Source organism: Puma concolor, chromosome B3 (assembly GCF_028749965.1).
Source record: "Puma concolor isolate L17-30 chromosome B3, mPumCon1.1.hap2, whole genome shotgun sequence".
Taxonomy (NCBI): Eukaryota; Metazoa; Chordata; class Mammalia; order Carnivora; family Felidae; genus Puma; species Puma concolor.
Genome location: NC_141672.1, coordinates 106,154,261 through 106,442,618, shown reverse-complemented (window position 1 = coordinate 106,442,618; position 288,358 = coordinate 106,154,261). Strand labels below are relative to the sequence as shown.

The window sequence follows — 288,358 nt, the reverse complement described above, 5'->3', positions numbered from 1 at the left end:
AAACCCAAACCAGATTGCACTGGGAGATAAGCCAAAAATAATAAGCTCACCAAGTCTGGTTCTGGTCCCCTGGATAAATGAAGCCTTGACCTTCTCCAGTAGAGACAGGTTTCCAGACTCTATAATCCCTACCTCGCCCAATGGGGGTGGGAGCTGTCATTTGATTCCTGACTCCACCAAAAACTTTACCCTGACTTTTGCAGTGTTGACATCTGACTGTATGTTATGGCTTTTGAGGATATAAGAATCATGTGAAAAGTTGCTGCTTTTCTACCATGACAGGCTAATGTCGACTAGGTAAACTTGCCAAAACTGAAGGTTTTTTCTTTCCTTAAAATATCTATCATGGGTTATATTTTATAGAATGTTAAATTTATATTTATTATTAGTTGGTCCTTCTGAAGCCCGACTCCCTTGAAAAAGGAAGTTTCTTTTCTTTCTTAAATGCTTTTGTCTCTGGATCTTCTTTTCTCAAATCCTATGTAGGCTGCTAGCATTGCACTTTGGAATGTGGGAGTGATGGGCACGTATGGTCTTGGAATCTCAGGCCAACCTGAAACCAACCTCATTCTCTTGTCACATCCTGGCCCACAAGTCAGGGGCATGCCTAGGATTCAAAGCTGGGTAATCTGAAGCCAGCCCGTTTTCTACCACACTTCAGTGTCCTGACTATTCTAGAATTAAAATGCACTGGTTTCATTCATACCTAAACAGCCATCAACTTAATATAGACAGCTATTTATAGAAGAGGTAACATACAAACCTAGTGGTAACATTATATCAAAAAGCACTAATAAACATAGATAGAATAAAGAGAAAGAAATCCAAATGTATCAGTAAAGAAAATCAGCAAAACATGAAAGAGAGAAAGACAAGAAAGGATCAGAGAAAGTCTCTAGAAACAACTACAAAACAAGTAATAAAATGGCAATAAATAGAGATCTATTAATAATTAGTGTGAATGTTAATGTGATAAATGCTGCAATCAAGAGACATAGGATGTCAGAATGAATATTAAAAAAAAAATAAGACCTATCTATATGCTATCTACAACAGACTCATTTTAGACCTAAAGACCCCTCCAGATTGAAAGTGAGGGGATAGAGAAACATTTATCATGCAAATGGATGTCATAAGAAAGCCATAGCAGCAATACTTATATCAGACAAACTAGACTTGAAATTTTTTTAATGCTTACTTATTTTTGAGAGAGAGACAGCATGAGCGGGGAAGGGGCAGAGAGACAGGGAGACACAGAATCCAAAGCAGGCTCCAGGGTTCAAGCTGTCAGCACAGAGTCCAACACGGGTCTCAAACCCATGAACCGTGAGATAATGACCTGAGCCAAAGTCGGATGCTTAGCCACCCAGGCCCTTCAGACAAACTGGACTTTAAAACAAAAAGAATGCAACAAGAGAAAAGGGCACTATACAATAATAAAGGGGAGAATTCAACAAGATGTAACAATTGTACATATTTATGCACCCAACATGTGAGCACCCAAATATACAAAACAATTACCAACAAATATAAAAGAACTAAATGATAATAATACAATAATAGTAGGAGACTTTAACATCCCACTCACATCAATAGATCATCTAAACAGAAAATCAACAAGGAAACAGGGGCTTTGAAGGACACCCTGGACCAGATGGACTTAACAGCATAGAACACTCCATCCTAAAACGGCAGAATACAGTCTTTTCAAGTGCACATGGAATGTTACCCAGAATAGATCACATATTAGGTCACAAAACAGGCCTCAACAAATAGAAGACTGAAGTCATACCATGCACCTTTTCTGACCACAACACTATGAAACTAGAAATCAGCCACAAGAAAAAGTCTGGAAAGGCAACAAATACATGGAGGTTAAACAACATGCTACCAAACAATGAATGGGTCAACCAGGGAATCAAAGAAGAAATTAAAAAAAATACATGGAGGGGCGCCTGGGTGGCGCAGTCGGTTAAGCGTCCGACTTCAGCCAGGTCACAATCTCGCGGTCCGTGAGTTCGAGCCCCGCGTCAGGCTCTGGGCTGATGGCTCAGAGCCTGGAGCCTGTTTCCGATTCTGTGTCTCCCTCTCTCTGCCCCTCCCCCGTTCATGCTCTGTCTCTCTCTGTCCCAAAAATAAATAAACGTTGAAAAAAAAAATTTTTAAAAAATACATGGAAACAAATGAAAATGAAAACACAATAGTCCAAAGCCTTTGGGATGTAGCAGCAACAGTCCTAAGAGGGAACTACATAGCAATGCAATCTACCTCAAGGAAGAAGAAAAATCTGAAACAACCTAACCTTACCCCTAAAAAAAGCTAGAGGAAAAAAAGCAACAAAAAATGAAGACTGAAGCTAACAGGAAGAAGGAAATAATAAAGGTTAGAGCAGAAATAAATGGTATAGAAACTAAAAAAAAAAAAAAAAAAAAAAGGATCAATGAAACCAGGAGCTGGTTCTTTGAAAAAAATTAATAAAATTGATAAATCTCTAGCCAGACTTACCAAAAAGAAAAGAGAAAAAAACCCAAATAAATAAAATCACAAAAGATAAAGGGGAAATAACAACTAACTGCACAGACATACAATTATAAGAGAATATTATGAAAACCTACATGCCAACATATGGGACAACCTAGAAGAAATGGATAAATTCCTAGAAAAATATAAATTACCAAAATCGAAACAAGAAGTATTAGAAAATTTGAACAGACCATTAACAAAGAAATTGAATCAGTACTCAAAAGCTCCCAACAAACAAGTCTGGGACCAGATGGCTTCACAGGTGAATTCTACCAAACATTTAAAGAATAGTTAATACCTATTCTTCTCAAAATATTCCAAAAAAATAGAAAAGGAGGGAAAACTTCAAAATTTATTCCATGAGGCCAGCATTACCCTGATACCAAACCACATAAAGACACCACAAAAAAGAACTACAGGCCACTATCTCTGATAAACATAGATGCAAATTCCTCAACGAAGTACTAGCAAACTGAATTCAACAATACATTTCAAAAACCCACAATTGGGGCGCCGGGGTGGCTCAGTCGGTTGAGTGTCTGACTTCGGCTTAGGTCATGATCTTGCGGTCTGTGAGTTCGAGCTCCGCATCGGGCTCTGTGCTGACAGCTCAGAGCCTGGAGCCTGCTTTGGATTCTGTGTCTCCCTCTCTCTCTGCCCCTCCCCTGCTCATGCTGTCTCTCTGTCTTTCAAAAATAAATAAAAACTTTGAAGAGGGCATCTTTTGGGATGAGTACTGGGTGTTGTACGGAAACCAATTTGAAAATAAATTTCATATATTAAAAAAAAGAAACAAAAATAAATAAAAACATTTTTAAAAATTTAAAAAAAAAAAACAACCCACGATCAAATGGAATTTATTCCTAGATAGCAAGGACACTTCCATATTCACAAAGCAATCACCATTATACATCACATTAATAAAAGAAAGGATAAGAACCATATGATCGTTTCAATAGATGTAGAAAAAACATTTGACAAAGTATGATATCCATTCATGATAAAAAAAAAAAAAGGCCCTCAGCAAAGTATATTTACAGGGAACATACCTCAACATAATAAAGGACATATATGAAAAATCCACAGCTAATATCATCCTAAGTGGTAAAAAACTGAGAGCTTTTCCTCTACGGTCAGGAACAAGACAGAGATGTCCACTGTCACCACTTTTATTCAACACAGTACTCAAATTTCTAGCCACAGCAATCAGGCAACAAAAAGAAATAAAAAACATCCATATTGGCAAGGAAGAAGTAAAACTTTCACTATTTGCAAGTGACATGATACTATATATAGAAAACCCGAAAGACTCCGCCAGAAAACTGCTAGACTGATAAACAAATTCAGTAAAGTCACAGGATACAAAATCAATGTACAGAAATCCCTTGCATTTCTATACACCAATAATGAAGCAGCAGAAAGAGAAATTAAGGAATCAATTTCATTTATAGTTGCCACAAAAACAATAAAATATCTAGGAATTAACTTAACCAAGGAGGTATAAGATTTGTACTCTGAAAACTCTAAAACACTGATGAAAGAACTTGAAGATGACACAAAGAAATGGAAAGGCATTCCATGCTCATGGATTGGAAGAGAAAATGCCAAAATGTTTATACTACCTAAAGCAATCTACACATTTAATACAATACCTATTAAAATACCAAAAGCATTTTTCCCAGAGGTAGAACAATCCTAAATTTGCATGGAATGACACAAGACCCCAAATAGCCAAACATTCTTGAAAAAGAAAAGCAAAGCTGGGGGCATCACAACTCCAGACTTCAAGCTATATTACAAAGCTTTAGTGATCAAAGCAGTATGGTACTGGCATAAAAAATGGACACATAGATCAATAGAACAGAATAGAAAACCCATAAATACACCCCCAATTGTATAGTCAATTAATTTTTGACAAAACAGGAAAGAATATCCAATGGGAAAAAGACAGTCTCTTCAACAAATGGTGTTGAGGAAACTGGACAGCAACATGCAAAAGAATGAAACTGGACCACTCTCTTACACCATACACAAAAATAAACTCACAGTAGATGAAAGACCTAAATGTGAGACCTAAAACCATAAAAATCCTTGAAGAAAACACAGGCAGTAAGTTATTTGACATCAGCGATAGCAACTTCTTTCTAGATATGTCTCCTGAGGCAAAGGAAACAAAAGCAAAAATAAACTTTTGAGACTACCTCGAAGTTAAAAGCTTCTGCACAGTGAAGGAAATAATTAATGAAAACTAAAAGGAAACCTACGAAATAAGAGAAGATATTTGCAAATGACATAACCCATAAAGGATTAGTATCCAAAATATATAAAGAACTTATAAAACTCAACACCCAAAAAATAAATCATACAGTTAAAAAATGGACAGAACATGTGAATAGACATTTTCCTAAAGAAGACATACAGATGGCCAACAGAGGCATGAAAAGATGTTCAACATCACTCATCATTAGGGAAATGCAAATCAAACCTACAATGACCTACCACCTCACACCTGTCAGAATGGCTAAAGTCAACAATACAAGAAACATCAAGTGTTGGCGAGGATGTGGAGAAAAAGAAACACTAATGCTCTGTTGGTGGGAATACAGATTGGTGCAGCTACTGTGGAAAACACTATGGAGGCTCCTCAAAAGTCAAAAATGGAACTACCCTATGATCCAGCAATCACACTACTGGGTATTACCCAAAGAATACAAAAATACTAATTCAAAGGGATACATGCTCCTCGATGTTTATAGCAGCATTATCTGCAATAGCCAGTTTATGGAAACAGCCGGAGTGTCGTTGACTGATGAATGGATAAAGAAGATATGGTACTTCTGGAATGGAATACCATTCCAATGGAATATTCCAATGGAATATTACTCAGCCATAAAAAAGAATGAAATCTTGCCATTTGCAACAACATGGAGGGAACCAAGTGAAATAAGTCAGAGAAAAACAAATACCATATGATTTCACTCATATGTGGAATTTAAGAAACGAACAAGCAAAGGGGGAAAAGAGAGAAAGAAAGAGAGAGAAACCAAGAAATAGACTCTTAACTATAGAGAACAAACTGATGGTTACCAGAAAGGAGGTGGGTAGGGGGATGGGTAAAATAGGTGATAGGGATTAAGGAGTGCACTTAATGAGCACCGGGTGTTGTATGGAACTGTTGAATCTCTCTATTGTACACTTAAAACTAATATCACTCTGTATGCTAAAACTCAGTGTAATTTAAGTAAAAACTTAAAAAAAATAAAGTGCTCTGGTTTCCCTTCTCAGTCTGTGTTGAGACTTTCTTTTTTTATTTTTTTTTATTTTTTTTTTTTTAAATTTTTTTTTTCAACGTTTATTTATTTTTGGGACAGAGAGAGACAGAGCATGAACGGGGGAGGGGCAGAGAGAGAGGGAGGCACAGAATCGGAAACAGGCTCCAGGCTCTGAGCCATCAGCCCAGAGCCTGACGCGGGGCTCGAACTCACAAACCGCGAGATCGTGACCTGGCTGAAGTCGGACGCTTAACCGACTGCGCCACCCAGGCGCCCCGAGACTTTCATCTTTCCTGGTGCAGTGGAAGGTGTTGTCATCAATGCCTCCATTTTCTTAGCTGGTCTCAGGGAAGAAGTTTGTGGCAGGCAGCTGTCCCAGTGTCCCTAAAAATCTATCATGTGTGACACCATGGAAGAAATTTAATTCTGGGAAGAAAAGTAAGTCAATACTAACCTCATTTTACAAATGGGTTTTAGCTCAGTGGTGACAATGAGATCCTCCAATAGTGTCAGGTCCTACCTGGGTTCTAGCATCTGTAATTCCTTCTCCTTCCATAGGTGGGGTCACTTGATTCCTATAAACAGGAATCACCTCACTCCCCATTATCTGGTGCAATCCAGATGGAGGCGGGTGATTTGCAATCAGCTTTAGCCCTGTGTTCTGGGCGTTGAGACCCACACCCCACCCTGCCAATGAGAAAGTGCCTTCCCCCTCCCATATGTTTTGTTCTTATCCCCGAGCCTTGACCTTGGAACCTATATACAAACCTTCTTTCCTAATAAACTCCCCAAAGCCCTGTTCTCTTGAAGGGACTTTAACCCAGAACTTGAGGAAAGACTTCTGCCTGTCTGCCATGTGTCTCCAGGCTCCACTCACTCGTTGGGCTGCCCTGACAGTTTCACATGAGCATCCTCACTTCTCCTCCGTTGCCAACACTTGCTTGGACTGTGCCAGACCAACAGGATACCTACTCACCAGATGGAGCCTCCCCTGGCCCGTCAGGGGAGGTCCTCACAGGCTTTGCTCTGCTGGCTCCTGGGATCTGACAAGAAGCCTTTGTCTCGGGTGCTTAGAGCAAGTGTCTCCATGAGTTCTCACTAAACAAGCAACTAGCAGAGACATTTACTTTTAATATGGAGATAAAGGCAAAAATAATGACCTTCCTAGTTACCCAGCAAGGTATAAATGATTTCTATTCCACTTTGCTCCCAAGTGGCTGTTTTTGAAAATTAATTGTTAATTTGTCACTGACTTGTTGCTGCCATAATTTCATTGAGGGGACGTGACAGGCCACAATGCAGAGGACAATTTGAAGGGATTATCAAGAGTCCTAGTGTGTTTTCTCTTCATCCCAGTTAGAGCAGTGGGCTGGAGGGAGCAGAACACCTTCAGGATGATGTGCAATAAGAGAAGACTAAACAGAACCCAACCCCCATTGGAGGGGAGCCCAGTGGAGCTTGGTCAATCAGAGCGGACTGCCTAGTCTGTCCCTTTCCAGGCCACGTGCTGTCCCACCACTGCCTTCTTAGTGCTGCCTATCACCTCTGCCATGTTTCCGTTTAGGCCTTTCCTCTGCTCACTCCAAGATTCCCCCTGCCCAACTACCTGTCTCAATACTGCCCTCCCAACCCGCACGTGGCACCTAATGCCCCAGTGCGCCTGATGCACCTCTCTCTGTCTCTGCGCACTTGCTCCATGTACCCTCCTCCTGCAGGACCTGACTTGAGAGTCGTGAGCATATTATTAACTGAATGGAATTCAGTTAATGGAAGTCAAGTACTTGCTTGAGCAAGGTGACTGAAGTGGGAGTTTATCTGACCTTACGCCTCTCGTACTCATTATTATTCTTTAACATGGGTTTGAAAGATCAGTGGTGTGCTAGGCACTGTGGAGACGTGGCTAACTTACAGTCTGATGAGAGCAGTACATGTGCAAGCAAATAATTGCCATTGGGTGTGAGAAACTGCTGTCATGTTCATTCACCAGCATGGATAGTGATCTTAAGGTGGTCTCCTTGCCAGGGGAGGCCTCGTACGGTGTCAGGTACAGTGCTACGTGCTTTGACTCATTCAGTGAGTTTCTTAAAGCGGATTAGGCCCCATGACAGTTGTGTGTGTGGGAGGGAGGGGGTGCGTGTGCACATGAGTGTGTGAGTACACTCACTCACACACATCTCCTGGGGCTTCTCAAAGCCATCTGTCCTTTCTGTGATGTGCAGCATAGGGCCAGCTCCCCCAGGATTTAGGCAGAAGTCATAAATTCAATTCTAGACTCTGCTGGGTGATCCAGAGAAAACCATTCAAATCCTCTGATTTTCAGTTTGCTCATTTTTGAAACAAAAATCAGATCCTGCCTCGTGGGGCTGCGGCGAGGATGAAGAGAAGTAATACATTCATGTGACAATAACTTTGTAAAGTCTGGAGTGTTGACCACAGGTGACATGCAATGACTCCAGCCAAGGTTGGCAGTAAACGCCTCTGGCTCTCAGGGAACTCAGAGGGGCCCTGCTCTGCCCCGGCCCCCACGCCTCCTCCCATGCTCTGTGTCCTGTGCTCGCCTGGGGAGAGCATACCTGCCCTACCGCTCAGGTTGCAGGGCATGCCAGCTGCTGCTGGGAAACCAAGAGGAGGCAATGAAGAAGCAGGGGCAGCAGGCCAGGAAAAATAGGAAGTTGGTGCATTTGGATGATGATGGGGAATTTTTTTTTGGCTGGAAGATAAGAGTGTTTTTGTTAGTATAAGGGGGGGTAGGGAGCTCATGGCGTTTATCTGAACGGACCTTGTTTGTGGATGGCTCCAGACTTTGAGACCAGGCCAGTGCTGGCACTAGGTGAAACTCAAGTGTTTTTAACCCAGAGGAACATCCCCAAAGTCTCCTGATGATCGCTATAGTGCTGAAGTCTGCAGAGGGAACAAAACACTCAGGCCAGGTTGTACCCACCTGAAGAGGTTATAGGTGAGCTGCAGAGGCCCTGTCACTTCTGTTGGGTTTCTGCTGAGACAAAACCAGTGGGGCACGGGGCAGGGTGTGGGGGCAGGAGGGGAGAGCCCTGAGAGCGTCAGGATAGAGGCGTGCTCCTCTCTCTGATCTGCATTGAACTAACAGCAGCAGCTGATCAGGGGAACAGCTGAGGTTTCCCCATGTTCCCACAGCCTCCAGGGTGAATTCTGAGACACAGACTCCGTACCCATCTTGCTGATGAACTTCCCAGTCCAGGGTCAAAGCCCGTGGTGAGTTAGCCTGGTCTGACCTTCTCTCAACCTCACAGCCGTCCTCTTGACCACATGCTCTTCTCTCTGCCGTTCCCCGACCTTCCAGGTGTCCTTTTACATCTCCATACCTTTGCCTCTGCTTGGCACACCTTCCCCTCAGCTAAGACTTTATGTGTGACCCACAGGTGCCCTGGAGCCTTCACAGTGCTCCCAGGTAGAGCCGACACTCCCTCTTGGATTCCCACAGGGATTTGTACAAACCTGAATGATAGCTCTTGCAACCGCACACATAGACGTTTGTCTGCCCCACGAGGGTTGGGGGCAGGGTCTGAGTCACTTTACTTTTATATTAAAATTCAAATCTATGTCAAAGTATTCTGATAAACAGAGAAATGTATATAATTTTATCTTTTTCCCATATGGCTCTCCAGTGATCTCTAATAATGGAATATTAGAAAGTTCAGCTCATCCTCACTGATTTGGTATGCTCCGTTTGCTAATTCCAAAAGAATATTTAATAGAAATGAATGAGCCGATTCTAACATTCCCATCAAAAATAAAACATGTGAACTAGTTTCTCCCTCCAACATATATTTGCAGAAAAAAAACAGTAAAGGGGGACTTAGCCTACCAAATATCAAAGTGAACTGAAAAAAATTGTAGCAAGTAAAACAGTGTGGCATTGACATTGGACTAGATTAGAGATCAAAGAACCTAAAGCAGAAAAAGAAAACTGAGCCCTGCATATTTGAAAATGAGGTTTACGATAAAGGAAGTATTTTAAGGAGGATGGATAACATTTATTAAACTGTGTCAAGACAACTGGATTGTTATCCTTTCATGAAGAGAATGTCTTCCAGGTTTGTCTGTACGAATTTATAATGATATAGTCAGAGAAAATTCAGGGTTTTTCTTTTTGATCCAGGGATCCTCTGGCTTAATACCTCATATTTTGAGACTGCTTTTAGAGGGTCGCCCAAATAAATTAGAAAGATCTTGGGCTTAAAAATAGAATCAGTTTTATCCTTTTTAAAAATGTTTATTTATTTTTGAGAGAGAGCAAGAGCACGCATGCAGGGGAGGGGCAGAGAGAGAGGGCGACAGAGGATCTAAAGCAGGTTCTGTGCTGACAGCAGAGTCCGATGCAGGACTTGAACCCATGAACTGCAAGATCATGCCCTGAGCCCAAGTTCGACGCTCCACCAGCTGAGCCACAGGCACCCCAGAATCAGATTTATTCTGATGATGCATGATGACTTCAAAGTGAACACAAAAGTGTGACTGAGTGATGCGGGGGAAGTAGAGAAGCAAGCTTCCTGGGCATGTCTGCTAGTGTCACAATGGCCCCAGATAAGCTCTGGACCAAGGATGAGCAGCCCTCCAGCTGTGCTAAGTGCTCGTGGGGTGCCACCAAGGCTGGCAACTTTGGGGGCAAATGCTCCCTGTCTCCCAGGGAAGAAGCCACTCCTTACCTTCAGGGGCCCCACAGCTGCTCTAGCTGAGAACACAGCCCAATGAGCACAACTGCGCACGTGCCTTCTGGCTTCCCTAACCCTACTTCCAACTCTCTGGGTCAAAGGTCAGTGGAAGGCAGCACTCGGGTTTTTACTTCAATTCTTGGTGTGTTCGCTCTTTGTCATTAGGTCTAACCCAACCCTATTGTAGGGTCTAACCCTACAATAACAAGGCATGTGGCAATGGGACTGCAGAAGTAGGAAGAAACAGCAAGAGCCCTAAAGAAGTGAATGGGAGGCTCAGAGGGGAAGAGCTGCTAACGGGGGTGAGGATTTAGGGACAGGGGAGTGGTTTTCGTTTTGTTGATTGGCTTTGTTTCTGAAAATGAGAGTGACTGAGAGCTATGTATCTTGAGAGGAAGATACTATTTTTTTTTTCAATTTTTTTTTTCAACGTTTACTTATTTTTGGGACAGAGAGAGACAGAGCATGAACGGGGGAGGGGCAGAGAGAGAGGGAGACACAGAATCGGAAACAGGCTCCAGGCTCCGAGCCATCAGCCCAGAGCCCGACGCGGGGCTCGAACTCACGGACCGCGAGATCGTGACCTGGCTGAAGTCAGACGCTTAACCGACTGCGCCACCCAGGCGCCCCAAGATACTATTTTTTAAAAGCGCTTAAGATCGAAGAGAAAATTCTCCCCAGAGTCTCACCAATGGCCACAGTTTGAAAGACCAGTTAAACTGCTATTCCCAGGCCCCTCCTTTAAGATCCATACTTTGAACTACCTACATGACTTCAACATTCTCTGCGTCTTTATTTCCTATCTTTATTTCTTACACAGACAGTTGATTCATGTAATTAATGAGTAACTGGAAATTAATTTGAAACCACAGCCCCCAATGGTCAAAGGGAAGAAGTTCTTTCAAAGGATGAGGTCTAGAGCATAGATGATACAAAAGTTAGTTTTGGGTAAAAGTGAACAGAGTAAAGATGCAAGGAAATTAATGCACAAATACAACAAAATGCACTTCACTTTCTCTGTGAAGGGGTTTGCACATCCTTTCGCCTGCTGGTCATCAGTGGGAATGTCTTTTTCTAACCTTTGCCGGTTGGGGGAGGATGCTTTTCAGCCTTCAGTGAAAGGAAGTGTGACCAGATCCCTTGCCCTACCTACTGGTCGGTTGACTTTGGGGACCTGGTCCTATGCAGCCATCCCTGGTAACTCATCATGAGCAATTCTGTGAATTCCTCTTCAGATCTAAGCCTAGAAAATCTGCTGGTGGGTTAGGCTGGCCTTTATGGATTAGCAGGGGCATAATGCACAGGTGAATCTAGTTGGCATATAGGACTATGAACAGAGAGGACAAATGAGAGAGGAGATCATGTGCTGAGTGTCAGGACGTGCAGAGCAGAGAGAGGGCAAAAATAGTGTATAAGCTGCTGACCAGCCGTCTGAAATACTGCCTGTATGCGTCAAGGCCCCAGCAGAAGTTCTTAACCATCCTCTCCACATACAAAATAGAGATGAGTAATTTCCTGTTTCACCTTTATGTAAAATATCCCAACTTCTGGGGCACCTGTGTGGCTCAGTTGGTTAAGCATCTGACTTTTGACTTCGGCTCAGGTAATGATCTCATAGTTCGTGGGTTCGAGCCCCGCATTGGGTTCTGCATTGATAGTGCAGAGCCTGCTTGGGATTCTCTCTTTCTTTCTCTCTCTCGCCACCCCCTCCCCTGCTCTCTCTCTCTCTCAAAATAAATAAATAAACGTAAAAAATAAAATCTATTTAAAAAATAAAGTATCCCAACTTCATAACTCATTAGTACTACTGAAAAATGATTATGTGTCTGAATTTTCCCAGAGAATCCTGCATTTCACAAGCTTACCTATAATATCAGTGATCTAAGAACAGTCAATATTTGTTCTGCCTTGTGTTACTTATGGTTGCAAATTATTGTCTTCCAGTAAAATACAAGCAGTTTTCTAACCTCTTAATATGCTTATTCTTTTTGTATTGCAGACTTTATTTTACTTTAAAGTTTTTTTTAACGTTTATTCGTTTTTGAGAGACAGGGAGACACAGAGCATGAGTGGGGGAGGGGCAGAGAGAGAGGGAGACACAGAACCGGAAGCAGGCTCCAGGCTCTGGGCTGTCAGCATAGAGCCCGATACAGGACTCGAACCTACCAACTGCAAGATCATGACCTGAACCAAAGTTGGATGCTTAACTGATTGAGTCACCCAGGTGCCCCAATTGCAGACTTCATTTTAGTCTCTTTGTCTAGAAAGAAGGCAAAGTGGAACAGCTACCTTAACATAGTGGTTTAGAACTCTTAGAAACTCATTAAGAACTCTAAGAATCTGAGTGTGAATCCTAATTTCACTGTTACAGTCAAGTGACCTTGCAAACCATTCAGCTTCTTTGATTTCAGGTTCCTCATCCTGTATAATGTGAATAATAATCCCTGGCCCCCATAGCAGTATTATGAGGATAACATGAGATAATCTATTCAGAGTACTTTACATGGTGCCAGGATCTAGTAAACCTTGAATGCATCCTGGCCATATATAACGTGCATATTATAATTGTTAAAAGATGCTGGGTAGCCTTTGTACTACCAATATATAAATCAGAAGCTACGAGCTTGAAGGGGATGCTGGGGATCATTTATACCAGTGTGGCAAATACCTAGCTTATTTTCCGTCATTCTTTTCCACCAGCACCCACAACAGACATCACTAATCAATCTCAACATTCTTTTCCACTGGATTCAGTTAGGAGTTCTGAATCCTCAACATGGTGTTTTATGTGATTACTACCAATTGATTGGAGTTGATCCTTGAAATGAAACCCATGTGCCACCTCCAGTTCCACTCAATAGGTGAGGAGGTGACTTTCCTAACGTGAAGAGTTGATTAGTTTCAGAACCTGGACAAAAATACACTTGCACTGTTGATAATACCCATTGCTACATAACTTCAGGTTATATAATATAAACTCTTCAAAGGTTCTTTAAAAAAAACCAACGTTATTTGAGGGAAAATGGAAGAAAAATGGATGGGCTAAAGAAAATGGGAAATGGGAAGTTGTTATTGTATTTTATCTCTTTTCAATCCTAATTATTGGTCATGGTTTGGTTAATGAAAGAAATTTAGCCGACTGCAGAAACCATAGATGATGCATCATTCCAAAAGACTTTGCTCATTTACTTATTCAGCAAACATACATTTGGTACCAGCTTTGTACCAAGCACTATACTAAGCGCTGAGAAGAAAAGATTATCAAAATATGACCTTGACTCTCAGTACAAGAAACAGTAGGGAAGACAGACATGGACACAACTGGTTGCATCAGCAGGGTGCACTTCAATAAAGGCATGTACAGGTTACCACATGAACAGAGCGGACAGTTCTATCCAGGGGGAAGGGAATCAGGAAGGCGGCTTGACCTGAATCTTTAAGGAAAAAGGCAACCTCATAACAAGAGATCCTGGAAAATGTTAGTAACCATTACTGGAATGCCAGAAGTTGCATTTTTGGGTGATGAAATATTTGTGGACTTGGACTTCATAAAAATTGCTCTTAATAGCTCATGTGGTTTTGGTAAGGGAGGGTTATAGTAACGTTACTGCCTGCTATAAGACTGAAGACACAAAGCAATGTTTATCACAATCATATTTTCAGGAGTAGATTTTTTTTGTACATTTGCCTGAATGGCAAATATACTTCCAATTCTAGATGACTCTCCTTGTGTGTCTGCAGGGCTGATGTCAGGGCATTCAGTATGACACTGAGTGAACCATGTGTGGTTAAAACCAACTGCAAGACTAAACTTATGCTTTACCCTGTTTGACGTCATGGCCTTAAAATCAAATTTGCTTGCCCTCATTCTTTTGTTGTTACATACACTCTGGTTATTGTTCTGCTGTTTAGGTAAGGGAGGGAGATAAAGAGACTGTATCCTGAAAATGCTGCGTTACAAACAAATGCACGGTGGCTGCAGACCAACTATCCAGATGCCCTTGGGCAACCGATGGCCAATGAAACCCAGAGCTAAGTAGGTCGCCTAGCCTGTTAAGGCTAATGTTGGTAGACCAGATCCTAAAAGTATTTTTCCACTCTCTTTGGCAGGGATGAGGGGAAATGTGTTCATTTATAGAGGTCAAGAAAATCAGCCTTGCCTAGGGCTCCACATCTAAAGAATGGCTCTACCCCCAACTTCAACCATAACAAAATGTCATTGACCTAGATTCTATGCTGAATCAACACCATTAACAGACACTCACCCAGCTTCCACATGGCCTTTACTTTCTCTTTTTATATTTGGATTGCATCAGTTACTGCACACGTTAAGAGACAAAGGTCCTGGGGCACCTGGGTGGCTCAGTCAGTTAAGCATCCGACTTCAGCTCAGGGCATAATTTCACTGTCAGTAAGTTTGAGCCCCGCATCGGGCCCTGTGCTGACAGCTCAGAGCCTGGAGCCTGCTTCAGATTCTGTGTCCACCCTCTCTGACTCTCCCCAGCTTGCACCCTGTCTCACTCTGTCTCTCAAAAATAAATAAATGTTGAAAAAAAAAGTTTTAAGAGACACAGGTCCCATTGGGTAAGTCTTGGTGTGAATTGCCCAATTGCTCCTTTAGGAAACCTTGAAATGAAATCTGAGGCTGAGCCTGTGATGCCCTTGGATAGTATCACACATAGATTGGATTCTTTTCCCATTTTGAGGAAATTTAGGTAAAACAAATGACATTATTACTCAGTGGTAGTTCTTAATGCTGGAGACCACCACGGGGTGGGGGGCAAGATTCTAAGTTAAGATGGACCCAGAGGAATGGCACATTTTGGGATTCAGCACAGGGGAGGGGACAGGATTGAAATAAGGTGCATGGGCACCCTAGGCAGGAAAAAAGTTTTTAGAGTCCCTTCAAAGATTTGTTGCACACTCATTCGAGGGGTGGACTGCCTGGGGGAGAGCAATGAAGCAGGTCTGTCACCACTAGGAGCCACTGGTCTGGGCAATTCAACTCTGGATCCAAACTTGTAGACCTCACTTGGCAAAGCAAAACTCTGAAGACAGCTAGGGTACTTATTACCAATTGTTACCAGGGCACCCCCCCTCCTTGGGGTTTTATATCCTACAGCAAGCAGCTTATAACTACAGAGAGTTCAGAGTTGCAGTACTTATGAGCCATTGCGTCTCTGGTGGGGTTTCAGTGCCCCTTCTAGAAGACTACCCTACAGGAACAACCGACTGGCTCGTGCTTGCCATGCTGAGAGAAGAACCTGTAATGCCAGAAGAAAAGCCAGGATTCCCCGCTATGAGTCTGCTCTCAGTCTCTGAGGTGTCCTTTCATTCAGCTGAGGATGGGTGGCCAGGGCCGAGAGCTGAGTCCTGAGAACAAAAGAACAGCCAGCAGGTCGAAGCAGCCAATGGCTGCAGGGCTGCGCTTGCCAAACAATGGCCCTATTGTGCTAAGTATCTGTAAAACAGAAAATCTGAAAATGTGATAGAAATATCATTTTTAAAGAAATCTGAGCCTTCACATTCAGAGCTTCAGGGCTTCTCAATTAGTGACAAACTCTTCCATGTTAACTTTTGGCTTAATGCCACTTTTCTACTGTCATGACCCTCTTTCCTTCACTTAAGACATATTTATATAGCATCCACTTTGTAGATCTGCTATATAGATTTGTATAATTCCAGCACAGTTGTAGGTACTGAACAGTGAGGGGAACAAACCAACTCTCTACTCCTTGGACACTATGTTCTAGTACAGGAACAAATACAACAAATATATAACAATATAACAAATACAGCTGTAAGTATATATTATATATTATATGTATCACAATATATATTATATTACATTACATTATATTATATTATATTATATTATATTATATTATATTATATTATATTATATTATATCATATCATTTACACACATTTTTAAAGGTGGTATTAAGTCCCTCTTCCCCTAGAAAGGAGGCAAAGAGATGCTAGGGAGACGTGTCCCTTGTGTATTATGCCTCCTTGGGCTTAACGCATGACTCTCTTCCTCTCCATGAAAACTTGGGCTGGGGAATACGTGTTCCCTTTAACAGGAGCAATGCAGGAAGCAGGAAGTGTGTGCAAGATCAGAGGGTGACATTTCCACTCTAGGTGAGGCACACTGCAATATCCCTCATCTCTCAGGCTGACCTTACATATCCCAGAGAGCCCATTTCCTGTGCGTGGTTGGGGTACAGGGAAGCAAGCTGTCAGGGGCAGCTCACAATCAGGGCTTCTCGGCCCTCGCTGACTGTTCTATAATTTCACTCTGCGTGTCATTGGAAGCGAGCTGGGGGGCTTCTCTGCTGTCAGGGGTGACATGGCACTGGATGGTGGAACCATCACTCGTGGCTCCTGAAATGAGAATGATGCTGGCCTTGTGCTCAGCCCAAGAGACTTCATCGCTGGTCAGTCACCTGGCTAGTAATGACTGGGGGGTTCAGGAGGAGAGGAAGGGGAGCAAACAAGTCTAGATGGTGTCAGGACCCAGTGAAGGGACACGGGGAGTGATTGCTAATGGGTATGGAGTGAGAAAATGTTCTGGAATTCAAGAGTGGTCATGGTTGCACAACTCTGTGAATACACTGAGAACCACTGAATTGCACCTTTTTAAGCGGGGATTGTATGGTATGTGAATTATATCTCAATTAACAAAACAACTCCAAATTCAGCAGAAACAGGAAGTCTTTTGACTTCAGCTGTTACATTCTTTCCATCACACTAGGGCCACCTCCTAATTATATTATTATGTTACCTTATCTTCCATCAAAGGAAAACACGGTAAAATCAAAACCAGTTGACCAATTCTGCCCCAGGTTTCCAGGGACTTTTGGTCCTGTGTTTGCTATAGGCTAAATCATTTAATCCCAGTTCAGATAAAAATAAGAGCAGGGCACTAACAGGAAGTCACGGCCGAAGCCTGCACACAATAACACAAACGCAAATTACCATAGAACAACAGGTTCTATCATTCAGAACAACAGGTTTCTGAATCACCAATGTGATGAGTAAGTGAAGGGAAGGCAAGTGGGGTCACAGCATGGCTGAAGGTGAGAGCTTAATTTTGTTTCTCAAAGTGCTGAATTCTGGAAAGGCCTGAGGGGGCTGTGATTACAGTCAGTAACGCCATGTTCTGGGCACAACATGGCGACACTGGCTTGATCAGAGACAGAGGGAAGTACCTTGTACAGAAGGTGAAACTTTTAGGGTGCCTGGATGGCTCAGTTGGTTAAGCGTCTGACTTCAGCTCAGGTCATGATCTCGCAGTTCACAAGTTTGAGCCCCGCATCAGGCTCTGTGCTAATAGCTCAGAGCCTGGAGCCTGCTTCGGATTCTGTGTCTCCCTCTCTCTCTGCCCCTCCTCTGTTCTCTCTCTCTCTCTCTCTCTGTCTGTCTCTCAAAAATAAATAACATTAAAAAGAAATTAAAAAAAAAAAAAGAAGGTGAAATTTTGTTGGGGCGGATGGAAGTGTCTTTCCACTGCTCCCTTCAAACACAGCAATACCTAGAATCCAGTGGGGGTGTGGACCCTCACCATGATCACCAATGGAATGACTGGGAAATTTAGCAAAGGGCTCTCCTGGCTATGCCACTTACAATTCTAAGACCCAAGGGGAGTCACATCCCCTCCATGAATCTCAGTTTCTTCATCTGTCTACTGGGGATACTAACAGTTCATCCTTGGTAAGGTTGTTGAGAGGATGAAATGAGATACTGCCTGCACTTTGTAAGATGTCAAAAATACAGTAGCCCTTCTTGGCTCTTGGCTCTGAAGTGCCTAGGGGAGGTGTTATGGCCTGACTTAACAGAGAAACTGCAGCCAGAAAGTGGGATTCACTTAGAGACAGAATTGCATAAATTCCTGTTCTATGGCTAGCCTGATAAAGTGTCGACGTTGTCTTAAAGACAATAGACAAGGGGCGCCTGGGTGGCTCAGTTGGTTAAGCGTCCTACTTCGGCTCAGGTCATGAACTCAGGTCATGTTTGTGAGTTCCAGCCCCGCATTGGGCTCTGTGCTGACAGCTCAGAGCCTGGAGCCTGCTTCAGACTCTGTATTTCCCTCTCTCTCTGCCCCGCCCCTGTTCATTCTCTCCCTCTCTCTCTCTCTCTCTCTCTCTCAAAAATAAGATAAAACATTTTTTTTAAAAAAAAGACAACATACAAAAGAGATGCGCAAAAGCAAAGCAGGGGATGGAGCCTCCCAGGGCGCCTGCCCCAGGGAGCCCATGTTGTCAACTGTCACCTGCCATGTCTTTTGAAATCATAAGCTCTCTCCTGATTGGTTACCCTGCTCACCACATGTATTAGTTCCCCTCTCCTTTGGGAAAGAATTCCTGGCTCCCTGCTGGGATGGTAGAGGCCCCTCAGAGACTGGCCTAGTTCCACTGCGTGGCCTCCCCCACTGCCTCCCCTTCCCTTGGCTGGCTCTTTGCTTCTGTGCCACACGCACTACCCTACATGCCTTCACACCAGCCCGGGCCTCTGCCTACAGTGCCCTTTCCCGTGAGTACCCACTCCTCCGTGAAGATATATTTTACAACGTTTATTTATTTTTGGGACAGAGAGAGACAGAGCATGAACGGGGGAGGGGCAGAGAGAGAGGGAGACACAGAATCGGAAACAGGCTCCAGGCTCTGAGCCATCAGCCCAGAGCCTGACACGGGGCTCGAACTCACGGACCGCGAGATCGTGACCTGGCTGAAGTCGGACGCTTAACCGACTGTGCCACCCAGGCGCCCCGAAGATATATTTTAAATATTGCAGGCTCCCTAGAAGCTTCTTCACTCACCTTCACTTCACTTCACTCATTCGTTAGAAATGTTTTAGAATCAGGGGCACCTGGCTGGCTCAGTCGGTTGGGCGACCGACTACCACTCAGGTCATGATTTCACAGTTTGTGAGTTCGAGCCCCATGTCGGGCTCTGTGCTAACAGCTAACAGGCCCTGGAGACTGCTTCAGATTCTGTGTCTCCCCCTCTCTCTCCCCGTCCCCTGCTTATGCTCTGTGTCTCTCTTTCTCTCAATAATAAATAAACGTTTAAAAAAGTTTTTTTAAATTAAAAAGAAATGTTTTAGAATCTGCCTCCACCTCAGTTTAGAATCTGCCTCCAATGTTAGGCTTGTCTATGCATTCATTTATATGCATTCCTGAAGGTGTTTTGTTTTCCTTGTCTGATTTTATGACTTGAAACTGATGACTCTTGTCATCAGTAGCACCTTGTCCCAGAAACCCACTTAAATGCATGCCTTAACTCTCTTCCTTTTTATGAATGGGGGAATGCCATGGTTTACTTTTCCTTGTCATTCTCAATATTTCCCCAAGATGCTTCGTAATTACCTTTACTCCTGCTCTGCCATATGGGCTATCATCCTTTTTCCTTCAGGCAAACCTGTTATTTTCCCCCTAATTATATCCAGAGAAACTACATGTAATTCTCTGGTTGCTGAGAAGGTGTATAGAAGCAAGTATGCAAAGCCCAAAATTTGGCAAAAAGAGAATGTATCCTTGGGATGTAATTAACCTAATTATCTTAGTTGGGAATGATGGAGAAATGCTGATTGAACTATGAACAAGTTAAATACAAGAATCTGTCTCACGGCCTATAAGGTGTTTGCTCTACGAGAACAGTCCATAATTTATCCAGCTCTGTACATCCAGTTCAGAGCTTGCCTCGTTATAGATTTCCTAAGATAAGTTTGTCCAATCAATGGATGGACAAATAAATTTGTAAAGAAAGAGTTTGGATGACTAATATCCAGGATGAATTTAGGCTTAAACAACTATAATAACAACTGTTTTTATTTGGTTCAGAGCAGGAAGAGCCACAAAGCCATGAGCTCATTGTTTAGGGCAGATGATGTCATGTTTATAGGAGACAAAGGGAAAACATAACTGTTTTCTTTTAAGGTTAATAATCTGCAGAATGAAAAATATAGGGACCAGGAAATAGAAGCCCAAGATGGGGGAAAGGAAAGGGAAAAAATACCTACTTGTGTTGAATAAGTTCATATCGTGGTTCAGACAAATAGCATGTAAATGGACTAGCATGCCTGTCTGAATCATGGAGAACAGGAAAGGATAAAAGATAGAAGATAGGAAAACAGTGCCCTAATAGTCAAAAAAGGAAAGAAGATGGAGTCTAGAAACTACAACTATTTGTTAAATAGATGCTTGCTCAACTCAGTGCAGTGAGTAGAAATTCACCAAGAGCTGGCAGTCACTCACTGTAAAATCATGCCCAGTGATCTTTATTTCCCTTTTAAATGGGACTATTGGCAGGTCAGATCAGGGGTATGCAATAGGCATGGACTATCTGCATTATAAGGAGGCATTATACAGACTCTTTAATAATAATTTGGGAATAAGATAAGGAACTTGAAAATTGATTTGTGAGAGAGATTAGTCTGTACCCTCTTGAAAGATGGAATCTGAAATATTATTGTTTGAAGAATGGATGAGAGACTGGAAGATTTCTAGATACATTCTGTCAAGTTTCGATCTTGGTCATGTTCCGTGTTCATATCAATGACTTGGATGCACACTATATGTCTTGTCAAATTTGAGGTTATAAAGATGAATGAGATTGTGAGTTTGATGGCAGAAGAAAGACCCAAAATCAGTTCAGCAAGGTGGAATGTCATGGACGTAAATGTAAATAAATCTTTGCATTGAGATTAAATATTAACTGACCTTGTAGAGGGTGGAAGACACGAGGCATGAGAAGAGTCCACATACTGGTGAGTTAGGGGTTTCCTTGTTAGGTAGTTCTGTGAGAGGGAACAGTATGTTCTGGCTTCCAGAAAAGTGAATTTCAACGGCAGCATGTGGTTGGAAGTAATAGTACCCAACAGCCAGAAAATAAGTAATGACATTTCAAAAAATTGGAGTGTGGTATTTGGGTGAAGAATAATCCATCTTTCATTTTGCAAGGCCGACAACATCTGGAGCACTGAGTTCCGTTTTGGGTGCTACAAGTTAAAGAGACTTTGATACACTGGCGAGCATCCCAGAGACACTAGGATTTTAGTCAGTATGGGGGTTTCTAGAGCTGAGAGTGTACCCACAGTCCAACCCTGGGGGGCACCAACACATCAATAAATCTGAGCTTTCGTGTCTGATGGTGAGCTTGGGGCTGGGCAGGACCCGAAGTCCTGGTCGGTAGGTGTATGCACACTGTGTGCCACTATTTGACCACCTTCTCTACAAACCGAGATCTGACCATTGAAATGTCCGTTGTTAGACACGGCAGCTGCTGTATCTCACTTCTTCTAGCCTTCCATCATAAGCTTAATGACCTTCCTAGCCACAAGTCTCCTTGAATTGTTGAAAATGCACCTCTTTGGAGAAGAGCCCAGGTTGTGTGGGCACTCCCTGTGCTCCTGCGAGTATGCTCTGTCTTCTCATGAGCTCAGCTTCTGGAAAGAGACCCCATTTTCCTTCCAATATCATCCCTGGGTTTTTTTTTTTTTAATAACTTCCAGTTTATTAAAGAATTGGCATGCATTTTGCATTTTACATGCATGAATCACATAATTACATTGGCAAAACCTCGACGAGGTGTTACTCTCAGCAGAAAGTATAGTGTGTACAATGGAATACTACTTGGCAATGAGAAAGAATGAAATCTGGCCTTTTGTAGCAACGTGGATGGAACTGGAGAGTGTTAGGCTAAGTGAAATTAGTCGTACAGAGAAAGACAGATACCGTATGTTTTCACTCTTATGTGGATCCTGAGAAACTTAACAGAAGATCATGGGGGAGGGGAAGGGAAAAAAAAAAAAAGCTAGTGAGGGAGGGAGCCAAAGCATAAGAGACTCTTAAAAACTGAGAATAAACTGAGGGTTGATGGGGGGTGGGAGAGAGGGGAGGGTGGGTGATGGGTATTGAGGAGGGCACCTTTTGGGATGAGCACTGGGTGTTGTATGGAAACCAATTTGACAATAAACTTCATATATTGAAAAAAGAAAAGAAAAGAAAAGAAAAGAAAAGAAAAGAAAAGAAAAGAAAAGAAAAGAAAAAGAAAGAAAAAAAAACCAGCCAATACTTCATTGAATAGCTACTAAGTGCAAGGCATTGTAAAGATGCAAAGTATAAGCCATAGTTCCTGCCATTAAACAGAAAATGTCATATGGACTAGATGCGAATCAGAAATATATAGCGCCTTGCATGTGGTAAGATCCCAAATAGCCATAACAATCTTAAGAAAGAGCAAAGCATAAGAGACTCTTAAAAACTGAGAACAAACTGAGGGTTGATGGGGGGTGGGAGGGATGGGAAAGTGGGTGATGGGCATTGAGGGGGGCACCTGTTGGGATGAGCACTGGGTGTTGTATGGAAACCAATTTGATGATAAATTTCATAGTAAAAAAATAAAAAATAATATAAACAAACAAGCAAACAAATAAAAATAAAAATAAAGAAAGTATAGTGTGTATGCAAGGCCTTTGTCAACTATCTCCTCCAAACATGCAGGTATTATTAGGGAGTGCTCTGGCTGAGGAAGTCAGTCCCTGTTTTCTGTTGAGCTAGTTTGAGAAGGTTGCTGTTCTTTGTTCCTGGGCTAAGACGCTTACAGGACACAGGGATAAAAATGACAGTATGTGCCTGAAGGAAGGGGAGTCTGAGCCACAAGGGAGGTATAGAGTGGCCGCAGGGGCCTGAAACAGCAAGAAGTTGCCTGTGGGTGGGAAGGGAGAATTAGCTTCCCTGAGACGGCACTAGAAAGGCATTTTAAAGTGGTTGGGGTGTGGATGGGCGTGGAATTCATTTGTTAACTCCAAGTTTAATAATCATCCCTTTGCTCCACGATAAGAAAATGTGGGCTCATCCTTTGAAAACAGGGTTTCCCTGTCATTGGAAAAGCTTCGTATTTTACTCTTGTGTTTGCCATATCTCCGCTCAGCAGAGGGAAAACACAGCCCAGCGGTGACATTAGTATTAACACGTACAAAGGGAAACACGAACAGTGTTTGTCTCTAGCAGAGAAAAACCTACAATACCGACGAGAGACATGTGAGTAAGTTATTCTGACAGGGACTCTGTAATTCCGCTGCCCCAAATGAATCATTTGTAGAGACCAAACAAGTATTAATACAGAGGACATTGTCCCAAGCAGAGGGACAGATATGACATTCTGTAATAGCTCTCTTTGTCACTTATGATCCAAAACAGATGAGCTTTAGAACACGTAATTTTATTGCTGAAATCAATATAGGCTGGCCTGGGGCCAGCGCTTAAAATAGCTGCTGCAACTGCCTGGCAGATGGAGAGATTGCTGCCACGGGCCTCCCCAGCTCACCCTTAGTCTGTCATTCTCGACTCAACCCTGGTGCCCGCACCCCCGCCTTCCGTCCCAGGCCAGAGTGGGCATCAGCCTTTCCCCCGTAGTTACTGAAGGGCTTCCCAGCACAGACCCAGCACCTCCACACCTCAGTGTGATGTGTCTTTGGCTTCTCTCATTTCTCAGAAGCCAAACGAAACCAACCATTATTCTTCTAGGCTCTGCAGGCTGAGCCATAAAGGCCACTGGCCATTTCAGGACTCTTCCCTCCCGTGTGGGAAAAGAGTTTCACGCTTGGCTGTGTGCTGGCGTCTGCCACTGCCCTTACTGTGGGGCTCGCCCTGGGGCCTCCTGGCCCTTCGGGGTAGTGGTAACAGCACTGAGCTAAGAGCCTGAAGTTTAAGGTTCTCCTCGTCTGCTCTCACTCTCTGCCACTAATGGGCTGTGTGAACTGGACAAGACCCCGTGTTTCTCTGGGCCTTGTTCCTCCGTCTGCATCAGGTTGGGATTGGGCTGGGATCAGGGGCTTTCAAACTGTCCTGCAGAGGTGCTTCAGGGGATCCATGTGCTCCTAAGTCAAATTTCATTAAAATGTTAAAGCCTCTTGGGGTGCCTGGGTGGCTCAGTTGAGCTGGGTGTCTGACTTTGGCTCAGGTCATGATCTCACAGTTCGTGAATTGGAACCCCGCATCAGGCTTGCTACCGTCAGGGCAGAGCCTGCTTCAGATCCTCTGTTGCCCTCTCTCTGCCCCTCCCCTGCTTGCGCGCCCTCTCAAAACTAAATAGACAGTTTAAAAAATTATTAAAGTATCTTTAAACAGTAATAAAAGACAGCAAGAATAATCAGCTAGATTGTATTCTCATTTTTACCATAGGATATATGAGCACATTAATTTGAATTTCTGTGCAAACTTATTCTGTGGCCTTGGAAAAATCTTGTCTGGACATCTCCCCTATGCATATAGTATTTAAATATCTTGAACTTGCATAGTGACTTAGAAGGTTGCCCCTCCTCACTGCTCTTAAAATCGGGGCAGTATACATGCGTTGCACACCTCCTGTGTGCCACGCTGGATTAAAGGCTATGTCAAGTTCAGATGCATCTGCTTGGCACACACCCTCCTTACAGATTAATTCTCACTCGGGCAATAATTTGCAAGTGCCAAACATGTTGCAATGTGAAAATATTATGTTATAGATAATCTAAGCAATTTCTTGATTTCCGGGTGCTTATTGTGTGTGCTTATTCTTACCTAACATATAATATGTAGTTTATATCATATTCTAATATAAATGTTGTTTATATTATATTATATTTTATAGAACCTTTCAAGCTATAAAGATGGTTTTATCAAAAAAAGTGTCTCCTGAGATTGACAGAAGAGCTGTTAAAACACTGGAACTGTTAACAGTTATTTATCCATGTGGCAAGGTTTTTTTCGATACTGAGCAAAAACAATGAACAATAATGACAACGACAAAATAAGTTACTGAAGGGGACAGTATAGTTGTCCTCTGTTGTTCCAAGATCAAAATTGTCTCTTGCTCATATTTTTGAGGTTATAACATGCAAATTATAAATTTGAAGTAAAATACATTTTGCTTAATAAAATACGATGTGTGTTTGTTTTATAAACATCGGGATCCAAGGTAAGATTTAGTTTGAAAGAGGAGAGATGTTTCTGCAGTCCCCTCGGCAGATAATCCTTCCTACTTTCCTTGCCACTGCAGCAGAGGCCACCTCTGTGAGAGGGGGACCCCTGTTTGGTGTGATGTAGAACTACCAGAAGGGTCTTTGATGTTGGTGTAGTTTTCTTTACCAGGAGGTCAAGTCCTCTCCATGACGAGGCTGAATAGTTACCACGCCATGCTTCTGGAAGAAATGTCCAAAGAAGTAAATCACACCAGATGGGAAAGATTGACATTAGAACTTTCTCAGAGAGTAGGTTTGGGCTGCTCTGGAGGCTCTGGGTACCTAAGTAGGGTAGAAACGAAGAATTTCAAGGACAATGGAAACTGGAGTGTTCTTATCTCCTCAGTGGTTCTGACAGCAAAATTCTTGTTCTAACTCTAGAGAAAATAATTTTCCAGTGTTTGGGGAGAGGGGCCATAGAATATCGATTACAGTCTCACTGTACTAGGAGACATTCTCCCCTATGTGATCTCTTAATCCTCACAACTTTGCATGGTTATTTCCAAGTTACCATTGTTTCCAAGTTACCGATGAGGAAACTGAGATTTGAGAGATTAAACAATTTGCCCTAAGTGATCATCCTGGTAAAAGCCAACTTGGAAGTGATAGCCTGGTCTTCCTTCACATGCCACATTTGGCTGGAGGACTGAGCCTTTAGTACTAGAAAGGGGCTGTGCTTGCATGACACTCGAGGTCTGTGCACACAGGTGGGACAGAGAGCCTCCGGGTGAAACAGGGACAGCAAGTCAAGCACTGTAGGACTGAACTCGTTACTACTTTGGTTTGGCTCACACTGTAGTCTGAGCTGAGTGACATGTGGGTTTAGCCTGAAGAAGTGTAAATTAAGCTCCTGGCAAAGCAGACTGACAGAGAAAGGAAGGGGTCTGAGTCTCTGAACCTATCCTCAAAACGTTCTGTTGTTAATCTGTTGTTACTGATTACTAACAGTCAAAACAAGGCTTTCTTGCAGCCATCGGATTCTAGCTACTGATTTAACCAGGGTGTGGTAATGTTATGTGGCCGCTATTCTGGGACGAGGCTTTTGGAGACGTCACTTCCATCCACTGGCCTGGAGCTCTGAGTGGGCAGAGGTTGTCCTGTTCAGTGCCCTACCCGCCCCCAGCATCTGGCATACCAGTTCTCAAGCACGGCTTTCCCCTGCAGAGATGGGGCCCAGAAAGTGAACTGAAAACCAAAATCTCCACCAGTCATTTTGTTGTAATATAATCAGGTGGAGACTCACTTACCTGAGTGTCTAATAGGTGGTCAACTTATTTTTCTTGAGCAATTTACTAAATGAAGATGGAATGTTGTGGTGACCGTGGAAATGTGCACTCACATCACCTGCTGGCAGGATAATTAACTGATGGCCCCAGCTGTAGTTCCTTTGGATCCACCACTGTGTTCACACAAGGCCATGTTTCCTGGGGGCTCCTTCCTGACAATGACAGAACACGGCAGGGATACTAAAGGAGTCCCACTACTGTGAGATGCAAGGCTCCTCTGTTGGGCAACTTTGGCTTCAGGACAAAGATATAGGCTGTTATAGGCTGAATTATGTCCTCCCAAATTCAGGTCAAAGTCCTAACCCCCAGTACCTCAGAATGTGACTGTATGCAGAGATGAAGTCTTTAAAGATGTAATTAAGTTAAAATGAGGTCACTGTGGTGGGCCCTAATCTAATATGACTGGTGTCCTTATCAGAAGAGATTAGGACACAGCCATAGACAGAGGGAAGATGATGTGCAGACATAGGCAGAAGGCAGCCGTGTACAAGACAAGGAGAAAGGCCTCAGAAGGAAATGAATCCCACCAACACCTTGATGTCAGACTTCCAGCCTCCAAACCTATGAGAAAATTGCTGTGGTTTAAGCCACCCAGTCTGTAGTCCTTTGTTACGGCAGCCTTGGTAAACCACCTTCCTTAACTGAAATGTTCTTGGAACTGTGCTGTCTTCTGAGAATCTTCCTCCCCCGCCCTCCAGTGACCCCTCTCTTTTCACAAGTGGGAAGCCCACCTGGGGGCCTAAAGACTTTCTCCACCTCAAAGGGCACTCCTGCTCCTTCTTCCTCAACCGGTTCCCTCAACAAATCTCTTGCCTGTCTAAGCTCTTGTTGGCATCTGTTTCTAGAAGGACCCAAACTATAACAATGCAAAGAAAAAAAATTGTTTGGAAATGCAATATATTCCTGAGATTATTAAAATTACTAGATGACAGGTTTTTATTTTAAGGCTTTATTAAAGAAACTTACAAATCAGGGATAGAGAGAGAGTAACCAAGTGTGAGGGAGCATGAGCGGGGAAGAGGCAGAGAGAGAAGAGAGAGGATCCCAAGCAGGATCTATGCTCTCAGCATGAGCCCAGCACGGGGCTCGATCCCATGAACCATGAGATCTTGACCTGAGCCAAAATCAAGAATCAAACGCTTAACCGACTGAGCCACCCGGGCCTCCCCAGATTATTTTTTAAATAAGCCCAAATTTATCTAGCCATAAGTCACACTTGCCAGGGTAGACGGGTTTTCTGCCACGACCATGTTTCCTGCCCTGACCCTCTGGGCACTACAGCTGTCTCGGGGCCTCCTACCTCTGCATGGGAAGGGAAAGAAGGGAAATGGCCTCCATGGGTAGAATTGGAGCATGCCAGAGCTGGAAAGGACCTCAGAGATGATCAGTCAAGTCCCGCCCCTCACCTCACACCTGGGGAGACTGAGCACCCAGATGTAACTGTCAGGTTGACTCACCCAGGGTCACAGAGCTGACAAATGGCTCTTATTAGCAATTCCGGGAATTCCTGTCTTGGAAGGAAATAGAGATTGTTATTTAAAGTAACATGTTTAGATTACCTGTGAGTTACTAGTCTCTTCTACTGGTTATCTCTGGTCTTGAGAATGAAATACTGTTTTTTGGTCACACGTGTGACCAGAAGGAGAGAGGCCTTTCTCCTTTCCATCAACACTTGGGGCTATTTGTAGGCACAAGCTTCTGGCAGTCTGAGAGTGGGCTGGCATTTTATGAAGTGTCACAGAGGACAAAGTCTGGCTTGGTAACTGAAGCCACAACACACCCACACAGAGTAACAAGACCTGCCTCGAGTGGGCAGCAAACTGGATAGGGTCTGCGTCCTCATCCGTGTGTCTCCAGCAGGCCTCATGTGCCCTTACCAGCAAGCTGGCTGAGTCTGTCCTGGCCAGCATGGGGTGGAGTAGCTGAGGGTGAGGCTAGAGATTTTAAGTAGAAGCTTCGCTTGAGTCTGAGCCCTTCACACCCTACCTATTTCTTCAAAATCACTTATCGCTGAATGGCTTATGCTATTAATATGGGGATGATGGCTAATCACTTCCCCTCTTCGGGCTGGAGTTCTCTTATCCGTAGAGTTGTAGTGGGCAAATGGACTATGGCAATGCTTGTACGTATCTGTGACTATACTAGAAACCACTGAATTGTACACTTGAAATAGGTGAAATGTTTGGCATGTGAATTATATCTCAAAAAAGCTGTTTTTAAAAACATGTAGGGATGATCTTAACTGTTAGTGAAATGGGTCATCCTCTGCCCTCCCGCACCTCTCAGAACCAGAAGGCCAATTTAGTGCTGAGTCACAGGATAAGAAAATCTCACAATTCTTGGATTAAGAGAGGCCTTGAGGCCCAGACTGTTTCTTCTAAAACATCAACAATTTTGTAGGCACTGATGGAGCAGGATCTATCTCCCAAAAGAGGTCGCCCAGTCACTGTAACAAAAGTGCACTTATAAAAACAGGCAGCCTGACTGCAGGCTATCGTTTGCCAGCTCAATTTTTTTTTTTTTTAAATATTGTGTTAAAATATTATTTACCTCGCCGTTGCATTTTTGGTGCTTCCTTAAATGTCACCCCTGGAATACTTACTGCTTTTTAGCCAGCATTTGCTCTCCACCTTCCTCCTGCCAGTAGGCCAAGTTTTTCCTTTGAAAACAATCCTGTCTGTGTCTATTCTCCATTGTGCGGTTCCAGTGGGATTGAGCCCACCCCTCGCCCAGAAATGGGCTGTGATTGGCTTAAACTAGTGAACATGTCACTTCCCCACAAGATGTTTGGCTCAAAGGGATGGATGATGAAACTCCTTGAAGAAGAGTGAATAGGAAACTTTTGCTGGGGATACAGAACCACACCTACTTCCCCCTCCTTGGATTTGTGGTGTGAGCAGGAATGGCCAGGAGCTGCTGGGATACAGGAAATGACCTGGAAGCTTGGGGCCATCCTCTGGGTCCTGCCCAGAAGGATTCCAAGAGGGAATCCGGGAATGCATGCAGGTTCCATCAGGTCTGTATCTTATACAACTTTCGTGCTGTCTTTAAGAAAACGATTATGTAATTACAAATGCATAAATACAAACACAATTATTTAACTAGAATGAGAAAAGAAGTTATAACAAATTATAAGTTTAAAAGACCTGACAAACGCCAAAAACATCACAAAAGCCAGGTAAAAAGTACAACATTTTTATTAATTAGTATATGACGCACCTCTAAAGTACTTTTCATGTGTTTCTGGCTGCATACTATTTAATCACCTCCTTATATTATGATTTAGTGATATAATTTTTTATAGAGAGAATAAAAAGATGGTCTTTTCTTTAATATAGATGATTACAATATTGCACTATTAACACTTTAGAACAGTTTGTTACAGCATCATAACTCATTATTGGCAATGTCATGTAACAATTTTAGGATTCCTTGGATAAGGAAAGCTTAAGCATCATTAGTTTCATGGTACATCTGCCTCTTACCTCATTTCTCCCCCTGACATAAGTTACATATTAGATTATGCCCCCTGCCCCCCCCCCCCAACCATGCCTCTTAAACTCTTTGTAAGACCTTGGCTCAAATTCCTAACCCAGGCTTTAGAAAAAATAAAATACCCTTCCTACAATTTTTTCAATTCCTATATAGTGTATCATAAACTCATGGTAATTATTTTTGGGTAGTTCAGCATCTATTCACTGTATTTCTAGTGACGGTATTTTGGTCTTTCCTCCCCTCCTCCATTATTCATCTGTATCATTGAATGGGACCCACCATTAAGTCGATGGGCCCATCATAGTCGATGGGCCCAAAATTCAGGTTGGAACACATTCAGGTTGATACACAACATCAAAGACCAGAAATATATTGCATTCCTCCTGGCCACCAACTTCGGCTCTGGGATAGGCATGAGACTCAGAGTCCATGATACTCAACTGGTCTCTTGTTGAAACTTTTGGGAAAGAGATGCTTAGATGCTTGGTCTCTCCTAAAAAGGTGTGAGGTCTGGTAAAGTATTAAAATTGTCAAAGGAATTTTAAGACTGTATGAGACGGTTGTAGAGAGGGGGAAAAAAAAGTGGGCTAAATTTAGCCTTCTTTGCTACCTTGATATACTTGAACAAATCATTTTAACCTTTATGAAAGCTCTGAGCACATCTTGGTGCAGAATATATGTTCTTTCCTCTGAATACATAAAACTGAGGGGGAAAAACTGATTTCCCAGCAAACTATTAAAAAGAATCCATGACTTTTGGACCCTTGGCCCAAGAGTCTTATGTGCCAATCTTTTTTGGTCAAGAGGAAGCCATTTCTGGAACTCACCTCATAATTCAGCTTTTTCATATTGCACAGGAAAGCTGCAACCCATAGCAACTCCTGGCCCTGGTAGATAGAATACTCTACAGAAGAAACCATGTGGCTGGGCTCACACACAGCTGATTAAATATTTGAGCAACTCATTTTATAATGTGATTTCACTAAGTGCCTACCTATTGCACCAAACCCATTGGCAATTAGAGGGCACAGAAATTGCCTCAGAATGCAAAGGCACATCTTTCATCGCTTAAAATAGAAAAATCACTAATACTCTCCTAGAGAACGCAAATAAAGATGTTGCGACATATGCCATTTTTAATGACTCAGGCAGAAGCAAGTCTATGTCAGTGGGATTCCTCCAAGTTTGGCCAAATGTTACATGACAAGCAGTTGTAAAGCATCATTTAGAATTCATGTTCTGGTGGCAAAACCCAATGAGTGTAGCTAAGGTTGGGGTTTACATTCATGTTAACCTCTGGGAAGCAGTCACTTCTTTTTGAGCTGTCCATGGCTGCCTGCTTTCCTCTGACGTCAATGAATTAGGCAGACTTCCTTCTAAACACATTTAAAAAGAAGAATCTAATGAGTTAGAATTTTCCACTCATGTGAAGCACAGAAAACATCAGCATCCGTCATATGTAATAAGAGTAAGGGATGTTCCATGCAACATTTGTTTTAGAGTCATATGTGAAATGCATTATGATATAAATGTATTACTTATTGTGAAGCATTATAAGAGAAAAAAAAACAGATAGCCACTGGGTTTGAGGACCTCTGTTGTTAAGGTAGTTTTACCAAGTGTCTGTCTTCATCTATTGCCACAAATTTACAGCTTATTTAAAAAATTTTTTAAATGTTTATTTGCTTTTGAGAGAGAGAGAGAGAGAGAATGTGAGTGGGGTAGGGACAGAGAGAGAGAGAGGGAGACAAAGAATATGAAGCAGGTTCCAGGCTCTGAGCTGTCAACACAAAGCCAGGCGTGGGGCTCGAACTCACGAACCATGAGATCATGACCTGAGCCAAAATCTGACCCTTAACCGACTGAGCCACCCAGGCTCAGATTATTTTGGTCATAATACCTATTATTTATTGGATACCCACTATCCCTGATAGTATGGAAGATACCTTCCATCTTATTTTCAAGGTAAGGTAAAAATTCCTATTTTGGCACTGAGGCATCCAAGGTTTTTAAAACTGTTTATTGGTATGTCTAACATCATACGACTTCCAAATATCTCCCTCTAGGCCTGCCTCCTTTTCCTTATGCACAGCATTTTAATGAAAAAATAATTAGCACAGCATTTAATGAAAGAATAATTAAGGTGCTCTTAAAATCTGTTGATTTAGGGTTGGAAAAGACTTGAATTATTTGGACTTGGTTGTTTGGGAATTTGGCTTGCACGCACAAAGGTCTGGACCTCCCGGGAGAAGGACGGGAAAGACAGGGGCAAAGGATGGATGTACAGCAGCCACACTTCTTAGAAACTGACTCAAATGATCTGAGGAAGATCAAAACAGGAGGCATTCTGCATCAACCCTGAAACCAGAGAAGGATGTCCTCTCTGTTGCAGGCTTGGGGAGATTTCTGTCATGAGTAATACCCAGGGCCAATTCACAGTTCTATGTCATAAAAAGTCCTATAGAGCCAATCCTATAGAGCCCATAAAGAGCCAGCAGTCTCCCTGGCTCATATCCCTTAATTTAGAGGACTGATAAACTGGCCTCTTTAGCTCGATTCTCTTCCCTTTTTCTCTCTCCCCCCGCCACCGACCCCCACTTTGCTTATCCTGGGCTTGCTTGCTCTTAGGAGATTTCCTTGTTCTCTCCCACTTCTTAGATCTGTCATCGGGGAGGAGGGTCATAAGGAGCAGAATGGGGGGTCTAGGAAAGGTAGCTGATTCCTGCAGGTTGTGTATCTCAGGCTGTTACGTCAACTGGCTGCTCCCAGTGGGAGCTGCTGATAGAAGACTGGCAGGTAGAAGGGAAAAGCCAGAGTGTTTCTTCACCTTTCCCTAACTCAGGGAGTATCTCCAGCAAGTCTGTATTTCCTCTGTGGCTCCAGCTGCAGTTGGACAGGCCCGCCATAATTCCAGTTTCACCAGTCTGTCCCAGGCCTCGAGGTCATAGTATAGTGCTTGCCTGCTGTTGCTAATCTCAGAGCTGTCTCAACACACTCCATTGGCTCCTTGCGTTTCCAACGCCTGAGTAATTTGCTCTCTGTACTAAAGTCCTGTAGTTTTAAATACTTGGGGTCATTTCTACTTTCCTGGCTGGACCCTGACCGGTACAGTGGGGTGAGTGGGGCACTGGCCCAAAGCCATTCTCTGAATCCAGGTTAGGTCCAGCGGGAACTCCTTGCTACTTGTTTACCTGAAGACAAATAACTATGGTTGTGTGAGTGGGTAAATAATCAGTAAAAGTATCTGAGAACCTGCCAACACGGAGATGTGGTGGCAGATTCAGGCTCTGATTCTGGGTGACGTATTTCTGCAAGCAGCATCATGACTGCTCCCCAGGTCTGCCTCTGCAGTTGAACGTTCATCAGTCATCCAGGTCTAGCCAGATCTTGCTAAGAACGGGAAAGGAAGGAAGGAAGGAAGGAAGGAAGGAAGGAAGGAAGGAAGGAAGGAAGGAAGGAAGGAAGGAAGGAAATGAAGGAAGGAAGGGAAGGAAGGAAGGAAGGAAAGGACGGATAGAAGGGGGAAGAAAGGGAGGGAGGGAGGAAGGAAGGAAGGAAGGAAGGAAGGAAGGAAGGAAGGAAGGAAGGAAGGAAAGAAGGGAGGAAAGGAGGGAGGGAGAGAGGGAGGGAGGACTCCACCACCAGCTCCACCACCCCATACTTAATTCCTGTCCAGTGACTGTGGGCCACATAAAGGTCTTTCCTGGTTGTGAGAAGGACAAGAACCTAGGATGCCCTGGGGTTTCCGGCCATTCTTCACCTGGCCGTGGCAGTTTGTTTCTTTTGCTTTTATGCCAAATAAAATATATCCTGAAATAAAATTCATAAATAACAAAATTTACCTACACTGGCCACTTTAGCAAAAAGTGATATAATACAACTATAATATAATGGAGAAATAAAATAAATGTAGTGATGATAAAATTTATTTCGTGTAGATGGTAAGGTCTGATTTCACTAGAAGATATGAATTGGTTGCACCCATGCTTAATAATACATGAGTCAGGCTTTTAGAAAAGGAAGCAGATAAGATTCCATTCGACATAAAAGACATAAGGGAGTGTAAGAGAGCAGTGGTCTCGTGGAGGACACCAAGGTAGGAACTAGTGTTAGGGTCCATAATGGCAGACCAGAGTTATTTATCTGTGATAAGAGAAGTAGCCTTAATTGAAGCAGGACTAACATGCCAAGACAAATGATATGGTGACATAGTGGAGACGATAAGGAAGTGTGACACAGTCTCATTAATGAGCTGGGGCTTATTTATAAGTGTAGTATCAATTATTGCCTTTATTATGAGATGAACTGAGTGACAGTTACAGTTTCATGAAAGCACACTTCCTATGTTGAAATCCTGCCACATGTTGACTCTTTTTTTTTTATTTATTCCATCTTTAGCACATTAAACACACTTTGAGGGAGGCACCTGGGTGGCTCGGTCGGTTAAGCATCCAACTCATGGTTTCGGCTCAGGTCATGATCTCACAGTTTCATGAGTTTGAGCCCTGCATCCAGCTCTCTGCTGACAGTGCAGAGCCTGCTTGGGATTCTCTCCCTCTCTCTCTCTCTCTCTGCCCCTCCGCCCCCCCCCCCCCCCCCACTGTCTCTGTCTCTCTCAAAAATAAATAAACTTAAAATAAAAAGACACTTTGAGGACAGTATGCTTCAGTAGGTGATGGAGAATCAAGGATAGACTGGGCAAAGAGCAGTCATTCAGGAGTAGGATTGAGGGTCACTATTAGAATAAGATGGAAAAAAACCCAGGCAACCCTGAACTAAATGTTTAATGTGATTTCTAGATTTCTTATCATTGTTTTAAAAATTACAGATAAGTGATGATAAAATTATGCCTATCAAAAAGCTTATTAATGAAATGCCACGGGATTCTGGCATTTATTGTATATCCATACTTTAATAATATTTAGAACTAAATCTGCTAAGGAATCTGCTAAAGGGAGTTTCAGATATCTTCTGTTACATTTTCACATGGAGCAGCTGGAGGTACAGACTAACACAGGGGTGTGCAGCACAAAGCAAGCGTGTGGCACAGTTCTCTACAGTGATGAACAGCTTCTGGTATCATTCCAAAGAAAACAAAGTGCAAACTTCCCCCGATTTGCATAGAGTTTTATTCTTGGAAAATCAGTGTGTAGATTAAAACCAAGCCCAAACTGCTTCATGTTATATGTAAACCCTAAGTTGTTTCCAGGCTCACATAATTATGAAAAGGGTTTTCTACTATGTGAACACCTGCTGGAACATTCAAAAGTCATGCCAGACTTGGGAAGAGTCCTCACTCTATAGGACTGTCCTACTTATTGCTGGTCATTTTAGCATCCCCAGTCTGGCCACCAAATACAGTTAGGGTTCCTGTAATCATTGTGCTAACCAAAACTCCTCTTCAAATTACAAAAATGCCCCCTGAGATGTGATATCATCCCTTGGGGAACCACTGCTTTAAGCCATGAGATGATCGACTATAACTGTTCCCCAGCTGTTCCACACAGAGTCTGTTTTCACTCTACTCCCTCCCGTCTGCAGGACCCCAGGGACTGAGCTGCTGGTTCTTGCCCAGTGCTAGGCTGATGTGGCTTTCTTGGGACATGATCCAGTTGGATCTAATGGGAGACTCCCCTACCCCCTCCCTCTAGGAGCAAGCGGCAGAGAGTCCACTGACTGGAATGTGACCTAGGGAGAGAGAGGAGCAGAGTGCCCCAAGTACCCCACTGAAGTGATACGATATATTGATTGGCTCCTAAACTCTTGACCACAAATGTAACAACTGCTTAGTCAGCGGGATTCCTGTTGATGCCCCTCCCCTCTTCCAATGATCTCAAGATCTCTTTAAGGTTAAATGCCCATCCATCTCTTCCTCTAACCAGGCACTACCCAGGCTGTTGCTAGCCCAACAATGGTCATGACAGTGCCTTTTTGTAAATTACTAAAAGACACCCATCTTAGACACGTCTGTAGAAAAATGCCATAATACACTGATTTTGTCATAATAAATCTATAGGTCTGTACTGTCTACAGTGTGAATGTTTCCCTCCCTCCACTCCCAGTGCACAGTCTGTCCGACGGTTTTCTTCCATATGGTTCAGGCCACTGCTACCTCCTGGTTTTGCTCATGTTGCTGTTTGTAATCATTCTTATTTTGAATTAAATTAAGTACTGGGGCGCTTGGGTGTCTCAGTTGGTTGGGCATCTGACTCTTGATTTTGACTCAGGTCATGTCTTACAGTCATAGGATTGAGTCCTACACCGGGCTCTGTGCTGATGGTACAGATGCTTGGGATTCTTTTCTCTCTCTTTCTCTGCCCCCCACCTCTCAAAATAAATAAATAAATAAACATTTTAAATTAACAAGTATTCATTGGTCACCTACTATGTGTAAGACTCTGTGCTCAACACTAAGAGGGAAATACAAAAGGCATTGAGACCTGGTGCCCTGAGAAACTTATAATTTGAGTTTGTGAACGGGAAATAGGCTGTGTATTTTCCTGGATGCTGCTTTTGGTTGGCAACTTCATGTTCGATAGTATGACTAACCTTACTACAGATGTTTCACAGAGTTTCAAATGGTCTTCTACCAATGTCATAGTAATTGTTTGAGATATGATGATTTGGACAAAGAAACAGGCAACTTAGACGTTTTATAAGTAGGGGCTTACATGATTTCCTTCTACATTAACATAGCTACTTTGGAATCTTGAGTCTTGCTGGGAAAGTGTAAACTCTTGTCTTTGAAGAGACTCAATTTTATCTTGAGACCAGTTGGAAGATATATCACTTTTTAGACTGTCCGCTGAGAATTTTCTTCTAGTGATTTCCTGGTGAGCTCCTTTTGTTTTTTAGCTGTTAACGCACATAGAATGTGCCCTTCTCAGGGAAAACTACAAACTTGTAATAAGAAAAAATTGATGGCTTTAATTAGTCTTTTGACGTAATGCAAAAATGCAACAATTCTATTTTCCTTTAGGAGCTTTTCTACACGCTTTAACATAATTCAAGTGCACTAATAAAGTTGTCCCCATCATAGAATGATGAGCAAACCAGGCAAAAGTCCTTAGGAACATTGGCATGGGATGCTTCACTGTACTAGCCAAGGTTCTTGGTTGCAAGCAACTGAAACCAACTCTAGTCATTTAAGCAGAAAAGGAATTTATTAAAAGAATATTTTTATGGGATTTTTATGGGATTCGGAAGGCTAGAGAACCAGAAAATGAGGTGGGGGAGAGAATCTATATAGTCAGAACAAGAGCCAAGGGCACATCCACCACTCAGTCAGTCCTATGAAGAGTCTGATGCAGCCACCATAAGCCTGAATCCTGCCACTGTCCCCCACTGTCACAGATAGCTGGTGCTGTGGCCATCCCTGGCCCTGCTTTTCTGAGTCCATATCTGGAGGCATGTGATTGGCCACGCTCAGGTCACGGGATCCTCCTCTAGTTATAAAAGAGGCTGGGGAAACGAGTCTGGCCTTTTCAGCTGCTGTGGTGGTGACAGCTGGGCTCTGCGTCCTACCAAACCTCACATTCAAGGGAATTCTAAAACACAGGAAGACCATTCAGACGCTGGGCCGTGAAGTCAGGCAACCATTCCTTTCTCTCATGCAATGACTAAGGAGAATAACTGGGACAAGAATGTGTTCTATCTTACTCAAATGATCACCTTCATCACTTTTTAAATCATTATCCCTTCTTTTCTAAAGTTAAAAAAAAAGTTGAAAAAATCCAAGGTAGCACTTTGGATATGTTTGTCCAAGAGCTTATGTTTGGGAATAAATGTCTTTTTCCTTGCTCAAGAAGCCAAAATCTGGGAATGGAAATTGGTGCCGCCACTATGGAAAACAGCATGAAGATTCCTCAAAAAATTAAAAATAGAACTACCACATGATCTAGTAATTCCACTTCTAGGTATATACCTGAAGGAACATAAAACAATACGTCCAAGAGATATCTTCAGTCCCATGTTTATCACAGCATTATTTACAAAATCCAAGACATACAAAAATCCTAAGCGGAGGTGCCTGGGTGGCTCAGTCGTGTAAGTGGCCAACTGCTTGGGCTCAGGTCATGATCTCATGGTTGGTGAGTCCAAGCGCCGGGTCAGGCTCTGTGCTGACAGCTCACAGCCTGGAGCCTGATTCAGTTTCTGTGTCTCCCTCTCTCTCTGTCCCTCCCCTGCTCGTGCTCTGTCTCTCTCTCAAAAAATTAATAAAAAACATTAAAAAAAAAAAACCCTAAGTGTCCATCAATGGATCAATGGATAAAGAAAATGTGTTAATATTAATCACCCATAAAAGGAAGGAAATCCTGAGGCACCTGGGTGGCTCAGTCGGTTGAGCGTCCGACTTTGGCTCAGGTCATGATCTCTCAGTTTGTGGGTTCAAGCCCCGTACTGGGCTCTGTGCTGACAGCTCAGAGCCTGGAACCTGCTTCAGATTCTGTCTCCTTCTCTCTCTGCCCCTCCCCCACTTGTGTTCTGTCTCCCTCTGTCTCTCAAAAAATAAATAAATGTAAAAAAAAAAAGTTTAAAAAAAAAGGAAGGAATCCTGGCATTGTGACAACAGAAATGGAATTTGAGGGCATCATGCTAAGTGAAATAAGTCAAATAGAGAAAGGCAAATAATATACGACTTCATTCATGTGGAATCTGGGAAAAAAAATAAACACAGAAACAGAATAGATTCATGGTTTTGCTAGAGGGGAGGAGGAGGCAGCGGGCGGCAGGGGAGCAAAAAGTACAAATGTCCTGTTATAAAATAAATTAAAAAGTCCTCAGGATGTAAGATGACTCTAGTTAATAACACATACAACCGTATTGCATGTTTGAAAGGGGCTAAGAAACCAGAGCTTAAAAGGTCTTGTCGCAAGAAATAAAACACTGTATTATGTGGTGATAGATGTTAACGAAACTTAATGTGGTAATTATTTTGCGATATATACACACATCAAATCATTATTTTGTGCACCTAAAATTAATGCAGTGTTAGAGTTATATGGCAAGTGTATCTTAATTCAAAAAACCAAGGCCGTACTTGAGGCACTGTGTTTCCTATTGCCATCCTATGTCTGTCATTGTTTCTTTCCCCTGATCAAGAACCTAAAGTGACTATCGCCTACCAACAGAGTCCCCACTTCTGGCTGCACAATGAGCACTCAGTTCTAGTAGGCTACCCTGTCCCCAAATGAATGGAAACTTGTCCAGCAATCTGTCAATGACTCTTGCCCCATTAAACTAGCTTTCAGGTGCTAAAGAGCTGACTCCTTCCTGGCATGGAACTCTCTGGTAGCTTTCCTCTGTATATGGCCAAGGGAAAGTCAGCCACAGAAGTGTCCCTGAGCTAATGCGGCCAAAGTGTGCACTTCAGCCTGTGGGCCAGGGAAGGTCAATGTGATATGAATGTCTCATTGGTATAAATCGCAGCCATTAAATTGGTTATTGTACGTTAAAATGAGTATGTAATTAATTATATTAGTCCTGAAACAAAATTGTCCTTGAAGGGGTACGAACTTTAGCTAGATCTTCTTTTGAATCTGGCCATAGCATTATGGTCCTGTTGTACACATTTTGGTTTGGCTTTGTTCTTTCAAGACAGCAGAGAGGGAAAACAACATAACTGTCAAAGCACATCTGTGCTCTACTCTAATGACCTATGGGTAATAAATTATCCAGCCAGTTGCACAATCCTCCCTTCCTAATTCCTAAATGGCTAAGCAGTCGTAAGGCCAAATTATACAGCACTAACTAAAAAGTTGATATGGATGTGGGTCACTGAATTAGCCTGTATCATTCAGATTTCCTCTCCTTCTGCCAAAAGCTGCCCTTCCAATGCCCTTAGGTTATTGGAATAGAGCATAGCCCACCTGGGTTATTATAATGTTCAAAGAAATCATGCATCCATTTAACCTGTGAAGTCTAGAGTATCTGTGAAAGAGCTTTGATATTTGTCAGCCTTCCAGGAAGAGACCTCAGAAACTTTTGTCACAATCAGCAACGATAAAGAACTGTCATGATGATAGTTCAATACCTGACCTCTTTGGTCGAGAGGATGTGAAGGGCTTTGTTAAAATCATACAATATTATAAATGTACAGACCAAATGGAAATTTAGTTCTCAGTCATTTCCTTCACCAGGAAATTTCCTTTCTCGTAAACTTAGCAGACTCTGCTATTTCAAAACCCCTTCCCTGTAAAATATAACATCATAGAGAAATGAGCAAGAGAACAGAAAGGTACAGCTCAAGGATTAGTCACAAAGCAAGTACTTGTGAACTCACCGCCCAGGTCAAGAAATGAAACATGCTTACCTGAAAACCTGTACACAAATATTTATTGCAGCTCTTTCTGTAATCGCCAAATATTGGCAACAACATTAATGTCCTTCAGTGAGTGAATGAATAAAACTGTGGCATAGCCACGCAATGGAATACTACTCAGATAAAACAGAACTAGCTACTACATGCAACAACTTGGACAAATCTCAAAAACATTATGAGAAGTAGAGAAGCCAGTCTCAAAAGGTTACATATTGTATGACTCCATTTATGTGATAGTCTTGAAAACACAAAACTCCAGTGATGGAGAACAGGTCAGTGATTGCCAGGAGTAAAGGGGTAGGGAAGAGGTAACTGTAAAAGGGTAGCATGAGGCTGTTTTCTTGGGGGGTGATAGAACCCCAAAATCCTGATTTTGGTGATGGTCACATAAATCTACATATGTGTTAAAATTCAAAGAACTGTACACCAAAAGGAAAAAGAAGTCATTTTTACTCTAAGATTACTTTAAAAGTTAAAGTAAAAGAAAAGAAATGGAACAGAGCAATCACCCTAGAGGCCTCCTGGTTTCCTCTCCCAAGGACCACCTTCCTTCCACTGAAAAGATAAGATTATATTTTAAATAGCTATGTATCAACTTCTTTGGCTTATCAGTATGTTTAAATCCAGTCTGATTGCCATCAAGTATCCAGCAGTGTTCTTTTTTTTTTTTTTTAACTGTATTTCTTTTTGAGGGAGAGAGACAGAGACAGAGACAGAGTATGAGCAGGGAAGGGGCAGAGAGAGAGGCAGACACAGAATCTGAAGCAGGCTCCAGGCTCCGAGCTGTCAGTGCAGAGCCCAACGCAGGGCCCGAACCCACAAACCGTGAGATCATGACCTGAGCCAAAGTTGGAGGCTCAACCGACTGAGCCACCCAGCTGCCCTTCCAGCAGTGTTCTAAGTGAAGGGACTACTCAGCCAATCATGGGAGTTCAGGAATAGAAGTGCTGGCTTTTGCATTTCCTGCTCCAACATATTTCGTTCAGACTGGTGAAAATAGCATAGCACAACCTCAAGAAATATTTGCAGAATCAATAAAAACTTAACGAAAGGTATAAGAGGCTTGCACATCCTTATCAGTTCCATTGCCACTTTACCCAAAATCATCAAAAAGAGAAAATAAGATGATCTGTAGATTTGCTATGATAGCACTGCAACCATGGAATGAGGGCAAATTTTTTTGAAGTAATTCTTTACAAATTTTATTTTTGACAACTTTTATTTTTGACAACTTATTTTGACAACTTTGACAATTTTGCATTATTGTATCTATAGCAGAATGTTTTCTCTCTTCCCAAATAAAAACTATGTAAGGAACTCTGGAGGACAAAAAAATTGAACAAGTTAGCATAATTTTATTCTTGGTTTTTGTTTTAAAGTTTATTTATTTTGAGAGAGGGAGAGCAGGGGAGGGGCAGAGAGAGGGAGGGAGAGAGAATCCGAAGCAGGCTCCACACTGCCAGTGCAGAATCCGATGCAGGGCTGCAACTCACAAACCAAACCGTGAGATCATGACCTGAGCCAAAACCAAGAGTCAGACGCCCCACTGACTAAGCCACCCAGGCGCCCCAAATTACCGCAACTTTGAAAAAAAACCTAGGCAGCTGAAAAAAAGAGAAAGTTACAAAATTAACAACGATCTGATTAGTATTTTAAAATTTGTTTTTCATAGAGACCACCTTCTTTGCTCTTTGTTGTTTTTGGTTTTAAGCTTCTAAGTTGATATACATGATAATTTTTCTTTCATCACAAAGAATATTATTTGGTTATTAATAAAGTGATGTACCCATGTGTGACAAAGTAAACTTATTTTTATGTACTAAGGGTGGGTGTTGGAGAACTAACATCTGTTGTTTTTGTTTTGCATCCCTGTGCTCTCTCTTCTGGGACAGCACCTGCTTCCTTGGAGAAACTAGCCCTCCACTGCTCCCTGAGGTTCTCGGCATGACTGCCAACAGTGGTACCCTTGGCCATGGTGGTACCCTTGGCCATGGTGATTGACTCAGGGAGGGTCACATGACCAATCCCAGCCCAACAGAAGCTTCCCTAGGGAGTCTGCTGCTCTTCTTTCTTCTGGGGTCACTAGGCTGGGCCAACAACATTCTGGAAATGTTGAGAGCCCTTGCCTCCACCCACACCATTCTTTCCTCCCCATGGAAGAAGCCTAATCCTAGTAGGAGAGGGAGAGAGGGAGAGATGGAGAGAGAAACAGAACCATAGAATCGTGGTTGCTGCAGCCAAGCATCGTTGAAGCTCCAAGTTCCTGCCCTGCTTGGCAATACCCTTGTGCACCCTCCTTGCCAGTGTAAGCTGGCAGTCATCTATGTCCTATGCTCAATCACAACGATAAGAGTAATAACAACAACAGCAAACACTCGCTGAGCTTGTACGATGTGTTAAGCTGCACTAAATCCTTTGCCTCTGGTGTCTCATTTTATTCTCACAACCACTCTAGAATGTTTATAGGTTCAATCACTACGCCTAGTTTACAGTTGAGGAAACAGGCCCAGAGGGGTTAAGAAATGGATCCAAGGTCACAAAGCTAGTAAGAAATTGAGGTGGGATTTAAGCTGAGGAAGTCAAACCTCAGACAGGTTTCTAGGCTTCCAGTGTGAGAGAGACACAGGCACAGGAATTCAGGACTCTTCTTGAAAGCCTCCCTGCATTCCACAGGCTACATTAAATTCCCTGTGTCCCGGCTTTATTTATACTTATGGCCACTTCACCAGGTGGTTAACATAAGAGGTAGTACAGAGCTGTGGTTAAGAGGTGGGGTTCACATCTAGCTTGGCCTCCTACTAGTCGTGCGACCCCAGCCTCAGTTTACTCATTTGTCAAATGGGAATAAAAATAGCACCTAGCTCCTGATGTTGTTATAAGTATTAAACCTATTGGTTTACTTAAGGCATTTAGGGCATGATCTGTCATGTGAAAAATTGCTCTGTGTTAGCTGTTGTCATCCTGATGTTCTTCAAATGCCTTTGGTGTCCCCATTGCCTCCACACATAGAGGTTAAACTCTGTGAATTCTGGGTCCCTTGGTTCTCTGGTATCCTTTAAAGAAGCTGGTGTGGTAGGGATCAAACATTGGGCATTTATGGGTTGAATGCTTGCTGGTGAAGCCTGCCATGTTTGACTCTGTGTCCCCTCTTGGAAGCATTATTAAAGATGCATAGGGGCGCCTGGATGGTTCATTTGGTTAAGCGTCTGACTCTCGATTTCAGCTCAGGTCATAATTCCTGGTTCGTGTGATCAGTTCCTGAATCAGGTTCTGCACTGAGACTGCAGAGTCTGCTTGGGATTCTCTCTCTCTCCCTCTCTCTCTCTCTCTCTCTCTCTCTCTGTCCCTCCTCTGCTTGCATGCGCACGCTCTCTCTCTCTCAAAATAAATTCACATTTTTTTAAAAGATGCATAAGGCATAAATGCTCATTTGGAGGTTTACTTTTTATGCCCTAAATTCATATTATCTGTGTCAGTGGAAACCTTCAATTAAATATTGATGTCCTATAAAAATCAGAAATGTAGACTTGAAAAATCAGGCATGCTTTCTGAGTAACTTCCCACTCATGGTTCAGTATTTGGAAACCTGGTGTTTCCCAGCAACTGTCCCAACAGGAGGCAGCCTGGAGAAGAGTGAACAAGGGAGGGGATTGGAAAGGAAATGTGAGCTCTGAGAAAACAGTCATCTCTTTCAAAATATCACCAGCAGAATGAGGCGCGTCACGTCCAGCTGACATTTCCATTTTATTGAAGAGATGCAAACAAATGATTTGGTAAGGGTTTCAGCCTTTATTGAATCAGTGTTAATTGCCTTCAGGGCTTTACTTAGTGAAATCACAAAGATCACCAGGCTCAAGCTACTGGAATCATCTTTGAGAAGAACAGCTTCGCCATTTGTCAGCTGGACACATCCATTAGTAGGTAATTTCTCCCTGCATGAGGCTGTGCATGAACACACAGGGCTGATTCCAAATTTTTAAAAGAGAGAAAGAGCAAAGTGTTGCAGGTGGATGGAACTGGGTTCAGAACCTTTGTTTGCTTCCCATAGCTTTGCGACATTCCAGACTCTTCTATGTAAAATGGAAATAAATCACACCCGCTCTGCTGGATTGTGGTGGGAATTTGAGATAATAAACAGAAAGAACCTAAATTGTACCTTGCAGGTAGTGGGTGCTCGAAAAGTAACTTTCAGGAAAGGTATGATGCCAAAGGCAGGGAACAAAATAGCTGGGTTGAATGTTACCAGATTTACATTTAACAATTATTTCCTAACTAAGCAGCTTCGAGCCAGGATATATCCAACTTAAGAATTAAAATACCTAGGGGTACCTGGGTGGCTCAGTTGGTTGAGCATCCAACTTCGGATCAGGTCATGATCTCATGGTTCGTGAGTTCAAGCCCCGTGTCAGGCTCTGCGCTGACCGCTCGGAGTCTGGAGCCTGCTTTGGGTTCTCTGTCTCCTTCTCTCTGCTCAAACCCTACTTGTGCTCTCTTTCTCTCAAGAATAAATAAATAAACCTTTTTTTAAAAAAAGATTAATATACATAATTGAGAAAAGGAACTTACCCCTCAAAACATACCTAACATTTGAATGGATGTTCAACTGACTTCATTATCGGTAACTTTTTCTGATCATGTTTGTATTTTAGCTGGTGTCTTTGAATACAGGGCCTTTGAACATAAAAGAACGACGTAAAACAGGGATAGAATATATGGCGATATCTCCTTACCATGTACCCATGACAAACTAATTCCAGTTACAGTTTTTGTTGTTGTTGAACCTGGATGTGGCTTCTCAAACCTTCTCAACACATCGCTCCAGATAGCCTTTACTAAATGAGCATATTTAGTATTTGAGATAAATCCCGGCTTATTATTATTTGGCATCCTGCCTTACATTTGGATAATTCCAGGGATATGGAAACCTATAGGGTAGGTAATTTTGGTAGATAGGCCTTCTGTGCCCTTCAGGTCATATCACAAGCAGCTGCCAATAAAATCTAACTAAAGGGAACAAACACAAACATCCATTCGCCTTGCAGCTCTTTGAAATTTTGCTGCTTATGGGGCGCCTGGGTGGCTCCGTCAGGTAAGCTTCTGACTCTTGATTTTGGCTCAGGTCATGGTCTCACTGTCCGCGAGAGAGAGCTGCCCACTGGGCTGTGTGCTGACAGTGCAGAGCCTGCTGGGGATTCGCTCTTCCTCTCTTTCTGTCCCTCCCCCACTTTCGCACACACACACTCTCTCTCTCTCAAAATAAATAAACTTTAAAAAAATATTTTTTAAAGAAATTTTGCTGCTTATGCTATTGCTTTTATGTGGAGCTATCAGCATGATTTTAGTCAACACAACCTACTTCCTTTGAGAACTGAATGTATGGAACACGGAGTTGTCGTGAACACGACAGTGCAGAAAGCACAGACTATGGAGGCATCTGAGACTTGAGGTGCCAAGTGGATGCTGGTCCCTTCCTGTCATCCGGAGAAGGAGGGGTGGACATGCACACCAGGGGCCGTGGCATGTTTGAAGCCCTCACAGGAGTTCTTCGCTGCAGTCAGGCGCATGAGGCTGCCCTCGGAGTCAGAGGTGGCCTTGGGGTAGACTCTCGCGATGACTTGCAAGCCTGACTATTTCTCATTATCCAAAATGTAAATGTTTGGGCTAAAACAAATCAGGTTCAGCAGGTCACACCATCCCCTAAGCACCTCCCTAAACACAAGGGCCCCAGAGCCTCTGGAGATGGGGATCGGTAGGAAGCAGGTAGGGAGACTTGCCCGTCAGAATGCCCATGGCTTTGCAAACTGTGCTCCCAGAAGTCCGAGGGATTCCAGGAGGTGCCCTGGATGCAGCGAGGGGAGTGAGTTGGCGGCTGAGGGCCGAGGCCTTGCAACTATGTCCAGACCCCAGACACATTTCTCACCCCTCGGCTGCTACTGCCCTGCTCTGAGCCGCCTCACTTGTGGCGTGAATGGGGCAATGACATGCTATCAGTCTCTTGGCGTCACCCTTCTCACCATCTCGTTGATTCTCAAGGCAGCAGCCAGAGTGAGCCCGTTAAAACAGAAGTCACAGGAGGCTACTCCTTGGCTCAGAGCCCGGCAGTGGCTCCCCATGTCCCTCAGTGTACAAGCCAAATTCTGGCGACCAGACCCAGACTGTGGCTTGCACAATCCAGCCCGCATTACCCCTGCAGGCTCCCCTCTCACTGATCTCCGCCTTGTCCACGCACTCCTGCGCCCTGGCGTCTTTGCTGTTTCTCTGACATGCAAGGGTATCTCCAAGTAGGGCCTTTGCTCAGTCTGTTCTTTGCCCGGGTTCTCTTCTCTCAGACACCTCTTTGGTGGTTTCTTCTTCTTCTTCTTCTTCTTTTTTTTTTTTTACCTTGTTTTCAAGTCTTTGCTGAAACCTCAGTTTCTCCATGAGGCTTCTCCTGACTTCCTTCTCTCTTACAGTTTTCACGACAAATGGGCACTCTGGACTCTCCTTCCTCTGGCTTACTTCACTTCTTTCTGTTAGATGTATTGCCTTCTAACATAATTTATTGATTTACTACATTTATTGTTTATCATCTGCTTCTACTTGCTAGATAATTAAATTCCATAAAACATATCTGTCTGTTTTGTTCACTAATGTTCACCAGGCAGTTAGAACATTGTCTGGCACGTAATAGGATTTCAAAAATAGGATTTCAACCAGTATATAAATTAACAAATGAGGGAGGGAGTGAATGAATGAATGGGTTTCTGGATCCATCACCTCTTCATCAACCATAGCAATTTCATCTTTTTAAAAAAATATTTATTTATTGGGGTGCCTGGGTGGCTCAGTCGGTTGAGCATCTGACTTTGGCTCAGGTCATGATCTCACAGTTCCTGGGTTCCAGCCCCGCGTCGGGCTCTGTGCCGACAGCTCAGAGCCTGGAGCCTGCTTCGGATTCTGTGCCCCCCAATCCGCCCCACCCCTGCTTGCGCTCTGTCTCTGTCTTTCAAAAATGAATAAACATAGAAAAAAATTTTTTAATATTTATTTATTTTGAGAGAGAGAGAGAGAGAGAGAGAGAGAGAGAGAGAGGAGAAAGGGCAGAGGGGAGGGGGAGAGGGAGAGAATCCCAAGCAGGCTCTGCGCTGTCAGTGCAGAGCCTGACATGGGGTTTGATCCAATGAACCTCGACATCATGACCTGAGGCGAAATCAAGAGTCAGACACTTAACTGACTGAGACACCCAGGTGCCCCACAATTTCATCTTTAAAATTGGTTTTGATGTTAGGCCTCTGCATAAGATACCATTTGAAGAAAAGACTCAGCAGCTAAAAAGTCCATTGAGAAACCACCGCTGTGATCCATTGCCTCTTTGTAAAGATGGAGGAGCCTGGGCCCCCGAGGGGGTCACACATCTGGTTAAAGCAGAACTGGAGGATGACCCACCTGTCCTGATTTATGTCAGCCTCTTCGGTCCAGTTCATGCTCATCATTCCCTACGCCTGCCTTCAATCTTTACATCTGCTTTTAAAGAAGCAGCATTTCCCAACTAACCAAGAGTTTGACTACTGAGAAATAATAGCAGGAACTGTTCTCTGAACAGCCGTTCTCCCTTTTTTAAGCTCTGATTACCACAAGTGACAGGTTTATAAGTGTGTGATAAGCTGGGTTTTCTATTTCCAGCTCACCCACCCCAGGTGTGATTAGGCTTATTGATGCTGTTATTGCTAGTAATTAGCTTTTATATATAGTTTTTCTTCTGGCAACGCCCAGTTCCTAGAAATTTCGCAAGCATTTCTCACATATGCAAAGGTGAATGAAGTAATCACCACCTGTTCCGTATTTTCCTCCACAGAAGGTGTTTCCCCGCCTCTTCTCCTCTCCTTTATGCTATCTCATCAAGGAAACAGTTGGCCAGTCATCCAGCCAGAGTCATAGACACACTTTATGGACTTTGTCTTGTTTGCAACTTTAAAGAAAAAAGGGGCACCTGAGTGGTTCTGTCAGTTAAGCGTCCCACACTTGATCTCAGCTCAGGTGTTGGTCTCAGGGTTGTGAGTTCAAGCCCTGCATTGGGCTTCCCACTGGCATGGAGCCTGCTTTAAAAAAAGAAGAATAAGAAAATTCTCCAAAGGGTTAGCTAGTATGCTGGTGACATAGCATTGTAATGGTAGTCGTTCTAGGACGAGTGGCTGTTCCCTCTGCCTGGGATGCTTTGCTCCCCAGGCCTGGCTGGGTTGGCCTGAGGTGCCTCAGCATTATCACCATCATCTAAAATAGACCTTCCCAATCTATCACGAGTCTGTTATATCATCTTCATGTTACTTCCCTTCCCGTACGTTGTTTATCTGTAGCTGTAAGCTCATTGTTGTCTGTCACCAACCCCACAAAGAATGGAGACGCCATCAAAGTTGGGACCTCATCTGTGTTGTTCCTTGCTGCTCCACAGTGCTTTGAAGATGGCTTGTCGTGAGTTAAGTGTATACTTTCACCTTAACCAATAGTTCAGAAGCTTTACCTCATCTAGAGTTACTAATCTCTGGGCTACCTCGGCCACCCCTTTTTTGTTTTCACAGCCCTTCACAGTCTGTGTGAGAAATTCCCTGTATTATCTTACCTTTGTCTCAAATACCCAGAGAGGTTTCTGTTTTCATAACTGGACTTCTCAGTGGCTTATGAGACCACCACTCAATATCTGAAATAAAAAAAAAAAACAGAGCTGAATGTATTGCTTACTACAGTAAGGGAGGACATAGGCAAACACATTCTCTTTAAGCAGAGACATCTACTAATGTTATATAGGGATTTGGGGAATCCCAAATTCCAGGAATCCCCAAGTCTAGGAATCGGAGGACTTTTAGAAGCAAAACTTGTGTGGACATGATCTGCAGAAGTGAGTCCATCTCTGACTCGCCAACTTTGGGAAGTGAAGGTTGACAGTAATTGGTTGGCTTGCAGAAGCCTGTTCAATGAGGCAAATTGCTGACCAATTAAAACAAGTTTAACACCAATGTTGGTGCCTTCTTGTTACCAGGCCACGAAACAAGCAATCCTTTCTCAAGTTTGTGAGGAGTATTTTTTTTTAATTTAAAACATTTTTATTACTATTATATTTTAATTCCAGTGTAATTAACATCCACTCTATATTAGTTTCAGGTGTACAATACAGCGATCCAAGAATCCTATACATTACCCGGTGCTCATCATGATGAGTGCACCCTTCACCTTCTTCACCTCTTTCATCCATCCACCCACCCACCTTCCCTCTGGCTACCAACAGTCTGTTCTCTATATTAAAGAGTCTGTTTTTTGTTTGTCTCTTTTGTACTTTGTTTTGTTTCTTCAATTCCACATATGAGTGAAATCATATGGTATTTGTATTTCTCTGACTGACTTATTTCACTTAGCATTTTACCATCTACAGCCATCCATGTTGCACATGGCAAGATTTCATTCTTTTTTATGGTTGAATAACATTCTGTTATATATATACACACCACATCTTCTTTATCCATTCATATATCCATGGACACTTTGGCTGCTTCCATATCTTGGCTATTGTAAATAATGTTGGAATAAACAGTAGGGTGCATATATATTTTTAAATTAGTGTTTTCATATTCTTTGGGCAAATACCTAGTAGTGGAAATACTCCATTACTGTTTTCCACTGTGGCTGCATCAGTTTGCATTCCCACCAATAGTGCACAGGGGTTCCTTTTTCTCCACATGCCCTCCAACACTTGTTGTTTCTTGTGTTTTTGATTTTAGTCATTCTGACAGATGTAAGATGATACCTCATGGTGGTTTTCATTTGCATTTCCCTAACAGTTAGTGAGGTTGAGCATCTTTTCATGTGTTTGTTGGCCAACTATATGTCTTTGGAGAAATGGCAGTTCATGTCTTCTGCCCATTTTTTAATTGGATTATTTAGTTTTTAGGTGTTGAGTTGTGTAAGCTCTTTATATATTTTACATATTAACTCCTTATTGGATGTGTCATTTGCAAATATCTTCTCCCATTCAGTAGGTTGCCTTTCTGTTTTGTTGATGGTTCTTTCATTGTACAAGAGCTTTTTATTTTGGCATAAACCCTTGCCTGAGGAGACATGCCTAGAAAAATACTGCCATGGCCAGTGTCAGAGAAATTACTGTCTGTGCTGTCTTCTTGGATATTATGGTTCTTACACGTAGGTCTTCAATTATCAGAATATTTTTATTCTCTATTTCTCCCTTTTGGTCCTCATTTAGTGAAAGCTGTGAGAGAGATCATCCAGGTTATGTCCAGATCACTGCCACTATAACTGGTTTTCCTTAAAGGTATGGTTTCATTTGTAGACTTCCGGTTTCCAGGTTGCACACTGATCAGTGTGATCCCATCTTTTTTCATCATAAACTGATTTGTTGAATAATCTGTCAGAACAATGGCTTCTCAGTAGCATTTAAGACTATGGAATACAAACGTTGAATGAGTGTACGACAAATGAGTGTAACTAGAATTATGATATAAAATGAAATGCAAAGAGAACGCAGAACCATGACCAGGATTTTCTAGGCCCAAGTAAGAAGGCAAGTCCAAATGTCTCTCTGTATCTCTCTCAGATAGTCACGTGTAATTCCTTCTTCTAGGTTTGACATAGATTGTTCTATCCCACCCATAGCATTAATCCAGGTACAACATGTAGCGCCAGCAACAGTGTGGACTGACACCCAGTTGGGAAAAAAAAAATCCAAGTGCACAAAAGTTTTTTTTTCTGGACATGAAGCCTTCTGAAATTATAGAAACATAATCCTGGGAATCTTCTTCATGGACTATAGAATAGAGCGTTGCTGGATTAAGAATGGTATCCAGTGGATGCTAATATAAGGAGAAAGTAATAATAATTCATAATTTTCTAAGCATTTAGTAGAAAATCAGTGGGTGCTTTCTGGTAGCAATAGGGATTTTGATATGCAACACAGATTTCAAGATTTTGTATAAATTCTGAGGATATTTTAACTGATTTTATTGAGGTCTTTAATTGCTCTGAAACAAAGAGTGTAAGCATTGGTATTAATTTTAAATTAAGGTGCGCCTTAATAGGCAATGGGCTTTTTAGATGTGCCATGCTGTTAAGTTCTCATCCCTGGAATATGGCCTAACTTTCTATAAACAAAGTTTACATAATGTAGGAAGGATCAGTTTGGACTCTAATCTACTGCTCTGATTTTTTTTTTTTTTTAATTTTTTTTTCGACGTTTATTTATTTTTGGGATAGAGAGAGACAGAGCATGAACGGGGGAGGGGCAGAGAGAGAGGGAGACACAGAACCGGAAACAGGCTCCAGGCTCTGAGCCATCAGCCCAGAGCCCGACGCGGGGCTCGAACTCACGGACCGCGAGATCGTGACCTGGCTGAAGTCGGACGCTTAACCGACTGCGCCACCCAGGCGCCCCTCTACTGCTCTGATTAATCTGTTTTGTCCATGGAATCTTGTGCCCATAGGGATTCTGGGACCATAAAGTTGTGGGGGGTCTCTGGCTTTGCTTTGTTTTGTTGTTTTGTTTTGGTAACATCTTAATACCATAGGTGTTCGCACATCTAGATCAGCTATAATTTGATCATGTGCAGCTCGAGGACAAAACGTCTGGGAGTAGCTTTTATTTATTGCATTTGTAGGTGTTTTATCCCAGAAAATCAAGGTGTATTCTTCTGACTATGATCTCAAAACATCAGTTACAGTTATTACATGTCTTCAAATTTGGCTTTTCTTCTTCTTGTTGTTGTCGTAATTTGTTATATGGTACAACCAGTCATTTCCACATTAAGTCAAGTTTTCTTTTTTTCTTACTGTGTCAAGTTTCCCTTCCTTTTCAAACAATTTTTAAATGTTTCTATGAAGAATCTACACAGTGGGAATGCAGTGGTAGTTGGAGCATAGAGAGTAGTTGACAGTAATAGTGGCATCCACATAAACAAGAACGAAAAAAGGTACTGTTTATCTTTAATCATAAACCATTCCCTTTGGGAATTTAGAGGAAAGACAGAGAATTCCTTTTCTCTTAGAGTGGCATCAGCACGTAGATTTTTGGACAATTGTCCTTTTGGTTGTTGCCAATGTGGAACATCAGTTTTTCAATGGCTCTTTTGCTTATAATGTCCATAGGTGTCTTTATCCATAGCCTCAGATATTACAGAAGAGAGGCCTTTTCAGTTCTTTTATCTAAAGACCCATAAATTATATGGGTTTCTAGCCTGTTTGGTCAATAAGACTATTGAAATGTCTCTCAATATACTGAATATTTTTTAAACTGGCAATTGACATCCTAATTTTTTTCTGATTAGATATCTTAATTCTCATTTAAGCCCATTCACAAAAAGAAAGGACAAACTTCCCTTTTACTTCAGTATTAGGTTTATCCCAGAACACCCTTTGAAATTCTCTGAACTCTATTTTTCATCTGTAGTTTACCAGTTCAAATTTCTAAATTTTATTTTTAATTGTGGTTACAAACACATAAGAATTAAATTGATACTTTATAATTTTGGATCTGAATTAAATCTAACTTTAGGGGTGCCCGGGGTGAGGGTTCAGTAGGGTCAAGCATCTGACTCTTGATTTCCCCTCAGGTCATTAATTCGTGATCATGAGATCCAGTCCACCCGCTGAGGGTAGAGCTTGCTAATATTCTCTCCCTCTCCTTCTCTGCCCCTCCCCTGCTTGCGTGAGCACGCACACTCTCTCTCGCTCAAAAAAAATCTAACTTTACAAGAAAGACTTCTAAAACTTATATAGTATATTTTCTATTTACTTAAAATTTTATATATCTAGGTTATGTATATGTTTTCTTTTTTATCATGCTGATTTAAAATATATTTTTCCACCAGAGGGGCTAAAAATTAATTGAATTACTTGGTGTGGATCCATAGTCTGGGACAATAAGTATCTAACAAAATTATGAATTCTATAGCAATATTTTGCCTGTCTTCTGATTATAGCCCTTGATTTGGCTCTAGACCAGGGTTTGTTTTGTCTTAGGATCAGGATTCTTTTTTTCGTTTTTAAAAAATTTTAATTCCAGTTAACATACAGTGTTATATTGGTGTCAGGTATACAATACAGTGATTCAACAATTCTGTACATTACTCATTCGCTTATGAGACCAGGGTTTTACTTTGACTTCCACAAATCTGTTTTCTGGCCTCTCAGTTTTGCAAAATGATAGTTCTTTTCCTGAGAAAATCCTAAAGAAAGAGTAACTCCTTAAAGGGGTCGGGTAAAGGTGAGTAGAAAGAATATGCAAGTATAGGTTTCAGAAGTTTACAAAGGCAAGATTATCTTGTATTTAGGCTTTTGGTTTTAGGCATGGGTGTACCAATTAAAGAAGGAAATATTGACTGTTTGGGTTTTTGTCAAAAGTTCCCCTTAGCAGCCATTGTTACTCTAAGTCAGTATGTTTTACCTCTACCAAAAAAAAAAAAAAAAGTAAAAGTTCTAATACTATGTCTTTATGTAAAAAGCAAAAACTCTTTCAAGAAGAGGTTGAGACTTTGACATAGAAAAACCTCATCATGAAAACAGAGGCCACTATGGCCAGCCAACAGTGTGTTTGTCAACCGTGTCTCAGCCACCCCAGCCAAGCAGAGGCTAGGCAGAGATCATATGATCAGCAACTCAACAATTGTTGGCCTGAGATAAGGACTAAATAACGTGACCTTCTTTCATAAATTTACAATATAAGGAATGTCTGCATAAAGGTTTGTAGGGAATCTGAAGCAAAGTTTGACAGATTGAACGGTGATCTAGAGGACTTTCAACGGTTAGTCCTGTATTAGAGCTGTCTCAGATTAGAGATTTATCAGACCTATGTCTCCATCTCTTCTTTTGAATTTAACAGGAAGAGACAATCTAGGGCAAAATCAAACCCCATGAAACAGACTTTGCACATGTAGACAAACAATAGGAAACATAAGACCAAAAAACAAAACAGGAAATAAGGTTCATGGTAAAAATATTCATCAAATGATAAACCTTCAAACCACAGGGTGTAATGATTTGTATACAAAGACCCAAGTCTAATTATTTCCCAAATGGTGCACCTCCAAACCAAGAAATCTAATTATTTAATCCAAAGATATAAACCTAATAATCTTATAAGCAGAACTCCTGCTTACAGTGAGCAATGAGATCTCAATGAAACTAGTCAGCACTTAGATTGTTTTGAGACTGGCTCACTTGGCAACAGATTTGAAAAGACAAATGAAGCTTGAGTACAGGGGCCTGGTGAGCACCAGGGTTGGTCCAATAGTTCCCTGGAATGCTGCCAAACCAGTCTTCAAACAAACTTTGGTGGAACCTCCAGAAGGGTTAAAGGATCAAAGAGCCCTCACTCCATATGTTAAAAAAAAAAAAAAAGAGTTTAATTCATTGTTTACTACAGTAACAGAGAGCTATGTTGGATAGCACAGTCTCTCTGAATAGGGAAGTCTGACACTATTTTATAGGGGTTTGAGGAAGCATGGAGTTCAGGATTTGGAGGATCTTCAGAGGGAAAATGTGTTGACCTCATCTTGGTTACTTATCTGAGACTGTTGTTGGTTGGCTGTCACTCAGAGGCATGGTTATTGAAATGAGTCCATCCCCAATTGGCCCACCTTCGAAATTAGGGATTGACACTGATTGGTTGGCTTGCAAAAGCATGTTCACTGGAGCAAGTTATTGACTGTGTAAACAGGTTTAAAATGAGTTTGGTGCCTTCTTATTACCATGGTTACATAACAATCAGTCTTTTTCTAAATTAATAGGAATTTTCTTTTTATGTTCAGCCCTGATACACCTCCCTTAGTTTAGGTCTGGACTCTGGATCCATATCCCACCTTTACTAACTTTGTGGTATGTCTTGAAAAAGTTACTTTACTCAACTCTAGGCTCCTCATTTGTGAGACATGGCTAATGATACCCACCTTTAGGATTATTGTGAAGATTAATGTTACAATGATCGTGAGAACTGTAAATTACAAAACACCCTAAAGATATAAAACACTTGGAATACTCTAAAGATGTGATAATATGCCAAAATGGTGTTTAAATTCTAAAGTGCTTTATAATCATAAATATTTATATGATCATTTTTAGCATTTAAATTGTTATTATCATCGCCCTGTTCTTCAAGACCAACTCAAGTGTTCTCTTTTTCAAGAACATAGTTTTGACTACCCAAGCCTCCATGGATCCTCCTCTTCTCTGGATTTTCACATTCATTATCTGTACCATACAAATTAGCCCTTGTAATTATTCCATCTTGATTTACTCACTATAATTTCAGGTCTTATTTCTCCAAACAGAATTGAAGTTACTTGAGGCAAGAGTCTTGTCATCAGTGTTAATGAAGACACTCAGGGCAACCTCTGTAAGGCAATGGAGCTTAGACTTGAGATAACACTTACTTGCTATCCTGGATCCATCCCAACCCTCCCATTTTCCAAATGAAGAAACTAAGGCCCAGAGAAAAGGTAGCTTGCTCATAGAATACAGAGCCAGAACTAGAACCCGTGTCCCCTACTGCTTGTCATCATTCTTTCTTCAGTGTCTCCAGTGCTGCATTGTTAAGATCCCCAAGGGTGCCTGACACAGTTGCTGAGCTCATACTGGGTGCTCAGCAAACACCTATAACTAGCTTTCTGAAGGCTGAGTTTACTCAGGTATTTGGAAAACAGAGCATTTCCACAACACTGTTGACACTGTAATTTAATACCGTTGGGTCTTCCTGGGGTGGCAGCTTAACTGATGATTGTGAATCGTCTGACATTTCAATTCAGATTTATAGTTTTCATACTCTTTTCCTTCCATAAGAAGTTCCACAAAGGATATTCCAACTCTCTTAAAGTACATACCCTCCCTCACTGCTTGCCAAAGTCTACACCAGTAATACAAATGGAAAGAATTAGTAATTGCACAAAACCTTCCTGGTTAAACATGGCAATGGAAAAACACATCGATCACATTCATAATGAATATTAGATTTAAAAAGCATAAGTCTAAAAACATATTTGCATGACATTAGTTTATTCCCATCCAAGTTACTTAAGACTGAGTTTGATGCTTCTGAGCTAATTGTTCTTTCTGGTTCTTTCTCCAGGCACTCAAATAGGCACTTAACAAAACAATAATTAAAGGCAGTTGGTTCTTTTTAACTCCAATGCACAAATGGCATTTTTTACCTTTCGGAGTCTGTTGTAAATCAGACCTTGAGGTGGAAGAGAAGATTAGACAGGAAGGGTGCCCTTGCTTAGAAAAAGCCCAGCTCAGCAAATCCTTTCCGAGAGACCCCCAAATTTCCATTAATACATAACAATAATAGCTGTACTTAGGACAGCAAGCAAACTGCCCTGGATCCTTTTCACTTGCTGCGTTATCTCTGGGAACATTGTGCTTTCTACAAACAGGTTCCATTCTTGAGTCACAACCCTATTTAATGTAGTATTTTTCTCTCCCTCTTCCAAGAAACCTTTCTTTCCCCATTTCACTTTGTAAAAGAAAATATAACCAACCACAAAGGGCAATCCATCAATCTCTAGTAGGAGCCATAACAATGTCCATATCTTTGATCCTGAAATCAGTTTACTTGGAATTTATTCCAAGAGAAAAATCAAAAGAAGAAAAAATAGTAATAAACTGGGAAGAGTGAAAAATGGGTAACAATACGGAAATAGGTACATTAATTATTACATATCTACTTCAAGGGTTGTGATACCAAAGACTGACAGTAACATAAACAGCTCTTAAATTATAATCACAAATTAAAGGGAGAAAAAAAATGGTATGTTTGTGTAGAGACTGTCCTTGGAAGCATATAAATCTAGCTATACTTATGAACAAAGAATGGAAAGTAGTGGACAAAAACAGAAATCATTTATTTATTTTAATTTTTTAAATGTTTATTTATTTTTGAAAGAGACAGCCAGAGCATGGCAGGGAGAGGGGCAGAGAGAGAGGGAGACACAGAATCCGAAGCAGGCTCCAGGCTCTGAGCTGTCAGCACAGAACCCGACACGGGGCTTGAACTCACAAGCCATGAGATCATGACCTGAGCCAAAGTTGGATGCTTAACCTACTGAGCCACCCAGGTGCCCCAAGACAAAAATTATTTAGATCAGAGCGGCAGGAGAATGGTTGTGTTTTGATGGTGATAATTTTTCAAAATATTTTCTAACAATGCAAGAAATCCATAGTTCATCAGGGTAGTTAGTCTTTCGGCATACGAAATAGCACTCTGGTGTGAGAGTCAGGAAATGCCACCAACTGACAATATGACCCTGGAAAATGCTTTCTCTCTGATCTTCTTTTCATTATCTATAAAATGAGGACATTGAGCAACCTTTTTCTAAGTTGATTTGCAGTTTTAAATTCTATTATCAAGGGGTGCCTGGCTGGCTCAGTCGGTTGGGCATCTGACTTCCACTCAGGTCATGATCTCACGGTTTGTGAGTTTGAGCCCTGCATTGGGCTGTGTGCTGAGAGCTCAGAATGTGGAGCCTGCATTGGATTCTGTGTCTCCCCCTCTCTCTGCCCACCCCCCCCCCCACCCCCGGCTCATGCTCTGTTCAAAAATAAATAAACATTTTTTTAAAATTTAAATTATATTATCTTTCATGGGCTTCTTTTCCTCTTTATTTTAGTTAATGTTTGAAAGTGTTTTAAATATTTAAGGATGATAAACACTTGTCAGATTTCAGGGCCTTAGTCCAGTAAAGAAACTCTCAAGCCTCAATCTCAAGCTTAGAGAAATGGGTTACATAAAGTGAAAAGTAATCTGCCTTGACTCAAAACAAGTCATTTTTCTTAAGATTAAATCTTGCCTTTATCCACTCTCAGAACGGCTCATACTTGCAACCTGCTGATGATTAAACCAGTAGTCATGCAGTCAAATGTCTTTAAAAGATGGATAAATAGAGTTATCCAAGGGCAGTATGATGCTGTGAATGAATAAATCATGAGTGCTGACATAGGATGAGTTGCTGTTTTCTAACTGTTACAGGGCACAATGATATCTACCCTTTAGTTCTGTGTGCCAAGGTTTCAGCAAGGCAAAGTCCTCAGGAGGTGGCGACATCATCACCAAATTTCCCCCCGGGGACCGTTGGGACCTAAGAAGCAGTGTTTCTTTCTTTTTTTTTTTTTTTTTAAATTTTTTTTTCAACGTTTATTTATTTTTGGGACAGAGAGAGACAGAGCATGAACGGGGGAGGGGCAGAGAGAGAGGGAGACACAGAATCGGAAGCAGGCTCCAGGCTCTGAGCCATCAGCCCAGAGCCTGACGCGGGGCTCGAACTCACGGACCGCGAGATCGTGACCTGGCTGAAGTCGGACGCTTAACCGACTGCGCCACCCAGGCGCCCCATAGAAGCAGTGTTTCTATAACACATTTTACTTATCTTGGATCTCAAACTTAGTTCTTTTTCTAAGACTTCCCTTCTCTCTTTTCTCTACAGACCCCAATTCAACTTACCTCTTGGTTACCCAAGCCCTAAATTTTGTGGCCATATGCATATGGCTCCAAATCAATGGTCTTGCCCTTTATAAGCTGTATGACTGTGCATCTTCTCGGACATTCAGAATCTAGTTATAAAGTCCTTCTTCATGCATCTGGGGCACAAGAGAGCTAATACTTAATGTGTCTCTTGTACAGTGTCTGGTACATGGTGAGTATTAAATAAATGTCAGAACCTTTCTCATTTCCCAATTCCCTCTTTTAAGAATCCATGTCTAGGGGGGCCTGTGAGTTCAAGCCCTGCACTGAGCTCCCTGCTGGGCTTGTACCCTTTGTAAAAAAAAGAAGAAGGAGGAGGAGGAAGAGGAGGAGGAGGAGGAGGAGGAGGAGGAGGAGGAGGAGGAGGAGGAAGAAACAGAAAAAGAATCCTTGTCTCTAGCACTATTGTTTGTAACACTTAACTTGGCACTTTGTACTGTTTCTCAAATGACTCATGGGTATAACGTATCTATTCAGTCTCATAGCTGGAAGGTCAGTGACAGGATAAGCACTTACTGAACATGCTGGAAGCTTGGGGAGAACATTAGAATATAACTAATATTTATTAGGTGGTTCTGCATACCAGGCACTGTGCTGTGCACTTGGAATGCCCTAGCTCCTTTAATCCTTAAAAAAAAAAAAATCCCATGTGGTAGGTAATTTTACTGCCTCTCTACTAATGAAAACATGACATTTACAAAGGCTAATGAAGAGACGCATAGTAAACAAGAGCTGAGCTCTGGAACACATATCCTTCTGATTTTGAATATAAACTCTTTGTAAAAAAACAAACTTACCATCAACAACGGACACTTGGACAGTTGCTACAGAGTAGCTAGTGCCCACCATCCAATCCCAGATCTGCAGAGGGCGTGGCGCCTTTGCGGGGGACGTGGGGGTGGGGGGGAATGACTGCTGGAAACCGGCTCTGCAGCGTCCTAGCTCTGATGTCACTAGAAAGCTCATGTTTCTGCTCCTCCAGCTGCAGGGTGATACAGAAAGGAAAAGAGAGATTGTCAACTCCTCAACAAAGGTGATCTTTACTAACCTGCCCAGAGGAAAAGCAGCCCCATCTAAGCCCCATCTCTATTCAGACTTTAATGATATAATTGTTATTTCCTTTCACTGACTCCCACAACATTTGATCCTGGTTTATAATACACCTCTTTATCCATATTGGTTTTAAATGACTAAATTCATAGCTTTGGGAAAGAAACTCAGTAACTCTCACTGAAGTCCAAAGCTTTGGAATCAGCATGAAATATTTATTTATTTATTTTTTTTTTAAATTTTTTTTTTCAACATTTATTTATTTTTGGGACAGAGAGAGACAGAGCATGAACGGGGGAGGGACAGAGAGAGAGGGAGACACAGAATCGGAAACAGGCTCCAGGCTCCGAGCCATCAGCCCAGAGCCTGACGCGGGGCTCGAACTCACGGACCGCGAGATCGTGACCTGGCTGAAGTCGGACGCTTAACCGACTGCGCCACCCAGGCGCCCCAGAAATATTTAAACATTCTGATACTCTAGGATTCTAAATAGACACAGACGTTTTATGGACATCTTGTACCAAGGTAATAATGATTGCATTCCTTTATAGAATTGTCGAATCACTACACTGTACAACTGAAACTAATACAACACCATATGTTAACTGTACTGTAATTAAAAATTTTTAAATAATTGCAGAATAACAACTTTCCTCATAAACAATTACATTTCTTTGAACTTCTGTCCCAAATATGGCCTTTGCCTAATTGTTATTGCTACTTTTTAAATACTAAAGTAAAACTGTACTCAAAATGTTGTCAAAAACTGACTTCTGTGCCTGGGAGCTGAAATACATAATGAAAAGACAGAGCTTGGGTATAAAGAAGGAAGATAGGGGCCCCTGGGTGGCTCAGTCAGTTAAACATCTGACTTCCGCCTAGGTCATGATCTAGTGATTCGTGAGTTCGAGCCCAGTGTCGGGCTCTGTGCTCACAGCTCAGAGCCTGGAGCCTACTTTGTATTCTGTGTCTCCCTCTCTCTCTGCCCTTCCTCTGCTCATGCTCTGTTTCTCAAAAATAAATAAATGTTAAAAAAGAAGTTAGAGAAGGAAGATAGTTTATGACTTTGCCATGCAAAGGAGGCTGCTACAGGCTAATGCCTCCAAGACTACAAGGCTGCCCAGTGTATTTACAGGAAAATACAGGATCTGGGAGGTTCCAATAGGAATCTGGTACATGCCCTCGGCCCTGTTGGTCATGTCTGCAAGGTGGTCTCGTGACTAGTGCTGGAGTGGCCATCAGAATCTCATTACTAAGTACATAAGGGGTCAGTGAGATGTCAATATCGATACCGAGTTCCTGGAACAAAGGATTTTACAGGAAAGCAAGTGAAGGAGAGGGGAGGCTTCAAGAATGAGGAAGAGAAAAATTTGTTCAGTTTAAAGTCAAGCTTTGCTGAGGTACTAGTGTGTCCATCTTAATTTCCATCCATCTTTATTTTTCTATACTGGTTTAAAAAATTCTCAGGGGATTGAGGTACATGGTTGTAACAATACACATGTAACAAAAAATAGAAACTTTGAATATATGTTTCCTTCAAAAGGTCCCCATAGGTACAAATGTTGGTAAGGACACAGAGCAAAAACAATTCTCATAAGTTGTTGGTTGGAAAGTAAAATGATACAACTACTTTGGAAAAGAAGTTGTCAGGGGCGCCTGGGTGGCTCAGTCGGTTAAGCGTCTGACTTCAGCTCAGGTCATGATCTCGTGATTTGTGAGTTCAAGCTCCACGTTGGGCTCTGTGCTAACAGCTCTGAGCCTGGAGTCTGCTTATGATTCTGTGTCTCTCTCTCTGCCCCTCCCCTGTGCACACGCTGTCTCTCAATAATAAATGTTAAAAAAAATTTAAAGAAAAGAAGTTGGCACTTTCTTGAAAAGTTAAATATACACCTATCACATGATCATTTATCCATTCTACTCTAGTTATCTACCCTGGAGAAATGAAAGCATATGCCCAAAGTACTAGACATGAATATTCATAAACTGGAAACAATCTAAGTATCTATCAAGAGGTGAACAGGTGAACAGATATAAATCTAGCCTTCTGAATGGGGTCAGCTTCTTTTCGTTAGCTTGGAATGAGTTCCAATATGGAAAGAGCTTGGAAGTTGTCACTCTCATTCTTACAACAAGAAAAAGGCTGAACACACTGAAAATGATGGAGCTAATGACTTTTTCATCAGATTCAAGGTAGCAAAGTGAACCACTGCTCTGAAATCTGGAGAGACACACAAGAGAATATGGATAATCCCAGCCAAGAGCAGACCATCTGGAACAGAAGCCACTGAAGCCATAAGCTGATAGGAATACTTACATGGCAATGTTGACAAACTGCTGGAGGCTGAGTGTGTGCTGATGTGGAAGTGAGAGATTCCTGATAGCCAAGATCTCAGGGGTGGGGTTGTGGGTGGCACACTTTCATGGGTTTTACCTCAAGGAATCCCACCAGATTCTCATGATGAAAGGTCAAGCAAAAACCTTGGTGATCATTTTGAGATACTCCTAGCACATTCTCCATAACAAAAGTCGACTCTACAGAAGAGACTTTACCAAAGCCTTACTGACTTGCAGAGAAAGGCATTTACTCAACTCCAACTTTCCTATCCTTTCCATCTCCCTAGAGGGGAAAAATTTTTTTTTTAAATGTGGAGGTCACAGCCCAGGGACAAAAGCACACATGAAGAATGAGATTTAATCATGGTATTGAGGCAAAGAAAGGGGAGAGAAATGTAGCTTAAATTAAATCTCCTTACAGCTTCCAGCCCATTGACAGGCACCTGAAACATGCAGAGGATGACCTTCCTCAAGGAACTCCGAGCTGGCAGTCTTAGTGCCTTAATGTTTATGTTTTATGAAACGCTAAAAGTAACATTATCTTAACTGCAGCTAGCCCCTCAATGTCCTGAAAGCCTTGCTTTCAAACTCCTTAGAGACTTACACTCTCCCTAACCCCACTAATTAAAAGTATGTAATCATTCACGCATCACAATCCAAGTGCACCTATTTCTGTCCACGGGTCCTGTCCCTGAACTATATAATGAGATCGCCTTTTTGCACCAAAATCATCTCAAGGATTCTTTCTTAGCCGTTCACTCATGAACCCAAAATTTCATAATTTCATCAGTATAGACTGGTTCCCTTCTCCAATATTTACCACCACATCAGTAGCACTGCCATGCGAGAAAGTGGATAATAGCGAAAAGAGCTGTAAGACACGTAAATACTCTGTTTCAGAAACTGCACCTAGGGAAGCCCAAAGACTACAGATCAGACAACAATAAGGACACAGAAGGAAACTGAAGCCTCAGACACTTAGAGCTACAGCAAATGGTAAACACACCATAATTCTGCCAGATAAGCATAAAGCCTCACACCAAAGGTCTATTTTACCTCTGCTCCTATTATTTAATACATCATGTCTGGTGTTCAATAAGAAACTACAGGCAAGAAATAAAAGGCAAGAAAAAATAGGAGAGACAAAACAAACACTCAGAACCAGACTCAGATATGACACAGATCTTGGAATGATCAGACAGGGATTTTAAAATAACCATGACTAATATGTTAAGGACTCTACTGGAAAAAGTGGAAAATATGCAAAAACAGATGGGCAATGTAAGCAGAGAGATGGAAATTTTAAAAAATCAAAAGGAAATGCTAGACATTAAAACACTGTACCAGAAATGAAGGAAGCCTCTGATGGGTAGCCTGGGTACAGCTAAGAAAAGAATCAGTGAATTTTATGATATGTCCGTAGAAACTTCCCAGATTGCAATGCAAGTGTGGCAGGATTCTCACACAGAGAGTAGTGACTCCGAGGCTTTTTTTTTTTTTTGGGGGGGGGGAAGCAACTTTATTAGTGCCAACACTGGCTCAGTTGGGTTTGTACCCGAAAAACTGAGCTCCGAAGGCCATGTGGCGTAGTCTTTTACACATCTTCTACTTCTTTGCCTCCAGTATTGGGTAATGTATAGGCATACAGTCTGATTGGGTGGTCTCATGTTACAGGGTCATGAGAGGAGTCACCAACACATGCTAGCCAGGTTGCCTTCCCTTATCTTGGGGTCTATTCCTTTTAGGAAGCGGACTCTACCACACAAGGAGAAAAAATAATGAAGGAAAAACCCAGGGGCACCTGACTGGCTCTTGGTCTCGGAGTCATGAATTCGAGCGTGTGTTGGGCATGGAGCCTACTTAAAACTAACAAACAAGACCCAAAAATCTCAGAGCAGGCTACCCACAAACTGTGTGACAATTTCAAAAGGTGTAACATATGAGTAATACCAAGAGGAGAAAAAAGACAGAAGGGAACAAATGTAATACTTGAAGTAAAAACAGAAGAGAATTTTCCAAAAGAGATGACAGATATCAAAGAACAGATCCAGGAAACTCACAACAACAGGAAAAACAACAAACAGGAAACAATACACACACACACAAATCTACACCTAGGCATATTACATTCCAGCTGCAAAAAAACAAAAACAAAAACAAAAACAAAGAGAAAATCTTGAAAGAAGTCAAGGGGGAAAATACCTTACCTACAGAGGAAGAAGGATAAGAGTTTTATTGGACTTCTTGGGGCACCTGGGTGGCTCAGTTGCTTCAGCGTCCGACTCTTGGTTTCCACTCCAGTCATGATCTCTAGGCTTTGTGGGTTCAAGCCCCACATTGGACTCTGTGCTAGTGGTATTTGCTCTCTCTCCTTCTCTCTCTGCCCCTCCCCAATTTGCACTCTCTCTGTCTCTCTCAAAATAAATAAACTTAAAAAAAAAAAAGAGTTGGGCGCCTGGTGGCTCAGTCAGTTAAGCATTTGGCTCAGGTCATGATCTCTTGGTCTGTGACTTTGAGCCCCGCATCTGTCTCTGTGCTGGCAGCTCAGACCCTGGAGTCTGCTTCGGATTCTGTGTCTTCCTCTCTCTCTGCCCCTCCCCCGCTCTCTCTCTCTCTCTCTCAAAAATAAACAAACATTAAAAAAAAAAAGTTATGTTGGACTTCTTGTCAGGAACGACACAAGGAGGAAGAGAGTGAAGTGAAATATTTAAAGTATTGAAAGAAAGAAACCATTAAAATAGAATTCTGTATCTAGTGAAACTATCCTTCAAAAGTAAAGGAGAAATAAAGGCTTCTCAGGCAAAGAAAAACTAAGAGAATTCATTGTTAGCAAATCTGCCCTAAAAGAAATGTTAAAATAAGTTCTTAAAGGAGAAGAAAAATGACATAGGTCAGAAATTCAGCTTTACATAAAGAAAGAGAGCATGTCAGAGAAGGAATAAATGCAGGCAAAATGAAATATTTTTCTTACTCTTATTTGATTTGATGGATAACTGTTCAAAGTAACAATAGTAATATGGTGGTAATATATTATAGTAATAATGGTAATATTAATAATTATAGTATACGGGTAAGTAAAATGAAAACAACATTATAAGAGATGAGAAGGAAAAATTGGAAATACTGTTTTATAATATACCTGAAGTGCCCATGAAGTAATTTACTGTTATTTGAAAGTAAATTTAGATTAGTTGTCAATGTATCCTGCAAGCACTCGGGGAAACCACCAAAGGAATTTTTTAAAGAAGTATAATTGATATGCTAAGAGAAAAGAGAAAATGAAATCCTATAACATGCTCAGTTAAGACCAGACAAGACAGAAAAAGATGAAAAGAGGAGAAAAGGAAAAAATAATCCAATACTAAGTTCAAGGAATAAAAACAAGTTACAAACAAGTGAATGGATAAAAGAATTGGGGTTTATCCATTCAATATTCATTCACCAATATAAAGGAACAAACTATTGACATAGACAACATCATGGGCACATCTCAGAATAATGATGCTGAGTGAAAGAAGCTAGACCACCCCACTCCAAAAAATGAATATGTGTATTCTTCTATTTATATGAAATCCTACAAACTGATCTATAGTGACAGAAAGCAGATGAGTAGCTCCCTGGGGAGCAGGGTGGGTGGGTGAGGGAAGTCAGGAGAGAGGGATCACAAAGGAGCCTGAAGAAACTATTAGGTAAGTGAAATAAGTCATACGGAGAAAGACAGATACCATATGTTTTCACTCTTATGTGGATCCTGAGAAACTTAACAGAAGACCAAGGGGGAGGGTAAGAAAAAAAAAAAGATTAGAGAGGGAGGGAGCCAAACCATAAGAGACTTTTAAAAACTGAGAACAAACTGAGGGTTGATGGGGGGTTGGACAGAAGGGAGGGTGGGTGATGGGTATTGAGGAGGGCACCTGTTGGGATGAGCACTGGGTATTGTATGGAAACCAATTTGACAATAAATTTCATATTAAAAATAAAAAGAAAAGAAAAAAAAAGTAACTGTTAGGACCCGTGCATGTATTCATTATCCTGATTGAAGTAATAGTTTCATGGTCATATATTGTACACCAAAACTTATGAAATTGTATGCTTTAAGTGCAATTTATTGTTTGTCAATTGCATCTCAAAAAAAGTTAAAAAAATAGATTATGTGAGGAAAGACAGTGAGAATTGAAAAAAAGCATGGAGGTCTGAGATGTCTGCCATTAAATTAACCGTTTATTTGATGCATGGACGTAGGCAACTGACTTAAGTCCTCTGAATCAAAGTGTCCTTCTCTGTAAAATGGATATTGTATCAGTTCAGATTGTGTTCATATATATCTGGAAACTCAACAAAGGCTGAAGCAACTTAGGAATGTATCTGTCTTCTGGACAAGAACTTTGGGTGTAGGCTGTCCAGAGCTGGCATGGAAGATCAGTGATGTCACTGAGAAACAAACCTCCTTTAGCTTCCTTAGTGACAGCTGCCATCTCTCACAACTTGTATGTTCCAGCAGGATGAGGGAGGAAGGGGAAAAGGCACCATTAGCTGGCCTCTTGCTATGATTCATAGCTGATTCTCATAGCTCTCCATAGCTGAGAAAGGGCCTGAGAAGGCTAGTGTTTGTTCTCGAGACCCTATAGCACATAAGGGAGAGCAAGAAGCGGTTGGACTGGGTGTTGAAGGGACCACCTATAGCATCAACCCCAGGTACAATAAGAGTACCTACCACAAACAGTTGTTGAGAAGCTACAAACATAAAGGATAAAAATTATCTGTGAAAACCATAAAATACAAACAAGAAGAATCATGTTGCTCTTTGCTTTCTAATGCCCCAGAAAGTCTAATCTGACCAGAGTTTGTCAGTCGTCTCTAATGCAAGTGCCATTATAATGCCATACCAAAATTCTTAGCTAATGGGATCTTGCCACGTTAATATGCAAAATAGTAGAAACTGTGTTTGTTAACACCATGCGCTGTCCCAGGTTTTTTCCATCTGTTAAACTCATAAGCCTGGAGGCAAAAGAGCTTCTACACACTAGAGGTGAACCACACAGGAAGTACTTCCCACGGGTGGTGAGGTATTAGCAGAATTCCTAGGAAAGCGTTTGTCAGGTCACCCTAGGAGGCAAGAAATCCCAACATCAGCAAATTGGATTGAACTATGATAGCAATATGTATATGAACCTAGAGAAAAGGCTCAATGTCACGTCTTCATACAGGCCTTTATGAACCATTCAATCTGAGGTGTCTCTTTTTACCACAGTAGTGCTCTTTTTCATTATCACATTTTATATTCTGAAGCGCTCCTAAAATTAGTTGTTTATGGTCTGTCTCCTTCTCCAACTTTGAAAACTTAACTCCATAAGAGCAAGGACATTTTGTGTCTTATTCACAGCTATACATCTAGATTCTTGAAAAGTATTTGCCCCGTATCAGTATTCGAAATAAACCTTTTGAATGCCCCCTTTTAAAAAAAAATGTTTATTTTTGAGAGAGAGAGAGAGAGAGAGAGAGAGAGAGAGAGAGAGACAGAGTGTGAGTGGGGGAAGGGGCAGAGAGAGAGGGTGACACAGAACCTGAAGCAGGCTCCAGGCTCTGAGCTGTCTGCACAGAGCCCGATGCAGGGCTTGAACTCACAGGCTACCAAATCATGACCTGAGTGAAAATCACATGCTTAACCAACTGAGCCATCCAGGTGCTCCTTGAATGTCCTTTCATCCACCTATATATAGTTATCCTCCCCCACCTAGTTAATTAACTCTCATCACCTCACCTATGTTTCTTCTTCTTTGTGAGAACATTTAAATTCTACACTCTTTGTAAATATCAGTATACAATACAGTGTGTTACTCACTATTCTCACCATGTTATATATACATTAGATCCTCAAACCTTTTTCATCTTAGAGCTGACAATTTGTGCCCTTTTACCATATGTTATACCATATACCATATATTGTTGCTTTAATATCATAGGGATCGCATGGTACCCACTTTTTGCTCTGTCTTTCAAATCTTTACCAAATATCAAAATTAGTATTTTGACCTAAGTCCTGGGAATGAATATGGGGGAAGTTTTGTGAATTGTTGAAGTGTGTGTAAAAGAAAATTACATTTTAAAGAAATAATCATCTAGGCATGTTTGATCCATATTAAAGCTAGTGTTTTGGGTATAGAATTCATTACCTTTTTAAAACCAAGTGACCAAGCTGTTGATTTGATTTTTAAATTTGCACTTAACTAAAGCTTTTTAAACTGGCATGTTGCAGTCTGTTGTGTGGGATATTTCTTTGAATATGTTCATATATTTAAACCACAAAGAAGCAAGATTATGCTATCATTTGTGCGAAGATGTGCATACCTAAACCCAACGAGAAGCATAAAACTCTAAAAAGTTTTCTGCAACCAACATGCCATTGACGCATACTCCCAGCTTCATAATTACTGGGAAGTTTTTCTTCTGTTTTCATTTTTTTTTTTTTTTAATTTTTTTTTTCAACGTTTATTTATTTTTGGGACAGAGAGAGACAGAGCATGAACGGGGGAGGGGCAGAGAGAGAGGGAGACACAGAATCGGAAACAGGCTCCAGGCTCTGAGCCGTCAGCCCAGAGCCCGACGCGGGGCTCGCACTCACGGACCGCGAGATCGTGACCTGGCTGAAGTCGGACGCTTAACCGACTGCGCCACCCAGGCGCCCCATCTGTTTTCATTTTTAATCTGAAAATTTGGGGGGCATCTTCTACATTCAGACAGCTGTATTTAGTTATTTTGAGATATGAATCTTCACTATAATATATTAGCGCACATCTTCAAGGTCATTGGGTTCTGACATTACACTGGTCTTTAGTATGTAGTAGAGATGTTCTAATACTAAGTAGACCCATTGACAAAGTTTATGAAGGATCCACTAGAGGGCAGCAAAGTGCAAACCAAATTAAAATTTGCCAACAGAAAGGCTGATGCATAAAAAAAAAAATTGTGTTGCAAATAAGATTTCATACATGCAAAAAAATCAAATTAGTTCAGTGTTGTAAAATAATTTATATGCAAATGTGTCTCCTTCCTTGGAAGTAGTGGTCCAAAGACTCATTAGGTTGAAAAGCAAAATGAGAATAGAAGTGGTCCTAGTCCCACCTCTTGCACTAATTATGTGATTTGGGACAATCTACAGTTTGCCTTTCTGGTCCTATTCTGTAATACCTGGGTTTGCACAAAATAATTCTTAAAATTCTTTTCAACTCTAAAATCCCATGGTTTTATGGTTTATGATTATATTTTAGTCATTTAAAAGTCTTTGCTGATTAGGCTCTTAACATTGTTTGACCATCATAACTTTATATTAGTGGAGATTCTGTTTGGAAATACTCACCATTATATCATGGAAAATTTACATTCCTGAAGTATGTTGATGTTACCTTAATAAAATGACACTTCTGCCCCAAACTCTTACTTGTATATAATCTAGTGACAATAGTGATTGCAATGTTTTCTGGAATAAAGTTTTGCTATTTAAACCATCAGTGCAGTCTGAGTTTTTGTTTTTTTTTTAAGTTTGTTTATTTATTTTGAGAGAAAGAGCAGGGGAGGGGCAGAGAGAGGGGGAGAGAGAGAATCCCAAGCAGGCTCCACGCTGTCATCATGGAGCCCAACGAAACCTGAGCTGAAACCAAGGGTTGGATGATTAACCAACTGTTTCACCCAGGTGCCCTGTTTGTATTTTTAAAAAAGGCAGGGGCACCTGGGTGGCTCAGTTGGTTGAGCGTCCAACTTTGGCTCAGATCACGATCTTGCAGTTTGCGAGTTTGAGCCCCATGTGGGGCTCTGTGCTTACAGCTCAGAGCCTGGATCCTGCTTCGGATTCTATGTCTGCCTCTCTCCCTGCCCCTCCCTGCTCTTGCTCTCTCTCTCTCAAAAGTAAATAAACATTTTTTTTTTTAAGCAACAAAATAAAGTCCCACAATGATATATTTGGGTGTATGCATAAGAAAGAAAGAAATATGCTTGTTTGGCAGTGAATATGAGCAAGAGAGGAAAATCATCCTTTAATACATAACAAACCTATTATGATTATCAGAAGCCAGAGGTAGAACACTATTACAGGTAAATTCTAGACTCCCTCTCCTAGCACATTAGCTCAGCTGAAGCCAATTAGGCTAGCCGCCCCCCCCCCCGCCCCCTGCTTTTCTACTACTCTGAGGCTAGTTAGCATCTTTCTCAGACAGAGCCTTGACCATTGGCATGAGATAATAAATTACTCATTTCAACCAATTTGCTTTTCCACTAGGGGGTGAGAATGTGAAGAGACCCCAGACTCAGAATCAAAGATTTCAGATGTAAGTTGCAGCCCCACAATAGTAATGTGATGAACCCTTCAGATGCTGGTATTATTTCCAGAAAGTAATAAGTAAAACACTGATTGCCTCAGTGCAAATCCCGACTCTGCTCTATTTTTTGTGCCTCAGTATCTTCATCTGTAAAATGGGGTCAAATGTGCCTGTCTTTTAGGTTTGGTTTTAAGAATTAAACAAGTTAATACTTGCAAAACTATTATTATTTTAAGTTGGAAAATTAAAATGGCTTCATTTTTTTTCCAGTGCTTTTCCAGAAAATTGTAGCTAAAAGTATCAGGTTGGAGTTTCTATTAATAATTCACTGTTGACCTTGAGCAAGTTACTTCACCTCTCTTGGCCCCAATTTTTCACCAGGGTCTTAAACAATGCTGCAAAAGTAATACACGCTCTAAGATGGTCTCAGTGGATGTTGTGAAATAAACTTCAATATGAGGAGGTTGGAGCAAATAGACCACCAGGACACCCTCTAGTTTTAAGACTTCCTGTGATTATCTCCCAATAGGTCCGTGGGGAACATGAAATGCAATTGTGTGTCCATATAGGGAAACGCTACTGCAGAACGCCATACCATTTGCTGAAGCGAATTTTGAAGGTATTTACCCAAAATACTACATCCTTTATTATGATAACTAATCCAGCAACATATGCGCCACTATTGGACTGACCAAAGGCGTGAGTAGAAGAATAAATACACTTTCATTTTGTCCAAAGCGGCTGTCGGTGTCCGAGTTGCCAGCGGTCCGAGGGCGCCCCGAGGGGGCGGTCTGAGCCCCGGGCGCCCTCAGGGCAGCAGCAGGGAGCCCAGCAGCAGCTCGCCCTGGCCCAGCGGGCGGCCCCGCTCCAGGCCGCGACCCCGCTGCTCGGCCTTGACGCGCACGGCCAGGCGGCGCACCTGCTCCTCCGAGAGCCCGTCCAAGCACACGTCCTGGTGGAAGGCGGCCTTGCGGCTCCGCCGGACCACGGCGCTGCGCTGCGAGCGCGGCTGGCCCGGCGGCCGCAGGACGAAGCTGACGCGGCAGCCGACGGCGGGGGGCTCGGCGGCTCCCGCGGCCAGGCCCTCGGTGCCCAGCAGCCGGACGCGGAGCCGCCCGTTGGCCCGACTGTACTCGGCGGCCAGGCGCAGGGCGCACCCGGCGCGGCCCAGGGCCACGGTGCCCTCGGCCTCCAGGCGCTCGGGACGCGGGCCGGGGCAGGGCGGCTGCGGCGGGGACGCGGAGGGGGCCTGGGAAGGTGGCCCCGCGACGGCGCCGCGCTCCTCATCCTCGTCCTCGTCGCCGTCCCCGCTGGACACGGAGCGGGCGCGGACCAGGCCTCGACTCGTCCGGGCCCGCAGCGCGCGGGTCAGCAGCCGTTCGGAGGCGCGCAGGAGGCGGCGGGCGCGGGGCGGCGGGGCGGGCGCGTCCGGGGTGGGGCGGAGGCCCGCGGGGAGCGCGGGGGCGGAGGCCGGAGCCGAGTCCCGGGGCACGAGCGGGGCGGCTGCAGGGCCCCCGAGGAAGAGCGACTCCTTGCGGCGGGTGTGCGGGCTCTCGAGCAGCGCGCAGAAGCCGTAGGCGGTGAGCGCGCGGGGCAGGTGCGGCAGCGATAGGGCTGCCTGCGAGCGCGGGTCCCAGTCCGTGTGCGCCGCGCTGTAGTCTATTTCTGCTGCTTCGCTCCAGGAAACCCGAGGTGCAGCCAGGGCCGTGCAGGACGCGAGTCGTGGGGGGATGCAGAACTCGGGGATGCGGTCCGGGGTGAGCACGTTTGCACACGCGGCGGGAGTGAGGGCCGGGACTTGGTGCGCCCGACCTTGAAGAATCCCGTGCCTGCGCTCAGGACCAAAGCGGAGCCTCTCCAGGCACCACATAAGGACGCGGGTACGGGAACCGGAGCAACCTTGTGCTGGTGCTGGTCGGCTTGCACTTCGCAAGGGTACCCTAGTCAGAGGGAGCCCTGCGAGGCGCTGCAATTCCCGTGTCTTTTTTTCTACTTTAGGGGTCCTTTCTCCTGCCTCCGTGGGACAAGGCAAACTGCCAGTCAGGCTATTGCAAGCTGTGTTTCAATGACTGCAAAACAATCGTTCTTCTCTCGTCTCTAGTAGTCATGTACACTTCGGGGCTTGTTGATTTAATCTCGATCCTCCTTCGCTGGCCTAAGGCGGAGATTATCAAAATGTTGGCTTCCAACTTTGGTCGCGCTGTCGTCAATGCCAAGAGGCGCTTTGCTTGTGCAATCGCCTCCCGAATCCTTGGATTATTGCACTCTAGTCCCCAGCGAGAATTAAAACAATTATTATCCCCTCTAGGACTCACGGCTTGCGGCTAGGCGAGTTAAACAAGGATGCGTGGAACCCTCTTAGCGTAGCTGGAGTCCGGTGTCTGACGGTTGTCTGCACGGGTCTGCCAGAGGCACCGAGCCAGAGAGGAGCGCCACCACCGGTAGGTTCAAGGCGTGCAAGGCGGGATTCAGCACCGCGGTTCTAGGACAGCCAGTTTGAGCTTTTATACCCGGGGGCCCTGAGCGCTGGCCAATGGGCGGGCGCGAGAGGTCCTGCTCGGTAACCTGACGCCCCGCCTTCAGCTCTGCCAGGAGGATAGGTCGACTGCGCAAACTTCAACACTTGAGTTCCTTCCCTTCCCCGCGTCTGGTGGGGGTGTTATTCTCAGGAACCCTAAACAGGTTTCTGTTTCCTCACGTGCAGAAAGGAATGCACGTTTCCTATATAGAGAGTCATTAGGAGGATTGGCCCACATATGAATGTGAATGCACCCATCACTAAAAGAAGATAAGAGTCGTGTTTTTCTTGTTCTTACCTAATATCATCCCCATCCCCCAAAGCCAGCCTTCGGAATTTCTTACCTGCTTTCTGGGTTTCGGTCTTGATTTTAAAAGTATTTCCCCTGTTAATTATAAGCCACTCTGGGCACAGAAACCTTATGGGATGCTGAAAATAATTCCTGTCTTGATCTGGGTGAGGTTACATAGGTGTTTACGTATGTTAAAAAAAAAATCTCTTGGAATACAATTAAGCTTGCTTATAAGATTGTGTGTATCTTATACCTTAATTAAAAAAAATCACAACTCCTTAAGCCATGGGTGCTGATTTTTGCTTGGGAAAATATACTCCTACATATAATTGTGCTGTTGGAACATTCCTTTGAAGGCACCCAACCACCTCTGGCCTTTCCAGGCTGTACCCACCTGGGATACTCTTTCTTCCATTTGAAAACTGACCTATGTTCATTCTGTAAGAGAACTGCTTCCAGCTAGCTCAGATTAAAAGAGATCTGAAGCATTTTGTTCAGCATTTGAGTGTATGCTATTTCTACTTAAGACACTGCCTTGGTAGTTAAGAGCTTTTACAAATAATGTTAAATAATTAAACAAAATATTGTTCAGTGAATTGAATCCATCCAAAGGCAGTTGTAGGATGGGGCATGTGCATTTTGTTTCCAGCATATACATGCACAACACTGTGCTTGATGATTTACATATAGTCTCTAGAATTGTCACATAAACCTGTAAATTGGTGATCATTCCTAGTAACTTATCAAGTTCGCATAGTGATGGGAAATTGAGGAAATAATACACATTAGTGGGCATAAATGAGTTGCTTCGGGAATTAAATGAATGTAATAACGTAAAATATTTAGCATTGTGCCTAGAACATGGTAAGTGCTAAATGCACAGAAGTGGTGATTATTAGGGGTCCCTGGGTGGTTCAGTTGGTTGAGCAACTGACTTTGGCCAAGGTCATGAATGATCTTGTGGCTCGCGAGTTCAAGCCCTGAGTCAGGCTCTGTGCTGATAGCTCAGAGCCTGGAGCCTACTTCGGATTCTGTGTCTCCCTCTCTCTCTCTCTCTCTCTCTCTCTCTCTGCCCCTTCCCTGTTCACGCACTGTCTCTCTCTCTCTAATATAAGTAAACATTTAAAAATTTTTAAAAGAAGTGGTGATTATTAAAAATAATAAAAATAGAAGAGAGGCGGGGCGCCTGGGTGGCTCAGTCGGTTAAGTGTCTGACTTCAGCACAGGTCATAATCTTGAGGTTTGAGCTCAGCGTAAGGCTCTGTGCTGAGAGCTCAGAGCCTGGAGCCTGCTTCAAGTTCTGTGTCTCCTTCTCTGTCTGCCCATCCCCCACTTGCACTTGGTCTCTCTCTCTCTCTCTCTCTCTCTCAAAAATAGATAAACATTAAACATTTTTTTTTTTTTAAATAGAAGAGAGGTTGAGTATTATGGTTGAGAAAACTGGGTCTGAAGTCAGATCTTGTTTTGATTATAGAACGGCTCCTTATTATGTCAACTAAGCAAGTTATTTAGCCTTTCTAAGCCGGTATCAAATGTAAATAGTAGGTGGAATCTTTGAGAGGTAATGAAATTAATTACGGCATAAAAGAGACCCATGAGAGCTCCCTCACCCTTTCTGATAATAGTTTGTACCTGTAGGGTTGTCATAATATGTCATGCATAATAAGATCATGCATGGGGCGCCTGGGTGGCGCAGTCGGTTAAGCGTCCGACTTCAGCCAGGTCACGATCTCGTGGTCCGTGAGTGCGAGCCCGGCGTCAGGCTCTGGGCTGATGGCTCGGAGCCTGGAGCCTGTTTCCGATTCTCTGTCTCCCTCTCTCTCTGCCCCTCCCCCGTTCATGCTCTCTCTCTCTGTCCCAAAAATAAATAAAAAACGTTGAGAAAAAAAAATTAAAAAAAAAAAGATCATGCATACGAAGAGGTTAGCTTGCAGCCTGACCTATATGATGTCTGATTTTATATTTGTTGTTATTATAGAAGAGAACAAATGCTTGTTAGTTCATTTATTCATTCAAAGCAATATTTACTGAATGCTTCTTGGATTTCGGCCACCATACTAGGCAGGTGGATCCAGGCTGTACAAGATCACATCAGCTATAGACATCTATCAGAGGAGCAATGATGAAATATTTGAATTCTGTCTAGCTGAGGCAGGAGTGAGAAGAAACTATTCAACAGGATTTATATACTTAATCTTGGTAGCGGGGCAGTGATGGTGGGTCGCTGGCCTTGCCATGCCCTTGACTAGCTACTCTTTGTATCCTCTCAATGCCTGGCCAAAATTTTGGGGGGCTGTGCTAAATCTATGGGAGAATGATTGCTGAATTATATACTTGAGGGTCACACGCATATGTTTGGACTCAACTTTTCCCAGGAGACAAGAGGCTGTTAGCTCTGCAAGTGAGAGCCCAGAGAGTCCTTGGTTAACATGGTGAGGCTCCCAATCTGAGAAGTTAAGCAAAGCTATGTTGTAGTGGGAGAAAGGAAAAAAGCACCAGAGAATGAGAAATGATTTAGAGGCGAAGAAATACAGACTTTGGAGTAAATCTGTCCTAGGTTGAAATCTGTTATGCAACTTTTTAGCTATGGGACAGTGGGCAAATTAATTAACCTCTTTGAGTCTAAGTTGTAAAGTGAGGGTAACAATATCTACCATACAAGGCTGTCAAATGAGGGGTTTGGGTTAGCCATATTTGTTTTGTTTTCCTCTGGCTCTCAAATTTATCCAATTCACTCCAGTGCTTTCTGACAGCTAATCTTCCTAACTTTTCTGACAGTCCATGGTGTTAGGTTATTCTCTAGCTTTCTCCTCCATCTTTCCCCCGCAAATCCTTTTTGCTTCTCTCAATGAAAGGTTAGCAAATAGCATGTGGGTATGAGGCAATGTGAAGTGAGAATTTATTTTTCAGTTTTTAAGCAGGAATTGTTAATTTTTCACAAGTATTCCTAATTTTGACTTCTGTTTTTTGTTTTTGTTTTTTTAAGAGAGAGAGAGAGAGAGTTCTAGAGTGAGCCGGGGAGAGGGGAGAGGGAGAGAGAGAGAACCTTAAGTAGGCTCCATGCTCAGCATGGATCCCCACTGGGGGCTTGATCTCATGACCCTCAGATCATGACCTGAGCTGAAATCAAGAGTAAGATGCTCAACCTACTGAGCCACCCAGGCGCCCCTGAGTTTAATTTTTTTTAAGTTTACTTATTTATTTTGAGAGACAGAATGAAAGAGCACATGACAGCCAGTGGGAGACAGAGAGAGAGAGAGAGAGAGAGAGAGAGAGAGAGAGAGAGAGAGAGTATCCCAAGCAAGCTCCATGCAGTCAGCCAGGAACCCACCATGGGGCTCCATCTCACAAACCGTGAGCTGAGATCAAGAGTGGGACACTTAACCAACTGAGCCACCTAGGCACCCCACCCCTGACTTTCATTTTTTTAATTTATTTTTTTAATTAAATATAATTTATTGTCAAATTGGTTCCTATACGACACCCAGTGCTCATCCCAACAGGTGCCCTCCTCAATGCCGATCACCCACTTTCCCCTCACCCCCCATCAACCCTCAGTTTGTTCTAAGTATTTAAGAGTCTCTTATGGTTTGCCTCCCTCCCTCTCTGTAACTTTTTTTTTTCTCCTTCCCCTCCCCCATGGTCTTCTGTTAAGTTTCTCAGGATCCACATAGGAGTGAAAACATATGGTATCTGTCTTACTCTGCCTTATTTCACTTAGCATGATACCCTTCAGTTCCATCCATGTTGCTACAAAAAGGCCAGATTTCATTCTTTCCCATTGCCAAGTAGTATTCCATTGTATATATAAACCACATCATTTTTATCCATTCGTCAGTTGATATTTAGGCTCTTTCCATAATTTGGCTGTTGTTGAAAGTGCTGCTATAAACATTGGGGTACAAGTGCCCCTATGCATCAGTACTCCTGTATCCCTTGGGTAAATTCCTAGCAGTGCTATTGCTGGGTCATAGGGTAGATCTATTTTTAATTTTTTGAGAAACCTCCACACTGTTTTCCAGAGCAGCTGCACCAGTTTGCATTCCCACCAACAGTGCAAGAGGGTTCCCATTTCTCCACATCCTCGCCAGCATCTATAGTCTCCTGATTTGTTCATTTTAGCCACTCTGACTGGCGTGAGGTGGTATCTCAGTGTGGTTTTGATTTGTATTTCCCTGATGAGGAGTGACGTTGAGCATCTTATCATGTGCCTGTTGGCCATCTGGATGTCTTCCTTAGAAAAGTCTGACTTTCATTTTTAACAGAAATTACTCACCTGTCATTTTGCTCACCTGTTTTTATAGCTCAATCCCACAATGCCATTTACTTTTGCAATTGCCTTTGTTGTCTGCGTTACTCTTAAGCCAGAATGAAGGTAAGAACTATAATTACTACAGTGTTCGTTATCTTTAAACCTCTGTATCCAAATTCCTTTGGGTGGAGTGCTATACATCAGAGTGCTAATGGTGTTTCTTTACATTTGTTTTGGATTAGGACTGTAAATATCTGATTTCTTCAAGAAGTATGTATGATTTGGGACATTACTGTATGCACATAATCAAACCTTCAAAACACATTTTAAAAGGAAAATATTAAAATTTAAAGGCTTTTTATATTATATGGTAATAGCATTATTTATACTGCCAATTTTAAGCTGAATTTTCCACTCTGAGGTTTTCTATTCTTTCATTAACATTTCAAAGTAAGATCTCTAAGAATTACTACCAGCCTAGCAGTTATTTAACTATAATTATTGAAAGACAAAAGGGTGGCAATGTTCGGGGAGCTAAAGGAAATTAATACCTGCTGTGTAATTTGGGGTAAATTGTTTAATATCCCTGACTTTAATTTTCTTGTAAAATGGGGCCAAAACTACTACCTGCATTTTACTTATCTCACAGATTTTTTTTTAAGGTTACATGAAAACTTCCTTATAATTCATGATAGTTCATGAATTATCACTGATTATTAATAAAATGGAATAAGACATTTAAAAGCACACACATTCTTTCAAAAGTGTAAAGTACCATAGAAGTGCAAGGAATTATTATTATACAAGGATTAGTACTGCCCACTTCTCCCAACAGATTAAGCTTTCTGTTCCATTTGCTTGACCCCACTATTCTGCCTGTGGCATCTTCCCTGTCATCTTGCACTGTGATTCATAAATGCTTACATTGTTTGCTTCTTAACTGTTCTATGGTGCATACCTATTCCAACCGGAACATAATATTGTTTATTTGCTTTCCCCTCAGTGCATAGTTGGTGTGAGTGTACAAGGGGAGAGGGATTGTTGGAGGAAGTTGTGTGGACTAGAAATATCTTGGGGACAGATTGAGGAGGGCGTTCTGAACACTGGGAACTTATTGGGTATTTTTGAGCAGGTTACTAACTTGAGTTCACCTGTGCTTTGGGAAACTCGCTCTGGTGGCAGTGTGTAGATGGAGAGGGGGGAAAAAACGGAGGCCAGTTAGGAGGTGATTGCGTGCTCCAGGTGAGATTGAAGAATTTAGGAAATGTGGCAAAGGCAGAATAGAGCGGTTTGGCTTTTAATTGGTTGCAGATGGTGAAGGAAAGAAGTGCAAAGTGCCTCCTAGGTATTTGGTCAGAGTGACTGAGCAAGGAGAACTAAATGGTTAAGGATTAATTTTCTGTGTGTAGGAGTGGAGAATGGAAGTGGGTACTGATAGTACTGGTTAGTATTGGTTCTTCCTTTTACATCCATTTTACATAATACTAATTGTAGTCATTTTGATTTTGATATTCTTCTCCAATGGATTTTGATTTTAATAAGTGATTTTTCTTTTTGATCCTGTCTTAGTCCATTCAGGCTGCTATAATAAAATACCATATAGACTGTGTGGTTTAAAGACAATGCAAATTTATTTCTCACAGTTCTGAAGAATGGAAGTCTAAGATCAAGGTGCCAGGAGATTAAAACTCTGGTGTGGACCACTTCCTGGTTTATAGGCGGCCATCTTTTTGCTGTGTCTTCACATGGCAGAAGGGGTGTGGGAGCTCTCTAGTGTCTTTTTTTGGGGGGGGTCTTTTTTTATTTTGAGAGAGAGAGAGAGAGAGGGAGAGAGAGAAGATGGGGGAGGGACAGAGAGAGAGAGAGAGAGGGAGGGAAAGAATCCCAAGCAGGCTCCTATCAGCACAGAGCCCAAAGCAGGGTTCAAACCCACGAACCATGAGATCATGACCTGGGTCGAAATCAAGACTCAGACGCTTAATCGACTGAACCACCCCTAGGTGCCCCATGTGGCTGGGTGGGGGCTGTGTCTTTTTTATAAGGGTACTAATTCCACTCATGAGGAGTCTTCTTAATTACATAATGACCTAATCACCACCCTAAGGCCCCACCTCTCAATACCATCACATTGGGGGTTAGGATTTCAACATGAATTTAGAGTGGGGACACAAGTATTCAGTTGACAGTTGTTTAGGAACAATTCATACACAGTTTTTCAAACATTATGCATAGCAAAACAGTTAATAAATGCTTGTGACTACAAATCATCTTAGCATTTCTTAGGTTTATTTCTGTTCACTGTATCTCAACAGCTTTTTGAAATATATTTTAGAAAATGCCCAGGTTCCTAAAAAGAACTGGTTTGTCAATGGGTGGTTAAATTTTATTTAAAAGAATTTTTTTTAACGGTTACTTATTTTTGAGAAGGGAGACACAGAGCATGAGCGGGGTCGGAGAGAGAAAGAGGGAGACACAGAATATGAAACAGGCTCCAGGCTCTGAGCTGTCAGCACACAGCCGGACGTGGAGCTCGAGATCCTGTCCTGAGCCAAAGTCGGACGCTTGACGGATTGAGCCACCCAGGCGCCCCAAATTTTATTAAGGTACAGAGTTCTTGCATTATAAAAGCCCCACTTTCCATGTCTTTGCCACACTAGAAACAGTTCAATGGTAGTATGGAGAAAATGACATACTAACCCATAGCTAACCCATACTTACTGAAAACGAGAAAGATAAGAACAAAATGCATGTTCGGTAGCCATTTTATCTTTCATCCTACGATGGCGTTCTGTTCACCCTCCTTCCACTTTTAAATAATTAAAAATTTCCACGGGCCTGGGTGGCTCAGTCGGTTGAGCTTCCACCTTCTGCTCAGGTCATGATGTCCTTGTTGGTGAGTTTAAGCCCCGCATAGGGCTGTCTGCCGTCAGCGTAGAGCCCCCTTCGGATCCTGTTTCCCTTTCTCTTCTGCCCTATTCCCGGCTCACACACACTCTTTCAAAAAAAAAAAAAAAAAAAAAAAAAAAATTAAAAAGTTTTTTTTTAATGTTCATTTTATTTTTGAGAGAGAGACAGAACGTGAGCAGGGGAGGGACAGAGAGAGAGAGAGGGAGACACAGAATCCGAAGCAGGCTCCAGGCTCCCCACTGTCAGCACAGAGCCCGATGCGGGGCCCAAACTCCAAGCAAAACTTTGAGATCCAGACCGAAGCGGAAGTCGGAGGCCTAACCGACCGAGCCACCCAGGCGCCCCAATAAAAAAAAAATATTTAAAAGTTTCAAGAAGCAAAAAGAAACGCAGATGTTGCCCCAGGTGGGGTTAATGTAGCAGGACAAGGGTGCAGGGTCTCCTTTTCCCCACCTGACCCACAGGTGAACATGTGGTTACATAGGAGGCGCTCAGGGTGGATACGGGGCCTGAGAGGGTCGGTTCGGCTGGAGGCGAGGCGCTGGGGAGCTGCTTTCGCCCAGGACGGCGAGCTCTGCGGACCTGAGGTCCACGGGAGGCGACGGCAGGCCAACAGCGGCCACAAAGATGTCGCTGTGCTCAGTAACTCCTGCCCTTCGTTTTCGCTATCATCTTCCTCCTCTGGGGCCTCCGGCACGGCAGCAGAGGCAGGCCCAAAGGCGGCCTCCCCGTCTCTCCTCCGCCCTCCCTCGGGTGGCCGGGGCCGCGGCTGCCGAGAAGCAGCCCGCTTGCTGCAGGGCTCCCGCATCCTTCGGGTCCAGGCGGCAGCGGCGGCGGCGCGCATGCGCACAACCCGGGTCACGCGCGCGGCGCGGGGGCGGGCCGGCGCCCGCGGGGCTTTCGTTCGCGGCGCGGGTCGCCGCCCTCAGCTGCGCCGGGCGGTTCCGGCTCCTCCCTCTCCCGGTGCCTCGGTCGCACGATGGTGCTGGAGTCGGTGGTCGCGGACCTGCTAAACCGCTTCTTGGGGGACTATGTGGAGAACCTGAACAAGTCCCAGCTGAAGCTGGGGATCTGGGGCGGTAAGCGAGAGGGCGTGCATGGCAGGCTGCCCGCGCTGGCGGAGGGGCCTACGCCGCGGGCTCTTCCCGCCCGGCTCCAGCCCGGGCCGGGCTCCGTTCGCCGCCCGAGACTCCGCCTCCGGGGAGGGCGCTCGGCGGGGCCCCCCTCCCCGGACGGCAGGTGCGGGGTGCCGGGAGGCCTGTGCCACCGCCACGGGGGCCAGGGTACCCGCCTGGGGTGGGGAGATGCGGCAGGGTCGCGCTCGCGCTGCCCGCGTTCCCAGCTTTCGCGTCCCCGAGGCGGTCCCCCTGCCCTGTCCCGCCTTCTGCCCACCTCGCAGGGTCCTCTCGCTGCCTTCCTTGAGAAACCTTTCTGCTCCCGCACTCTGTGCAGTGGCGACTGCTGCGTGGTTACACACGCTCTAATAAAGTGGCACCAAGGAAGAAGTAAAAGGAAATTGCGTTTCACAGTTGCCTTCTCTTGGCAGTTGTTGATGAGCAGGAACTGGGTTTCTTCTCTTTAGGTTTGCAGGATTTGGGAGGGGGTCCATCGGCCCCGGAACATCCTTAGGAAAGGCCTGTTCGTATGGGCTTCTTACTATTAATACTTTCAGCTTTTGAGAAAACGACTTCTTCCCTTAATATTTACTTCACCTCAGTAAGATGACTTTCAGTTTTATTTTGGACGACGGAAAAAAATAATTCAGGCGACATCTGGCATCATCATTAATTAGGTGCATGCCCCAAAATGTACCCCGGCGTTTCTCTCCTCAACCTTGAGTGCGTAGAAGTAGACAGTAAGTAGTATGCTTGCATACTCTTCGGAGAGATTAGTCATTTGCAATGATTATGCATATTAAGCTTTGGGGCTCTTGGGAATACTTTTCACTCTACAAAAGACTTTTGAGAATTTTGTCAGCTTGGGAAGGAAATCCAAAGAACCACTCAAATGGATGGAACTGCCTTTTCATTCAGTCAACCTAAAGTGAAAGACCCACGCTGTCGGATGGAGTAACCACTAGCCGCTCTGGCTGTTAGGCCCTTGAAGTGTAGTTACTGCCAACTGAGACTTGCTGTAAATACAACATGGAGTTTTGAAAATACTCAGTAGGAGAAAGAGTGTAATACCTCAATCTTTTATGTTGATTATACGTTGAAATAATATTTGATTATATTGGCTTAAATACATTATCAAAGTTCATTTCCCCCTTTTTCCTTTTTTAAAATAAAATTAAAAAAAATTTAAATTATTATTTTTTGATGTTTAATTTTGGAAGCAAGGGACAGAGTAAGTGGGGGAGGAGCAGAGAGAGGGGGAGACACAGAATCTGAAACAGGTTTCAGGCTTTGAGCTGTCAGCACAGAACCCCACGCAGGGCTCCAACTCGTGAACCCCAAGATCATGACTTGAGCATAAGTCAGATGCTTATCTGACTGATCCACCCAGGTGCCCTACCCCCAAATGTTTTAATGTTTTGGCGTTTTTCAGAGAGAGTGAGAGCACGCAAGCAGGGGAGGGCCAGAGAGAAGGGGACAGAGAGTCTGAAGCAGGGTCTTTGTGGACAGCAAGGAGCCTGATGCCTGATGTGGGGCTCGAACTCAAAAACCCTAAAACCATGCATGACCTGAGCTGAAGTCAGATGCTCAAGCAACTAAGCCACCCAGGTGTCCCCTCTTTTAAAAAAAAAAAAAAAAAAAAAAAAAAAACTTGTTTCCTAAAACATATAATTATGTATGTGAACCATATATTTATATTGGGCAGTGTTACAGAACCATGAGTGCTGCCCTAGGTTGTGGAGGAGCCTCCTTTGAATAGGTTGCTGATCATTTGACTGGTTCAGTTGTGGTTTGCCCAACACTACCCCCTTTGTTTACATGCCCTCCTGCAACATTAATATAATGCAAGAGAAGGAGAGAAAGAGACATGTAAGGAATTAAATATCCAGTGCCTTCTGCAGGAATCAACGCTTTCTTCATACTGTCAAATGCAAATTATTGCTTCTAGTCTAAACTTTATTTAGGAATTTAGGATTTAGGAAAGCATTTAGAAACCTGGATTCTAGGGTGTTGTGTTGGACAAGCCACTAACCTTACTCGGCCTCATCTTAATTTAAACTTAAAAATTTTTTTTTAATGTTTGTTTTTGAGGGGGGGAAGGGGCAGAGAGGGAAGGAGACACAGAATCCAAAGTAGGCTCTAGGCTCTGAACACAGAGCCTGACGCGGGGCTTGAACTCATGAGCTGTGAGATAATGACCTGAGCCAAATTCGGACATTTAACTGACTGAGCCACCCAGGCGCCCCTTTATTTTAAGTTTAAAAGAAAAAAATAATGACACCAGATAATGTAATAGTCCTTTGCGGTCACTACTCAGAATCATCTACCAGTATGTAACATTGTGTCCTATTTACCTCAGATTATTTTTAAAGAAATAAAGTTTATAGATGAATGAAAGATTTCTTCGCTACCAAATCTTACTTTTCTTTTACTTAAAAATTGGAAGTTGGGATAGGTAACATCTAAGGGGCCTTCCAGTGCCAATACTCTGTGATTCTAGTTGCACGTGTTTTTACTATGAAATTGTGATGTAGGCTGGCTGGGGATTTTGAACTTTTCACATCTGAAATTAAAATGCCACAATATTATGTCATTTACTCCTTTTTTTAAAGTTTATTTATTTTGAGAGAGAGAGAGAGCGAGAGTGAGTGGGATGGGGTGGAGGTGGGGGTGGGGAGAGAATCCCAAAGAGGCTCCGCGGGGTCCACGCAGAGCCGGATGTGGGACTCAGACTCAAAAACTGTGAGATCATGACCTGAGCCAATAACAAGAGTCAGACGCTTAACCGACTGAGCCACCCAGGCGCCCCTATTCCTCTCTTTTTTGATGGAATGTAGAAAAACAAATTTTTTTTCTGAGATCTCATTTTGTTTCTTTTAGATGAGGTATGCTGTCAGTGGCCAATATCCTTTTTATAATAGGCCTGAGAAAATAAACTGTATCCACTTGAAGTCCACTTAGTAATTCCCTTAGCCTTATCAACCCACATCTCTGCTTCTATAAAATTTTGCCACCTTTTATTTCTGTGGTTTATAAAGGAAGCTTTTACGGTTATTATTCAATATATTTTTTATAACACTAATTGTCCTCTTAAAGGCAAAATATATGTTGAGTATTTCTATCCTCTGAAAATATTCCTAAAGAAATAATTAATTTTTTAAATTAATATTTTAATTTAATTTAACTTTTTGTGGTAAACAGGTTGGTATATTAATGAAATAAGCTGATATTTATGACAGCCATGATACTGACAAGTTTTATAAAGAATTGAAAATTGTATATAATCTTATTTGGAGACTGCTTTATAAATAAGGTTTATGTGTCATAGAGTTTGGCTGTTTGCATTTTTTTTTTTATTGTTATATTTTCACATTCTGAGAAAAGAATTCAACCTGTAAAAATTTCACAGGGCTGATATTAATTTTCTTTAGACATAAATGGGAAACTAAATTGATACTTCTTAACTGGAGTATTTGACCAGGCGAAAGCAGTGAGTTTTCAGCTGGAAATGAGTTTGCCCTGAAGGAATATTTGGCAATGTCTGAGACATTTTTGATTGTTACACTGAGGGCTGGAGGTATGCTACTGAGATCTAGTGGGTAGACTGCAGGCATACCGCTACGTTATACAATGCACAGGACAGCTCCCCACAACCAAGAATGATCCAGCCCAAAATGTTTTTTGAGTAACTGGTCTAAGGACAATATTGAAATTACCTTCTGCATTTTTAAAGAGAACTTCTGGGTGATGAACAAGTTGTAGTAAGAAGTGAAAAAGTACTTAGAGGATGTATATGCCTCATAAAATTTGTAACTTAAGACAGAAACAGAGGTCTTAAGTGATTGAGAGGTATCATGTTGGTAAAAATGAAAAATCTTTCCATGATACCGGGAAGTAGTTTTAAAAATTAAAATATTGTATAAACAATTTGCAAAGGATTGTAGCATGCATATATTCGTACATGCATAGACACAGTGAAATACACAATAAATAAAATGTTGTAGAGTAAGAAGGATGGGGAAATTTTATTTGAAAGTCTAGAATCGGGAAGTTTATTGTGGATATTGTCTTTAAATTAGAGTCGACTGCCTCCCCTTCCCCCTGCCAAAACTTTTTTTTTCCTGTTTTTATTAAAAGCTTTTTTTTCGGGGTGCCTGGGTGGCGCAGTCGGTTAAGCGTCCGACTTCAGCCAGGTCACGATCTCGCGGTCCGTGGGTTCGAGCCCCGCGTCAGGCTCTGGGCTGATGGCTCAGAGCCTGGAGCCTGTTTCCGATTCTGTGTCTCCCTCTCTCTCTGCCCCTCCCCGGCTCATGCTCTGTCTCTCTCTGTCCCCAAAATAAATAAACGTTGAAAAAAAATTTTTTTTAAAAAAAGCTTTTTTTTCTTATTCTTTTCCTCTTATTTTTTCTAATGCCAAGAAATTCCTATGTTTTTAAATAGGGATTTAAGGAGAATGATCTTTAAAAATTCTTGCTGTTACAGGAAAATTAGGCCCTGCTTATTTACTAGTTGTGGGATCCATGGGCAAAACGTTTTAATTCTTTAAGCCTCAGTTTCCTTATCTGCAAAATGGGGTAAATAACACTATGTGATGTAAATGATGTGAAAACCGTTTGTAATTCTAATTGTTAAAATGTTAATATTGATAGTGATAAACCTAGCTGAGTTATGGAAAATAGCCTGCTTTGTTTTATTTTCATGAGTATGTTTCCTCTAGGCTTCAGACTTCAGGGTTTTCATAATCTGTGTGATTATGTGTGACAGTAGTATGACAGTAGTGTGACGATTTGGTATAGAGGTAGCACAACACATGTAAACATTTCTTATTTTCCAAACTTCTTAAAAGAATAAAAAATCCATTTGCACTTGAAGTTACACTTCAATACTAATATTATCTGCCAGGTGGTTTGTAAGTCAGGTTTTCAAAGGTTCAGAAAAGTGTGTGGTGGGCATGTTGCTGCCTATGCAAATAGTGAAGGTTTGTCTGGGTTTTTGTTCTCCACGATCTGGTACCTGAAGATAAATTGCACAGCCCTTAGCTATTTGAGCTGTGTCCAGGATATAATTGTTTTAAGAGTAACATGTATTTGAAAAGGTATGTTGAAATACCTTATCTTTTGCAGCTTGCTTTAAGGAGTATTGTTGCAGTGTAGAACCTTTGTTAATTTGATTTTTCAAAGCTGATTTACTGTGGAAAGTCAGCAGGAAAATCCTTCATTCAGAATTCTCACTCCCATTTGACATGCAGAGTATATATAGAGGCTATGATGTGTTGGATGCAAGGGGTGGCTATGGTGATCAGAGGAAGAAGCCAGGTGGAGTGCCCACAGTTTGTAGTTCTGCAAACCAGGCTGAGTCTGTGCTGATTACCGTACTGTCCTTCACCTCATGCCTGACACTTTTCCATCAGCTGCCAGATACTGTTGGAGCAGAGCAGCACAAGGAAGAAGGAAACCTGGGGATATAATTCCATCTGTGATGCTGCCTAGTTGTGTGGCTTTTGGCAAGTCACTAACCAGTGGCCACTATTTTCTTACCTGCAAATGAGAGGGTTAGACAAGGTCATCCCTTCTGTCTTTCAACTTTTGTGATTTGAACAAAGCCAGAGCTGAGAGATCTCCTTCATTAGATAATGAATATCTTAATCACGGTATCTTTCCTCTTTGTTTTTCACTCAAAATAGTGAGCAAAGAGTCACAGTCACAAAATGTGACAAGATAAATGAAGTTCCAGCCTCATGCTGATATTTGCAAATCCAAATCTATCTAGTATGTTACATTGTCTTGACAGGTAGCTGTAGAATGCAAGAAATCGAACGTCTCTTTGGTTCTTTTGTACCTTGATAAAACGTAACAGTATCTAGATATTTCTAAACTTGTAGAGGAGTTTTTTTTTAGCCCTTTCTTCCCAGCCAGCACTTGGTACAGTGAAGGCCATTTCTCAGTAGCCTGTCCTATAGCATATAAAATAACACATAGTTGAATTATAATATATTTACCCTCAGTTATTATCAATTAAAGCAATGCTTAAAACACTTAAGTTGAAAATAACCTTACCACACATTTAAATAACATCATAAATTAAAAATACACGCCTTTACCAGAAATAAAACAGGAAGTTAGTACTTTGGCAACCGTTCTGCTAGGAAGGTCTGCCTTCCTGAAAGGGAGAAAGTTTAGCCTTAATCTGGCAGCTTTCTGCCTTTCGTTGCCAAGACTTTCTGTTTTAATAGGGAAATGGAAAGAAGAAGAGTTAACTTTTTCCTTTTCCCCTCTCTCTCAAGACAAAGTCTCTGTGAACGATTAAAAGGAATCTGCTGGGGCACCTGGCTGGCTCAGTCAGAATGGCATGTGACTCTTGGTCTCGGGGTTGTGAGTTCAAGTGCCCACATGGGGTGTAGAGATTACATAAATAAATAAAACTGAAAAAAAAAAGTCTGCATTAACTAAGTTAATGTGGGTTGAATCGAAAGATTCAATTGGAATGAATTGCTACCATAGTTTCTTCAGTATTCTTTACTGAAACAATGGTTATTAAAATAATTTGTTTCATGCTTGAAAGATTGTTCAGTCATTTAGTTTAGCTCACTTTCTTGGAGAATGAAAGTGTCTGAATATTTTGATATACTATCAAATAAATAGTGAGTCTGTGATAGGTACATAAAGGAAATAAAAACCAAATATATAGCACTGCATATTCTTTTTTCATTATTTTACAGTATGCAAAGATAGTTTCATGGAGTAAGGCATGGCATTTTTGTTTGTTGGGGTTTTTTGTTTTTTTTTTTTTTAATTTTTTTTTCAACGTTTTTATTTATTTATGGGACAGACAGAGACAGAGCATGAACGGGGGAGGGGCAGAGAGAGAGGGAGACACAGAATCAGAAACAGGCTCCGAGCCATCAGCCCAGAGCCTGACGCGGGGCTCGAACTCACGGACCGTGAGATCGTGACCTGGCTGAAGTCGGACGCTTAACCGACTGCCCCACCCAGGCGCCCCTTGTTTGTTTTTAATAACAGTTTGATTTAATATCTGTGTTTTATATTAAGAACATCGACCAGGGAGTCAGGAGACATAGGTTCTATTCTTAGCACTGCTACACATTAACTGTATAATCTTAGATACATTACCTAATCTCCTTAGCCTTCAGTTTTTTCATGTAAAGTGAGAGGGAATTAGGTTTAAAGATTTTTATGGTTCTGAATAGTTATTCCTTATGAATTTCTGTCTTTTGTTTTTGCAAACACAGCTTTTTAAAAAGTTCTAAAATAACCATTTTGCAATGCCGTCTTCTGACTCTGTCCTTCCTTTGTGGTTATGTCCTCATTAGTTGTCCGATTTTATTTTCCCTTTTTGGTTTTGGATTTTTCATACTCTTAAAATGCAGAGACCAAAAATGGATCCACCATCTATACAGGCATCTCAGTGTTTGTGTAAGCACAAGAGAGATAGAATTATCTTCTGAATTAAAATTGCCCATTCTCTTCTGCTCTTTGAAAGATAGTGTGATGTTCTGAGCAAAACATTGGGCATCAGAAAGTTTGAGCCCTGGCTCTATCATTTATTAGGTTGACATAGTATCCTTATGCCAGCCATTTAACCTTCCTAAGCCTCAGTTTTCTTTTGTTTGATGTCTGTGTCCTGTCTCCTTCATTGGGAGACTGTGAGGATCAAGAAATGTTATAGATCAGAGAGTGTTTTCTAAAGTAAAACGATTTTATGTTCTTGTTGTAGTTGTCCTACCCCAGCATAATATGCATTCTAAATGAATCAGGTCAATGTTCATTGTGCACTTACTGTGGGGAGAACCAGTAAGGAATTTATAAGCAGGTTGGGGAAATATTTATATAGTTAAGTGCCACATAAGAAAGCTACAGCTAAACTTCTGTGAAAGTTCAGATGAATTATTTCTGCCTAGAGGTATTTAATATCAGTACTGTATTTCTTCATTTATTTTGTAGGCTTTATGCATTGAGTAAGCCATTCCTCGACTTAGGTTTGTTCCATATTATGCCAGTACCATTTCATTAAAAAAAATTTTTTTAATGTTTATTTATTTTTGATAGAGTGTGCAAGTGAGCGAGGGAGGGGCAGAGAGAGAGGGAGACACAGAATCTGAAGCAGGCTCCAGGCTCTGAGCTGTCAGCACAGAGCCCAATGCGGGGCTCGAACTTACAAAGTGCGAGATCATGACCTGAGCCGAAGTCAGACACTTAATCGACTGAACCACCCATGTTCCACCCCCATTTCATTTTTATTCATAAATATACTAATTTGGTTGTTTTCTATAATTTAGCTACCATTTCTATTTCTGTTTTATTTTCTTGTGATGACTCCACCTTTGATTACCTTGGTGTCATTTGCTAATTTAATAGATTCACTGTCATTTTCATCTTCTGGTTCTTTAGTAAGGATTATTAGATAGATTCTGGTCCAGGATTTACCCTTTAACGTACTTCTGAAAATACACTTAGGGATTAACTTTGAAATTTTATGTGTGACTCCCCAGCTGTGTATGCTCATCTAAAATGTGATGGTTTATTGATGAGAATCACATAGGATGAGAATGAGAAGCCTTCTCTTCTGACGCAGACTACATTTCCTGCTTACTGTCATCCTTTAGGCCTGTCAGTCCATCGTAAAAGGAAATCACTTCATAGAACTTCCTTACTTGTCTGTCACTGTGGTCTTTTTGGAACTTCATGGGATTAGAGACACCTGATTGTGGGATTGGCTTTAGTGCCTTCCTTTCTGGCGGTGTTGTTTATCTGTCCCTCCTCCAATTATTATTCATTCTTTTTCTCTTTTTTTGTTTATTTTAAAGATTTGACACAGGGGCGCCTGGGTGGCTCAGTTGGTTAAGCACCTGACTTCAGCTCAGGTCATGATCTCACGGCTCATGAGTTCGAGCCCTGCATTGGGCTTTGTGCTGACAGTTCAGAGCCTGGAGCCTGCTTCAGATTCTGTGTCTCCTTCTCTCTCTGCCTCTCCCCCATTCATGCTCTGTCTCTCTCTCTCTCAAAAATAAATAAACATTAAAAAATAATTTAAGGTTTTGGCACAGATACGGCCTGTGTTTCAGCCCTTGATCTGGCTATAGCAGTAAAATTATTTGCATGTAGATGGAATTATTATGTTATCTTGAAGTAGAGACAAGAAATTAAATCTTTTTCCTCAGTATTCAGTCAAATATAAAATGGTTGATATGTAGGAAGGGCTTTGATCTTAGTCTTCTAAATTATTTTTTATGTAAATGGGATTTCTGGCATTCTGAGAATATAGACTATTAAACTGATACATACATATATTTAGTGGAAGAGTACATATTAGCACAGTGCCTTACCTAGATAAAACACTCATCCACTGGTTGAATGAATGAATGCACTTATGACCTGGTGTTTATCTGCAATATGCTGCTGTTCTTCCCATTTTCTTTGTACTAGGACCAGTGGCTCCCCCTTCAGTGCAACTAATTTATTGAATGTGTCATTCTTATTTCATTGTTATATTTACTGTTAGATAGCATTCACATTTTTCAGAGAGGAAGTATGCATTTGTTTGCTAGACTCTACATAGCGGAAATAGATTTAAAAAGTTTTTTTTTTTTAAACATTTATTCATTTTTGAGAGCGACAGAGCTGGAGCAGGGGTGGGGCAGAGAGGGAGACACAGAATCTGAAACAGGCTCCAGGCTCTGAGCTGTCAACACAGAGCCCCATGTGGGGCTCAAACCCACACACCGTGAGATCATGACCTGAGCCAAAGTCCAATGCCCAACCGACTGAGCCACCCAGCTGCCTCTAGAAATTGATTTAAAAAAAAAAAAAAAAAAAACATGTCTTGTAAGTAAGGTAGATATTAGATGTAGGAGGAATGTGCATAAAATATACTGTGTTCCTGTTGACCTTAGAACTTACAAGGGCACCTGGCTGGCTCAGTCGGTAGAACATATAACTATTTATTTTTTAAATGTGTATTTATTTTCTGAGAGAGAGAGAGAGAGAGAAAGAGAGAGGGAAACAGACACAGAATCTGAAGCAGGCTTCAGGCTCTGAACTGTCATGACAGAGTTCAGCACAGAGCCTGATGCTGGGCTCCAACTCAAGACCGGGCCAAAGTCAGACGTTTAACCAACTGAGCCACCCAGGCCCCCTAGAGCATGCGACTCTTGATCTCAGGGTTGGGAGTTCAAGCCCCACATTGGGTGTAGAGATTACTTAAAAAAAAAAAAACAATAAATAAAAAGAATTTACCTTTGTTTTGTTTTTCATTTTTTATTCTAGTTTGTACAATTTTAACATAAAATTGTTATCTGATTATTATAAAAATATCACTATTATCTCTTTTTGTCAGACTTTCTAAATATACTTGTCTAAGTCTGTTAGCCATATTGGTAGTTTTCAGTATTTCACATTTAAATATCATCTCTTCTTTAAAGAACCAAAGTGCCACTGTAATAGAAACAGCACACTTTTTAAAAGTGCATTTATATTTTTACATTCATCAAGTTAGCGTCTTTAATAATTGTTAAAGAAATACTTTATATCTAATGCAGATTATTTCTGAGCGCTTCTGGTGACACTTGACCCACTAGTGAGAGTCACTGGGTAGAGCAATCCAGATTCATAAGCAAGTTTGCAGGTCTCTCTGTGGTCCTTAGATCTTGTTAAACTAGTTTGGATTGCTTCAAATATGTAGTAGCATCTGTGCAGTTCACTTCTTTTGGCTTGAATAGAGTTCCCAGTTGTAATTATTTATAATTCATCATCTGACAGAATTAAATCCAAGGATATGTTTCTACTCTATGTAATTTTTGTACATATAATACTTCTTTTTTGTTTGTTTATTATTTTTGAGAGAGAGAGAGAGACAGCATGAGCAGAGGAGGGGCAGAGAGGGAGAGAGAGAGAGAGAGAGAGAGAGAGAGAGAGAGAGAGAGAGAAACAGAATCTGAAGCAGGCTCCAGGCTCTGAGCTGTCAGCACAGAGCCTGATGCGGGACTCAAACTCACAAACTATGAGATCATGCCCTGAGGTAGGATGCCTAACAGACTGAGCCACCCAGGTGCCCCACATACAACTTCTTAAGGATTTTTTTTTTTTCCAATTCTAGAACCACATGTCACTTTTCCACGGCTACTTTATTATCCCTGCAATTGGTCTGTGATGTCCTCTTGTCGTTTCTACCTATAAAATAACTTCTTATTCTGACTCTACCTCTTTGATCCTGAAGTTACCGTTTCAGGTTTTAATTTCTCTGTAGTGTTGTAGAAGCTGCTTGACTGCCTGTATTCTTTCCCTTTCCTTCTATTATAATGCTGATAATATTTTATTTATTCCCATTTGTGAGACTTCTTACCTTCTCTCCTTTTTTGCAGCTTTCATCAGGTAATTTTAGAAAATGTAAAATACATGTGTAGCAAATGAACTCTATTATATGGAAATAACCACTGGTCATTATGGTCTCTAGTCTTACAGTTGTTTTCTTTGTATGTGTGCATATATATACTTTTTAAATTACATCAGTTTAGATGAATCTGAACATTCTTTGGCCTTTTTAAAAACTTAATATTTTGTGAACATTTTCCCATGTCTGTCTCCATTTTTTGCTCTATATTGTAGCTATATTATGATTTATGCCTTCTTGGACATTTAGTTCTTTGGGTACTTCCTCTCTTCCATTCATCCATTTCTTCCTGCTGTTACAACCAATGCTGCAAAATCCTTGCAGCTAAATTGTTTGGACAGATCCATGGTTATTTCTTAGGAGAGTAGAGTAATGGTTGTAAAATATAGCTCTGATTTTGTCATTCCTCTTATATGTATTTCATCTCTTTGTTGTGACCAGTCTGAACTTGTCATTTTCATCCTAAAAACTCTTCGTTAGTCTGGCTCCTGCCAAACTTTCCGACTTTATCTCCTATTGTTTTATCACACCCTCCAGGCACACTAAATCACATGTGGTTTCTAAAATGTGTCTTACTCATGCACTCCTGTTTGTCCTGTTTTCTTATCCACTCAGGAAATATTTCTTTGGCCTTCTAGCCTTGACTTTCATGGGAAGTTCTTGATCTCTTTGGGCAGTTAGGTGTCTCTTTCTTTGCATCTTGTATACTCTTCTCCTGGAATGCCATAGAGTTTTTACAAAATTTTAGAAATTTAGTCTCCTTTGCTGGACTGTGAGCTCCTCAATAGCAGGGATGTCATTTTTGTCATTTCTCTATTCACTACCTAAGAAGAAGTACTCTCTTAGGTAGTTCCTAAGAGGTAGTACCTCTTAGTAGTAGGTGGTTAATAAATGTCTGTTTGAAAAAAACTTGAGATCTGGGGAAAAGTACATCTCTAACAATGGCATAATGGAATTGAATATTCTTTTTAATTTGCTCCAAAGTACTGTGGGGTAAAAATTACTTGACTGAAAAATATTTATGGATAGCATAGAAAGGATAGTATTTTTAAAAATATAAATGTGTCATGAGTGATTAAGAAAATGTGTAGCTGAATAACTCATGCTTGTATTTAATATTGAAATGATAGTTTTATGAACCTTTAGAGAATTTAAGTGACGGGGCGCCTGGGTGGCGCAGTCGGTTAAGCATCCGACTTCAGCCAGGTCACGATCTCGCGGTCCGTGAGTTCGAGCCCCACGTCGGGCTCTGGGCTGATGGCTCAGAGCCTGGAGCCTGTTTACGATTCTGTGTCTCCCTCTCTCTCTGCCCCTCGCCCGTTCATGCTCTGTCTCTATCTGTCCCAAAAATAAATAAACGTTGAGAATTTAAGTGAAATGGAATTATTATGTGATCTTGAAGTAGAAGCAAGAAATTAAATCTTTTTCTTCAGTATTCAGTTAAATATAAAATGGTTGATATTTAGGAGGGGCTTTAATCTTAGTCTTATAATTATTTTTTATGTAAATGGAATTTCTGACATTCTGAGGATGTAGACTCTTAAACTCATGCATATATATATCTGCAGAAAATCGTGCAGTTTAGTGGATTTTTTTTTATGTAAGCAAGAATATTTAAGTATCCTTTATCAACAAATATAGGTACAGGGTTTAAAACTAGAGTAATGTAACAGAATCATTATGACTTTAGTTTTTATAATGTAACATCTGAGTAGGTTTAAGAAGAGTTGGACTAGTTAAACATTGGAACCATAAAGGCGCTTGGCTGGCTCAGTCAGTAGAGCATGTGATTCTTGATCATGGGGTCCCGAGTTTGAGTCTCGTGTTAGGTGTAGAGTTGCCCATAAAAAAAAAAAAAAAAAAAAAAAAAAAGTTAACATTAGGACCGTAAACGATAATCATTGGGAGGGTAGGATGTTTGGAGTTTTAAAAGATCAACATTATATACCTGTAGGAAATGTTCATTAATACCATAATTAAGAAAAGAATCCCAAGTTACAGGATAATTGATCTGTTCTTAGAGTCATTTCTTATGTCTTTTTTTTTTTTTTTTTTTTTTTTTTTTAGGTTTTTGGCTTAATCATTCAAAATGATAGATATTTTCTTTGGTTCTAAATTTCTTCAGTCTGAAAGTCTCCAGATTCTTCCTCATTGTCCATTTGAATGTTGGCCAGTTTAAATATTTAAATATTTTGTAATTTCTTTTGCATCTGGCTAACCTAAAAAATGCTGTCACTAATAATTGTCCATATATAGCAACGCTTTGTGTTAGTAGCTTCTTCAATTGTTGAAGTTTGCTTTGCTTACATACTGTCTTATTAGTACTTACTGTAGTATCATAGTGGTTGCTACTATATTACGACAGGTTATACTAATTGGTATTGTAATTTCATATTTTTCCTCTTTTTTTTTAAAGGTAATGTGGCTTTAGATAACCTACAGATAAAAGAAAATGCTCTGGTAAGTTTTTAAACTATATTGATTACTTGAGTTAATTTGGGTAAACTCTCAGAAACTCTTGGTGTCTGATACCAGGTACCAGATAAAGTGGTTGAGTCATTCAGAAAAGGATTGCTCGTTTAACTGTTCCCTATAGGAAATTCTGAGATTAAATTAAAAAATTTTTTTCATAATGATCAAAATAGTATCTTTTGGAAAGTGGAATGTTTTTCCCTGACTTAAGTTGACTGAAAACATTTGTCTTATATGAAATAGTTTTCTTCAGAATTGTCTTTACATAATTTTTTGGTAAATAAGGGCTTGATTTTCACAGTTTACCGAATGAATAATTGTCTTTTTGAAATACATTGACAGTCCAGTCTTATAACATTATGGTAATACAAAGACGTCAGAGTAGATTTTTTTGGGATTCTAACTTTCCATTTTCTACTCCCCCTCCCTCCCTGTTAGGCTTTTAGCCTATTGGACTTAACTTGATTTTACTAAGTCACTTGAGAATGAGTTTATTCATTAATTAATAGGTTAGATTTCTAACAGCCTGTAATATGTTTTATAACCCTAGTTTTGACTTCTGGTTGGATTTCTACATGATGAACGATGTAATTAGGAAGGGTCTCATACCCAAAGTACTTACATGATTGGTCTCAGGGAACCAATTTTGGATATTGAAGATCCTAGGAATCGAATTTTGTCATGAGGAGTAACAATTTCTTTTGTTAAACTGAAAAGAACTTGGCATAGTGGAAAGGGCATGGACCTTGTAGTCTGGCTGACCTGGGTTTCAGTGCTAGCTCTGCCCTTCTGTCAGCTCTGTCACTTTTGACAAGTTTCTCAATTTCTGAGAGCCTGGAAAGTAGAGGGCACTCAAAATATTTAAATTTTCTTTCCTTCCTTTATATAAGATGCTACAACTTTTTAAACTTGACCACAAAATTTAGAACTTAATACACTGTTTCTGGAGATTGCAATAAAGGTTATTTTTTCCCTATTTAGGAAAATATTTTAGAAGGAAAGAAGTATAAATAGAATTGTGGTGACAGGATATATATCTAACATACTTAAAAGATAAATTGTTTGAACTCTCTGTTAGCCTAGTTTGAATTTTGGTTATAATTAAATATAATAAATTATTTTGAAATTAATATTCTCCATTAATTCAAAGTAGCCTCCTTTCCCCAATTAAATTGGATTGGTTTTACTTCGAATAGGAGTTCTTTACATTTATTTTTTTGTGAAAAATTATTTCATGAGGATCAAAATGACCATGAGACCAAACTTGTAGAAGTGTGTAGTTTAGAGGTGGTATCCTGTATATATAAAATATGCACTTTTTTAATGTTTACTTATTGAGAGAGAGAGAGAGCCTGCGAGTGCACAAGTTGGGGGAGGGACAGAGAGAGAGAGGGAGACACAGAATCTGAAGCAGGCTCCAGGCTCTGAGGTGTCAGCACAGAGCCCAATGCAGGGCTCAAACCAACAAATCACGAGATAATGACCTGAGTCAAAGTCCAGTGCTCAACTGACTGAGCCACCCAGGCACCCCTAACGTATAGGGGTATTTTATTTTATTTTACTTTATTTTTTACAGTTTATTTTATTTTTATTATTTTTTTTTAATATGAAATTTATCGTCAGGTTGGTTTCCATACAACACCCAGTGCTCATCAAAATATAGGGGTATTTTAGAAGTGTATAGCTTAGAGGTTGTATCAGGTATAATATAAGATATAATATGAATGTATCCCCTCCTACCGCCTACTGCTGCCTTGGGTGTAGAGCTGCTCTGTTAGCACCAGTGAGGAATTTCCTGTTCTGGTCTAGAAAAACATCAGTGTTGTCTTCGATTCCTGTTTACCTAGAATTCTTGAGTAATCAAATGATTGGGTAAATTGATTATTTTAGTTAATTGTTACCTAATACTGTATTTCGGTCACCAGAGTGATAGTATTTGTATGTACAAAGGTATATTTCTAACAGAAAGGGTATTCTGATTGGGTTAATTTTTAATGATTCTAAAGACTCCAGTAATTGTTGTGAATATCAGTTACTGTTCGGTACTCTGTGAATAAAAAAGTTATTTGTACTTTTTAGTGGTTTGGAATCCAGATACCTGGAAGTTTATTTATATTATTGATGGTTACTTGTCAGTAACTTATCTAAAATAAATTCTAATTTGGCAAATCATAAGTTGGGTATCTACTTTTTAAGATTTTTTTTTTTAAGTTTATTTATTTTGAGAGTGACAGAACAAGAGTAGGGGAGGAGCAGAGAGAGATGGAGAGAGAGAATCCCAAGCATGCTCCACATTTTCAGTATTGAGCCAAATGCGGGCCTGAAGTCACAAACCAGGAGATCATGACCTAAGTCAAAACCAAGAGTCAGCTGCTTAACTGAGCCACCCAGGCATCTCTCTTTTAAGATTCTTTGGTTTAGGGGTGCCTGGGTGCCTCATGCAGTTGAGCGTCTGACTTCAGCTCAGGTCATGATCTCACAGTTTGTGAGTTTGAGCCCCGCATCGGGCTCTGTTCTGACAGCTCAGAGCCTGGAGCCTGCTTCAGATTCTGTGTCTCCCTCTTTCTCTCTGCCCCTCCCCTGCTCATGCTATCTCTTTCTGTCTCTCAAAAATGAATAAATGTTAAAATAATTTAAAAAAAAGATTCTTTTGTTTATTTACTGAAAGTTTTATTTGAGAGAAACTAGTTCAGTTGTTGTTTTCAGCTAATTTTTGTGAAAGGACTCTTTCTGTTCTAATATTTCAGATAAGCAGTGTCCATCTATTATTTTAAAAGTTAATAGAATTTTATCTGTTTTGGTTTGGTTTATTAAAACAAGTAACCATTTTACCCAATTACTTTCTTTAACTACAAACTCTTTTTCTATTGTTCCTATTTATAGTTTTGTTTCTCTTATGAATTCTTTCCTCAAAGTAAAATTTAAGTCTATAGAAACTCTTTTTTTCAGGATGTCCTTTATGAGTTACTCACATACAGAAAATTGTTTCATATTTTTCCTTCGAGATGATTGTGTATTTAAATGAGGGGAGAGCTTAATAATTTGTCTTTTAAATTTTTTCTTCCTTTTGAAGAGTGAATTGGATGTTCCTTTTAAAGTTAAAGCTGGCCAAATTGGTAAGTACTCTTCGTTTGAATTATTCTTAGTCCTTTTAGGTTTTTACTTTTCCTGTGTTATTTAATCTAAAATTTTTTAGCTTGAACAAAAATGTGAGAAGTTTTTGGCTTATGTTGGTTAAAACTTTTGGAGTTCTGGACCTAATATATGTTATATGTAATACATAAATACTTCAAAGTGTTTGGCAAAAGGGTAGAATATTACCCTCTAAAAAGGAAGCATTTGAACTGCAATGATAGTTTTTGGGCTTTGGTTCTACTACAAAAATATATCTTGATTTTCTAAATTGATACCTAAGTTTTGTATGCTCTTTCTTTATATGTGAAAGTAGTATAATTTGCAAACTCTAGTAAATAAAGTTTAAGTATAGCTTATTTCCCTCATGTTTTCTTCATCCATTTCACTTGATATATTATGCAGCAATGTGGTATAGAGGATATGTCTTGGTAAGTAGAAAGTCTTTGCAGCTAAACGCTTATAAGATCATCCATAACTAAGCATACATCTTTGTTGAAGAAACTTTTTAGTAGGTCCTCTAAAGGTCCTTTGTGAAGTCCTCTCAACTGTCCCATATTAGCCAATTTTTACTTTTTTTAAATGTATGTTACAACCCTAGACAACTGGCTGTTACTTTAAGAATTTTCATTTACGCCACCATCCATCCTTCCTTCGCCTTCTGTCACCCTTCTGCTTCACCACATCGCTTTCCTTCATTTATTTTGTATTCAGGGAAGCTTTTGTCTTTCGCTATTCTGTCATCTCTTAGCAATTACTTGAATACTTCTCTTTGAGTCTACTTTATATCACCTACATGTGTTCCTTTTAATATAAAGTAGCATTTTTATGTTTCTGTCTCTTCAAACAGGAGACACTCCCCAGATTGCAAGCATCCGTAGGGCATGCATTATCTTTTTGTTGTTGGTTACACAGAGCCCTATGTTGTGTGAAGTGGTGATAGTTATCTGTGATGATACCCAGGAGTATTGTGGTCCTGCATGCTTAGTTGACATCCTAGAGTGAAGTTACAGCCTTTCATTCATTCTTTTACCTTTGAGATATTTATACACACATTGCTATATATGAGACTATGAAAGTAGGTGTGGGAGAGGCAAGGATGAATATAGGTTTGTCTTTAAGGAAGTTAGATCTGAAATTAGGACATAGTATTAAAATTGCATTTCCAGGGTATGGATGAGTTATATTTGACTAAAGAACTTTTACATTATTCATTATGTTATTAGAACTAGATTTATATTAGGTTTGCTAATCTTTCAGAATTGGCTTTTTATGCTTTTAAAGTATTATAATCATTTAATGGCTCCCTTCAGGGTTTCTTATTGACCCTATCCCAACATATAGGGATACAAAGCATATTTTTTTATATTTATCCCTGTTTTGGTTTATGGAGTACTTATATTAGTTATTAAATTTTTTTTAAGTTTAAATATTATACCTAACCTATAAAGTCAGTGTGACTTTGTAAGCTTAATAAAGTTTTGGTATTCTAAGAGTTTGGTATTCTAAGTTTTGGTATTCAAATATTTGTGGTGCTCGTTGGTTATCTTTTTACTTAAAAATTTAAACCTTGTCTGTTCTATCAGTGGGAAGCAGTAATATAACTAACTCAATTCCAGTGGAATTTCGGATAATAAATGATGAGAGGATAATGAGTTAGGGTAAGTGGAAAGAAGAAAAGGTGTAGGGAACAGGCAATCCCTTTTTGTTATGCTCAGGGGCATTTCTCACTTTTTCTTTTTTTTTTTTTTTTTTATTTCTTTTTTTATTTTTTAAAATTTACATCCAAATTAGTTAGTATATAGTGAAGCAATGATTTCAGGAGTAGATTCCTTAATGCCCCTTACCCATTTAGCCCATCCCCCCTCCCACAACCCCCCAGTAACCCTCAGTTTGTTCTCCGTCTTTATGAGTCTCTTTTGTTTTGTCCTCCTCCCTGTTTTTATATTATTTTTGTTTCCCTTCCCTTATGTTCATCTGTTTTGTCTCTTAAAGTCCTCATATGTGAAGTCATATGATTTTTGTCTTTCTCGCCTAATTTCACTTAGCGTAATACCCTCAGTTCCATCCACGTAGTTGCAAATGGCAAAATTTCATTCTTTTTGATTGCCGAGTAATACTCCATTGTGTGTGTGTGTGTGTGTGTGTGTGTGTGTGTGTGTGTGTGTGTGTATACGTATATATATACACACACACACATATATATACATACATATATATATATATATACACACACATATATATATATATCACATTTTCTTTATCCATTCATCCATCGATGGACATTTGGGCTCTTTCCATACTTTGGCTATTTCGATAGTGCTGCTATAAACATGGGGGTGCATGTATCTCTTTGAAACAGCACACCTGTGTCCCTTGGATAAATGCCTAGTAGTGCAGTTGCTGCGTCGTAGGGTAGTTCTATGTTTAGTTTTTTGAGGAACCTCCATACTGTTTTCCAGAGTGGCTGCACCAGCTTGCATTCCCACCAGCACTGCAAAAGAGATCCTCTTTCTCTGCATCCTCGCCAACATCTGTTGTTGCCTGAGTTGTTAATGTTAGCCATTCTGACAGGTGTAAGGTGGTGTCTCATTGTGGTTTTGATTTGTATTTCCCTGATGATGAGTGATGTGGAGCATTTTTTCATGTGTTGGGTGGCCATCTGGATGTCTTCTTTGGAGAAGTGTCTATTCTTGTCTTTTGCCCATTTCTTCACTGGATTGTTTGTTTTTTGGGTGTTGAGTTTGATAAGTTCTTTATAGATTTTGGGTACTAACCCTTTATCTGATATGTCATTTGCAAATATCTTCTCCCATTCTGTCAGTTGCCTTTTAGTTTTGCTGATTGTTTCCTTCACTGTGCAGAAGCTTTTTATTTTGATGAGGTCCCAGTAGTTCATTTTTGCTTTTGTTTCCTTTGCCTCCGGAGATGTGTTGAATAAGAAATTGCTGCGGGCAAGATCAAAGAGGTTTTTGCCTGCTTTCTCCTCAAGGATTTTGATGGCTTCCTGTCTTACATTGAGGTCTTTCATCCACTTTGAGTTTATTTTTGTGTATGGTGTAAGAAAGTGGTCCAGGTTCATTCTTGTGCATTATTTCTCACTTTTTCAGACTCATGCTCACCATAAAGGCAATCAAATCAACTTTTTAGGAGTTTATGAGTTAATTACATATGTAAGAGTATCTGTTATAAATAGGTGGTTCTCACTATAAAGTCATCAGACTTAGAAATGGCCCAGAAGTATACTGGCATTATTACTTCTAGACTCCCCTCACATGGGAGCCATTTAGGAAACTCAACAGGTTTACAAACTGAAGAATAATACAATTTAAATGGAGAAGTAATTTGCGATTTTAACCCTGGGAATAGATTCCCAGGTAAAACTGCCCTACCTACATAAGCCATGAAAGTGAATCAAAATATCCTCCCTTACGTTGCATTATTTTATTTCCTCTTCACTTTATTATCCTGTTTAACAGTTCTTTGAACTTTGGGCATCTTTTTTTTTAATTTAAAATAAGTTTTGTTTTCTTTTTTTTGTTTGAGAGAGTGTGAGAGGCAGAGTGGGGGAGGGGCAGAGAGAAAGGGAGACAGAATTTGAAGCAGGCTCCAGGCTCTGAGCTGTGAGCACAGAGCCCGATGTGGGCCTTGAACTTGTGAACTGCGAGATCATGACCTCAGCTGAAGTTGGATGCTCAACCACCTGAGCCACCCAGGCGCCCCAAACTTTGGGCATCTTGATTTAAAAGTACCAGTGATTCTGGTGGTATATGTACCACCACGCTGATGACTTGGGTAGTCTTAGGTAATTCTTTTAACTTCTTTGGGACTGAGTTTCATTTTTTTCAAAGTTGAAATAATAGCTGCCTCATTCTACGTACAGTTGGGAAATATTAAATGAAATTATAATTATCAGAAAGTTTGAAAAGTATAAAATACAGTGTGAATAGTTACAAATATGGAAGAGATTTTTGTAAATTTCATTGTTGGAGTTTTTTGGTTTTTTTCTGAGTGGTACATATATTATATGCATGAGGATTGTGTTACACTCTTTCTCTAAAAGGAAAGTGGGAAATGTGTATCTTCTGGAGTAGCTCAAATAAGAATTTAAGGTTGAAATTATTATTTTTTTTTTAGATAAATTAACTTTGAAGATTCCTTGGAAAAACCTTTATGGAGAAGCAGTTGTTGCGACCCTAGAGGGACTCTACCTGCTTGTTGTCCCTGGAGCAAGTATGTTGTTTTAGATTATAACCACTCAGTAACAGCACAGTGAAATTAAATTATTACCTTGGCTAAATATTTTAATATGTTTAATAAAATAGAAGATACTTTATTTATTTTTTTTTTTTAATTTTTTTTTTCAACGTTTATTTATTTATTTCTGGGACAGAGAGAGACAGAGCATGAACGGGGGAGGGGCAGAGAGAGAGGGAGACACAGAATCGGAAACAGGCTCCAGGCTCTGAGCCATCAGCCCAGAGCCTGACGCGGGGCTCGAACTCACGGACCGCGAGATCGTGACCTGGCTGAAGTCGGACGCTTAACCGACTGCGCCACCCAGGCGCCCCAAAATAGAAGATACTTTAAACTGATTATATATATGGATATGCACACATGTATATGTATATGTACATTTTACATATACACACATATATATTGCCACATTTTATATAAAATATTTTTATGTTACTGCTGGAAAGAATAATTCCAACCATTTGATAATTTTAATCTCTTCTCTGAATAATTATTTTGCAACTAAGGCTTCATTTTAAGTTCAGATGCATTGAATAATTTACTTTTGGAGAATGAGATGAAATAAGTTTTTAAAAATGTACTGATGTATTAAGCTACAGATTTCAAGAATGGAAAATTTCCCCCCCTATTTTGTTGCTTCTGGTTTTGAGTGAGTGTTCATTCAAAAATGCATGTGAAAAAGGTAGATTATTTTTAATTGTAAATAATAGTATTTTAATTTTTAATGAATGTTGTAAAGCAATATTTACTTAAGTCATACCTTTTGTTATGATTGTTTCTTTTTCAGTTATAAGAACAATAGAATGTTAAGAAAAGTTTGGACATTTTAGGGAAAAATTACTTGTTTTCCCAACCAGAAAGCAAACACAATTTTTATTTTTATATTTTGCTTTCTGTTCTTTACTATATACATACTCAATTTGATAGAGTATTTATCACATTTTATATATATAACATGGATCTGGCTTTTTAATTAGTGTATATATTTTTGATATGGGATAGTGATAATTTTGAAAGTCTATAGGATATTCCATTGTGGGCTGCCTGCTGTTTTGGACTATTACATTGAACCTTATAAACACCTTGTTCTTAAAGATATCTTTTTTATTCTTTGGTGTTATTTCCTTAGGATACATTATCAGCAATGAGATTACTGGATAAAAAGGAAATACCTATTTTCTGATTGTTGATACATATTCTTGAATTATTTTCTAAGAGTCTTTTTGTCAATCTATATTGGTACCATCTAGTATTGGATATTACGTGTTTTTTATAGTTACTCAAAATTTTACTCAGATAAGATGACTGGAAATTTTCTGCCTGCCTCTGTTTTTCCTTTTTACCTTCTCCTCACTCTTTTCCTCTCCTTTTGGTTTTCTCTCTTTCTTTCTCCCTTTATTTTTTGTTTTTCTTAATTTATTTTGAGAGGGAGAGCAAGAGGGGCAGAGAGAATCCCAAGTAGGCTCTGCACTGCCAGCAGAGTGGGGCTTGATCCCATAAACAGGAAGATTATGTCCTGAGCCAAAACCAAGAGTCAGATGCTTACCTGACTGATCCACCTCTGTGCCCCATTCTTTCTCTCTTTAATTCCTTTCTTTCCCTCCTTTCCCTTTGGATAAAGGCTTTGTAAATAAAGAAGGATCGTTTATGTTTCAACTTTTGTGAAATTAATTTAAAGATTGCGGATCTTTTTTTTAAATTTTTTTTTTCAACGTTTATTTATTTTTGGGACAGAGAGAGACAGAGCATGAACGGGGGAGGGGCAGAGAGAGAGGGAGACACAGAATCGGAAACAGGCTCCAGGCTCTGAGCCATTAATCAGCCCAGAGCCTGACGCGGGGCTCGAACTCACGGACCGCGAGATCGTGACCTGGTTGAAGTCGGACGCTTAACCGACTGCACCACCCAGGCGCCCCAGCGGATCTTTTGAATTAAAAAGTGGCTTACAAGACTTAGAGTACACATACACTCCCAATCATAATGAGGTTGAACGTTTCCTATTTATCTGATAATTGCATTTTTTAATATGTGAACTAAATATATACTTTTAGGTATTAAATATGATGCTGAAAAAGAAGAAAAATCCTTGCAAGATATTAAACAGAAAGAGCTATCCCGAATTGAAGAAGCTCTTCAGAAAGCAGCAGAGAAAGGTACAATATGTTTATGTTTTAGATATATATACCTATATTTTAGATATATTTAATGCACTTTAAAGAGGATACTTTTGTAAGCTTTCATAAATTGTAGTTCCAAAGAAAGAATATTCTTCTAAAATCATATGTCACAGTATTGATTATATTTTCACGGCCCACATTTAGGAATCATTGCCACACGATTGTTTTATCTCACTGCCGGTTTAATTTTCCCACTGTCTTTAACCACTTGTTTTTCTGTGATGCTTTATGGAGACCTTTCTGTGAGTTCTTGCAAGCCTGTTTGTTTTTGCCAAATGCTAATAGGTTCTAACTCTACATTTTTAGGTGTATCCATGGAAGATAATGAGGTTCACCGTGTCAGTGTAGTGAAATAATGTTTAGAGGAAGTAGTGCTGTAATTCTGTTTCTAGCTATGTCTCCTTATATCGTATAGGATATTTTTAAAAACTTGATTTTTCAGATTTCAACATTTTAACATCTTGCCTTAAGTGTTAATTTTTTGTTTTTATCTAAAAATATGATGACTCTTTTGATTTGGTTTATGGAGAAAGAATAAGGATGAGATGAAAAAGTAGTCTATAGAGTGATGAGTTGAAGGATTCCTCCAGGCCTCCAGTTTTTCTCTTTCAAGTCAAATCACACCCCAGTTGCTGTTTGGGGTGTGAGAATTACTAGCAGTTTACATCGTTTTTTTATCATTTGGTTGGCATGTTTATGCATGTCTGTGATGGGAGAAGACGATACCACAAATGCTAATGCATTTCTCTTTGGTCTTTCTTAAAAGGTAGGGCAAACCGTGAGTTAGAAATGACAGAAATGATTTTGTTTCCTAGTGTAATCAGTAAGAAATCTCTTAAAAATAGCTTGTTCATTAAAATTCCTGGGGTGCCTGGGTGGCTCAGTCGGTTAAGCATCCGACTTCAGCTCAGGTCACGATCTCGCGGTCCGTGAGTTCGAGCCCCGCGTTGGGCTCTGGGCTGATGGCTCAGAGCCTGGAGCCTGCTTCCGATTCTGTGTCTCCCTCTCTCTCTGCCCCTCCCCCGTTCATGCTGTGTCTCTCTCTGTCTCAAAAATAAATAAACGTTAAAAAAAAAAAAAAATTCCTTATCAATGATTCTAATTTTTTTTTGTCCCCAAGTGCTTGCTCTTATGCAGAATTATTGATTCTTTTACAGAAAATTACTAAAATACTTTAAGTATTGAGGCTGTCTAAATGAAAGAAATTTTTTAAAAACTTAAATGTGTTTTACCTTTCTCTCTTCATACTTGAGCATATTTTGTCTTTCCTCTGAAGATTAAGAATCTGTGTTTTTATGAAAACAGTGTTCTTTATTTCTGTTACTTTTGTGTGCTAAATAAAGCAAAGTGAGAATGGTTTTGTTTGTGACAATTCAGTGTGATTATTTACTTTTATTCACTTTTGGTTAATTAGTATATGTGGAAATAGTACCCTAAAAATTAGGAGAAGGACTTGGAGAGCGTTAGAATTTCATTTCTATCTTGATACAGGTCATATTAAGTATATTTTGTTAACACACCATATTTAATGACATATATTTATGAGTAGGCATAGTGATATATGTTTAGATAAAATGATATATAAAATATGTATCATATAGCATAATTATATACATAAAATTAAGTTATATTTTTCCTTTTTAGATATAAACTCCAAACTCCTCTTTCTTTTTTCTTTTTGGATGGAATTAGCTGTGATTGTTTAAAACATATTTGAGTGTTTCCAGTGAACTGTAAGAAGTGTGTATAGTCTCTCCTGTTTTAGTAGTTGACAGCTTAATTGGCAAAATCATAACCTGCTGTACATTTTGTATTGAGCACCTATGAAATTTTGACTGCTGCATGTTTAATGCTTAGGAAATTTATATGTTTAGGATGATTTGATGTATTTATAAGGGCTGAACATCTGTGGCCCTGAGTTTGTGTCGATAGGACTAGTATACTTATATAATGTACAATAATTACGTTGTAACTTCCTGAATAGTAAAATTTACATTTTGGGGAGATAGAACTAAAATTTAGAATGTAAAATTCAGTTTTAATGTTATTATCTTAGATTTTTCAGAAAAATATTCTGAGTATAAAAGAAATGAATTCAGGGTGCCTGGCTGGTTCAATTGGTAGAGCATGTGACTCTTGATTAGGGGTTGTGGGTTTGAGCCCCATGTTGGGTATAGAAATTACTTCAAAATAAATCTTAAAAGAGATGAATTCAAGAATTGGGATATATATTGATACTGTTTTTTAAAAAATACATTTAATTATCTTGACTGCATATAAATTTTTTCAAGTTTCCATGAATATAGGTCATATTTTTATATAGTATTATTCATGCAAACGATAAAAAACACCCTAGTCTTTAGATGCTTTGCATGTCGCCATTATTAATATTAATACTGTACTTTATTTTGGAGACTTATTATTTTTCACTTATTTCTTGGTTTTAAAAGCACAAAAGCACCATGTCACATGTATAGAGACTAAGAGAGGTGAGAAGAGGAAGTAGTTCAACTCAAAGCAGCAGATGATAAAATTGAAAACAAAATAATCATGCTAATCGGCTTTAAAAAAGTATTTTTACTTAATTTGTTCTATTTGGTAAAATAGAGTGCTGCCCACAGTCTTGTGGGAAAAAATAAAATTGAAATATAATAGTTCATTTCTAAACAATTTGCTCAACTGTAAAAATAAACTTTTTATGAAAAAAAATTTTTTTAAATGTTTTTTTTCTCTTGAGAGAGAGGGAGACAGAGTGCACTCGGGAAAAGGTCAGAGAGAGGGAGACACCGAATCTGAAGCAGGCTCCAGACCTGAGCTGTCAGCACAAAGCCTGACGTGGGGCTTGAACTCATTAACTGTGAGATCATGACCTGAACCGAAGTTTCACACTTAAACAACTGAGCCACCCAGGCGCCCCCCAATAAACTTTTTAAAATATAAATATAAATATTAAAAATATATAATATATATCATATATAATATATAAATAAATATAAATATGTATATTTTATTTTTTGAGAGAGAGAGAGAGAGAGACAGCATGTGAGTGGGGGAGGGGCAGAGAGAGAGGAAGACAGAGAATCCCAACCAGGCTCCACGCTGTCAGCACAGAGCCTGATGCAGGGCTCGAACCCATGAACTGTGAGATCATGACCTGAGCCGAAATCAAGGGTCAAACACTTAGCCAACTGAGCCACCCAAAATAAACTTCTTGATATTTTTCTCCTTTTATTTTATTATAGTGAGTTTATTTTCCTAGAAAGGCTTTTTATAAAGTAAAGGGAAAGATTAAATTCCTATGAAGGCCAAAGATTCCCAAATGCTATAGATTCTGTATTTAAAATGTTAATTTTATCTAAGTAGTATACACACACACTTTAAAATCAAATAGTTTTCCCAAAAAGACTTCTGAGGGAAAATGTCAATCCCCTGTTCTGCTCTTCTCTACCCTTTAGACCCATTCCTTAGAGGGAACCGTGGTTTTAGAAATACTGATGTTCTGCCATTATCTAATTTATTAGCATAAGGTCTTACCTAGGATATCCTCTTATGGTAGTCACGGAGTTTACTTCTCTTACCATCATCTTTCACTCTAAATTGCCCTCTTTCTCGTCTCAGAATATGGTATATAATAATTTATGGCCAATTACAGGTCAAATTTACATTACTCTGACAGTGTAATTGTTCACTGTGCAGGTCAAATGATGTACTGTGATTATATTTCCTTTCTTTACAACCTTTTGTTTTTCTTGAACTTGTAAATGCTTCTTTTTTATTTGCTTTCTTTTCTGTGTAAATTTACCTTTAATTCTTTTCACTTGCCACATGAAATAATGTTATATGACTCTCAGTGTTACTTTACTATTGTCATACCCACCTATTGGTTCCCCACCCACACCCCATCCCCATTTTCTCTTGAAGATCTCCCTTTGAAATGGTTGTTTTTTCAGTCCTGCTGCACAGCTGTCATCCTGGGATTGGTCTTCATTACTCTTCTGTGTTTAGTTCAGTGTTTTCTGGGTCCCTTGCCTTTTGTTCTTTGTTAGTTATGCTGAAGCATATCTGTAGCTTTTAAGAAAGGATACATTGGATATAATTTTTTAAAATCCTTTCAAGTCTGAAAGTCTTTGTTTACTTACATACTTGTTTGATTTGACTGGGGATAGAATGCTAGGTTTAAAACTAGAATTTTGAATTTTTTTTTCAACGTTTTTATTTATTTTTGGGACAGAGAGAGACAGAGCATGAACGGGGGAGGGGCAGAGAGAGAGGGAGACACAGAATCGGAAACAGGCTCCAGGCTCTGAGCCATCAGCCCAGAGCCTGACGCGGGGCTCGAACTCCTGGACCGCGAGATCGTGACCTGGCTGAAGTCGGACGCTTAACTGACTGCACCACCCAGGCGCCCCTAAAACTAGAATTTTGAAGGCAATATCGTTAGTTTCTAGGTACTTTTGAGAAGTCTTATGCCCATCTGCTCAACACGCTGATGGAAACATAAAAGTCAGAGAATCCGTGAATCGTGCTGTCAAAAACCTTACATTTTAGTTGAGAAAATAAGACATAACGCATAATAATAAACAGGAGAAGAGTGTTGAGTCTCATCAGAGAGGTAAAGATAAGAGTGCTAAGGAAGTTCAGAATGAACATATCATGTTCAGCCAAAGAGATCAGGGCAGACACTGTTTAGACACATATTTAAGCTGTGTCTAAAAGATGAGTTTGCAGAAAAGGAGACAGGGTCTTCTAGGTGGAGGGGACAGTGAAGAGAGACAAGTATGGAGTATGTATGGGGAACAGCTAAGAATTTGGGAGTTTGATAGAATGTAGTTAAATGTAAGTTGAAAAGCTGAGTTTAGGTCAATTTTAAGAGATTTGAATGCTGTGATGGTGATAATGGTGACGGTAATGACAATGGTAGCAGCTAACATTTAATGAGCATCTCCTATTTGCCAGGTCACTTTTCAAAATGCTTTCTATTTATTGACTCATTTAATAGTTACAACTCTATGACTTAAGGCTATTGTTCCCATTTCTCCCAGTGGAGAAAGCTGCAAGTTAAATAAGTCATCCTAAGTCACAGAGCTAGAAAATGATAGAGCTGTAATTTGAACCTTCTCTGGCTCTAGAGCCTTTATTTTTAGTTTCGTGTTATAACAGACTTTATAACCACAAAGAGAGTCAGTAAGTTTCCCTTTTACTTTTCTTTAAAAATCCAGAGAGGGATGTCATAAGAGCTGTGTTTTAGAAAGGTTAAGCTTGCTGTCGTGTCTATGCTGTATGTAAGGAGGGAATTGGAGGATGGTGCTATCTGGCCATCACTAACAAGAATGGATAGAAAGGAGTCATTGTATCTAAAAAGGGACAGATGATGGGGCGCCTGGGTGGCGCAGTCGGTTAAGCGTCCGACTTCAGCCAGGTCACGATCTCGCGGTCCAGGAGTTCGAGCCCCGCGTCAGGCTCTGGGCTGATGGCTCAGAGCCTGGAGCCTGTTTCCGATTCTGTGTCTCCCTCTCTCTCTGCCCCTCCCCGTTCATGCTCTGTCTCTCTCTGTCCCAAAATAAATTAAAAAAAAGTTGAAAAAAAATTAAAAAAAAAAATAAAAAGGGACAGATGAGAGTAAATTAAAGTAAGATGAGTTCATTTTAGTTGACTCTGAAGTTAGTGTAAATCTCTCTCAATATTGCGTTCTGCAAATGGGCAAAAACAGTAGGCAAAAAGGGAACCAAAATATCTGATTTTTGCTCTGTTGGAAAATTTCAAACAATTCAGTGAGATATTAGTGCTAATTTGTCTGCTTTGCTTAATTTGAAATGATTAATTCTTATAATTCTAATTACTAAGAAATTTTGTTACAATATTATGATAATAAAGTTTGTATGTTGAAATAATGGAAATGATGTCACTGTGAATACTTCCTTAGAAATAGATTGTTTTGGTGTCACTGCATTTCACTTCTTCTGTCACATGATTTCTAATTCTTTGAATTAAGTTTAGACATATTTTACATGTGAAATTAAAGTGTCTTTTAAATGCTTTGCATTCTGGTTATTGCTGCCATGCGGATGCAGGGGCACATTCAGGGGAGTTCATATATGGCTTGGAAAACTTTGTTTACAAGGACATCAAGCCTGGTGGGTATGCATGGTTAATTTTATTTAGTTATATAAAAAATTATATTCTTATCTACTCTTGAACATTTAATGGAACCCATTTGATGACATGCCTTTTTTTTTTTTTTAAGAAAATATGGAAATGTAATTCAGGTTTTTCTCCTTTACCATCATTTCCATTTCCCAACCTTCTGTAGCCATTTGTTCATTCACTAAATATTTAGTGTATTCACATGGCAGGCACCGTGCTGGATGCCTGAATGTTCATGGGGTAAAACAAACATGAACTGTCCTTGTGGAGCTTACAGTTTGGTCTGTAGACAACTTTCACATCTGGATTGCCTTGTGGACTCTGTCATATAGTAGTTTCTCAGCTGGGCAAGTTCTCTCCTATAGTAGTAGTTTTCAGGTTTGTAAAAAGCAAGAAAATGGAACCTATTTTACTGTGTGAGACTTTATTTAGAGCCTTGATAAGAGGTGTCCATCTGGCGTCCTTCATATCCTCCGTGATTTGCTTTACCTCCGTAGGAGCTCCAGAGACAAATGTAGACCATTGTCTTACACAGCATACTGAAATTTGAGACTCCACAAAAGGCAGATTTGAAGGCTGACAGCTTTAGCATTTACAATAGGATTCTTTTATTTGGTAGGGAATTGATCAAGTATGTTAAAATAATAATTCTGATAATTTACAAATTAATTTGACATGTTTAATTATATTTTCTATAATTTTATAGGAGTTTATTATATTAGTCACACTTAAAATTTGTATCAATTGAATGGCAAGTGAGGTGTGTACTCAAAACATAAACAATAAGCATTAGGTTAGAATTACTTCTACAGCTAGAAACTTCTTTAATATTTGGGTTCATTTGGCAAATGGAAGAAGAATTTGCATTGCAGATTTCACAGCATTGAGTGAAATGGTCTTGAAAGGCGTTTCTCTTTTGATAAAATTTGCCCCTTTAGCAAATGTCACTGACTATGCTAATTTGCCTTGCAGTTACTTTGTTTAATATAAAAGATAGTCAGGAAGTACTCATGGCTCACTTTTTAATTTTGTTATGATTAGACCAACTTTCTACAGTCTCTCAGAGCAGTGTTTTCTGATCCTACTAGGAGTTATCTGCCTCCAAGGTACAAATGAATTCCAGTGGCCTGTTCAAGTCATAACAAAATCATTGGACAATATTGGTGATCAAACAAACAAACAAACAAAACACCGCCTCCCCCAAAAAAACCAGACAGTGATCAATCACTATAAAGGAAAATGTAGTTGATTCAGAGTTTACTTTTCAAAAACACTACATTAACCTGGATAAAAAACTAGTCCTAGACTATTGATGATTCTGCAATGAGAATAGTTAATTTGGTGATGATATCTTCATTCATTTGGCTAGGACTTAATGTATACTTCATGATCATTTCATCTTTCTACTTTCTGAGTGTATATTCCTTCCCCATTTGATGTCATTTAAAAAGTTATTCCAGAGCAATAGTTCCCAAACCATCAAAACTGTTTTCATAATAATACTAAAACAGTATTTGATTTTTTACTGTGCCAACACTGGTGCTGATGATGAAGAAGCAGTGTTGTGTAAAATTGCGGCTGCCTCAGCATGAATCAAGGCAGTGGCACCAAATACTGGTTGCCATTGTATTGTTCACTACCATGTACTCACAGTAAAAAAAAAATAAGATGAAACAAAAGAGAGCCCCAGTATTACTTACAAATGTTATTGATGGAATAGAAAAAATTTAATTTGAATCAACTTAAGCTCTTGACTATGTGTCTTTAATTTTTTGTGTGACAAAGGGAGAAGTATGTATGAAGCACTTATGTAGAATAATCGTCTTAAGGAAAAATACTTGCGCATTGTTAAAATTGTCAGCTGAACTAGTTGCTTTTTTCCTGGAAAATCATTTTACATGGAAGAGTGATTGACAGACTGTTGTTATTCAGATTTGGGTGTTTGGTAGACACTTCAACAAAAATCAACTCATGATATTTGTTGCTAATAATAAGATTTTAGCTTTTGAGCAAAAATTAGAATTTTGGAAAACTTGTATTTGCCACCTGGAGTTTGGCAGCTTCCCAGTACTTAAGCCTTTTTGATGAGATTGGCAGGGGTACTAACAAATGGGATTTTTGATAGTAAATAATGAAATCACTCAACATTGAGAAGATCTGCATAATTCAATGAAGCAATATTTCCTTATTTCCAATGAGTGATAAAAAAAAATGAGGTATGTGTAAAAGATCCATTTAAAGTGCAAGGTAACCAATTTAATTTAATTTGGATGAAAAATTTATTGATAGAGTTTCAGATTCCAAAATGGAATTAACCTTTAAGAAACTACCACTTGTTGAGTTTGGGTATAGTATCCGTATTTACATGAAAAGACCATGAAGATGTTCCACCCTTTTTTGTTTGTTTTTGTTGCACGTGTATGTGGTTAGTTCAGATTTTCTTCATATGCTTCAATTTAAACAACATATTTCAGCGGATCAAAGGCAGAAGGAGGTATGTGAATCTAGCTGTCTTCTGCCAAGCCAGACATTAAGAGATTTTTGTAAGATTGTAAAACAGTGCTACTCTTTTCACTACAATTTTTTGTTCGGAAAATATGGTTATTTTTCATAAACATGTGTTATCAATGCTATCGCATAGTAGTTTTTAAAAAGTGAATTAATACATTTTTAAAAAATTGCTCAGTTTTGATTTCCACTCTGGCAAATATCAGTAGTTGTAACCCACACTAATAAAAAGCTTTGAAAGGTTCTCAAGTAAGTGTGTAAAAGGTGCCCCAAGACCAAAATAGAGGACCAATTTAGAGAGTGATTGAGAATCATAAATTTAGTATTCATCAGATTAAATAGAAACTTTCTAACACTGGGATCAAATAAGGATGAAACAAGAGGCTAAAACAGTTGTGAAGCCAGAAAGATAATAAGGTAAGGTAAGAAGAGTGAGTTACAGTAGTATCTAAACCCAGAAGCTGAAATTGTCTCTGAAAGCTGTTCTAGTCAAGTGGGGGTAGTTTTCAGGGCTACTTTGTCTTTCTTGTTTCTTTTTTTTTTTTTTTAATTTTTTTTTTCAACGTTTATTTATTTTTGAGACAGAGAGAGACAGAGCATGAACGGGGGAGGGGCAGAGAGAGAGGGAGACACAGAATCGGAAACAGGCTCCAGGCTCTGAGCCATCAGCCCAGAGCCTGACGCGGGGCTCGAACTAACAGACCGTGAGATCGTGACCTGGCTGAGGTCGGACGCTTAACCGACTGCGCCACCCAGGCACCCCTCTTGTTTCTTTTTAAGTAATACTTCTTTGAGAACTCAGTCTGTTTCTAGATGTTTAATTTATGAATGAAAAAGACTTAGGGACCATCATTATGGCAAGAAATACTGGTAATAACAAGATCCAGGTTGTTTATGTATTTATTAAATATTTTCGTCTTGAAACTTAGGGTTTTATTCTTGGAATCCAGGATTTGGTTCTTTGGGGTTTTTTTGTTTTTTTAATTTTTTTTAATGTTTGTTTATTTTGGAGAGAGGGACAGACAGAGTGCAAGCTGTGTAGGGGCAGAGAGAGAGAGGGAGACACAGAATCCGAGGCAGGCTCCCGGCTCTGAGCTGTCCGCACAGAGCATGACATGGGGCTCGAACTCAAGAACTGTAAGATCATGACCTGAGCCGAAGTCGGACGCCCAACCAGCTGAGCCACCCAGGCGCCCCTGGTTCTTCGTTTTTATAGTGGCAGGAGAATTTGCTTTAAAATATCAAGAACAATTTTATTTAGTTATTAATTTTTTTAATGTTTATTTATTTTTGAGAGAGAGAGAGAGAGAGACAGAGAGAGTGTGTGAGTAGGGGAGGAGCAGAGAGAGAGAGGGAGACATACACAATCCGTAGTGGGCTCCAGGCTCTGAGCTGTCTGTCAGCACAGAGCCTGATGTGGGGCTTAAACTCACTAACTGTGAGATCATGACCGGAGCCAAAGTCAAGACACTTAATTCACTGAGCCACCCAGGCACCCCAGTTTTAAGATTTCAAGCTAAATTTCATGTGTATTTTCTCAAATGCTATATATATAACCTGAGCTGGGTTTATATATTTTATTACAATGTTCAGATGTGGATTTTTTGACTCATTTGAACAGATGCCTGTCATGTGCCGTGTGCCTACATATTAGGATAATTCCTGTCCTAATGAAGATTCCTGCCTAGTGGCAAGACAGTTGTGTAAACATTTCAATTACAGTATAATCACTGCTTAGTGGAAGTCTATGTAAAGATGCAGAGGTAGATGGCCCTGGAGCTGCTTGGAATAGTTGAAGAAGGCCTTAGGGGATCTGGGATTTGGGAGCCTCCCAGGAGTTTGCCTGGTGAAGAACTTCAGGGAGGGCAATTGAAGTTCTGGGAATTATTCATATAAGAGAGAAGCATTAGCCATTAGAAAGTTAGGCTTGTTTTGTTAGGTAAGAATAGTGTTTCTGAAGTATCCAGCGCAAGCATGAGTAGAGGAGATAGAACGGCACAAGGAGCTGGGGGTCAGATCTTGAAAGGACCTTTGTGTCATGCAAACACTTTTTCATTTTGTCTGCCGGGCTGCAGAGAGCCTTAAAAAAGAATTTTGAGTAGGGGATTAGCAGGCTGTGAATGGCATTGTAGAAGGTATTAGTCTAGTGGCACCATACGAGGATGTTTATTTTGGAGGTAGTGTGGAGACTAGAGGCAAGCGAGACCATACGGAGACCACTTTAAGAGTGCAGCCTAGAGATGATGTCTAGTAGGAAGTTGAGTGTCAAGATGTGTAACTTGGATCAGATGGGTGTTGCTTAATGCCATAAAAGTGAAGCAGTGCCAATTAAAGAGGATGAGGTTTTAAAGGAATTAATTACTAAGCCAATTTCAAAGTACAGTTCAATGTACATTCTTCTCTTTGGGGGTTCTTTGTATCCTTAACTCCTTCAAGGGTTTTGCTTGTGAGGTGTGTCATCCAGAGGAAGTTACCTGTCACCAACCTAACCATTCATTTCATTTGTGTTCCTGTGTCCCTACCATATATTTGTGAAAACCTTTCCCTGAAAGTTTTATATTTGGTCATTATTACATTTCCAGTATTTTGATAATCTTGAAATTAAAGTTAAACTTCAATTGAAGAGTCAAAAATATTGAAAGCACTTTGTGTATGGATATTTGCTAATTTTTGTATAATTGTACTTGCCAAGTTATTTGTAAGATTAAAGGAGGTTATTCTAGACTAAGGAGGTTTATGAATTTCTGTTTGTATTGAAATAGCAGGTCAGTTTAGAGTAGAAGTAAAGCGAACTGTACCAGAATTTGCTGTTAGGAAGAATTCTCTTGTTTTTCTTTCTGTCCTCTAGTCTCCTAACTTGAATTTTATCCTTTTCTCACTAAAATGCTTCCACTGAGAAGGACGTAAACGTAAAAAGCACAAAAAACATTTTAAGAAACCTTTTAAAAGTCTTGATCGCTCGAAAGGTAGGTAAAAGTAGTTTTTATGCCATGTGTTATTTGTACACATCGCCACTTGATTTCTGTCTTCAAAGGTAAAATGAATGTTAGATACTCCATAACTTCAAAAATAAGTTTTAACTTGGAAACACATATTAAAGTCTAAAATAAATCTAAAATAAAACAAGGACACCAGAATAGGCTGTCCTTTCTGTTGAGTAGTGCCTTTGCTGTGCTTTGGTCATTTGATAGTGAAGTATGTGAGAATTTCAACTCTTGACCTTGTATTTTTCTGTTTTTTATAGATAAGCCAAAAGAAGCCAAAAAGGATACATTTTTGGAAAAATTGGCAACCCAAGTAATTAAAAACGTACAAGTAAAAATCACAGACATTCACATTAAATATGAAGATGATGTAAGTAATTTAAACTTATTGAGGTGAAGCTAATAATTGTGTATTTTATGATACTAATTATTGATTTGTTTAGATATGGGTTATCTGTACCAGATTCTAAATCCATGATTTTTTTTTTCTGATGAATATACTACCATATCTTTCCTGTGTTACACTTCTTTCATTAAGCACTTATGTGTATAAATATAAAACCACTGTATGCCCCTTTCTAAAAGTCATATGAGAGATTTTTCACTTGTCCTCTGTTATTTATTTTAAATTTTCTTTAATGCCTTAAGACTTATTATAACTTTAAGGAACTATATTGATAAAAAAAATTAGGTCCAAATGGTGGTGGAAATAATCAACTATAATGGTAGTTAGTAGAGAGTGGACTAAATCATACACCAATAGACTGCTAGTCCCATGCTCTTTACATTCCTTCAGAAGGGATTAAATATGCACAACTACTCACATACATGTGCAACAGTATATTGAGAAACCATACTTCACTTATAAACAAAGTTTAACATTAGTTGATTGAAGACTGTTTACTGATTAATTTTACTTAAACTAACTATACATTGCTTTGTTTTAAAGTTTGAAAATTATGTAAAATAACCTTGAATTTTTTCATTTACCTAAGATGATGGAAATGCTATTCCGTCTCTTCTAAAAATGAGTTTGTATTCTTTTTTGTTTTTAATAGCTTAAGGTTTGGATTTAATTAAAGCAGTACTGACGTATATAGAACTTATTTTCTTTTTCTCACAGATTCCTTATAGAACTTCAGTTTTCGTAATACGTACTTGTAGTTTTGCAAGATACACTATCTCCATCTTATTTTGACTTTACCTTTTGGTTTTAGGTAGTCATTAAACTGAATTTTGTTAACAAATGTCTAAAAAACCTAAGTCATCAGTGCCCTTTTTTAAACAAACTTAGGAATATAAATCACCTCAACACATCATGGAAGTGAGAGTTATTATTGAAACTAATGGTGTATTGATGAATGTGAACCTCAGTTTGAGCTTTAACTAAGGTTTTTTACTGTGCAAGTACAATTAGAAAGGCACATTATTTCTCTCTTTTTGATAAAAAAAATATACAGAGATGCACAAGAGTGGGATAAGTAACATCAATAATGTTTAAGTTGGTGTCACTGACAAGATAGATTAAAAAGGTCTAAGAGGAAAAGAACTAAAAAGTGCAAAGGGATCTTCCTTGTATCATTCCTCTTTCAGTGTCATTACCTTAATTATTGTATTTAGGATAATGAAAAATAGAGTTTAGGAAGTGGGGAGTAGGGAAAGTATAATAATGTATCATAAAGATGCTCACTGGATGATAGTCGTAGTTTGTGGGTAGTGCCTTAGCAAGTGAGGAGTTATGTTTTATTCTGAAATAGCTGCAAGCTATCTTGAGCTGGTTGTCTGAGGTATAAGGATGAACGTGGAAATAAAGGAAGATAATAAAAAACAAAGCTCCCAGCGCAATTTGTGCTGCTCAGTTATTCCAGAGCATGCATTTGCGAACGGTCTATGTGACTACACTCTGGAGTCCCTGTTGGATGACTTAAAACAGTATGTTTTTTCTTCTCTCTCTAGTTTCCCTAGTTTCTTTCATGGCCAACCACCCTGTATGACTTTTGGACATCCCTGTGATGTCTAAAACAATGACATTGTACCCATTGTGGTACAGTGTAAGCATGGTGTGTCAATATAACTTATGTATCGAAGATCAGGAATAGAACAAAAGTTTAACAGGTTAAGAGAGTATGTTAAGAATCTTGGGCATTTCCTAACAAAGCAGTTTTGAAAAGTTAAGAATGTTAAAGGCTTAACGAGACAGTTCACATTTCTAAGTGTTAAAAGTAGTTTAGTGGCACGGTTATTATCCATGACATCTTGTTTTCTTTATCTTTGAAGAACATCTTTAATAGTAGACCTAAAGAGACTGTCTCTTTTTCACTATTTAGACAAGAATCTAGTTAGTGAGAAAAGAGTTCACTTCATAAGAAAAGAGTTTCGCTGGGAAAGTATCGTATTCATATCATGCCTACAAAATATGGGTAATCCTAGCCATGTTACTGCCTTTTTCTCTCCTTTTTTTCCCACAAATCCATTTGGATTGTGTGACTTACTTGCATACTAATTGCCCTATGTTGCCTGCTGTACAGAGTGGAACATGGCTTCGCTTTTACCATCAGTATATTTTCATGTCATCTTTTCTTTTTTGATAGGTCACTGATCCAAAGCAGCCTCTTTCATTTGGTGTCACACTGGGAGAACTCAGTCTATTGGTAATGTTGGCCTTATTTACAATTTACAGTTTACAATTACATGTAAAATATTGCCATGTCACAGGGTGAATTGCTAAAACCAACTATTGATACAAACAGCTGTTTTGTTTTTATGTGTAACTTTTTTTACAACTTTTCTAGAAGTTCAAAATTTATAGTGATGCTGTTATCACATTCTCTATTTCGATTTGTCTTTGAATTTAATGAATATCAAGATACCAATATCAAACATTGTTGAAGAATTAAAAGCTGTATCTTAAACATGTGGGAAGGTAGGGGAAGGCAAATTTTTATAGAGTCATGTTCTCATCCTTGGTATAGGCAGGTAGAATTTCCAAATAGCTTAGAAATGTGTATATGTACATGTGTATTATATTGAGATGTATATAAGGTAGTTTATTTTGGTTAAGTATTTTATACAGCAGTTTGCTTTTCTTCTAAAGATCTTGAAAGGTAAATAGTGTGTATATTCACGTTGGACATTTTTCCCTCTATTTTCTTTGGACAACTAACTATATGGTAGGAAAAATGGTTGAAAGTTAAGGACAGTGAGTAAATCATGCTGGGTACATACTTGTCTTCTCATTAGTTATATGGAGAGGGCCTTAGTGAGGAAAGAAGAGGAAGCAAAATGAAAGAGAAGGGGAGAAACAGAAAAAGGACATGGTTCCATTGAGGCCTTAAGAATAATATTTGCATATGGAGAAGGAGAGATATACATCAAATTGAAGACCAAAGCAGAAACATTGGGGGGAAGAAAACGAAACAGAAAACCTGGATGAACAAATTTAAGGGAACCAAGGAAGCTAGTGTTTATTATACTGTTTACCTCTGCTTCTTTCCAAGATGAATTGTAAGTAGCTCTTGATGAAAAATGAAATCTACAATAACAGAGACTAGAGATAATTGCTCCAGAAAAACTAGACTAACAATATTAGTCACAAATGAGCACAGTATTTTACGTTGAGCTTCTAACCGACAAAACAAAAAATACAATTTAGTCACCTACTTCCCATTGACTGATAAAGAGGCCCACTAGTGCATACAAATGATATGTAGTTTCCTTAGTGTATACTCTTGTTTGATTCTCTGTATCTTTGCTCAGACTCTTCATACCGTTTTCTTTGCCTGCATTACTTTCTTCTCTTTGTCTCCTTGACGATCCCGTTCAGGTTTTAATTCTTATGTTAGATATCACCTTGTCTTTCCAATTCCTTTTTCACTTTCCTCTTAGAATTTATTGTTCTTTCTTTTACGCCCCCTATTATATTTTATTAGAACACCTGAAACATTATTTTACTGGTTACCATGATGGTCTCCTTCTGTCTAACTTTCATTCATTCACTGATAAAATAGTACTTTTATTTTAGAGTTTTTGTGATGATTAAAGGAAATAGTTTGTGTAAAGCATTTGGGACATGTCTGGCTCAGTAATTTTTTGCTTCAACTATTACACTGACTTTAATAACAACAATAATCCCAAACTTAGCTCTTTCTGTATCCATACCAATCCTTTTTTCCATCTTTCCAGTTACAATTGAACTCTTATATTTAAGGTGATCTTCCCACCTCTGATCTGGATCCCATCTTCTCCATGTCCTTAGGAGCTTTTTTCCTTCCTCTCTCTCTGCCTCCTTTCATCACTTCTTTCTTTCTTTCTTTTCATAAATTTTCTTTTTCCTAAATCTTCAACTCTCTTCCTCCCCACCCTTTCCCCTCCTTCCACTCCCTCCTGTAAGCATTTAAACACATTCAAGTCTGGGGTTTTTTTGTTTTGTTTCTTTAATTTTGCAGTTTTTAAAATTAAAAAAAATTTTTTTAATATAATTTATTGTCAAGTTAGCTAACATACAGTGTATACGGTGTGCTCTTGGCTTTGGGAGTAGATTTCCCGTGATTCATTACTTACATAAAACACCCAGAGGCCAAATGTCCATCACTTGATTGAATGGATAAAGAAGATGTGGTATATACATATACAATGCAGTACTGCTTGGCAATGAAAAAAATGAAATCTTGCCATTTGCAACACTGTGGAAAGGTTTTTTTTTAAGATTTTTTTTTTTAAATTTTTTTTTTAACGTTTATTTATTTTTGAGACAGAGAGAGACAAAGCATGAACGGGGGAGGGTCAGAGAGAGGGAGACACAGAATCTGAAGCGGGCTCCAGGCTCTGAGCTGTCAGCACAGAGCCCAACGCGGGGCTCGAACTCACGGACCGTGAGATCATGAGCTGAGCCGAAGTTGGCCGCTTAACTGACTGAGCCACCCAGGCGCCCCTTTAAGAATTTTTTTAATTTTTTTTTTTTTTTTTTTTTAAGTAATCTCTACCCCCAACATGGGGCTTGAACTCATGACCCTGAGTTTAAGAGTCACACACTCTTCGGACTGAGCCAGCCAGGTGCCCCTCAGGTCTTTTACGATAAAATTAAAAGGGTCTCCTGAACCTTCTCCCACCCCACTTAGGCTCCATCTAACCGCTGCCTTCTCTTTTGCCTCTTTCTAACTTTCTGAGAGAATTCTCTACCTTTACCATCTTTGTTTCCTTACTGCCTGCTGACTCACTACCCAACATACTGACTGTTATGCCTCTGAAATTGTTCTTAACAACTCCATCAGTAATGCCCTGACTGCTCAATAGATTAGTTTTAGTTTATCTCATGGTGGCATTTGGCCTTAACTGACTATGCTGACTTTCTAGAAACGCGGTCATGCTGTGATTTCCATATTCTCGTGGTTTTCTTCCTATTTTGCAATAACTATTTATTTGATCTTTTAAAAGAATATGGACCTTCTTATTCACTATCTCATAGGCTAGCTTTTTTTTTTTTTTTAGTCATTTATTCATATCCAATTCCTTCCACACAGACACATAGTTTAGACAAATAGCAACTCTTAATTTTCTGGATGAAGGAACTCGGTTAAATTAGAACCTCCTCAATTCTGTTTTCACCATTCCTTTGATTTTGTCAAACAGATATGTAAGGGAACAGGTAACAGTAGTGAACATTAGCCAGATGTGTTTTCTTTTGTCTAAGTTATTTTGATATAGTTTATAAATATTAGAGCAATGTTTTATGATATATATACTATGTTTCACAGTTATTCTTTATTTCTTTTAGACTGCAAATGAACATTGGACTCCATGCATATTAAATGAAGCAGAAAAAATTATATACAAGGTATTAGACTGGATTAAGAATTTGTTATTATTTTTCTAGGAACACACACTTAACATATTTTTTTTTTAAACCTTGATGGAGCCCAATGTGCCACTGAAGAGTGACTGAAGTGTAGGGCCTGGTTTTGGCTCTGCTTACTGTGTGACCTTCTGTGATCACTTACCTTTTCTGAGGTTTAGGTTCTTCCCCTAGCAAAAGGAATCAGAAAAATTAATATTTTCCAAATGTATTTTGTGGAGCATTAGGTAATTAAGATATTAGATTTATAGAAAAAATATTCTCTGGTCAAGATTACTGATGGAAGTACTAAGCTGTACATAATTAAACAGTATGTTTCATTTTGTTTTAAACCACAGGACTTCACAATACTTTAAATATGCTAATAAACATTGTGAATTTGTAGCTTTCCCCACCTTGCTGTTCTAGATTCTCCTCCCCTCACCCCTCCCTCTAAACAGCCATTCCTGTCCATTGGAGGAATCATGTCTTTCTTATTTAACAAAACATGTACAAGGCCTGTTAAATAGTAAATTATCAATTAATATTTGATAATTGAATGAACGAATTTCCTTGGAAATAGTGTTGCCGGGAGCACAATTTTCCAAATGCTAAGGTTAATAATAAAGTCCATGAATAACATGATTATGTTTTCCCCATATTTGCTCAAGTTTTTTCTTGAAAAGCTCAAAATGGCAATTGGATAATGTTAGGGTGATTATGAGAATAATCTTTTAATATTGCTTCATAATTTTAATGTGTTAGTTGCTTGACCTCTTTGATTTTTCTTTTACAGCTTATACGACTTGATAGTCTTAGTGCCTACTGGAATGTAAACTGCAGCATGTCTTACCAGGGATCAAAGGAACAGATCTTGGTAATTTCAGTTTATGCCTGAAGAGCTCACTACACTCCCTAAACTTTTTTTTAACATAAGAAGTGCTGAAGGAGAACAGGATATAGTCTTTTGTTTAAGTTGTATTTAACTATATCAGAATTGTGAAACACAGTTTTTGGAATCCACTCTTTTTTTTAAAATTTTTATTTAAAATAAATAAACTTCAAAAAATAAACTGGTATTTTTGAAGATCTTTGTGAAACCATTCACTACACAGTGAAATAATAACCTATACTATTACATTAAAACTGCATTTCCGGTTTTTTACACTCACATTTTGATGGCATTCTGGTTACATTGTGGTGTTTCACGTCAGAACGATTACTTGAAGAGTGTTGTAAGGAAAGATGATACCTTTCAGAGCTAAAGAACATCTTCTTAGCACTTTTTTTTAATTGAAGTGTAGTTGACCTTAGCAAATGTTGTAAGCATTTGTGATGATGATTTCCTGAACAGTGAAAGGTCAATTCAAAACTTCAGTGTGCTAAGTTAGTCTTAGTCATTTTTATTTACTAAGAGGGAAAAGGAAGAACAGTTGAATTTTCTGAACTTGAATTAATTACAAGATTCTCTTATTTCTCAGAAAGATATTGTAGCAAATAATTTGCGTTTGTCTAGAAAGTGTTTAAGATCTCAATTCATGGATGTTTAGTTTTTTGTTTTTAAAAAAAATTTTTTTTTAATGTTTATTTTTGAGAGAGAGAGAGAGACAGAGCGTGAATGGGGGAGGGGCAGAGAGAGAGGGAGACAGAATCAGAAGCAGGCTCCAGGCTCTGAGCTGTCAGCACAGAGCCCGATGCTGCTCTGGAACCCATGAACCATGAGATCATGACCTGAGCCCAAGTCTGACGCTTAACCAACTGGGCCATCCAGGCACCTCCCTGTGTACCACTCCCCCCCAGTTGTTGTTTCTTTTTTAGTCAGAGGGGAACATAATACTATAACATTTTAAAATATTTAGAATTTTATTTTATTTTATTTTATTTTTTCATTGATTTAATGCTAATTTATTTTTGAGAGAGAGAGGCAGATCGTGAGTGGGGGAGGGGCAGAGAAAGAGGGAGACACAGAATCCAAAGCAGGCTGTCAGCACAGAGCCTGATGCGGGGCTGGAACCCATGAATTGCCAGATCATGACTTGAGCTGAAATCAGATGCTTCAGCGACTGAGCCTCCCAGGCGACCTAGAAACTTAGAATTTAAAAAAATTATCTACTTTTATATTTTTTTTCAAGAAATATACCCATAAATAATGCTCGGTGTGCTTTTCTTGTGGACTACTAATTAAAAAGAGGAAAATAAAGATACTGATTTAAGAACAACATTTCCCCCCCATGTGTAGATGAGTATGTGTGTATTTCTTTTCATTCTCATCCTCAAATTTTTGTTTAGGATCAGCTGAAAAGTGGAATTCTTACAAGTAGCAATATACCTGCAAATCATCAATATAGTAAGTAATGGTAAAAGTTTTATTTCATGTTATAGAAAGCGTAGATTTAAATACTCTGCCATAATATACTTTTTGTGATAAAGTTACTTTGACAAGACAAAAGTATTGGTTTTATATTTTAGTTTTATAATATAGCCTATTTGGATTATACCTAAGTGTTTAGGAATAGGTTATGACATATACATACCACGGGAGTGTAAGAGAGAGGAGGGAAGTACCTCTGTAGTTCATTCCCAATGACTAAACACCCTTGACCTCCCTGTTTTCTTTTTACCTTGTTATCACGTTTGTTTGGGGCTTTAGGTTTTCTTTGTTTAATAACTCAGTTTCTGAGATTTTGGTATTCAGGTCAACCTTACCATGTCACTGTTGCAGTGTTATGACAAACCAACGATTCTAGAGTTATTTATTTATTTGTTTGTTTATTTTGAGAGAAAGAGACAGAGACAGTGTGTGTGTGAGCACGGGAGGGACAGAAAGAGAGAGAGCGAGAGCGGGAGAGAGAGAGAGAGAGAGAGAGAGAGAGAGAATCTCAAACAGGCTCTGCACTGTCAGTACAGAGCCCAACATGGGGCTTGATCCCATGAACTGTGAGGTCATGACCTGAGCCAAAACTAAGAGTCAGACACTTAACCTGCTGAGTCCTCCAGGTGCCCCCATAGAGATTTTCTAACTGGGCTTTTCTAATTCTTGGCACCCTCACCTTTACTTATTTTTCAATAGCCCTGTAACAAATGAGCCTGTTTATTTATGCTGTTTTCTCCATTTTAGTTTCATTCTAAAGAGGCTTTTGTTTTGTTTTAAATTTAGTACACCCCTTTGTGTTTGTCCTGAGCTTTCATGCTCCTCTTCTTGCATATTCTATATTACTGTGGTTTACTCTCGTTTTCTTCATATTTTATATCTGACTGCCATGATGTAAGAGTTGGCACTTTCTCTTTATGTTCATAGACCTCTCCATTTAATGATGATGATGTTTTCAGATGAAAGTGTTTAGTTTCATACGTGAAACAACTATTTCAGAGAAATCTACAACCTCATTTATAAGTGGTATCCTCCACTTGTAAATAACCTTTAAATAAGTTAAAAATTTTATACAATCTTACGCAATTGTAAATGCTGTACGATATCACAATTTATCTAAGTTCGATACTGTTCACAGTTAAATATATTACTTTGCCCTGTCATCTTCCCTAATATGCCTTTTCATGCTGGTTCTTAACTTCAGGAATATTTTCTTTATTTGATTCTAAGATTGTATATGTAATGATAATTTTGAAAATTGTAAAGTGGTAAGCAATTTTTTTCTTGGTAATATGAATTTCATTCATGATTCTCTTCTAAATTCTACCAGTGATTAAATAAGACAAATAATCAAATTTTGTTTCCTACCTTGTATAATATTTTTAATGAATAATAAAATCATTAAATGTCTCGTAGTAAGGAAGAGAAGCCTAATTTTATATAGCCAGAATAACCAAGAGTAGATGGTCTACTATTTTGTGCATTTTTACTTAGAAGCATAGGAGTACAATTTCCTCCTTAGAGATCCCCGTTTAACTTATAGTCGATGTTATGCAGATAAGTAGATGCTTAAATATTTTTTGGTAGTGTTTTTTGTTACATTTTTTACATATTTTAGTCATTTTTCTGTACTTTCAGAATAGTGTTTTCATAATTATTTATAGTTGTTCATTTGTAAGGGCTTATAAACATATCTTATGTCTTCCCATGTGATGAAAGTTTTCCAGCCAATATCAGCTTCTGCAAAGCTCTACATGAATCCTTATGCAGAAACAGAGCTGAAAACTCCCAAACTTGACGGGAACATAGAAGTACAGAATATTGCCGTTGAATTGACCAAACCTCAGGTAAGATTCAGGTGGACATTTCTAGCTTTGATCAGCTTTGAATCTCAACTTCATTTGTCCTTTGTGATTATTCCTTCTCTGATGCTCCTCTCCAATGCTCTGGTGGTTCTTTTATATATTTACACGTGTGTGTGTGTGTGTGTGTGTGTGTGTGTGTGTGTGTGTGTGTGTATTTTTTTTTAAGAAAATAAATATAAAATTAAAAAAAATATTTGCTTCATTTTATGTGATCTTTTCCTTCTTGGTAGAGTATCTTACCAAGTTATAGAAAATGACATTATTCCTATTTAATTCTCAATTGTTGATGGAAGATTTTAATGTGTTTTTTTCTTCCTCAAATTTTAATAGACCTATTCGTATTAAATATTGTCTACTTAATTTTTAGAATAGCTTATGTTGGCAGCTTTTTCTTCCATCATTTGTTTCTCATTTGGTTACATGCACGGGGAGTTTGGGTAGCAGACCTGGAGAACTGAAAATGAAGGGAGGACCAGGGATTTATTTAGCTAAATGACTTTTAGCTCAGTGCAGTCCAATAAGAATGTACAGTAGTCCCCCCTTCTCCACGGTTTCCTTCTCCTTGGTTTTGCTTACACGGGTCAACTGTGGTCTCCAAGCGGATGACCTTTCTTCTGATGTATCATCAGAAGGTCGCTAGTGGCCCAGTACTATGTCACAGTGCCTGTATCATTCACCTCACTTTGTATCATCATTAGGCATTTTATCATAAGAGGAAGAGTGAGAACAATAGGATATTTTGAGAGAGAAACACACACCACATTCACTTAACTTTTATCGCAGCATCTTGTTATAATTATTCTCTTCTGTTATTATTGTTGTTAATCTCTTGTTGTGCCTAATTTATAAATTAAACTTTATTAGAAGTATATGTGTAAAGGAAAAGCATAGCATATGTAAGGTTCAGTACTATCCATGGTTTCAGGCATCCGCTTGGAGTCTTAGAACATGTTTCCTGTGGATAAGGAGGGGATTGGGATTACTGTCATTTGGGTTGTATATGTAATTTAAAATTTAATTTAAAATTTTAATGTATTTTAAAATTAGTTTTGGGGCGCCTGGGTGACGCAGTCGGTTGAGCCTCCGACTTCAGCCAGGTCACGATCTCGCGGTCCGTGAGTTCGAGCCCCACGTCAGGCTCTGGGCTGATGGCTCAGAGCCTGGAGCCTGTTTCCGATTCTGTGTCTCCCTCTCTCTCTGCCCCTCCTCCGTTCATGCTCTGTCTCTCTCTGTCCCAAAAATAAATAAACGTTGAAAAAAAAATTAAAAAAATAAATAAATAAAATAAAATAAAATTAGTTTAAAATTTTCTAGTTGTTATATTAGCAAAGTAAAAAGAAAAGATGAAATTAGTAAAATTAGTAACATTCCATTTAAGCTAGCATACCTGAAATATTATCATTTCTGCATGTAATCAGTATAAAACATTAAGATATTTTTCATCCTTTTGTTTTTCCTAAGTCTTTGAAATCTAGGGTGTATTTTAAACTTACAATACATGTAAGTTCAGACTATGCATACTGTAAGTGGTGAATAATCATGTGGTAACCATTTGGTAAAAATGTGTTAAGAAAAACAGAAGAAATAGCTAGATTTGCCCCTTTCTTTATCTTATCTACAGTCATGTTGTGTGTGTGTGTGTTTCCCTTCATTTGAATTGCTTACCTGGTACTTGCAGAGTTGTATTGGTGATAAGATGGACAATTAAATACGTTTATCTTGCCTTAGTTATATAATAATTTTCTGGAGCCATTTTCAAATCAGCTCATAGATAGTCAATGCTGAAATGATGGTCCAGAGGAAAATATGTAGTTTTAGGAACAATCATGTTCCAGGTCACTAGTTATAGATAGTGTGTTTGGTTGTTTCTGAGATGTGCCTTTATCTTACACTTTAGCATATTTGAAAATAGGATGTATTATTATTATTATTGTTGATGGTATGACAGTTTTAATTGGCAGCATTGTTTTTTTTTTCTTTTTATAGTGGAACTTAAAAATTACGTTACAACTTACAATTGATGGTGTCTTAAATTTGATGAAATATATATATTTTATATATATATAATATATATATGTATATGTGTGTATGTATATATATGTATATACATATATATGTACATATATATACACACACATATATATATAGCATATATTTTAAAGTTTATCTTGAGAGAGAGCATGAGCAGGGGAGGGGCAGAGAGAGAGGGAGAGAGAGAGGATCCCAAGCAGGCTCCATGCTGTCAGCGTGTAGCTGGTTCAGTGACTGGAACCCATGAAATGTAATATCATGATCTGAGCCAAAATCAAGAGTCGGACGCTTAACCGACTGAGCCACCCAGGTGCCCCAACTTGATGAAATATATTAACAAGCAACCATGATTGTCATTATTTCAAGGAAGTTGGAGTCTTGTGAGACTGAAAATATAATAAAATATGGTGTTTATCCATGTGTGAAATGTAATAATTATAACTGTATTTTTGTTTTAATAGTACTTAAGTATGATTGACCTTTTGGAGTCATTGGATTATATGGCTAGAAATGCCCCTTACAGAAAATACAAGCCTTATTTACCACTTCATACCAATGGTCGACAATGGTAAGTTAGAATTTTTTTTTTTTGAGAAATATATAATAGAGTTAGGAACTCTCAGATTTAAGAGACCTTTAAAGCCATGTGATGAAACCACTTTTTTTCTTTATTAGACATGAAAAGGATATCTTTTGTATTATGTCTTTGTTAATTTTTCGTAAACACATTCTCTTATACTCTTGCTTTTAGAATATTACTGCATTTTCCACTTAGCATTAAGACTTTAATCATTTTTTGGTCTTACTGTCCATGGGCTCAATGTTATAACCATATTGAGATAGTATTCATTTTGCATAACATGTCATTTTGTGTCTTTATGACTTTGCTTTGACATACCCTCTTATTGGAGTTGTTTGCTCATTTTGTAATCTGTTTATATCAGAGAATTGTACTGGACAATTGAAATGTTATTGCTGAGCTCTTATAGGGGAATGGTTAATAAGAACACAAAAATGTAACACTGTAGATCCAAAAGTCAAAGCCATTTTCCTGCTTTTTTTCTTAAACCTTTGTATTCAAATGTACATTAAAATTTGATTTGCAGGTGGAAATATGCAATTGATTCTGTTCTTGAAGTTCATATAAGAAGGTATACACAGATGTGGTCATGGAGTAACATAAAAAAACACAGGCAGTTGCTCAAGAGTTATAAAAGTGCCTACAAAAGTAAGCTAACCCAGACTAAAGTCCCAGAAGAAATACAGAAACAAATTCAGGTATATTTTGCATATATTAGTGAAAGCTATTACTTGTTAAATCATCCTTCAGTGTTAATTTTTCTAAATTATAAATATAAAATATAATTTTAGGAAGAATAGGACTGATCTTTTTTTGAAAAAATGCAGAGTTTTTTTTTCAGTTTTTTCTTCTTTAAACAAATCTTTCTTTTCCATCCTAATGTCAGATAAAATGTGGTTACTAGAAACTATTGGGAGAAATTGCTTGTTTTTTTATAATAATGTTTAGAAAATTAGTAGCAGAGCTGTTCAAATATATATTTATTATTAGCTAGATATATGTTATTAGTTTTGTTACTGGCTTTTTTTAGGAGCTCAAAATATTATTTATAAAAAAAAAATAGCTCTTATTCCTTAAAATAGGAATCCCTTTGGAAAAATAGAGAAACACGACTCTGAGTATATAAGTTGCTTAATATCATCTGGTCTTGATTATATGACTACTTCTGCCACAAATTCATAATGTAAAGAATTAATTGAATTCCCATTATTCTGAAATACATGAGAATCATTAATATTATATATTAGAAAAAGCATCAAGTTTCTCAGCATCTGAGGTCTGATGTTCTCATGTATAAAATGGAAACAGGATCTGTCTTACAGAGTTCTGAGAATTGCATGAAATAGCACATAGAATACCTAATACACAGGTCACCAATACATATTAGATTCTTACATACTTTTATTTAAATTCCCCAAGTCATTTTCTACTTTAGCTTCTTGTGGATTTACAGAATTTTGCATTCTTAAATTTTGTGTTTTATAGTACAATCGTTATAAAATACTATAGACTAGAGTGAGTCAGAAGTAAGAACCATAAGGATAATACCTAAAAAAAGCCTCTCTCCTAAATACTCTGTATCTATAATGATCTTATTAAAATTCTTACATTTATATTGTATTTTTTGAGGGTTTGCTTTCTTGGAAAACTTACTTCCCTTATTGCAAAATCTATAAGTAGAATAGTCAAGTGTACACGCAAATTTATACTTACACTTACATGAGATCACAATTACTGTTTATTCATGGACTGGATAAGCCTAGAAATCTTAGAATAAAAATTTTTTTAATCTAATGCCATTTTTCTTGTTTACAAGTGTCTCTTTGTATTTTATAGGATTTGGAGAAGACTCTAGATGTTTTTAACATAATTTTAGCAAGGCAACAAGCACAAGTTGAGGTAATCATTTTTATTTGCTCATTTTATGTTTTAAACATGTTAATATTACTCCTTTAAACTTAAGATCAGGAAGTCTTAAGTTTCAGGGGATTTATTCAAGTATAAAGGTTGAGTTTTCATGCCTTCATTTAGTCTCAGGAGAAAAAATTGGAACATTGGAAAGAACACATTAACATGAAAGGGCAAAAAGTGTTAATTTAAAAAAAATTTTTTTTAATGTTTTTATTTTATTTTTGAGAGAGAGACAGAGCACAAGTGGGGGAGGTGCAGGGAGAGTGAGAGAGACACAGAATCCAACGCAGGCTCCAGGCTCTGAGCTGTCAGCACGGAGCCTGACATGGGGCTCGAACTCACAGTGAGATCACGGCCTGAGCCAAAGTTGGACACCTAACTGACTGAGCTGCCCAGGTGCCCCCAAATTTTAATTTTATGACAAAAAATTTGAAACTCCCCAAAAGAAAGTAAATAAAAGTTGTCTGTAATCCTAGCAACATAGAATGCTGCTGTTAACATTTTGACACACAGTCTTGCAGTTTTTCTCCCATGCCTAAGTGCTGACTTAAGTTTGCTCTTTATCCCCCGTCCCTTCACTTTGTCTTTGCCTTGTTTCCTTTTCCCTCCCTCCCTTACTTCTTCTTTCCCCTCCTCCTTCTCCCCTTCTCTTACTTCTTTTCTTTTTTACCATAATTGGAATCAGTCTGTTTATATTTCACAATTCATGCTGACTTATCCCACTTGGCATATCCTACCAATAATGGCATGTCTCCCTTGTTCCATGTCAATCCTATTCTGTAACATGACATTTTTGATAATTAAAAAAAAATAAATTGCAAGTACAATACAACTCGGTGTAGGAAAGTTAGGAAATAAAGATACACAAAGAAATAAAATAGAAACAGCTATTATCTCACACTGAATATACCTACAGTTGATAATGTTTTGTATATTTTTTAGTCTTTTTGATATTTATAGATCTCTGTACACATACTCATATTCAAAAAAATTTTTTTTATGTTTATTTTTGAGAGAGAGAGAGAGAGAGACAGAGTGTGATTGGGGGAGGGGCAGAGAGAGACACACACACGCAGAATCTGAAGCAGGCTCCAGGCTCTGAGCTGTCAGCACAGAGCCCAATGTAGGGCTTGAACCCACAAGCCCACAAGCCATGAGATCATGACCTGGGCCGAAGTTGGACGCTTAACTGACTGAGTCGCCCTGGTGCCCCACATTTTTAAATGGGATTAAAGCACACACCTATTCATTCATTTACTTAGTAAGTACTCATTGAGTGCCTATTTTACTAGCATCATGGTTAAGAGTGTGGACTCTGGAGTCAGATGGTCTGGATTCTAATCCCAGCTTTGCCTACTTGTATGATCTTGGGCTAGCTCTTTAATCTCTCAGTGCCTCAGTTTCCTGATTTGTAAAATAGGATTAATTCATAGTATGTACATCACAGGGTTACTTTGAGGAGTACATGATAATCCATGTAAAGCACTTAGACTACTGAATGCTTGGCACATAGTAATGAGTAAATAAGTGATTTTTTTTTCATCATCATCATCATCATCATCTGTATTAGCATACAGAAATTAACAGAACAAAAATCCCTTACTTACATTCTAGTAGAAAGAAAGATAATAAAAACATAAATAAAAATAAAGTTGAAGGGCATACAGAAAAGGAATATATCACTGGGGCCAGGCAGTAATGATGATGAGGGTTGCAATTTTAAATAGGGTGGTCACGGAAAGCCTCACTAAGAAGGAAACATTTAAGCAAACACCTGAAGAATGTGAGGGAATCAACCAGAATCCTTTCTGAGGGAAAAGTGTACCAGGCAGAAAGAATATAGCAAGCTGGTTCACTCACGGAACTAACTGAGTGGTGAGAGAGCGGAGAGTGGTCGTTAGCAAGGTCAGAGTGGAACATAGTGGAGGAGTAGGAGAGGTGCTTATGGGAGTTGGAGAGGGTGCCAGATTGTTAGGGTCTTATAAGTAATTGTGTGAATTTGGCCTTTACTCTGAATTAGGGAGACATTTTGAGAAGGGAATGATACAGTCTAACTTATGTTTTAAAACTCACTCAGTCTGCTCTTTTGTGTAAAAAGGAGAACAAGGGTGAAAATAGGGAGATCATTTAGGATGCTATTGAAATATTTGAGGTGAGAGATAATGGTCGAGAGTGGTTGCAATGGAGGTGATGAGAAAAGGTCAGATTCTGGATAGAATTTGAACATAGAGCTAATATTTCCCAACTGATTAGATACGGGTTATAACAGAGAAATTGGAGATGACTTTAGAGATTTTGGCCTGTCGCAGTTGGAAAGATGGAGTTTCCATGAAATGAGATCGGGAAGTCTGGATAGAATAAGCTTGGGTGAGGTGGGAGAGATCAAGAATTCGGTTTGGGACCTATTAAGTTTAGCTATCTTTTAAATAAAGTTGTGGATGTATGGAGTAGACAGTTGGATACATAAATTTATAGTTGAGAAGAGAAATCTGTGCTAGGTATATACATTTCGGAGTTGTCAGTACATAGATGGTATTTAAAGCCATGACATCAGATGAGATCACCTCAGAAATTAGAGTAGCTAGGGGAGTACTCCAAAGATCCAAAGCATTCTATTTTTATAGGTCAGAGAGATGAGAATCAACAAAGTTGATCATGGAGGAGTTGCCAGGGATGTAGTTGGGAAGCTCTGTGAATAATATCCTCAAAGTCAAGTGAAGAAAGAATTGCAAGCAAGAGGGAGTGATCATATGTGACAGATGCATCTGATTGGTCAACTGAGCTGAGGACTGAGAATTGACCATTAGATTTACCAAAATATGAGATGTTTCAGCCATTATTTCCTCAAATAATTTTTGATCACATTCCTTTCTTTTTTCTGTCTAGGACTCCCAGTTTTATACACACACACACACACACACACACACACACACACAGCCGACCCTTGAACAATACAGGAGTTAGGGACCCCCTACACTGTAAAAAATCCGCATTAACTTTAGACTCCCCCAAAAGGTAACCACTAATAGTCTGCTGTTGACCAGAAGCCTTACTGATAACATCAACAGTTGGTTAACACATATTTTTTATGTTATATGTATTCTGTACTGTACTCTCAAAGTAAGCTAGGGAAAAGAAAATGTTCTTAAGAAAATCATAAGGAAAATATATTTATGGCACTGTACATATATAGAAAAAAATCTAATAGAAAAAAATCTATGTATAAGTGAAGCTGTGTAATTCAAACCTGTGTTGAAATAATTTTTGGTCTAGATTTCTTCTTTCCTTCTTGGATTCAAGTTTTATACACATACACACAAATATGTACATATATACACGTATACATATATATGAGACCTTTTGATACGCCACAAATCTCTGAGGCTTTGTTCATTTTTTTAATCAATCTTTGAACTCTCTGTTCTTTGAATTGGATTATTTCTGTTGATATGTCTTCAAGATTATATTTTTCTCTATCATCCCCATTTTACTGTTGAGCCCATCCTAGGAGTTTTTCCTTCAAATAATATGTTTTTCAGGTCTAAAACTCATATTGAGTTCCTTTTTATAGTTCCCATTTCTCTACTGAAAATTCTAATCTTTTTAGTCATTTCAAGTGTCTTTCCTTTCATATCATCTAGCAGAAACTATAGTGGTTCTCTGCTGGTTTCAGCATTGAGGTTATCTGACCATTGGATACATACCCAGCACCTGGGTGGCTCAGTTACTGAAGTGTCCAACTCTTGCTTTTGGCTCAGGTCATGATCTCAATGCCATGAGATCGAGCCCTGTGTCAGGCTCCATGCTGGGTATGTCATTGGTTTGGGTCCATGTTGTACATGCATAGTAGAGGAGTTAGTTGGAGACTTGGGCAGGTCTCTGTATCTTTGCCCCTTTTGTTTAGGTCACTTTCATACACGGGGAGCTTGGGTTAGACTGAAATTTGTGCAGGTTCATACACAGAATTAAGAGATAATCCATTCCCTGGCTCTTCTGCCCCTGGTATTTCCCTCATCTTCTCTGGTTTTCATGGACTTCATTTTCTCATTCCTTGGCCAGCCTATGGAGTTTCAGGGGTTTAGCTACCTGTGCCTCTTCAGTGCTCCATGGCTGAGGCCCTTTCTCAGGGTACAGCCATGTGAAGTAGTTTTCTGTGGCTTAAAGCCGGTGACTTAAAGCCATGCACAATTATCTCAGAGTTTCTGTGAGTCAGAAGTTCAGGTATAGCTTGTTACCTGAGATCTCTGCTTATGGTCTCAAAATATTTCCATGAAGATGTTGGCTGAAACTGGTTTCATCTGGGGTGTCACTGATGACGGATCTGCTTTTGTTGGCAGATTTTAGTTCCTTGTGCCTGTGGGATGTAGGACTCCAATTTCTTGTTGGCTGTTGGGTAGAGGCTGCTCCTTAGCTCATCATTTCATTTCATTTCCTTGCCATATGGGCCTCTTAACATGGCCCACAAGATGGCAGCTTGCTTTTCCTTTTTTTCTTTTTAATTTTTTAAATGTTTATTTATTATTTTTGAGAGAGAGACAGAGTGTGAGCAGGGGAGGGGCAGAGAGAGAGGGAGACCCAGAATCTGAAGCAGGCTCCAGGCTCTGAGTTATCAGCACAGAGCCTGACGTGGGGCTCCAACCCACAAACCACAAAATCATGACCTGAGCTGAAGTTGGATGCCTGACCGACTGAGCCACCCAGGTGCCCCGTCAGCTTGCTTTTTCAAAAGGAGAGAGAGAGATTCCAGCAAGAAAGCTGGTACAGTTTCATGCACATAGTCACATACATCTTGTCACCTTTGTCATATTCTGTTGGTTAGAAACAGGTCATAGGTCATGTCTGCACTAAAGGGAAGGGGACTGCCCAAAGGCAAGAACATCCTCGGGAGGGAAAAGTTAAGTGGGGAAAGAGGGTAGGCACAACATGTGAGGGAAAATGCAAAAACAACAGCAACAACAAAACATGGGTAGCTCATTCTGGTGGAGATGATTTCTCCAAATTTTGACTCCTATCTAGCATCTGCCTACTTTGCTTAGTTTTCAGAGTCTGTTGTAGATGATTTTTATATTTTGTTCAGAATTTTTACTCATTAATGTGAAGGATGGGCTATATAGGACTTATGCCACCATGGAATTGAAAGTTTATTGTTGGATTTAGCAATAAAGAAATCAATTAAAGAGCAGCTTTTATAGAAAAATGTGGCTAGAGACAATAGGAATGAGAGAGAGTGGATGTATAGGAATTGGAGACATTGAGTGTTGACAGTGTGATGCCTTACTGTAAGGAGAGAACAGGTCAATGGAATGGTAACTGGTGGGGAATGTGGAGTTAAGAAAAGGTTTTGTAACTTGCTTTTCTTTCTTTTAAAAAATTTACTATAGCATTCCATTTTTATGCCTGTAGAATAATTTCTCCAACATAATTTTAAATAACTGAATAGTATTCCATTCTGTGCATATATCAGAATTTGCTTCACTATTTCCCACTGATTATATTTAATTATAAATGAGACTACAATGAACAGCTTTGTCTACATGCTTTCTCAAAAATTTCTTTCTTTTTTTTTTTTTTTAATGTTTGTTTATTTTTGAGAGACTGAGAGAGATCGAGTGTGAGCGGGCGAGGGTCAGAGAGAGAGGGAGGAAGGCACAGAATCCCAGGCAGGCTCCAGGCTCTGAGCTGTCAGCACAGAGACCGATGCGGGGCTTGAACCCATGAACCGTAAGATTGTGACCTGAGCCTAAGTCAGATGTTTATCCAACTGAGCCACCCAGGTGCCCCACATTTCTTATTTTCTTAAGGGCAGGTTCCCCAAGGTGCAGTTTTGGGGTCCAGGAGTAGTTTTTTTTTTTTTAAGTTTATTTCTTTTGAAAGAGCAAGTGAAAGCAGGGGAAGGGCAGAGAAAGACGAAGAGGGAGAATCCCAAGCCGGCTCCACATTCAGCGTGGAGCCCAATGTGGAGCTGGAACTCACAGCCATATGACCTGAGCTAAAATCAAGAGTTGATGCTTAACTGTCTGAGCCATGCCGTCGCCTTGAGTACGTTAGAAGGTATTTGATAGTGCTTGGGCTTGTTCCTATGAATTAAAGGAATGATTTGCCAAAAGGAACAGATCATTTCAATCCTTTCTACATTAAGTTGCTTGACCTTTAAGTGGGTGTACTGAACATCAGTTACTAGTTCCTTAAAAATCAAAGGAAGGGTTTATTGTTCAGTGCCATGGATAAAGGGATGGATATAGATGAAGAAAAGGCAAGTAGCTTCATCCAAGGCTAAAGTTTTTTCATCATAAAGGAAAATCCACAGGGTCACAGAATTTAAAATAGAGGCAGAGAATTGGCTGAATTTACTTACCATGGACCCTTAACTGCATAGGGCAGGAAGGGAAGACAGCAGAGGGGTATTAAAGTGAAAGGGTCCTGCACCCCTCCTTATGTTAGGTCATGTATGTTTTACAATTCATTTTTGGTCTCATATAGATAAGAGATTTTTTACTTTGAAATAATTGTAGATTCACAAGAAGTAAAGCAAAGATATTTCACAGAGGTCCTGTGTACCCTTCCCTCAGTTTGCCTTAGTGGTTATGTCTGTTGTAATTATAATATAATATTAAGACCAGAGATTAGACACTGGTATATGCTATGTACGTATTTCTCGGTCAACTCTCATTTTTGAAAGTATTTTTTAAATGATAATCATCAACATATAGGAAAGTTTTTTTTCACTATTTTTTATTTTGCTGTTTTCTTTATAATCATTATCACTGTTTGAAATTAGTATCTTTAAATTTTTTTTAATGTTTATTATTTATTTTTGAGAGAGAGAGAGAGAGAGAGAGAGAGAGAGAGAGAAAGAATGCACAGGGGAGGGGCAGAGAGAGAGGGAGATACAGAATCTGAAGCAGGCTCCAGGCTCTGAACTGTCAGCACAGACTACGACGTGGGGCTTGAACCCCTGAACCGTGAGATCATGACCTGAGCCAAAGTTGGATGCTTAACCTTAAGACTGAGCCACCCAGGGGCACCTGAGTGGCTCAGTCAGTTAAGCGGCTTCCTTCAGCTCAGGTTGTGATCTCATGGTTCTTCGGTCCAAGCCCCACATTGGGCTTTCTGCTGTCCGGGCAGAGCCCACTTCAGATCCTCTGTCCCTCTTTCTGTCTGCCCTTCCCCTACTTGTTCTCTCTCTCTCTCTCTCTCTCTCTCTCTCTCTTTCTCTCTCTCAAAAATAAATAAATAAAAAGAAATTTATAAAAAAAAAAAAAAAAAGACTGAGCCAAACAGGTTCCCCTGAAATTAGTATTTTTACTGCTTTCTAATTAATTAACTTCTGTCTTCTCTTTATTGTCTAAAATTTTCAGTTTATTTTGAAATTCCTCAAAATCTGTGACATGCTGATCACAGCTTTACAAAGATTTCAGTGCTAATAGTGGCTGTGTCTTTTTTTTTTTTTTCTTAGTTAGGGATTTAAATAGAGATTTGAGAGGGTGAAAGTTGAATGTTGGGGCTGGTCACTACATTATTTTAATGTCCCATATCAACATTTTATTTTTTAAATTCCTTATAATGATTAACTTATTTTTCAAAATAAAAATGTTTTCCCTTAAAGCTGAAACATATGTTTTCTCTTATCAAAAAGTAAAATTTTAATGAGTGATAAAAAATATGGTAACAAAAAAATTTAGTGCTTGCCCTTTTTTGAATTAGTTTAGTTATTAAAAAGATTAAAAAACATTTTTTTTAAAGTAATCTCTACACTCAACATGGGTCTTGAACTCATGACCCCCAGGTCAGGAGTCGCACATTCTACTGACTAAGCCAGTCAGGTGCCCCAGTTTAGTTTAAAAAGACTGTAATAAAATATCAAATATTGTATAACTATTCCTCTATTTAGATTTATAGAGAACTGTTTGTAAATCTAGATGATATACATTTAATTGGATGTCTTTTCTGAAAATAGCTCAGTTTCATCTACTTCCAGCTTGATGATCTCTGCTGTTGTTGAGGAAACTCTTGTCTGGTTATCTCAGTGGTTCTGAATCCTGCTGCACATTAGAATCCCTAGTGAATTAAAACAAATGATGCCTGGAGTCCACTTCCTCAGGATTTGATTTAATTGGTTTGTGGTGAGGCTCGGACATTGTTGTTTCTGTTTTTGTTTTTGTTAAAGTTTCCTGATGATTCTTTTTTTTTATTTTAGTGTTTTTATTTATATTTGAGAGCAAGAGACAGAGTGCAAGTGGGGGAGGGGCAGAGAGAGGGAGGCACAGAATCCCAAGCAGGCTCCAGGCTCTGACCTGTCAGCACAGAGCCTGACGCGGGGCATGAATCCATGAACAATGAGATCGTTACCTGAGCTATAAAGTGGACACTCAACCACCTGAGCCACCCAGGCGCCCCTATTTCCTGGTGATTCTTAAGTACAGCAAGGATTGGATACCACTGAGCTATGATAATATCCACAGTAGCTGATTTGCCATTTACTTTGATTTTGCAGATTCAAACAGGGCCTGAACATATGCATTTCTCTCTGGTTTGTGACAAAAATGTTACATTTCTCCCCTGCTTAGTCTTTACATTCTCAGGCACTATCCTAGTCTCCTCCTGAATTATCATTGGTGTCATAGTGCTCTTCTGTCACTGCTTTTTGTTGAAAGGAAGAGCCCTATTCATAGGTTGCACGATTTCTTTGTCTTAAAGATTCATACTTACTGTTGAACTATGTAGCCTGCATCTAAATGCTACATTTGAAATTTTTTGAAACCACTTTCAAATTTTATTATTTCTTGTTTTTTATTTCAAGTGCCTCTTCTCACTAACATTTCAACACTTAGGACTTATGTTGTTATGGACACGATGGAGTTAGTTCCACTCAAAAAATATCTCAAAGTTAAAGACAAACACAGCATGCACTTGAATTAATAATATTGTTTCAAAGTCTGAGGTGAACTCAGGATATTGGTGGCTAAGAATTGATTTGTTTTTGCTGAAGCTTTGTGTTGATGAAAAGTTTTAAAGTAGAAAGTTTAGTAATAGAAACGAAAATAATAGCTACCGTTTTGTTGATATAGTTTGCTGGGTATCTATTCTGAGGAAAGTACTATTACTGTCTTCAATTTATATTAGCAAATTAAGGTATAGAGAGGTTAAATAACTTGTCAAAGTTCTAATTGTCATGAAAAATAAAATAGCACATTAATCTTCTATGATAAGAGAAGTCAAATGTTATATCCTATGGAATATAAAATAATCAAATGTATATATTTTTACTTATTACATTTCCGAATGCTGAAAATGGATTGGTAAGCTTGACAAAAGATAGTTATGGCTTAGCTGTCAGTGATGAAACTTTGACAGTTTTGTGCACAGATGTAGACCTCTTCCCTTATTTATTTGATGTCTGGTTACTAAAGAGAACTTACTTAACTTAGTTTCATCTTGTCTTTACTAATTCTTTTTTTTTCATCTTCTCTTTTGGAGTATTTCACTTTTTGTTACACAGGGAGACTAGAAACGTGTCACTACCAATTTCAAATTTTATATATTTTAAGTGGTAAAATTATTACTATTTTTTAGAGATTTTATTTTAAGTTTATTTCGAGAGAGAGAGATAGAGAGAGAGGATGCATATGTGTGCATGCAAGCAGGGGAGGGGTCAGAGAGAGAGGGAGGGAGAGAATCCCAACCAGGCTCTGTGCTGTCAGCTTTGAGCCTGACATGGGGCTCTATCCCAGGAACCATGAGATTGTGACTTCAGCCTAAATCAAGAGTCAGACACTCAACTGACTGAGTCACCCAGGTGCCCCCTAAAGTGGGAAAATTATTAAAGTTTACTTATTCAGGGAATGAGAAGATAGAATCTAAATTACTTATCCCCTTAAATCTATTTATCCTTCTGTTGTGTACTTTTTGGTTATTCATCTATATTTTACTATTTGAAAGGGAGCAGCAGACAATCAAGCCAGGATTTACTGAGAAGAGAATAAAATGAGATTCAAAGGCTATCTGTTTTTATTTATATTTTTGTTTATATACATATATATATTTATTTTTATTCATTTATATTTATATATTTTTATATATTTTTCTAGATATTTATAATTATATATGTTTATTTATATTTATATATTTGTATATATTTATATTATATATCTATATTTATATTGAAACCCTTACTATATTTCTTTTTTTAATCTTTATTTCTTATATGAAATTTATTGTCAAATTGGTTTCCATACAACACCCAGTGCTCATCCCAACAGGTGCCCTCCTCAGTGCCCATCACCCACTTTCCCCTCCCCCCGACCCCCATCAACCCTCAGTTTGTCCTCAGTATTTAAGAATCTCTACGGTTTACCTCCTTCTCTCTCTGTAACTTTTTTTTCCTCCTTCCTCTCCCCGCTGGTCTTCTGTTGAGTTTCTCAGGATCTACATATGAGTGAAAGCATATGGTATCTGTCTTTCTCTGCCTGACTTATTTGTATTTATATTGAGACATTTACTGTATTTCTGACAATATGCAACCCCATCAAAATTTTTTCGGTAGGAAAGTAAATTAGCAGTGGGACTATTAAACAAATCATGTTGAATACTATTTCAGAAGGCTTTCTTGACTGTTTTGAACCTAATGTCATGTTAAAAAAATTAACCATTATTCTTACCTGGCTATACCTGAATATGAAGAGGGCACTTATTCTTTAATTAAATTAAACATTTTTACTTTTAAATTTAAATTTAAAATTTTTACTTTTTTAGGTGATTCGATCTGGGCAAAAATTAAGGAAAAAGTCTACTGACACAGGCGAGAAACGTGGAGGCTGGTTTAGTGGGTTTTGGGGTAAGAAGGAGTCTAAGAAAAAAGATGAAGAATCTTTGATTCCTGAAAGTAAGTTTCAAGTCAGATATTTTATTGTACACAGATAAGAAAAAAATATAAGTTCTATTTTAGCCAGTTAGTTGAATTTTACTATGTTTATTATTAGTAAACATGTGAGCAGATGCTTCAGGCTAGAATAGTTCTGGATTTATCTAGCTAAATTAAAACTTTGTTTTTTTGAGAAAAATTATTTGTGTGAAATTTTATAAGTTTAAATTCAGAAGCGTCAACATCTGGCATTTCTTATTGTTACTTTTTCCACGGGTATTAAAAGTTTCACTTAATTTTTAACATACTTAGGGAATTCTAAAATCCTTATGACAGACTGGTATTCCCTTAGTGGTGTCTTTTTTTTTTTTTTTTTTTTTTTTTGCCTTTTCTTGGCCTAAGCAAGCAAATACATGATGTTTGTTTTAACTAGGCAAAGTAGTATATTAGAGGATATTGCCTGGCTGCTTTTGCTTTTAGCATTTATGTCTATTTATTTTAGGGCACCTGTTAGTTTGGTTTGATTTTTTTATTATACCTGTAAAACTGAAGCAATTGATTTCTTAAATTCTGTCATTTCTTTGTAGGTATTGATGACATTATGACTCCAGAGGAGAAAGATAAGCTTTTTACTGCTATTGGTTATAGTGAGAGCACCCATAACTTAACTTTACCCAAGCAGGTAATTATTTTTAGGTGGTTTAAGAGGTATTTTGTTTCATTTTACTGTATTATCTTGAATTGTGTTAAATGAGTTACTGATTTTTATGAAAATGTTATCATTTGTTTCTGTTTTACTATTTTATTTGTTAAATGTTTCCAGTCAGACCCTACCAGTTAAAACTGTCTTCACTTTTAGATTTGGTCACTTTAGTGAATGTATGAATAACCTGATTTATAGAAGTACTTATTATCGAGGTCGATTGAATCTTTAAAAATTTTATCTTTAAAATAATTATTGTATTATGATATGTGTGTAAAGGCTGAACAAAACCAAAATGTATTGCATTTATCACACGGGGAACAGTGGTGTCGTCACTGTCAGGGTTAAGATACAGACCTTGCTATAGATTTGGCACTGTTGTGAGATTCATTCCTTTCTTTCACTAGATGGATTTTGCTTGTTTTCATTGCTGTATAGGATTCGATTATTTCAAAATACAACAACTATTCTTTCTTTTGTTGATGGACATTTGGCTTATTTCTATTTTTTGCTTGTTATGCTGCTATTAACTTCTTGTAAATGCCCTTTAATGTGCATATGTGAGAATTTCCGCTCTGTATATTCTTAGGAGTGGAATTTCTGTGTCATAGGATGTAAGTATATTTTTACTTTAATGGATTTTGCTAATCAATAGTTTTCCAAAGTGAAAACATTTCCATCAGCAGTAGATGAGGATTCTTGTTTCTCCACATACTTGTCTATTCTTGGCATTGACAGTTTCTTCAAGCTAGCCATTCTAAATGGTATGTAGTAGTATTTCATTGTGGTTTTAATTTGCATTTCCTGAATGGCTAAAGAAGTTTTTTACTTTTTAAGTAATTATAAGCCTATTAGGTATCTTCTTTTGTGAAGTCGCTTTTGAGTCTCTTATTTATTATTGTGTTGTCTTTTTCTCACTGGTCTGTAGGCATTCTTTATATGTTCTGGGTATGAGGCCTTTGCTAGTTAGGTGTGTTGTTAATATCTTTCCCCACAGTGTGGCTTGCCTTTTCGTTTTTGGTGTGTTGCAAATATCTTCTCCGACAATGTAAGGTAATGTGTATTTTCACTTTTAAATGGTGTCTTTTGATGAATAGATGTTCTTTATTTAATGTTACCTGATTTGTTAACCTTTTCATTTATGGGTCGTGCCTTTTTTGTGTCTTGTTTAAAAAGTCTTAACTCACTATAAGGTCATAACAGTATTTTCTTTCCAGAAGCTTTATAATATTTTACTTTATGTATTTAGATCTAAGGTCCATTTAGAATTGAATTCTTGTATGTGGTGGGAGGTCTTAAAAAAGTTAAGATAAATTTTTTCTCTAGATGGCTGTATACTTGGCTTCTCATTGACTAGTGAAAGGACCATGCTTTCCCCACTGCTTTCCAGTTACCCTTTATCATCAGTCAAGTGTCTGTGCTTGTGGAATCTTGGTTATATTGGTTATTTGTCTTTAAAGATACGCTGTCTTAGTTACTCTACTCTAACTTTGTAATCAGTCCTAAGATCTAGCTGTGTAAATCCTTCAACACTGTTCTTTAAGACTGTCTTATCTATTCTTAGCCCTTTACATTTTTATACAAATTGTAGAACCAGCTATTCAGTTTCTACAAAAAAACTGTGAGACTTTGGGATTTATTGAGTATATAAATTAATTTGGGAGATAATTGACATCTTTATAATCTTGAATTTTCTAATCTATAAATAGAGCATATGCTTCTGTGTATTGACATCTTTAATTCCTCTCAGTAATGTTTTGAACTTTGTTTAGAGTTCAACATCTCTTGTTGGATTTGTTATAAATGGTGGCTTTAAAATTTTGTTGAGGTAGAATTTATATGTGATAATAGGAATAGATCTTAAGATTCATACTGATAAATTTGAGTAGTTGAATACACCTATATAATGACCTGCCCAAAACAGAACATTTTCATCCCCCCCAAACAATTCCCTCATAATCTTTTCTAGTCATTTTTCCTCTCCTGCCTTACAAAAGCAGCCATGTTATGACTGTGTCAATATAGATTTCTTTTTATTGTTATCATGTTTTTTATCTCATGGTATATCTGTTATTTCAAGTTTTGGTTATTGATCAAGCTTCTTGGAACATTCTTATACGAGTCTTTTGTGGACATATATTTTTATTTCTCTTGGGTAAATACCTGGGAGTATAATTGCTGGGTTGTAGGGCAGATGTATATTTACCTTTTTAAAAACTGACAAACAGTTCTCGAAAATGATTGTGATATTTTCTATTCCCATATACTGATTCCAGTTATTCCACATCCCTGCTGGATGTCATATTGTCAGGGTTTTTAATTTTAGCAAGTCTAGTGGGTATGGTACACTATTCCACTATGTTTTAGAATGTATTTTCCTGATGACTAATGATAGTCTCGACTAATGAGTTTTCATATCTTGTTGGCCATCTGTATATATTCATTTATGCAGTATCTGATGTTAAAGTGTTTTCTCCCCATTTTAAACTTATGTTATTTGTCCTTTTACTTTTGTTTGTAGAAGTCTTTCTATATTCTTCATACAAGACAAAAATGTTTATGTGGTATTTTTCCTTCATCTGTGGCTTGCCTATTTATTTTATTAAAGGTGCTTATTTATGAAAAATAATTTAATTTAATCCATTTGTCATTTTTGTATTTATTTAAAAACTTTTTCCAGCTTTATTGAGATGGAATTGACATATAACTTAGGGTAAGTCAAAGGTGTACAGTGTAGTGATTTCATATACGTGTATATTGCAAAATGATTACCACAGTAAGGTTAGTTAATGCATCTGTCACCTCACATAGTTACAATTATTTTTTGGGGGGAGGATGGAAATATTCTTTCTCTTTCTCAGTTTATGGTGAGAACTTTAGAAATCTACTCTCTTTGTATTAGTATTGTTACCTGTATTCACCAAGCTGTACTTTATGTCCACAGAACCTTTCATTATATGTAAAACATTGGTTTGTGAGCATAATTTGTTCCGGAAACATGCTTGTAATCCAAAGCACTTGCATATCAAAGTGAATTTCCCCATAAGAAATAATGGACACTCAGTTGATTGGTTCCATAACCCCCAAATATTCATATAAAAATGATTATAGTACTGTAATATAATAGAAATAATAAAGAAAATACAAAATATAAAGAAAAATAAACAAATTAACTTGTACTTACCTTTGAAAACCTTTGTGGCTGGTGTGAGGGAGACTAGAAAGAGGAGGGTTATTGTGTGGGATGACTTTCACTCTCACTAAGGAATCACTGCTCTCTGTTGGCTTGATGGAATCTTTTTCTTTTCGGGCAGCTTTAACAAGGAATCTGTTTGGGGCACCTGGGTGGCTCAGTCGGTTAAATGTGCGACTTGGGCTCAGGTCATGACCTCATGGTTTGGGACTTGGAGCCCCGCATTGGGCTCTGTGCTGATAGCTCAGGGTCTGGAACCTGCTTCAGATTCTGTGTCTCCCTCTTTCTCTGCCCCTCCCCTGTTCATGCTCTGTCTCTCTCTGTCATGCAAAGATAAGTAAAATGTTAAGTAAATAAGTAAACAAATAAATAAACAAACAAACAAGGAATGTATCCAATGAAAGTTGCTTTTGCCTCCTTTTGAGGATTTCATGGAAATTGCATTGACAATCACCCATAATCCCGAAGCGAGAGAGAGAAGAACCATGGGCTCAGTTGTGATCATATGACATTTGGTGTCACATACTACTTGTATTACAAGACATCACTCGTTTATCAAGTTAAAATTTATTAGAAATAGTTGCTCGTCTTGGGGAACCTGGATGCCTCAGTCAGTTAAGCGGCCAACTCTTGGTTTCAGCTCAGGTCATGATCTCATGGTTTTGTGGGTTTGAGCCCTGTGTTGGTCTCTGTGCTGGTGGTGCAGAGCCTGCTTGGGATTCTCTCTCTTCTCCCTCTCTCTCTGCCCCTCCCCCACTCATGCTGTCTGCATCTCTCTCAAATGAATAAATAAACTTAAAAAAATTATAAAAAAAGATGTTTGCTCATCTTACAGAATACTCATAGAACAAGTTAGTCTCAATTCAAGGTTTTACTGTATAACTGGAAGTTTGTACCTTTTGACCACCTTTACCTGATTATTGATTCAAACTCCTTACTCATAATTGGTCTGTTCAGATTTTCTCTTTCTTCATGATTCAGTCTTGGTAGATTGTACATTTCTAGAATTTGTCCATTTTTCTTAGGTTGTCTAATTTGTTGGTGTATAGTTGTTTGTAGTAATCTCTTATGATCTTTTGTATTTCTCTGGTATTGGTTTTAGTATATCTCCTCTTTTATTTATAATTTTATGTGTTGTCTCTCTATTTTTCTTGCTTAGCCTCGCTAAAGTTTTGTCAATTTTGTTCTTTTCAAAGAACCAACTCTTGGTTTTGTTAATCTTTTCTGTTGTTTTTTTTTTTTTTTTCTCTATTTCATTTATTTCTCTTCTTATCTCTATTATTTCTTTTTTCCTTCATTATAACATTGGGCTCAGTTTGTTCTTTTTCTGGTTCCTTGAGTTGTAAAGTTAGGTTGTATTTGAGATCTTCCATTTTCTTGACATAGGAATTTATCACTATAAACGTCCCTCTTAGAACTGCTTTTGCTGCATACCATAAGTTTTGTGTTTTGTTTCCATTTTTGTCTCGTGCCATTTTTTTTTCCTTTTGATCTCTTCTTTGATCCATTGGTTGTTCTATGTATTTGTGAATATTGTAGCTTTCCTCTTATTAAGACTTAATTCTATTGTGGTTGGGAAAGATACTTGCTATAATGGTATCTTCTTGAATTTTTTGAGACTTGTTTCATTGCCTAATAGGTGTTCTATGCTAGAAAATGTTCCATGTGGGCTTGAAAAGAATGTTTATTCTTCTGCTGTTGGGTGGAATGTTTTATGTATATCTTTTAGGTCCCTTTGGCTTATAGTGTTGTTTAAACCCATTGTTTCTTTATTGACACTCAGCATGATGTATATGTTGTTGAGAGTGGGCTATTGAAGTCCTCAAATAATATTATATTGCTGTTTATTTCTCTTTTTAGTTCTGTTAGTATTTGCTTTGTATACTTAGATGCTCCAATGTTGGGTGCCTAAGTATTTACAGTTTTTACATTTTCTTGATTGATAGATCCTTTTATCATTATATAATGACCTTCTTTGTCTCTTTTGACAGCATTTAACTTAAAGTTTATTTTCTTCTGATATAAGTGTCACTACTCTTTTTTTTTTTTTTTTTGACGGGGGGGGGGGGTTACTATTTGCTTAAAATACCTTTTTCCATTCCCTCACTTTTAGTCTATGTGTGTCCTTAAAGCTAAAATGAGTGTCTTTCTTGTAGGCAGCATATTATTGGATCTTACTATTTTTTAATCCATTTTGCCATTCTATGTCTTTTTATTGGAGAATTTGTTTACTTTTCATTTAGGTAAGGACTTACTGTTGCCATTTTGCTAATTGTTTTCTGACTGTTTTGTGAATCTTCTGTTCCTTGCTTCCTCTCAATGTCTTCCTATGTGGTTTTATGAGAATCATCTCCCTGGTTCTCTGTCCTACATCCATTCTTGACCTATGAATTTTTTGGTCATGATTTTTTTTTTCTCAATGTATTTTTAACCCTCCAAAGACATCAAGAAGATGTGCTTTATATTTTGTTGTTTTTGAGCCAGAGAATTGGTCTGAATTAGCTTGCTTTAGTGAGAGCTGGTGAATTAAATCTTGATGTGACAAAATATTTTATCAAGTTTCATTTTTATTCTAAAACTAAGAGAAATACATTTTGGATCTCTTGTAATTGTCCTATTTCAACAATTTTATAATTCTTTATTGAACTTTTTAATGTTCTTTTTGAACATACTGTATTTAGATCACTTTATATTTCAACAAATTTAAATGAGAAATTATTAAAGAAAATAATAATTACTTAAACTATTAACAATCTTCGTTCATTCTTTTTGTTTAGTATGTTGCCCATATAATGACATTGAAGTTAGTAAGTACCTCTATTACAATAAGAGAAAACAAAAATATTCCAGAAATACTAAAAATTCAGATAATTGGCCTGGGCACCCAAGTATCTCAGCGACCAGGAGCACAAGCACTTAAGTAAGTTTAAAAAAAAACTTTTTATTTCAGTTTTTATTTCTAGATATGACTTGACTGAAAAATATTGTTATTTAACATTGAACAACTGATTAATAGTAGTTCTCCAGTTTCTTTTCCTTTTGTATGTCAGATGGTGTTTTTACATTTGAATTTGTTTTGTTATGAAGCCATGTGAGGAGTTCACCATTTATTTACCCCCTCTTGTTCCTTCACAAATATTTTTTAGATAGTGAATGTTTAGTTTATCAAGTTGATACTGTGAAGGCTAGCATAGGAACAATAAATTTCTGTTTTCAAGAAGCTTATGCTGTAGCTGTTAAGAGAGGATAACTAAAAAGTTAATAATTTAGAACTATATAACAGAGAGCTCATAGGTGAGAAGGTGTTGCAAATCCTTATAGTTAATGGCTATGTCGGCTCAATTGCAGAAGAGAATAACTTGGGCTAGGAGAAGTGGGGCTTCAGCTCTCTGAGTAGAAAGGGCTAGGAGAAGCTTTTGATAGTATTCTGGGTGGCATGAAATAGGGAGAAGAGTTGCCTGAGTGAAGTGTAGCTTATATTCATGTAGCAGTGATCAGAACTCCCTCAGTGTTTGGGAGTTGGCCAAGGTGGGCTTCTCATGTGGATGAGAAGGGGTTAAGAGCAAACAATCAAAATAAAACCCTAGATTGTATGGATAATTAAATGCCAGGCCAAGGAATTTGTGCTTTATCTCTTAGTAATGGGTATGGTACTGGCTCTGAAAGAACTTTTTTAAAAGGGAAATTTCTATTTTAAGCCATTACATTTTACAGCATCTTACATATATACCTTTTATTTTTCTTCACTGGATTATAGGGTGGAAGCAAAATTAGAACACTGGTATATAACAGGTCTGAGACAGCAGGGTATTGTACCATCACTTGTGGCTTCCATTGGTGATACTACATCATCCTTGCTTAAAATTGAGTTTGAAACCAATCCAGAGAATAGTACCGCTGACCAGACTCTGATTGTTCAGTCTCAACCTGTGGAGGTCATCTATGATGCTGTAAGTGCAAGGAGACAGTCTTTATCAAACCTGTCTTATACTTCTGACATAGGGTTTTCTTATTTTTCCTCTTTCATATTTAACACTTATTAGCTAAGTTTACTACTTTTTCTTGTTTTAAAAGCAGTACATGGTTAGCAGTGAATTTTACCTTTTCATATGCTACCTTTTTTTCCTACTATGTTAATCTATGCTTATGTTAAAGTAAAAATAACCTAAAATACTATTCAAAAAGTCTGTGTTTATTGTACCAACTTCTCTCAGATAGTTATACGTGGACTTCCTGTTCCAGTTCGGTTTTGCTTTTTCCCTTTCCCCAAATATCTGGACCAATTCAAATTGCTTTAGGAGTAATTAAAAGAATTTTAAATACTGTTCACATGAGAAAAAAGCATTGGCACTTAGATGTTATTGAAGATGCTGGCTCAAGTTTCTATCTGTGGTTGCATGTTTTATTCAGAGGCTCTTAACTCATCTCAGGCTAGTGATTAGGATCACTACCCATCACTTGTAAGTTGGCCCTATGCTCTTGTTGATTTCTCTGATTTTTTTTTTTTAACTTTCTAGTTTAGAAGTGTATTCACAGGATGGGAGGCATTATATTGAGACCGCGGACTCATTGTATTCTCTGATTTTTAAAAAATTTAAGTTGTGGTAACATACATATAATTGACCATCTTGGCAATTTTTAAGTGTATAATTTAGTAGTAATGTCCATTGTTACATCAGTATGACACTTTAGAACATACTTAAGGTCATCATCTTAATGATACGTACACATTTGTTGACTCTGTAGTAAGCTTACTTGTGCTTTTCCCTTTTTTAGTTAGTTTTTTTTTTTTTTTCCTTTAAACTCCAGATAGAAATGCAATATGGCAGAGTATCTTTGGAGATATCCTCTAAGTTCAGAGCCACAGTTGTTTTGAATTAAACTGAAATTTTAAAATTTATAATATGGAAAGCACTGTGTATAGCTTGCTTATATTTTAAATTATTTTACAGAAAACCATCAATGCAGTGGTTGAATTCTTTCAGTCAAATAGAGGATTAGATCTTGAGCAAATAACATCAGCTACATTAATGAAGCTGGAAGAAATTAAAGAGAGAACAGCTACAGGTAAAGAATTTATCTACATAAAAACATCAGCTACATTCAAAATGTTTCATAGTTAAAAGTGTAGGCTGTTTTTTCTTTTTGTAAATTCCATGAAGTTGCATCGTGTACCTGAGTTACCCAAAGTCAAATATACCTGCTAGACTGAATGAGAAAGAGATGGGGCACAGGTGATCCTGTCATTACCTTTAAGAACCTGTCCCTCACAGTGAAACTGAGAGGGAAAACATCCCTGCACTTTAGTTCTTAAGAAATAGTTCATCATTCTGTGTACTGCGTGTGAAACTGGTTCTAAAGATACATACTTTTGTACAACATGGTCTTTAAACTCAAGCCACTACTTTCTGTGGTTGCTTAACTAAAGAAATGATGTATTATTCACTCTGGGTAAAATACTAGCTATGATGGGTTTACTGTATAGTGTGATGGTAAGATTGTTTGCCATCGGCCATTTGGAGTTTCACCTTACATACACTAGTATGTGAGAACAGGCACTCCTCCATAATACTTTTCAAGTGATGCTTGTTTTATTGTTAATAATATAATTACATATTTCAACTTGAGCATGTAGTCTTTTATTTCTTTTAGGACTTACACATATTATTGAAACTCGAAAAGTCCTTGATTTAAGGATAAATCTGAAGCCTTCTTATCTAATACTTCCACAGACCGGTTTCCATCATGAAAAGTCAGACCTTCTCATTTTAGATTTTGGTACATTTCAGGTAGGTGTATATCCATTTCTTTCTGCCCATTTTTTGCTCAGGTTGGAAGCTAGCTGTCTGATAGTTGGCTGATTTTCCCCTCAGAGTTTACTGAAATTAAACTTAGACTTATTTTTTCTTAGCATTTTGTCAAGCCTAGCTTGGACTGAGTATTTAATATATACTTTATGGCTATTAAATAAAAAGAAAGCCCGTAAAATTTTCTCTAATGGTAGATGATTTGGTCTTGAAGAGTGGATTACTGCTGTATTTTTCTAATTGGACAGAGGTACTCCTAGTATCTAGGCACTACTAGATTTCCACACACAGTGTTGTTTATTTACATATTTGATAGTAGGAAATTATGCAGGTAAGCCACTATCAGCAATTAAGTAGTGAAAGGGTACTCTTAGGGTTTTGGGTGTTGAACCCATTAGAAATATAAGCATCTGAGAAAGAGTGAAGATTTCAAAAAAATACAGTCCAGAATTGATCTTTGCTTCCTTTGGGGAGAGGGAAAGGAGGTAGAGATTGGAGCTGAATTCTAATGGCCTAATTATTTCTGGTGATGTAATGTGAAGAAGGAGGAACAAAAACCTGCGATGTGTTGGTGAAGATGTTTGGGTAGGTAGTAGGGTACTGAGCTGTAAGAGGCAGTAACTGCTGAGAACCAGGAAGAGTTGAATGTCCAGACAGGTTATTTGAGGTACACAGCTGTGTAACTGATCTTCTAATAAATGCAAATATGCTGACCACCTATTATCTAAACATATTAAAGCTGTTTACTGAAGTACTATATTCGTAATAAAATATTTGCAAATAATTGTCAGAAAATTAAGCAAAATGTAAATTATTTAAAGACACTGTTTTCATTTTAGTTATGTTTTAAGAAGACACAACAAAAGTATGTATATACTTTTCTGTTAAGAAAATTGAAGGGTTTTTTTGTCCCTTTTAGCTTAACAGTAAAGATCAAGGTTTGCAGAAGACTAGTAATTCATCTCTGGAAGAAATAATGGATAAAGCATATGACAAATTTGATGTTGAAATAAAAAGTGTGCAGTTACTCTTTGCAAAAGCAGGTAAGCTATTGCTCAATTTTTAGGAAGGATCTTAAAATTATGTTAAGTAGCTTAGGTAAATATATGTCTATGTGTGCATGTATATCAACACTGACAATATTTTTAACACATATCTTCTTGGTCACTTAAGAAAACTAAGTAGGGGCCCATCAGTACAAATCATTGCCACAGGTAGAAATAGAGATAAACTTTTGCCTATTCATCTTCAGGTACTTAGGACCATTTGGATCTAAGTCCAGCCGCTGCCTTTTTGCCTTTTTTTTTTTTTTTTGTGATTTGACGCTGAAACTACCCAGAACACGAGCATAAAAGTTGCCATTGGCTTATGTTTTTCTGTCTTCGTGCTTTTGGGATGTCTCAATGTTGTATTCCTTTGGTGCTTTATTTTAAAATATTTTAACTCTATTAGCCTAGTCTTTATTTTAGTAGTATCACATCTTATACTTTTGTAGCTACTGACAAGTATGGGTATAGCTTTAAAACCCTAAAGGTAATTAATTACAAACACCAAAAGCTGTGGTGTTTTCTACTGCTTAGGTAAAGATCGCTGGTTCTCCATACTTCTTTAGTTTCTTGAAGCAGTAAATAATTGCTAAATATACTTGAATGTATCACTTTGTGGTAGGTCATTGGAAGAAAGAACATAATATCTGTGTGCAGTGTATACTCTAGTAGGAATGGAGAGATTTATTAAAACATAAATACACTTAGTTTTTATGTATTATGAGCCTATTAATTCCTTGAAGGGAAGTACTTTTACATAGATCATTAAAACAGCCTTTTCTTTTGTGTGTACTTAATAATAATTGAGTTATAAGTGATAAAATACATTTAGTTAAGATAATTGGAAATTCTGTCTTTGGGACCTTTTATTTGGTGAAAAGTTATAATTATACTTTTTTATCAGAAAATCTTGCTTGATAAAACTCATTTTTGTTTCAGAATTAAGTGCTAAACTAGTGTAATTTCTCTAAGGAACTCCAGAAAACCTTTTTCCCTCTGTCATTTTCTATTTTTTTCCCTTTTTCACTGCAACCACCTACCTTGATCACTAATTCTGGAATCAAGGCAAAAAATTCCTAGCTTTTTTCCCTATTGGCTTTAAAATGCAAGACATTTTATAAACATTTTCCAAATAAATATTTAGAATTATTTTTATATCACAGTCTTTGACTTCTTTCCATCTTTATTTTTTGTTTTTGTATCATTACTTATTTTAATCAATTGTCAGCCATTTGATTGCTCTGTTCCCCCATCACATATGCACTAATGCTCATAAACATATTTATATATAAAACTGTTTCTTTCCCACTGATTTTTTCCTTTATGTTTTTATTCCCCACAGTAGACTGTACTTCATCAGTATTTGTGAGTTCCTTTATAGCCTTTAAACAGATAAGCCAGATTGATAGCCTAGAAATGACAGACCTAGGATGAGGGTAAAGGATATCAAATGATGTTAGAGTAGGCAAATGAAAGAACAAATCCTGAAATTCCATGTCATTAATAACCCTCACTTTTAGAGCATGGGTGAATTTTAATTATTTTCTTTAATATTAATTGTATAATCATTTATTATAGCAAAGTATTTTAGTATTCTTACAGCAGTAGTAATTCACTGAGAATTATTTAGTAATTTAAGTGAATACAGATGCCCATTTATTATGAAGTGTTACTTCTAACTACAAAACATTTTAAATTAAGTGGTCACATTATTAGCTGTCAATCTTACTTTAAACATATAGGTTACGTAACTTGTATGCTGAAAGAAGTAAAAATTGGTATTTGTTGAATATGTTTGCTAACTTTTCTAATAAGTTAGAGTAATTTTCTACAGAACATCTGATTAACGGTTGTTTAATTTAAAAAAATTTTTAAAGAGGAAAACTGGAAAAAGTGTCGATTTCAGCATCCATCAACTATGCATATATTACAACCCATGGATATTCATGTTGAGTTGGCCAAGGCAATGGTAGAAAAAGACGTTAGAATGGCCAGGTAATGTATGAGTTTCCTTTATATTATAAAGTTAACAAGGTGAAATATATCTGTATCAGTTACTGGATTTCAGGAAAGCAAAACTAGATTTCTGGGGGACAGAAAAAAAGATTATAATATAGCACAAACATGCTTTTAAGAAAATATTTATATGGGGTGCCTGGGTGGCTCAGTTGGTTAAGTGGCCGACTTTGACTCAGGTCATTATCTCATGGTTCATGGGTTTGAACCCTGATTCGGGCTCTGTGCTGACAGATCGGACCCTGGAGCCTACTGTGTCTTGCTCTCTCTCTGCCCCTTTCCCACTCACGGTCTGTCTCTCTCTCTCTCAAAAATAAATATTAAAAAAATATATATTTGTTTGCACCTCTCTTATTTTAGAAGTGTTTGGACCTTCACATTGTGTAAAAGTTGGTTATCTGTTGTTGAGTGGATCAAACCCATGGTTTAATATCAATAATATAAAGTTTTCAAAAATTAGTGACGTGGATGGAGCAGAGTATAAGTCAGTCAGAGAAAGACAAATACCGTATGATTTCATTCAGATGTGGAATTTAAGAAACAAAACAGATAAACATAGAGATAGGCAAACTAGAAAACTGATTCTTAACGGAAGAGAACAAACTGAGAGATGCCAGAAGGGAGATGGGCAGGAATATGGGTTACATTGGTGATGGGTATTATGTAGGGCACTTGTGGTGAACTCTGGGTGTTGTATGTAAGTGATAAATCACTAAATTCTATTCCTGAAACTAATACTACACTGTATGTTAACTAATGGAATTTAAATAAAAACTTGAAAGTAGAAGAAAAAATTAGAGGCTCTTAATGATTATGAAACCATGTAAAATCATGAGAATAATTCAAGGGAGTGAAAGTAGAAACTGAATTTTGAATTTAAGTAGATAATTAGGAAATATTTATGCTGCCTTCTTAAAAACAGCCTTATGGAAATATTATTGATATTCAATAAGCTACATCTATTTAAAGTATACAATTTGACATATAGATATACAGATATATAGATATAGATATATCTATGAAACCATCATCACGTCAAGATAATGAACACATTCATCATCTTCCAGAGTCCTTGTGTACTTTTATACTCTTGACCTTTAAACAACGTGAGGGTTAGGGGCACCAGCCCCCACCCCAACCCTATCCTCCCTCATTTGAAAATCCATGTATAACTTTTGACTCCTGCTAAATTTAACTACTAAAAGCCTCCCTTTAGCCAGAAGCCTTACCAATAATATGAACAGTTGATTAACACATATTTTGCGTATGTATTATATACTGTACTCTGTTTTTACCAAAAAGTAAGCTGGAGAAAAGAAAATGTTATGAAGAAAATCATAAGGGAGAGAAAATACAGTTACGGTAATATACTGTAATTTTGAAAAAAAATCTGCATATAAGTGGACCACAGAGTTCAAACCCAAGTTGTTCAAGGGTCAGCTGTCTTACCTCCCTCCCATCCTTACCTGCTAACTCCTCTCCCTTCAATCCTCAGATAACATTGATTTTCTTTCTAACACTATAGATTTGTTAGAATTTTCTGGAATTTTCTACAAATACAGTCATAGAGTTTCAGTTTTTTTTTGTGTGTGTGTGTGGCTGGTTTCATTCAGCATAATTAATTTGAGATTTGTTCATGATGTGTGTATCATTAGTTCGTTGATACTTGTTATCAGGTGGAAGTTAAACCAACCATGCATTACTAGATAAACCTCATTTGGTAGTGATAATGTTATTCTTTTAAAATACTGTTGGATGTGTTTTGCTAAAACTTTGTTATGAAGTTATACATCTCTATTTATGAGGGATGGTTGTGCTTTTATTATTTTGTAATCAAAGTATCAGGGTATTGTTGGCCTTATGAAGTGAGTTTGTTGGAGGAAGTTGTATAGAATTATTTCTTCTTTGTTTTGTAGAATTCACTAGTGAAGCTATCTGGGCCTGCGTTTTCTTGTGGGGGTGAGGGTTTTTAACTACAAATTCAGTTTATCTCATAGATGGAGTGATCTTGGGTAGTTTGTCTTTCAGGGAAGGAATTTGTCCATCTTAGTTTTTGAGTGTATTGTCACAGGATTGTTCATAATATTTTTGTGTTGCCTTTTTAATACATGTAGAATTTGTAGTGATGCTATCTCTCTCCCTCCTTGTGTTAGTGGTTTGTACTTTTTCTCTTTTTTCCTGATTAGTTTATAAGTTTTGTTGATCATCTGAAAGAATCAGCTTTTGGCATCGATTATTTTCTCTATTGTCCTTCTGGTTTTTGTTTTTGTTTTTGTTTGTTTTTTCCCACTGATTTCCATTCTTGTGCTTATTATTGCTTTTTTCCCTTCTGCTTCCTTTGGGTTTCATTTACTTTACTTTCCTCATTCTTTTTTTTGTTAATTTTTTTTAATGTTTATTTATTTTTGAGAGAGGGAGACACAGCGTGTGAATAGGGGAGGGGCAGAGAGAGAGGGAGACAGAATCTGAAGCAGGTTCCAGCCTCTGAGTTGTCAGCGCAGAGCCTGATGCGGGACTTGAATTCATGAACCGCGAGATCATAACCTGAGCTGAAGTCAATGCTTAACCAACTGAGCCACCCAAGTGCTCCTATTTCTCTCATTCTTTAAGGTGGAAATGGAAAACATTGATTTAAAACCTTTCTTCTTTTCTAATATAGGCATTTAATGTTACAAATTTCTCTTGAAATACTTTTACTGGACCCTTCACATTTTCAAACTCTTAAGTCACTAAGCTGGGGTATTCCTAGGTCTTCCCTCATTTGTTTTTCATCTTTCATCTTTCTTTTGTTGACTGGTTTCCAGTGCCTTTTAAACCATTGCTTCATTTACTTTGTCTAACTTTGTAGTTATTCTAGGTGAGAAGGTAATCCAGTCCCTCTATTTGAGATACTTTTAGTTTTATGTACTGTTTCACAAATGATAAAGAAACATCTTACATATTTATGATGCTTTCAGCTTAACAGAGTACTTTTGCAGAAAGTTCAGTATTTTGAGATAGCAACAGCCAGCTGGCTTCTTTTGAACATTAGTGGCTTGTGCATTATATAGAAAATCATTCTTCATGTAGTGGTTAGGCATCTGTCCACTTGAGCTGTTCACAGCTTAGTTAGCAAGTCAAAGATAAACAGTAACCAAAAAGAACTTCCTGAGCCGCAAACAGCTGCCACAAAGCTATTGAGACAAATAAACCTAGGCCATTATGCTGAGTAAGGAAGCAGTGTGGAAGCAGGTGCTGAAAAGTAGGCAACTAATGAAAGCACAGCAGTGATTCACCAGTGAGTAAAACATGTCCTCAGGTGCTTATATTTTAATCAGACATAAAATAAGCAAGTATATATATGATATGTCAGGGCTGACAAGTACTAGAAAAGGAAGTAAAGCAAGGCAGGGCAATAGAGAGTGATGGAATAGATACTCTTAGATTTATGTAATGCAAAATCTGTGACGCCAGGAAGTAGAGTATGTATAGTGGTTTTAAAAATTAGATAATTGTGTTTGAAAATATGTTCATAAAAATTAGTTACCGTGAAAAGGTTTGGCTGCTTAAGACGGATATATTGAAATTATCTGAAAACCTGGTTTATACAGAATTTCTCATTCTCTGACAGTGTTGACTAAATGAGGCATTGATTAGATTAAAACATATGCAAAGTCATTTTGACTCCATAGTGTAGTCTCTTCTCCAATCCATTCTCCACTCCATAATAGAAAGAAGCTGGACCTTAAAACCTTACAGTTGAATTGTATTTTTAGATTGAAAGTATCCGGGGGACTTCCTTTGATGCATGTGAGAATTTCTGACCAGAAGATGAAAGATGTACTCTGTTTGATTAACAGTATACCCTTGCCACAGAAATCCTCTGAACAGTCTCCAGAGAGACAGGTAACTGGATATAATAAAAATGGTGAATCTTTACATTTGTGTATATGGTGAGTTTTTCCACCTTTCTTTGTGCTAATTTGTTTTTGAATATTTTTTAGGTCTGGTTTCATTTATTTGATACACTCCTAAAGTTTAGTGTTGTTGATTCTGTTCAAGAGTGCATATGGCATTGAATAGATAAAAATCGAAGCCTATTTTCACTGCAGTTTAGAGTGGTGATAAAAAGGCTGTGCTGGGCATGGAGCCTGCTTAAGATTGTCTTTCTCTGTCCCTCCCCTGCTCACACAGGCTCTCTCAAAAATAAATAAATCGATAGATAGATAAATAAATCTTCTTTAAAATGTTGCAAAATTGGGGCGCCTGGGTGGCGCAGTCGGTTAAGCGTCCGACTTCAGCCAGGTCACGATCTCGCGGTCCGTGAGTTCGAGCCCCGCGTCAGGCTCTGGGCTGATGGCTCGGAGCCTGGAGCCTGTTTCAGATTCTGTGTCTCCCTCTCTCTCTGCCCCTCCCCCGTTCATGCTCTGTCTCTCTCTGTCCCAAAAATAAATAAAAAACGTTGAAAAAAAAATAAAAAAAAATAAAATGTTGCAAAATATAATTTGTATATAATTTTATTACCCATTAAACTTAAAAATTCTAGATAACTTTATTTGCAATTGACATTTACAACATAAAATATATGTTAGATTTCCACTTTGAAATGAAATTTTAGCCAACTAATGTTGTTATCATTCTCTAGGAATCTGTAATATAGATGAACAGTTAATATTGTCATAGCAAATAAATGACACACTATGATAGACTTATCTACTAGAGTAGTAAATAGTCTGCCCTTGTAAATACAGGTGGTAGTCTTAATAATTAGTAAACACTAGCTAGTTGATTGCATAATGTGCTTTGTTGGAAGATTTGTGTCTTATGTGTGTATGTGTCTGTCCATCTCTCTCTCTCTACTCTGTAATTTTTCAGTATTTTTCTCATTTATGTACATTTGATCCTGTTAAATCAGTATGTTAAACTTTTTTGGGGTACCTGGGTGACTTAGTCAGTTAAGCATCTGACTTTGGCTCAGGTCATAATCCCACTGTTGAGTTTGAGCCCCACATTGGACTCACTGCTGTCAGCGCAGAGCCCGCTTCAGTTTTTCTCTCCCCCTCTCTGTCTGCCCCTCTCCTGCTTGTGCTTGCTCTCTCTCTGTCTCTCAAAAATAAACAAATATTGAAAAAAATTAAAAAAACGTTTTGTATTTGACAGGTATCCTCAATTCCTGTTATTTCAGATAGGACAAAAGACCTACTTAGTACTTCACTGTTGCTAGATGGAGTAGAATCAGGTAAGGAAAGTAAATGTTCTTTATTAAACCAAGCCTATACATTTGTATACAGAGATAAAATTTTCAGAAAATAAAGGAATTTAGAAAGTGTTACAACAATCACTGGTTTTAGTTCTAGCTGTGCTACTAACCAACAGTGTCATTTTGAGTCACCTTTTTTTAAGCCCAAGTTTCTTCATTTGAATTACAGGATTTTTGTGATAGACAGTGCTTAAGATTCTATATAAGATTTTTTTTTTTTTGGCCCCAATTTCTACCTGATCTTTTTTCCTAGCTCTAGCCTAACTGATCTTGTTTAACTTTGAAGTAGAGTATAAGCTTCATGAGGACAAGGATCATGTCTGCCCTCTTTACCTTGGTGCCCTTGGTGGCTGATACAGACTGATATATGATGGGTGATGCCCAGTAATTATTTATTGAATATTGAATGAGTGAACTAAAGTGAAAAACAGAGCTTTTGAAGAAAAAAATAGTAGGGTGGTTTGGTCTTTATGTATGATTATCATATATCAGGTTGAGTCACTTTGTGTGACTTAGAAATAAGATTGGACATATATTCTGATTCTGAATATGAAGATTATATCTCATAAATGAGTTTTACCTTTGAGAGATTTAAGTTTGAGTGTTTTATGCAGTTCTCTGGACATTCTCTCAAGTCAAATGAATGTCTTCTTTAGAGTCTGATGATGAATATTTTGATGCTGAAGATGGAGAGACACAGACTGATAAAAGTTTGAGAGGTTCAGAACTAAAAAAAGCTGCAGAAGCCCCAAATGAGGAGCTCATTAATCTTTTACTGAAGTTTGAAATTAAAGAGGTATGTATATTTGTTTCATCCATTTATAAATATATTGCTATTATCACTATTCTTAAAGTATTTCATGCTAGATCTGAACATAAAATATATTAAAATTTTGGTACTCTGTCTTCCCTGCTTCCCAACACACACACACAGACACACACATGCACGTGCATGGTTCCAGGAAAATGAAATGTTATTTTGTAAATAGTGATATGAGAATGATCTATACCATATTTAATCTAGTCTGGAAAAGCTCAAAGATTCCTAAGTGGGATTTTCTTTTCCATAGAAAATTTCTATGACATGTTTACATTAATGTTTTTTTACTTTTAAGCTAAATAATATTGCTCATTGTGATGTTTATAATTTGAAAAAGTGTAAACAACCTAGATTTTTAGCATGTCTTTACAGCCACTAAAAGTCATGTAATAAAACATTGACATGAAAAGATGTTCACAAAACATCATTATTTTGGAACAAAAATAGATTAAAATACCGAGGACATTATGATTCTATTGAGAAATTATACATACACATACATTTTTTTCTTTGATCATACTTGATAGTGTTCATCTCTGTGTGGAGGAATTATAATTTCTTATTTTTGCCTGTTTGCTTTTCCCTATATTGTAAATATACTTAATAGTAAATATGCATTTCTTTAATAATAAAACACAGAGGTATAAAAAGATGTTTCTTATTGACTGCTTTTTATCCCAATGTGAGGTGATGTCCTAAAATATAAAGTCAGAAATACCAGATTTTAATTGTGTATATAAATCCCTCTAAGTATTACTGGTATTTGTTTAAAAGAAATATATGTCATTTATCTTTAGCCTTCTTTTCATATACCCATTTAGCCTTTTTTTCATATACCCATCTAAAATACCAAAAATCCCTGACTCTAACTTGAGAATACATTCAAATGATTGGTCTTCTCTTCTATTGCTACTGCACTGTCCAAGTCACCATATTCCCTGGACTAGTGCAGTAGCCTCATAATTCTTTCTCTGCTTCTGTAAGGTACTCTGTTCTCCACACGATAACCAGAGTGATCATTTTATTTTTTAATTTTTATTCATTTTTATTTTAGAGAGAGAGTGCAGGCAGGGAAGAGGGGCAGAAGGAGAGAAAGTGAGAGAGTGAGAGAGAGAGAGCGAGAGAGCAAATCTCAAGCAGTCTCCAAGTGCGGAGGCAGATGCGGAGCTTGTTTCCATGTCCCTGAGATCATGACCTTAGCCGAAATCAAGAGTCATAAGCTCAACCCACTGAGCCATCCAGAGTGCCCCCAGAGTGATCCTTTTAAAGTGAAAGATCAGGGATGCCTGGGTGGCTCAGTCACTTAACCAACCAACTTTGGCTCACGACTCATGGGTTTGAGCCCGCCTTGGGGCTCTATCTCCCTCTCTCTCTGCCCCTCCCCTGCTCATTCTCTCTTTCTCAAAAATAAATAAACATTAAAAAAAGTGAAAGATGATGTCATATCTTTGCTCACAACTGTCCCCTGGCTTCTCTATTGATTAAAGGGCTAAGTCATTCCCATGGCCTACAACACCTTGTATAGGTCACCCCATGTGACTTTAGATTCATTTTCAGTAGTTCTCTTCTGCCTTGCTTACTCTGCTCCAGCCATATTTCATTCATCCCTTCAATAAATATTCATCAATGCCATCATGAAGTGCATTGTTTAACATACTGCAGTTACAGCAGCGAATGCAAAGTTCTTGCCTTATGGAACTTACACTTGGCTTTTGTTCTTCCTTATGTATACCAGAGCACATTCTTTGTGCTTGCTGGGGTTTCTTTCTGCCTGGAACACTGTTTTTCTGTATGACTTGATTCTTTATTTCCATTAGCTATTTGCTCAAGTGCTATCTTATTGGGAAGGTCTGATCACCCAATACGAGATAGCAGCCCTGACTTTTCCCCACTCTTCCTAGGATATAAGCTCCATCGGGACAAGAACTTTGTGTGTTTGGTCACTTCAATGTCCCTAGTTGCTGGGATGGTCTCATACATGGTAGATGATGCGCAATAAGTATTTTGTTGAATATTGAATGAATGAACTGAAATTATCAACAATCAGCATCATCTAAGAAAAAATAGTGCTGTTAGAAATATTTTTCTCAATTTGATGTTTTTGTCATTCTGAAGTTTTAAATGTTGCTGTACTGAAGTATATTAAATTTTTTCTTTATATCTTAGTATTAGTGTATCTTTAGAAAATTCTCTTCTATTAACAAAAATATTTACCCACAATTTAATATGTTATTTTATGTTTTTATTGCTTTCATTAAATGATTGATTTATTTGAAATTTACTTTTGTGTAACAACTCTGCACTGAGTATCCTACTATTGTCTCTTATTGTTTCTACTCTTTAGTTGACACCCCTATTTCTTCTTAAATGTGTAATGATACCACTGCCAATAATATTAATTTTTGCTTTTATTCATCATTTATGTTGTTCTGTTATTATTGCTGCCTAACAGGTTATCCTAAAACATAGTACTTCAAGACAACTGTTTAATTTTGCTCAGAGTATTATGGGTTAGGAATTGTGGAAGGGCCCAGATTGGTAATTTTTGTGTATAGTTTTTCATGTGGTGCAGTCATATTTGTTGGAGCTACAGTGACCTGAAGTCTCAGAGGGTCTCAGAAGTGCCTCACTCATGAGGCTGGCTCTTGCCACTGGCTGGTGGCTGGGAGCTCAGGTGGGACTGTTGACTGAAATACCAACTCATAGCCTCCTGAGCATGGCAGTTTCGGGGTAGTTGAACTTTTTACATGCCAATTAGCTTCCCCTCAGTGTGCATTCCCAGGTGAAACATTTATGGGCATTTTTTTTTTTTTTTTTTTTTATCATTGGCAGTCATTAAAGTGTGGCTTCTGTAGTCTGTTGATTGAAATTCAAAGGTAGTGGACAAAGCTCTCCATCTTGGGATGGAGTACCAAAGTACTGTTATGTTTTAAAAATTGTCACATATGTGTTTTGGTTTTGATTGGCTAAATATACTGGCTGTTATATACAGAATAAATTTAAACAGTACTGTAGTAGTAAATAGCTAGACTGTCCTACTTTTTACTTTAATGGAAATGCCTTTTTTTTTTTAAATCAACAAACATGATTTTTGTTTTGAGATAGAGGTTTAAGAAAATCATATTAAGTAAGAATGCATGTATTCCTGTTTAAAAAAAGGAAATTTAAAAAGTAAATCAATAATTGATGTAAAATTTTATCATGATTTTTATATAGATGTAGTTTTATTCTGAATAATAGAATTTAAGGTATAATTTCCAATCATAGTAAACAATTTTATGGTATTAGAGAAGTATGAGCTATTGTTCTCATGATAAAATGTATGAAGAAAAATTTTGTTTTTTAAACATGATTCAGAATATTTATGATGCTTTTAATGGGTGTCCTGATTCTTTTAGGTTGTTTTGGAATTTACTAAACAACAGAAAGAAGAAGATACAATTCTAGTATTTAATGTTACTCATTTGGGAACAGAGGCTACATTGAGAACTTTTGATGTAACTGTGGTATCTTATTTAAAGAAAATCAGCTTGGATTACCATGAAATTCAAGGTAACAGCCACACAAATAGAAATAATGGTTAATAGTAAATATAGTCTCACTTTGAGTATTTGAGACACTTTTGTGTATATAATAATATTTTTAAATAAATAATAGTGGGGCGCCTGGGTGGCACAGTCGGTTAAGCGTCCGACTTCAGCCAGGTCACGATCTCGTGGTCCGTGAGTTCGAGCCCCGCGTCGGGCTCTGGGCTGATGGCTCAGAGCCTGGAGCCTGTTTCTGATTCTGTGTCTCCCTCTCTCTCTGCCCGTCCCCCGTTCATGCTCTGTCTCTCTCTGTCCCCAAAATAAATAAACATTGAAAAAAAAAAAATAATAGCTAGCACTGTTCTGAGGATTTTACAAATAATAACTCATTTAATCCTCATAACAATGTTATCTCCAATTTACATAAAAGGAAACTAAGCTGTAAATCAGTTATATAATTTAACCAAGGTCACACTGCTGGTTAGTCTCTGAACCATGTTTAAACCCTGGAAGTCTGGCCCTAGGGTCTGTATTCTTAACTACTGTGATCTACTACTGCCTCAGAGAGTCCACATAAATCTCCATTGTATAGGGAATATTCTTCCCATTTTACAAAGGAAGTTTAAATAAAGGGATTAAGTGGCTTATTCAAGACCATGCATCTTATGAATGGCAAAACCTAGAATTTATCTCTGATCTTATAACTTTAAGTTCTTGTTCTTTGTATTGAATAGTGTTTACATATCAGAAGCTCAGTAGGTTATAAGAATTAGAATGGGGCATAAAATTCATTCTTTTAGAAGCTCTTATCGTTTGTTTACTCCAGTGTACAGTTTATGTGCTCATTAATATTTGAGGAATGATTGGGTGAATCTCCATTTTATATTTGACTAGTATTTTAGCCAAATATAAAGTCCTATTTTTGTTATTTTTTAGTAGTTGAAATTAAAACACATCTCAGTTTAGAGGAAAAATGTTTTATATGTTAGTAATGTTCTGTAAACATGGTGTTAAGATGGAGTTTACTTTCTTGAGGGGGAGAATGTAAAAAATTTGCTAGGCTATTTTTTCCTTTAGGGAAGGTTATGACCTTTAAGGTGAAGGGAAAATTCTAAGATTATTCAGAAGGAGCAGGACTTACAGAACTGAAAATAATAAAAGACGGATAAAATGGTGCATAAGTCACTTCTCCTTCCACAGCTTTTTGACACACTTCCTTTGGTATATCTACCTCAGGACATAAAGGACATCTGGTAGTGTATCTGTAGTTTTTTAATTAAAAGAAATTTGGCAATTCCCTCCCTTACAACGTACTTTAATTTTCTATGTAAAATAAGCCTTCTCTCTTACCATAAACAGAGAAAAATTATTTGTTTCTTTAATATGAATGAAATATTTGCTCTTTGAATTTTATAGCTCAATAGGATATTACATATTTTTATAGTTCATTCTTACAATATAGTTGAGAAAGCTAAAGTTAAATAGCTTTTGGTAAGAGTAGAGATGAACTAGAATTCATTTCTTAATTTGTAAGCATTCTACTGCCATACAAATGCACATATATCCTTAAAAATATCTAGAGAAGTATTGATTATTTTTGAATATAGATGTAAAATCAAATAAAAATAAATATGCATGTTTTTAAGTAAGTTGGATGCTAAAGGTAAGAGAAGTATTTGGATTGGTCTATTTATACACCAGTGATATTAATATTAAATAACCATGAAAATATGTGCAGGTAGGCTTTTAAAGCTTAATAATATATTTTTTAAGAAAATGATCTAGAAAATTCCAATCTTAGGGGTGCCTGGCTGGCTCACTTGGTTAAGTGTCTGACTTTTGATTTGGGCTTAGGTCATGATTTAACGGTTTGTGAGATTGAGCTCCAAGTTGGGTTCTGTGCTGACAGCACGGTACCTATTAGGGATTCTCTCTCTCCCTCTTTCTGCGCCTCCCCCACTTGCGCTCATGTGGGGGAGTGCACTAAATAAATGAATAAATGAATAAATAAATAAATAAGTAAGTAAGTAAATAAATAAATAAAATTCCAGTCTTAAAAAGAACAGTTTATTTGAAACACTTTTCTTCTTTTTCTTTAATCTAGGATCCAAAAAGAAGCCCCTTCACTTGATTAGCTCTTCTGATAAACCTGGATTAGATCTCTTAAAAGTAGAATATATTAAGGTAAGGGCCATAGAATGTTTACATAATTATTGTGTACTCTAAATTGTCCTCTGGAAGGAAAAAGATGACAGCAGATTACTAAATTCTCTAGATGTGTGTCATAGATTTTAATCATAAGAATATCCATTTTTTCTCTTTTCATTTATACACTTTCTCTTTTACTTAAGTAGAAGAATAGGACGTAAAAAGACACCAAACTCGGGGTGCCTGGGTGGCTCAGTCAGTTAAGCGTCCGACTTCAGCTCAGGTCATGATCTCACAGTTTGTGGGTTTGAGCCCTGCCTCGGGCTCTGTGCTGACAGGAGCCTGCTTCTGATTCTGTGTCTCCCTCTCTCTCTGCCCCTTCCCCTGCCCATGCTCTGTCTCTCTCTCTGCAAAAATTAATAAACTTAAGAAAAAATTTTTTTTTAAAAAAAGAAAAAGACACCAAACTCCCTATCCCCAAAGATGGAAGCTTGGGATGAAGTAGCATGAACTTGTACCTCTTGGGGCACATTTACCTACTTAAGTTCATTGTAAATGTAGGTGACATTTGGCTGAGTATCCTATATCACAAGGGATAGAGTCAAATTTGACTGGGTTCAGAAGAAAACTACCAGGATTGGGAAGGGACTCAAAAAGATATTGTATGAGAAATGCTGAAGGAAGTAAGAGTATTTAGCTTTATTCAAGATTAGTTGATTTGTTTAATCATTTAACAAGCATTTATTGAATCCTTTGTCAGATTCCGTTAGGCACTTGGGATACAGAGACGAAAAACATGCCGTTTTCAAGGAACTTATGGACTAGTAGGCAGACAGACAAGTTAGATAACAATTAAAATATAATGTGATTGATTCTCTCCTAAAGAACATAAGACTTTGTGGCATCAGGGAGGCAGAGAAGCTAGCCTAGGCAGAAGTCTTCTCACAAGATGTAAAAATGAATTTCCTATGGATGTGCCCAAGAGACAGAACTTGAACCAATAGATAATTGTGTTGGGAGGTAGAATTTTGACTCAGTACCAAGGCCTAATTAAATCACAAGTTCTCTGAAGATTAAATTTGTAAGAAAATGAGGTTTCTTTCAATGGAGATAACCTAAAATAGTCTTCCAAAGATATAAAGGGATATATTAAGTGATGGATGGACTAGATGACCTTTAAACCTTACAACTTTCAGAATTTATAATTCTGGTCTCTAGTTGTAGTTTCCTAGAAGTACACGTTGCCATGTTTGTCATATTTGAAGAGGAGAACAAAATTGCATGATTATAATAAATAACTTGGATGTCACTTTAAAACAATGACAGTAAAATTAAATATATACAAAATTATAGTTCTGAATAAATGTAAAAAATAAACTAGAGATCATAAGTTATTTATTTACTTTGGTCTTAAATCTTTTTTCAGAGCTTCTATTCTTTTTTTTAGGCTGATAAGAATGGACCTAGTTTTCAAACTACTTTTGAAAAAACTGAACAAACCCTTAAGGTAAGAAATTTTATTAAAAGAGTATATCTTATTTGAAAACAACTTATTGTGGAAGGCTTCAGTATCCTTTGAGGAATAATGACTGGGTGGGTAATTTGATGAAATAATCAAGAGTCAGTAAAGTTATAAACCTCCTAGATACCTACCATGTTCTATGTTTGTCATTGATTATAATAGAGCTGGTGTTTTGACTTCCTGTAGCACATCCTAATTATTTCTAAAAACAGGGAATGCGATAGACAATGGAACTTTGATTTATAAAGAACCAACAAGGTTTTCAACAAATTAAACTAGATACTGTTGTTTAATGCAGACCTGAGAAAGTATGGGAAATACAAGAAGATGTTGAGTACATCTGAAGCCATACTAAGGTAGTCACATGGAGGAAGAGGAGACAATGTAGTTGTGGATTATTTAAAAAAAAATTTTTAATGTTTATTTATTTTTGAGATAGAGAGAGACACAGCATGAGCAGGGAAGGGGCAGAGTGAGAGGGAGACACAGAATCTGAAGCAGCCTCCAGGCTCTGAGCTGTCAGCACAGAGCCCGACGCGGGGCTCGAACTCACGAACTGTGAGATCATGACCTGAGCTGAAATCGGACGCTCAATCGACTGAGCCACCCAGGCGCCCCAATTGTGGATTATTTTAAAAAGAAAATCAGAGATAGGAATTTGAAGTTACACTTTTGAGAGATGGGAGAATTTGTGGAATATTGTGAACCTTCCTTTTTAAAAATTATTTATTTATTTTTAATTTAAATTCAAGTTAATGTACAGTGTTGTCATGGCTTTAGGACTAGAACCCTAGTAATTCATCTCTTGCATATGAAACCCAGTCCTCATCCCAAAAAGTGCCTTTCTTGATGCCCATCACCCATTTAACCTATCCCCTACCTGCTTCCCCTCAACAATCCTCAGTTCATTCTCTGTATTTAAGAGTCTCTGTGGTTTACCTCCCTCTGTGTTTTTATCTTACTTTTCCTACCCTTCCCCTTTGTTCATCTGTTGTCTTTATCAAATAACACATGAGTAAAATCATATATCTTTCTCTGACTTATTTTGCTTAGTATAATACCCTCTGTTTATATCCATGTTGTTGCACATGGCAAGATTTCATTCTTTTTTCATCACTGAGTAGTATTCCATTGTGTATGTATACCACATCTTCTTTATCCATTCATCAGTTGATGGACATTGGGTTCTTTCCATAATTTGACAGTTGTTGATAGTGCTGCCGTAAACATTGGGGTGCATGTGCCCCTTCGAATCAGCATTTTTGTGCCCTCTTGAACCTTCCTTTTTATAATTTTTATATCCACTTAGTGCTTTGAGGCAATAAAAGGAAATTCTTTTATATAAGCAAAGATTTTTAAAGAATTTTTAATTTGCTATTAGAAAACCACATTATTACTGAAGCAATTTTTGTTGGTATCTTAGCTTTCTGGAGTCATTGCTTTAAAAAATGTAACACTTTTTTTCCTAAAAGCTTTATGTACATTCATATATACACACACATACACATTTATACACATACACATATACACACACACATTTATACACATTCATATATATATATATTTAAATGATAGGACCATTGTGGTTTTGGAAGATAATTTAGTAATTGAGAACTTACTTAAAAATTGTACTTTTAAATCTCTGAATTTCACATTTGAAATCATTTCTCGACATAGTATTAACACATGGTGATTTTGGAGTTTCATGATCTAACTTTCAAGTTTTATATAATCAAAATAAAAAGTCCATTGAAGATCCAAAAGTCCTATACGTGATGAATATCGAGATGGCCATGACAAGCAGATTATAAGTTTCTTGTTAATTATATTTGGGAAACAGAATAATTACGTTACTCATGGGAATTCACAATGTGTGTGAGTGTAATTTACTGTCCATATATTTCCTCTCTAAGGAGTCTGAGTCGTGAATCTTTATCTCCTCTCTGTTCCTTCTAAGCTATGGAAGCAGTGATGTAAATCTAGCTAGAAGCCTTTCAGTTCCATCATGGAAATTATGGTTATAATTGGCCTGGAAAACTAACTTTCTTTTTGAAAAATTTCTAGGTGGCTTTTTCATCTTTAAATCTGTTGCTGCAAACACAAGCTCTTCTGTCTTCTATTAATTACCTGACAACCATTATCCCATCAGATGACCAAAGAAGTGATACCAAAGAAGTACAAATTTCAGCTGAAAAGCAACAAAAAAATTCAGGTGTGCAGAAAGGTATGAAAAACACTTGTTGTTAACAAGCATATTAGAATTCTAGAGGTAAATGGGAATCGTAGAGATCATCCAGTTTGGCCATTTGCATGCCATTTTCCCCACTTCTGTGCTTTTCTTCAAACAAAATCATATGTGAGTAACTGCTGTGTAAGGCAAATGTAACTAATACTGGTGCTTTAAAAAAATACCTGTTTTTCTTCTTATTTTGGTGGTAGTGGGGAATGCTGTAGGTAGATAATAGGGAAGAAGACCTGTATTTACACTGAACTTTTCCTCCCTTCTCAGTGGCTCCTGAATCAGCTCCACAAAGGGTTAGTCTTCCCTTCCCATTTTACAAATAAGGTAGTAAGACCCAGAGACTTGGGGGTAACAGTACAGGGATAGCATGTAGTTGGTTAAGAGCCCAGATTTTGAATCAGAAACAACTCAGTTCAAAATCCTGCCTCTGCTACTTAAGTTATATGACCATAGGCACATTATTTAATTTCTCTGAGTTTCAGTGTCCTTATTTATTTTATGTTTTTTTTCTTGCTTGTGCATTATGAAAGTAACATCTCAGTATGAGAAATACCAACTGTACAGAAGATGTAAAGCAAAAAGAGTATTTGAAATCTTTAAGAGCTTGAGAATTTTATAATTTTTTAAAACAGAAATATGGTTCACTTAATACAATCAAGAAACCTTAATAGAGTTTGAATTACTCGAATCCCATGTGATAGAATGCTTTGTTTTATTTTTAGTGATTGTATCCTCTAAAGACAGGGACATTATTGACTTCAGACTATTTGCTCAGTTGAATGCTTTCTGTGTCATTGTTTGTGATGAGAAGAACAATATTGCTGAAATCAAGATTCAAGGTAAAAGTTCACATACTATTAAGAATTTTTTAAAAGAGAAGCTTTTTTTTAATGGTAAAGAGTATACAAATGGAGGGCTCTGAGCTGTGAAAACTGGATAATTTTTTTATGACATAATTGAATTGTATATTTTCTTAGCTCTTTGGGATGTAGATCTTGGTTAGAATCTGACCATCAAATTGAACGACATACTGGTGTTTTGAATCTCTCGGAGTTGTCTCAGAGGTGAAAAGGGATCCTAATGTCCATGTAGAGATGCTATCAATGGGCTGGGATGTGGGTCCGGTTTTCAGGTCAAGGTCTATGAATATGCTTTATCTTGGTACAAATGCAAAAGAACCTTATGATGAAGAGAAAGCCCATCTATGAGCCCATTATGTTCTTTTAGGCAAAAGCTGCTGAAACTGATAGGACTCTGTTTTTACCAGCTCACTATGATCTGATAATGGTAAAGAATGTTTAATGAAATTCTTGAATAACTTAAAAATGAAAAAAATTAGTTTTTTTCTTTGGCCTTTCCAAGCTGACAATTACCTTTAGTCTACATTTTATTCATGAAACTTATAGCTTCCATATGAATGACTGGATATAAGATCTAAAAGATTTCCTAAAATCCCAAGATAATTTGTTTGCTCTAGGTGTAGTTTTTTTCAGAAGGTTGAAACTTCAGATAATTGATTTATAATGAATGTATTGGTTTCATTGTTTATAACACTGAAAATGTATAACATTGCAACTAACTAATTTATCAGTTGGGAGTTCAAGCATAGTTAATTAAAAAAAAAAAATCACCCCAGGGGCACCTGGGTGTCTCAGTCGGTTAAGCGACCGACTTCGGCTCAGGTCATGATCTCAGAGTTCGTGAGTTTGAGCCCCGCATCAGGCTCTGTGCTGACAGCTTAGAGCCTGGAGCCTGCTTCAGATTCTGTGTCTCCCCCACCTCTCTGCCCCTCCCATGCTTATTCTCTGTCTCTCAATAATAAATAAATGTTAAGTTTTTTTAAAAATCACCCCAAAATGAAATTATGCAATAAAAAGAAATATCTTGAGGTCTTCTTATGGTAGGTCTTTAGAAATTATAATAATATAATTTTTTTTTCCAGGCCTTGATTCTTCTCTTTGTCTTCAGTCAAGAAAACAGTCACTGTTTGCCAGACTGGAAAATATTATTGTCACAGATGTTGATCCTAAGACAGTTCATAAAAAAGTAGGTGTAGTAAATAGATAGCTAATATGTTCTGATAATTGAGTATGAGATTTTATTTTTAAATATATTTTAAGAAATGTTAATGAAATATATTTTGATACACAAATGTTTGTTTCTCTAATGATTATAAATATAAGCCTATTTATTTATTTATTTATTTATTTATTTATTGTCTCAACCGAGTTAACATACAGTGTAGTCTTGGGTTTAGGAGTAGAATCCAGTCATTCGTCACTTACATATAATACCCAGTGCTCATCCCAACAAATACCCTCCAAATATAAGCCCTTTTTTAAATGAGACTTTGTCATTACCCTCTTGAACAGAATACATTCTAATCTCTGCTTTTCAGGCTGTGTCAATAATGGGAAATGAAGTTTTTCATTTTAACTTGGATTTGTATCCTGATGCCACTGAAGGAGATTCCTATACCGACATGTCCAAAGTGGATGGTGTGGTATCGCTGAATGTTGGCTGTATTCAGATTGTTTATCTTCATAAATTCCTCATGTCATTTCTGGTAAAAGTCACTATTTATATGTTGATTTTCAACTTAGAAATACTTAAGTCTGATAGCTATGATTTCAGATCTTATAAATTTTGGATTTTAGGATGTACATTGTTTTGATTATAGATGGTATTTATATATTAAGATAGAGGTTAAAACCTCTCTTTAATAGTTGAAATCTGAGTCATTTAATTTGTCTAGAACTGGAATTATTTTTTCTAGAACATAAATTTTACTTGAAACCAAATTTTCAAGTAAAAAAATACTAAAAATATCCCCCCCCCCGCCCCCGCCCCACTCTGTTCTTCAGCCATACAACATTAGCCCTTATCAGGTGGCTCATAAATATGGATGGATGATCAGTGATTTTTTCCTAATTCTAGATAAATGAGACTCAATTGAAAGTTATGTATAGGAAATAAATAGCACAGAAATAAAGAAGATGGTGTTATTAATGATGTGCTTGTCCTCTGTTTTTCTCCTTTTATGCTTGGTGTCCACAGAACTTCCTCAACAATTTCCAGACAGCCAAAGAGGCTCTGAGTGCCGCCACTGTTCAGGCTGCAGAAAAGGCTGCCAGAAGTGTGAAAGATCTTGCCCAGAGGAGTTTTCGTGTTTCTCTCAATATTGATCTGAAAGCACCAGTTATAGTCATCCCACAGTCTTCTGTTTCCACTAATGCAGTGGTGGTAGATCTTGGGCTCATCAGAGTTCAAAACCAGTTTAGTCTGGTGTCTGGGGAAGACTATTTAAACCCTCCAGTAATTGATAGAATGGATGTGCAGCTAACAGAGCTTAAGCTTTCTAGGTATATTCTCTTTGAATAATTATGGATTGAAGTGTTATTTAATGTTTTCCATGAATTTTGTGGCCATTGAAATTCATACCCAACATGCTTCGGTTGCACAGAATACTTTACTTTTATTTACTTTTTAAAAAGGTTTTTAATATTTATTTATTTTTGAGAGAGTGAGAGAGAGACAGAGTGCAAGTGGGTGAGGGGCAGAGAGAAGGGGAGACACAGAATCCGAAGCAGGCTCCAGGTTCCGAGTGTCAGCAAAGAGCCCGATGTGGGGCTTGAACCCACAAACCGAGAGATCATGACCTGAGCTGAAGTTGGAAGCTCAGTTGACTGAGCCACCCAGGCGCCCCCAGAATACTTTAATTTTTAATCAACTTTTTATTTTGAAAAATTCCACAGTTACAGAAAAATTCCAAAAATATTACCATGATGATACCAATATTATCCTTTACCTGGGTTTACCAGTTGTTTACATTTGCTTTAACTATGTATGTCTGCATATTATTATTTAAAACATGTTTAAAAAATTTGTTTAATGTTTATTTTTGAGAGAGTGGGAGAGGGGGAGAGAGAGAGAGAGAGAGAGGGAGAGAGAGAGAGATGGACAGACAGAGTGCAAGTGGGGGAGGGGCAGAGAGAGAGGGAGACACAGAATCTGAAGCTGACAGCTCTGAGCTGTTAGCACAGAACTTGATGTGGGACTTTAACCCATGAACCATGAAATCATGACTTGAGCCAAAGTCTGCCGCTTAGCAGACTGAGCCACCCAGGCGCCCCTAAAACCTCTTTTTAATTTAATTTTTAAGTTGAGATAAAATTGACATATTGTCTTGCTTTCAGATATGTAACATGATTCATTATTTGTGTATATTGTGAAATGATCATCACAATAAGTCTAACGTTTGTCACCACACAGACTTACAATTTTTTTTCTTGTGATGACAGCTTTTAAGATCTACTTTCTTAACCACTTTCAAATATACAATACAGTATTTTTAACTAGTCACCTTGCTATACATTACATTCCCAGGACTTACTTACTTTATAATGGGAAGTTAAAACATTTTTTGCTGAATCATGAGTATAGAATTTGCTCTTAACCCCTTGCTCTAAATGCTTTAGTATGTGTCCCCTAAGAACAAGGACACACATCCTTTTACATAATGCAGTTTTCAAATTCTGGAAATTTAACACGGATACAGCAATAACATCTAATATGGAGTCAGTATTCAAATTTTACTAGTTGTTCCAATAATGTCCATTATAGTAATTTTTCCCCCCGATCAAGGGTCACATATGGATGGCATTTAATTGTATCCTGTACTACTGAGGGGGATTTCTATATTACTAGTACTTACTTGTTCTGGAATAGTTCTTTAGTCTTTCTTAGTGTTTCATGATGAGACAGTTTTGAAGAGTACAATCTAGTTGTTTCATGGAATGTCTTTTAATTTGGTTTTGTCTGAGTGATTCTTCATGATTTAATTGAACTTATGTATTTTTGGCAAAATACTGCATACATAATGATGTATCTGTAGAGCTCCCACCAGATGACCCATGAAAATCTATATATAATACATTTTAAAATAATTTCTACCCTATCCAAGGAGATTTAATTACCTTAATAAAAAAGGAAAATTACAAGGCAAGTCCAGAAAATAATCCTGGAGAAGAGCTTTATCAAACTCTTCAGAAAATGCTAATTGTTCATCTTGCCATTTTTTTTCTTTAATCTCTGTATCAGTGCATATATTAGTCTTTGTACAACTATATTTGATGACTACTCCATGTATTCAACATTATGAATGTCTTTTTAAAATTTAATCCATGTGTGACCTGATGTTTGAAGAAAAAGGTTTTCTTAATGGGTCATTGTATATCATGTATTTTACTCTTTCCCTAAAGTGAATTATAGATTGAGATTAGAAAAAACTAGCATGGGTTCAAATCACTATTGAGAGCAGTGACTTTTGATTTGAATGTCTTTTTAATGATAGGTTGCATTTCCCTCCTGTGTTTATGCATATATATCAGTTATATTTTTCATTAGGACAGTGATCCAGCCAGGCATCTCCCATCCTGATGTTCAGCTCTTACACCCAATTAACTTGGAATTTTTTGTAAACCGGAATCTAGCTGCATCTTGGTATCACAAAGTACCTGTTGTAGAAATTAAAGGACACCTTGAATCAATGAATGTAAGTATGTGAGTGAAAAATACTTGTTATTGAAATTTTAGACTCTGAAGACTTTCTTAGGATAAATCAATAAGATATGTGACATTTTTGAGTGGTTGGTGTAAGAACAATTTCAATGAGATGTTGTCCAAAAATATGTTCATTATTTAGCAGAATTTAATCTTCAGGTAAGTGTTATTGTGTGTGTGTGTGTGTGTATACAAAAATACATATATATTTATACACACACACATACATACATATATGCATACACATATATACATATATATACACCATATATGTATATATATATATGATATACATTATTAGTTTGGGGTATATAACATAGTAATTCAACACTTATTTACATTGCAGAAATAGTCACTGCAATAAGTATAGTTCTCATCTGTCACTTTACAAAGTTAATATAGTATTATTGACTGTATTTTCCATACTGTACATTGTATCTCCATGACTTACTTATATTATAACTACAAGTTTGAATTTATTAATCCCTTACACCCATTTCACATCCCTAATCCCCCTTCCCATCTGGGAACCACCAATCTGCTCTCTGTTTCTATGAGCCTGGTTTTTAGTTTTGTTCTGTTTGGCTTTTTAGAGTCTACATATCAGTAAAATCATGCTGTGTTTGTCTTTCTCTGACTTATATCATTTAGCGTAAGTGTTTTTGTTTTCTTTGGATAGATAAGCAGTAGGGGATAAGCAGTAGCTAATCATAAGTTAGCTCTATATATTTTTAGGAACCTCCATACTATTTTCCATAGTGGCTAGTTTATATTCCTACCAGTAGGGCCCAAGGGTTCCCTTTTTTCCACATCCTTGCCAATATTAGTTATTTCTAGTCTTTTCGGTAATAGCCATTCTGAGAGGTGTGAAGTGATACCTCACTGTGATTTTGATTTGCATTTCCCTGATGATTAGTGATGTTGAGCATCTTTTCATGTGCTTGTTGGTCATTTCTGTGTCTTCACTGGAAGAATGTCTATTCATATCCTCTTCCTGTTTTTTAACCAGATTGTTTTTTTGTTACTGGGTTCTATGAGTTCTGTATATATTTTGATATTAACTGCTTATCAGTTATAGGATTTGCAAATATCTTTTTCCATTCAGTAATTTGCTTTTTCATTAAATTTTTTTAAATATTTTATTTATTTTTGAGAGAGAGAGAGAGGGAGAGAGAGAGAGTGTGTGACAGAGTACAAGCTGGGCAGGGGCAGAGAGAGAGGGAGACACAGAGGCTGAAGCAGGCTCTAGGCTCTGAGCTGTCAGCACAGAGCCTGACGCAGGGCTCAAACCCACGAACTGTGAGATCATGACCTGAGTCAAAGTTGGATGTTTAACTGACTGAGCCACCCAGACGCCCCACTTTTTCATTTTAATGATTTTTTTTTTTTCTATGCAGAAGCTTTTTAGTTGATACAGTTCCATTTGTTTATTTTTCCTTCTGTTGTCCTGGCTTTTAGAGTCAGATCTACGGAAATGCCTTTAAGACTGATGTTAAGGAGCTTATTGCCTATGGGTTTTTTTTTAGGAGCCTTATGGTTTTGGATCTCATATTCATCTCATATTCAAGACTTTCATCCATTTTGAGTTCATTTTTGTATATAATGCAAGATAGTGGTTGAGTTTCATTCTTTTACATGCAGCTATCCAGTTTTCCCAGCACCATTTATTGAAGAGGCTGTCCTTTCCCCATTGTATATTCTTGCATCTTTTTTGTAATATTAGTTGATCATATATGCATGGGCTTATTGCTGGTTTATGATTTATGTGTCTGGTTTTACGTCCAATATCATACTGTTTTGATTACTATAGCTTTGTAGTATAGTTTGAAAGCAGGGATCATGACACCTTTGGCGTTGCTCTTTCTTTTTTTTTTTTTTTTTTTTTAATATATGAAATTTATTGTCAAATTGGTTTCCATACAACACCCAGTGCTCATCCCAAAAGGTGCCCTCCTCAATACCCATCACCCACCCTCCCCTCCCTCCCACCCCCCATCAACCCTCAGTTTGGTCTCAGTTTTTAAGAGTCTCTTATGCTTTGCTCTTTCTTAAGATTGTTATGGCTATTTGGGATCTTTTGTGTTCCCATAGAAATTTTAGAATTATTTGTTCTAGACCTCTGAAAAATGCCATTGGAATTTAGGTAGGGATTGCATTGAATCTGTAGACTGCTTTGAGTAGTAATGTTAATTATTCCAATTCATGGGCATCAAATACCTTTCTATTTATTTGTGTCTCCTTCAATTTGTTTTATCAGTGGACAAGTATTTTGTTCTTTTTGATGTGATTGTAAATAGGATTGTTTCCTTGATTTGGCTTTCTGATGGTATGTTATTGTAGGGAAACACAACAGATTTTTTTGTACATTAATTTTGTATCCTGAAGCTTTACTGAATTCATGTATTATTTCTAACAATTTTTTTGTAGAATCTTTAGAGTTTTCTATATATAGTATCATGTCATCTGCAAATAGTGTGACCGTTTTACTTCTTCCTTTTCAATTTGGATTACTTTTATTTCTTTCTCTTGCCTAAATGCTATGGCTGGGACTTCCAGTATTATGTTGAATAGAAGTGGAGACAGTGAGCATCCTTGTCTTGTGTCTGATTTGGAGAAAAAGCTTTTAGCTTTTTACCAATGAGTATGATATTACCTGCAGGTCTGTCCTATATGATCTTTATTATGTTGAAGTATGTTTCCTGTATATCTGATTTGTGAGTTTTTATCATAAATGGATGTTGAATTTTGTCAAATGCTTTTTTCTGCATCTGTTGAGATGATTGTGATTTTTATCCATCCTTTTCTTAATGTGATATATGATGTTGATTGATTTGTGGATGTTGAACCATCCTTGCATCCCTGGAATATATTCCACTTAAACATGGTTTATGAGCCTTTAATGTATTGTTGAATTTGGTTTGCTAATATTTTGTTAGGGATTTGTATCTATGTTCATCAGGGATATTGCTTGTAATTTTTTTATTAATTTTTATAGTGTACTTTTCTGGTTTTGGTATTAGGGTAATGCTGCCCTTGTGAAATGAGTTTGGAAGTGTTCCTTCCTTTTTCATTTCCTGGAATAATTCAAGAAAGATAGGTACTAATTCTTCTTTAAATGTTTGGTAGAATTAACCTGTGAAGCCATCTGGCCATGGGCTTTTGGTTTTGGGGGAGTTTTTAAGTTATTGATTCATTTTCGTTACTTGTAGTCAGTGTATTCAAATTTTCTATTTCTTTGTGATTCATTCTTCAAAGGTTGTGTATTTCTAGGAATTGTTCCATTTCTTCTAGATTGCCTGATTTGAAGGCCTGTAATTATTTATAGTAGTCTCTTATGAACCTTTGTATTTCTATTGTGTCAGTTATAGCTTCTCTTTCACTGCTAGTTTATTTGGACCCTGTCTTTTTTTCTTGATACGTCTGAATAGAGTTTTATCACTTTTGTTTATCTTTTCAAAAAACAATCTTTTAGTTTCATTGATCGTTTTTTTTTTAATGTTTATTTATTTTTGAGACAGAGAGAGACACAGCATGAACGGGGGAGAGGCAAAGAGAGAGGGATACACAGAATCAGAAGCAGGCTCCAGGCTCTGAGCTGTCAGCACAGAGCCCGACGTGTGGCTCGAACTTGTCAACTGTGAGATCATGACCTGAGCCAAAGTTGGATGCTCAACCAACTGAGCCACCCAGGCACCCCTCATTGATCTTTTTAATTCATTTTTTAAGTCTCTGTTTCATTTATTTACTCTCTGATTTTTATCATTCCCATTTTCTACTAACTTTGGATTTTGTTTGTTCTTTTTCTCGTTCCTTTAGGTATACAGTTAAGGTGTTTATTTAAGATTTCTCTTGTTTCTTGAGGTAGGCTTGTATTGTTATGAGCTTCCCTTTTAGAATTGATTTTGCTGCATTCTTTAGATTTTGGTATGTTGTATTTCTGTTTTCGCTTGTCTCTGGGTATTTTGTTTTTGTTTCTCCTTTGATTTTTTGATGACCCATTGGTTTTTCAGTAGCATGTTATTTAATCTTCACATTTCTATGGTTTTTCTAGTTTTCTTATAATTATTTCTAGTTTTGTACCATTGTGGTTGGAAAAGATGCTTGATATGATTTCAGTCTCCTTTTTTTTTTTTTTTTTTTAATTTTTTTTTTTTCCAACGTTTATTTATTTTTGGGACAGAGAGAGACAGAGCATGAACGGGGGAGGGGCAGAGAGAGAGGGAGACACAGAATCGGAAACAGGCTCCAGGCTCTGAGCCATCAGCCCAGAGCCTGACGCGGGGCTCGAACTCACAGACCACAAGATCGTGACCTGGCTGAAGTTGGACGCTTAACCGACTGTGCCACCCAGGCGCCCCTCAGTCTCCTTTTTTTTTTTAAGTTTATTTATTTATTTTGAGAGAGAGAGAGTGTGAGCAGGGGAGGGGCAGAGAGAGAGTGAGGGGGAAAGAATCCCAAGCAGGGATTCCCATACCATCAGCACAGAGCCTGATGCGGGGCTTGAACTCATGAACTTTGAGATCATGACCTGAGCTGAAATCAAGAATCAGACGCCTAATCGGCTGAGCCACCCACGTGCCCCTGATTTCAGTCTTCTTAAATTTTTTGAGAGTTGTTTTTTTTGACCTAATATGTCATCTATCCTGGAGAATGTTCCATGGTCACTGGAGAAGAATGTGCATTCTTTTGCTTTTGGGTGGAATGTTCTGTATGTATCTGTTAAGTCCATCAGATCTAATGTGTTAAGAGCAGTGTTTCCTTGTTGATTTTTTTGTCTAGGTGATCTATCCATTGATATAAGTCAGGTGTTAAAGTCTCCTACTATTACTGTATTACTGTCAACTTCTTCTTTTAGGTCTGTTAATATTTGCTATCTGTATTTAGGTGCTCTTATGTTGGGTGCATATATATTTATAAACATCCTACCTTGCTTTATGGATCCTTTTATTATTATATAATTGTCTTTTTTGTCTTTTATTACAGTTTTGTTAAGGTCAATTTTGTATGATATAACTATTCCAGTGTTCTTTTCGTTTCCATTTGCATGAAACATCTTTTTCCATCCCTTCACTTTCTTTCTGTGTGTCCTTACTTCAGAAGTGAGTCTCTTCTAGGTCTTGTTTTTTTATCCATTCAGCTACTCTGTCTTTTAAATGGAGAATTTAGTCCATGAATTTAAAGAAATTATTGATAGATAGGTATATACTTTATTGCTTTTTTATTAATTGTTTTCAGGTTGTTTTGTAGTTTCTCTGTTCCTTCATTTCCTTCTCAATTCCTTTGTATTAGATGACTTTCTTTCATGTTATGTCTAGATTCCTTTCTTTTGTGTATTCACTATATGTTTTTGCTTGTGCTTACTGTGAGGTTTACATACCCTATCCTTTGTATGTAAGAGTCTATTTTAAATAGATAACCACTTACTTTGAACGTATCCAAACTCTACATTCCCCCCCCAAACAGAATTTATGTTTTTGATGTCACCTTTTACATCTTTTTTTATGTATCTTTTAAGTAATTATTGTAGTTTCACTTAATTTTACTACTTTTGTTTTTTGAAATTTTTAGTAGTTTTATAAGTGATTAATCCACTACCTCTACTATATGTTTACCTTTTCCAATGAGATTTTTACTCTCATATGTTTTCTTTTTATTAGTCCCCTTTTTATTCATCTTAAAGAAGGCTTTTTAGTATTCTCATAAAGCTGGTTTAATGGTTATGAACTCCTTTAGTTTTTGCTTGTTTGAAAAACACTTTCTCCTTCTATTTGAATAATAATCTTGCTGGGTAGAGTATTCTGGGTTGGAAAATTTTTTTAGTACTTTGACTATGTCATGCTCCTCCCTTCTGGGTAGTAAAGTTTCTTCTGAGAAATCTGCCAATAGCTTTATGAGGTTTCCCTTGAATGTAGCAAGTTGTTTTTGTCTTGCTGCTTTTAAGATTTTCTCTTTAATTTTGACATTTTAATTATAATAAGGCTTGGTGTAGTGCTCCTTGTGTTCATCCTTTTTGGTAATTTTCATGCCTCCTCGACCTGGATGTCTGTTTCCTTCTCGAGGTTAGGGAAGTTTTCAGGCATTATTTCTTCAAAATGTTGTCTGCCACTTTCCTCTCTCTTCTCTTCTAAGACCTCTGTAATTTTAATGTTCTTCTGTTTCTCTTTGTCCCTTAAGATACCTTCATTTAAAAAAAAATTTTAATGTTGTTTTTGCTCTGTCTTGGTAAGTTCTATTGCTTTATTTTCCTGCTCACCAATCTGTTCTCCTTCTTCCAGTCTGCTGTAGAACCCCTCCAGTGTATTTTTCATTTCAGTTATCGTATCTTTAGTTCTCTGGCTTCTGTTTGTACTGTCTTATATTTTATATCTCCTTGTTGAAATTCTCACTGTGCTCATCCATTGTTTTCCTGAATTTCAGTGAGTATCTTTATGATCTTTAATTCTTTATCAGGTAGATTGCTTAACTCCATATCATTAAGGTGTTTTTCTCAGGTTTTGTCTTATTCTCTTGTTTGAAAATATTTGTTTCCTCATTTTATTTGATTTTCTGTGTTTGTTTCTATTTGGTGAAACAGGCAGTCTTTTTAGTCTTGAATGGGTAACCTTGTTTAGGTGATGATTCTTCTTGTTCAACCTTGTCCTAGCTTATGGTTGTCTTCTGAACCTTTGTGGTTGTCTAACACACCTGATTTATTATTGGTATGCCCCCATTGTTGAGGGTGTGCCAAGATCTGTCAGTGATCCAAGGGGAGGAATATTATTCAGCACCTAATTTAGGCTGATTAGAAGCCAGACCCTCAGGCAACTGCTTTTAAAGTATGCAAATGTATATAGTCCCATGGGACTGCAATCATAATCCCTGCTCAGGGCTCTAGGAGATCTGAGCACCAGCTGCAGAAATTGGCGTATTGTATTGGTGTGTAAATGAATGTATGAACTCCTTTCTCACAAGTCTTGTTTAGGTGTAATAAGGCCAACGGGGATGTGCAAGGATGGTGTCTCCCTGCTTTTGTACCCTGAAAGCACCTTCTTAGTCTCTAGATATGTGGGAAACTTTAATCCTGTCCCTCAGGCTGATACTCAAGGCTGAGTAAATAGGCCTTTGTCATAGGAAGACTGAGGTTGTGCTTCAGTCTGCTGTCTGTACAGTGCCCTGGGGGTGTTGACCTGCCAAGAACTGTCTTTCTGCTTGTTATGGTCCTCTGGAGCTCTGGAACACCACCTCTCTTGACTAGCAGGGCCAGTGCATCAAGGGATGTTCTCTTTCTGGATTGTACATGGCTGCTGGCTTTAGGAAGACAGTTGGTGAGTGTAGGAGGCAGAGCAGACTCACTGGCTTCAGAAAGGCAGTGGGAAAATGTCCTGACCGTGTGTGCCCTTGGGCTTCAACAGTGAAATAGGCTAGTGTCTTGTGTGTCTGTGTACCAACTTTAGGCTGGCACTGGGAAAATGCCAGGACCACTCACTAGTTCCAGCCATGGGTGTGTTGCAACTGCCTGTGCTTGCGAATGTGAGCCAGGGAGGGGGAGAACTCCACCACAGTTCTGCTCTCTGGTCCAGCCAGGATGCAAGGGAGCACTGCAATTGCCAGTGCCCTGCAGCCTCAGCAAGTGCCTTGACTGTTCCCCCGCTCATCCCAGCAAGGCTCTGGGAGAGTGCCATATCCGGACTCCCCTGTCTATGCTAGTAGGCTATGTGGAAAGTGCAACAGTGGTAGCTGCCAGCATGTCAGCCTCCCAGGAGTGTTTCAGATGTCCCTTGATCCTTCAGCCAGTGTACCCAGATCAGCAAGTGAATTCCCCTCATGTGTAGTCTAGGTGTTTTTCAAACTGCCAGTTTTTTCACTGGATCTTCGGGCAAGCCCTTTAAGAGGGGAATCTCCGTTTCCTACAGCACTTTGGGGCCTCTGGAGGTCAGCACTGTTGGTTTTCCAAGCCAGACCTTCTGGGGGCTCCTCTCTCTAGTGCAGTTCCCAGGGGCAGAGGTGGCCCATGGGGAGTACCAACTCATCACTCCTCCAAGAGAAGCATCTCTGGTGAGATCCCTCCCTCTTGTGTGACACCACACTGGGGGTAGATTTTTTTTGTGAGATGTGTCTCTGTCTTTCCAGCTCATTTCAGCATGGTCCTTTTATCTTTTGTTTTGAAGAGCAGTTTACCAGATTTTAGGTCTTTCTCAGAGGGAAATAATCCATATGTAGCTTAGATTTGGTGTGTACATACATGGGAGGTGAGTTCAGGATCTTCCTATGTCACCATCTTGGTCTCCCTCTTCATTACTTAGTTTTTAAATTTGCTATATGTTGCAGGGAGTATGACTGGAGTCGAAAAAGATGAGTCCGCAAAGTGCAGTTAAGTGAAGGTCCTCATACTCCGGTGGGAATGAGGCCCTGACTCCAGAATGAAGCTTCTTTTTATTAGGATAATTGCTAAAGACTAGGTGCATAAAGTCAGCTCAGCAAGGGTGTTAATCAATCTAATGGTTTAGCTTTTCAAGGTTAATTTTGAGTTAATTGGTTTCTATAACACTAGGAAGGGTCAGGTATTAAGGAGCATCCAGCCTTAGACAATGTTAATGGCTCTAGGCGTTCCTTACCAGCCACAGCTGTGTTCAGCTGTGTAAACATGTCCTAAGGCCTTGCACCTTCTCCAGCCCTTCCCTTTTGAAGCCTTTTCCTTTGATGCTTCTCTCCTGCATCTCCCACAGCTGTATACATACACATTAGCAAAGATCTGTGTGTAAGTTATTTATTAGTATAGTATATCTCATTCTATATGTTATATACACATACTTTTAATTTCAGGGGTATCTGAGTACCCTTATAGCATTGAGAGAAGTGATTATTTTTTGTATCGAAGATAGCCTTTTTATTTCATTGGAGTTGTTAATTTTAAAAAAGTACAATTTTTGTTTTTTCTGAATTTATTATTTTTTAATTTTTTTTTTTACATTTATTTATTTTTGAGAGACAGAGAGAGGCAGAGCACAAGTGGGGGTGAGGCAGAGGGAGAATGAGACACTGAATCTGAAGCAGGCTCCAGGCTCCGAGCTGTCAGCACAGAGCCCGATGAAGGGCTCGAACTCACAAACTGAGATCATGACCTGAGCTGAAGTCGGATGACTGAGCCGCCCAGGCGTCCCTGAGTTTGTCATTTTTTTAAATGATCTGATTTCTTTAATCATTATTATTTTTCACTAAAGATTATATAAGTTAAGTAGTGTAACTAATCCTGACTGATAAATCACATTTTTTCCTTCAAAAGTTTTATTACCATTGAAAATAAAAGTATTTAAATGAAATAAGTAGTGGAATAATTGAATGGGTAGTGAAGATCTAATTTTCAGTCACTGTGAAGGTTATTCTGTCCTTCATGTTTTATAAATAGTAATTTATTTCTATATTAAAATTGTCTTATTTTAAAATGAAGTACCTTTATCTTTTCTTTTAATGATATTTCACAGGTTAATCTAAATCAAGAAGATCTTAACCTTTTATTTAGAATACTAGCAGAAAATCTTGGTGAGGCTACTGAAGACTTAAATAAAATGAAGCCAAGAGAACAAAAGACAGGTAAGAGACTGACAGAAGGTGGCATAATACACGTATCTCCTTATTTTACACTTTAGCACAGGAGTCAAACCATAAAAATGACATAAATATATATGTACACATTGTGATTTGTATTACCATGAAAAGAAAGAAGATATTTATTTGTTGAATACATATTGAATAAGACCATAGTTAGAGATGATGGACTGTCATTTAGTTATCCCAGTAGTCAGTTACCAATTCAGAACTTTTTCTAAGTTGTGTAAGTTAGGAGGAAGCCATAAAAAGTATTTCTTTTTTTTAAATTTTTTTAACATTTATTTGTTTTTTAGAGACGGAGAGAGACAGAGCATGGGCTAGGGATGAGCAGAGAAAGGGAGACATAGAATATGAAGCAGCTCTGGGCTCTGAGCTGTTAGCACAGTGCCAGATGCAGGGCTCAAACCCACAAACCGGAGATCATGACCCGAGTCAAAGTCCGATATTTAACTAACTGAGCCATCCACGCACCCCATAAAAAGCACTGCAAATCTGGTGGATTCCTGGAATAATTTTTGAATTTGCATGTATACAAAAAAATTCAAAGTTTGCAGTAGGCTATGGTAGCATACTTAATCTTATTTTCTTAAGTTTATTTCTTTATTTTGAGAGAGAGAGAGAGTGAAGGAGGGGCTGAGAGAGAGAATCCTAAGCAGGCTCTGTGCACTGTCAGCGCAGAGCCTGATGCAGGGCTCAATCCCTGAACTATGAGATTATTACCTGAGCTGAAATCAAAAGTCAGATGCTCAACTGACTGAGCCAGCCAGGGGTCCCCGATTTTTAAGTGAGGTTTTGTAGTAAAATATCTTTAAGAATTGAAACATTTGGTAAATAACTCAGCAAAGAAAATGCTGACAAATTGTACTATGGTAAAAATTTAGAGAATTTAAATTATTAGTTGCAATGGCCCTTTGACTTACTTAAAGGCAAAGTAACTACTGGACTTAATTTTTACATTTTTTTAAATGTTTATTTATATTTGAGGAGAGACAGAGCAAGAGCAGGGGAGGGGTAGAGAGAGATGGAGTTGAATCTGAAGCAGGCTCCAGACTGAGCTGTCAGCACAGAGCGCAGTGCAGGTTTCCAACCCACGAGCTCTGAGATCATGACCTGACCAAAGTTGGATGCTTAACTGACTGAGCTACCTAGGCGCCCCTAGACTTAATTTTTTAAAAAATGTTTATTTTTTAGAGAGAGAGAGAGAGAGCATGAGCAAGGGAGGGGCAGAGACAGAGGAGACACAGAATCCAAAGCAGGCTCCAGGCTCTGAGCTGTTAGCACAGAGCCTGACATGGGGCTTGAACTCACAAACCATGAGATTATGACCTGAGCTGAAGTCGGATGCTTAAGTGACTGAGCCACCCAGTGCCCCTGGATTTAATTTTTAAAACTGTTATATATGTGTATTACACACACAGACATATATAATTATTTTTTCCATCGAATGGTACTATCCTAGAAGTGTGTGTGTGTGTGTGTGTGTTTATGCATTTTGCTTTTTTCTTTTAAGTAACAGTTTATCTTGGTGTTTATATCTTTAAATATAATATGTATAGATATGTCTCATTCTTTCTAATGGCCACCTGGTATTAAATTCTCTTGACGTATTATAATTTATTTAGCAAGTCCATACTGATGGACATTTCAGATTGTTTTCAGTGTTCCACTCTTCCCACATTGCATTGAATGTCCTTGTCCATACACTTTTACAAGTGTATGTGTATCTGTTAGGGGAAATACCAGGGCTACTGGATTAAAGGATATTTAATTTTTACTTACTTAATATATATTAAGTTAATGAATTTAACATTTTTGACATCTTGCCAATTGCTCCCCTTAGAACTTGTACTAATTTTGCACTCCTGCCAGTTTGTTTTTCTGTGCCTTTTCTAACACAGCATATTATTAGATTTTAAAGTTTTTGACAAATTGCTAAGTAAAAAATGGTATCTCAGTATATTTTTTTCATTTAAAAAACTTTTTTATTATATGTTAATCTGTATTACAGAGCACAAATAGTAAAGAATGCAGGTCTTAAGTGTACAGTTCAGTGAATTTTTATATATAGCTATACCGTATAGCTGTCAATCACCATGGTTAACATATAGAACATTTCTGGCCTCCCCTTGAAGGCCTTCCTATGTTCCTTCCCACTCAGTACACCCACTCTGCCCTCAGATCAACCTAGAATTGACTGTCATCCTAATTTGTAATACCACAGGTAGATTAATTTTGCCTTTTCTTGTATTTCACATAAATGGAATCATAGAATTTACTCTTTGGTTTTTGGCTTGTCTCAGTCATCATTTTGTTCGTGAGATTCCTGCATGTTGTTGTGTGTGGCAGTAGTTTGTTCTTTTTAAATCTGTGCAGTATTCATCATATGGATTTATTAATACTGATTTTATCCATTCTACCTTTGATGGAGAACATTTAGGTTGTTTCCATTCTTTGATGGTCTTGAATAGAGTCGCCGTGAATGTTGTTATACATTTCTTTTGTCATACTTATGTCCTGTTTTCTTTTGGTTGTATAGCTAGGCTTCACATGATAGGCTCATTTGTTAGGCTTACGATTAGCTTCAGTAACATGCTGAACACGATTTTCCAAGTGGTTGTACCAGTTTACCAGCAATGTATGAAAGTTTTAGTTGTTTCACATTCTCACTGGTCCTTTGTATTGTCAGTATTTTTAAATTTCGCCGTCCTGGCTGATACACAGTGTTATTTTTATGGATCTTACTTGTTCCCTGATTACTACTGAAATTAAAACCTTTTCATATGCATACTGGCCATTTGGATATCCTTTTTTATGACATGACTATTCAAGTCTATTGAGCATTATTTTTAAAAATTTTTTTTTTCAACGTTTATTTATTTTTGGGACAGAGAGAGACAGAGCATGAACGGGCGAGGGGCAGAGAGAGAGGGAGGCACAGAATCGGAAACGGGCTCCAGGCTCTGAGCCATCAGCCCAGAGCCCGACGCGGGGCTCGAACTCACGGACCGCGAGATCGTGACCTGGCTGAAGTCGGACGCTTAACCGACTGCGCCACCCAGGCGCCCCTATTGAGCATTATTTTTATTGAGATGTTTGTGTTTTTTTCTTAGTGATATATTGGAGTTCTTTGTTCATTCTGGATATGAGTCTTTTATTGGTTATATGTATTATATTTATGTGTTGATATATCTATCTATCTATCTATCTATCTAGATAGATAGATAGATAGATAGATATACACACACCCTATCTGTGATTTGCTTTTCATTCTTTTAATGGGTCTTTTATTAATAGAATTAGTTAATTGTAGTGAATTCCAGTATACTATTTTTAAAAATGACGAGTGCTTTTTCTATTTAAAAAATCTTTGCCTATTCCAGGAGTTATTTTGTAAAAGCAAATCATTTGCTAGAATTATTCCCCTGGATCACACTCTGTTTGGAACAGTGCTGGAGTAAGGTGATAGTTAAGAAACCTCACCCTGTGTGTTTCTCAAAGATAATAATTGACAGCAATCGTTTTCCATATGCTTTTCTGGTATGGTTTACAGAATTCTTATGTGTTGTGTTCATGATCATAGATAATGTTAACTGAAGTAATATTAAGAACTAATACAATGATATTGAGGGTTAGTTGAGAGTAAAGACTTTCACGGGACTGATGAGTTTGGACTCTACCATTTGCCATCAGTGTGATGTTGGGGAAGTTTTATGTATTACAGTTTAGAAAGCAGTTTTCTTGCATGTCAGAGTATATGAATTTCAGCACAACAACATCAGATCATATAGCTTTGCTTTTGCTTTTTTGTATGGCATAAGAGGTTCTAATCATCCCTCACACTTTTTTCCTTTTCTAGCCTTAACTTTTGTTACCCTCTCCATGATTTAATCATATCATATTCTGTTCTGTTTCCCTAACCTCTCATGGTGTACTCTCTATGAGTTTCTACAATCTCTTGTCTTATACTTGGTTGTGCTCTCTGTGTGAGGAGGTCCTTAAGCTCTACCTGAATGATAACTCACTTATTAAACCTTTCTTGGCCTCCCCATAACAATGTCTTAGTCTCTGTTTTCTGCACTTTTTTTCTAGTCTATTAACATTTGTTTACTCACTGTGACTAGGCGTAGCCTGCTTATTTTGTTTGTTTGCATTTTAAATGTATATGTCTTTTCTCCTAAACTGTAAGGTTTTTGAGAGCAAGAGCTATGTATTACTGACTTGTGGGTTTTCATTGCTTGCACAGGTCCAGAGTTCTCATACATGTCCTCAATGAGCATTTGTGGGAAAAAAAAATGTGTGAATAGAAGTGAAAAAATTTCTTTTAAACATCTTTAGGTGAAATTAAAGGGCCACTTGAAATCTATACATCAAAACAAGATGTACATGCTTCCCAAGGTATTTTAATAGCTGGAGCTGAAGAAATGAGATCTGTAGACATCATTAATATGCTGCTGAATTTTGAAATCAAAGAGGTATCTGATTTTCATCTGTTTTTTTTTTTTTAATTTTTAAATATTTATTTATTTGGGGGAGACAGAGAGACAGAGTGCAAGCAGGGGAGGGGCAGAGAGAGAGAGAGGGAGACACAGAATGTGAAGGAGGCTCCAGGCTCCAAACTGTCAGCATAGAGCCTGTTGTGGGGCTCAAACCCATGAAGCGTGTGACCTGGGCCGAAGTCGGACACCTGACCGACTGAGCCGCCCAGGTGCCCCTCATCTGTTTTTGTAAAGTGAATAAATAATATTTGGAATTCCCTCTACTAAAACAAACTTGTAAATTACTGATAAGGATAAAAAAATTTTATGTAGGCTATTTATCATTTGTATGTAGCATTCATAATTTGTAGCAAATTTGAGAGTATATAAAAGATGAGTTATATTTGGGGTATATAATGTTTCATAGAGAAAATGGTAGCATGTCCTATAACATGCTTTTCAAATGATTTTAGGACATTAGGAATGTAGCTCACTTTGGATTTCATATGAGAAAGTCAGGAAAGGGAAGTAGTGACAGACAGATCCTTTGCAAATTTAAGAAACCCTTAATAGAATAAAACATAGTATGTCTACATTTTTTAGTGTTGTATTACCACTGTCTGCTTCATCTGCAGATTCTTGAGGAGAGATGAAACGGATTTTCCTCTTCTGTATTCACACATTCAACAAATAGTCATTTCATGTGCTAAGTGCTGAGGATAGAGTTAGAAGACATAGACTCTAATGAAAAAAACAAACAAAAAACAACTAAAAGTTTTCTCAGTGCTCCCATTAAAAATGTGCAGGAGGAGCTTGTGGCTGTGGATAATAAGGAGGGGGCATCTAAGTAGTCTGGAGTATCAGGGAAGATTTTTGGAGAAAGTGACATTTGAGATGAGCTTTTAAGGAAGATTAGAGTCTTTCTCTTACCCTGGGGCAGGGGGACTTGCAAGAAGTTCCTCCCAGATCCCTTCATCATTAATAGTAGAGGCTATGTTCTTCTCGCTTAAATACAATAAACTTAAAAAAATTAGTTCTGTATTTTTATCTGAAATGTATGCTTTGAAACTAATTTCTTATTAAAACTTTACTGTTTTCTGGTTAATGTTAGCGTTATTAAAGATATAGAAGCTTTAATAATTGAGACATGGATAGATGAATCATTCTTTTTGCAAATGGGCCTCATTAACAATGTGGATAGAAAACCCATACACCGTCTTTAATATCATTTGTAGTAAATGTTAGTGTAGTTCCATCACTTTAGGACATGGAGAGTAGACGAGGCAATTTGCATTCCCCTAGGCCAATACTTCACAGTGTCTTAAGACGTTTTTGATTATCACTATCGGTGGAAAGGGAGCTACTGACAACCAATGAGAGAGGCCAATGTTACCGCTAAACATCCTACAGTGCACAGGTCTGCTCCCTCACTACTAAGAATTATCCAGCCCAAAATGTCAGTGGTGTCAAGCTTGAGAAATCTTGCATTAGCATTAGTGTAACAATTGACCATTTTTCTTATAGACTTTCAGATGAAAGGCCATCCATCAGACTAGATAGAACTCCTGGGAATTAGGCAGAACTACTTTTTTTGTTTTTGTTGTTGTTAATTTTACCTTGATAATCACTAGAATATAGTGGCAGTGCTTCAGAAGTCTGAACAAGTAAATGTACCTTCAAAGTCAATCACATGAGGCAATTTCTAGGCACAAATGGAAGTACTCGTATTTACATCATGTGAATTTTTTCATTATGCCACTCTGCATGGTTATGAAATTGTTGACTTATCTTCATTATATATGAGTGAGCTTGTTAATGGTGATACTGGGGCCTTTTCTAGGTTGTGATTACTCTGATGAAAAAAGCAGAAAAGAAAGGAAGACCTTTACATGAACTAAATGTCCTGCAGCTTGGAATGGAAGCTAAAGTTAGAACCTATGACCTGACTGCTAAAGCTTATCTAAAAAAAATTAGTATGCGATGCTTTGAGTTCACTGGTAAGTGTGAAGTATAGTCTGTGTAAATTATTCATGTTACAGGCAGTGGCCTCTACCTCTGTGTGAGTGGTAAGCACATTTATTAATGTCATCATGATTATTTAGTTAGATTAAATTTATTACATGGATAAAAAAGAATTTGATATTTAAAAATTTAGTTTTTGTGTAGTTTTTTACCAGTAAGTAAGAATGTATCTAAATACATTTATATGTATATGTGTGTATATATATATTTAGAATGAAGTTGAATTATATCTAAAAAGAAAAATGAAGTGTATCTTCTATGTCTATACATAACATTTTAATACTTGTAAAAGCAACATTTCTTTACAACTCTGCTGTGAGAACTGATGTATTAGGAAATCAGAGCCCAGTTATAATACCCATGTGTAAAAGCCCAGGGACCCTTTATGAAAAGTGAGTTAATTTACTAGAAAATAATCTTTGTTTGCTTTTTATTTTTTTTTAAATTACATCAGTGTTTTTTGTTTTCAATGACATTAACCTATACTTTTGAAAAAACAAATTAAACAATACAGAAATATTATAGAGGAAAAATTTAACATCACTTTCTAGTTTCACTTCTTACCCCCATGTAAATACTAAGTTGTTGTTCAGTGAGTTTCCTCAGCCTTTCAGATCCACTTTTTAAATTGCATCAAGCCAACTTTGAAAGTTGCTAAAGGTGTTTAAAGTTTATAGGCACTCTATGGGGTAACTTTAAATAGAGCAAACCTATTGAGAATAGTTTATGTATTTTATAGCTTTGTTCTTCAATTTAGTCTGATTTGATCAAATGAATATACCAGTACTACCAAATGTTACAAAAGCTGTAATTGGCTGCTACTGTTTTGTTTTGTTTCTAACTTTTTTTAATGGTGTTTCTTTGTCTTTTTTGTTTCAAAGCCACTTTTATTGAGGTATGATCAGTATACAGTAAAACCCTTTTTAGTATATGATTCCATGAATTTTGACAAACTTACATATGTGTAACTGGGTACTCTGTTTTAAAATACATTTGAAATGTTTGAAAGACTGACTGGAGCTGCCCTTGGTTTTTTTTCTGTTAGACTCTGCAGGAGAGCCACTTCATGTTATTAACTCTTCTAATGTAACTGAGGAACCTCTGCTGAAAATGTCACTGACCAAGGTACTTGGCTTCCTTCTAGGATTCTTAAAAAATATTTAAATACATGAAATTATGTAATTCTCCCATATTTAATATTTCAGTTTTCTCCCTTAAATTTTTTCATTCTAAAGCTCATTGATTATAGTGAATTATGCAAAAGCACCTGACAGTCCTGGTGATATCAATAACCTTTTGAGTTAACCTTATGTTGTTGAGTAAGTGAGTGTATACAAAGTTCTGTGGTTATCCAAAGCAAAGTTTGTTATAATCTAGATATGCTAGCATTTCCCCTACCTTTAGCATTTGCCTCTAAGTAGGAAAAGGAATTTGAGTTTTTGCTTCTATAGAATTTGAGAAATGTTTATGTGGTCAAGTTTTTTGGCACATGCCTCTTTGCCATTAAGAAATATGTTTATAGTGTTTTCATAGCATACTTTGAAAAGTGAAGAATATATATATATGTATATACATATGTATGTATATATGTGTATGTATGTACAATGTGTGTGTGTGTATATATATATTTCAATGTTTGAATTATTAGTATTTTCGGCCCATTGGTTTAATCTTCCACCTTTTCTAGGCAGACAGTGATGGACCAGAATTTAAAACCATTCATGAAAATACCAAACAAAGACTGAAGGTAAATATTTTGTAATTCACTATAAGGCTTTTTATATTAATGATTAAATCTAGCTTTATAGCTGTCTTCATTTGTGAGATGGTGAGGTCTAAAATTAAAACAAGGGTGACGATAATAATAGATCTAATCTTGTAGATGAAAGAAACGGATAAAGAGTTGAAATAATATTTTTACAAAAGTTGATGTAATTTCCTAAAATATTATTTTCCAGATATGAATTAATGATTACTTGTTGAGTACAAAAATAGTATGCTTTTTCCCAATTTTTCTTTCAAGTTTTTATTTAAATTATGGTCATTTAACATACAGTGTAATATTAGTTTTAGTTACAGAGTTTAGTGATTCATCACTTACATACAACACCCAGTGCTCATCACAACTGACTTCCTTAATCCCCGTCATCCATTTAACCCATTCCCCAGTCACCTCCCTTCTGGTAACCATCAGTGTGTTCTCTATATTTAATAATCTCTGTCTTGGTTTTCCTTTTTTTTTTCTTCCCATATGTTCATCTGTTTTGTTTCTTAAATTCTACATCTGAGTGAAATCATATGGTATTTGTCTTTCTCTTACTGACTTATTTCACTTAACATAGTACTCTTTAGCTCCATCTGTGTCATGGCAAAGGTAAGATTTCATTCTTTTTTATGGCTGAGTTAATATTCCATTGTATATATATATATATATATATATATATATATATATATATATATATACACACCACATCTTCTTTATCCATTTATCAGTGGATGGACATTTGGGCTCTTTCCATAATTTGGCTATTGTTGATAATGCTGTTGTAAACATCGGGATGCATGTATCCCTTTGAATCAGTATTTTTGTATCCTTTGGGTAAATACCTAGTAGTGCAATTGCTGTATCGTAGGGTAGTTCTATTTTTAATTTTTTGAAGAAGCTCCATACTCCCTTCCAGTGTGTCTGCACCAGTTTGCATTCCCACCAACAGTGTAAGAGGGTTCCCCGTTCTCCACATCCATGCCAACAAATAATACACTTTTTTTTTTTTATAAAAAATTTTTTTAATGTTTATTTTTGAGAGAGAAAGACAGAGTGTGAATGGGGGAGGGGGCAGAGAGAGACACACACACACACACAGAATCCAAAGCAGGCTCCAGACCCCAAGCTGCTGGCACAGAACTACCAGCACAGGCCTGACGCAGGGCTCTAACCCACGGACTGTGAGATCATGACTTAAGCTGAAGTCAGACACTTCACCGATTGAGCCACCCGGGCGCCCCAATAATATACTTAAGGGAATTTTGTTCATGGTTATTTGGCCTAGTGTTGATGGAAGCATTAAACATTTGAATTATATATTGGCTTTATGATTAGAATAAAATTAACGACTAAGCTAAAGCGTGGTTCAGTGCAAACACTGCCTACAGTCCATTTGCGCTTATATAGTCTGTCTTGGACTCATCTGAAATGTGATTGAATTAAGGCCTGTATCTTTACTTTAAACCCACCAATTGAGGTCAGAATTACAGTTGGGCATGAGAGGGGGCAAAGTATTAGTTTATTGTCTGGTTAAGATTAACATTATAATAGTGAGTTTTTTCTTAAAAAAAAAAAAAGGATCTTAATTGAACTATTCTAAAATCAGCTCTTCTGCAACCTATACTTATTTGTATATGTTGAAGCTTAACATAAAAATGTCACCACATCTGAAATTTGCCTCTCTAATTGTTCATTATCTTAGGTTTCATTTTCATCCTTAGACTTAGTACTTCATTTGGAAGCTTTACTGTCCTTCATGGATTTTTTATCATCTGCTGTTCCATCCTCTGAACCTTCCTCTACTGAGAAGGAATCTGAGCTGAAACCACTTGTGGGGGAGTCCAGAAGTATCGTTGTCAAAGCTGGTATTAACTTTTGAGCATGGTCTGATTCTTTCTGTCTGAACTTTTAATAATCATGTGATAACTTATATTTTCAAACTAAGACTAATATTTAGCAACTTAATGTGATAGCTGCTCTGACGGATTAGGATAGTTTCAAAAGAAAACGCAAATTTTATCTTTGCAGTAGTATAGAATAATTTAGTAAGGGATTTAAAATAAATGTTTAGTATTAATCATATATTTATATTTGATTTCACCATCTTTTACATAAAATAAAGTTGTATGTACTTTGTATTGATGTTTCTGTAGCCTTCAGTGCAAGTGAGAACAGAAGAAATTAAAATGTGATACAATCATGCAAAGTACAAAGGCCCGTTTCAGTCAGTCACATAAACCTACCTGACGCTGAACAATTTTAAATGATTCGCAGGACACAAAAGGAGGAAGAATGTTATAGAAGAGACAGACTCACTTTGGTTTCTAACAAAAACCAAAGTTTATGAGTTTAAATGACATACATATATGGACACATGTTGCTCAAGCATATGGCTTGTGCTATAAGTTAAATATGAAATATCCAGAGTGAACATGTGCCTGTTTTTAAGCCAAGTATCATTTTAATGATTTTTGCTTTCATATTACATGATGTGAGTATCTGATATCTGGTAATTTAATTTTCAGACCATTACCTGTTTGAGTAATATATCTGTATTACTGACATCTTTAAAGTGTTAAAGTCTTAGTAATATTGGACCTAATATAAGGATCAGATTTTTTTAAATCAGGGATCAGAGCAATACTTTTGCTATAAACTAGAGTTAAAGTTTGTCTTTAATATACTTGTCATATTAATGTCCGTGGAAATACTTATTTATATAAATGCATACATATACACACACAGTTGAATAAATGAAAAAGCAGTGTTTAATTTCAATAAACTACAAAAGTTATTAGCCCAAAAGAACAGTCTTCCAGTATGTTTTATAGTTGATTTTTATGGTTCGAATATAGTTTTTGTGGTTTGATTGACATCTTAAGGGACAAAAATTCCTGTTATCACTTTGGTGATTAAAGACTGATGTCTGTACTTTTACAGTATTATAGGAAAAGGTCTATTTTCCTCAGGCAAAACACATCTCTAGAAAAACATCTCCTAAATTTATCAGTGAAGACCTAAACCAAAGTAGATGAAGGGAACCCATTTGTTTATGATTCTTATACACATGCACACACATACATTATATATTTTATTTTTTAAACTTTAACCTTTTATGTTTACGTCTCATAGATTTTATTTCAGTATTTTTCATGGAGAAATAGGATACAATCTAGAGAAATTGGTTCTATAGTTAAGAACACGGATTGTGTTATAGTTAATATGTATTTTATTAACTATTCTTTATTTCAGCATTTTTATGAAATGTTCTTTGATCTAATATATGATGTAAAAACAAGTTCAAAATAAAAATTTGGGAGCAATAGAATTCTAGAATTCTAATATGGAGGACTATCTTTTTTCTAAGAGGAAAAATTATGGGAAAATTTCCCTCTAGCAAATTGTACTTCTGAGGTGCTTTAAAGGTTGCCTTTATTCTTAAGTTGGGAGGGAACATGCTACTTTTTGTCTGATTGGCATTTGAAAATTGAGTCAAATCTATGTTAATTATATGTAATCTTAATGGAGGCCTTTTTGATTCTTCATAGTTCATAATGTACTTTTTATGAGTTTTACATTATTTTATCTGTTATATCATCTGTGCACTTGGCTAATCACAAGGTTTGTATTACTTTTCAGCATCCAGCAATACTTCTCAAGATGATGTGTTTGATTTAAAGGTCATAGCTGAATTAAATGCATTTAATGTCTTTATCTGTGATCAGAAGTGTAACATTGCAGATATTAGAGTACGTGGTAAGTACGTGATATTCCTTGGTGTAGGTATTTCTGTTTCTTCAGAAATAGAAACAGCACCATCACATCAGGAAGAGTAAGCTTGTGCATGGTAGATTTCTCATGAGTCATAGTTTTGTTTACTTATATTGAAGATTTTTGCAACCTTTTTAGAGATGTGCTTTGAAATGTTGGATGTGAATTTGTTATGCTTCATAGCTGACATGAAACATTTCTTGTGTATTTTTAAAATTTTAGAATAAATCGAAGGCTTAATTGCTTATGTTGTTTGTTTTTTCAGAATAATATAATGTTAATTTAAACTGAGAAATTAATATCAGAACACCTCACTGAGAAAATGTTATTGTCTTTATTTCCCTGTCCTTTGTGCATATATAGCATCAAAATAGAAGTATCTAAAAGAAATTTTGTAGGCTTTATCCATTATCAGCTTGATAAAAGGATAGATTGGTATTATACCATGGGTTCTTAGACCAGTCTGCCAACATTCAAATTTTGGCTCTAACACTTATTGGCTGACCTTGAGAAAATTAACCTTTCTGTAACTTAGTTCTCTCTTCTGTAAAATGGAGATAGTTATAATAGTTATTCATGGGATTGTTGTGATAGTTATAATAATTATTTGTAGGATTATATACGTATATAGTTAGAAAAGTGGTACATAGTAAACACTAGAGAAAAGATTAAAAAATAAGTACTATTCAACAAATACTACCAAGTATCTATTTCATGGGTAGCATGGTAATAGTTTGAGCTTATTACTGGGTCTTACCTGCAGACTTTCTCTTTTACTGAGGAGCTGTTTAGGAAATCATCATGCCGTTAGAAATTATCAGAATAACAAAATTTTTTGGAGAGAAATCTTAGATTATGTTTTAGATAGATTTTATGACAGTGAATATTTATTCATCAAATTATATTCATATATACTTAATTATCAGAGCATTAGTATTCATAGTAAATGCTTGTGAGGTAGCTATTGAAGAAATACTGTGTGTCTTCCTAAATGACCACTTGTGATCTTGCAAATGCACAGGATATTTGTTTGGAGACCTGTGATTATTTCTCTTTGAAATTTTTTTTTTTTGTCTTTAAAATTTCCACAACTTTTATGTATGGGATACCTATAGCACTTAAAGATACTGTAATCTTTATTAGGCATCTCATACATAGAAATTGATACCTTTGATGTGTCTAATAGTAATTTTAGTCGTTCTGTATCTTGGTAGTATATCTTTTAACTTAATTAAATGCCACTTGAACTGGTTCACTAGGATTGGGTGAAAAGTTTGTAAATGTTACATTTCCCATAGGAATGGATGCCTCTATTTCTGTGAAGCCAAAGCAGACCGATATGTTTGCCAGACTTAAGGATATAATAGTTACGAATGTTGATTTGCTGTCTATTCACAAAAAGGTAATTAAAAAACAGGTTTCAGGAAAAGGAGGCTGTGCAAGATGGCAGGGTGGGAAGATACTGAACTCACCTTGTCCCATGGCAATACCAATTCCATAGCTACAAATGGGATAATTTCCTCTGAAACAGTTTTGAAAACTAGATGAGCAGCACCTTCACAGCAGAAGATAAAATGGCCACATCGAGATGGGGGCGGTGGGGAGAGGCAGAGATGTGCTCTTGCTGCCATAGCTTACAGGCACCCACAGCCTACACAGGGGACACCCCGTAGATGCCTGGCTCTGGTGGCCAGGTGGGATTGGGCTTCTGGGCCCCATAGGTCATGTCCTATTCAAGGCCACTCCTCCAGTGGGAGAGGTAGCTCTTTCACATAATACAAAGAAACACAGAGAATGAGGCAAGATGAGAAGGCAGAGGAAAATGTCCAAGTGAAGACAAAGACAAAACCTAAAAAAAAACCCTTAATGAATTGGACATAAGTAATTTTCCTGATAATAAGTTCAAAGTAATAGTCATAAAGATGCTCACCAAACTCAGGAGAAGAATGGATCATTAGAATGACAACTTCAACAAAGAGATATAAAATATACAAAAGTACCAAATGGAAGTCATACAGCCTAAGAATATAATAAGTTAGTTAAAATATACACCAGAGGGTCTCAGCAACATACTGGATGAAGCAGAACAGATCAGTAAGCTAAAAGACAAAGCAATGGAATTTACCCACACAGAGCAGCATAACAAGAGAATTAAAAAAAAAAAAAAGATAACATAAGAGACCTATGAGAAACATGCAGTGGAATAATACTCATAATCTAGGAATCCCCAAAGGAGAAGAGACAGAGAAAGGGACAGAAAACTTATTTGAAGGAATAATGGCTGAAAACTTCCCTAGACTGGGAAAAGAAATATCACAGAAAGTTCTAAATAAGGTGAACCCAAAGAGTACAACACCAAGACACCAATTTTAACTAAATTGTCAAGAATTAAAGAGAATCTTAAGAACTATAGGAGAAAAAGAACTTCTTAATGTACAAGGAAAACCACATGAGGCAGTCAGCAGATTTTCAGCAGAAACTTTGCCAAGCCAGAAGGGAGTGTCATGACATAGTCAAAGAACAGAAAGGAAAAAACTTTTAACCAGGAAGGCTCTACCAAGCAAGGTTATCATTCAGAATAGAAAGAGAGATAAAGAATTTCTCAGACCAACAAAAGCTCAAGAAGCTAAAGAAGTTTGTAACCATTATCTGGGCTTCTAACAATGTTAAACCGACTTTTTAAGCTGAAAAGAAACGGCACTAATTAATAACAAGAAAGCATATGAAAATAAAAATCTTACTGGAAGAGGTAAATCTATAGTAAAGAGTGGATTAACCACTTATTAAAGCTAGAATGAAAGTTAATAGACAAAGGTAGTAAAAATAACTATGGTTACAGTAATTTGTTTATGGATTCAAAGGATAAAAGGGGGTAAAATGTGACATGAAAAATATAAAATGTGGGGAGACAGTGAAAATGTGGAGTTTGGGAGTGTATTCTAATTTTAGTTGTTGTCAACTAAAACAGACTGTTATCTGCATAGGATGTTTTATGTGAACCTCATGGTAACCACAAAGTAAAACTTACAGTAAATACACAAAAGACACAAAAGAAAATAAGAAAGGAATGTAAATATAATACTAAAGAATGTCCTCAAACCATGAAAAAAACTGTTACAGCTAATAGGTGAATTCAGTAAAGTTGCAAGATACAAAATTAACATACAAAAATCTGTTGCATTTCTATATAGTAATAATGAACTATCAGAAAGAATTTAGGAAAACAATCCCATTTACAATTGCATCATAAAGAATAAAATATCTAGGAGAAAAAAAAACACCTAGAAATATATTTAACCAAGTAGGTGAAAGACCTGTACACTGTAAACTATAAAACATTGTTGAAAGAAATTGAAGAAGACACAGGTGAATGGAAACATATTTTACGCTCATGGATTGAAGTAATTTATATTGTTAAATTGTCCACGGTGCTCAAAGCATTCTATAGATTCGGTGCAATTCCTATCAAAATTCCACTGGCATCTTTCATGGACTAGAACAATTCTCAACTTGTATCAAAACACAAAAGAACAGCCAAATAAGAACAGCCAAAACAATCTTTTTTTTCTTTAAATTTTTTAAATGTTTGTTTATTTTTCAGAGAGAGAGAGAGTATGAATGGGGAAGGGGCAGAGAGAGGGAGACACAGAACTGAAAGGGGGGCTCCAGGCTCCGTGCTGTCAGCACAGAGCCTGATGCAGGGCTTGAAATCACACTGCGAGATCATGACCTGAACTGAAGTTGGAGGCCCAACCAACTGAACCACCCAGGCACCCCCAAAACAGTCTTGAGAAAGAACAAAACCAGAGGTGTCATGCTCCCTGATTTCAAACTATTCTAAAAGACTATATTAATCAAAACAGTATGGTATTGGCCTCAAAACAGGCACATAGATAAATGGAACAGACTAGAAAGCCCAGAAATAAACCCATGTACATAAAGTGAATTTTCAACAAAGGAGGTAAGAATATACAATGGGGAAAGGACAGTGTCTTCAGTAAGTGATGTTGGACCACTATAGTGCAAAAAATGTAATTGTCAATAAAACTTGACAATTATATATAAAAGCACAAAAGTGGGGGTGCCTGGGTAGCTCAGTCAGTTAAGCCTTGACTCTTGGTATCAGCTTAGATCATGATCTCACAGTCATGAGATTGAGCCCTGTGTTGGTCTCTGTGCAGGGCATGGAGCCTTTCTCTCTCTCTCTCTCTCTCTTTCTCTCTCTCTCTCTCTTTCTCCCTCCCCCTCAACCCACCCCCTCACAACGCCCGCTTACGCTTTCTCTCTCCCCCTCTCCCTTTACCCTTCCCCCCAAAACCCCCCCTTACCCAAAAAAGCATGACCCTGGACCACTATTTTATACTATATAACAAATTTAACTCAAAATCGATGAAAGACTTGAATCTAAGACCTGCAGCCATAATACTCCTAGGAGGAAAGAGGTGGTAAGGTTCCTGACATTGGTCTTAGCTAAGATGTTTTCTTGGATCTGACCCCAAAGGCAAAAGTAACAAAAGCAAACATTTTTAAATGTGACTACATGGCACTAAAAAGCTGTATGGCAAAAGAAACCATCACCATACCAAAAAGTAGCCTACTGAATGGGAGAAAAGTTTGCAAATCATATATCTGACACGTGGTTAATATCAAAAATATATGAAGAACTCCTACAACTCAGTAACACACACACAGAAAAATCAATCTGGTAAAAATTGGGCAGAGGATCTGAATAGGCATTTTTGCAAAGAAGACATACCAGTTGCCAACAGGCACATGAAAAGGTGCTCGGTGTCACTAATCACCAGAGAAATGCAAATCAAAAACACAATGAAATATCACTTTACACCTGTCAGAATGGCATTTATTAAATAGACAAGAAATAATAAGTTTTGGTGAAGATGTGGAGAAAAGGGAACTCTCAGGCCCTGTGGTTGGGAATGTAAATTGGTACAGCCACAGTGGAAAATAGTATGGAGGTGGCTCAAAAATTAACAAAAGAACTTTCCTTCATATGATACAGCATTTTCACTTCTGAATATCTATCTGAAGAAAACAAAAACACTAAAGGGGGGGAAGATGCTGATACATGTAATACGGGTGAATCTCAACATCATGATTAATGAAAGAAGGCAGATATAGAAGAGAACATATAGTATGAGTCCACTTACATGAAGCTCTAGAAAAGACTGAGAAAGAAGATCAGTGGTTGCTTGGATCTGGGTTTTGGGGAGGGATCAGGTTTTGGCTAAAGGGGAGGAGCTCAAAAGAACTTGTTGGAGTGATGAGGTGTTCTGTATCTTGTTTTGGTGTTACATACGTGGGTAGTATAAATTTGTCAAAATTTTTCAGAGTATACACTTCAGATGAGTGCATTTTATTTATGCAAATTATACCAAAAAAAGTTAACTTAATAAGTTAATTCACAAAAAACTAGAATGTACAGATTAATAGAAACTAAAAAGTAAATATCAAAAATTATTTTAATGAAAGATAATCTCTGCATTGGTATTTATTTAGTTTTGATTTTTATGTATGGTATGCCTTTACTCATTTGTTCATTATGTGTTTATTAATTGTCATGTGTTAGGCACTTTAAGGATTGAGCACGAATATGGTTATTGTATGCTCTCACTTTGTGTATAGTAGATTAGATGATTTGTAAGTCATGTCTGACCAATTAAATGATTGATTATTTCCACTGGTTAAAACAACTTTTGTAGAAATAGGAAAAAGTTTTATTAAGTAAGATATTTTTAGCTAATAATTTATTGAAGGTTGAATTTAAATGGTGCTTCTTTATATATCAAGGATTTTTTAATAAGGAAGCTATTTATAGTATAGCTCTTTTGAAATAATATAGCTCTTTTGATGTAATAACCAGTTAATTTAATACTTTTAGGCTGTCTCTATTTTGGGAGATGAAGTCTTTAGGTTCCAAATGACTCTTTATCCAGGTGCCACAGAAGGAAAGGCCTATGCTGATATGTCGAAAGTAGATGGGAAACTTAGTCTCAAAGTGGGTTGTATTCAAATTGTTTATGTTCATAAATTCTTCATGTCTCTTTTGGTAAGTTTGTTTTAAAATATATTTATTTCTCATTGAGGTCTAAATATCTTTGCCTATACATCTGTAACTAGGTAGTCAAAATCTTTACTACCAGGGCTATGTGGTAAATACTGAAATGCTGAACAGAATATTATAGTGAAGGAAATCCTTTATGTGGTGGATACCCAAATGAATTTTTGTTATTGTTCTCATTCTTTCACATTTCCATAGTTCTATAATTTAAAAGTACTTTTTGTTGTTTTACTTTAGGTATTTTCAGTGTTGTTTTATGAAATACCCTTAAAGGTACTTAGCTACAAGAATTTTTTTAGGAGCTCCTCAGGCTTATGAAGGACTAGTATTGGAATTTACAACTTTTGAATATAATTGTAATCAAAAAGTCTATAAAATTATTTTCTTTTAATTATTATTTCCATGTAAATGTCATGGGCTGAAGAGTTTAAATCTGCCTATGCCTCTTAGCAAGACTGATATTTAGGGCTTTTAGTCATGGATTTCTACCTACACCATCATGTTTTATTCTTCGGGAAGGTAATTTTATTTGGAGAAGGGGCAATTTAATTCACTCTATATTATTAGCTTCAAAAATATTGCTTCTAAAAGTCATCTTTTCTTCATTGGGAAAAATATGTTTTTAGTTGAAATTGAGATGAAATGCATCTTACTTTAAATGAAGTAATTTGGACTCTTGCTAATGATTGCAAGTTTATAGACCCTTAAGCGTCTTTGCTTATGCCTGAGTACACTCAGAAAAAAAAAAAAAAAAAACTTCAGAAATAAGCTGGCATTTCTTAGTTTCTAACAATAAACTTTTTTTTCCTGTGCCCTAGAGGTACAAAATTGAACCTCTGTGGGAGAAGTAAATTGCTGTCCTTTTACTTACATTTGAATTTATTTTATTTATTTTTTTTTAAGTTTACTTATTTATTTTGAGTGGGGGGCAGGGGCAGAGAGAGAGGGAGAGAGAATCCCAAGCAGACTCCGTGCTGTCAGCACAGAGCTCTATGCAGGGCTCTGTCTCACTGACTGTGAGATCATGACCTGAGCAGAAATCAAGCATCAGATGCTTAACCTACTGAGTCACCCTGGTACCCCTATTTACATTTGAATTTAAAGTGACAAACACTCGTGAGTAAAGGGAGATGTAAAAAAGAATTGCCAACAAAAATTTCTCATAAAAAAACAGATAATTCTGAAATACATAAAATGAAAGTTAAAAGGCTCTTGTTTCTATAGGTAATAGTTGTTAATATTTTAGAGTGTGTCTTTCTGGACAGTCTCCATATATACAATCATAAATAGCCTCTCTTTTGTTTTACTATTTTATTTAGTTTTTCTTTTTTAAAGAAAATGCTTTTTAAAGTTAATCCTGTTTTTTTTTTTAAAGGAAATCTAAATATCTATCTCTTCCAATAGAACTTCCTCAACAATTTCCAAACTGCCAAAGAAGCTTTGAGCTCAGCCACAGTCCAGGCTGCAGAAAGGGCTGCTTCCAGCATGAAAGACTTGGCTCAAAAGAGTTTCCGCCTTTTGATGGATATCAACTTGAAAGCACCAGTTATTATTATTCCTCAGTCTTCAGTATCGCCTAATGCTGTTATAGCAGATCTGGGTTTAATCAGAGTTGAAAACAAATTTAGCTTAGTTCCTATGGAACGTGATTCTCTTCCTCCAGTCATTGACAAGATGAGCATTCAACTAACTCAGTTGAAGTTGTCCAGGTATACATATATAATCCAATTGTGTACTACTTCTAGAAATATAATTCTCATAAAATCTTTTCAAGGGGTAAAATACTCTCACTCTTTGTGGTTATCATTCCTTATTTTTTATAATTATAAAACCATGACCATTGGGTTTTGGTCAGTGGTAATAGTTGTGCACCTCATGGAATCTTCATTTTGTGTTACTACATTTATTATGTGGCTTTTTCCATTTTATAAAAATTTACTATTATAAAATTAAAGTTTACTCAATAATAATTTCGATTTATTTTAGTTATTTTTCACTTTGCACATAGCTATTTTCTGTAGACAGAAGCAGACTTCTTAAAACGTACTAAAAGTTAAGATTTTTTTTCCTCATTTCCAAACCTTGTCACGTTTGGGAATGCTCAGTGTGGTATCTAAAGGATTATTGAATCCAAATGGGAAAGTCTTGGGTCTGTTGAATGACAAGAGTCATTCATTTGGTTGTGCAAATGGTTGTTGGCAGTCATGCTTGAAATGACTATTCACCATATGTTTGTTTAATGTGTAGGTTTGGTGAGTTTTTCCCTTTGAGTTTGGAGAAGTACCAATAACACAAAACTAAGGATTATGTAGAGTTTCTTTGCCTTTTTTATGAGGATGTTAAACATTTGTTTGTATAACATTGTACTAGTTGCTAATATTGAATAGTCTTTGTGGAAGATAATAAATAGTTTAATAGTCATACTCTTTGTCTTTGGAATCAGCCTTGCCTAGATTTTATTTTAGAAAGCTCTTGATTTCTTCTGATTTGGATTGATTTGTGAAAAGAAGCATGTTCTAGAAGAATTCTGATAGCAGCCTTCAGTATCCAGGAAAACTGGAAACTATTACACAATATGATAGTCTTCATTTTAAAATGTAAATTTAAAAAATACAAAACAAATTCTTGTTCATCTTTCAGAACTATTTTGCAGTCTGGCTTGCCACAACATGACATTGAAATTTTAAAACCAGTCAACATGCTATTGTCCATACAACGAAATTTAGCAGCAGCATGGTATACGCAGATTCCAGGGATGGAGATAAAAGGAAAGCTAAAACCTATGTTGGTAAGTGTATGTATACATTATGTGAAAATTGTGAGTAGGCTTTTAGCATTGATCACAGTCCAGTTCTAGTGTACATCAGAAGTGGTAATGCCTTGGGACGCCTGAGTGGCTCAGTCAGTTAAGCCTCTGATTTTAGCTCAGGTCATGATCTCATGGTTCATGGGTTTGAGCCCCCCGCGTCAGGCTCTGTGCTGACAGCTCAGAACCTGGAGGCTGCTTCAGATTCTATGTCTCTCTCTGCCCCTGCCCTGCTTGCTCACTCGCTCGTTCTCTCTTTCTGTCTCTCTCTCTCTCAAAATAAATAAATAAACATTAAAAAAAAAGTGGTGATGCCTTAAATGGGAGTATTTGTTAACTGAAAATGAAGTCATCCTAATTCTCTGACTTTTTTTTATTTCACTTTAGTCACATACCTGGTAAAGCCAGCAAGAAGTCCGAGATAAAACCTACTAGAGTTTACTGAACATATTATTAGTCATTTTGGAAAGGTCTGTTACAGTTTTAAGGCACTTGAATTGTAAGCCAGTATAAAGTAAGATTTAAATACCACATTCAAAATACCATAGGAGTATTCTTAATGTTTAAAAGCACTCTTTTAATTCAAAAATAGAACTTACGTGGCACATGGGTGACTCGGTCAGTTAAGCATCCAACTTCGGCTCAGTGTATCATCTCATGGTTCTTGAGTTTGAGCCCCATGTTGGGCTCTGTGCTGACACCTCAGAGCCTGGATCCTGCTTCAGATTCTGCATTTCCCTCTCTCTCTCTCTGCCTCTCCCCCACTCACACTTGCTCGCTCACTCAAAAATAAATAAATAAACATTAAAAAAAAAGTGAACTTTTTAAAAAAGTTTATTTATTTATTTATTTAGAGAGACAGTGTGTGTGTGAGAGAGGGACAGAGAGAGAGAAAGGGAGAGAGAATCCTAAGCAGGCTCCGCACTGAAGCATGGGGCTCAAACCCATGAACTGTGAGATGCTGACCCGAGCCAAAACCAAGAGTTAGACGCTTAACCAGTAAGCCACCCAGGCACCCCGAAAAGTGGACATTTTAAATAGATGAATGTGTACATTTGGTAACCTATAAATACAGCATTGTTTATAATAGTGTGATTATAGGTTTCCATGTTGACTCACTGGGAGAGATGGTATTGGTCAAAGGTGGTAATGGAAGTGTAGGAGTCCTGTGGTTCTCCTGTGCATGTTTGTGAGACCACTGAAGACAAGCAGTAGGGTATAGGGGAGGACCGAGAGTGACTAAACCGAGTGTGTGAAAAACAAATAAAAATTTAGTAGTTTAGAAGTTTTTGATACCTGTGATTACTTCAGAGTTAGTTCTAAGATAAAACAGAAAGGTCAAAGAGTTCTACTCAGGAAGAAGTTAAAACTGAAGTTTGTTGTAGGGATGAAGGGTCCTTTGTGTAGTTATGAGTGGATATAATATAAGGGAAGAGTGTCTCTTTAGGGTATTTATTCATAAAGATTTCTCTATTTCAGAGTATGCAACTCTCAGCTTCTCCCTTGCTGTTAAGAGATTAGATCTCAGGGCTAATATCTGACCTTTTCCCCTTGCTTTCAAGGATTGTGTGGTTCTAGGTTTGCTGAAAGCAAAAGTAAAACCTGTATTTCTGTCAGTAGGAGAATATGGACTAAGGGACAGTATATTCATATTATGGGCAGTATAAAGCAGATAAGGTGAGTGAGCTAGAACTATATGAAACAAAATGGGTATACCTTAAACATAAAAGTAGAAAAATTGAGTTGCAAAATGAGAGTACAATTCTATATTATTTCAAATTTTATAACAAACAATAGACATTGCTGTGTGTGTGTTTGCGTTGTGTGTGTGTGTGTGAATTGTTTGTAGGGAATTCAATAGTGGTAAATATAAGAAAACATTCATGGGAAGAATAATTCTCTAATTCAGGATAGTGTCTCGCTGAAAAGGAGTGTAGCTGGGATGGAGTCTCATAGAAGTAAACATAGGTCTTCAACCATATCTATAATGGAGGAACAAGATCTAAAGGAAATGTGGGAAACTGTAAGATTTGACAAAGCTAGATGATAGGTACACTGGGGAGGATTATTGTATTCTCTCTGCTTTTCCTTTATGCTGGAAGTATTTCAAAAGAAAGACAAAAAGTAACAGATCCAGCATTTTAACATCAACGTGTGATCATCACTTTAACTAAAAGGACGTCTGTTAAATCAAGATGCAGCCTTAGTGGGTACAGTTTCCACTACCTGATGTGTCAGCAATCCAGGCCTCTGAGAACACCCCCTCATTGGTGTGAGTCTGTACTTTTTCTGGGTGTAGTTAAGAAAGGGTATCAGGTAGGTGACATCAGTGGGTTGAGTAAATCAGTTTGACAGTTCTTAAACAACTGTGGGGCCTTGTCTCAAATTGTCATTCACGCTTACGGAAGGGTTTCAGCCACAGCAAACCAGAGGGGATGGTGAAGTTCACTGCTTTCCAGGTAGTTGTAATATCTTGGTTGGTATCACACGTGGGAATGAATACACAGGGAAGTTCTGGGGAGTTAAAGTGACATCTATTTTCTTGGAGCAAACAAGAAATCGTTGGTTATTATCTCATGCTAAAGTATCTCCCCATTTTCATTTAGGCTGGGGTCAGGCACTTTTTCTGTCAATAAGGGCCAGTATTTGGGGAACAAAGTATTCTGTGGTATTCAGAGGAGAAGGTGCTGTGAATGCATGCATGCCTGTGTGAAGTTGTGTTTAAGTATTTGGAACAGTCTTTTGGACCGCTATATGTGTAGGGAAAATGTACAAAAGATAGAAAGATTAAAAGGTTTAATGGTTCTTGGCAGCCAGTAGCAACTTTGTTCTAGCTACTTCATGTTTTGCAGGCAGCTAGGAGGAAGATGGTATTATTTCTTTTTTAAAGATTAAGAAACCTGAGTTAAGGAGGCTAAGAAACTTGGCAAATAGCACAGCCAGAAAGTGGTAGCATTGATACAGTGCTGCCTGACTCAAAAACTCTCTCCCTCCCTCTTTGCTTCTTCATTTCTTTTTCTTTTTCTTTTTTTCTCTCTCTCGCTTTCTTTTTCTTTAAAAATTTTTAATGTTTATTTGCTTTTGAGAGAGAGAGAGACAGAGTGTGAGTGGTAGAGGGGCAGAGAAAGAAGGAGACAGAATCTGGAGCAGGCTCCAGGCTCTGAGCTGTCAGCACAGAACCGGATGCAAGGCTCAAACTCATCAACTGTGATATCATGACCTGAGCCAAGGGCAGCTGCTTAACTGGCTTAGCCACCCAGGCACCCCATCACTTACTTACTTTGTTTGTTTGTTTGTTTCTTCCTTCCTTCCTTCCTTTGTCACACATTCCCTTTTGTAAAGGTGGGAGATCAACAAGATGCTCCTTTTCTGCTCTGTGTTTTTGTTTTAAAAAATTCTTCGTGATGCATTACTTACTGTTCTAAGTGGCATTATTCTTGATAAGTTGCACAAATATCTTAGGTATGTCCAGATGCATATTTACAGGGAATAAGAGCTCCATTGCAGGAGAGTATCTTTTTACTTCTTGGTAGAGACTAGAAACTGAACAACACTCTTCCTGTATTAAGTTTGGATGGGAGTGAAGTGGAGGAGGGAGCTGATACTGGGTGAGAAGAGAGAGAGTCAGAGTGGCGATGGGGAGAGAAGGAGAGGAGAGAGAAGCACAGGTCCAGGAACAGTAGAAGAAAGATAGGAACAGACCGGGAAGAAGAATGACATAGGCAGGTGCTTGGGCGTGGGATCAGACAGAAGGGTGCTTTACACAACAATAATGTCTCCTACTATACAATGAAACACTTGTTTCCTGTATTTACTGTCCCAACTCTTTTTTTTTTTTTTTTTTTTTTTGCTTAGGTGAACATTGAATTTGAGGAACTGTAAACTGAGACATGGATATGATATTCTGCTTTTTTATTACTTATATATTAACAATTTATTGTTGCTTTCTAGGTTGCTCTCAGTGAAGTTGACTTAACAGTTTTAATGAAAATTTTGCTGGAAAATCTTGGAGAAGCTTCTTCACAGCCAAGCCCTACACAGTCTACCCAGGAGGCTATAAGAGTAAGAAAAGATGTTCTGGGTGGGCCTGACCACCTCAAAGGTATAAATTAATGAAGATTTTTGCTTTGATTATGGAGGAAAATTAGTGTTAATGCTGTATTTATGTATAGTGGTATTTTTAGTTGTCTAGCACAATGTGTTATGAACTGTTTCAATACTGTATTATTTACTGTGGAAAATTGGCTGGTAGGGGGCCTGGGGCTGCCTTGGAGCTCCCAAGGGAAGGAGGTATGCTCATTGTCTTCCATAAGGGGAGGGGCCACCTATTGTTTGCAGGATACATGTTTGCCCTTTACTTCTAACAGCTGAATTTGCTGAGTTTAGGAGCCACGGAGGTGGTGTACCTTGAGAAATAGCAAATTAGGCATGTAGCATGGCAAGGTTCAAAATTATCAAGAGAAAAAAGGGCCTCAGTATCCTACTCAAATGACTGGCCCAAGAGAAAGGAAGGTCTTCTGGTACAAAAACAGCTTTACTAATCTGGCTTTATTAGAGAATAATACAGTCACATGCATAAGGGAATTTTCTGGATTATTACAGTGGAATCATTTAAAAGCACTGAGCCTTTTAAATTCATCCATTTTTAAAGGATAATTTTTATAAAAGAAAAGTGTCATTCTTGCTCAAGATAGTTATATAAAACATAATTTTACTTTTTTCATCATTTAAAGTCATTTATGTGAACGTATGTTTTATTAGACTGTAACTAGGTTAATATTTCCATGGCTTCCCCTTCTGTTGAATGGCCCCAGACTGCTGTGCTTTTATAATGAATGCTCAGATCATCAGCTATTACTTAAGAAAGCAGTACATAAAAGTGTCAGTTAATAATATCATTAACATTGCTTCTCCTGTATTTAGGCCCAGTGTGTTTTGAAATTGCAAAATAAATGACTAGAGTTGTGTGCAGAAAAGGTTTTTGTTTCAGGTGGATAGTTAGTGTTACATGGGGTTGGTGAGGTGAGCATCTTCTCCCCAGACTGGGAGTATGCTCCAGTACAGTCCAGACAAACACTAGATAAGCAGGCTATTGCTGTGGTTAGACCGGAACTATGTGCAGATGATTAAAAACAGCAGGTAGGCTGTATGTGATTAAATCAGGAGCTCATTATGTTCAGCTGTGGTCAATTTGTGTCTTTGGCTCTGGCTATATGGTTAACATGGTCCTTGGGAAAAGTTGTGAATTCAGAAAGCTGCAAAGATGGTGGAGATGGGAATATGAATTACTTTCAGGAAAAGTGAAGGGAAAAAACCCTAGCATTTTCCAACATGGCGAAGCCTTTATGTGGTTAAAGTTATGCAGTGTTTGCTCTTCCAGTATCTTGTAAGAGCATTTCCCTATAAATGATCAAAGGATAGAATCCATCTCCAAAAGAGTTGATAAAATCAGTTTCTAAGAGTGATTGAAAACAGTATCTGTTTTTATTGTCTAAAACGTTTTTGCCTAAAGATGAGGGAAAGGACTAAATTGCTTCTTGAAATCTCTTTTCCCCCAGAATTCCAAAGGCTCCCTGGCCCATATTTTATTTGAGCACTGTTTGTCTCTGCTCTTGAATTATATTCTGTTCTTGTAAATGTAATGAGCTGGGTGGTATAGGTAATTAAAGATAGCGAGAATTACATTATGCTAGCAGAGGATCTATTATTGACTAGTCTGTTCTAGGACAAAATATTTTATTTTTCTCTGCCTCTAATTTCATAATCTCTTAACACTGGCTTATAACCATTTAGGTTAAATGCTTTGATAATTGTAAATTACTCTATGATGAACAGTCCTGCTCTGGGGGGCTTTAAAAAAATCTGGATACTCTCCAAGACCCCTTCTTTTTTGTTGCTTCTTTTAAAATGTAGATGGTCTCCCTCTGTCATTTTTCCCTATACTAAATATATATAGAATAAATCATTGCCATTTTAATTAATTCTCATAATATGATTTAAAGAATCCTAAAAAGTATGATACATATTTAGAATAATAGGTTATCATCTTTGCTTTTTAAATAAGTGTAAAATAATGTACCTACTTAAAGCTTTTTAATTTTCATTCTTATGTTTGAACCATCAGAACAAGATATGACAGACTCAAAGCTTTCTGTGGACCAAAATGTCACTCTCCAATTTGACTTTCACTTTGAATCTCTTTCCATTGTCCTTTATAACAATGATATAAACCAGGTATGTAGTAAATTTATTTAGAAATACATCTTCAGTTATTGATATTTAATTTTAAAACATTGGCATTTTTTCATTTGAATTAAAAAATTAATTAAAAAATAAATATGTCTATTAAACTCTTATTTGGCCTACAGAATATCCATTGGTCTTGCTCTGTCTTCACTTTGTTAGTATTTCTAATCTTACTCAGCTAAGGAAAAATTTTTACTTCTTTTGGTAACATTAGCCCTGAACTACTTAGGTCCATCTCTAGTAGAAGAATTTTATATGTGAGTAATTAATTATATGTGTAATTTTGTTACATAGCTATAAATGTGTACATATATAGCTGTATAAGAATAATTTAGTAGTGGCTTTGGAACCTTGGAGGATTCTTTTAAAATTCATGATTATCCAGGATATAAAAGCATTAATTATGTTTCTATTAAATAAATTTTATATGTAATAGATTTGTATTGATACCGATTAGTGGATACAAGAACCAAGTATAGTGCCATGATTTGAAGTAATTAATGTACCAGTGCTATTTTAGAAAGCTATTTGTTGTTATATAGATAGTATCTTCAATAAATAATTTTATTATATCAATTACATAATATCATAATACTCATAATAAATACATCATATTATAATACCCACAATTTGCATTGATTATGTCTGTTGTTATTGTCCATTCATGTTATCTTATGTTTCAAATTGTTATCTAAGTTATTCATATTGCTCTTGAGCCTTGGGCTAGTGTCTGTCATTTATGCAGTAAACTACTTTCATTTCTAATGTTTAATGTTAATGAAAAAATAAAAAACATGACCTATGGGAAATGAATAGTTAAATGTATTCTTCATTGCACTTAAGGTACCATCATTCTACTGGTGCCCCAGCCTTAGAATGTTGATATTTTCTTTTACTTCCTTCTTTATTTGACCTTTATTCATTCGACACTGAGTATTGCCATTTTTTGCTTTGTTCTTTCCTGATACTTCTCACTGCTACTTTATTTGAAACTTCTTAGCTTACCCTTACTGTAATGGCTTCCTTGTTCGTTGCTCTTTTTCCTCTCATCCATACCAGACATTGGCACAAGTTCACTTTCCTAAATGAATTTCATGTAGCCGTTTATAACTTTTTACTCTACTAAAAAACATTCGGTATTAGGTTGTCTGAATTGTACCTTATTAAAAAAAGTTCAGTCACTCCAAATTGTTTACATTAGTAGCTGTACTAGTATATTGTGATCAGTAGGTGTGTCACAGGTCATTTCTGTTCATAGTTACAGACCAGAAGCTTGTGAATTATTTACATTTTTATAACTTACATTCCAAATTTGCCATTAATAATGTCAATGTCTGACCCACATGCATACAATGTACCGTCTTGAGTGATGGATGTAGTTATAACCAATGTACCAGGAATTGCACATCACCAATACCTCTTATATCAATGCCATTGTCTATAGTGAGCAATTAGGACTTCACTTTCCTAAAGAGATTTTTGTTAGTTGTTTTGTTTTGTTTTTTCCTTCTTTTTGGGGGGTGGTTGTATATTTAACCTTTAGAATTTGCAGGATGTGTTACATACCTTTAGATGTAGAATTTGCAGGATGTGGGCATACCTTTAGAATTTGCAGAATGTGTTACAATTAAAGATTGAGATCCTTTTACCTGTTAATGAAAGTTTAAATCTTTAGTTTGGGAAGTGGGACCTCATTAGGCCCCTGTATTTCTTCCCACCCCTCATTCCCTACCATTCTTTAATTGAAATATTCAAACTTAAGCAGCTAGTACCTTGTACCCTTATAGCATCTCTGAATTGTTTACTCGTGTTTTTTTCCGCATCTGGAATGTCTTCTCCTTCCTCTTACCCCATCTGATCCCGCTTAGTCTCTGAGGCTCAGTTCAGTTATCATCTTCTTTCTGAATTTTTCTGAGCCCACCACTGATCTCTTTGACCTTCTGAGTTTTGCTATTTGTACTCTTTACCTAATCACTTAATATTCTTTGTGGAATATGGGGGGATTAAATATGAATAAATAAGTGTCTACATGTCAGTCTTTGATCATTTACAGTCTACAGCATCTCCTTGTCATGTTTGTTATAGTGTGTTTCTATTTTCTATATTTATTAGGGTATAAGCTTGCTGAGATCACCTACTATATTTTATCCTTTCTCATAAACCCCATAGTTCCTTTCACGGTGTTTTTTGTTTTTTGTTTTTGTTTTTGTTTTTAACAGAAGACTTAATTAAATATTTATTAGTTAGACTGATTGACAAAAACATTTCCTGAATATCTTTATTTGCATTGAACTGTGAGATAAATTTTTATATATTAACCATTGTTGAATGTCAACACATGTATTTTTTATATGTACATATACACTTACAAACACATGTATTATTCTGTTTTATTCTTGTGTTTTAACACCCATGCTTCTAAATTTTGTTGTATCAGTTTGCCTTTTGTCTCTGAGTTAAGAAATGTGTTTAAAAGTCATTACATAATATTTAGAGATACTGATTCTTTTGCTTGAAAATACACCACAGGAATCCAAACTTTCATTTCACAATGACAGTTTCCGGCTTGGTGAACTCAGACTACATCTTATGGCCTCTGTAGGGAAGATGTTTAAGGATGGCTCAATGAATGTTAGCCTTAAACTTAAGACATGCACACTTGACGATCTCAGAGAAGGCATTGAGAGAGCAACATCAAGGTTTGTCATCTCTGAACTTGCTGTACGTTATTTAAGGCTGACATTATACCTGACATTTGGTTGCTAGGCTTGGGATTATCAAAAGAGATCTTTGGTCATACTTCAATTTGAAGTGCATCAATAAATAGTGCTAATATCAGATTCAGTTCCTATGAAATTTGAATTAAAGGGAAATTTAATAATAAAATGGAGTACTGTCTTAAAAGCAGGAACTAAGAGAATGTAAGAATTTTAATAATGAAATTCACATAGGGTGGTTTGTTGGTAACATAGTTTTCTAAATTGTCCCCAAAAGGCAGGTTCTTTTTTTTTTTCTTCCAAAAAAAAGCCTGAAAGTTTCTGATCTTTTCTTTGTCTTACTTGTTTTGTCTGTATATTTTAAACCACTATTCTGAAATTTTTTCCAAGTTTTACTAGAAATGTAATCCCTAGCATTTTCACATTATCAAGCCAGTACTTAAACATTAGTTTATATTAGCCTCCTGTAAAGTGGGAAATAATGTAACTTTAATATTCTAATTATATATTTATTCCTTTCTCAAATATTGAGACATACTCTTTTTGCCCTTGATGTTCTTTGGAGAAAAACTATGCTGCTCCCTAACCAGGGGCTCCATTGAATACATACTGGATACTTCTGAGCTCTTTGTGTTTCCTAGAGATGAATAAATGAGGAAAGAGTGCTATCATGCAACCAGGTTTTCTAGTTTGCAAATTTCGTGTTTGCGGTAGCTGTCCGCTACTATATAGGCAAGGGTAAGGCCATCATCTGTTTGGTAACCTGTTCTTCCCAGCATGTGTGAGGATATGTGGCACCTATCACTGCAGACACTTGATAAACACTGGCTGATTTGAATTGGATTGAATACTTTTGGATTCAAATTATATAGGATGATCTTTGGAGATAAATTTGTTCAGGGAGGTTTTATTTTGTAAACTAATGTAAAGAGATTAACCTTTAAATTTTGTGGGACCACATTAATGTGTTTTGTTAATTCCTTTTAGTAGTCATTCATTTATTTTCCTGCTACTGTATTATAATTATAAAATAATCTGTAATTGCTTAAAAACATGGATCTTGCTATAGAGATTAGGAGACTATGTCCTAGTTCCTAATTAGCTGATTAGACCCCAGTTAACGTTGACCTGTTTTCTGTTCAGATTAAAAACTCAAAGGTGAAACAAAGACTATTAAGGTGTATAGGAAATTTTTCATCTTTTAAATTATTTTTGCAAGAATAAAATAATGTATATATTTTTTAGAATGATTGATAAAAGGAATGATCAAGATGACAACAGTTCTATGATTGATATAAGTTACAAACAAAGCAAAAATGGAAGTCATGTTGATGCTGTTCTTGACAAGCTGTATGTATGTGCCAGCGTGGAGTTTCTGATGACTGTGGCAGATTTCTTTATCAAAGCTGTGTCTCAGAATTCAGAAAATATGGCAAAAGAAGCACAGATTCCACTACGACAGACAGCCACAGCAAAAATCAAGATGGAGAAAGGTTAGTAGAATTTATCTGTTGTAGATGACAGCTTGTTGTATATTTTAACAAAGATTACAAGAAAAAAGATGAATGGACAATTCAAGAAAGTAAAATACTCTTTCCAATTTAAATATATACTGTGGAAAACTTTTAGTAAGCATAAATTTTTAAGAGGTAGAATAGAAATATATATTGGATTAGGGGCTAGGAAACCCCTGTTCTGGTTCCAACTCTGCCATTAACATTTCTTTACTTACCCAAAAATAGAGGGAGTTAATCTGGGTCTTTGGTTGGGAGACTGTCTTATAGAAGGGCAGTCTTTTATTCAGAGAAAATATATGGAAGAATTATATCCATTGAAGCAGTTGAACAGATAGAGGCAGAAGGTGATATTGGACCACCCAGCATGATGCCCCTGGACATCACCATAAACACCTTAAACTAAGGGGAGTGTGTGCAAATGTCTGGTCTTGATGTACACCGAAGTCACTTCCCTGCTCTATAAATTACTCTAGCATTACCAAGTAGATCAGTGATTTTCTTTGTTAAATTATAATTGTCTCAGGTCAGGCATTTATCTTTCTAATGCATAATTCAGCAAGATTGGAAAATACCATTCACTGGCAAGGTCAGAATTTTATTTTTTCATTTACCTTTCCTAAACAGTAATTATATATCTCTATATTCATATACATAGTTAATGTATTAATCCTATAGATTGTAGGACACTGATTATGTGTTTTATAGTGAAGTCAGAGTCAACTTTATCAGAGTCTCTTATCCTCTTCCTGTTATTACCCTCTCCTGTTTTCCCCTCCTGTCTCTGCAATGTAACATAAAACACATTCATGTGTTCATATGTGCACACACCTTAATTCAGACAAAACCAACTTCAAAACGAGATTATTCTTGCTAGGTCAAAGTGGAAATGATGTTGTGTCAGAGATCAGATTGCATTATCCCGCACAATCAGCATTTGTTAATAATTTATCATTAGTATTCGTCAACTACGGTTAATTCTGCCATATCCCATATAGCAAGATATTAGAAACAACCTAGCAACTTATAGATAGTATATACTCAAGTGACAAGATATATTTTGTGACATATTTTTTGGTTGCTTTTTTTGTTTTTTCAGATGACTCTGTAAGACCAAATATGACTTTAAAGGCCAAGATCACAGATCCAGAAGTGGTATTTGTTGCCAATCTGACAAAGGCTGATGCTCCTGCTCTGACAGCCTCATTCCAGTGTAACCTGTCTATGTCAACCTCCAAACTTGAACAGATGATGGAAGCTTCTGTGAGAGATCTTAAAGTCCTTGCTTGCCCTTTTCTCAGAGAAAAAAGAGGAAGAAACATTACTACAGTAAGATTGCCTTATATTCTAAGCACGGATTGAAGATTGGCAGAAATGGTGGATTCGTAGAATCCTAGAATGTGAGAGCTCTGTAAAACTTCAGAGATTATTTACTACAAATTTGAGGTTTAAAGTTAAGGTTGAGTTCCGAAGATGTTAAATGATTCAGCCATGCTGCCATTGGCAGAACTGGGAGCTGCCTTTAAACTTTTTCCTTTCATTGTACCATCTTTTGTGGAACAGTAGTTGAATTTTAGTACAAATCAGCATTGAAGTCACGTGACCAGAGATTGTTTTTGCTGTATTAAAAGTTAACTTCATGGGCACCTGGGTGGCTCAGTTGGTTAAGCGTCTGACTTCACCTCAGGTCATGATCTCACAGTTCGTGAGTTCAAGCCCAGCATCGGGCTCTGTGCTGACAGTTCAGAGCCTAGAGCCTGCTTCGGATTCTGTGTCTCCCTCTCTCTCTGCCCCTCCCCTGCTGTGCTCTGTCTGTCTGTCTCTCTCTCTCAAACATTAAAAAAAAAAGTTAACTTCAGTTAGGTGTTCAATTTATTGTTTAAAAAATATTTTAGTTAATTGATTGCCATACCCATAAGTTTTAAATGTTAAATTGAGAATTTTACATTAAAGAGGATTCATTGTATTATATGACTCATTTGCAGTATTAAATTAGGAAAATTTATGACCAAGTGGCTTACATAAAGAAATGCAACATTAGACTTAGTCTGTACTTTATCATGAAGCATTCTTGAGCAGGATCATCTTTTGGCATGTCACAGAAAGCTTATAATTAATTGATTACTCCAGGAAAAGCTTTTCCTAATTTTTTTTTTTTAAATGTAAGTAATACAATACTAATTCCTCCATTGAGTTGAGGTGTAAGGTTAGTTTCCTTATTCAATTGAGGTGTAAGGTTAGTTTACTTATTTCTTTAATGATATATATATATATATGTATATATATGTTATATATATGTGATACATATATATGTATATATATGTTATATATATATGTTATATATATATATATATATAGTATAAGTAAATTTATTTACAAATATAAGCTTAATAGTTTTAAGTAAGTCATTGGGTTTACAGATTGGAAATTTGTTTTTATAAGCACCTTATATGATATTCAAGACTGACTTCGTGTTCATCATAGGGAAACTGTTCATTTATGTACCTTACCACAGTCTTTTTCTAATGTGTTAACAAAACTTTATTTTTTTAATGTTTATTTTAGAGAGACTGAGAGGGAGGGACAGAGAGAGAGAGAGAGAGAGAATGCATGTGCATGCATATATGGGGGAGGGGCAGGGAGAGGGAGAGACACAGACTCTGAGGCAGGCTCCAGGCTTTGAGCTGTCAGCGCAGAGCCTGATGCAGGGCTCAAACCCATGAACTTTGAGATTATGACCTGAGTCGAAGTTGGACACTTAACTGACTGAGCCATCCAGCTACCCCAGAACTCTTTGTTTAAAATAACAATTTCAAGTTATTTAGTTGTCATAAAAACTAATAATTAACAATTTCATTTCCTCATGTACTTCTTTGTGAATGTAAGACTTTACCATAGTCTTCACCTCATTTTTATGGATATTTTAAAGGCATATTTTACAAAGGGTATCGTTTGAAAGATATTTTAGTGGAAGCAGACATTTTATTTTTTTTTAATGTTTATGTATTTATTTTGAGAGAGAGAGAGAGAGAATGAGCAGGGGAGGGGCAGAGAGAGAAGAAGAGAGAATACCAAGAAAGCTCCACACTGTCAGAGCAGAGCCCTACAAGGGGCTCGATCTCATGAACCATAAGATCATGACCTGAGCTAAAATCAAGAGTCAGGTGCTTGACCAACTGAGCTACCCAGGTGTTCTGAAAGGAAACATTTTAAACTTGTATTAGTAACTGTACATCCTTACTTAAGAATTGACATAAAGGAATTGATCAGAACTGCTTACAGTCCTTTGACAATGTACATGGATTTGTCATAATTAAGAGCCCTCACAAGAAAAGTTCTCACCTAATTTCATTTGTCTTTTGCTTTTGGCATAAGGTATCATTAAAGATCTCAAGTTAAGGGCCCCTGAGTTGCTTAGTTCATTAAGCCTCCATCTCTTGGGCTCGGCTCAGGTTATAGTCTCGTGGTTTGTGAGTTCGAGCCCCAAGTTGGGTTCTGAGCTGACTTTGTGGAACCTGCTTGGGATTCTGTCTCTCTTTCTGCCCCTCCCCCTCTGATGCTCATGCGTGCTCACATACACACACACACACACACACACACACACACACCCCCACACTCTAACAAAAATAAATACATATTTTAAAAAAAGATGTCCAGTTAAGTAAGACATTTCTGGTGTGTATTATCTACGTATACCTAACAGATTTTAACTAAGGAAATGTGAATTTTATTTATTTGTTACTAGGTCTTACAGCCTTGTTCTTTATTTATGGAAAAATGTATGTGGGCTTCAGGAAAACAAAATATAAGCATTATGGTTGAAGAATTTATAATTAAGGTCAGTGCCTATCATATTATTTGGGTAAAAATTCTTGTTTCTAGCAAAATCTTTTGATGTCTCTTCTAACTAGAACATTATGCTACTTACATTACATATTCAAACAGTAAATACTGCTAATATTAAAAGACATTTTTCTTTAAAGCAAATTTTTTTCTATCTTTTTATAACAAGAGTACTTTTAAATATCTATAAATGATTGAGATAGTTTTTATCCATTATGTTTGCTTTTTGTGTGTTGGGGAGATTGGGTTTGGGGGACAGCAGAGATGGGATGGGAAGAGAAGAAAGTTGGGATGGAAAAGTGAAGTTGCCTTTATTTGTAGTAAGTTATTTTAGGCTTTTATTCAGGTATAATGTGAATTTAATAATTAAATAATTAAATGTTTTATCTGGCTTTTAAATTTTTGTAATGACAGATGTATGCTAGAAATAAGTTATTAGGATTTGCTTTTTATTAATCTCTTATATTTGAAGTATTGGAAAAACAATCTCTGTTCTCCCATAGCATTTGTATTGTTTAAGTATGACCTCATAATTGGTTATAAATGAAAGGCAGAGAATAATACTTCCCCAAATCTCTTTTTCTGTCTGTCCAAAGGACGCAATATTGAGGTGGTTGATAGCAGTTTTACTGTACCATAACCGATAGTGATTAAACCAAGGCTCAAACTAATGTCATTTGAGTTACCATATAAATAACAGTGCAATTTTCTCTCAATATTTTAAAATGCTCAGTAGTTTTAGATTGAATTTTGTTAACATATTTACTTTTTGAAGAACTTAAGGTGGTCATTCAGGGGGAAAGGTCTTGAATTTGCATGCACTTAGTCTAAGACAATAGGTTAAACGGTACTGGGAATATTGTCTTTCCCTTTCTTTGTATACCAGTTTATTTGTTTATTCATTCAGCAAGCATTGTTTGAGCTCTTACTTTGTGTACGAAAAATGTCTATACAAGGCATTGGTGATACATAGTCCATATCTTCAAAGAACTTACTGATATATGTGAGAGAAAGAAGTAAATCAATGATTCTGGCTTTCAGAGCTGGAGGCCTGTACTGGTGCTTTTGGGAGCACAAGTAAGGGTCCTGTGATCAGACCACGACATCAGGGAAATCTGCCTTGAAGTGAGGCTACTTGAACTGAGTTTTGAAAATCTGATGGAGGTTAGAAGCAGAGGGAGGCTGAGGGTTATCAAGACAGAACTGACAATATGCACAAAAGTAGAGGTATGAAAAACCTTTTAAGGACTTAGAGTGGTGATTCCATGTGGTTGGAGAGAATGGTGCGGTGGAGTTGTAAGATTGAGAGCTCTAATTAAAGGTGACATTAATAAGGCAAGGACGAAGAAGGGACTTAGTGGACAGGTAAGTTTGGGAAGAGGCTCATACTACTTCCTTCTTTGGGTGATGTAATCATATCATTTTAGCAAATTACATAAGTAGAGGTTGTGAGAACTGAACAGTAAAGGAACCCACTTATTTAACCCAGTATTGCTTACACTTTGGGAAACCCTGGTATCACATCACAAAGACTTTTGTGTCCTCAGCTAAAGAGAAATTTGAACTGCATCCTTAAAGTTAGGGGCAATTGAAGATTTTAGGCATAGGAATGGCCTGCCCAGATTTGAGTTTGAGGAAAAGAATGCTGGTGGAAATGTGGAGGGTAGACTCTGAGGGTCCAGTCAGCACTGGACATAGTAGGCATTATCAGTGTAGAACTAAGGTGCAAGGCTAGGAATGAGGAGGTGAGCAAAGATACTATACAAAGATAATAAGAGGTAGAGTTTGGAGAACTTAGGGGAGGTGGAAGGGGATCCATGGTGATTCTTAGGCTTTTTGTTTCAGTCAGAAAAATAAAAACTATGTATGTATATTTTGATGAGGATCATATACTTTGGTTTAGTTAATGCAACTGGTTGAAAAATAAAAAATTCAGTTATACTACATTTTTCTTTTCATATAACCCTATTTTATTATAAATTGGTCAATTTAACTTTAGGTTTTGACATTAACATATAATATTAATTACTTAATTCCAATGTAGCCTGGGCAGAAATCATGGGTATGATGTTAGTTGACTTGACATATGGCTTTGTGTATTCTCTTTTGTTTTTCTTAGGTATTAATGTAATATGTTTAAATTTTTAACTTTTTTTAACGTTTTGTGTTATATATTCTTCTCATTTAGAAATAATTTATTCTTAAAATTTTTCTGCTTTCTTTTTTAAAGATTTCACCCATAATTCTGAATACTGTGATGACGATCATGGCTGCTTTGTCTCCAAAGACAAAAGAAGATGAATCCAAAGATATATCTAAGGAAACAGAAAATCTTTGGGGCATCAAATCTATTAGTGATTATAACTCTTGGTTTCTTGGTGTTGACATGGCAACAGAAATAACAGAAAATTTCAAAGACATTCACTGTCTATCTATAGAGGAAAATTGTGCTGTTGTTGTAGAGTCAGTTCAGGTTACCTTAGAATGTGGCCTTGGGCATCGAACTGTACCTTTATTACTGGCAGAGTCTAAGTTTTCAGGAAATATTAAAAATTGGACTTCCCTAATGGCTGCAACTGCTGACATGACATTAGAGGTATGACTACATCATTTAATACTTCCAGAGCCAACTTCTCAAAATTACACCTGCAGAATTAAGATGTGCACTTTTCTTGTTTGTGCATGGCCACAGCAAGTGTGTGTGTGTGTGTGTGTGTGTGTGTGTGTCTGAATAGATAATATATTCTAACATTTAACTTGTTGATGCATAATGTAGTATTATTTAGTTGGTTACTGTTTTTTAAAGACTTTTTGTTAAGTAATTTATTTATGGCAGTAAAGTAAGAGAGTAAAGGAAAATGTACCCTCTTTATAGCTATTCTTTGTGTCTTGAGGTATGTTGTTAAAATGATTGGCATATAACATTAATTGTGTAATATTTTTCCTAATGATTATAGAAATATGTTGTTAAAGTTGAAAGACTCTGTTATTATAATTCTGTGCCTTTCCAGGTTCACTACTATAATGAAACCCATGCTGTTTGGGAGCCACTGATTGAGAGAGTGGAGGGGAAGAGACAATGGAATTTAAGGCTTGATGTAAGGAAACCATACGATATCTTTATATTGATGGCACTCAGCACATTCATTTATATTTTTTAGTTCAGTGATTCTCAAGATTTGTGATCTAGGATTCTGGAGGCCCTTTTAGGGGGTTTGTGGGGTCAGAACTATTTTCATAATAATAGACATTATATATCATTTTTATTCTCATTCTCTTGTGAGCATACAGTGGAATTTTCCAGAGACTGTGATATTTCATCAGAATGAATACTGAAGCAGAAATGAGAATCCACTCGTCTTAAGGCAGTCACTAGAGAGATTTGCAAATGCCCCTCTTTTTACTATTAAAGATAACTTTAATAGTTATATTTCATTAAAATATTATTCAACATATAATTGTTTTTAAATGAATATTTAAAATTTTCTTAGTTTGGGTTTCTAATAGATTTCATAGTCATAGATCTGATCCATATAAATGAAGCTCTTTGAGATCATCAGTGATTTTAGGAGACCAAAACATTTGAGAAAACTTGAATTATAGTTCATGAATTCTTTGTGTGTTATCTCTTGATGGTATTTCTTGAGAGCACTTCAGAATCCTGGATACCAAAGCACATTTTTCTTGACTAAAAGGAACATGAATTATATACCCCTAACAAGTGACTACACTACAGTTCTCTGGTGTAGCCTGAAGTGTGAGGCACTGAAATTGACTCAGCAGATTCCTATTTTAAAACTGTGAAGCCACTTAACCTGTGTCCCAATTTCTTCTCAGTAAAGTAGAAGTAATATTTCTGATCTACCTGTCTCTGGCATAGACAGGCTAACAAATAGTTTTGTATATGGCCTTTGAGCTCTATTAGAACAAAAACTGTGGTGGAATCTGATGGCTGGTGAAAGCCTATCGTATTATGTGTAGGTGTTAACAGAATTCCACATTACCTCCAGTGAGGATCAGTTTAGACTTGAGGGTCATCTTCCATTACGCGTCAACACATAAGGACCAATTAGTCAGGCGACACTGGGTAAATAGCTTCCTCTGGGGAATGCACAAGAAACAAATACTGTAACTGACCTGGAGCGCTTTTGTGACACAGTTCGAAACATTACCCCGTGCACTGACCACACACTGCAAAAAAGACTGCTGATCTGTGCTGTGTCTAAGCGAAGCACTGGTTGTTTTTGAAACTGAGACTTTTGACCAGCCTTAATGTGAAGCGACCAGTTTAGGAGAGTTTAACACTTGGAGAGTTTTAAATTTTTGTTATTAAATGGCTAATAACTTAAATGTGTCACATTATTTATCCTCCTAGGTAAAGAAGAATCCAGTCCAAGATAAAAGTTTAATTCCAGGAGATGATTTTATTTTTCTTCCTGAGCCACAAACAGCAGTTCATATTTCTTCGGGAGACACAATGAATATAACCATATCCAAAAGTTGCCTGAATGTTTTCAACAATTTAGCCAAAGTATGTTTGGTTTTTTCTTGGAATATTTCAAATGGGATTTTAAAATGAAACATGTATGGATTATTTATGTTTGTCATCACAATTACTTTCTTAAAAATGTTTAATTTTGGAAAAAAATTGAATGTTGCAAAAATTTTATTGCGATGTTATGTTCCTTTTCAGGGTTTTTCAGAGGGCACTGCTTCTACTTTTGACTACTCTTTAAAAGATAGGGCTCCTTTTACAGTGAAAAATGCTGTAGGCATTCCCATTAAGGTGCAGCCCAATCATAATCTCAGAGTAATAGGCTCCCTTGAGAAAAGTGGTGTTTATGATGTTGATGCTGGTCAGCATTTGGAATTGGAATATGCCAGCATGGAACCTTCACGTCAAGGAAAATTATCTATGTTGAGCCGTCAGGAAAGCTCTTTCTTCACTCTCACCTTTGGTATGCTATATTTATTTTATATTCATCTTTGGAATTGTAGCTGTGTGGCTTATTTCTGTTAAAATGTAAAGATATTGCTGCAGATACCTTGGGAGACAATATTTCTAAAGGCTTGAAACAAATAGTTGATAAGCTCTTATTTTCTTCCTCTAAACTTGAGACAATTAAATTTTAGAATTACCTTAGAAAATTAGATTATTTCTGTGCCCTTAAATAATGCCGTCTGTAGCATGCTTCAAAAAGGATGTGAGTCCATTGAGGAGAGGAAAATGAACTATATTCAGAAGTCATAAAATGTTGACAGTAATTATCACCATTACACAGAAAAGGTGATTATTGCTCTATAGTTGAAAGAATAAGGAACAAGCTGAAATTTGTGTGATTTAAGAAATTTTAATGTTTATGTAGATTCCAAGTTAACATACAGTGTGATATTAGTTCCAGGCATGCAATATAGTGATTCAGTACTTCCATATAGCACCTGCTGTTCATCACAAATGGCCTCCTTACTCCCCATCACCTATTTCACCCATCCCCCCACCCACCTCCCTTCTGGTAACCATCAGTTTGTTCTCCATAGGTAAGGGTCTGTTTCTTGATTTAAAACCTGAAGAGAAATTGTTTTGAGTCAAAACGTTTTATAACTAGTTTCCTTTCTTTTTTAAATTTTATTCTTTTTTTATTTTAGTTTCTTTAGTTTCCTTTCTTTGTTGGTTGCTACGTCTCAGAAAAGCATTTTGAGTAGTTGTCATGTTCAGCCATGAAGAATTCCCTTGTATTATTTTAAGGTGCTGATGAGTACTCTGTCTGAGAGAAATATAGGTAAATTGGTATTTGGAATGCTTCTCACTTATGCTCTGCCTTAGTACCTCATGGATATACAGAAGTTGCAAAAGTCCCTGTTGCCAGATCCGGACGGCGATTGTATAATGTACGGAATCCCAATGCCAGTCATTCTGACTCAGTCTTGGTACAGATTGATGCAACTGAAGGGAATAAAGTAATCACTCTTCGTTCTCCTCTGCAGGTAATCCATTAAAGTGAATTGTGTCCCTCGAAGTATAACAAGAAATCTTCAATCATTTTGGTGAATATAGGAATATGATAAAACATTGAGCTAATACTGAGTATTCAGAAATACGTAATAGATTGAATTGGCTGCTATTTCCAATCTAACTTGTTTTTGTTCTAGTCTTCATTTTAAATGTCCGATTAAACAATTTTGTTATTTGAAAGCCCATTTTTGTTGTGGTCTAGGTTGAAAATTAAGGAAGATTTTCACCTCTTTCTTTAAAGATTTAGAACTGGGAGTGTTAATAATTATAAGTGGTTGCCAAATAAGATAACATTCCATTCTCTTTGTATATCACTTGGGATTGTATGTTTCAAGTATATCTGAAGGAATACTGGAATGATCTCCCCAGAAAAAGATTTTAGCATCTTAATCTTTTCTAGGTTTAAGGCTTTATCCATTTTTCTTTTCCTGTGCATTATTACAGGTTTCATTATGTGGTCATCAAAAGAACATTTCTTCCTACTTAGAACATCAGATAAAAAAATTAAAGGATTTCAACTTTTGGCCATTGTTCTCTCTCAGTTTGCTGTTAGCTCTAGCCTATATCACATTGTAGTCCAGGAAAGAGAGTTGTAGTGTTTTTCCTTATATTTCCCTTGCTATCCTTTTCTGTTTTCACATGGTGCATTGAAAAGAGGTTATAATGGGGAAAATATTATGGCTGAACTCCAAAGAGTAATACATATTATACACAACAGTGAACATCAGTGTAGAACGTGTGACTCTCTCAGAACTTTTCAACTGCCACTTAAACATCAAGTTTCTCATGTAAAGCACTTAAATATCCTAAAATTTTTCAATTATCCATAAAATATCTTCTAACACTGGGCTTGAAACTTTTAGATCTAAAAGTAACTGTGTGCAGCTCACATTTTTCTTTTGGCCATGTGTTATCTTTTTAAACAACTTGTATGTCTTTTTTATCCAACAGATTAAAAATCATTTCTCTATTGCATTCATCATTTATAAATCTGTTAAGAACGTTAAGCTGCTGGAGCCCATTGGAGTAGCCAGCCCTGAAGAGGAGTTCCATGTTCCTTTAGATTCATACAGGTACCTATTTCCTTGAAACTAATGCTTGAAAACTAATACAAAGTTTTAAAAGGTTCATACTATATATTTTAAAATATGAATTGGGATCTATATTCCAGGAAAAAACCTTATATTTTTATTATCTAAAGATGTGTAAAAGCCAGTTTTAAGACATCTAGAGAAATACATTTATGTAATCATTGATTTACCAGATGAAAAATTTCTTACTGTATAGTTGATGTTATAGCACTTTCTGAAATTTATTTTTACTAGGTTGCCTTTATAATTGAAATTACTATTTTTTTTTGACTTGTCATTGCTTACACAGCGTTTTGTTTTTGTTTTTGTTTTTGTTTTTTTCCCAGAAAGTTCCTCCCTGAGTTAGCTATGTGACTTTGGGTGGGTTTCTTACCTTTCGTAGTCTTGTTTTCCTCCTCTGTAAAAATAGGAATAAGTATTTACCTTGTAGAGTTACCAAGAAGATTTAATGAGATTCTTAAGTTCTTGATAAAAGCTTTTTTCCCCAACTCTGTTTCTTTTTTTTCTAGATGTCATTTATTTATTCAGCCAGCTGGTATCTTAGAGAATCGGTACAAAGAATCCACCACTTACATTTCTTGGAAGGAAGAACTTCACAGGAGCAGGGAAGTCAGATGCATGCTTCAGTGTCCGTCAGTAGAAGTCAACTTCTTACCTCTCATTGTCAATACAGTTGCTCTGCCTGATGAATTAAGCTATATATGTAGCCACGAGGAAGATTGGGATCCAGCTTACATTATCCATCTTTATCCTACCCTCACTTTGCGGAACCTTCTCCCATACTCTCTAAGATATTTACTTGAGGTATGTCTCTTGTATTTTGTTTGATCTTTATTATTGCAGAGTGAATTCTAGTTTTTTCACTATGTTTTTAGTTGAGGTAGTTTTACATAGCATAATTGTAATGCTTTAACAATATTAATAATAGCAAAAACTGATACAGCATTTAGTATATGGCATACACTATACCATGTGCTTTACCTGTATTAATACATGTAATCCTTGCAGTAACCTTCTGGTGTAGGTACTATTATTAGACCCATTTTACAGAGGAACAAACTGAGTCACATAAGAATTAAGTGACAGGCCCAAGATCCCACAGCTAATAAGTTGTAGAGCTCGGATTTGAACCGAGGTAATTTGGCTCCTTGCTCCCTTCCACTGAGCTCTGCTGCATCTGCTATGAAATAAGAACCATATTAATCTCTTCCATTAGCTGATGGATAGAAAAAAGCCAGTGAGGAAGCACTCATCTTACTTTATTCTAAAGTTAATTTTAAAGTTTTTATTGTAAAGTTAATAGTCTTATTCGATCCGGGTTTCTCTTGAACTTAAAATAATTAGCCTGATAAATAATGGGCAACATTTTTAGTAATGACATATGATAAATATTTTTAGATTCTACATTCCACAACATTTTAAAATACAAAAGTCTGGAAAGTGTTGGAGCTTAAATTATTTCTTTTCTTTATCTGACAATGAGCCACCCCTCACTTTGTAAAGGCTAAAATGAATTAAATGAACTAAAAAGTATTTATGTAAAAGAAGCTTTCAAAAACGAAGCCTATTTATTATGTGGCTATTAATCATTCTAAAAACAATTCCACATCCCTTAGATAGTTTGTCAGAAGTTTGCTCTCACTTTCCCTCTTTTATTTATTTGGGAACCACAAGGCATAGCATTTGAACAGAGGGTGAAGCTGAAGCCAGGTGGTTAAGTGGCTCATTAATGACACAGACAACAGCCAGCATTCCTGAATCCATCCTTGGATCCTAGGCCTAGATCTGACTTTATTTATTTCTTTATTTTTTCAAAATCTGTGGCCATTGACTTACTAATAGCCAAATGACAGTTTCTCCCTTTGGCTGTGATATAATATTTTTCTTTGTAGTCCTTAGTGGTTATTGAACATTCATAATATGTAAGCCTGGGACTCCACTGAAGTCTTGTCAGTTAATCTGAATGTGGTACGTTATTTATTAGCATTTGCATAAAATATGGATGTTGTTACCGCAGAGTTTTTAAAAAATCACTAAGCAAATTTAGTTTTTGTTTGTTTGTTTTTAGGGAACAGCAGAAACTCATGAGCTAGCAGAAGGCAGTGCTGCTGATGTTCTCCATTCGAGAATCAGTGGAGAAGTAATGGAATTAGTTCTGATGAAATACCAGGGCAGAAACTGGAACGGACATTTCCGTATATGTGATACGCTTCCCGAATTCTTCCTTGTGTGTTTTTCTCCTGACTCTGCAGAAATGATGACAGTTGACTTGTCAGTACATGTCAGACGAATTGGCAGCAGGATGGTGCTATCTGTTTTTAGTCCCTATTGGCTAATCAACAAGACTTCTCGGGTTCTCCAGTATCGTGCAGAAGATATTCACGTGAAACATCCAGCTGATTTCAGAGATATTATTTTATTCTCTTTCAAGAAGAAGAATATTTTTAGTAAAAATAAGGTGTGTTTTGGTTGATATAACAAGTTAAACTAGATAAATTCCTAGTTTGGAAATTTTTGAGTCATTAGCCTTCCCTCAATCCATGCTTACCAGTTTGCTAAGCACCATTGGTATGAATGAAGTCCAAGGAGACTTTTAAGGAATGCATAGTCAGATGGGATGTTAGGATTAGCAAGAGTTTCCCAAGGCTGAATTGCCCTTTTCTCCAGTGCCTTTAGAATTGCTTCTGTTCTGGGGCACCATGGTGGCTCGGTTAAGCATTTGAATTCGGCTCAGATCGTGATCTCACAGTTCGTGAGTTCAAGCCCTGTGTCGGGCTCTGTGCTGACAGCTCGGAACCTGGAGCCTGCTTCAGATTCTGTGTCTCCCTCTCTCTCTGCCCCTCCCCCCCCCCCACTTGTGCGCTTGCCCTCTCTCTCTCTCTCTCTCAAAAATAAATAAACATTGAAAAAAAATTACTTCTGTTATTTTAGTAGTGTCAGGTAGAAAGCTTGACTTTATGTGCTTTACCAGTAATGGCATTTCAAAAGGTGGAACAGTTGGATTTAGCTTATATGAACTGAGCCCTTCTATGTATGAAGCCCTAAAACCAAGCCTTTGAGAGAGAAACCTATTGCCTAAGCCTGGTCTTTTCTGCTCTGGTCCCTTCATTCCTTTGTAGACTCCTATCATGGAATTGCTTCTCACATATTATCCTAAGTGCTCACTGCTAGGCCTTTGTGTTACAGTTTCTGCCTAAAATGTCTCTTCCCCTATGCTTTTTCCTGCCTGCCACATCTTTTCTGGTTCCCTGCTGTTTATCTCTTGGCTGTCATTGAGCTCAGGCCTAACATGTGTGAAGGATTTCTAACAGTCTAAAGTAGAGCTAGATAGTACAACCTTGTTCTCTTAGAGCATTGGTTCTCAAATTTCAGAGCATGTTAGAATCACCTAGAGGGCTTTCTAAAATACATTTCTGGGTTGTGCCCCTGACGTTTGATTCAGTAGGTCTGGGTAGGGTCTGAACATTGCATTTATAACAGATTCCCAGGTGATGCTGACAGTGCTGGTCCAGGGACCACATTTCAAGAACCGTTGTCTTAAAGTGTTGATTAATCCATAGCATTTATTTACCTGTTTATGTGTCTTACCTGTGGTTGTCCTCAGGTTTTTTATAATCTCAATGGAGGAGAGCAGTTAGATCTCTTCTATAAAACTTTATCTAAATCTCATAGCCAGAAGTAAACTTTTTACCGTCTCACCTTGGTAGCATTTTGTACTAGTCCGGTAGCTCTTAATCTCATTCATTCTTGTATCATAATTATTAGTATGTGTTTCCCACCTCCCTGTTTAGTTGGAGCTCACTGAAGACAGGAACTGTGTCCTGCTGTCTTCCATTCTGCTGACCATGATGCCTTTCATTTAGCATTTGATAAGTAATGTTAAAGGCATAAATTCTTTATGTTTTAAAACTTTTAAGAATTTGTTGGCTCATTATCTTAAGTCTAACACTGGAAAATATTATTTTATGTTAAGCTTTTCTTTTTAAACAACAGAGGGTCTCATTGGCATACATCTTTAAATTCACTAAACTCATTGCATAGATGAATGGGAAGATCAGAGCTCTGCATTTATTTTATTGGCCTCTAGAATATCTGTGGTTCTCTGACCCATTGGTAGTATGCCTTTGACTATTTTTTTCTGTGTCCTATGATACTAAATAAATTTCTAATAGAATAGTATCTTTCCCTCAAATAAAATTAATGTAGTGTTTTAGGTTTCTTATATGATGGTTATGTGTTCTCTGTTGTAGGTACAATTAAAAATTTCTACTAGCGCCTGGTCCAATGGTTTTTCATTGGATACAGTGGGAAGTTACGGATGTGTGAAGTGTCCTGCCAACAGTATGGAATACCTGGTAAGATTTTGCTTGCTTATTCACCCTTGACTTCGTTCACATTTTCTTCAGCTCCGTTAACCAGCTAGGTTCTAAGGGGTACAGAAATTTGAATTCAAAGTATTATGTACAGGACTGTTATCTCTATAAATTTCTTTGGCTACTAGTATCAGGACAAGACCTACGTTTATCAAAGTTTAAGAAGTGAGTTGAATCCATCCACGTCAGCAACTTGTAAATATTCAGAGTATACAAGAATTCTCATTCCACACTACTCCCTGCCAGATGTTTCTTAAATCTTAGATTTGACTGAAAATTTGAGTAACCTGAGGTCAGTTGACGTGTTGTAATTGCCACTTTGAAACTTTTATCTCAATTTATTAACAGAGAGATGATAAAGCAGCAAAACTTGAGCCTCTACACTAATTATAAAACAGTTTATGTTTGGAATGTTAAAAAAATAAAGAATACAGCTAAACTAAATATGTTATAACAGTCATCATTAGTTAAATTACCGTTTGATATTTCTTGAATTGATTTCTGATGGAGCCAAACTAAGGAACCAAAATTTTTCTTAGTGAGAAGATAATCAGTAGTTGAATATGGCTTAGTAGTTACTTTATTTACAGGCGTTATTTTAAAATATCTTAAGAAATCTTTATGTGAATGGGGTGTGTGTATCATTTCAAAGAAGTTTGTTCCTTTACACAGGTTGGTGTTAGCATCAAAATGAGCAGTTTTAATCTTACACGAATAGTTACCCTGACTCCCTTTTGTACCATTGCAAACAAGTCATCATTAGAACTAGAAGTTGGTGAAATTGCGTCTGATGGCTCAATGCCAACTAATAAGTGGAACTATATTGCTTCTTCAGAGGTAAAGTTTTCCTTCACTATGACTGGCTTCTGAAATGTACAAATAGATATAGACAGATAAATAAGAATTGCATATACTTTTGTGTTACCCTCACTTTGCTACAGTATTTGTGTATTAAAACATGACAGCCAGCTTTGACTTTTTTTTTTTTTCCATAATCACATGTTTAAAAAAAGAAGAAGAAATTTACTGGTAATATTTATCACTAGCCAGTCTAGAGGGTTGACACTCAGGCTGTAGTTCTTCCTGTATGTATAGAACATGGATGTGTACTGTGAAAAGTACATTAAGATGACGTACTATGAATTGTCTCAATAGTCAGGTTAGTGCCTCTGTGTTCAAGAAGTATATAATGCTGTTGGAGGGCTTAAGACTCATATAAATTCACATGTGGGAAAAAAGATGGTGTATGCTAAGTTATAGGTGGTTGTAGAATTTCTGTAAAATTTCAAGTTTCCTTGAAAATTCTGCTAAAATTCGACCCCCTCACTTTACCAAGAAGGAAGTTAAAATCTCATACTTTTCTAAGATTGGTGAAGTCTTTGGAAGTCACGATCATTGTGGCCAAGAGCAAAAGGAATGTTTCATAGAAGAGGTGAGAGTTAAACTAAACTTCACAGGCTCAATAAGATTTTAGGAGATGAACAGAGTGAGGGAAAGAGTGTAGAAGAGGACAGGTGCAAAGATGAGCATTAGTGCTTGAATTTGTGTGAGTTTTCAACCAAACCAGTTGACCTTAAGGATAGAACCATTCTTCTGTATGTCTCAAAAACAAAGTTATATATATTTTTAAAACCTTAGCACGAAGCTTAAGAGGAAGGATTCTAGTTATAGTGCAAACAAATTTAGAGCTCTGAGAGACATGGGCTTTCCAAGTCAGTTAGAATGATTTCTGTACACTTGGCAACAAATAAATGCTCATTATCATTGATGGGGGTTTGATAACAGTATCATTTTTATTCAGAAATGGAATTCACTTACTGCTCTATAACAGAAGGGCACTTTGTATTATGTTAGTAACTAAAACCTCAGTTTCACAGATAAGGCTCATTGAGGTATATAATTTTATTAAGATCAAACACGAAGATAATGTCAGGACTTCCAACGAGGTCGGTGGTGTTCTTTTCACTGCCTTCAATTGTGTTTCTAGTTTATCTAGGAAAAGATATGCTATGAAAGAATTCATAGTGCATTAAGCAATTAAAATGGAGTATGCACAAAAGCAAATGTTATTAAGATTATAGGTTTTAAATATTCAAGATACTTGAGTCATTCTTAATCAGTAAACTCTAGTTTCTCATTTGTAATTTTTTCATAAGTACATGAAGACTACTAAATCTGTATTCTTCTGATGGAGTTTCTTTGGTTTCATAAATAGTCCTTATATTGTCAATAACTTTAACATGAGATGAGGAAATATTTTAAGAAACAAGTGTAGTAATAATTGTATCATGGTCAGATTTAGAATTAAAAACTTAAGTAGCGATTATCTTATTGATACCGCAGTACTGTTTTAAGACTGATACTAACTTTTGTATTTTTAGTGCCTTCCCTTTTGGCCTGAAAATTTGTCAGGCAAACTTTGTGTGAGAGTGGTGGGCTGTGAAGGTTCCTCCAAACCGTTTTTTTATAACCGACAGGATAATGGCACTTTATTGAGCTTGGAAGAGCTGGTATGTTTTCATGTTTTATAATAAAACATCTTTGGTTTTGAAAATTTGCTTTAAAATATTTTATTGAAGATGCTATAAAATCTGGTAATTATGTGAAGGTGCTAATATATATCTCATGCTGTCCATGTATTTGTAAGAGATCAGAGAGCCAGTGTGCTCTTCATTAAGTATATAAGAACACAACCTTTTTGTGTCTCCGTAACTGACTGCAATTCCAAATGTCACTGCAAGTTAAACCAATACTTCAAACAAGTTTTTTTCTGCAATAGAATGGAGGTATCTTGGTGGATGTAAACACTGCTGAACATTCAACTGTCATAACGTTTTCTGATTACCATGAAGGATCTGCGCCTGCTCTAATAATAAACCACACACCACAGGACGTCCTCACCTACAAACAGAGGTATGAAAAAAAAGCTACATGGAAAATCTCGTTTGCTTTTTACTGGCCCATAGTCTTTTCTGGGAAACACTTGGAGTGTAGATGAGTTTCACATTCCACACGTTTTCTGATTTTAGAAAGGTAATGTGGAACACATGCTGTTTATTATAATACCCCCAGCAGGTGTGGAGCAGTTCTCTGTTGTCCAATACATTAATATTCCTGCACCTGCTGGGATGAGCAATGGGTGTTGTATGGAAACCAATTTGACAATAAATTTCGTATTAAAAAAAATATTCCTGCAGCAAAACTTATAAATATTCATACCAAGTGGGATAAATAAAAACTAATAGTCTCGCATCAACTCAGAGCCATTTTTTTAGCCAAATGACTTTTGACACCAAACTGATAAGAGCCTTTACAATTTCAGAATTGCGTATGAGGAACTGTGAACCTCTTTGAGCATTATTATTCTTTTATAATCTGGTAATGCTTTGTTGTTGTTGTTTGTTTGCTTTTGTTCCCAATAGAGGTGGTAGATTAAATGAGAGGACAATAAGTAGATAGTGGTGTTGAATGTAAGTGTGGGATGATACGAATTTTGTTGTTCTCGCTTGTCCTGTCATTTGGTTTGGATGATGCCGTTATATAATGATATAACAGTTTTACACCCTGACAATGTATGTTGTATATTTGCCAGGAATTATTGCTATAAATCTGCAAGGCATTATTTTATATATGTGTAAAATCTTGTATATACATAAGGTTATTTTTATATAGAGAATTATTTTATATAAAATAATGCCTTGCAGATTTACGTATTTTTTTTAATATATATTTTTTTAATGTTTATTCACTTTTTGAGAGAGACAGAGAGTCAGCAGGGCAGGGGCAGAGAGAGAGGGAGACACAAAATCTGAAGCAGGCTCCAGGCTCTGAGCTATCAGCACAGAGTCCAAAGCGGGGCTTGAAGTCATGAACCGTGAGATCATGACCTGAGCTGACGCTTAACCGACTGAGCCACCCAAGCGCCCTCAGATTTACCTTTTTTTTTTTTTTAATTTTTTTTTTTAACATTTATTTATTTTTGGGACAGAGAGAGACAGAGCATGAACGGGGGAGGGGCAGAGAGAGAGGGAGACACAGAATCGGAAGCAGGCTCCAGGCTCTGAGCCATCAGCCCAGAGCCCGACATGGGGCTCGAACTCACGAACCGCGAGATCATGACCTGAGCTGAAGTCGGACGCTTAACCGACTGAGCCACCCAGGCGCCCCCAGATTTACCTATTTTTAAGTCTTCTGGCTTGAATCCACTGAGAGAATTTTTTTAGTTTTTAAAAAATTTTTAAAACACATGCATGTGCACACAAGCAGGAGAGGGGCAGAGAGAGAGAGAGAAAGAGAGAATCCCAAGCAGGCTCCATTGAGCTCTACAGCCCTGTGCGGGGCTGGATCAGGGCTGGATCTCCAGAACAGTGAGATCATGACCTGAACTAAAAGCAAGAACCTGACCCTTAACTACTGAGCTACTCACTCCCACCCCTCACTGAGAGATCTAAAAGCACAGAATGGGATTGAAACCTAATTGGGTTAATTTTTTTTTTTCTTTTTAGTTCTCTGGAAAGTTTTTTGTGATATGGACTAACACTTCTTAAACATTGTTAAAGTACAGATTCTGATTTAGTAGGTTTTAGGCGGGGCCCAGGATTTTGCACTTTCAGGAAGCTCCAGGTGATGTTGATGCTGCTTATCCACAGATCACTGTGAGTAACAGCAGTATGGACCTAATTTCTTTTTTCCTGAGACTCATGTTTGTTATCTAATTGTGTGTGATTAAAAAACTTAAATTTAAGCACTGAGTGGAGTTCTGCTGCTGCCAAAGAACTTACTATTTATAGCTTTTTTCTACAGGTGGACTCGGATGTACCAATCTGTCTCCCTTAATGAATTCCATTGCTGTTATATTGCCTCGATCAATTTGGCGTGTACTGCAGCTTCAGAAAGGCAAATTCCATTCCCTCAAGCTTTAAAACCATTAGTTTGTTGGACATTTTAGGGTACTTATTGTTAGGCAGGGTTCTGTTGATTAACAAAGGCAATTTTATAAGATTTTTCTGCCAGTCCCCTCTCTGTAAACCACAGGTCTGGGTATCTCAAGGCTTGGATATTTTAATCTTCCCTCTGGCCGTTGTGTTTCAGTGGCTCACAGGAAGAAGTACACTTGCTGCCAGGACAAGCTCGACTTTTTGCCTGGGCGGATCCTACTGGTACCAGACAGCTTACATGGACGTATGCAGCAAATACTGGGGAGCACAGTCTGTTAAAGGTATCATGTGATGTGAATGGGTGCTGTATGAGCTGCCTGATGGCAAAGGAAGCAGGCAAGCTAGCTTCACACAGTCCTCTTTGTCCTTACTGAATGAAAGATCAGATGGAAGTATTTTCCTTTTTAAAAAAAATTTTTTTTAATGTTTATTTTTTTTTGAGAGAGAGACACAGAGCATGATTGGGGGAGGAGCAGAGTGAGATGAAGACACAGAATCTGAGGCAGGGCCCAGGCTCTGAGCTGTCAGCACAGAGCCCATCGCGGGGCTCGAGCCCACAAACAGTGAGATCATGCCCTGAGTTGAAGTCGGACTGAGCCACCCAGGCACCCCTGGAAGCGTTATCAAAATAAGTTGCTTTTGGACTTTAGATTGCAAGTAGTTCATACCAATATTTTAGATTAGTCAAAATAATGTGTTTACAATGTAAAAAATAGTCCTGCTTCATCTTGCCCGGTAAAGACCATTCAAGTACCCTCTAATATGCCTTTTTTTTTTTTTTTTAAAGAAAGCAACTTTATTTAAAAAAAATTTTTAAGACTTTATTTTTTAGAGCAGTTTTAATTTTACAACAGTGAGAGAGATATACATATACTTTCCATATATACCCTGACTCCACACATACAGAGCCTCACCCTTTATCAACATCACTCATCAAAATAGTTGATAATTTACCAAAAATGAATTTACACTGACATACCATAATCATCCAGAGTCCTTAGTTTATGTTACGGTTCTCTCTTGTACATTCTGTGGGTTTGAACAATTATGTGATGACATATATCCATTATTATACTATCATATAGAGTATTTTCTCTGCCCTAAAAATCTGCTGTGGCCTTCCAGTCCACTCAGCCTTCCCACCTGGCAACCACTCATCACTTTATTGTGTCCATAATTTTGCCTTTTCCAGAATGTAATATAGTTGGAATGATATAGTATTGGTTTCCTTCAGTTAATAATATACATTTAAGCTTTCTCAAATTGGTTTCTTTCAGTTAATAATATACATTTAAGCTTTAAAGAAAGCAACTTTAAAGCTAGGTGAAAACAATTTCATTTTGAACATATCCTTACCACTGTTGGCTATGAAGTTTTTAGGCATGTTTTCCCAATCAAGGCCATGGGTTTTTTTTGTAGTTTTATTTTTTTTTTTATTTTTATTTTATTTATTTATTTTTTTTTTTCAACGTTTATTTATTTTTGGGATAGAGAGAGACAGAGCATGAACGGGGGAGGGGCAGAGAGAGAGGGAGACACAGAATCGGAAACAGGCTCCAGGCTCTGAGCCATCAGCCCAGAGCCTGACGCGGGGCTCGAACTCACGGACCGCGAGATCATGACCTGGCTGAAGTCGGACGCTTAACCGACTGCGCCACCCAGGCGCCCCTGTAGTTTTATTTTTTAATGTATATTTATTTTGAGAGAGAGTGAGCCAGGGAGGGGCAGAGAGATAAGGAGAGAGAGAGAGAGAGTCCCAACCAGGCTCCACACTCAGCGTGGAGCCTAACGTGGGGCTCATTCTCACAACTGTGAGCTCATGACCTGAGCTGAAATCAAGAGTGGGACACCTAACTGACTGAGCCACCGAGTCGCCCCAAGGCCATAGGAATCTGACAGTATGCAAATTATCCCATATGAAAAATTTAATGTAATATTTATTGAAACAGTATTTAGGCAACTAATTTAATCATATATGTTATTCTGAGAGTCTTAGACTTTGGGAAGTTCTTAAGAATTCATATACCAGCCTTTCTCTAATGTAGGAATTGGCTCCTGCATTAATGATATAGATCATCTAGTTTCTGTAGTAATATGTTCTATCATGAAAAGTTCATAACAGTGTCCTACTCTTTTGTCTGATAATGCCATTTGTTAAAAAAGGTTTCGTGACTTTTGCTTTAAAATGGTAATTGGCCAACAGTGACTGGATTATCCTCTCCCATAATTCCTCTGAAATACCCACAAAAGAGATAAAGACTTACCCACTTTTGAAAAATCAGAATGATAGTTCCTCTGTTACTAGATTCTTGCAATAATTTCCATCATGACAATTTGATGGAGCTCTACTGGTTGCTTGTGCTTTACTTTTTATAAGAGCGAAACAAAAGGTTTATGAGTGGTACCGAGGCTTCACTTCCCTGATACTCTTAGCTCCCTGGCTCAGAGGCATGGGAGCTTTGCCAGAGGTTTCTGTGCTTTGCTGGTATTACTTCCCCTCTCCTCACATTTAATGCTGCTCAGCAACTGCAATGCCCCAACGTAGTATATGGACACTAGAGAGAACATGGGAAGGACCTTCTGGAGGAGGATATTCAGGTTTGTATACTGAGGCACATTCAGAAAGCATCTGGGAATGGTGTATACGGGGATTGTAGTTTTTAATGTTTCTCTTCTGTTTGGTGTTAGAGAACCAGGCCGTAGGAAAAATAGCACATAATCTGCCAGATTCTGGAAATCGAGTTGGAAGCAAGGCACTTGCTCATTCCCGGGTCTGCTAGGTTCATTTGGGAAGGGAGATCTGCTCAGGCCCCAGTGGACGTGAAGAGGGAGTTCAAAGGAAATCTACACATTAGTGGTTAAACCTTAGGTCTGAACAGATCTTTCCTTATTAAGTATGAATGAACAGGAAACAACAACAACAACAACATGGGGTTTATGAAAAAAAATAGTTTGGGAGAAAAATGTAGCATTATTCTGTAGAATCAGAGGTCATTATACCCTGAAAAATGTTTTACTGTAAGAGGACCACAAGAAAATTTCCTCACATCCTCAGTTAAGTTATAAAGTGATGGCAGCTATGAAATAGAAGAATGAATGGTGAAATAAAAAGAGACAACAAAATGAAGTGAAAGCAGAGTAGGGAAGCAAAATATATTCTGCTCATTCTATAAATATATCATTTAATCTTAAATTTTAATTAGAGAAACATAGATTAAAGATTTTGTTTTTTTAAACTTGTCAATTTGTAGATCTAAAATCATTGATAAAAGAATTTTAAAATGAGAAAAAGAACATAAAGAAAATTTTACCTTTAGAGTAAGGGAGGGAAAGCTAAGGAAGTGTAAGTTACAAGCCTAAAGAGGCAGTAAAGATACAGCAGGCAGACAGAAGTAAAAAGAAAGTGAAGTTGTTGATATTAATATCTGAACAACTATAATTCAAAGCAGAAACCTTTAAATAGAATATGATGTTATGACAAAAAAGGCATGATAGCCATAAACTTTCATGCAAAGAATAACATCATATCAAAAATATAAAACTTAAAATGCTGGAAGTCGGCCAAAACACAATTACCAGAGGATATTTTAACACACCTCATTTAATTCTTAACAGACCAAATAGATGAAAACTAAATATGATTAGAGAGTATTTCCATAATAACTAAGATTGAACTGAGACACATACCAAATTTTGTACTTTACAGAGAGAATTCACCTTCTTAATAGGTATTTAAGGAACATTTGCAAAATTTGATTGCATATTAGAATATTAAAAACTGAGTAGGCTACTTTGACCTATGTTAAAAGCAATAAATTTTTAAAAAGCAGTATGTTGGTAAGGATGTGGAGAAAAAAGAACACTTATGCACTGTTGGTGGGAATATAAATTAGTGCCGCCACTGGGAAAACAGTATGGAGGTTCTTCAAAAAACTAAAAATGGAAGTACCACAGGATCCAATTTTTCCACTTCTGGGTATTTACACAAAGAAAATAAAACAATAATTTGAAAAGGTATATGCACCCCTGTTTATTGCGACAGTATTTATAGTAGTCAAGACATGCAAATAGCCTGTGTACATCAGTAAATGTCTTGTCCTTATCCTGTCATTTGGCTTGGATGATGCCATTATATAATGATATAACAGGTAGTTTTAAACGCTGAAAATATATGTTGTATATTTGCCAAGAATTATTGTTCTAAATCTGCCAGGCATTATTTTATATGTATATAAAATCTTGGACATACATAAGGTTATTTTTATATATAGAATTATTTTATATAAAATAATACCTGCATATTTACCCATTCTTAACTCTCCTGGCTTGAGTCCACTGAAAGATTTTTTTAAATGTTTAAAAATTTTTTTAAGTTTATTTATTTTGAGGGAGAGAGAACACGCTCACGTGCATATGAGCAGGGGAGTGCCAGAGAGAGAGAGAATCCCAAGCAGGCTCCATCCAGCTCTGCAGCCCTGTGTTGGGCTAGATCAGGGCTGGATCTCCAGAACAGTGAGATCATGACCTGAGCTGAAGCAGACACTTAACTACTGAGCCACTTAGATGCCCCCCACTGAGAGATTTAAAAGAACAGAATGTGATATACATACATATATGCCATTGTAGGAAACTCTTGTTCCTGCCAAGTGTCCTTTGAGCAGTCAAACCTAGGGTACAAAAAAAAATTAAGTGCTATTAATGTTTGTTATTGTTTGAAAAAGTCAGTGAGTTATGTTTTAAAATAGGTTTTAACTTTAATTTATGTCATTTTGATGGTTTTCAATTTATAGACATACTTGTCAAACTTTTCTAAATGTGACTGTAGTTTAACTTTATGTAATGACAACTTGCTGCTTATGAGTTTAATATTAAATCTGTTTTTCCCCAGGATGAATGTGGACAGTTTCCATATGATGCAAATATCCAGATACACTGGGTATCATTCCTGGATGGGCGTCAGCGAGTGTTGCTTTTCACTGATGATGTTGCCTTGGTTTCCAAAGCACTGCAGGCAGAAGAAATGGAGCAGGCCGATCATGAAATAACCTTTTCTCTCCACAGTCTTGGGCTTTCACTGGTTAACAATGAAAACAAGCAGGAAGTTTCATATATTGGGATAACCAGGTAGGGAAGAAGGAAGATAAGGCATCAGAATTCTTTCAGAAGCATTGAGCTCATAGTATCAAGCTTAATGAGAATAAATATATTCTGTATTTGGATATACTGTATATTCTTTCAGCATAACTTTTGAACAGTTTTTTTCACTGCTAGTTGAAAATGCCCTAATATAGAAAGATGACTAAGATAATGTCTTTGCTCCTACTGTACTGGCATGGGTTAGGGAAGCCAACAACAATGGGTCAGATAAACTGGAAAAAACGTTCACAGAGAAGGCAGTCTTTGACATGGGTACATAATCTTTAATGGGCGGTTACATAGACCTTTTTAATAGTGATGGAACCAGTTATTTTCTCTGACTCTGCTTGTATCTGTATAGGAAAAATATTCGAATTTATTTAGTTTTTTTTTTTTAATTGCACTGACTTTGGTAAAAGACTCCTTCTTTTCTTGGAGGCTGTTGGGTGGAATGGTTAACATGTTACCATGTATAACCCTCATAGCACTTATCAATAATCATGTGTTTAGTGAAGTAAAAATAAAAACTAAGTAAAAATTAAGAGGTCATGTATATAATGTACTTTACACAACACCTGACAGATAAAGGATTCTATAAATGGTATACATGCCAGTAATATAATATTACTATATTTGTATATGTTTGAGCAATGTATTCTCTTGGTTATACATTTCAGTATCGTATAGTATTTTTATCCTAATATAAAAATCATTTTTAAGTCATATAAATTCAGTTTTTCCACTCTGCTGTTCTTTGATTAACTTATTTTTACTTTAATATTATATATACTATTATATTGTATCAGATTGGCCTTTATCAGGACTTTTAAAAATTCACCTAAAAGAACTTGATTATCTTTGTTATGTTATGCTATACATTTAATACACTTTCAATAGAGATATGTACTGAGGAAAAGTAAATCAGTTATGTAATTTTAATCAATAGACTTTTATTTTTTTGAACAGTTTTAGGTGTACAGAAAAATTGACTATACAGAGTTCCTGTATACCCTGCATTTTCCCCCTATTATTAACATCTTGAAATAGTTTGGTACATTTTTTACTATTGATAAACTAATGTTAATACATTATTATTATTATTATTATTATTGTTATTGTTATTATTATTTAAAGTCCAGTGTTGGTATTGTTTAAGTTAGAGTTTGCTCTTTGTGTTATAATTCTATGGGTTTTGGCAAATGAGTAACACATATCTATCATTACAGTGTCATATAGAATAGTTTCACTACTGTAAACATCTCCTGTAACTGCCTCTTCATCCCTTTCTCTCTTTCTGCCTATTCATCCCCTGAACCTCTGGAAATCACTGGTCTTTTTACTGTCTCTGAAGTTTTTGCCTCTTCCAGAATGTCATTATCACTGGAATCATACGGTTATGTAGGCTTTTCAGATAGACCTCTTTCACTTAGCGACTTTTTTTTTTTAGGTTTCTGCATGTCTTTTTGTGGCTCGATAACTCATTTTTTTAAATCACTGAATAATATCTCATGTTTGGGTGTACCACAGTTTATTCACCTGTTGAAAGACATCTTCGTTGCTTCCAACTTCTGGCATTTATGAATGAAGCTGCTATAAACATTCATAGGTAGTTTTTTGTGTAGACATAAGTTTTTAAGTCATTTGGGTTAAGTATCAAGAAGCGTGATTGCTGGATTATTTGGTAGGATTAGTTTAGTTTTGTAAGCAGTTGCCAAATTGTCTTGCAAACTGGCTGCGCCATTTTGCATTTCCACCAGGAATGAATGAATGAATGAATGAGCATTCATTGTTCCACACCCATGCCAGTATTTGTTGTCAGTGTTCTGGATTTTGGCCATTCTTATAGGATGTAGTGATATGTCATTGTTATTTTAATTTGCAATTTGCTAATTACATATGCTGTTGAGCATTTTCAAATGCTTATTTGCCATCAGAATATCTTCTGTGGTGAAATTCAGGTCTTTTTCCCATTTTGTAATTTTTCATGGCCTTACCATTGAATTTTAAGAGTTCCTCGTATATTTTAGATGCCAGCCTTATCATATACATGTTTTGCAGATATTTTCTTCCAGTTTCTGCCTGTCTTTTCATTCTTTTAACACTGTCTTTCATAGGAAGGAGATCCAACATGAATTCTTTGGTTCATGAGTTGCGCTTTCGGTGTTGTATCTTAAAAGTCGTCACCAAGTGCAAAGTTACTTACATTTTCTCCTATGTTATTTTCTGGATTTTATAGTTTTGTGTTTGATGTTTAGGTTTGTATACATTTTCAGTTAGTTTTTGTGAAATGTGTAAGCTCTTTGACTAGAAAGCTCTTTTCTTTCTTTCTTTCTTTCTTTCTTTTCTTTTTTCTTTCTTTCTTCCTTCCTTCCTTTTCTTTTCTTTTCTTTTCTTTCTTTTCTTTTCTTTCTTTTGTGCTTTCTTTCTTTCTTTCTTTCTTTCTTTCTTTCTTTCTTTCTTTCTTTCTTTCTTTCTTTCTTTCTTTCTTTCTTTCTTCTTTCGTGGATATCCAGTTCTGTCACTGTTGAAAAGATTGTCCTTTTTCCATTGAATTGTTTTTGCTCCTTTTCAAAAATTAGCCGACTATCTGTGTTAGGGTCTATTTCTGGACCGTCTGTTTTCTTGATCTGTTTGTCAGTTCTTTCACCCATACCACACTGTCTTGAGGTCTGTAGTTTTGTGGTAATCTTGAGGTCATGTAGTCTCCATCCTCCAGCTTTTTTCTTCTTCTATATTGTATTGGCTGTTCTGAGTTTTTTGCCTTTCCATATAAACTTTAGAATTAGTTTCTCAGTTAGCTGGGACACGGGTTGGGATTGCATTTATAGATCAACATGGAAAGAACTGATGTCTTGACATTATTGAATCTTCATATCCATGTACAGAGATCCTTTTATTTATTCAGATCTTCAGCCTCTTTCATCAAACTTTTGTTGTCTTCCTCATACATGAGTCTACAGACTTCGCACAAATTTGTTAGATTCTGTTTATATCTAAGTGTTTTATTTCTTTGTTGCCATTGTAAAGGTTATTGTGTTTTTAATTTCAAATTTCAATTATTCATTGCAAGTATACAGGAAAACAATTGACTTTTGTATATTAACTCTGTATCTTGAAACATTAGTTGCAGGAATTTTTTGGTTGCATCTTTGGGATTTTCTACATAGACATGTCATCTGAGAACAAAGGCAGCTTTGTTTCACCATCTTTCCTGATCTGTGTACCTTTTATTTTCTTGACTTAATTGCATTATCTAGGATTTCCCAGTGTTGAATAGGAAGGAGTGGTGAGAGTAGACATCCTTGATTTGTTTCTGATCTTGGCAAGAAAGCATCTAGTTTCTCACCATTAAGTATGATGTTAACTGTAGGTTTTTTGTTGATGTTCCTTATCAAGTTGAGGAAGTTCTCTTCTCTTCCTAATTTGTTGAAGAGTTTTTATAATGAATCAGTGTTGGATTTATATAATTTATAGTAGATACTTTATTCATTACCTTCATCGACTGGTGTTCTCTAATACATGATACAGTGAGGACATTGTTAACGGTATCATTGATTAATACCAACAAGCTATGTAAGCTGAAATAATATGGGGCTTTATTTTATCATTATGCAATTCTGTAATCAGGGATCAACCAAGTATGGCCTATCAGCCAAATCTAGCTGGTGGCTTGTTTTTATTTTTATTTATTATTTATTTTTTTTTACAGACCTTGGTCAAGAATTTTTTACAATTTAGGTTAGAAAAATTTAAAAGGAAAATAGTATTTTGTAACACAATGAAAATGATACGAAATTCAAAGTTTGTTGCCCCTAAGTAAAGTTTATTAGAACGCAGCCTGGCTTATTCTTTTACATGTCTGTGGCTGCTTTTGTGCTACTGCTTAGCACACAACAAAGGACAAATAACTTGAGAGTGTATGAGTGCCACATGTATAGCTATACTGCAACTTTTACTTATTTTTTATTACTAATGCATGCTCACCATGTCAAAAGAAGTAGAGAAAAGTGGACTTTGAATGTCTCTCTTACAGGGCAGAGTTATTGAATGAAATGGCAGAACATTATTTTATTATGTAATGAGCCTATACCTGTGCTAAAAGAATATACGATATATTGACATTTCCAAGTAAGCACATATCACAATATGCCTACCTCACAGGAAAGGAATGGCCAGAAAGATTAGAAAATTTAAGACAAAATATCTCATCACAGCAAAATTTCATTTATGTATATGTGTATGTATGTGTGTATGTATGTATTTTTGATTTCAAGTTTTTATTTAAATTCTAGTTAGTTAACATACAGTATAATATTGGTTTCAGGAGTAGAATTTAGTGATTCATCACTTACGTATAGCCCTCATTACAAGTGCCCTCCTTAATACCCATCACCCATCTAGCCCATCCCTCTACCCACCTCCTTTCAGCAGCCCTCAGTTTGTTCTCTCTCCTTAAGAGTCTCTTAAGATTTGCTTCCCTCTCTTTTCTTTCCCCTTCCCCCACATTCATCTGTTTTGTTTATTAAACTCCACAGATGAGTCAAATCATTTGGTTTTTGTCTTTCTCTGACTGACTGATTTATCTCTTAGCATAATTTCTTCACAAAAATAAAAAACCAAAAATGAGGGTGCAACAAAGTTAGTTTCTGAATGACTCATTTGTTAGCCATGCAAGGAATGCCTTTTATTAGTGGTAAGTTAATTGAATTATCTGACTGTAACCCTGAAGAAATGTGTCCAGAGTAAATAAGCTTAGGACCATTAGTCATTTTGGGAGAACAGTTGCTTGAACAACTAAGGACTTTTACAACAACATCAATAGTCAACTAAAAATAAGACAAATGAGTTTGACTCGTTTTCTTTGGCTCTTGAGTCACTAGCTACTTCTAATACTGCTGTTACTGTACAGTCAAGTAGCCAGTGCTGAGTTTGAAGTGACTAAAGAATTAGCCTCTATGAATACTCACTTTGAGCCCTAATTAAGTGAAGCATTAAGTTGTCACCCCTGAGAAACAACCGTAAAAAAAAATTTTTTTGCAAGTACGTATGGTGACAGATAGTAACTAGATTTATTGTGATGATCATTTTACAATATACTCAAATATTAAATATAATTTTTTTTATGTTTTATTTCAATTAATATGTTTTATGGCAATTATACTTTAATGAAAAACAAGTAATAAAAAATTGAAAAATCTTTTTTCTCATTAATAAACTTGTGTTTTTAAAATGTATACTCAATTGTTTTTATATTTTGAATTTCATCAATTAGAAAAATTTGTGGGAGTTTTTTTTCTCTCTCTTGTTATCTAAGCACTTAATAACCTCAATTTTATCTCAGCCACAAAGCCTAAAATATTTACTATATGGCTCCTTATCAAAAAAGTTTGTGAGTCCTTTGATTGATTGATGTCAGTGTATGATAGAATAACTTTTTCCCCTACCCCTTTTCCTCATGTACTTTTCTACCACAGGTATATTTTGGTGTTTAAAAAAAATCTCTTGCATAAATATAATTTTCATTGGAGATTGATAGTTGCAATAATTTAAAGTTGAATAACAATTCTAGCAAATCTAATATGTACTCCTGATTTAATTTTCTTTGTGAATTGTTTTAGTTCTGGTGTTGTTTGGGAGATGAAACCAAAACAGAAATGGAAGCCTTTTAGTCAAAAGCAGATAATGTTGCTGGAACAGTCGTATAAAAAATACCAAGTATCCAGAGACCATGGATGGATTAAACTAGATAATAATTTTGAGGTATACCAAAAATTTTTTTGTTTTTTTTTTATATATGTATTTTGTTGGTGGATAGTAAGAAAGGAGAATTTACTGTCCAAGTAAAATGTGTACAGAAACTATTGATTAGTAAATAAACTCATTTATTAATAGGATTGGCATGACTAATATGAGTACATTTTAAATTAAAATACATTATTAAATCATATACTATAAAACATTTAAATATGTTTCTCTCCTGTATTTTTATAGTTTCTTCTGTTCACAAGATAGTTTCATGGAACTTGTTTTCAGTAAGATTATGCAGAAATTAATATTGCGTATTGGAACTTCTTGGTGCATCTTTAATGATACTAGTATAATTGGTAAATAAAGTCTGTGCAAAATTATATATTTCAGTAGTGAAAAACCTATGGAAAATCTATTCAGTTAGATTCATTAATGCAAAAGATTGTTGGACATGGGTGGACATCATGAATGCAGGTGTACTCTGTGCAGGCCAGTATTGCAGCTGAAGGCCACTTTTGCTCCAAGAAGATCCAAGAAGCTTGACTGCCATTTCTCATTTGCTGTGGTTCAGTCCCACAGTTTTGGTTATTCTTTGTCTTTGATATCTAATGGTTGGGTTTGCATTGGCTATCAGATATGCTCCCCACCCCTACTCTCATCCCCATAAATGTTGGCCATGCTCAAATGAAAACAAATTGGCAGACCTAAATAAGCTATTAACTATTCATTGTTTAACTTTGCTAAAACAAAATTTAAGAGTTGCCTTTATTCATTACTATTGAGGTTTTTATTTTGTATTTTTTAATTCTTTTTAATTAAAAAAATTTTTTTTTAATTTTTTAAATGTTATTTTTTGGGGGGGTACCTGGATGGCTCAGTCGGTTAAGCGGCCGACTTCGGCTCAGGTCATGATTTTGCGGTCTGTGAGTTCGAGCCCCGCGTCAGGCTCTGTGCTGACAGCTCAGAACCTGGAGCCTGTTTCAGATTGTGTCTCCCTCTCTCTGACCCTCCCCTGTTCATGCTCTCTGTCTCAAAAATAAATAAACATTAAAAAAAATTTTTTTAAAGATGTTATTTTTTTTATTTTTGAGACAGAGACAGAGCATGAGCAGGGGAGGGGCAGAGAGGGAGGCACAGAATCTGAAGCAGGCTCCAGGCTCTGAGCTGTCGGCACAGAGCCGGACGCAGGGCTTGAACCACAAACTGAGATCATGACCTGAACCGAAGTCAGACGCTTAACTGACTGAGCCACCCAGGCGCCCCTACTATTGAGGTTTTTAAACAATATAAAGCATGGTTTATTTCCTTCAACTGCAGTTTAATTCACTGAAAAATTTCCCAGTTGTTTTCTTGTTTTCCTCACAACTTTGATGGAAAAGTAATGATTCTGCTTCAATGATCCCAACTGTAGATGACCTTAAGGCAGATCTTTTGGTGAGACATACACATTAAAATGCTTTTCCCTTTCAGATTGTGAGTAAAGGGATATTTAAGATGGACTACACTGCTAATACCAACTCATCGTACCCATATGTGCTTTTTTCCCAGGTCAATTTTGATAAAGTTCCCATGGAAATGCGCTTCCCTGTTCAGTGCCCGATAAAGCGAGATTTTTTATCAGGGATTCAGATTGAATTTAAGCAGTCTCCTCACCAGAGAAGTTTAAGGGCCAGGTTGTATTGGCTTCAGGTAACATTGTTATTATCAATTCAATAAATACATCTAATCACTTTGGGAAACTTGGGGATAAAGTTTTTTCTGCAAGGCTCTAGCATACGTTGTAAATAGTATTTTGCTTTCTGTTTGCATCTTTATTCCCCTTCTCCCACATATTCTGTGGATTCTCTATACTTAGCATCCAAGTCCAAAGACATTGTGACTATTGAGACCATTTAATTTCATCAGTTAACCTGCAAGAGCGTTTTCTTGCACTGAAATTGTTATTTTTTAAATATTCCTCTGATTTTGTCATGGGACCCCCAAATTAGATTTTCTTTTGTCAGTCTACACAGGGCTGAGCTGGGCTTTATTGGAGAATGCTTTTGTCTTCTTGCTTGCTTGCTCCCTTCTTGCCCTTCTCACTCTCTTCCTTTTAACTCCTAAATATGATTTAGGACATTTTAATTTTTTTTCTTCTTTCTACCTATCTAATTTCGTATTTAGTCTCCAGTTACATTTTATTTAAATTATAAGCTATTGAAATCTCACATGATCCATAGGCACAAACATTTTGATTAATAGTGTGTATGCTGCACAGTGTTAATGTAGTTAGGAGGGTATTACATATTCCTTTATGTAAAAGGTTGCCCTTGCTGAGATACGTAAGAATTTTAGATAAAGTAAAACTTCTAATAGCACCACATACACAATGCAGACACTTAATTGTGATGAAATTAGCAGCATCTTCTATAATATTATCTCAAAAACTAAAAGTTTACATTATTTCAAATCTTGCTGAGTTTTCTTTCTTCTTCTTCTTCTTTTTTTTTTTAGGTTGATAGTCAGTTACCAGGTACAATGTTTCCTGTTGTGTTTCATCCCGTGGCCCCTCCAAAATCTATTGCTTTGGATTCAGGTAAAAAAAAAAAAAAAAGAAAAGAAAAGAAGTGGAGACAGTTTATTTTAAAAGTTAAATAGCCTTTTTATAAATTAAAAAAAAATTTTTTTTAATGTTTATTTTTGAGAGAGAGAGCATGAGCAGGGGATGGGCAGAGAGAGGGAGACACAGATTCCAAAGCAGGCTCCAGGGTCTGAGCTGTCAGCACAGAGCCCAATGTGGGTTCAAACTCACAAACTGTGAGATCATGACCTGAGCCGAAGGTGGGACACTTAACCGACTGAGCCACCCAGGCGCCCCTTAAAAATTTTTTTTTAAATGTTTATTTATTTTTGAGAGAGAGAAAGAAACAGAGCACAAGCTGGGGAGGGGCAGAGAGATAGGGACACACAGAACTCAAGGCAAGCTCCAAGCTCTGAGCTGTCAGCCCAAAGCCATTGTGGGGCCCAGACTTCTGAACCACAAGATCATGACCTGAGCCAAAGTTGGATGCTTAACTGAGTCACCCAGGACCCCCACACCCCCCGGCTGACTTTTTTTTGATCCAGTATAAAGCTTGACTGTTTATTTCTTGTTGTCTTTCTTCCTTTTAGAGCCCAAACCTTTCATTGATGTGAGTGTCATCACAAGATTTAATGAGTACAGTAAAGTATTACAGTTCAAGTAAGTAGATACCTGTGTTTATATAAAGGAATTTAAAATGAGAATCTCCTTTGAAAATAAATTCCACTCTTGTGAGGATGACTTCCATATAAAAATTATTTTCCACCTGAGCATATCAGTCCATCTTTGGTCAAGTATTTTCAAGTAAATATAGCCCCTCTATAATTTTGAAGTGTAAAATTCCTTAACCACCTTTTCCTGTTTGTAACTCCAATTACAGTATAAAATAGCCAGTGACATAAATGACATATATATTTGCGAAGTGTTTAGAGCAATTGCTGTGGACTTTAAAAATGGAGTAATACATGCTATACCATCTAATTGTATTTGTCTCGTAATATGATGAATATGGGATTTGGGTATTTAAATGCTGAGTATTAATACAAGTATTTCCTCTAGTGAAAACTTCACTCTAATGAAAAAAACAATTTCAGTTTAAGGATACTTTCATCTTCTTAACACTTTTGAAGAGATGAAGGAGTAAGATCTTATTGGGACTTGATGCAAAAATCAAAGTTTTAACACTGATAATTACAAGGTTTGATAGAAACCCTTTTTCATTCTTTAAAAAAAATTTTTCTGTAGGTATTTTATGGTCCTCATTCAGGAGATGGCCTTGAAAGTTGATCAGGGGTTTCTAGGAGCTATTATTGCACTGTTTACCCCAACAACTGACCCAGAAGCTGAAAGAAAACGGGTAAAAATTTTTACTTCTTGGGAAAATTATAAACTAAATTAAATTAACTAATTAACTAAATTAGCCATCAACTACTTAGAGAAAAAAATAAAATAGACATTCTTGTTTTATTTTTTTTTTCAGACGAAGTTAATCCAGCAAGATACTGATGCTCTCAACACAGAATTAATGGAGACTTCAGTGACTGATATGTCAGTTCTTAGTTTCTTTGAACATTTCCATATTTCTCCTGTTAAGGTTTGTAGTAATTATTATTTTGCAAGTTAAGCAGAATTGTACAATTTTTTAGGGGTCTGCATACAAAATGTGGGTTATAACTTGTATCAAATATTTGGTGGGAATTTTATGATTAATTGAAATAATTATGACAATTTTCTGTAACATATGTACAACCATAATTCCCACAGAGAAACCATCAGAGCATGTTCTCTAGTCTTGAATTAATAACCCCTTTATTCAGGGAAGGAGCTGAGAAAAGCATTTCTTAATTAAGCGAAGAAGTGTTCACAACATTTAATGTTTTCGTTGCACTTTGTAACTACTCTCACGGTCTAAACAGAAAGCTATAATGGGCGCCCTAACCAGAATGTGAAAACGCTGAAGTAGGTATTATACTGTTGATGTGGTGTTTTTCACCCTTCCAAAATTTGATTGTATCTAAGGGAGTGGAAAATTGGATACCTTTCACTTGCCTGATTTTGTACTTTATGAACCCATTTTCTTTTTTCTTTCTGTTGTTCTTTTTAGGTTTTATAGGAAGAGGTGAATGCTTAGTAAATTCACAAATGCTATCAACCATAACGCTCTGAACTTGTGTAATGGGCCATATCTACAATTAAGTAACTCTTTAAAATATTGATGATCCTTTACATTCCCCCAAACTATTTACAGAACATTATTTTCAGTTGCATCCACCAATCCATTCAGCTAAATAAATTAATTTATAAAATGGAATTGAATTATTATTTTAAACTAATATACTAGGTTGGTAGTATTAGACCTATTTATAGTGTTGAGTTTAAAATTGATATCGTTTTATGTGGTAGGTTAAACACAGTTTCTTTTCCATTATTAAGCGAAAATCATATATGAGATTGAATAATACCTTCCACAAATATTTACTGAATGCCTCCTATCAAAGTTGTTCTGGAAGGTATGAAATGACTTCATGGGTTATAATCTTAGGGTAGTATTAAAGATTGTTAATTACCGATTCATGATTTTATGCACTTTGGAAATTGTGTCATGAAATTGAATAATTAAGATCATAAACAGTAGTTATTTTCTCATTCCATGGTTACCTTTCCTTAAGGGAAAGGCTGGAACTCTGTCTGTCCACCTAAGCTTACCTTTCACGGATCTCCACATTCTCTGACATCAAACAAACAAAAATACAAAAACAAACCAAAAAAAACAGCACGCAGGCTTTTCTGGTTTTACCCCAAGTCTCTTCTGTTGAGCTACACATTGGTTGGGTAAAATGCAGAATCAGAAAGGAGAGTCATCTGCTTTATTTGTACAGATAAAATTACCTTCTGCCTGTGTCTTTGCCACTGTTGCAGTAATAACGATAGCCCAAAGTAGAAACAACTAAATTAAATGGTAAGGTGAAGATCTCATGTTTAAGTTAAAGGAGTCTGTGGAAGCTGAAACACTTAACTCTTTTAAAAATTTATTTAACAGTTTGTTGCCGTAATTGTCATGTTGTTGTTACTTATTGTATAATTATAATTGTTATTGTTAATTATTGCCATAAATTATTTACTTTAGTTGGATGAATATAAATGATTATTTGTTATTTTGACTGATAGACTACTTGTGTGCCACTTGACTTGTTTCTCTTCTTGAAATGATTATACTGTTTTTGTGAAGTGTTTTGAGCCCCCTCCATATAAACATCATGGTATGTATACACTTTGGATAAAATTATAGCTCTGTTTTTGGAACAGACTGCTTTGGCTTTTATCAAAAAGCAAATATGAAAATCAGATATTAGTGAGTTACCCTGTGTTGTGTGTAGAGTAACAAATAATAGTTTTCTTTAGGACTGAAATATACAACATCTGTTTGTATCTGAAAGATTTGGTTTCTATGTATATAAGTTTTTTGGTTGTTTTTAGCTTGTATTTATTGAACATTATTTTTCTTTTAGTTGCATTTGAGTCTGTCCTTGGGTAGTGGAAGTGGGGAGTCAGACAAAGAAAAACAGGAAATGATTGCAATTCATTCTGTCAATCTGCTGTTGAAAAGCATAGGTGCTACTTTGACTGATGTGGATGACTTAATATTCAAGTAAGATTTATGTTAAAGTAGATGGGGGGAGGGTTTTGTACCGAGGTTATTTTATGGGTATTAATTCTTCCCATTTGGGCTACAGTGTTAGCTTAGAAAAATGGTAATTCTCATTATACTTGAAAAGTTTGGCCTCTTTCTAATTATGCTTTTTAGATATGCTTATTTTACTCATAAAAAGTATTATATTTTCTTCAGTTATTCATATGTTGATAATCATCAATGTAGATTAAAAATGGAATTGAGGGGCGCCTGGGTGGCGCAGTCGGTTAAGCGTCCGACTTCAGCCAGGTCACGATCTCGCGGTCCGTGAGTTCGAGCCCCGCGTCAGGCTCTGGGCTGATGGCTCGGAGCCTGGAGCCTGTTTCCGATTCTGTGTCTCCCTCTCTCTCTGCCCCTCCCCCATTCATGCTCTGTCTCTCTCTGTCCCAAAAATAAATAAAAACGTTGAAAAAAAAAAATTTAAAAAAAAAAAAAAAATAAATAAATAAATAAAAATGGAATTGACTCGAAGGTTATAAATTGACCACATTTTAGAACAGACTTATATTTAGAAATATGTAGCAGTATGATGAGATTTCAGTATAATCATATGGAAAGGTATAGATAATAATGCCACATTTAATCTGAGAATATTTATGTGTGCTAGACACATATAAATTCAGTGAATGTTTATTGAACTGAATATTCAACAACAGTATTGGAACAAGTAGTTACCTTGGAGGAAAAAAAAATCCATTTATACCATTTCCACCATACTTGTACACTATCAAGTTCCATAGGAATGGAAGGATTAAATATAAAATTCAAATGAGAAAGACTGAGGAAAACAATGAGGTTAATTGTTGTCAAATCTCTTAAGTAAAGAAAGTATTCTCAGTTTAGAAGCAATGGAAAAACCCACAGTAGAAAATATAAGATAGATTTGACTACATAGAAAGTAAATACAACAGAATCAGTGAAAACAATTAGAACATGAACTGGGAAAATAGAAGGACAAATATGACAAGGAGAGGATTAATAGTCTTAATATCAAACATTGATAAGACAAACCTAAAGATTCCAGTGCCATAATCACCAAAGGACAATAAGATAATGTGCAAGAGGCAGGATACAGTGGCTGATAAATATTTGAAATGTTCAGCTTTATCATATAGCAAATAATATATGCAAATTCAAGTAAATTATCAAAGATTTTTAAATATGAGTAATCCTAGTACGAAAAAGGGCTGGGTCTAACAAATGGGCACTTTTTTTTTTTTTAACTATTTGTAGGAGTGAAAAGATATATGTATACACACACACACATACACGTATATATATACGTCTCAAAGCCTCAAATGTTTTTGTAGTTTATCATTCAGTAATTCTTTTATTGGGAATTCAGTCCAAAAAAAATAATAATCTTGAAATGCAACTAAAGACTTATATTCAAAATTTACATATGGCAGCGCTAATTATTATGGTCAAGATTTGGAAATGTCTGACTATGGTAAAATTGTTTTCTTATGACATTTCCACATGATGGAATGCTATGCATCCATTAAAAATGGTTACATAGAATTTTTGAATAACATAGATCCTTATTCACAATATTGAGTGTAAAAATGCATACAAACTGTTTTAAATATTTTTGAATTGTATAGAAAAGAAAGAATTCAAAGTGGGAAATGAAAAGAAAAAAAACCCTAAAAAATTCCCTGTGTAATGGGATTATGGTTGAGTTTTTCAATCTTTTTACTTTTTATGTACTAATTTTATAGTAGTTTTGTTACCATAATATTAAGATCTCAAACATAAATTATATGTGGCAGATCTACAAATAGAATTGTAAAACAATTAGCAATGATTAACATACCATTGAAATTTTAAGTCTCTTTCTCTCCCAATGTAATGATCATGCCTTTGAATCTTTCTTTCTCCTCCCAGACTTGCTTATTATGAAATTCGGTATCAGTTTTACAAGAGAGATCAGCTCATGTGGAGTGTTGTTAGACATTACAGTGAACAGGTAATTTCCTATCATAGTAGCTCACAAAGAATATGCTTCATAAAATATCAAACAAAACATTTGTATGTGATTGCACAGTGTGCACATTGTTTATCTAATTTACCTCAATTTGTAGTTTTATTTCTTAGTAGTTTTCTTGAATGACTAGTTTTTATTTCTTTAGCTCTTTCCCCTCTAGATAAAAGTTTTTAAAAGTTTCCTGTAGTGCCTTTTTTCCCTTTGCAATTATACATTTACCACTTTGGGAAGGAATACCGGTGTAGGAGACATCTCACTTATTTCATAAATGGCTAAAGTTTCTGAGCATAGTCTAGTAGAAATGGGAGAGGAATTCTAAGCCAGGCTCTTTTCCATGCCTCAGTTATTCCATGGTTTGAATTGGGTGCAGGGGCAATTGTTGTTTCATGGTAGTGGGATACCATTGCTGTGCTATCGAATTCTGGGGTGAAGTTCCTCTTTCCACCCTCTGCTAGAACGTCTTTTCTCCTACGGTGTATATAGACATTATGGTTATTACCTATTCAAATAAGGATATACTTTAATTTGTTTTTTCTTTTGATTATTATTTCCCAATCTAGTTTCATAGTAACAGTGATACTAACATATTAAAAATAAGTATTTTTGAATTATATATTCATTTAATATGCATGCTCAGCCATGCAAGGTCAGTGTCATCCTCCTTCCATTTTTTTAGATGAGAAAACTGAGGCCTATAGAGACTAATTGACTTGTCCAAGGTTACATAGCTGCTAACTGGCAGACTGCCTGAAGCCAATCTATCCAAATTGAAAGCAGTTGTAAAGTACCAGCATAATGCCTGGCACATAGTGAAAGATCGGTTAATGGATATAGTGGTGGTTATTCTGCATAGCTTTCCTTTAACAACCTAATTTAGGTAGCACTCTCCTTTTTTCCCAAGGCATCATGATACTCTTTCTTACACCAGTAGTAAAGGACTTAATTTATCTTTTTTCCCTTTAGTTCTTGAAACAGATGTATGTCCTTGTATTGGGCTTAGATGTGCTTGGAAACCCATTTGGATTAATTAGAGGCCTGTCTGAAGGAGTTGAAGCTTTATTCTATGAACCCTTCCAGGTATTGATCTTATATTTAAGTATAGGTACAGAAAATGATACTCTGTTCTTTATGACAGATAATTTGTATTTTAATTGTATCTGGGAACTGAATCATATTCAAATAACAAAAATACGTTAATGTCATATTTTTACTTCAAATTACTTGAGATGACATTAAAAGGTTGTTTCAGAATTAATTCAGTGCTTCCGATGTCTAGGCATTAAAACGTGCCCACAGCTTCCAAGATTTCATGTAGTTGCAAGGAAGAATGCTAGGTAGGTTCACACCATTTCAGGGCTGTTTCGCCACTATGGAAAGACTCATGAGCTATGAAAAGCCCACTTTGTTTTGTATTCAAGCTTTCCTCTAACCTATTCAGCTCCATTTAAGGGACCCAGGAGCCCAAAGTAGTAAGAGTTTTAGCAGGACAAAGCAGAGAGAATACATGGGAAAACAAAAGAATCAAAACTGTGGGCTCTTAGTCTTGCTACCAATGCAGCTGGTAACTTCAGATTGTGATTGAAGAAAATGATTTATTTGTTTGGTTTTTGTTATCTCAGAAGAGTTGACTGAAACCATGTGGGCTGAAGGTGTCTTCGTACCCAGTAGGTGTGCTGTCAGTATTTGCGTTAGAGGGGGAGAACTGTGACATCACAGTGTTTATGGGTCTTTACAGATTCTGTATCTTCCTGGAAACCCTGAAATACTAGATCACAAGTCTTGAGCTTATTTAAATTTTAAATAGCAAACTGTTCATTTATTTATTTTTTGGCCAGGGTGCTGTTCAAGGCCCTGAAGAATTTGCTGAGGGATTAGTGATTGGAGTCAGAAGTCTCTTTGGACACACTGTAGGTATGTATCACATAGTTGTGTATGTAAATATATGTATTTTTTATAATAGTTATTCTAATATTCATTGTCTATAAAAACAAATGATTATATTTAATAAAAGAGGGAACAGTTTTCTAATAATTCTGTTTAAAAGATGTGTTCCCTTATTCTTGAATGGAAAACAGTTTAACCGTAGACTTCCTGGGTTTGTTTATATGTCTTTGTAGTGTTGATTCAGTGTACTTTTTTGAAGAGAAACAATAATGTATCTTTTAGAACAGTTTTAGGTTTACAGAAAAATTCTGGAGAATCAGTATACTTTAAATAGTTTGATTCCTTTTCTTAATGAGCAGGAAATGATAAAAAATACATTTCTGTGTGTTTGTATTTGAGACAGAATTTGATGCACCTGTTTAAAGCAGAGGTGTGCTGTGTATTGTGGTAATGCTGTTTGTTTGTTTGTTTGTTTATTTATTTATTTATTTTAATATAATTTGTTGTCAAGTTGGCTAACGTACAGTGTATACAGTGTGCTCTTGATTTTGGGGGTAGCTGCTCTTTAAAGAAGCAATGTGAGGGGCGCCTGGGTGGCGCAGTCGGTTAAGCGTCCGACTTCAGCCAGGTCACGATCTCGCGATCCGTGAGTTCGAGCCCCGCGTCGGGCTCTGGGCTGATGGCTCAGAGCCTGGAGCCTGTTTCTGATTCTGTGTCTCCCTCTCTCTCTGCCCCTCTCCCGTTCATGCTCTGTCTCTCTCTGTCCCAAAAAAAAAATAAATAAACAAAAATAAATAAATAAAATAAAGAAGCAATGTGAGGGGTGCCTGGGTGGCGCAGTCGGTTAAGCGTCCGACTTCAGCCAGGTCACGATCTCGCGGTCCGTGAGTTCGAGCCCCGTGTCAGGCTCTGGGCTGATGGCTCAGAGCCTGGAGCCTGCTTCCGATTCTGTGTCTCTCTCTCTCTCTGCCCCTCCCCCGTTCATGCTCTGTCTCTGTCCCAAAAATAAATAAACGTTGAAAAAAAAATAAATAAATAAAATAAAAAAATAAAAAAATAAATAAAGAAGCAATGTGACTTACTTCTCCGGGTCTTTTGATAGGTGGTGCAGCAGGAGTTGTATCTCGCATCACTGGTTCTGTTGGGAAAGGTTTGGCAGCAATTACAATGGACAAGGAATATCAGCAGAAAAGAAGAGAAGAGATGGGTCGACAGCCTAAAGATTTTGGAGACAGCCTGGCCAGAGGAGGAAAGGGCTTCCTGCGTGTAAGTCTCATACTGAGTCTCCAAGAAGTCCTGAACTTCTGTATACACTTTAGAATATGTACTCGAAGCTGGTTGTTTGAAACTTGGCATATTCCTTGTGAGTAAAAGTCTGTCACAACAGCAGTAGTGAAAAACCATGGGTTTTGCTGTTTCCTTGTGCGCTCTCCTTTGCTGATACCACCATCACATCTTTCCCCCAAATCCCAGACTTCATTTGGCACTTGGGCTGAAGTCAAAACTCTAGGATGATGGCAGATTAGCTCTCTTCTGGAAGAGGAGGAAGTAAAGCAGAGAGAAATATGGTCAACGATGGTAAAGAGAGGGAGGGGGAGTTGTTTAGGTCATCATCAGTTGATCATTTTTGTGGCAGGGAAGTATATAAGTTAAGTTTTTGTAAACCAGGGACTGCTTTTCACTGTTTTTCAGTACTTTAAAAATTATACAGGTAATTACGAATATTGCTTAATTATACAGGTAACATTATTTAATAAATAATGGAAATATAGGTAACTCTGTAAAGTTCTGTTTGATCACCCTCCTCTCTTCCCAGAAGTATCTGATTTTTTAAACAGTGGGTATACTTCAGTTCTCTTTCTTTGCATTTGTGTAACATACAGGTAGTTTTATTTACTACCATTACTTGACAAGTATTAAGAATGTATAAACGTATTACTGTTTTTAACTTGTAATTGTAACATGTTTGTACCAGTGATTTATAGTGTTGTGTGCTGTGTAAGAGAAAGTACTTTACTTCTTAGGCTATCTGCTATCCTTCAGAGGTCCTTTCGTTTTCAGTTTTCCACACTTCCACTAAATTAAAAAGTTATTTCATTAAAATTTGTAATTAGATCTTAGGGATTATTTGGCTCAACTCATTCATTTTACTGATATGGAAACTGAGGCTTAAAGAGATTGAATCAATTGCCCGTGGTTATAGAGCTAAATTGGTTCCAGAGCCAGATGTAGGATCTTTTTGCCTGCTTTTCTAATTCTTCCTGTTATAGAATTTTACTTGTACAAGGTGCTTTTATTTAAAATTTTCTGGGGGCACCTGGGTGGCGCAGTCGTCGGTTAAGCATCTGACTTCAGCCAGGTCACGATCTCGCGGTCCGTGAGTTCGAGCCCCGCGTCAGGCTCTGGGCTGATGGCTCGGAGCCTGGAGCCTATTTCCGATTCTGTGTCTCCCTCTCTCTCTGCCCCTCCCCCGTTCATGCTCTGTCTCTCTGTCCCAAAAATAAATAAACGTTGAAAAAAAAAATTAAAAAAAAAATAAAATTTTCTGTTATGTAATATTTAAAAAATTGTAGTGCTCACTTAGCCACATGTTCACATTATCAAATAAGTCCTCATTTTTTTGAAAAAAAGTTATATCTAGTGTGTAGGTGGAGACCTCTAGTGGTTGGCTCAAGCACCTTCCATTCAGGTTTGACTTTATGATTGATATCTCTTTCAGGGAGTTGTTGGTGGAGTGACTGGGATAATAACAAAACCTGTGGAAGGTAGGTTGAGAATGTCTCCTTCCTGTACAAAGTCTGAAGAATTGATACATAATAAGCATAACAGATGTTATTGCTACTAGTTATTTAATTGAGAGAATTTCTGATTTTATGCTTGTAGTTTTAAATTGGTTTTAAATGAATGTACTTTCTTCGGAAAGTAGAGAGATTAAGTAATAGATTATGATTCAGATTTTGAATGTTATTTTCAGCGGGACCATAGTTCAACTGGGTTCCTTTAGATCCTCAATAGCAATAGATCTTTTTTTATCCTATTAAAAAGGTACTTTATTTAAATTGCAGTCCCAGTCAAAATCCCAGTTGGCTTCTTTGCAGAAATTGACAAGCTGATTGTAAAATGTGTATGTGAATTCAGGTGACCCAATATAGCCACAACAGTCTTGAAAAAGATCATAGTTGGAGAACTTACACTATCCAACTTAAAAACCATAAAAGTACAGTAACTAAGACAATGTACTGGCATATGGATGGACATAGATCAATGGAATAGACTTGAGATTCTAGAAGTAAATCTTTACATTTGTGGCCAGTTGATCTTCAACAAGGGTGCCAAGGTAATTCCATAAAGAATACCCATTTCAACAAATGGTGCTGGGACACCTGGATTTAGTATATGTGCTGCCAAAGCGAGCACGACACCTGGATTTAAACACAGCGTTAATGTGTGTGACAGCAACTCCACTTCTAGGTATATATCTAAGGGAATTGAAAACATGTGTTCACTCAAAAACTTATGTATAAGTGTTCATAGAACATAATAGCCAGAAGGTGGTAGCAACCTAAATGTCTGTCAGCAATTGCATAATTAAAGAAAATGTGGTATATCTCTACAATGGGATGGTATCCAGCTGTAAAAGGAAATCAAGTGCTGTTACAAGTAGAAGATGAATGAACCCTGAAAACATGTTGCTAAATGAAAAAAAAAAAAAAAAAAAACCAGTCACAAAAGACCACATATTGTTTGATTGCATTTGTAGGAAATGTCCAGAATAGGCAAATCCATAGAGATGGAAAGTAGATTAGTGATTGCCTAAGTCTGGGGGGCAGGGAGGAAGGAGTTAAATTGCACAGGATCAGTTGAGGGCAGGTTGGGGGAAATGGCGAATGATTGCTAATAGTCATGGGGTTTATGTTCGAGATGATACAAATTTTCTAAAAATTGATTGTGGCGATGGTTGCACAACTCTCCTATACCCAAAAGCATTTAATTTGTATACTGCAATGGGTATGTGAATTATATGGTAAGTGAATTATAATTCAGTAATGTTCTTTTATTTGAAAAAAAAAAAGGTAACACTGCTTGAAAAATCTCTTGAGGGTAGAATCAAAAAAGAAAAATTTCTGGTCATTTCTTAAACCTTAGATTCTTGGGTCTAAGAAGCAGTGGTTGTAAAACTTGAGCACCACTCAGGATGACCCAGACAGCGTGTTAAAACACTGATCACTGGGCCTCACTTTCTGACTCAGTAGGTGTGGGGTGGGGCTTAATAATTGGTATTTTTAACACACTTTGAAAACCACTGTTTTTTACATTTTATGATTAAATTCACCTTCTTTAGAAAGCCAAAATGTAGAAGATTCCTAGGTAAAACAGTTCAGTATTTGGCTCAGGATTTTTTGAGTTCAAACTTGCTTATTTTAAAATATCTTTATACATTCATTGTCCTTGGTTTTATGAAGGTGCCAAAAAGGAAGGAGCTGCTGGATTCTTTAAAGGAATTGGAAAAGGACTTGTGGGTGCTGTGGCTCGTCCAACGGGTGGAATCATAGATATGGCCAGCAGCACCTTCCAAGGGATTCAGAGGTAATTAAGTACATACCATGTACAAGGCATGTGTCTATGGACTTATGGTAGCTAGGAATACATAAATAAGTTAAATACTTTGCCTGCTCTTAAGAGTGTTAAATTCTGACTGAAAGCGCTTACAGACTCACAAGGTGGAGTGCCGCCAGAAAGGAGTAAGAGGAGACAGTTTTTATGGTTCAGTTTCTCTTGTGTTCAACAAATGTTTATTAGTATCTACTATATGCCAGGCCCTGTTCTAGATGTCGAGGATACAAAGAGTGGACAAGTTAGTCCCTGCCTTTGTTATTTTGATATTTTCTTTCCTTTAAGAAAAGTTGGGGGGGGGGGGAGGAATTGGAGTCGGACAGACTTGTTTATAATACTTGTCGCATAATAATGGACCGGTTAGTTAAAATCACTCTGTTTTTATCAAATATTGGTACAATATGGAATGTGGTGCAGTATTTAATATACATATATATTTGTATTATTTTGAAAGATTCTCACATATTTTTTGTGCTTATTCTGCTGCCTTTACAGGGCAGCAGAGTCAACTGAGGAAGTGTCCAGGCTCCGACCCCCTCGTTTCATCCACGAGGATGGCATCATTCGCCCATATGAAAGACAGGAATCCGAGGGCTACGATTTATTTGAGGTATAAATTCTGTTCTTCATGGTCACGGGTAAAATTTAATATTAAAGATTTCTAGGACGAGGATTCCATGGGTGGTTCTTAAAGTTCCTGATTCATGAACTTCTTGTAAGGATTATACAGGGAACATGGTTTGTAGAGTAGAATTTTATTGTTTATTTATTTTTTTTGTTTTAGCATAATGTTTTAAATGGGAATAACGTCATTTTTTTTTTTCTGCACAGGAACAAAGCTTTTTTGTGCAGAAAGCAAAGCGTTAAAAGAAGTCTTAGGCTTTATTACTGTTTGTGTGGTAGCTCATTTAGTTAACACTGTTAACTTTGGTCTCCTGCTTTATAGCTAATTATAGGAATCCCACTGCTTCCTTTTCTCCCAGCCAAATTAATTTATTTGGACTACTCTGTAAATCTAGATTTATTCAGGTAAACAGAAGCTGGAGGAAAGAAGAAAAAAGATTATAATTATAATCTTTTTAAACCTTAAAAATGTTTTAAGGTGGATTTTTTTTGGTTTTTATTTTCGTTTTAACTTTACTGCTTTTAAATAATATATACATATGTAAATTGCTTTTCTCCCTTGACTGGATTCCCCCACCCCGCAAAAAAAAATTTATTAATATTTTCCTACTTTGACTTCAAAGTAAAATGACTCTCCATTGTTCTTAGCCTTTGGTTTTTATTGTATGTTGATATATTTTATCTTCCTGCATGCTTCTAACTTTATTTTCTTTCTTTTTCTGCCTACACAGCAAGAACTGGAAATACAGGAGTAAATGTTTCCTATGCTACTACTTGATTTCATCCTTAAAAATCAAAACAAACTGTGGTATTAATTGACTGTCTTTGATTTATTTAGATGGATTGTTCATTTTAATTAAGTTTTCTTTACAACTCTCACCTCTCTCTCAACTTACTGTACTGGCTCAACTACAAATTAGAATGGTGGTATCCCTGGTAATACTGTACAGGAATAAGAGATTAATATGAAATATTAAAGGATGTAGGAAATTAACTCCCTTCTTTTTTTAGTTGGTGAAAAACTTATATTGAGTTCAGAGGCAGACAATTTTACTATCATTTTGAAAGTTTTATCTTTTCTTATGGTATTCATGTACTTTCGGGTAAATCAGAAAAATAAGAACAATTCTTATGTCCAATCTGTTATGTGTTCTTTCTATCTGTGAGTCCTGATGATGGAATGACCTAACTGTGTTTCACACAGCACCCCAATTTACTCAATTTATGGGGCTGTTAACTGGGGCTTATGTTTTAATAACTGAAATACAAGTTGCTGTTGGTCTGTCCTTAGACCTCAAAGAAGCATTGAGACATGAATTTTGAGAACATGTGCCCTTAATCTCTTTTTTCTTTTTTTTAACCTCTCAGTACTCTTGCTGGACAAATAGCAATCATTTTATAATGATGTTACATAAATGTCAGCCCTTGGCATTTTTACTTTTCAAAACTTGAATCTCCTTGTTGATTATGCTTATTTCACAGTTATTAGTTTTACTTAACATAAATAAAAGTTGAACGTGTAATTAGGCAAATTATTTATGTGTCCCTTGAATTTATAGCTATCTTTAGTTTTAAAAACCAATCCTTTTTAAGCTTTTAAGTTTTTAAAGAGGATTTGTTATCTTAGAACAAAATAATTATAAACTATCATTTTGAAATTAGTACCCTCATAGTTAATTTTCAAAGTAAATTGCAGTTTGATTTCTTATGATAAATGATAGAAATGTTTGATTTGACTTAACAGCATCTTATCTAGCAGCTTTCATCCTTCTCCCCAAAATTGAAACCAAAGTATAAACTTACATTTAATGCGTCATACATTTGAAGAGAGTGAAACTGCTAACGTACAACTGTTCAGTTGGATTATATATTTTTTAAATTGTCGTTACCAAAAGAAGTAATTGAATGCTTATTTAATACAAGCACTTTAAAGGAGAAAAAATGACACCCAAAGATCAGCCTAAAACTGTAGCTGACAGACTCTTCTTGTGCCTAGATAATTGAGGGTTGGCAAAAATGTCACCGCATGTACAATTTCTGAGAACCAAGCACAATAACTAATCAAGATGCTGTCTTAAATCATCACTAATAATTACCCTTCCTTCTTAGGTAAAAGTAACGATTTTTAATTTTCTTGGATATATTGCAATTTTATGAGTCTTTTGGGAAATTGTGTAACTTGTTTACATTTTTTTCTTATTGTTTACCTTTTGTTTAGTTCTTTACATTAGTAACCTTGTGATTTCCCTTTTTTCAACTGCATGTCTAGAAGCACAAAATTCAAGTAATTTTTATTATTTTAGCTAAATATATCTCTGATTTATTAGTTTTTGTTATTATATCAGACACCATTTTAAAGTTTAATATATTATTGTAGTTACCGGAAAAAATAAAATGATTGTACATTAATGAGAGGACTTGCTAATTTTTTCCATAGGTGACAGGGGTAGGCATGGATAGTTAAATTTAGGCTGTTTGATCCCTTGCCTATCTTGCTGTAATCACTTAGGTATGAAGTATTTATTGATTATCTAGACTGTGCTGGATATACAAAAGAAATGAAAACTTCAGTCTTCAGGGACCAAGTATAACAAAACTTGTTATCGGGGTAAATATTAAAGAACACTGGAGTGTAAAATTATTCCCTCCTAGCCCTCTTACTATAATATGGATACATTCTAAATAATTTATTTGGGAATCTTTTCATTTACCCCATTTTCTTTTTCTCTTGAGTATTGCTCTGTATTTTTCACTAAGCTTTCAAAATTACTAAATCATACACTGTGTTTTCATAGGATATACTTTTCTGCTTCACCCTTATTCTCCTAAGATACTGTTCACACATGCATATATATATATATGCACACACACACATATATATATATGGCCAGTTTTTATTTAATATTCACTTGGTTCACATACTTGTGACTATATGATATTTAAAATGATGTCTGTTGCTTTTTTATTTTAATTACATTTTTCCATGTTCATAGAAATGCTTCACTCTTAATTCTTGCATTACCATCTATTGAGGTAACCTTCTAGTGTGTATTTGATCATTCCAAGTTGTTGGCATTAAAGATGCTTCTGTTATTTTACTAACACTAATAATTCTGTGATAAACATCCTTATAAATATTGTTTTTTCATATATTATTTCCTTAGAATTTACTTGAAAATCTTGAATGCTTTTGCTAAATATTGTAAATCTATTCTCCTGCTGCCATCAGTGACTGAATATCTTAATCTGAATCTCAGAGTGTAGTGGATTTTAGTAGTGCTTAAAATAGTTTCTGGTAGTGTAGTGTGGTGATACATTGCCCTTTAAAGGCTTTCAGTGGTTCAAAGCACAGTACCCTGATAAACTAATGAAAGTGCATACGAAATGGGAAGTGGGTAGTATTTCTTTTACATTGCATCTCAAATCTAAATATTTTAACATTTAAATTTCAAAGCTGAAAATAAGTGTATTGAATCGTTATATTCATTTCCCATTTTTCTTTATTATAGAATTTAAGGTATAAATATTGAAAGATTTTGGCTAATTCTCACAGGCAGGATGTGAAACAAGTGACTTAAATTCCACTTGTCTCTGAGACTCATTCTGAAGATGAGATCCTGTTTCTTTGGGGATTCATCTTTGTTCATGGCTTTTCATAACTGTCAAGGAATAACTGAACCAAGGATTTTCTAAAAATGTGTATTTAAGCATTGAAATAATAACAAATGTGCTTTCTCTGCTTGTGATTATTATTAGGTTATCCTTTAATAATATTGATGTTGTATTCTTGGTTATAAATGTTATGGTCTTGTTTATTAGGTATGTTTATGTTCTGTAGTTTCATATACATTATATCATCTGATCTTTAATCGTGCATTATAGATAATGTCAATGATATTTCATTAGCATTAGCTATAAAAAATAACTGTTTTTAATGTGTGCCAATTCAAATCACAATAGTTTGGAGACAGTTGAAATGAAAATAAATGTATTTTAATGTGCTATTTATACTTGAATTATTTATGCTTGTTAATTGTCTTTAGCAATAAATTGTGCCAGCTATTTGAAATCTTAGAAACTCTTCATGTTTGTGTTAATATTGACATAATATTTTCTTTTTTATCAAGAATATAATTTGGTGTATACATTGGCTTTTCATGCACGTTTAATCTATAAGACCACATAATTCAAAAACATTAAATATCAGTTCTCTTGGAATTTTATTATTGTGGTATATTTATCTCTCTGTAAATCAGTGATTCTTCACCTTTGAGAAGGGTCACAGACCACTTGAAAAAATCTGATGAAAAATATGAACCATCCTTTGAAAAAAGTTGCAAAACCACATTTTCAAAACTTTAGAGTCTATTTTAGACGGTTCATAGACCTTCCAGGTCCTTCCTTGGACCCAAGGTTAAGAACCCCTGTAATGTTAATGTCACACTTTTATATTTGCATATATTATATTCCGTTAATGAAAATGTGTGATTATTTCTGGTAGATATTTTTAAACTGCTGAGTTATCACAGAATGAGGTATATTTTATCAGAAGATCACTTAGTAAGTATTTAATACAGATTTGTCGTTTAAGGCACAGTGGAAGTTAATTTATAAATGTGCTATGAATATTTTTCTAGTTTCATGTGCCAATATTGTGTTTTTGTTTCTAATAATTCTTTTTCCTAACTAGCACTGTTACTATAATAAACTAATACACAGTATTGGAAATACTATTTGGATGCATGTACTACGCAAATCTTGAGTCTTGTTTTCTTTTCAGAATCATGTTAAAAGGTTAGAAGGAGAGACTTATCGATGCCACTGTGCTATTTCTGGAAGCAAGAAGACAATCCTTATGGTTACAAATAGGTATTAAGTTCAAGTGATATTTTTTCAAATGCAAACTATATAGATGATAAGAATTTTGAAAACTATCGTGGCAGAGGGTTTGGAGAACTATACTTAAATTACAAGATGTTCATTGTCAGTGAATCACAAAGATACACTCTAGATGGGTCCTTTGAGGTTGTCTATTCCAACCGTCTCATTTTGGAGATGTTGAAACTGAGGGTCAGCATGTATCCCAGTTACACCACTACTGAGAGACGGAGTCTAGAATGGACTCCATACGTATAGTAGTCATATGTTACACGTGAATTGTAAATCCAGCTATGGAAGCTGAATTCATGAATCATTTTTTCTTAGTAGGTTTTATTTTAGATGATGAGAACACCTTTTTTAAGGATGGTATTACTTCTGTGTGTTTTTTTCCAATTTTTTCTAAGTATTTTGGGAGTGGTAGATAATTTTTCCAAATGTAAGAACTTGGACTACAGTACGTTTATTTTCCTGAGATTTATCCTACATCACTTACTCCAAAATGGCTAGTATATATTAATAATCTTCAAAACTTTCTTAAGTTGTGTATTTCATAGGACCAAGCTAGGGTAGTTACAGTAGACAGAAATCTGAATTAAATTCTTTATTACATTGAAATATATTTGAATGGGAAGGAAAGAAAGTAAGACTAACATGACAGGATTTTGACTTAAACCATGAGCTTTTTCAGTGAGTCAACTAGTTGTATGGTTTGTCCATAAAGTAAAAATATTCACAGAACAATCTAAAAAGCATTTTTTACTGATTGGACAAGTAATCACTTATTTTTTATGCCCACAATTTTATAGTGTGTCCATTTTATTAGGCCAAAAACAATATTTGTTTGTATCATATATTGTACTTAGCTTCAATGGCAGTGTGTTAATTCATTTTAAAATTGTGTATCTTTTGGGGCGCCTGGGTGGCGCAGTTGGTTAAGCGTCCGACTTCAGCCAGGTTACGATCTCGCGGTCCGTGAGTTCGAGCCCCACGTCGGGCTCTGTGCTGACAGCTCAGAGCCTGGAGCCTGTTTCCGATTCTGTGTCTCCCTCTCTCTCTGCCCCTCGCTCGTTCATGCTCTGTCTCTCTCTGTCCCAAAAATAAATAAACGTTGAAAAAAAAAATTTTAAATTGTATATCTTTTATGTAATTCAATACTAGGTAATGGAAATCAGGGGTTTTTTGAGGGGTTGTTTCTGGTAATACTTAATACTTTAAAACTTGTTTGATTTAGGCATTTTTTGGGACTATTACTGTGCACATTATATACTTGGTTTTTCTTCAAGTAAAATGAAAAATCATAGTAATTTTAAATCTGGTCGCTTACAGAGCTTTTTGGGAGGCAGTTAGTAAAATATTCCTGACCAGTACAGTGACTTAAGTCTCCTTGTAGCTTTAGAAGACTCTAGCAGGAATTTCTTTGATTGAAGTAATTATCATTATGCTGATTTGTTTTACCTTTAATGCTTACTTAAAAATGGCATTTTGTCTAAAATTGGTGTTTTAAAAAATAACTCTTTTATTGCTAGAGTTATGCTTATTCATTGTATTTGATATAGATCAGGAATCAACAGAATTTCTTTAAGGGACAGATAGCAAATACTTAGGCTTTAAGGGCTATACTATTTCCCAGGTACTTAGCTTCACTTTGATTTGGCTCACAGCATAGTTTGCCCACCCCTGATAAAGACAATAATTTAAAGGATGGAAATAAAGTAACCGTAATTATGGTTTGTCTAGAACAGAACTGGTCTGTACTTTTGTCCCAATGAAATTTTTAGTAGCTATCCCTTTCATTCTTAAAAATGTCCTGGTTTGAATCATAAATTATGATAGCCCCTAAAAATAGCCTTTACCAGCAATCCCACCAGCCAGCTGGTATATCTCATTTTTACATTATACATATTTTGTAAAAACTATGTACAAAAAATATATTATGTATATGTAACTAACTTAGGTTGTTCACCTAACAGTGTATTATGATCATCTTCCCAAACCATTAGATATTCTTTGACAACATGATTTTTAATGACTATACAATATTGTATTTATGGCTATACTATAAGTTTTTCAAATGCTACCTTACTATTTGATAATCAGTTTTTTCCTTCCGAATACTGTATTATTATAAGCACGTCTTTGCAGCTGAGTCTTCTTGCAGCTAAGTCTATAATTATTTTCTTAGGATAAGTTATAATCAATGGGATTGCTGATTTAAAAATTGTGAAGGTTTTTGAGGCCCTGTCTATTGCCAAGTTGTTTTGTCAGAACAGTTGTAATTGATTTTTTTTTTTACATACAACTAACAGTACAAGAGAATGCACTTTATTTTGTGTGTTTTCCTAAGACTAGTGTTCTCATTTAAACTTTTTGGGTTTTGCTGACTTAATGGGCAGAAAATAATTCTTTGTTTTAATTAGCACTTGTTTGATTGCTAATGATTATGAACATTTTAATATATTCATCATCTATGTATATTTTCTGTTCTATGAATTGCTTTTTCATATCCTTTCTCATTTTTTGTTTTTTTCTTACTGAATTGAAATAGCATTTTGTAAGTTAATATTATCCCTTTTTACCCAATGTATTATTAATATTTTCATGATTATTTTTTGAGTTTTCCAATATAAAGGGCTTTTAATTTTTTCATATTGAAATTCATCCAAAATTTGGTCTCATTTTTTTTCTTATCAGTTTTTAGGAAAAAATATGAGTTCTTATGATCCAAATTTATTAGGCTATATCTCCACTAATTAATCCTAATTCCAGCTTAGTATTTTATTTTAGTAATCTTCATTAGGAAATTGTTCTCCAAACAGACATTTTTTTTTTTTAACCATCTGTGTTAGTCTGTGTTGGCTGCTATAACAAAAATACCATAGATAGGTGACTTAAACTACAAACATTTATTTCACTCCATTCTGGAGGCTGGGAAGTCCAAGATCAAGGTGCCAGCAGATTCTGTGTGTGGTGAGGGCTCACTTCCTGGTTCATAGATGGCTGTCTTCTTGCTATGTCCTCCCATGGCAAAAGGGGTGAGGGTGTTTTCTCAGGCCTCTTTTATAATGGCACTGATACCAATGCTGAGGGCTCCGCCCTCATGACCTAATCACCTCCCAAAGGCTCCAACTCTAAATGCCATCACAGTGGAGTTAGGATTCCATGTATGATTTGGGTGAGGATGTAAACATTCAGACCATTACACTAGCAGTGGCTAACAGAAATAGGGACACAGATAAAAGTTGTATCTCTGTCCGTTCCTCCTCTAAAAGAGGGACCTAAACATCAGTGATCTCACAGTGTGCTAGAGGCTAAGATAAAGTGATAAACAGAGACTCTGAAGACAGAACAACCTCTCAGTCCAGTAAGGTGAGAACCAAGGTGTTATGGGGAAGGTGTTAGGGAGAAGGTACTTGAGCTGTGTCTTGTGGACTATGGATTTTTCATATAGGTAAACAGCAGGCAATCAGAAGCATAAAAGATGAAAATATGGCACTTGGAATAATAAGATCATGTGAAATGGCTGGATTGTAGGATGTTTGTAGGGAATCACTGGGAGATGAAATAAGCCATAGGTGTCTGCTCATGACATCTGAAGGGTATAGATTTTATCATTAATGTGATGGAAGAGTATTAATTTTTTAAAAAGTATAGACATTTTATTGCTCATTGACCCAGCTTTTCACATAAAGGTATATGCACATTGTACACACATGTCTTTTTTAAATTCCCATTGCGACTTGTACACAAGGACTAATATGATGAAGTTTGCAGTTTAGAAGAATCTCTGGCAGCAGTTTGAATGCTGAATTGGAGAAGGATCAGAATGGAGACAGGGAGACCAGTTAGAGACTGGTTAGTTTTCTATTGTTGCACAGAAAATTACCGTAGAATTAGCACCTTAAAACAACACAAATTTACTATCTCACAATTTCCCTGGGTCTGGAGTCAGCGATGGCATGTCTGGGCTCTCTGCTCAGGGTCTCACAGGCTGAAATCAAGGCATAAGGCTTCCTTCCTGAAGGAAGGAAGTGGAAAGGATCCACTGCTAAGCTCATTTAATGTTGTTGGCAGGATTCACTTCCCTGTACTTGTAGGACTAATACCCCAGTTTCCTAGATCTCTGTCAGCTAGGCACCTGCTATCACCATCTAGAGCCTACCCTCATTTTGGCCATGTGGCTTTCTGCATCTTCAGCCCAGCAACTGCGCTCTGGATTCTCAGTCTCTGACCCAGATTTAAAAGGACCTTGTGGTCAGGTCACACCCACGCAGATCAAACTTTTTCTTAAAATCACCTGTGCCTTATAATAAAACCTAATCTTGGGGGTGAAATCCATCATATTAATAGTTGCGAGGGTTTATACCAGTCGATAAACCCACATATACTATACGCAGAATCATGGGGACCATCTTAGAATTCTGTGTACCATAGAGACCGTGGCAGTTACCCTGATAGGAGGTGGTGAGGTCTAAACTAAAAGAATCAAGACTGATAGAAGGAGCAGCCTTAAGAGACCAGAGCTTGGTGACTGATTAAATATAGAAGAGAAGGGAATAAAAGATGACCTTCTGGTTTGGGGCTTAGGTACCGAGGGGGTTGGAGCAAGAGGAAGAGAATGGTAAATGTGGAGCGAGAGGAAGAGAATGAAGGAGATTTAGAGTGGCAGGAGGACAGTAATGTTATTGGCCTGGTCAAGAGAGGAAGGAGTTTAAAGACAGTGGGAATGATGAATTTGCATTTGACACAGTGATTTGTAATAGTTATCTGTAACACTTAGCTCTTGTGATTCTCTTCTGGGGCAGGAGGTGGGGGGAAGTGTAATCCACTTTCTAGAGACTGTTTGGAATATGAAGGGGTGTGGAAGGATGTCACAATGATCGGAGGGCCCTACCAAGGCTGGGACTTCGGATGCTGAACTTCCTACCAAGCACAACACAGTCCCAACTCAGACCCAGATCACAGTAGTTCCTCTGCTGAAAAATACAGTGCTGGGGGTTTATTTTTATTCCTACCCTCCATTGGTTACCTAGTTCATTCATCTTTACCTTCTAAGCATCTGGAATCTAGCTTGCTCTCTTCCCTTCTCACAGCTGCTGCCTTCACTGACATTCTGTTTCCTGGTGGGAGTATTGTAGTAACTTTTTCCTTTGTCTACCCCACCTCTCCTCCCTTGGCCACTAGATCCATGACTCTAAAATAGGAAACTTTATCATGAAAGTTCCCCTTGCCTGTAGGTTAAAGTTAAAATTTATTTAAATGGAAAAAAAATTTTTTTAACGCAAAAAATTCTTTAAGATCTGGAACTAATTTTCTCACCTCTGTGTATATCCATCCAGCTACAGACCTCAACATTCCTCAAATAAACCTTCCCTTTCTTGTACTGCTGTTTATGTCAGTGATCTATTCCATTTGTCTAGACTATCATTTTCCTTTCCCACGTAGAGAACTCCTTTCTTTCAAAAATCAGCTTTTCGGGGCGCCTGGGTGGCTCAGTCAGTTGAACGTCCGACTTCGGCTCAGGTCATGATCTCATGGTTCATGAGTTCCAGCCCCGCGTCGGGCTCTGTGCTGACCGCTCAGAGCCTGGAGCCTGCTTCAGATTCTGTGCCCCCCGTCTCTCTCCGCTCCACCCCTGCTTGCGCTCTGTCTCTTTCTGTCTTTCAAAAATGAATAAACATAAAAAAAATAAAATAAAAATCAGCTTTTACGCCACATACTTTACCCACATAATCAGTCCCTCTCTCTTGTGCTCCAGAAGAATTTTCCACACTGCTATTGCACTCATCTAACTGTGCTGAGATATATATTTATGTGTTTATTTGTCTTCTAACCTATAAGTACCTCTCAGGCAGAAACCGTATCTTTCTTGTTTTTCCAGCACCCTGAATATTTGTAGAATTAACTGTTCCTCTACTTTCCTAATCATGCTCTCTGTAATGGAAACTTTAGAATCAAGTATGGTTATATCAGTAATTAATCTGAATCACACACTGGGAAATCAATGCAGATGGCCTTTAAGGACTCTATGATTTTTCTTTTTTTCTTTTTCTTTTTAAAAAAAATTTTTTTTTTTTTTTTTGCTATTGAGTAAAATGGGATACTCACTCTGTGATACAGTACATTAGTGTTAAAGTGTTCAAACCTGATATTTATTAATAGGCCTAAAGTGAAACTTTGCTGACATTTGAGGTTTCTGACATTTCCTGCACATTCTTTCTTGACTGGAAGGCATAGATGATTGACAGTAAAGAGCAATTAATAATTTTCCAAGTGAAACCTTTTCAGGAGCTTCTGCCTTTATTGCTTCCTGGATGAGAGTACAGCCTGTTCCTTATGTGTTTTAAAGATGATTTTAGTATTTCGGTCAGTTTTTAAAAAATTACACTTTTCTGAATTTTGCAAGATTGGCAGAAGGGGAATTTTTGAATGTCTGCTATGTTGGTTGGTAGGGGCCGTATTTGCTCTTTATTTGACAGCTACCTACCTAGACTTTTTTTTAATAGGAAGCGTACCTTTTTATTTTTTAAGTGCCAGGTTATATTGTTTACTGAGCTAGTTCCATGTCTGCCATCCAGCAGAGCAAAATATTAGACTAATTGTCTTTATCACCACTTGCATGTTTTGTTTCCTTTTGCAAAACAGGCGAGTGTTGTGTATAAAGGAAGTTGAAATCCTAGGCCATATGTCCATAGACTGGCAGTGTCCATTTGAAGATTTTGTGTCTCCTCCAAGTGTCCATGGAAACCTGCTAAAAATTTCAGTCAAGGTAAGAATAAATGAGTTGCATGTTCAGAGCCAAGAATTTGTTAAGTGAGTGGAAACCAGTGCTTTCTGGCTCTCTTTTACAGTTAACAACACAGAGTGTTTGAAGGATCATGGTGAGGATGATGATGATGATACTATTATAATAATATGGTGAAGTATAAGGAAAGATGTGTTATAATCACTTATTTGTGTACTGTACTTTTTTGACAGTCCTTGATTGTGTTGAGTGAATTATCAATTCTGTTCAATGAAAGAATTAGGATGTTGATACTTCCTTTTTGCCAGAATAAAGCATTCGTAAATAGAATATTTTTTCTAATGTCATATGAATAACTATTTTGCTGCAATCTTAGATGCTTCTGGAAAGATTCCTTTTTTTAGGTTTTTATAAATTAGATTATTATAAATATTTTATCTGAAACACTCATGTTTTATCATAGTTGGCACTTACAAAATACTAATACAATTTAAGTATATAATACTTTCATGTCCTTCTGTCCCATCATTTTCCAAGAAAGAACTTTTGAATTACATAGCAAGTAATTAGCAGAATTGATGCCCTCACCTTTTGCTTAGTTCTCAGACTCACTTTGAAATGTATAATTTTTATTATATATGATATATTGTAAATTTATTTTCACCCCTTAAAAAAACACCACAAATTATCATTCTAAGAATGGTAACTACTAGAGTATGTATTTTCTTCTAAGCAGTAATGATGTTATCTCTATTATTAAAACCATCTGAAAACTATTTATCATAAAATTTAGTAGTTAGAGATGTAGGTACTTTTATCCTTTAATTTATGTTTTCTTTTCACAGAAGCTCACAAATAAAAGAAATTGCGAAACAGTACCATTTTGTTTTTCAGCCTCACCTCATTGTAGAGTGTCAAAATCGAAAGAGCCTCTTGGTATATGAAACATAGTTTTCAGACTAGGAAAGACTGTGTCACTCTGCATATATATTACAGGCTCCTGGGTTATCACTCTTCTTTCACATCCGTGGTGAAAATTGACTCAGTGTGTTTTACATTATATAAGAATTTTATCTATCAGCCAAGGAAATGAAGGAAGGATTTTTTGATTTGTCAGATGTGGTGAGTTATCAAGTGCTGTTTCTGTAGGCTATTTATCATAGCCTGTAGAAAGTCATTATTTTGTACAGATAGTTGTGTAGTCATCCGATTTCATAAGTTCTAACAGCTCACACATATGGAACCACTAGCCTTGTACCAAAATGATTTAGTACTTACCATACCTGAATAGGTATATTTCATTAGTCTATTTGTTATAAAATAGAGTTTACATTTAAGCATGCAATTAAAAGTTAGAATTTTTTTTTTCTTCCCCAGAATAATTTTTCTTCTGTCATTGTTTCTTTTGAAACAGGAGCAGAGTCTGTTCCACAAAAAAGACAGTGCCAGTCATGGCTGCCGGCACATTTATCTGCAGGATAACGCCACAGCAGAGGTAAACAATTTATTTTAAAGAATGACCCTTAATTTTTTAGCTGAAAGATTTTTTTAATCTGTTATAATAATACCCATTATTTCTCTCAAAAGATCTTCCAGTTATAACTCTGGATGGATATGTAAGCTTAAAATAATATATTGCAGTCTTAATGGAGCAGAAGCGTCTTATTTTGCATTGCCTGTTTGGATTGTGTATTCTTATCCTCTGCTGTCGGACCTGTGTGGAGAGCTTCAGTTCTTGCTTTTAGACCTTTCTCCTTCACATGAGCCCATACTTGTCTTTACCATTCATAACAAATATTTTATTTTACAGAGAGTATGTAATGCCATTGGTGATGCACAGTCAATGAGACACCAGCAAAAATTAATGAAGCAATCATCACTGAAACTTCTCAGGCCCCAGACACCATTTTAGTCACAGATCCCAGGGGGCTGCTACTGGGAGAAAAACCAACCATCAGTCTTGTCTATAAATCACTCTTTTTTATCTTGCTAAAGAGAATTTTTCAAGCTATACTGTAGTTTTAGAATTATTTTCCAGGATAGTGTTGGATTTTCCATTTTTTTCCCTTTACTTTTGACTCTAATTTTGTAACTCTGTGTTGTCAGCAATTCACTTTTCTGCACTGCCACTCAAATGAGTCAGACCCTCAAAGAAATATCACTTTAAACCCAGAATGAAATTTCCATTAATGTTTAAATTGTGAAACAAAGGGCATTGGGCTTGTTTTTAATTAAAGTTCTTGTTGAAGAATAAGAAAAGAGCTTTGAATGACAATTGTTCTTTAGGAGGTTTTGGACAAACCTTTGGACAGATACTGGGTATTTTATTTAGGGGTAATTTATTCAATAATTGAACTGAGATAATATTTTGGGGCAACCAGGTAATTGAAGAAAAGCCACTGAAGGAAGAAATGACATGTTTCCTATTTTCTTTTCATGTTATTTTTCTCCTAATAAAACACGTTTTCCTTTGGTGCTTATTTTTCTTCCTTGCATTACAGTATAAATGCATATGGAAAATCAAATCTTAAAATATCTGTGGTCCGGTCTCTGTAACGTAGCATTCGTGAAACTTTTGAAATTATTTCCATGCTCTTTCAAGAGGAACTTAAATGGCACAATTATAACTTGCTGATGCATGAAAATATTGTACTTTAAGTTTTTCAAGACTCAGAAATATGAAAAGCTCAATATTTCTATATTCTTAGAGATTGTTTTTTTAATAAATTGAAAGATTTTTAAGGGCATCATAAATTAATACTTAATGCATACCTTGAAATGTATTTTAAATACTTACAGAAAGAATGAAAAAGTTAATTGTGTATATAAGTAAAATAAGGCATATATAAGAACACTGTGGAAAATAACTGGTCAGTGTGTCCTTTGAGGGAGCAAGCCTGTGAGAATCTGTTCGGCACAGTAATATTTTTGTCGTTTCCACACCTCACTTACGCTGACCAGAGATATACTGCCTACAAAAGCTTTTTAAAAAATGCTTAGAAACATCTGACTTCGGCTCTGGTGATGATCTTGCAGCTCATGCGTTCAAGCCGCGCGTCAGGCTCTGTGCTGAAAGCTGGAGCCTGGAACCTGCTTTAGATTCTGTGTCTCCCTCTCTCTCTGCCCCTCCCCTGCTTGCTCTCTTTCTCTCTCTCTCTCTCTCTCTCTCTCTCTCTCTCTCTGACACACACACACAAATAAATAAACATTAAAAAAAATTTTTTAATGCTTAGAAGTATTTAATTTCCTTGAATGAATCGTTACATTTGCTTCTGGTTTTTACATGGCATTTATTTCAAATCACTAAATTCATGATGGAATGAAGATGTGAATATACTTGGTTTGCTCTGTTTTTGTTGATGTGTGGTAGTTTCTACTATCTTTATGTTTTTAAAGACCAGCCTTAAATCTTTTTAGTTATTGTTTACTGTAGACTCTAGAAAGAGGATATAATAACTAATGCCCTAAATATTTGATCTCTGATATAGAATGGTGGTCTTTGCCTTTTCAACATCTTTTTTTTTTTTCTGTGAAGGAAAGTGTCATGTATAAAACTTCCAGCCTTAAACAGAATTTCTGCATCAGTGGTTAATTGCAATTTATTAAATGGAGCATTATAAACAGAATTTCACAGCAAATGTGCTCGTATTCTGTGTCTTTAAAGCAGACTTAATCAGGAATTTGAGATATCTGATTATATGTCTCATATGAATCACAGCTATTGACAGTGTCCTAAATATTTAAGTAAATCATATTGTACTGATGGCATGTACAAAAAACATTGAACTAAAAGAATTCATAGAAATATTATAAATTCACCATCTCAGTTGGCATAGAAATAAACTGTCAAATATATGTAACATTTTAATTTGATTTAATCCCCTGAGACTGAAATAATTCATTGGTAAAGTGTGATGTCTTTTGTATTTTTAAAAATGCTTTCAGAGTCATTTACTTGTGTAGGAACTGAAAGAAATAAAACGTTTGGTGCCTTGTTTACAAGGGTGAAAACTTTGTGGGTTTGTGTTAAATGTTCAAATAACATTTACTTCTACTTTATCTTTTCCTTTTCCTCTTCCAGTCCTGTCATAGGGAGAAGTTAAATTAATAGTTAGGGAGCACTTCAAAAGTGCTAGTTAGGGAAGGGCTTTGCTGAAAGGTACTGAGCCCCTTTACCACCCTGGAGGTCTCTGGCACAGGTCTTCAGTTGGGGGTGGGGGCGGAGAATACAGAGAATGTATTTGACGAGGGCCCAGCTCCTCCACTTTGCAATCCTGGGCTGCTTTTGCACTGGGGCTGTGCCTTCTGTGGTTTCTATTAGTTCCTGACGGTGCAAGGCAAAGGTACTAGGGCAGGTCCATTCCTGGGAGACAGGAATTCCTCTGATAGCTGACTGGCTTGAAGACTTTTCAGTGGCCTTGCAGAACCTTTCTTAGGTTGCATGATAGTCTGGGAGGCTCCTACCAAGTCTGTTCCTCTCCTCCACCCTCCTTCTACTCCCTTCCTGGGAGAGACTACAGATCTGAAGGCTATCCCGGTACTGAATTAGTCAATAGGAAGAACAGGTGCATGATTGTGTACTGTCGCAAAGTGGGGGCATCAAAATAAGAAAGAAAAAGTGCGTAGATGTGTAGACCAAAGCTTCATGTGAACATCTGATCTAGGGTGAATCTACTTACATGTGTTTCATGATTTTCAATTATGTATGGGAGAGGAACTTTTTCTTTTTTTTTAATTGGCCCTTTAGGCCTCTAAGTGTATTGATCTGGTGCTGCCTCCATCTGTATTTTTAAGTGTTCCACATGCATTTCTAAGGCACAGCCAGGACTAAAAATTAATGCTCTAGACTGGAAACAATTAAAGAAGAGTTCTACAAATATCAGCGCTAATTAAAATAGAGAGCTGTAGTTACTACCAGAGCTATAAGAACCATCTTTCTACTGAGGAGAAAACCAAAGATTCTTGAAGAATAGGAGATTATTCATATCACAGATCATCTATCCTTGAGGTACAGGTCCTTTTGGTTGTAAATGACTGCCAGAATGTCCACTAATAGTGATGAAATTGGGTTTAATGCATGTATGTGTTGGTTCTGAAAAGAAATGGAAACTCACTGGAGCAGAGAGGGAACACGTTTTCCTTGGTAATTGTGCCTATAGGAAGAATTTCGGCTTATTCTTGGATTCATGCTTGAAAGTATTTTGAGTTACAAGGCTATATCATTCAAATACTTAACATTGAGCTGGAAAAACCCTTAGAAAGGCTTTTTGTTTGGTTGGTTTTTATATACAACAGACCCACCATCCCTTACCAAATTTTTAAAAAGTTCTGGAAACTAAAAAGGTTTGCATAAATTTGAGGTAAAGATATTTGACAGAAAGTTCTGAACTTGAACTGACAGGAGACTAATTTTGGCATTTATTATATTTGGTAGAAATGAGTTGGGCTGTAGCAAAATTAATATATTTGATTATGGGGTATGGCTCCAGATTTCACTGGAGATATATGAAGCATATTGTCTTTCTAAAACTTAAAAACCTTTGTATTCTGAAACACATCTGGCCAAAGAGTTTCAGATAAGACAATGTAGATCTGTATACCCTCAAAATTATCTATTTATTAAAGTTGCTTTCTGAATTTTAGAAATAAACTATAGGAGGAGCAACTGAATTTTCTTCTACTTCAGACCATGCCACTGTTCCATTTTATAGTTACGCTGGAAAATTGTTTTGATACAATGTTCAAAGTAATCGATGTTGACATACAGGAGACTGAAATGTTACCATGGGGTGGTGCATCATAAAGATTTATGAAGGGGCACCTGGGTGGCTCAGTCGGTTAGACGTTGGACTCTATTTCGGCTCAGGTCATAATCTCATGGTGTTGAGATCGATCCCAAAGCCCTGCTTCAGGCTCTTTTCTCTCTCTCTGCCCCTCCCTCTCCACCTCCCCACCCCCACCCCTGGCTCACGTGCGTGCGCATTTTCTCTCTCTCTCTCTCAAAATAAATAAATATTTTTTAAAAAATAAAGATTTATAAAAACTCTGGGGGAAGAAATGCAGATTAGAACAACATCATGATTTCTGTCCCCTTGTATATTAATTAAATATCCGGTGGATGAATAGTTTTTAGGATTGACCTCTAGTGGGAAAATAATTCAAATAGTAAAGAAATAAGCTAACATGATCCTCTAGTTTGATAATATCCACTAGGATAATAGTAAACACTTCATAAAGAGGATTTAGTTCTTCAGTGTTTTGTTTGTTTTTTAACTTGAAGAATGACCAAGTGGCTTCCTTAGAGATTGACTATAATGCTTAAAACATCCCTGGTGTGGTTTAAATTCCATGATAATTTTCATCAAAAGTAGATTTCAGATCTTGGTCTTTGGGTTTGTTTTTGTAGAAAATATTTACCTTACACCTTTCTTTTTTTCCCCTCAGACAAACCACTTTTCCCCTTGGCCGTCATTTAAGCTTTATACCTCTTCCCTTTTTTTTATACATCATTTTACTTCTTTTCATGGTACCTCTCTATTATTAAACTCTCTTCATTAAGTAGATTTTATACTGACATCTGGTGTACTACAACCCAGGGGCCAAACAATATGTTCTTGCAAATAAAGTTTTATTGGAACACAACCACACGCATTCATTTGTCTTGGTTATGGCAGTTCCCATTCTACAGTGACAGAGTTGGATAGTTGTGACAGAGGCAGTATGGCTGACAAAACCTAAAATAGTTACTCTCTGACCCTTTACAGAACAAGTCCGTCAATCTTGACATTATACTATATAGTGAATCCTACAGGTGGAATAGAAATGAGACACTAAATGATTTACCCACGACCTTATGGTGAGATAGGAGCTAAAATTAGGCTCCAGCACATACCATTCTCCTTCTTTTATCTCTACTTCTTCCTCTTCATTTTTACTAGAAACAAGGATGCCTGTGTCAATTTTGAATAAACATGGCCAATGTTAGCTTTTTAGGTTTCTTTTAGAACCTCACACCTTTATCCCAAGATTATCTATGTATTTTCTCCTCATCTGTGTTTAAGGCCTAACAGTAGTAACACAAGCATTTTCCATAGTAACACTTAAAATCTAAGTTGGCCCTTTGTCTGAATTTATTTTTTCCTAGAGAATTCTTGTATGTGGTCTAATATTATTGTGGCAGTTTACTAGCTAGCAAACATAGCTTTTGATGTGTAAGCATTAGGAAGTAAAAACTTTGGATATAGGACATAAAACTTGCCTCTTTTCTAATGTACAGTCAGAACAAAGATCAAATGCATGCTATTCTGCCGTATTCAAACCAATAGAGAGTTCTACTGATATCTGAAGCAGAAAGAAATGCCCAAGATACGTACTTTATCACAACAGATGGCCTTACCAAGGAGGAAATTATGTTTTTAAGCACAGTACGTCATATTACAGAGTAATAACATAACAAATGAGCAGGTGTTTGAAGATTGCAATTTGAATGGAAGCTACAACATTTTAGCTTCATCAGAGGCTGCTGCTGCAAATCAGTTAGGCAAGCACTTATTGATGGTTTAAATTAAGAAGCCACACTTGAACAGAGCCCATTTCCCTTCCCAAGGAGTGCTGTTAAAGATTCTTAACCTACTATGACACTTCTGATATAATCTTCCCTATTTCATTCAATTCAGGTTGATTCACACACACTTTCAAAAATAGTTTAAGAAAAAGGGTGTATGTGTGTGGCATGAATAGAGGATTAACAGAATTCTTTATTTTTTAAATAAAAATTTTGTAGACTCTGGTTATTTGAACATCAGTAACTGTCATGGCAGTAGTAGAGTTTTTGTTTCTTTAAGCTAAGCTAAGGGAACCATGCTCGTGAGAAATTCTGAAATAGTTGTAAGGTCTTTGTGACATTTTAATACATCTGGAATTATTAACCATAAATACATTGCAGGAAACAGTTCCTTGCCCACGCTAAAGATTCCTATGGTTAAAGCTTAGAGATCTAGAAAATGCTCCTTTTGGATTGACCCCAAATGCATAGAGTGGAAATCTTGCATGACTATTATTACAATCCAGATGGTGAATGGGTGGTATTGAAAACACTGTTTTGTAAGGGCCATAAAGACTGATTACCCATGACTTAGACTGGTGAATAAGAATATATTGCCCATTCTACCTAAAATTAATGACTCAATCAATGTTGAATTATAATGCAGCTCTTTAAGAAGCACCAATAATGCTTACTGTTGTTTTTAATTTAAAAAAAAATTTTTTTTTGAAGGAGAGAGATAGAGCATGAGCGGGGGAGGAGCAGAGAGAGAGGGAGACACAGAATCCGAAGCAGGCTCCAGACTCTAAGCTGTCAGCACAGAGCCTGATGCGGGGCTCAAACCCACGAACCATGAGATCATGACCTGAGCCGAAGTCGGACGCTTAACCGACTGAGCCACCCAGGCGCCCCCAGTAATGCTTACTTTTATGTCAGGTTGATGAATTTTAATATCACTCATTTTTTTTTTGGAGGCCATTCAGTTAGAGGCCTTTATTTTAGTTGTACTTAAATTCCTAGAATTATAATAGTCCCTAGTTGGAAGGTCCTTATATTCAGCATAAATCTGTTTTCTTGTGGCTTCCATCTGTTGAACTAAGTCCCAAATACTTGGGGCCATCAAAGTAAGAATGACTCTTTTTCTGCATATGGAAGTCTATATAAGGGAGCACTGCATAATGGAATTAAGGACTGGCCACATGTCCTACCATTCATTCAGTAAAGCATGTAAGCCTTCACGTTCTCATCTTTTTCTACCATTCCTGATTACACAGAACTTCATGTCATTCCATAGTCTCAATGGCTATCTCCTAAATACAACAAACGATTTACCTGTACCCATCTCAGATAACAGTATACTGAGCTGAATGAGTGTTAAGCAACCAACTTGGCAGAGTGAAACTTGCACAATTATATATTTTCTTTTGATTTCCTAATAATAATAAGTATCCCAACCTATTAACTTCCTACATAAAATAAAATTACCCCATTGTTTTAATAATCTCCCCCATTATTACAGTTTATTCGTCTTATAACTTTTTTTTAATGTTTACTTTTGAGACAGAGTGCAAGCGGGGGAGGGGCAGAGAGAAAGGAGACACAGAATCCAAAGCAGGCTCCAGACTCTATGCTGTCAGCATAGAGCCCGACGAGGGGCTTGAACTCACAAACCATGAGATCATGACCTGAGCTGAAGTCAGATACTTAACCAACTGAGCCACCCAGGTGTTCCTCATCTTATAACTTTTACTTATGCAAGAGTATTGTTGAATTATCCCTTTTATCACTCAATAAAAAGCAAGATTGAATTTGTATGGTACTATAAATTTAAAAATCAAAATAACCCTGAAAAAATTATTTTACCTCTCTCAACCTCAGTTTCTTTGTTTGAAAACAAGACCTTTGGGCCAGAACTAGCTTTCTGTAACTGTTAAGGAATTTGGTTATTGATAAAATACTAAGTTTACAATAGTTATTTTTGAGACAGGAGTTGTGTTACTTGAACTTTTTATTGCCTCTTTCTTACAAAATCCCCATAGACATTAAATGTATATTTTAAATAATCAGTGAGGTTTGGGTTTTTTTTTTTTTAAACCACAAAGAGTAAAATCTACTTAAGTAGGCGAGATATTGTTGGTACTACTAGTATGTGAGAATAGTCTGGATGCGGAAAGTACAGGTAACTGGGTGCCAAAAGAGAGCCTTGATGTGACCTGTGAAGGCGAATGGCCATGTCTGGAGCCAGGCTATTGCTGTGAAGATGGAGTCCTGCTCTTCTTTCTCAGAGGCACACCCTCATCAGTGCCCTTTAGTTGTCTGAAGATCTAGGCTGTATTTGATGCAGTCATAGCTCACACGATGCCACACCAAACATCTGTAAGATAGCACTACATGGACTGACTGTTTCTGTCCCCCAAAATTCCTGTGCCAACATTCTAACCCCTGAAGTGATGGTCTTAGGGGATGGGGTCCTTAGGAAGTAAGTAGGTTATGAGGATAGGGCCCTCAGGAAGGAAATTAGTGCCTCTATAAAAGAGACCCTGAGACGCCTGGCTGGCTCATTCAGAAGAGCATGCGACTCTTGGTCTTGGGGTTGTGAGTTTGAGCCTCACACTGGGTAAAGAGATTACTTAAATTAAAAAAATTTTTTTTTTTTTTTTAAATTAAAAAAATTTTTAAAGAATTGATTTAAAAAAAGAGACCCTGAGAGAGCCCTCATCCCCATCCACCACGTAAGGACAGAGAAGGCGCCGTTTTGTCTATGAAGAAATAGGTTCTCCCCAGACACCCAAAGTACTAGCACCATGATCTTGAATTTACCAGACTCCAGAGCCATGAGAAATGTCTGTTGCTTATAAGCCACCCAATTTATGGAATTTTTGTTATAGCAACCCAAATACACTAATCAGACAGGCACCCACTCAGAAGATTCTCCCGCTGGCTAGCCCTGTCACTTGAAATTTTGCTGAAGACCTTGCTTTGGGTAAAGGATTATAAATGTTAGCCATATGGGTTAATTTGCATGGGTTAATTTGCCATATGAGAAAGATAGTAGGCTACTGCCAGGATTAGACTGCCAAGAAATTAGGAGAAGAAATACCCAATAAAAAATGTTAAATAGATACACTTTAAAAGGATTCAAAATGAGATGCTATAAAAACAGAAGAGGCAAATTTGAATAAGAACTAAATAGATCTTCTAGAGATAGAAATACCATTGAAATAAAAAGTCAATGAACAGCCACAACAGTAAATTAAAAATAGCTGAAGAATTGGTGAACTGGAAAATAGAACTGAGTTCATATCCTGGAATGCAATAGAAATAAAGAGATGGAAAATATAAATAGGCAACATGGAGGATAGAAAGAAAAATCCAGCATACTTCTAATCCAAGTCCTAGAAGGAGAGAATAGAGAAATTGTTGATATGTTCCAGAATTTATGAAAGATAAGATGCGATAGATGCCGGAAACAAAGTGAGCCCAGAGCAGGATAAATAAAAATAAATCCAAACCTAACATACACTGGATTGAAACTATAGCCATGCAAACACAGAGAAAAACAGAAAAAACAAAACAGATTACAAGAGATCAACAATTAGACTGACAACAGAATTCTCAACATAATAGCATCTGGAGACAAGGGGTATTTACATATTTTTGAGAGAAAACCAATTGGCTGCCTAGTTGTGTTTAATTAGCTATATTATCATTGAACAGTATGGACTAAATAATACCATCTTCAGCAAAGAAAAATAATTTCTCACTTTCAGGTCCTTTTTAAAAAAATTACTAAAGGATGATCTTCAGGAGAAAGGAAGTTGAACTCAGAAGAAATAAAATATAAGAAGCAATGGAAATAAATAGGTAAACTTTAAAACACTACTTTAAATAGAAACAAAGGTGCGTAAGAAATTCATCAGAACTTTGCAAGACATGGAGAAAATTATAAAACCCTATTGAGGGGCGCCTGGGTGGCGCAGTCGGTTAAGCGTCCGACTTCAGCCAGGTCACGATCTCGCGCTCCGTGAGTTCGAGCCCCGCGTCAGGCTCTGGGCTGATGGTTCAGAGCCTGGAGCCTGTTTCCGATTCTGTGTCTCCCTCTCTCTCTGCCCCTCCCCCGTTCATGCTCTGTCTCTCTCTGTCCCAAAAATAAATAAACGTTGAAAAAAAAAAAACCCTATTGAAATAAGTCTTAAATTTTCTTAAAAGTTATACAATGTTCATGAATGATAAGACTCGTTAAAGAATAATGTTCCAACTTATCTATATAATCAGTGTGATTCTAATCAACATTCCATTAATTGTGGGGGTTTTTTTGTTTTGGGTTTTGTGTGTGTGTGTGTAACTTAAAAGGCTGTTCCAAGCATTCACATGGAAAATGAAAGGCCAAGAACTGGCAAGTCAATTTGAAGAATAAGATCAAGTAGAGAGGATGTGTTTTTTTCTTTCAAATTTTAAAGCTTATTAAAGAACCCATAATTTTAATTAAAACGTCATATTCTCATAGTAATAGGTAGGTAGATATAACAAAAAAGACTAATTACAGACCCATGTAATATGTGATAATAAGAATACTAAGGATAGTAAATAAAGCATATGATTTTTACAATATAGTTTCAGGCACTATTGTAAGTGCTTTACATATTCTAACTCCTGTATCTGCAAAGGTACATTAAATTTCAGTCAAACACAGCAGCATTACTCATAATGGCCAAATGGTGGAAACAACACAAATGTCTACCAAGGGATGAATGGATAAACAAATTATGGCATACCTATACAATGCAATATTGTTCAGCCATGAAAAAGAATGAAGTATTGAAATATGCTACAAAATGGATGAATCTTGATAGCATGCTGGTAAGGGAAAGAAGCCAGACACAAAAGGTCACATTTTGTGTGGTTCCTTGTATATGAAATACCAGAGGCAAATCCATAGAGACAGAAAGCAATGTCGTGGTGCTAGGGGCTAGGGAAAAAGAATATGGAGAGTGATTACTTGAAGAACATGGGATGTTCTTCTGGAGTGATGAAAATGTAAAACTACAGAGAGGTTGTTGCCACACAACATTGTGAATGCACTAGATGCCGCTGAATTGTACACTTTAAAATGGTTCATTGTTGTTTTTTAAAAATTTTTTTCAACGTTTATTTATTTTTTTGGGGACAGAGAGAGACAGAGCATGAACGGGGGAGGGGCAGAGAGAGAGAGGGACACACAGAATCGGAAACAGGCTCCAGGCTCTGAGCCATCAGCCCAGAGCACGACGCGGGGCTCGAACTCACGGACCGCGAGATCGTGACCTGGCTGAAGTCGGACGCTTAACCGACTGCGCCACCCAGGCGCCCCTAAAATGGTTCATTGTTAATATGAACTTCACCTCAGTACAAAAACAAACTTCAGTCATCAAGAATAGACTATTCAATAAATGTGCTTGGGAAATTGGTTCATGCATATGGAGAAATATAAAATTAGATTTCTTCTTCATACATT

General features: G+C 37.3%; 2 protein-coding genes and 1 long non-coding RNA gene across 7 annotated transcripts; 1 reads left to right on the top strand and 2 right to left on the bottom strand.

The window, feature by feature from the left end:
- Nucleotides 1-70,985: 70,985 nt before the first annotated feature.
- On the bottom strand, nucleotides 70,986-73,257 carry C2CD4A (C2 calcium dependent domain containing 4A). The gene has a single exon (XM_086710844.1). It carries the CDS (start codon nucleotides 72,644-72,646, stop codon nucleotides 71,585-71,587), a length of 1,062 nt encoding a protein of 353 aa, XP_086566970.1. The 5' UTR covers nucleotides 72,647-73,257; the 3' UTR covers nucleotides 70,986-71,584.
- Nucleotides 73,258-79,649: 6,392 nt separating this feature from the next.
- LOC147580258 (uncharacterized) lies at nucleotides 79,650-81,418 on the bottom strand. The gene is made up of 2 exons (XR_015252693.1): nucleotides 81,199-81,418; nucleotides 79,650-80,830 (listed from the first exon to the last, which is right to left on the bottom strand). It is a non-coding gene; the product is annotated as an uncharacterized LOC147580258 (long non-coding RNA).
- Nucleotides 81,419-81,635: 217 nt separating this feature from the next.
- VPS13C (vacuolar protein sorting 13 homolog C) lies at nucleotides 81,636-279,332 on the top strand. Of its 5 annotated transcripts, XM_086710842.1 has the most exons (85): nucleotides 81,637-81,824; nucleotides 95,683-95,726; nucleotides 98,812-98,854; nucleotides 103,008-103,103; nucleotides 105,179-105,280; nucleotides 111,376-111,438; nucleotides 116,857-116,922; nucleotides 117,201-117,310; nucleotides 119,532-119,591; nucleotides 122,714-122,773; nucleotides 123,567-123,647; nucleotides 125,060-125,117; nucleotides 126,861-126,988; nucleotides 129,499-129,605; nucleotides 130,144-130,315; nucleotides 131,454-131,516; nucleotides 142,281-142,410; nucleotides 142,977-143,071; nucleotides 149,063-149,205; nucleotides 150,043-150,235; nucleotides 151,238-151,352; nucleotides 151,938-152,074; nucleotides 153,012-153,135; nucleotides 155,016-155,133; nucleotides 158,910-159,039; nucleotides 160,294-160,372; nucleotides 161,050-161,189; nucleotides 164,612-164,765; nucleotides 166,845-166,924; nucleotides 168,336-168,395; nucleotides 170,475-170,634; nucleotides 171,375-171,491; nucleotides 172,595-172,698; nucleotides 173,051-173,218; nucleotides 173,710-174,014; nucleotides 176,059-176,206; nucleotides 185,676-185,784; nucleotides 190,138-190,274; nucleotides 192,118-192,274; nucleotides 193,345-193,424; nucleotides 193,987-194,046; nucleotides 195,767-195,929; nucleotides 197,704-197,820; nucleotides 199,134-199,237; nucleotides 203,735-203,902; nucleotides 205,319-205,623; nucleotides 206,555-206,702; nucleotides 210,672-210,822; nucleotides 212,845-212,954; nucleotides 215,496-215,665; nucleotides 216,929-217,176; nucleotides 218,297-218,526; nucleotides 220,943-221,035; nucleotides 223,271-223,636; nucleotides 224,052-224,138; nucleotides 225,416-225,571; nucleotides 225,734-225,998; nucleotides 226,865-227,025; nucleotides 228,005-228,126; nucleotides 228,654-228,948; nucleotides 230,213-230,602; nucleotides 232,395-232,499; nucleotides 233,190-233,354; nucleotides 234,899-235,027; nucleotides 235,297-235,430; nucleotides 237,609-237,735; nucleotides 242,343-242,578; nucleotides 248,209-248,350; nucleotides 249,887-250,027; nucleotides 250,832-250,913; nucleotides 251,489-251,558; nucleotides 252,144-252,255; nucleotides 252,379-252,492; nucleotides 254,408-254,547; nucleotides 256,477-256,558; nucleotides 257,540-257,653; nucleotides 258,412-258,487; nucleotides 259,563-259,726; nucleotides 261,180-261,225; nucleotides 262,924-263,047; nucleotides 263,570-263,684; nucleotides 268,479-268,567; nucleotides 275,222-275,345; nucleotides 276,736-276,816; nucleotides 277,132-279,332. In XM_086710842.1, exons 1-85 carry the CDS (start codon nucleotides 81,725-81,727, stop codon nucleotides 277,231-277,233), a joined length of 11,259 nt encoding a protein of 3,752 aa, XP_086566968.1. In that variant the 5' UTR covers nucleotides 81,637-81,724; the 3' UTR covers nucleotides 277,234-279,332. The 5 variants fall into 5 exon arrangements, 2 of the variants coding, with proteins under 2 accessions (XP_086566968.1, XP_086566969.1); XR_015252691.1 differs by lacking the exons at nucleotides 275,222-275,345; nucleotides 276,736-276,816; nucleotides 277,132-279,332 and adding exons at nucleotides 264,430-264,506; nucleotides 265,695-265,807 and having other exon boundaries at nucleotides 81,636-81,824; XR_015252690.1 differs by lacking the exons at nucleotides 275,222-275,345; nucleotides 276,736-276,816; nucleotides 277,132-279,332 and adding an exon at nucleotides 264,430-265,807 and having other exon boundaries at nucleotides 81,636-81,824.
- The last annotated feature ends 9,026 nt before the right edge of the window (nucleotides 279,333-288,358 follow it).

Bases quoted from the DNA above. Each gene is read 5' to 3' on its own strand.
- VPS13C (XM_086710842.1), top strand. From the start codon at position 81,725: ATGGTGCTGGAGTCGGTGGTCGCGGACCTGCTAAACCGCTTCTTGGGG. The intron at 190,275-192,117 runs GTATCTGATTTT...GGCCTTTTCTAG, and splicing joins TGAATTTTGAAATCAAAGAG to GTTGTGATTACTCTGATGAA. The intron at 228,949-230,212 runs GTATGTCTCTTG...GTTTGTTTTTAG, and splicing joins CTCTAAGATATTTACTTGAG to GGAACAGCAGAAACTCATGA.
- C2CD4A (XM_086710844.1), bottom strand. From the start codon at position 72,646: ATGTGGTGCCTGGAGAGGCTCCGCTTTGGTCCTGAGCGCAGGCACGGG.